The sequence below is a fragment of the Diabrotica virgifera genome, chromosome 7 (genome assembly GCF_917563875.1).
Source record: "Diabrotica virgifera virgifera chromosome 7, PGI_DIABVI_V3a".
NCBI classification, from domain to species: Eukaryota; Metazoa; Arthropoda; class Insecta; order Coleoptera; family Chrysomelidae; genus Diabrotica; species Diabrotica virgifera.
This window is the reverse complement of record NC_065449.1, coordinates 42,277,596-42,565,953: the sequence shown is the minus strand read 5'-3', so window position 1 is coordinate 42,565,953 and position 288,358 is coordinate 42,277,596. Positions and strand designations below refer to the sequence as shown.

The 288,358-nt window shown below is 32.9% G+C and overlaps 2 protein-coding genes across 2 annotated transcripts; one reads left to right on the top strand and one right to left on the bottom strand.

Annotated features, from left to right (window-relative positions):
• Positions 1-41,406: 41,406 nt before the first annotated feature.
• Positions 41,407-59,165, bottom strand: LOC126888453 (uncharacterized). The gene is made up of 2 exons (XM_050656766.1): positions 58,998-59,165; positions 41,407-44,297 (listed from the first exon to the last, which is right to left on the bottom strand). The coding sequence occupies exons 1-2, from the start codon at positions 59,025-59,027 to the stop codon at positions 43,977-43,979; spliced, it is 351 nt and encodes a 116-aa protein (XP_050512723.1). The 5' UTR covers positions 59,028-59,165; the 3' UTR covers positions 41,407-43,976.
• A 22,344-nt stretch (positions 59,166-81,509) lies between these two features.
• On the top strand, positions 81,510-222,637 carry LOC114333495 (5-hydroxytryptamine receptor 2A). The gene is made up of 7 exons (XM_050656837.1): positions 81,510-81,728; positions 81,953-82,354; positions 126,165-126,407; positions 185,533-185,743; positions 192,009-192,303; positions 210,910-211,382; positions 219,789-222,637. Exons 1-7 carry the CDS (start codon positions 81,510-81,512, stop codon positions 220,346-220,348), a joined length of 2,403 nt encoding a protein of 800 aa, XP_050512794.1. The 3' UTR covers positions 220,349-222,637.
• Positions 222,638-288,358: the final 65,721 nt, after the last annotated feature.

Below are 288,358 nucleotides of genomic sequence, written 5' to 3'. Positions count from 1 at the left end.
CAGTAAAGGGGGTAAAGCTTCAGGACCAGATGGAATTCCTGTAGAATTGTTGAAACTTATAGACGACGACACACTTGAAATAATAGTGAACTTCTTTAACACAATTTATAGAACAGGCATCATACCAAAGAAATGGCTCTCCTCTACTTTGGTCACAATACCGAAGACGAATAACGCCAGAGAGTGTTCAGACCACAGAACTATAGCATTGATGAGCCACACACTAAAAGTATTTTTAAAAATAACTCACAAAAGAATATTTAATAAACTAGAAGAGGATATAAGCGCCACACAGTTTGGATTCAGAAGTGGACTGGGAACACGGGAAGCTTTGTTTGGTCTGAGTGTGTTAATGCAAAGATGTTTGGATGTAAACCAAGACCTCTACGTAGGTTTCATAGATTTTGAGAAGGCCTTCGATAAAGTCAGGCACCAAAAGCTGTATGAAATCCTAAGAAGCAAAAACATCGACAGTCGCGACATTAATATTATATCCAGGTTGTATTGGGGACAAACAGCAAAAATCAAGGTTGATAATGAGTTAACCGAAGAAAATGAGATTCGTCGAGGTGTGCGTCATGGTTATGTGCTTTCTCCACTACTATTCAATATATATAGCGAAACAATATGTCAGGAAGCACTCCTAGAGCAAAATATTGGTATGAACATTAACGGAGAGTTAATTAACAATATACGATACGCTGATGACACTCTAATAGTAACAGATAACCTAGCATATTTACAGTATTTGATGGAAAACATAAACACCCATACCAATAAATATGGTCTAAAACTGAACATTAAAAAGACTAAATTCATGATTGTAACGAAGAAACTATACACCAATGTGAATTTAACCATAAATAATCAGCCAGTTGAAAGAGTTATGTCCTACAAATATTTAGGGGTTTGTTTCACTGATACTAATGACCAGACAAGAGAAATCAAGAGGCGAATAGAGATATCGAGACAATCGTTTGTCAAAATGAAAAAGTTCCTATGCAGCCGGGACATAAATATAAACTTAAGAACAAGAATGTTAAGGTGCTATGTTTTCTGCGTTCTGCTGTACGGCATGGAAGCTTGGACGCTGAAAAAGATGAACATCAAAAACATTGAGGCATTCGAGATGTGCTGTTAAATATCATGGACAGAAAGAGTAACAAATCAAGATGTTGTGCTGAAGATGGGGAAGGAATGCGAAGTCATAAAAATCATACAAACGAAAAAACTGGAATATCTAGGCCACATAATTAGAGGAGAAAAGTATTGTCTGCTAAGACTCATCATCCAAGGAAAAATCTCGGGAAAGAGAAATGTGGGACGTAGGAGGATTTCCTGGTTGCGAAATTTAAGGGAGTGGTATGGGTGCCGTTCAATACAGTTGTTCAGAGCTGCAGCCAACAAAGTTAAGATTGCTGTGATGGTACTGCAAGAAGAAGTATGATATCAACATCTTCTGCAAATGCCAATATTTGTACACTTTTTGTTATTATTGTTCCTCTGGTGTTGACCTTTGACTCTCTAATTATTTTCTCTAATGTGATGTTGAATAGAATATAGGGTGAGGCAGATAAAGGGCCTATTAGAAATATCTCGAGGAATAAAGGCAACTGAATTATTAAAATTGGAACAAGGGGGTTTTGAAGACTGATCTATTTAATGAAAATATTTTCATCTACTTGGTACTTCCGGTTATACCGGAAGTTGCTTATAACTTCGTTTTTTTAAAGGGACACCCTGTATATTTTTACATTTTTGGATTCTCCTCGATTTCTTCTTTCTTAAAATATGAGGATTTCTAACATTATACAGGGTATGTTAAAAGATAATTACGTTTTCTTATTAATTTCCTAGCAATATTCACACCCTGTAGGATCGTAGTAGTTTGATATAATAAACTGTATTTATGTTCAAATGACTTTCAATATAGTCTAATATTGTTAACAATTATTATTAGTATAGCTAAATTTTTAATTTTAGTATACAGGGTGGGTCGAAACTCGGAATGAGTATTTTCAGAGTTTTCTTAAATGGAACACCCTATATTTTAGTATTGCAATAAAATGAAATTTCACGGTACTTTTTTATTTCTTAAGCATTCCCTATATATAACTGCTTTAATTTGTGCTTAATTGTTAATCGCACCAACAATCTTAACTTCGATGGTATTTTGGCTAGCTCAACCATTATTGGCAATTTTAAATATCAGTCTAGATTAATATGTATTTATTTCCAAAAAATTATTTGTGATTGAATATTTTCACGGCCAACCTAATACAATTTCACATATTTTGTGTTGAAATTAATGTTGGCTTGAATCACCAATAACTCACAAATTAAAGCAGCTAGGTATAGGGAATGTTTAAGAAATTAAAAAGTACTATAAAATAACATTTCATTAAAATACTAAAATACAGGGTATTCCATTTATGAAAACTCAGAAAATACTCATTCCGAGTTTCGACCAACCCTGTATACTAAAATAAAAAATTTAACTATACCAATCATTCCTAACAATAGTAGACTATATTTAAAATTATTTTAATATAAATAGAGTTTATTATGTCAAACTACTACAATCCGACAGGGTGTGAATATTGCTATTAGATTAATAAGAAAACGTAATTATCTTTTAATCTACCCTGTATAATATTACAAAACCTTATATTTAAAGAAAGAATAAATCGAGGAAAATCCACAAATGTAAAAATATACAGGGTGTCCCGTTTAAAAAAACGAAGTTACAATCAACTTCTGGTATAACCGGAAGTAGCAAAGAGACCAAAATATTTTCATTAAATAGATCACACCTCAAAATCCCTGTATTCCAATTTTCATGATTTTCTTACCTTTAGTTCTCGAGATATTTCTAATAGGTCCTTTATCTGACTCACCCTGTATAGGATAGGGCATCTCCCTGTCGTAGGCCCGTTCTAACATGGATTATGGATTGTCTCTGTTAGTGCGTTTTGAATTCGATCCCAGCTTTGTACTTTAAGTGTTTCTTTTACTATATCAATGAGATGAGTTGGAACATTAAACTCTTTCAGGGCGTTGATAAGAAATTCTCGATGGATACTATCATAGGCGCTCTCAAAGTCAATGAAGAGATGATGTGTTTCTATATTAAATTCATTAGTCTTTTCCAAGATCTGTCTCAAAACGAAGATCTGATCTATTGTGGAGTTCTGCCTGCAGAAACCACATTTATATCCCCCAACTATTTGTTCCGCATATGGTCTCAATCGCTCATACAATATTTGACAGTATTTTATATGCCACAGTCAGTAGCGTTATTACCCGGTAGTTTTTACATTGAAGTTGATCTCCCTTTTTATGTAGTGGAAGGATTACTCCGGTATTCCAGTCTTGTGGCAGTTGTTTATTATTCCATATGTTGACTATTAGTTCATGTATCGCATTCAATAGGGAGTCTCCGCCTTTTTTTATTAATTCTGCGCTAATATTGTCCAATCCAGGTGACTTGTTGTTTTTCAGTCTGGTAACTGCTTCTTGCATTTCAGCTACTGAAGGGGGGGTTGTTTATCTGGTATCTGTTTGATCCAGTATAATTTCATCTTATAGTGGATCTCCATTTTGTTCAAACTTTTCTTTAAAGAATTCAGTCCATCTTTGCAGTATTTCACTCTGTCGAGTTACTATATCTCCTTCTTTGTCTCTGCACATCATTGTTTTTGTTTTAAATTCTTTTCTGCTTTTGTTAAGTTTTTGGTAGAATTTTCTGGTTTTTGTTGGTTTATTTAATTCTTCAATTTTTGGAGTTCTTTCTCTATGTGTTCTCTTGTCTTTCTGCGGTGTATTGTCTTCTCTTCCCTCCGTAGCATTCTATATTCCTCCTCTGCCTGTCTTGTTCTTGTCGTTGCTGTAGTCGTTGATATGCATAAATTTTTCGAAACTCTTCATCGAACCACTTCCCTTCAGTTGATTTGAGCTTTTTTTGTAGACCCAAGGTCTTTTTGGCAGCGTCTTGTATGATGCTTTTATACGCTTCCCATTCTCTGTTTATATCCTCGTGCTTTTGTCTGTTTTCTAGCCTTCCTTTTATCATTGCTTTATATATGGCCCTTTTGCTGTTGTCCGCTAAGTTTTTATTTCATATTTTTCAATTTTGGATCCCTTTTCTTTTTTAATGTTTGAGATTCTGGCTCTTACTTTACTTTCCACTAGGTAGTGATCTGAGTCTGCATTTGCCCCTCGTCTGCTGCATACATTTATTACGTCTGAGTGATGTCTAGGGTCAATAATAACATGATCGATCATGTTTACTGTAACCACATCTGGCGATCTCCACGTTCCCTTATGAATATTTTTTCGCTGGAAGCATGTGCTGGCAATGACCATGTTAAGGGAATTTGCTAGATTTATTAGTCTGATGCCATTATCATTGGATACTTCATGGAAGCTGTCCTTACCTATGTTGGTAGGTATTGTGGCTCTTTTCCTATTTTTGCGTTGAGATCACCATAAATAATTTTGATGTCATTCTTTGGGCATGAATGGTATGCAGCTTCTAGGTCTTCATAGAATTTTTTTTTTGAAATCGTCTTCTTTTTCCGCTGTAGGGGCATGCACATTTAAAATGCTATATTTAAAAAAAAGAATGTGTGTGTACTTTGTACGCACGTAAGAAGTTATACTTCTATTATATGATTTAAACGAAATTAATATACTTTTTATTTATATTTTGTTTAAATATTAAACTAATTTATACTTACTACTTCTCAAACATTTTTATTAAAACAGTGCCAAAAATTAAAATAATAAAAGAATAAAACACACACAAACACATTAAACAAGCCACAAATGATGTCTGAACATTAATTGTCGAAAATTTTTTTAACTAAATACGTATTTTCTGAAAATACAATTATATAATAAATCATAAAATGTATTAAAAAAAACAAAAAAGAAAGTTTCTATTGGGACTCGAACCAGCGCTGATAAGAGCGGTTGGTATTGGAATTCATTCGCCTTCTCCGCTTAGCCACGGACACTATGTGTCATTATTTACGAAGATCGACTAACTAAACGGATTAAACTTGTGATATTTTGATATTTTGAAAATTGATCAAATTATTTTAATTTTGAATTGAAATGATTTAGAATTGAAAAAATACAACAAAACATAGAGTAAAAAACAATATATTAGGTGAATATTGATAGAAATTTTGATGGTAATCAAATTATATAAATAAAAGTATTACATACTATGTATTTTGGCAGATCAAATAGGTAGGTTTATACCCATGATACATTAACAATTATTACGTACCTGTTGCTTTTAAAAACTATTTAAAAGTCACTACAATATTATAAACTTTTTTGTTTCTGTCCTCACAACAATAAAACTAATATATTATACATTTGTTTACCTTTACCTTTACCTCCAAACCACAGCTGCCATATCGGATAATTTTTGACATGTCATTTGAACATCCAATCAGAACAAAGTTATAATGCGCATGCGCCGGGCTGATAGGTTTTAACATATAAAAAAATCACCCTCTATCGCCGGTAAAGAAGTATAACTTCAAAAAGTTCCGCTTAGTCTTAGGATACACATTCTAGGGTTCATAGCACGAAAGTCTCTTACAAGGTGTTTAACCTTTTTATTTACAATAAAGCCAGTACCTAGTGCGTGATGATCTTTAGAGTCGCAACTATAGAATATACTGTGGTGCCTTTTGTCGATGGTGCCAATCCCAGTCCAGCAGTATTAGCACACCTAATAATTAAGGCGAGCGGCACACGCCTAATTTGAGGCTTCAAAATCGAAAGAGCGGCCATGATAGTTGAATGGCAAATTTTGATCATTCTTTCTGTTTTCGAAGTCGCTGAATCCGAATATGAAGTTTATTTTTATTTAGAATTGGTGAAAAATTTTTAAAAATCAAATTTTACTCAAAAAATCGAAAAAAAAATGTTGATGATTTTTCAAATTTACCTCGCTGTATCTTTGGTGGCTTTAAATATTTCCTTTTGAATATTTTACACTGTCATCTTTGAACAATTTATATAACAATGAGATTTGTCGGACATGCTTAAACAAATTGAAAGAGAAGTTGTTAATTTTTAAACAATTTGTCGTCAGATTTCGTTAGTTTCATGTTTATTTAAAAAATTTGGGCGACAAACTTTTTAGTTTATAATTTTAATCAACACAGCATTAAAACGTGGGTCATTAAGAAGACATAAAACTTAGTTTTCTGAAAGATTTCAAGTCAAAATATTCAAAAAGAAAGAAGTTATGCCACTTTATTTACGAGTGACGCTTTCCCAAAACACGCTTATTTCTCGAGATACTGACCACGGTGTGGTTAGTGGCTAAATTTGATCATATTTTATGTTTTTGGTGACGATGTAAACGAAAATGAGGTTTATTTTAAAGTCTCTAAGTGCTGTATTTAAAAATCGATATATTTTGTGCTAAATTCCCTGGTCTATACTACTGTGCTAGGCCCAAAGGCGGTAACTAACATTTGACAAAATGGTGGCAAACTAGATTTCAAAATTGAATGATAAAATTTTGGCCCGTTAGGGATTTATGGACTAGCTAATAGTTTTTGCATGGATATATGCCCCAGTTTATTAAGGGAACCATTAATTATATTTTAAAACAAAGTTTTATATAAAAAGAGGTAGATACCGCTAAAACGTTTTATCAAAACTTACTATAAAACTAAGCCTATTAGCGGTATGTGGTTTACAGTTGTGACTGATATGAAATAAAAAGCTTTTCTGTGTATTAAAGTTTATTAACTTGAAAGAATTAAAGTACTATTAAATGTTATTATTTTGTTGAGCCACCAACAACAAATTGACAATATTCTGTTTTCTTTCAAGAGTCAATAAATACATATTGGTTCATTAATAATAATGTTCTATTTGTGATTCAATATAGACAATTAAATAGACAACCGAACAACATACCTTGTGTCTGGTACATACAAAAAACCTATTTAGTATTACAATGGTATTAACTCATAATTAATATTTTTTTATAAAATCTTTTATAGTGCGTCTAATAATTTGGCAGAAACTGTACTTACACTAAGAAAAAAGAAAATCTGTTCAGATTGTTATAGATGTTTAAACATCTGCTGACGTTAAGCGTTTTAGAGAATTCTTCAACTGTGAATATGATTGTAAACCATACTTTTCACTTTATCAGCTATTATATATTTTTTTGTTTCTTAGCGACAAAGGTTTGCTATTTTACGACATTTTATTATAGAGCTTTAAGATTTTTATGATCGCCGACACCTACCCTAATATTAGTATGCATTGTTATTATTATTGGGTATTTCACAATATTATATTCGGGAATATACCATTACTTACAGTAATTAGGGCAAATTTTAACATTTTATTAGTTTTATTGTACAAACTAGTTATATGTTATGATTAAAATATTGTTGTATTAAAACATTGTCTTTTAGACCGAAAAATACCTAATTATGTGATAAATAAAATTTTTAAAATATTCAAAAAAATTTTTGTATCATTATCCAGGTACCTGGCGCATTTATAGAAAATTTATAAAGGAATAAAACCAGCATTCTTATATAAAACTTAGGCAAAGGATTCTCAAAAGATTAAGTAAAGATATCCCAAATCTACAATCCCGTATCTATAATAGCATTGTATAACTAGACTACTAGACATTGTCTAGTTAAACAATGATAATAGCTTGTATTTAAACAAAAAAAAAATGCAATCATTGGGACTGCTAATCCCATGTACGACCAACAAAGGGTTAATTGCAGGAAACTTTAAGTATGAAACAAACCTTGCGCCTGTACAGGCTGAACATAATTTTTTTTTCACCTCTTGTAATTGCTTTACAATAAATTGTTCTCTTTCTATAATATTGTCTTCAGTGGTTTCACCTCGTGTTTCACAACTCTTACTCGACTCTACTTGATTGTCTAAAAAAACATAATATTTTAAATCTTTTTCTGAAAATGTTTGTGGACAGCGTGTGGATATATTATTAAGTTTTTAAAACCTAATTTAAAAAAAAGAAATATTTTTTAAACATGAAAATCCCTTACCGCGTAATTCAAGATATAAATCATCCACTTGGCCCCGAGTCATATTGTTTAGGACAACATAATTGGTTAATTCTTGAAATACTATAAACAAAAATTAAAATACATTTCAATAGATATAATAATCTCTAAAAGTTCTTAAAATCCTCGCTAATTATTTCTTTTACTACCACAACTCTTTCAACTAACACAATAATTTAACCTTGTAAAGTTAGGCCGAATTTACTTTGTTATACTAAGGCGATTTGGCGGTTTCTAAATGTAGGCGTAGCATTCTTGAAAGTAGATTAGCGGTAAGTGCAATATGCTAAGGTATATGGACGGCAACTGTAGCAGATACCGTCAAAACGCCAAAGTGCAGATACCGCTAAAAAAATTGCAATGTTATTTAAAATATAATGCTTCTACAACTCCAAAGACTTTGTAAATAATATATACTAAATACCCTATTCTATATATATATATATATATATATATATATATATATATATATATATATCATATCCCGCTATATATGGCATTTATTGACTTCGAAAAAGCATTTGATAGTGTGGAACACTGGGCAGTAAAGAATTCCCTACAAAACAGCAGAATAGACTACAGATATACCGACTTAATTACAAATATATATGATAAGGCAACAACAATTATCAAGCTAATGAAACAAACGGAGGCTATTAAAATAAACCGAGGAGTAAGACAAGGAGATACCATCTCGCCCAAGCTATTCAACCAAGCGCTAGAAGATGTGTTCAAACAACTGCACAACATGTTTGGGTATAAACATAAACGGGCAATATCTGAATCACTTACGATATGCTGATGATATTGTATTAATAGCAGAAAGAAGTGAATAATTACAAAGAATGATGGAAGAACTAGATAGAGAATCGACAAAGATAGGACTGAAGATGAATTACAGTAAAACAAAAACCATGACCAATCAACAAGAAGAACTAGTAACTACAGTGGCACAAACAAGAATAGAACAAGTAAAAGAATATATATATCTAGGACAAATCACTAGATTAAATAGAGAAAATCAGACCGAAGAAATAAAGAGAAGGATAATGTTGGCCTGGGCATCATTCGGAAAACTGTCTTATATTCTAAAGAACAGAAAATACCCGCAATACCTAAAAACAAAAGTCTTCAATCAATGTATACTCCCTGTTTTAATATATGGCTCTCAGACATGGACGTTTACAAAAGAGAATATGGAAAAAATAGCAAAGACAGAAAGAGCCATGGAAAGACAAATGCTGAACATTAAATTATCAGACAGCAAAAGAAACAAATGGATCCGTAACAAAACAAAAGTGAAAGACGTCTCTACCCAAGTAGCAAAGCTTAAATGGAAGTTCGCCGGACACCCTACGGCAGAAGGATGAAAGATGGACTAAGATGGTAATACATTGGAGACCATGGAACCATAAACGAAAAAGGGGAAGGCCACAGATGCGATGGTCAGATGACCTGAAGAAACACACTGGGTCAAAATGGATGCAAATTGCCCAAGATAGAGAGGCATGGAAGAAGGAAGAGGAGGCCTATATCCAAGGATGGATGTTTAGGGCTGATTAGATAGAATAGATTAGACCCTATTCTACCTAAAAATTCAAAAATCGCATTTTCGATAATTAATGCACGAATCGGAAATGAAATAGTTCCAGGAGTAAAACAAAGATTCAATGAAAACCATGTCAACTCAAATGGAGAACTCATGGCTAATCTCTGTGCTTTTAACGAACTGCGAATCAATAATACATTTTTCGACCATAAGCTTCAGTATTATAAAATATTATAGGGATTACTAAAAAATTTTAATTTTTATGGAAATGGCGTATGTTTTATTCTTCACTATTTTCTAGTGTTGTGTTTCTTAGAAACACAACACAAAATAACAGAAAGAAGACAGTTAAAAAGTGAAAGGGACATTGATCCACAAACCCTTAGGGCAGTCAATAAAGACATATCGAAAGCTGTGGGAAGAGATATTAGGAAATTTAAACATGAAAAAATAATACAGATTATAGAGCAAAACCGGAGCATGAAGGTAATGAGACGAAAATTGACGACAAGTAGAAAAGAAATTTTCCAGCTTAGGGATAAGAATGGTGAGATAACAACAGACAGACAGAAAATACTAGGAATAGTCGAAGAGTTCTACACTATATTATACACAAACCAAGTTAACAATGTCATAAATCCAGAAAATAGACACACGGTACAAAACCAGGGATCTGAGGATATTCCAGAAATTACTCAAGATGAGATACAATATGCACTCCAAAAAATGAAAAACAACAAGGCTCCGGGAGATGATGGAATAGTTACAGAAGCTATAAAACTTGGCGGAACTTCTCTTCTGAAAAAAATACAAGACCTCTTCAATCTCTGCTTGTATAGTCAAAAAATTCCTATAGCTTGGAATAACTCAATTACAATTCTTATGCATAAGAAGGGTGACAACATGAACCTAGAGAATTACAGGCCAATTTCTCTACTCAACTATTTATACAAACTGTACACCAGAATAATAACCAATCGATTGGAAGCAAAATTTGAGCTGTACCAACCAAAAGAACAGGCTGGTTTTCGCCCCAACTACGGTACAAATGACCACCTACAGTGCCTCAAAGTCTTGATTGAAAAATCAATTGAATATAATATACCTCTAGTTCTAACGTTTATAGACTTCCATAAAGCGTTTGATACTATCGAATTACCCGCACTACTTAAGGCATTGGAAGAGTGTCGAATTGATCATAGGTACACCAATATTATAGAAAATATATACAGAAATGCTACAACAACTATAAATCTGCACGGTCCTACCAATAAGATATATATCAGGAGAGGTATTCGACAGGGAGATACTATGTCGCCTAAGTTGTTCATTACTGTACTTGAACATGCTTTGAAATCACTGGAATGGGAAAATAAAGGAATAAATATCGATGGTGAGATGCTCAGTCATCTACGATTCGCAGATGATATTGTTCTGATTTCAGATGACCTAAAAACTGCCAATGATATGTTGAATGAACTCCGCAATGCAGCACGTAAAGTAGGTCTAAATATTAATTACCAAAAGACCAAAATGATGACGAATTTAGTTCCGAGCCATCCTTTAAAGGTAGAAGACGTCGAAATTGAAGTTGTTGACAGCTACATATACCTTGGACATACGGTAAAAATTAGCAGAGACAATCAAACTGCTGAGCTGCTAAGAAGAATAACTCTGGGATGGGCAGCATATGGAAGACTACGTGATATTTTTAAAGGTGATATACCTATCAGCTTAAAAAGAAGAGCCTTTAATCAATGTGTCCTGCCTGTTCTTACATATGGCGCAGAGACACTTACCCTAACAAGGACATCTGCACGAAAACTACAAGTGACGCAACGTAGAATGGAAAGATCATTGTTGGGCATAACGTTAAGAGATAGGGTAAGAAACGAAGAAATTCGTAGAAGAAGTGGTGTAGAAGACATAATAAAACACATAGCCAAAATTAAATGGAAGTGGGCAGGACACGTCGCTAGAATGAGAGATGATAGGTGGAACAAAAAAATCTTGGAATGGAGACCGAGAGCGGATAGACGAAACCCGGGAAGACCACCCACAAGATGGACTGATGACATAAAGAGGATTTGTACCAACTGGATTGCAGCAGCGCAGGATAGATCTGAATGGAAGTTTTTCGAGGAGGCCTATGTTCAGCAGTGGACGACTATGGGCTGATGATGATGATGATGATGATGATTTTCTAAAAAAGTCTAAAGGGTCGTCTTATTTTCATTGTAACTTGCTTACATTTGATGATATCAACTTCGTCAGTAGCTCACTTGTAAAGTATTGCTGAGTACTTTGACAAGCGTAAATTAAATATTTATATTTTATAAAATGCATCGTTTTCCCGTTACTCAGGCTTGAATAATAAGATTTGAGTACTCGTCGAAAAAAAAGATATATTCAATTACCTATAACTCACTTTTAACTAATAATAAAAGGTTTTTTAAAGCTTTAATTTTGATAATTAACTTATAAAACCGCTTTAAAGCATGCATTTTTTGACGAAAAATTAAAATTTTTGATATTTAATAACTCAAAACTATTGATTTCCTTTAATAATAAGTTTATATAACAAATTTTGCTTATAATTTGTCCTTCTATTGATTTTTGAAGTTATTTTTAATAAAATAATTTTCGCCCCAGAGAAGGGGTGGTATCTACCTTCCGACTAGAAGCGCAAGGTGGCACTATGTCATCTTTATTTCTTTAGGTATCCTCTAACCACTGACCAATTTTCGTAAAAATCCATGAAGGTTCACAGAAATTGAAGGTAATAGTTTATTTTTACCTTCATTGACTGCACTATACAAAAGAAATTTCAATTTAATGATCTAAATGCGTGTATTTTGGGAGCTCATAAATTAGTAAACGATATGTAGTCGGCAGAAAATAAATTGAATTCATTTTAAGTGCAACTCTCTCTTAAGCCGGGAAAATGGGGTGGTATTCTTGCGAAGGGGTTGTAGCTCAATAATCGAAATGGGTGTGATTTAAGGGTTTATTATTAGAATATATCAGCTATACAGGGTGTTTCATTGGGAAAGTAACATACGTTTACTGCAGAAAGAGGACACTTAGGCGGTCTCAAAAATACCATACTTAATGGGTCTTACTTCATTAATAACAAAGACACTGAGTGTTTTATCTATTTTGCCATTTTTTTAATCGGTTCATAACTTTTTTTACCACACTGTATATTTATTTTATATTTGGCAAGCAAATATCGTTTAAGGTGTACAATAAATTGTATTATTTACAATTGTAAAAAATCCAGGTGCGGATTAAAAAAAATTGGAAAAATATTCCAACCCAAAAACAACACCCTGTACATTAATTTTTTTTAATGGATTTTTCAGTTGAAAAGAGGATGAAAAACTAAATTTAGTGGTATACTTTGAATTTTTGGCAAAATAATTTTTCTGGTAAAATTTTGAATTTGAATTCTGAAATTATGTGAATTGCGAAGCTCAAAGTAAAAAAAAAATTAAAATATGATTTAATTTTAATTGATACCATTATTTAATCTAAATTGGTAAAATATTAACATTTTGACACATAACAATAATTTTTGATGGTGGTAATTTTGAATAACTACTTTAGTTTTGAATAGTAATGCTGCACATTTTCTCTGTTTTGTTATAGTTTTTAGATACTTTGTTGATTAAAGTGATTCTTTATTGGCTCTTTATTATTTATTCATTATTTAAAGATGAATATTCGCCATAAACTATTTGTCACAGATAATAAAAAAACACTGAAATGTTTTAACATTTTACCAATTTAGATTAAATAATGGTATTAATTAAAATTAAGTCGCATTTTAATTTTCTCTACTTAGAGCTCTCGCAATTGACATAATTTCAGAATTCAAATTTAAAATTTTATCAGAAAAATAATTTGGCCGAAAATTCAAAGTATACCACTAAATTTAGTTTTTCATCCTCTTTTCAAATGCAAAATCCATTTTAAAAAAATTTAATATACAGGGTGTTTTTGGGTCGAAACATTTTTACAATATTTTTTAATCCAGACCTGGATTTTTTATAATTGTAAATAAAATAATTGATTGGACACCTAAAAGAATATTTCCGTGTTAAATATAAAATAAATATATAGTGCGATTATCAAGTTGTAAGTTGTATTTAATTTTTTTTTTCTTAGAGCTCTCGCAATTCACATACATAATTTCAGAATTCAAATTCAAAATTTGACCAGAAAAATCATTTCGCCGAAAATTCAACGTATACCACTAAATTTAGTTTTTCATGCTCTTTTCAACTAAAAAATCCATTTTAAAAAAATTTAATATACAGGGTGTTTTTTGGGGTCGGAACATTTTTACAATATTTTTTAATCCAGACCTGGATTTTTTATAATTGTAAATAAAATAATTGATTGGACACCTAAAAGAATATTCGCGTGTTAAATATAAAATAAATATACAGTGCGGTTAACAAGTTGTAAGTTTTATTTAATTTTTTTTCTACTTAGAGCTCTCGTAATTCACATAATTTCAGATTTCAAATTCAAAATTTGACCAGAAAAATCATTTTGCCGGAAATTCAAAGTAAACCACTAAATTTAGTTTTTCATCCTCTTTTCAACTAAAAAATCCATTTTAAAAAAACTTAATGTACAGGGTGTTGTTTTTGGGTCGGAATATTTTTCTAATATTTTTTAATCCGGGTCTGGATTTTTTACATTTGTAAATAAATTAATTTATTTTACACCTTAAAGGATATTTCCGTGCCAAATATAAAATACATATACGGTGTGGTTAAAAAGTTATGAACCAAATAAAAAAATGGCAAAATAGATAAAACACCCAGTATCTCTGTTATTAATAAAGTAAGACCCATTAAGTATGGTACTTTTGAGATCGGTTAAGTGTCCTCTTTCTACAGTTAACGTATGTTACTTCCCCAATGAAAAACCCTGTATGAATTATATCCGCGATACGATAAATTTTAATTTTTCTCAGCATGTTTCTCTTAAGTTAAATCAATTAAAGGGATGTTTGGGGATGAAGGGGATGAGCTCAAAAATCTAAACTATATCACTTCGAAAGCTCATAAATAGCTCGTAATTCTGCCGCAAATATCGATTCAATATCGCTATTTTTAAGTAGTGGTGGCCCGACTCGCCCCCCCCCCCCCATTAAATATTAAATTGCTGCTCAGTGGAACGAGCTCAAAATGTTTAATTTGCGGAATATGAGAGCTCATAAATGGCTTATAAATAAGCACTATTTATTTTTTAATTTTTGCAATTGGGGGGGGGCAGCTCAACACGGGTTAACATTAATACAGAGACATCGAAAAAATATGTACACTCAAACAGGTATAGGAATGTGAGCTGTGCGCAAACCAAAAAAAGGGGTGCAGAATTAGCTTGGAGCTTAATTTACAGAGTAAATTACTTCTGGACATCAGCCAGGCATTTCGAAAGGTATGGCACCGAGGATTACTTTATAAAATCAAAAAATATTTACCCAAAATAATTTGATTTATTAAAATCAAATGTAAAGAAAAGAGAATTTGAAAGTAAAGTGGACAATGAACTATCAAACCGTAATCAAATTCAGTCAGGAGTCCCATAAGGTAGTATGCTGGGAGCACTACTTTATGTACTGCACAATACATAAAAAACATTCATCATCATCCAGCCTCAAAAGTCCACTGCTGAACATAGGCCTCCTCCCCTCGTTTCCAACCCCATCTATCCTGCGCCGCCCTCATCCAGTTTTTATTTACCTTTCTTAAGTCGTCAGTCCATCTTGTAGGCGGTCGACCGACGCTTCTCTTATCTTCTCTTGGCCTCCATTCCAATATCCTCTTCGTCCATCGCCCATCTGTCATTCTGGCTACGTGTCCTGCCCATCTCCACTTCAACCTGGCTATCCTCTCGATGACGTCAGTCACCTTTGTTCTTCTCCTGATTTCTTCGTTTCTGATTTTGTCTCGCAGAGTTATTCCTAACATTGACCGCTCCATTCTTCTCTGCGTGACTCTTAGTTTGGTAGCCGAGGCTTTAGTTAAGGTAAGTGTTTCTGATCCGTACGTCAAGACTGGGAGGACGCACTGATCAAATACCTTTCTCTTTAGACATGTGGGTAACTCACTTTTAAAAGTTTCTCTCAGTTTTCCAAATGCTGCCCACCCAAGACCGATTCTTCTCTTCAGCTCATGAGTCTGGTTATCCCTGCCAATCGTAATTTCATGTCCCAGGTATTTATATCTATCTACGAGTTCTATTTCCTTCCCACCAATACTGATGTTCTGGTTGGGTACCAAATTTGTCATTATTTTTGTTTTCGAGATGTTTATATTTAAACCTACATTTTCTGTAGCTACAACGAGTTCTTGTACTATCTCTCTTGCCATACCTAGATCCTCAGCTACTATGACTATATCATCGGCGAAACGTAAGTTGTTTAGGTATTCTCCATCTATTTTTATTCCCTTTGTCATCCAATCCAAACTCTTGAAAGCATGTTCTAAGACCGTATTAAAAAGTTTAGGTGACATTGGGTCTCCTTGTCTAACCCCCCGTTCTATTTTTATGCGATTACTGTTAGTATGTAATTTGACAGTGGTTGTTGCCTGTAAGTATATTTTGTGTAATAATTTTGTATACCTATAATCTAGCCTACCTTCTTTAAGCGCCTGTAATATTTTGCTAAGTTCAACTGTGTCAAAGGCTTTATGAAAATCGATAAAAAGTAGAACTAGGGGTTTATTGTATTCCACTACTTTCTCTATCAGGGTTTTTATACTTTGTAGATGGTCATTTGTTCCGTAATTTTTTCGGAATCCTGCCTGTTCTCTTGGTTGATAAGTCTCTAACTTTCTATCCATTCTCTTAACTATTATTCGCGTAAATAACTTATATAAATGGCTGAGGAGGCTAATCGGTCTGTAATTCTCTAAATTGGCTTTGTCTCCTGCTTTGTGTAATAGAATCATAGTAGCGTTGTTCCAGTCTGTTGGAATATTGGCGTTGTGAAGGCAGATATTGAAAAGTTGTTTAATTTTTTCAAGTAGTATATTTCCTCCAATTTTTAGTGCTTCTGATACTATTCCATCTTCACCTGGGGTTCGATTATTTTTCATTTTCTTCAGAGCCTCTTTGATTTCTGATTTTGTTATATCGGGCATTAAATCCGATTCTTGATTTAATACCCCAGTTTTTACTGTAATTGGAGGTTGCGCATTGTCATCTTTTTTTCTTGATTTGTATAACTCTGTGTAGAACTCTTCGACTATTGTTAATATTTCATCTCTGTTTGTAGTTTCTTTTCCAGTTCTGTTTCTTAGTTTGTTGATTTCTATTTTTCCTTTTTGTACGCTTACGTTCTTCAAAACTTTCATGTTCTTATTTTGCTCTATTGCTTGTTTTGTTTTTTCTACATTGTAGTTTCTTATGTCTTTTCTTATTGACTTTGTGATAGTCTTATTTATTTGATTTAGCGCTTCTTTGCTGGAACTTGTATCTCCTTTCATCTGTCGTCTTAGTTCTATAAGGGTTTTAGTAGGTTGACTTAGTTTTTCATCTTTTTGGTTTGTTGGACAGTATTTAGTTTGAGCCTGTTGTATTGTGGTGATTATTTGCTTGTTCAGTATATTAATGTCTGTTGTTGTTGTATCTTTCAATGTATCATTAATATATTTTTCGAACTCCTGAATATTAGTTGGTTTTACCCATTTCTTTGTGTGTTTCTTATTTATCATTTTGAGTCTTTCCTTTTCGATCGATATCGTTATTTTAGCTCTTACTAACCTGTGATCACTGCTTGTGCTGAACTGGTTTAACACATTTACGTCTTTAAATAATTCTTTTTTATTTGTTAAGAAATAGTCGATATATAATATAAAATATAAATATAAATAGACATAAAAAACATTGTATTTTGTTAATAAAGAAGTTATTTATTGTTTAAAAAAAATCTACAACTAATATTAAAAAGCTTTGGTTAGATGAAATCTACAGCCTATTAACTTCGATTCTGGCCAAACAATATTTACTGCATTATGTATGGATTTTTCAAAATCCACTACAACATACTTGGGATGAAAACACATTTTACGTTCCACCACAGTTTTAAAAATAAGTCAAAAACAAGCTAAGGTTGGCATTGACTTTCTTCTTGCGTTATAATATAGTATTCTGTTTAATGCAATTCACATCATTAATATTTAAATTATTGCAGTCACTTCCTAACACAGAACACATAACTTTTGACGGTCTGTCGCGAATATCTTCTAGTGCTTTCCTTTTGGCACTGACAGACACTTTTTGTGTTTCTATAGGCCGTTTCAAGACTTTGACGTTTATGACACTAATATGAAACCTGGGAGGCAAACATTGAAATTATTTATATTTGTACTGCATTGAGTTTTTTGAGTTTTTTACGTTTAATAGTTTTTTTATAAAATAGTTATTGTTGTTATAAAATAGTGGTTTATATAACAGTTTTTATACAATAGTTTAATAGTTGTAAAATAGTTTTTTTTAGTTGTATTTTCCGAACATTTTGCTGTTGACATTGTGTAGCTTTTAGCTACAGTTCTGAAGCTACAGCTTGAAGTTCTTTAACGACTTTATTCAGTTTTAAGGAGTGAATAAATAAACCTGAGTGAATATTTTCAAAAGCTGTTGGTATATAGATTATTTTCCCTAAAGGGGTATGAGTTAGCCTACAGCAGAAAAGGTTTTCCAAGGGTAACTAACATGGACATAGTTACTTATTTAGGGCTTAGTAATAGTTTCTACACACACAGGTCAACAAATGAAGGCATTTAAGAGTTTAAATTCTTACAAATATTTTGAGGCAGGATTTATATATAATTGTGGAGCTATTAAAATAAATAATTTCATCATAGTGGTTGGTAATGTAAGTTTAAATTTAATTAGCTCTAATAATGCATGGTTCAGCTCAGATATCTTCAAAAATTGCCTTTTTAAAGAATTTGTACCTGCAGTGAAAACATTTTAAGAGAAGACACTGGGAATACTGCCGGAAGAGGTGAAATGTTTTTTGATTTTAGACAATTCTCCTGCCTCTGAAAATACTCTATGATCAAAACATGGCAACTTTAGTTATATGTTTTTGCCAAAAAATACATTGCTTATTCAACCTATGGATCAGGAAATAATTTTAGCAACTACAAACGAATATATTGCAGAAAGTTTTTAGATGAAGTAATTACAGTAGAACCCCGTAAATCTGAACCCCTCTAATCTGAACTTTCGCAAATCCGAACCAACGGAAAGTAAAAAAAATTTTAAAATTCAAGACAAAAACTGAAAAACATGTTTATTATACAGAGTAAAGCTAGAAAATTGGACAATGTAGGATTAATAGGACTTTTAACATTTAAAATTTCTTAAAAATAAATATTATACTTTAATATATAGGTTTATAAAGTGTTTATAAAGGTTAAACACAAACTTACTTTGGTTCTCTCATAGTCAACTTGAGTCCAAAAATATTGTCCACACTCTTGCGAGAACGTTTGGCTACTCACAATCGCAATGAAAGCTTTGAACTACTAGTTAAGGCTAACTTTCGGATAATCCGAACTTTTTGGAATCCGAACAGGCTGTCTCCCCAATTAGTTCGGATTTGCGGGGTTCTACTGTATATGATGAAGATAACGCAGAAGATACAAGAGGGCAGCATACCTTGCAAAACTTAACTGTTACAATTTAAAATCAACAATTTGACAAGTTTGCTACAGCGTGGAAAGGGCAAACATTAAAAAAGTGGTTGGAAGAATTTGTTTGATGGCCATACATTATATTTAGTTAGGGAAGTTACTGATTTCTGTAGTGTAATACATAATAATGCCGAAGAGGAAGTAACCCTCACCGCTGGACTCCACTTGCAATTTGTAGTCCCGAAGATTGAACACATTGTTTCAAATATAAGTCAATCCATGATTATTTAGTCGCAAATGGATTGACTTGTATAGGGCTATTCATTCACAGTCATTTGTTTCGAGCTTCTATCATATTTCGTATAATCCGTGTATATTAATATTATACACGACATTTGACAGAGGCTCGAAACAAATGACAATCGATGAAAAGCCCTATTTGAGACAATGTGTTCAATCTTCATGACTACAAATCGCAAGTGGAGTCCGGTGCTAACAATAAAACATTCCATGTATGTTCCTAGAAGGTACACACAGGACATTGAAAAAATTCCTGGAATATCCCCAAAAGCACAAGAACGTTCCCTGAACATCCCAGGAAAATTCTGTGTCAGCATTTTAAACATTCCCTGAATCCATGAATGTACACGAATGTTCTTGGTCATTAAAAGTATATTTTTTAGACATTCCTTGGATATACCAGAAATATATCCCTTGCTGATGAGACAATACCTCCTATCTGTTTTTTCATGAGTTTTGTAGGAGAGACGAAAAACTTTTTAAGGTCACATCCTGTTTTCATAAATGTAAGTTTTGACTTGTTTTGTAGTAAATAGATAGTGTAATTTACTACAAAACCAGTCAAAAAATATCATATGAAACAGGTGGTGACCCTAAAACAAGTTTTTAGTCTCTCTTACAAAACACATAAAAAAACAGAGAGGATGTATTGTCACATCACCGACGATATGTGGCCATACCAAATAATACATCCTTGATAAATATAAACATTTTTATTGCACAAAATCTTTTCATACATTTTTAATGTAGTTTACTGATATTCCTACATAGTTTTAAAAAAATGTGTCACATTTGCTTTGTAATCATTTCTTTTGCCTTTCGTAGCCACATATTCCATTCCCTTCCTAGTTTTTTTGTACACCACTTCTCTCAGCTGATTCTAAAAAAAATTAAAATGGTAATTTTTCTATCCTTTACAATTAGCAATCAGAAGAAATATTATTTACAGATAATGATATGCATAATAATAATAGGTTTGTTCTAGCATCAGTTTCAAACAGTTTGAAACCATCAGCGAATAGTGGACCAGCGCGAGTAGAGGGGATAGCACTGGTGACTGTATTATGTTATCTCACTGACCAACTGTTTGCTGACGGTTTTTGACTAGTTTGACTGTTTACTAGAACAAACCTAATAATAATGAATACTTTGTATTTTGACAATGACATCTGATGTGGAAGTCAAAATATTAATAAAATTATTTTTTTCAAGTTAACTTTCACATGCGTGTCTTAAAAATTGTACTTTTAATACTTATATCATAAATAACTATTGTAAATAACAGTGAAACTAATTATAAATTTAGTATCAATTTGTAGCAAATTTTTGTGGTATCTCCTGCATTCACAGTGTTTTTAATACAATTGTGTAATAGTTCGTTAATCTGCAATTAACAGAAAATAAGTCAGTGGTTTTACCCTTTTTTGTGGTAATTTACAGATCACGAAAAAACTTAACTTGTCCATTATCTGTAGGCAATTGATAAAGCTCATTAGTGTACAGGACCGGCTTTTAAATTTTAATTTAGAAAATGAAGTGTATGGAATGCAAGAAAGAAGGTACTGAAGAAGAAATGCTTTATTGTGATAGCTGTGACCGCCCAGTTCACAAAGATACTTATTGTTCTGGTCTGTGTTCATCAGAAATTAGGGTTATGGAGTTAAAGAAGAATCGTGTTCTGCAGTTTTTGTGTCAAGAATGTAAATCTGGAATGAAACTTGTTCCAAAACTATTCAAATTAATTGAAAAACTGCAGAATGAGGTTAATGATATGAAATTGCAGAATTCTAAAAACCAAGAAGAGGATATTGTGAGGTTTTTGAAAGACAAAAGAGAATGAACAACTTAATCATTCATAATCTAGGTGAATCTGTGGATAGAAGAAATGCTGTATCTGATGATTTGGCTACTGTGACCTCAATTTTCAAGGATATTACTCAAGAGGAAAGTTGTCAACGCTGTTAGATTTGGTAAGAAAAACAAAAATGGTGCTCGTTCTCTAAAAATTGTATCAACAAATTCTTTTGATGTAATGAATATTTTAAAAAATAAGATTCACGTTGCCAAAGCAAATAAGATATTTATAAATTCTGACACTCCCCAGCAACTCAACAATAAAGTTAAAGAGGACCTCAAAAAACGCCAAGAACAAGGTGAGAAAGATTTATTTATACGATATGTTAAAGGTATACCTGAAATTTGCAAAAATGATAATTCCACACAAAAAAACTAGACACAACGAAACCTATAAGCTCACCTCCTTTACTAATTTATTATCAAAATGTTGGTGGATTAACAACTAAACTAAAGTCTCTGGAAATTGCCATAGCTCAATGTAATTATCATATAATCATTTTGGTGGAAACGTGGTTAACGTGTGATTATAGCGATGCAGAATTAGGACTTATTGGTTATCATGTGTTTAGAAATGATCGCAATCCTGCTGCTACAGGAAAAACTAGGGGTGGAGGTGTGTTGATTGCTGTTAAAAATGACATAAGTGCGCAGAAAGTGATAATCCCTGATTGTGAAGTAGAACAAATTTTTGTATCACTGAAAATTAATAATAAGTGCATAGTTATGGGTGGAGTTTATATCCCTCCTGCATCCGTGCAAAACACTTTACCTAACAGTCGTAATGTCTTTCTAGATTTAGTATTTACAAATTTAAACAATGTTGATGTAGATATTCCACTTGATTCGCTATTTGATAATAGTATCCATCATTCGCCTATAGTTGTAGAATTAACTGGTTTTGAAAAGCATTATCAACTGAACTACGAGGAATTTTATTATGATTTTAAAAATGCAAATTATGTCGGATTAAATGATTACTTTGCAAGTATTAATTGGGACTTACTTTTATCAGATGATGTGAATTACAGCTTAGCAGTATTTTATGATTTTATGTATACAGGTTTTGACTTATTTGTTCCGATCAAAAAATTTAAAACAAGTTAGTTTCCGATTTGGTTTAATGGTAAATTAAGGAAATTGATATATTTAAAAAAGAAAATATATAAGCAGTATAAATTATTTGGTAGAAGGGATGATTATTTAAGATTTTCTCAGTTAAGAGATGAATGTAAACAAGTCTCCTCTCAATGTTATACTAACTATTTGAATAACATTGAGAATGGGATTCTATCTAATCCTCGACATTTTTGGAAGTACTATATCAATAATAAACGTAAAAGTTATAATCTGCCATCTAATATGTCCTACGGTGATAGTACCGGTGATAATGCTCAAGACGTAGTTAATTTATTTAGTAAGTTTTTCTCAACTACATATTCTAATTCTAAAGTTAATCAGATCCCAATTTTTAACTATACGCAGAGTGTAAATGTGAATAATTATAGTATTGGACTCTCAGACATAATTGATAGTGTTTTAAAGATGCCTTGGAAATTATCGCTTGGACCAGATTGTTTGCCAGCTTATGTTCTCAAGCATTGCATTTTTACTCTCGTAAAACCTATCTGCTACTTATTTAATTCCTCATTGAGTACTGGCATCTTTCCTGATTTTTGGAAAACTAGTTATTTAACACCAATTTTTAAGTCTAGTAATAAAAATGATGTTGAAAATTATCGAGCGGTTTGTAACCAATCTGTATTACCCAAACTTTTTGAGTGACTTGTAAATAACTTCTTGACATGGAATTGTAAAGATATATTTGATGTTAGACAACATGGCTTTTCTAAAGGTAAGTCTACATGCACAAACTTAATATTGTATACTAATTTCATTGCTAATTCAGTTGAACAGAAGGGTCAGGTTGACGCTATCTACACAGACTTCTCTAAAGCCTTCGATAGAGTTAACCATGATATGCTTATTGCTAAATTAAAAGGCTATGGATTTTGAGGTAAAATAATTGAGTGGATAGGTAGTTATATATCTGGTAGATGTCAGTATGTTAAATATTGAAACTGTTTATCTCAACGAGTATCTGTAACCTCAGGAGTTCCTCAGGGGTCTCATATTGGGCTTCTCTTATTTAATATATTTGTTAATGATATATCCTCAGTGATTAAAAGTAGTCATTTTCTAATGTTTGCTGATGACCTTAAAATATTTCGAATAGTAAATAATCTAGTTGACGCCTCTTTGTTACATAATGATATTAAAAGCTTAGCTAGTTGGTGTGAGGTAAACATGCTATACTTAAATATAAAAAAATGTTTTAAAATTACTTTTGGAAGATCAAGAGAGTTTGTAAATTATGATTATTGTATAAATAATGTACCATTAGAGGCACGTCATAATATTAAGGATTTAGGAATAAATTTTGATTCTAAATTAACTTTTAAATATCACATTAACGAAACTTCAGCTAAAGCTTTAAAAATGTTGGGATTCATTCTAAGAAACTGTAATCAGTTTTCAGTACAAACTTTAAAAATGTTATACTTTAGTTTAGTTCGATCAGTTTTGGAGTATGGTTCTCTCATTTGGTCTCCTTCATATAATAGTGACATCTACAGTATCGAGAGAGTTCAGAATAAATTCTTGAGGGTATGTGCTTACAAGATTGGTTTTATTAGAGAACAATACACATATGATGATTAGAGACTGGAAAATATGCACTAAAAAATATCTAAAATATGCATGCAATATGCATTTTAAAACAAGCTGAATATGCACAATTAACATGCAAATATGCATTTATATATGCACTTATTTTTATATGAATAATTTTATGGTTTACGTTAAATACATAAATAAATAAAAAATAATAAAAATAAATAAATAGGTTTGAATTTAAACCAAATTGTATTATTATTTCTTAATATATTTTTTTAACTTCAGGTTTTGTGACAAATAAAACGGCAAAATATTTTATTTTGACCACAAGATAAATAAGAGTACAATAAAATAAATGTACATATTTTTATTGTTACAATATTGATTCATATTTTCTAAACTAATATTATAAAAAGAGTACAATAAAACAAATTTACATATTTTTATTGTTACAATAAATAATCATATATTGATTCATATTTTCTAAACTAATATTATGTCTTCTATCTGTTAATATTTGTTTATAGGCAGAAAAAGATCTCTCAACGTCACAAGATGTAATTGGGGCATATTTAAACTTTGCTATTAGAGACGGATCCATATTAATATTTTCATCGAAGTTTCCAAAATTGATTATATTATTTATTGAACGCAATAAAGTGAAACCCTCATTTTTGTTTAAAACGTCATCAAGTTTATCTTTAATTTTTACTCCAATTTCCCCATTCAGATTTGTTATTTTCTGTTTAACCGAATCAACAATAGACATACTATTGTGAAGACATAAATTTTGAGCCTCTAATTTTGTAATTGAACTTTCAATGATATCGAAATTCGATTTTATATACAACAATTGATTTTTAATAGACTTTTCTTTAAAAATATTTTGACAGTTATCAATAGCGGTACAAGTCGGATCAAAACTTGAAATAACGCTTTTGATGTCGTCGTAGTGTTCAGATAAAAATATAGCACTTTTAAGCCAAGTTCCCCATCTGGTTAATACTGGTTCTGGTGGTAAAGGAATATCGGGAAGCATCTCCCTATATACCTGTACACGTAGTGGTGCTTTCAGAAATACTTTTTTTACATTATTTATTAAGGTGTTTACATTGGGAAATTCAATTCTAACTTTCTCTGCAACTCTGTTTAGGCCGTGCGCCAAACATGTACAGTGAATTAAATTAGGGAAAAAGATTTTAAGATTGGATGCAGCTTTCATCATATATGAGGCGGCATCACTAAGCATTAATAATATTTTTTCAAATGGTACTTGATCAGGTAAAAAAAAATTTGTTAGGGATTCGTTAACAAATCTAGCTATTGTAGCATAGTTTGTTTTTTCCAAACATTTTACACCAATTAAGTATGAGTTTTTAAAATCGCCAGAGTCGTTAAGAACTCCAACAATTAGATTCGCAATTTGTCGACCCTTTGTATCCGTTGTTTCGTCGACGGAAATCCAAAGATATTCGGCTTTTAACTGATTTTTAATACTCGTCATCACATCTTTGTAACATGCACTGACATATTTTTTCCGAAGAGTTGAAGAACTTGGTATTTGAGCTGGTTTATCTTTAATCTTGCAATAAGTTTTTAAAAAGTTTTGACACGATTTATGTTCTAACTTGTGCAGAGGGATATTGCAGTTCAAAAAAAAATGGCATAAATCCTTTGCAAAGGTTTCTTGCCCAACTGACGTATTCTGAATCTGCAAACTGTTCTGTAGAATCTGCTGGCGAGGTTTATTATCATTTTTTGATAGCTTAGTTTGGTGAAGTGAAGTTTTTATGTGTTGAACTACTTGGAATTTCTTTTGACATGGAATCTGGAATATAATGATAATGATGTTTTAGATGTTTTCGTAAATAGATACCTACATTAAAATGATCAAACTTTTTAAACCTCCCCCAATTTTTTTTTATTTCTCAAAGTGAAATTGAAATCGTCAAACAATAAAGTACAGTCAGTGTACCGTAGTATACAGGGTGGGCCACTCTCAACACCTCGCTCTGTATAAGCCAAACCGTTGCGAACTTTAAAAAACAGTTTTTGAAGAAATGGGACGGTTTGTCATTTTAGAATAGACAGACACATAGATGTGCAAAGAAGTTTGATAAGTTTAAAAATCTATTGAAGTGGAGAACTTACCTTTTTATCACAAATGGTGCAAAACATACTTTCACTGTCGATAACTTTTAGATGATTGTTACTTCCAATCCAACTTCTGAGAAGACTTGATTTTTCCCTTGCTACTTTAGGCATTTTCACAATAATAATAAAATGATTTTTTTACACAGTATAGTCAATAACTTGCAATCACAAAAGTTGAATAATCGGCGATTGATTTAAGACTAACCATTCATAAAATAAAATAATCTATCCTACCCTTAAAATGCTTAAAATTTCGTTTTGGTTGGTTTTCCCAGAATAATTCATAGTTGGCCGACACCAGCAGAAAGTACAGGTAATATTTGTAATGTTATTCAAAATATAATCGGTATTTACTTAGGTAATTTGTAAATTCTGAGAAGTCTATAAATCTTAAATATCCGGATAATGATACCTGCAGCTATAAATAACGCCCATTATGTTTATGGGTACAACAACAAAGGAGCTTAACAGCAAAATATTTACTTTCACATTTTATTTTAATGGATGTTGATGTTACTAATATATACCTTATTTTTAAATGGGGTAGAGTAAATTCCCATCAAAATATGCATTTATATGCTCTTAAATCTCCAAATATGCAAGGCATATGCATTTATGAAAAACATGAGAAATATGCAGCATATATATGCATATGCATTTTGCATATAATCCAGTCTTTAATGATGATATACTATCATTACTAAATATCTCACCACTACATCATAGAAGGTGACAAGTGGATTTATGTTCCCTTTTTAAGATTATAAATGGATATGTTCAAGATCCAGAGTTACTAAGTTTAATAAGTTTTAATGTTAATACTAGAAGAACTCGTAACACTGAGATTTTCAACATTCCATTACACACTACAAATTATGGTCAAATTGAACCCATTACAAGAATTTTACGAACTGCCAATGAGCACAGCAATAGTTTAGAGTTATTTGGAATATCTATAGCAACATTTAAGAAATCAGTTGAGAGATTTTGAACATTATATAACTTAATAATAACTTAAGCTACTACTTTTAATGAATTTTGTTTAATTTTAATTTTGGTTTGTTTTTTTAACTCAACCTATTGAACCTATGCTTTGTAAAGGTTGACGTCGTATTTTTGTAAAAATGGTGTATCCGTAAAATAAATAAATTAAAATTAAATTAAAACTATCTTAAGAGCAAACAGTATCGATCAACAGGTAGCGAAAACGCGTTCCAAGATTGGGGCTGTAATTTTGAATATTTTTTCGAGATATTTGGCATACGCATTCGTAATATAATAAAGAATGGCAGTACAGAGCCCAATTTTAAAAATATATTAATATGTGGAAATTACTCTGTAATTAAATACAATATAAAAAAACGAGCCTGTACCGCCATTAAGAAGAACAAAAAATACACTTTCTTCAAATAAACTTTTTTATCTGATACCTAGATTTGTGTTATTTTGGAACTACTAAAATTTTTTATTTCATTAGTAGTTCCAAAATGACACAAAATCTAGGCATCGGGTAAAAAAGGTTATTTGAAGAAAGTGTATTTTTTTTGTTCTTCTTAATGGCGGTACAGGCTCGTTTTTTAAATATTGTATAATTACAGAGTAATTTCCACATATTAATATATTTTTCAATTTGGGCTCTGTACCGCCATTCTTTATTATATTACGAATACGTGTGCCAAATATCTCGAAAAAATATTCAAAATTACAGCAGCAATCTTGGAACGCGTTTTGGCTACCTGTTGATCGCTACTGTATCACCTTAAAACATTGTAATTTGCTAAACCAGTATATTTTACTCTACTACTACTCTACAAGCTACCACATTTTCCACTGTTTCTAAGACCTGTTTACACGGGTAGAGTAATGATGCAAGTTCTTGATAGAGTAGAGTAACTCTACCCGTAAAAACGCTCAGCACAGTAGAGTAGCAAGTAGAGTGTATAGTAGGTGGTAAAGTAGAGTGACTAGCAACATGTGGCAAAGTAACTATACTCTACTACCACCACCACCGCCAAAATGTCCACTGGCCTACGTACTCTACCCATGGAACGCGCTCAATTATGGTAGAGTAGAGTCGGAAGGAGAGTGAGGACGCTGTCATTCCGTTGTTCTGCTATTACTTGTACTATCCTCTCGTGTGAACGGTCACAAGCCATTTTTGGTAGAGTAGCAAGTAGAGTCGACTCTCCTCGCCACTCTACTCTTCTCAAAACTCTACCCGTGTAAACAAGCCTTAAAGACTTGTTTACATGGGTAGAGTTTTGAGGAGAGCAGAGTAGCAGTAGTACTCTACCAAAAATGGCTTGATACCATTCACATGAGGAGAGTATAATAATAATAATATCGTATGGCATTTTTGCCGGGGAGATCCTTTCGGATAGTTCCAGCGCCAATTACATCTTTAACCCTGTTTCAAGTAACTAGTGTCGATGTACACTAGCCCAGGGGGACCGACGGCTTAACGTACTCTCCGAGGCACGGTGAGACGGCTCGTGTCATTATTGGAAATGAAAATGGTTTGTCTTTGGCAGGGATCGAACCCACGTCTACTGGCGTATGAGGCCAGCGTTTATGCCGTTACCCACGGCCGCTCACATGAGGAGAGTACAAGTGTAGTACTGATGCTAGTATAGTGAAACCGATTTTTGTATTTTTAAACACTCTTGATTATAAGTGCACCTTAAATTCTTAATTTTTTGCTTGAGCTCGTTTACTCCAAAGCCCCCTTTGACATTCTTTCGACGATTTCATCCTCCGCAGCTTGCTGCATACTTTTATTTCTGTAGTATATACTACCTAAATTCCATAAACACTGGTATTCGCCGTATTATAGCTCTACAAGTTTTATCTTCGGTGAACTTCTTTTTCACTATTTACACAAAACACAATTCCAGCCAGAATGACAGCGCCCCCATGTACTCTCCTACCTACTCTACTCTGCCATAATTGACCGTGTTCCATGGGTAGAGTGCTCAGCCGAGTAGACATTTTGGCAGTGGTGGTGGTCATAGAGTAGTTACTTTGCCATATGTTGCTAGTCACTCTACTTTAACTCCTACTATACACTCTACTAGCTATTCTACTGTGCTGAGCATTTTTACAGGTAGTGTTACTCTACTCTATCAAGTACTTGCATCATTACTCTACCCGTGTAAACAAGTCTTAAATCTACTGAAGTAACAGTAACCTACAACCTTTAATGAAAAATGTCTAAAATCATTTACCCACCTAGTATTTGTAGAATTTAAGACAGTCCAGTGCCTTATAAATAATTTCAATATGAATATTTTTTCTTTTAATTCTCCTTTGATACCACTCCATTTTAGATTTTGGGGAACTTATTTCATTGTAAAAGACTAAGTTTTCACTCTAATGGCATATAGCATATAGCTTTTTTTTATTTCATTGTGTTTATAGCCCATATTTATTGAAGGAACCCAATCTGGATTGTTATTATCGATTAAGTCGGCTGGTTTTCCTATAAGATTAAAATGTTAACATCTTCAAAAATCGTTACTGTTGTAATTGTAACTTACCAGATATAAAATAAAATGATTACAGCAGACAGGACAGGAGAATTTTCATTTCGCTAGTAAAACTTTTACATTGTATTGCATTTAACCATTGTTGTCTCTCAGCTGATACCTTATTTAGTTCAGTTTAAAAGTGAACTTTATCTTGACTTTATCAGGATTACTTTGCATTTCACACTTCAAAACACAACACCAATGAAGCATATTATCTTTCTAAATTAATACTTCCAGAGAAAATGTTAAACTAATCTTTGTACAATACAAAATTACGAAGAAATACAACTAAAATTATCTAAAACACATTAAGAACAGATAGAATAACATTTATCTTTTACTCCCAGTAGCCATATTGATTTAATTTTGACAGCATATTGGAACGGCCTATAACATTTTCGTCCAATTTATCATGATTATGATTTACACTTCCAGAACATAAAAGTCGCTCCTGGCCTTCTCCGTTGGTTAAAATAAAGGCTTTACATGATTTTTCAACACATCTCCACCTGCTTTCTCCGGATGGTACTAGGCGATGAAAACAAAATTTATAATTTTCATGAATAACTAATATTTTACCCCTTTGACTTATCATTTCACTCAACTGCGACATATTTAACAGTACAAAACAACAAGTACACTACTTGAATGAAACAGAGAAACTAAATAATAATTTCAACATATTTACACATTTCCTTCTACCTGCTAATATCTCTGGGCCCAATTTCGCATTAGCCTTATTTACAAGTAGTGTTTATACACCTTTTGCATTAATAGTTGTTGGGCCCGATTTCGTACTGCCCGCCAAGACATTGGATTATGACTTTTCATCATGGCCACGTTTATGTCATTACTTGTAAGATATTTTCTTTGGTTTTATTTACTCTACATGTAATATCTACAATTATTTATTCTAATTAATGATGTCAATCGGTTTTCACTTATTGCCGAAATATATTAATAATACGCCGAAATATTTGTAAAGTTAACTAAATAAACATCAACTTTAAAACTGACATCTCTCTAGCACAGTTATTCGACACCCACACGGAACTGCCCGATCTTGCAAAAAGTGTCAACATGGTATTATAATAAGAAAAACGTAATCGCGATTACATTGAGAATTATAGAATTATATTAATTAAATAACCAAAATCACTTTTTATTATTATTAATATACATTTTATGAAACAACCCTTTTAGTTAAATAATCCGCAAAATAGTAATTTTATTTAAATATATTAGACAATCGTATGCTACTGATATGACAGTTCTGTGTTGCTATATTTTTAAATACTTCATTTCGTACATAATTTGATTCGAAATATAGCAAAGCTGTACTGTTTTTATAAATATCTACCTATTAAATATAGTTTAAAAACTATTGTTATTTATTGTTGTGTACCTATTGTGGTTGTTTTTGTATTGAGAAACATGCCAAATTAAAATGCTTCTAATAGATTATTTTGAACAAGAACGAAATAATGGGGTTCCCTGTTACCATTAACTACAGAGAAGATAAAGAATTTAGATTTCTTGGATTAGGTTAATTAGAAATAAGATTATTATTAGATTCAAAGATCACACAGTTTTCTTATGAATTTTAGCGTTTGAAGTACTTAGTTTTGAAATAATATTAAATTTTTTTTAATACTGACCTACAATATGACTAAAAATGTACCTACACTATGATAATATTGTTGTTAATTAATATATTTTGATAAGTAATGAAAACCAATTGACATCATTAATTAGAATAAATAATTACAGATATTATTTGTATAGTAAACAAAAACAAAGAAAAATATTTCTGACAAGTAGAGGCATAAACGTGGCCATGAGGAAAAGTCACATTCTAATGTCTTGGCAGTGCTCTGACGTCAGAAATTTTGACCTACTGGAGCAAGATTACTGCGTAGGTCAAAGTTTCTGACGTCAGGGCACTGCCAATACACTAGAATGTGACTTTTCATCATAGCCACGTTTATGTCATTACTTGTCAGAATCATAACAAATTATGAAATGAAAATAGATGAAACTAGTAGAGGTAGAACTTATCGATATAATCGTATATTATATCCCTTTTCTCTCTCTATTTTTATTTCATAATTTGTTACGTTTTCGTTCTTTTGCATTATTGTGCCGGTTATTTGCGCTCAACTCACTGTATAGTTTACAGGTTTTTCTGATAAATTTTTAAAGCCCACCTACTCTCACGGTTTTTGAAGTTTAATTTTAAAATAATAAAACAAGAAAATCTACGGTTTCGTTTTGATTAAAATCTGTCTTCCTCCATCTCCTAGTGCTATCCCCGATAGCACTATTTCTAGGTCTACCTGTTGTCAAGGAGCCTCTGAGGAAAAGAGATTTTTACCATCACGGCCGTAGATTCTCTATATAAATTGAAACAGTTTACATCGCAGTATGGTGAGAACGCCCTCTAACGGGGAATAAGCGAAACGAATTTCGACTCGATTCGAGTTCTCTGTTTAACCCAGGTATAACCATACCAACAGGCACCGCTAGGAAAACATTGCACTTTGCGGTTCCGAGAACCCATATGAAACGAGTCTGTATACTCTATACAGAGTATGGCATTAGTAAAATAATAAAATAAGAAAATCTACGGTTTCGTTATGATTAAAATCTGTTTTCCTCCATCATCCCATAGCACTATTTCTAGGTCTACGTGTTCTTGTTTCAATTTATATCGAGAATTAACGGCCGTGATGGTAAAAATCTGTCTTCCTTAGAGCCTCCTTGACAACAGGTAGACAAAGAAATAGTGCTATCGGGGGGTGGAGGAAGACAGATTTTAATCAAAACGAAACCGTAGATTTTCTTATTTTATTATTTCACTAATGCCATACCCTGTATCTGTATAGAGTACACAGACTCGTTTCATATGGGTTCTCTGAACCGGAAAGTGGAAAGTTTTCCTAGCGGTGCCTGTTGGTATGATGGTTATACCTGGGTTAAGCAGAGAACTCGAATAGAGTCGAAATTCATTTCTTGTAATTTTAAAATATTTCCAAAATATTAAAATTATGACACGAACCAATATTCAAATGCCTAAGAGTTATTGGTACCTTCTTCTTCTTTCTGTGCAGTGTCCTTATTCAGACGTTGGCCGTCATCAGTCATCACGTTTACAATTTCCTGAAATTCTTATAGTGTAGGAAACATAGGTTGGCTATTTGTTTTTTTTTTGTATGGTATTACAATAACAATTTTAAGTTAATATCTAAGCCTACTTATTATCTAAATTTACAGGGTGTTATAATATATTAATGAAAACATTTTTCAATTTTGTGTGATATTTTTACAATTTTTAATTTTATTATCTAAGCCTATTTAAAATTTAAATTTACAGGACGTTACATATTCGTAAAGACATTTTAACGTCTGCTTATTTTTTGGAAAAAGAATTTCGTTTAAATTGACAGGTAAAGGACAATTTAGATCAATTAACTTTTCATACATCACTTTAATATTTTGTCTGTACTGTCCACACTCCAATATTAGGTGCTGTAGATCTCCCATTCCACCACAGGCGCAATATGGGTTACCACTGATACCTATGCTGTGTTTGTATGTTGGGGTTAGTGCGTGATTTGACCTCATTCTGTTTATTGTTTTTATAAATAATCTATTTGATTCTTGTTTAAACCATCTCTCATTGGGAATTAGTGGTTGGCAATTTCTAAAATTTATTCCCGTTGTACTTTGGTTATATACACGTTGCCAATTTTGTTTACAATGGTTTTTACTGATATTATCTATATCGGTTACTGGTAGAAGTATGTTGTTTATGTTTCGTTTGGTTAAAGCTGCAGATTTAGCTAATTTGTCGACTTCTTCATTTCCAAATATTTAAGAATGTCCTTTAACCCAACAAATAATAATTGAACTGCCCGAGGAAGTAATGTCATAATATAGACTCTTAATTTCTATCTCAATATGGTTTAGACTTTTTGTCGATTGGATAGAAGTGAGTTTGTCCACAATACTTCTACAATCGGTGAAAATGATATAATTGTCCATACCAACAGAGGCTATATATTTTAGCGCAAGTAATAAAGCTGATAATTCGGCAGTATACAGGGTGAGGCAAATAAAGGGCCTATTAGAAATATCTCGAGAACTAAAGGCAACAGAATCATGAAAATTGGAATAAAGGGGTTTTGAAGGATGATCTATTAAATGAAAATATTTTCATCTCTTTGCAACTTCCTGTTATAACGGAAGTTGCTTATAACTTCGTTTTTTTAAATGGGACACCCTGTATATTTTTACATTTTTTGATTCTCTTCGATGTCTTCTTTCTTAAAATATGAGGTTTTGTAATATTATACAGGGTATTTTAAAAGATAATTACGTTTTTTTATTAATTTCGTAGCAAAATTAACACCCTGTAGAATTGTAGTAGTTTGACATCTAAAACTCTACTTACGTTCAAATGATTTTTAATATACTCTACTATTGTTAGGAATCATTAGTATAGCTAAAATTTTAATTTTAGTATACAGGGTTGGTCGAAACTCGGAATGAGTATTTTCTGAGTTTTCTTAAATGGAACACCCTGCATTTTAGTATTGTAATGAAATGATATTTTGTGGTACTTTTTTATTTCTTAAGCATTCCCTATACCTAACTGCTTTAATTTGTGCTTAATTGTTAATCGCACCAACAATCTTAACTAAGTAGGTATTTCGATAGCTAAACCATTATTGGTAATTTTAAGGACCAGTCTGGATTAATATGTATTTATTTTTGAAAAATTATTTGGGATTGAGTATTTTCACGGCCAACCTAATAAAATTTTACATATTTTTTGTTGCAATTAATGTTTAGCTTGAATCACCAATAACTCACAAATTAAAGCAGTTAGGTATAGGGAATGCTTAAGAAATAAAAAAGTACTATAAAATATCATTTCACTACAATACAAAAATACAGGATGTTCCATTTAAGAAAACTCAGAAAATACTCATTCCGAGTTTCGACCAACCCTGTATACTAAAATTAAAAATTTAGCTATACTAATGATTCTTAACAATAGTAGAGTATATTAAAAATCATTTGAACGTAAGTAGAGTTTTAGATGTCAAAATACTACAATTTTACAGGGTGTGAATGTTGCTACGAAATTAATAAAAAAAAACGTAATTATCTTTTAAAATACCCTGTATAATATTACAAAACCTTATATTTTAAGAAAGAAGACATCGAAGAGAATCAAAAAATGTAAAAATATACAGGGTGTCCCATTTAAAAAAACGAAATTATAAGCAACTTCCGGTATAATCGGAAGTTGCAAAGAGATGAAAATATTTTCATTTAATAGATTATCCTTCAAAACCCCTTTATTCCAATTTTCATGATTCTGTTGCCTTTAGTTCTTGAGATATTTCTAATAGGCCAGTTATCTGCCTCACCCTATATATTGAAGCTTCATTAGGCAATCGGCATGATTCTTTGTATTCAGAATTCCAGTGATATATTGCACTTCCGGTTCTATTTTGAATTTTGGAGCCGTCAGTAAAAATATATTGAAACATAGGCCACTTGTCTTTAATTATTTTGTTGATAATACTGCCTGGAAGGTTTGAATCCATGTAATTTGTTTGTATTATCTTGGAAAAGAGAGTTTCAGGAGATTTAGTGTAAATTGGAGGTATTTTATTTTTGAATGTTTGGTGTTCGTACATTGTCAATTTCCTATAGCTATCAACGTATATGGGGGTTTTTTTAGTACACCAATATTTGTGGCTTAAATCTAATATATTCAAGTTACGAATAGTCCTTAAGTAACTGACGTTTTTTGAAATAGCTCTAGCTACAAACTTATCTGTACAAAACTGTCTACGTAGAGTAAGTGGTGGTTCCTTAGCTTCAATCTCAATAATAGTAATAGGAGTAGATTTTAAGTAACCGAGACAGAGTCTCAAACATTTATTCCTTTGGATTCCAACTTTATTAAGATATCCTGTTGACGCAGACCCATATAAATGACAACTATAGTCGAAAATTGGTCGAATCATTGAGCGATAGAATAGCAATGCAATATTCGGGTCAGCTCCCCAACCGGTTCTACAAAAAGCTCTAAGGATATTCATAGAATTTTCTGATTTCTTTATAATATAATGAATTTGATCCTTTCATAACAATTTACGATCCAAATACGTCCCAAGATATTTAACACAATTTTTTATCGGAAATTCTATTCTACCTAATTTGAAGGTGCCTTGAGGAATTTGGCGTTTTTTGGAGAAAAAACAAATTTCAGTCTTTGTCGTTGATATGGATAAACCTAGAGAATGGTAATCATTTTTTACACAATCTAATGTAAATTCAAGTTGACGTCTACAAATGTCTAGAGAAGAATGGGAGGTGTACAACACAACATCATCTGCAAATTGTAAAATATTAGAGTGTGGAGGTACTATGTGTTCTAAATCTATATTGTACAATGAAAAAAGAAGTGGACTTAAAATACTGCCCTGTGGTATACCTATACTCGTTAACCTTGGTGGTAAAAGGTTCTCGTTTATTTTTAAGTAAGTCCATCTATTCTTGTACAAGGATACAATGAAATTTGAAATTTTGACTGGCATTCCAAGATCTAGTAATTTTTTATAAAGAATGTCTAAATTGATGTTATCAAACGCTGAAGTTACATCTATAAATGCTGCAGCTGTCGACGCCTGATTTGTAAAATTGACCTGTAAAGAAGAGACTAGGGAAGTGAGAGCATCTTGTGTAGATCTGGATTTTCGAAAGCCGTACTGAGATTTGGGAAGGATATCTTCGGACTCAAGCCAGTATTCAAGCCGATTTTTGATTAATCTCTCTAGAGTTTTTAGTATACAGGAACTTAAAGATATAGGTCTGTAAGATTCAACTTTGTTATCTGGCTTTCCTGGTTTTTTTATAGGTAATACAATATAGTCCTACCATGCTTTGGGAATTAAATTTTTGTTTTGCCATATAGTGTTAAAAATTTGTAGTAATGATAGTTTGTATTCTGTAGGTAGAAAATATAGCATAGAATATGATATACAGTCCATCCCTGGAGATGAAACAGAGGTTGAACCTTGCAAAATGAACACAAGTCCGGTTTTATTTTTTTTCTGGTATATCAAGGGGTGCTTGTTATGAAACTAACTTTTTCTTAAAAAATTTCGCCCCGGTGCCCCCCTTTTCACCCCTTCAAAGGGGGTAATTTGTGGTTTTTGCGGAACGGAGCCCTTCCTGTACCTTTTGCAAAAAATTTATTTTATAGAAATATGAAGAGGACTATATTTTCTACGATTTGTTTCCCAACAGCATATGTCTATCACCCACCGTTTAGTGGAGGTGGGGCCCCAAAGTTGACAAGTTTTAAAAAAAGATGTTTTAAAAAAATTTTTCCCTCACTGTAATGGAAATTAAGAAGAAATCCTGCGGCAATTGCCCTTTTTTTAATTACAGGGTGTTACATTTTATAAAACCCCTTTTTATACCATCTGAACCGTTTATGATAGAGTAAAAAGACTTTTAACGATTACCCATGTACTGGTGCTATTTACAAATTTGTATAATGCACCCCCATTTTTCCCCGGAATCACCCCAAAAAAAAGAAAAATTAATAAAAAAAGTCATTTTCTTGGAATCCTTCACACACAATCCCCTTTATTAATATACTTCATATTATATCATTTTGTGCACGTTATTATTACCCATGCATGGAACTAAAAGCGATTTCCTAGTGCAACCCCTGTAGCTAAAAAAAAATAAATAAAATGGGGGGTTGAAACTTTTTTTTTTGTTTGCTTTTTGATTCATATCAAAATATGCTTTGATCAATCATCTTGATATGCTTCATCAATATTGTTTTTCAAAAATATATATGGTTCTTGCAGCATCCCAGCGGAAACCACCCCTATCCTTGAAAATATACTGCAGAAACTACCCCTATCCCTTGGCGAGCATGTTTTTATGATTTTATCATTACCTATGCCTTCTTTCTAAACAAAACTTATACAACGTTAAAGACCACTATTTACTCTAAAAATTAGGTCCTATTCATTTTTTTTGTATAAGCAACCGTTACGGCACAGTGGCGCCGTAAACTTCAGATATGCTTTGCCGGGCTCCAGTTTTTGTTTTTTCTTCGTCACCTGTTCGTTTTATTAACCCGCGAATAGTCGCTCCGTTAGATAGAATCTCACATTTTGTCCTTTTTCGCGATAACTTAATGAAAAATTTTGCAATTTTAAAAAAATTTCTTAAGTGCCTCGAGGAAAGTAAAATAAAACAACACAGTGTATCCTACAAATTATAAGGTATGCACCCTAATGTTATTCTTTGAGCTCAAAAGCCACAGTGGTGGCCCAAAATAAATTTTTGCATATTTTCGCCACCTACACGCATTTTATTGCATTAATGCTACTTTAATAGCACAGTATTCACCCTTAAGTGGTCGCTAAGCAGTGGCGTATCCAGGGAGGGGTGATGGTGGCGATCACCCCCCTCCTCTCAAACCAAGTGATATATTTAAAGATTATAAAAATATTCATTTATTTTTATAAAAATTTAGCCAATTGGCACCCCCCTCTTAACGATGATGGATCCGCCACTGTCGCTAAAGCATAAAAAGTACGCCATTCTTATAAAAATAATAATATAATATAAGTAATTCTATAGAAATAAATGAATATTTTTATAACCTTTAAATATATCACTTGGTTTGAGAGGGGGGTGATCGCCCCAGACCCCTCGCTGTATTCGCCACTGCTTAGCGACCACTTAAGGGTGAATATTGTGCTATTAAGGTAGCATTAATGCAATAAAAGGCGTGTATGTGGCGAAAATATGCAAAAATTTATTTTGGTCCACCACTGTGGCTTTGGGGCGCAAAGAATGTAAAATTTGCATAGGTCATAATTTTGTAGATTACACTGTGTTGTTTTATTTTACATAAATACTTTATTAATAAAACGAACAGGTGAAAAAAAAACAAAAAACTGGAGCTCGCCAAAGCATATCTAAGGTTTACGGCGCCACCGTGCCGTAACGGTTGCTTATAGGAAAAAAATGAATAGGACCTAATTTTTAGAGTAAATAGTGGTCTTTAACCTTGCATAAGTTTTGTTTAAAAATAATGCATAGGTAATGAAAAAATCGTAAAAACATGCTCGCCAAGGGATAGGGGTAGTTTCTGCAGTATATTTTCAAGAATAGGGGTGGTTTCCGAAGGGATGTTGCAATAACCATATATATTTTTGAAAAATACTATTGATGAAGCACATGCCCATTATTGCCCATATGGATAAAAAAGCAAAAAAAAAATGTTTTTCAACCCCCCGTTTTATTTATTTTATATTTTATATTTTATTTTATTTTTTGCCCTACCGACTTTTATAACGAGTTACAGGGTGTTTTATCGATTTTGCCCATTTCTTTCCTAAGCCATAACTTTAGAACCACCCTGTATATGTTTTTGATATTTGGTGCACATATGTCTCATTCAAAACCCAAACGATCGACATACTAACCATAAGAAAAATCCAGATCCGGATGAAAATTATAAAGTAATTGTGACCTTAAAACAACACCCTGTATATTCAAATTTTGAAAATCTGTTTGCATATTTGAAAAGAGCACAAAAAACTAAGTTTAATGGTTCGCTTCAATTTTTCGGCCAGACAATTTTTTGACTTTAATTTTGAAATTATATTGAATTTTTTAAGAACTCTAAAAAGCTCATTAAGCTTTTTAATGTCAGAGCTTAAAATGAATAAATACTCATTTTAAAACTAATCAATACTTATTTACCACATTGGAACGACACAATTACTAATGACAAGAAAAGTCCAGGTCCGGATTAACAAAAAATATAAAGTAATTGTGACCTTGAAACAACACCCTGTATATTGAAATTTTGAAAATTTGTTTGCGTATTTTAAAAGAGCATCAAAAAGTGCGTTAAAAGTTGCATGTCAAATTTTTGCACAGATAATTTAATTACGGCAATTTTGAAATCATATTGATTAATTCTGTCAAGGTCACAAGAAATTGACAGAAAAATGAAGAACAATCCCAATGTAATTAGAAAATCGATTCGAAATCTTTTAAAACGAACAAGGAAATGCATCGAAAAAAATGGCGGACATTTTGAGCAACTGTTATCTGTCAAATATTTTTAATTTATGTTAAATTTTTGAATTGTCTTAACGAGTTTTTTTTAATTCTTTAGTTAATCATTAAAATATCTCAATTCTCGCAATCCTAATTTTTAATGATGTACATACAGCTACAAATCCAGAGAATCCATGAAGCCAGGGTAGTAAATAAGTATTAAGTATTTTTAAAATTAGTATTGATTCATTAACATTAACATTAAAATATTAAAAGTTAATAATACATACCTGGTTTTTAATCTCGGAGTTCTTTAAAATTTGAATATAATTTTAAAATTGATATAATTAAATCAACGGCGAAAAAATTAAAATGAACCTTTAATTACAGTTTTTATGCTCTTTTAAAAAGGCGTAGACACATTTTCAAAATTTCAATATACAGGGTGTTGTTTCAAGGTTCCAATTACTTTATAATTTTTCGTTAATCCGGCCATGTATTTTACTTGTCATTAGTAATTAGGTCGTTCCAATGAGGTAAATAAGTATTGATTATTATTAAAATGTGTATTTATTCATTAACTTTAATAGTTTATAACTAAAAGCTAATAATACCTGCTTTTTAATGTCAGAATTCTTAAAAAATCAATATTATTTCAAAATTAAAGTCATAAAATTGTCTGGCCGAAAAATTGAGGCGAACCATTCAACTTACTTTTTTGTGCTCTTTTCAAATATGCAAACAGATTTTGAAAATTTTAATATACAGGGTGTTTTTTTAAGGTCATAATTACTTTATAATTTTTTGTTAATCCGGACCTGGATTTTTCTTATGGTTAGTGTGTCGGTCGTTTGTGTTTTGAATGAGACATATGTGTACCAAATATCAAAAAAATATACAGGGTGGTTCTAAAATTATGGCTTAGGAAAAAATGGGCAAAATCGATAAAACAACCTGTAACTCGGTTATAAAAGTCGGCAGGGCAAAAAATATAGTATTCCTAGAACCGGCTAGGTGACCTCTATTCACCGCTAAAGTATTTCCGTTTCTGAATGAATAAGTATGAATAAGTATAAAGTATATTAATAAAGAGCATTGTGTGTGAAGGATTCCAAGAAAATCTGCCACCCATCTGAAAAGAGGCAGATGGGTGGCAGATTGAACATTGAATTTAAGTGAAAAGTAATGTTTATTAATTCAATAAACATTTATTTCTGTTTTCTGACAGCAGTAGAATGTATTTGAATTAAATAAATTACATACATTCTTCTTTTTGTTTCAATTAATTTAATTTAAAAGAATTTTTTTGGACACCCTGTATAATTAATCATGTTAATATTTATATTACTGAATAGGGAATTAAATAACATTTTAAATGAGCTAGCACTCAAATGACAATTCTTCTACTGTGGAACCACAGAGTAGAATAAGTTTTGTTTTTGGAAAATAAAACTCAAGTATTTTTAGATACAACATTTATGATAATCCCGTGCTATAATTAAAATAATAGATAATTCATGGGAAAATACAAATCAAATAATAGTATTATACATGGTGTTTGGTAACGAATGGGTCATAAGTTAACCTTACATTCCTGAAGTTAAAATAGGTCGATTTAAGCTAACTTTCTTTAGTACGAAAATTGATAATTATAGCTCGGATTATAGGCAAAATGCCTTTTTTTGCCTATTTTGCCTATTACAATTGTTTTTTGCACTTTTTGCCTTTTTTCGTAAATTCCGCCTATTTGTGCCTTTTTTAAAATTTCATGGTACTACCCATGATATTATTCTATTACTGAACCATTATATAATAAAATTTTGGGTCAATAATAAAATATCAATGGTTTGTTTATATAACAGATTTCTAGAAAAATGTACCTGATCGAGACTTGAGGGTTAACTATTTGGAAATCCCTAAGCTTTATTATTTTATTATCAGTTGTACAGTCGGTTACTGTATCAGAGTTTAGTCACACATTGCTATATCCTAGTTTAGTTTTGTTGCGTATACCGAAAAGCAAAGAACACGTTTTAAAACGTTTTAGACATTTGTGTGAAAAGATGACATCTGAATTAAGGCTATGGATCGCACCTTATTCGGAACTTTCTCTAGAAGGAGCATTTTGTAAACCATGCGGCAAATCGGTAAGTTTTATTTTTTCTCGTCTCACAACATAACCAAATTCTAAAGCGGTTTTAGAATTCTAATTATTATTTTTAAATTCTCAGATTTCAAGTAGAAAAAAGTACTTTATTGACCAGCATTGTGGAACCCCACTTCATAAACGTAATTTGGAAAAATTAAATTCCTCTAAGTTAGACCAAATATCTCTGCGGGATAGTTTAAGCAGTTCAAAAAAAAGGAGGAAGACGCATTTAAATTTGATTTATGCCAGATAATGACTGCATCCAACATTCCTCTATGTAAAGTTAATAACCCTAGTTTTAAATGCTTTTTCGAAAAGTATCTTAATAAATCCTTACCGGACGAGAGTACATTGAGAAAACATACTGTGGAAAAATGTTATGTGGAATGTATTTCAAAAATTAAGCGGGAGTTAGAGGGCAATTTTTTGTATATTATCGTGGATGAAACGACAGATGTATGCGGCAGGTATATAGCTAATTTAGTGATTGGAATTTTCAACGAAAACTTTGCGAGAAAACCTTATTTAGTTGCCGTTAAAGAATTGGAAAAACAAACAATTTAACAATAAGTCGATTTATACAAGATAGTTTAACAAACCTCTTTTTACCCAACCCTATACCAGTGAATAAAATAGTTTTAATGCTTTCAGATGCTTCGGCATATATGTTAAAAGCTGCTGTTAATTTAATGATTTTTTATCCTAATTTAATTCATTGCACTTGTGTAGCCCACGGGGTAAATAGAATTGCTGAAGAAATAAGAAATCTGTTTCCGTTGGTAAATAATTTTATAAATTTTATGAAAAAAGTTTTTATAAAGGCTCCTTTGAGGGTGCAAATATATAAAGAAAGACTTCCCGGTGTCCCTTTGCCACCTAAACCAGTAATTACAAGGTGGGGAACCTGGCTTGAAGCAGTTTTTTTTACTTTGAACACTGCAATGAAATAGAATTAGTTGTCAGAATTTGATGATGATATTTCCGAAGCCATTCGAGAAGCAAAAAAAATATTAAAAAATCCCAAATTGAAACAGGAACTCGCTATATCAATGAAAATTATAAATTAATAGTTACCACAATTACCTTATTAGAAAAACAAGAGATAAATTTATGTGAGTCAGTAAAATTAATAGATAATTTAAAGACGAAAATTAAATCGGCATCTGGAAGTAACGGTCAATTAATTTTTAAAAAAATGAAATATGTTTTCGACAAGAATGAAAGTTTTGCGTTTTTATCTAATGTTGCTAAAGTTTTGAATGGCACATTTTCCGAGGAATTTCAAATTATGCCAGATTTATTATCCGCTCTGAAATATGCTCCAATTACATCTGTCGATATCGAACGTTCGTTTTCGATGTACAAATTAATTTTAAGTGATCGAAGACATATTTTTAAGACCGAAATTATTGAAAAACATTTAGTTGTTTCTATTAATGATAAAATTTTAAGTGGTTATAAATAATAAGTTATATTCCTTTATTGCCTATATTTTGCCTAAATGTTAATATTCCTGCCTTTTTTAATAAAAATATTTGCCTATATAGGCGCCTTTTTCTTCAATTTTTGTTGCCTATAAATCCGAGCTTTATTAATAATAACCGAAATATAGTGTGTCAAAGTTAAGATTTATTTTATTTATTCTTGAATATTTTCCGACAGTCATGGGATAACGACACGAAATTTGATAAACGGAGGTTTTTTTAACTTTGACACCCTATGTTTCGATTATTATAAATTTTAGTACTAAAGTAGGTAAGTTAGCTCATATCGACCTATTTTAACCTCATGAATCTAAGGTTAAGCTATGACCCATTCGCTACCAAACACCCTGTACTGTGTCCTACTAGTTGAGCACTCTTCCTCAGGCATCAGAATCACCTATACATACCATCCTATCTTATCTGAAAAATAGTAGACTTTGGTTGTAGTGGAGATTGGTTTGAATGTGGCATAAGTAGATGCTGGTAGAAAACAACCTACACAACCAGTTACTTGAAAAGTATTCCAGTCTATTGGTGGAGGGGTTGCACTTACTAACGCTCTGGGTGTAGTGGGTGTGGGTTTGAATTTGGCATAAGTAGAGGCTGGTAGAAAACAACCTACACAACCAGCTACTTGAAGAGTATTCCAGTCTACTGGTAGTGGGGTTGCACTTACGCTGTTGGGTTGAGGAAAACCACTCCACATGCCAAACAGCAACTAAAAGCAGATACATGTTAATACAAGATAAAATTTAATACAGAAACTAAACTATGTAGGTTATAAATATCATTCAAACTACATAGTAACAGTACAGACACTGAATGGTTTTACCTCCGAATTCGTCGAGCTTTCATCGATTTTTATGAAAATTGAAGAATAGTTAGAGGACATCTCAAGAAACAAAAGTGACATGGTGCGAACGATACCTGTTGCCCTAGGATGCATGCCATTCCTTCTAGAGTTTGGAACATATTTTTTTAAGAATAACTCAAGAAATCGATAGAATGACTAATAGCCCAATAAAATAAAATAAAATCAAAATGTAATTCCGTACAGGTTGGAATAATATTTTTATCAAAGTTTAGGTCCAAACAAAAGATATTTTCAAGAAGGTGTATGATTCATATGAGGGGATTCATTGTTTAAATAATTAAAAATGGGTAATTTTTGACTAAAATTTACTTTTTTAACTGCTGCGGTAATTTGTGATTTATTAAGGTCTTTACATTTTTTTTCTGCAAAGCTGAAGAAACAATCTTTTATATAAGACTTAACTAAATTAAATTTGACCCTTAATTTATTTAAATAATTTTAAATCAAAATTGAAAAACAAATTTCCAAAAAAATATTACTTGCATGATAAATAAACACTATAAAACATTTTGTTTTATAGTGTTTATTCTTGTGTTTATTCTTATTCGGTTTATTCTTTTTTTCGGTATAAAACCGAAAAAAACTTGGGTAATAAATATTAAGTAGTTTAGGTCCAAAACAATTGTTTATTTAATTAATTTGTTAATAAAAATTGCCATTTTTCAATTGCAAAAACGCAGTTGTTGCCGATGAAATATACAAGTTTTTAAGGTCTCATTTTTGTTGCTTTTATGTATATTTTCTACAGATGTATTGACAAATCAAAATTTTAGTTAAACACCCCTCCAAAATGGTGTTTGAAAATTGGTATAGTTTGTTTAAAACTTCTTTTTAATAACATCGCCATGACATAAAATTTTGAAATTATTTTTCGATATTCGTGTTCCTGGTAGTTTTTGACATACTTACAAAAGAAAAAAAATTCTAGATCTATTTTTTGCCGAGATAGCTTTTTCAACTTTAAAAATTTTTTATTGTAATTATCTACTATACAGGGTGTCAGTAAATAAGTATAAAAAATTTTAAGGGCTAATTCGACATGGAAAAATAATGCCGGTTTGCTCTATAAACATAATATGTCAGCAAATGCTGCATTTCCGAGATACGGGGTGTTGAAATTTTTATTTCAAACTGCCAATTTATTTATTGCTTTAAGACCAGTTGAGCTATGAAAATGAAATTTGGTGAGTTTTAGAAGGTAGTTATTTCGCATTTTTTGACATACAATTAAGAATTTTGTATTTATCATTGGCGCGCCTACGGGTAATGGTCTGAATTTTTTTTAAAGAAAAAATAGTACGCCACTGAGATATCTTGAATTAAAAATTATTTTTAAATTTCACGTCTAATTTGTGATAAAAAATCTTTCTTGCCTTTTTTTCATATGGTGCACCGTTTCTATGCAGAAAAATGAAACATCTTGACGCGTATTTTTCATTTTTTTAATATATTATTAAGAAATATCCAATAAATAATACCATTGTTTATATAGGGATAGTTGGTCAGCCCAATAGGAAAATTTGTTTGATTCAAATTGAGACAGTCACCAGATGTCCCCACAATTTCTGTCAGGGTCGCAACGTCAAAATGCATAGACACCAAGTTGGATACGATCCTATTCGTAACACCCCAACTCGCATGCATATTAAGAAAAATAAATACAGTAGGAAAAATGAAAGAATACCCATGAACGGACATATAAAACACGCTGTATTTTCCTGTCATCGTGTCACACAAAAAATTGTCCAGCGCAAGTATATGTAATAATTATTGTTACATGTACTTGCACTGGACAATTTTCTTTGTGAGACGGTGACAGGAAAATACAGCGTGTTTTATATGTTAGTTCATGGATATTCTTTCATTTTTCCAACTGTATATATGGAAGAATATATTTAAAAATTGAATTAATAATGTCATGCTAATATATATTAATGTATAGTAGCATGACATCATTAATTCAATTTCTAAATATATTCTTCCATATATATTTATTTTTCTCAATATTTATGCGAGTTGGGGTGTTATGAATAGGATTGTACCCAACTTGGTGTCTATGCATTTTGACGTTGCAACCTTGACAGAAATTGTGGAAACATCTGGTGACTGTCTCAATTTGAATCAAACAAACTTTCATATTGGGCTGACCAACTATCTCCCTATATAAACAATGATAATACTAAACTGGAAGAATAACAGAAAATATACTAATAAGATTTTAGTTAGGTGCAGAGCTGCAACAAATGTTAAAAATGACCTTTTTTATAGGTTACAGAATAATTTTATATTCATCATTGGCGCGCGTACGGGTAATGGTCTGAATTTTTTTAAGACAAAAATAGTACGCCACTGAGATATGTCAAACTAAACCTCATTTTTGAATTCCTCGTTCAATTTACGACAAAAAATCTTTCTTATCTTTTTTTCATACAAGGCGCCGTTTTTATAGAAAAAAATAAAACATCTTAACGCTTACAAAGTATTTGAGGTAGCTTCCATACGCATAGAAACTTAGTTCAAATATTTTGTAAAAGTTAAGATGTTTTATTTTTTTGCAAAAAAACGACGCGGCATATGAAAAAAAGGCAAGAACGATTTTTTGTCGTAAATTAAACCAGCAATTCAAAAATCATTTTTAATTTGACATATCTCAGTGGAGTACTATTTTTCTCTTAAAAAATTCAGACCATAACCCGTACGCCCGCCAATGATGAATATAAAATTCTTCTGTAACATCTAAAGGAGGTCATTTTTAACATTTGTTGTAGCCCTGCACCTAGTTAAAATCTTATTTGTAATATTTTCTGTTATTGTTCAAGTTTCGTATTATTATATTGGATATTTCTTGATAATGTATTAAAAAAATGAAAAATATGCGTCAAGATGTTTTATTTTTCTGCATAAAAACGGTGCACCATATGAAAAAAAGGCAAAAAAAAATTTTATCACGAATTAGATGTGGAATTTAAAAATAATTTTTAATTCAAAATATCTCAGTGGCGTACTATTTTTTTCTTTAAAAAAATTCAGACCATTACCCGTAGGCGCGCCAATGATGAATACAAAATTCTTAATTGTATGCCAAATAATGCGAAATAACTACCTTCTAAAACTCACCAAATTTCATTTTCATAGCTCAACTGGTCTTAGAGCAATAAATAAATTGGCAGTTTGAAATAAAAATTTCAACACCCCGTATCTCGGAAACGAAGCAATTGCTGACATATCTTTATAGAGCAAACCGGCATTATTTTTTCATGTAAAATTAGCCCTTAAAATGTTTCATACTTATATACTAACACCCTGTATAGTAGGGGAGCAAAGTATGCTAAATGTGCATTCACTCGAGCGTTATGGGGACCTATTGGGTTGTGAAAAGTAGATCATAAAACCAAAAAAAGTTAAGAAATATTTTCTATTTAAGTGGGGACTTTCCATTTTTTAATTTAATTTTCCTCATACGCTAACTCCTAACGCTCCTCATAACCGTACCAGGTTTCTCCTCATATGCTAATCTGACGCGCTCGAGTAACTGCAAAAATCCCCGCTTGGGTTCCCCTACCACTACTCAACAATGTCATTTATACATAGTGTTAAAATTTTAGAGTATTTTAAAAAATAATGATTTTCGTAGCGACCTTAAATGAAAACTTTTTCATGAAGAGTGGTGCAGTAGTACCTACCTACTTTGCAATATCTTCGTTAATAATGGACCAATTTCAATGTTTTTTGTTTAGTTTAGGGTAGCATATAAAAATAATAACGTCTAAATGACACATTTTACAATAAATATTCGTCAATTTGTTATAAACAATTTTTTTTCAAATTTCTTTTATTTCTACGTGTGTTAAATAAAAATTTCCACAAACAATTTTTTATAAAAAAATTAACATTATAATACTGAATTAGCATTAAAAATTTGTACAGAGACTTTGTACTGTAAGACTTTTTTCTTCACTTATATACATTTTTATACACAATTTTTACACACATTTTTAAGACAATTTCTATTCACTTATATACATAATAGATTTATAATAGAGGTTGTCCTCCATTTTTTTATATATTTTGTTTTGTATTCACATTAACTTTGTGAGATTTTGATAACGATTTGAACAAAGAAAAAAGTTTTTATGTTTCTTTTATAAAATTTTTCTATTTTGTTAGATTTTTAAAATAAAAATTTGTTTTAATACTTTTTTGTGGTTATCTTTGTTGTCAATTTTTATTTATCACAATATTAGAGAAAAAAATAAAAACAAAAATATTGTTTATAACAAATTTATGAATATTTAATGCAAAAAGGGTCATGCAGATGTTATTATTTTTATATGCAACCCCAAATTAAAAAAAAAACATTGAAATTGGCCCATTATTAACGGATATATCGTAAACTACTCCTCCGCCAATTTTCAAACAAAGAGTTTTCATTTAAGGTGCTAAGAAAATCATTATTTTTTTAAATATTCTAGGATTTTTATTATGTTAATAAAAGGCATTGTTAAGTAGTAGGGTTAATAGATGTACTTACGCACTTTTAAATGTTAATATTGATAAATAAACAAAGTATGAATTTTTAAACTTGGAAAAACTATCTCAGTAAAAAATTGTTCTAGAAAATATTTTTTCTTTTGTTAATGTGTAAAAATCCAACATAAACACCAATATCGAAAAGTAATTTAAAAAATTTTAATCCCGGCGATGTTATTAAAAAAAATTTTTAAACAAATTACACCAATTGTCAAACGTCATTTTTGGGGAGTGTTTAATTGAAATTTTGATTTCTCAATACATTTGTCGAAAACATACATAAAAGCAAAACAAATGAGATCTTAAAAACTTGTATACTCTGTCGGCAACAACCGCGTTTTTGCAATTGAAAAAGTGGTAATTTTTTATAAACAAATTAAATATCTCATAAACTACTTGGTATTTATCAACCATTTGTTTTTTAAATTTATACTGATATGATGGCGCAACGTTTTATGTAAAACAAGATGTTTATTTATAATGCAAATAATATTTTTTTTGGAAACTTGTTTTTCAATTTTGCTTTACAATTATTTAAATAAATCAAAGGTGAAATTTAATTTAGTAAGTCTTATATAAAAGATTGTTTCTTCAGCTTTGCAGAAAAAAATTGTAAAAACCAATATGAACATGAATTACCGCATCACTTAAAAAAGCAAATTGTGAGCAAAAATAACCCATTTTTAATTAATTAAACAATGTTCCCCTCATTTGAATCATATACTTTCTTGAAAATATCTTTTTTTTGACCTAAACTTTGATAACAAATTTATTCCAACCTGTACGGAAGTACATTTTGATTTACATGCATTGTACTTTTATTTGATCGGTCTATAATTCTAAGTAAAATCTGATAATACAAATAAAGTTATTAAAATAAAATAATAATTTTGGAGTTATCAAGACTGCACGAAACAAACTGTTAAAAAGCAATTGTAGGAAATCGCATTTTAAACAATTTAAGTTCCTAGCACACACAAGTTGAAAAAAATATCAAATTAATTTGTTTCAGATAATATCTTATATTATATTATATTGGCCTCTAATAATAGGCTATTGATTATGTTCAAAATTAGAGAGCTTAAAGGAACTACAACGTTTACAAGATTTTATTATCTCACATGGTCAACAGACCTCTACATTTGCAAAAACCGCGGAGTGCTACCATTTAAATGGGTGCGTTTTTGAGAAAGGGGTGAATTAGTCCCTAGGCACAGGGTGAAATAAGGTGAGTTCCATTCACTTTTGGTACAAACACTTCTACATGAAAACTGTTCCAGGATAAATTTACTATCGAAATATTATATTTTAATGTCAAAAGTATTTTTTTTTACAAAAATGCATTCAAAAGAAAAGCAAGAAAAAAACACGAAAGAAAGCAAATTTTTTTGCCCCATAATTTTTTTCCCACGGGGACATAAGTATAGGCATTGCTTCAGCGAAAAATAATTTCTATCTTTTCTCTTTAAAATGACGTTTGGTAGAAATCTCTATGATTTGTAGTTTCCGAAATAGGATTTTTCAACGTTTGCCGCTCACAGAATTTTTGAGCCATTTTTCCCAATATTTCGCAAACATTGTTCTGTAACTTTTTTCTACGCATTTCTAGGTATATGCAATGGTACATTTAGTAGAAAGAAAAGTCAATTACCTTTAAAATGGTCAACTCTATAAGGTCGTACGACTATTTTTAAACAAGCTATGCTTTTTCAAGATTTTATACTTTTAATGATTTTTGATATTTTTTATAATTATTTTTTAAATTTCTCATTATGACTTTTTTTCTTGTACATTTAGGTATATACATTCTGGAATAAAAAAGCTTATTTTCTTTACTTTAAAATGGTGTATTGCAATCACCTCTGGGACTATTTTTAATCAAAATATCCGTAGGATATCCAAGGGTGTCCGTAATTTGAGAAAAATTTCAAAATTTTTTACTTTTTTTAATTAGAAGAATATAATTGCATATTGTAACATAATTTTTAATTCGAAATATCTTTTCTTAATAACACTTTCTGATATTGTGAAATATAAAGGTACTTTACTCTTCAGCGAAATTCATATTTTTTAACATACCTCGTACAATATTGATACAATTTTATATCTGATGATTACATCTTAGCTTTTAGACTATGCAGAGCATTATATAAAGAATAATTTTTTTCATAAAATTAATAATAAAAAGTTTTCCATATTATGGTTCCAACTTTGAAAAAGCAAATCTAAAAATAGACCTAGAATTTTTTACAATACACCATTTTAAAGTAAAGAAAATAGTCTTTCGTTTTTATTTCACAATGTATTATATACCTAAATATACAATAAAAAAGTTATAATGAGAAATTTAAAAATAATCGTAACATATATCAAAAATCATTAAAAGTATAAAATTTTGAAAAACCATATCTTACTTAAAAATAGTCATACAGACTTCTACGATAGACCATTTTAAAGGTAATTGACTTTTCTTCCTACTAAATGTAACATTGCATATACCTAAATAGGGGAGTGCAATTAGAATGAAAATATGCATTGTTGCGGAAAAATTCAATCAAGCTTATATTTTTCTAAAACTTTTTTTGTTAGTTTATACAGGGTGTAACAAAAATATAGGTCATAAATTTAATCGCATATTTTGGAACCAAAAATAGTTCGATTGAACCTAACTTACCTTAGTACAAATGTGCACGAAAAAAAAGTTACAGCCCTTTGAATTTACAAAATGAAAATCGATTTTTTCCAATATATCGAAAACTATTAGATATTTTTTATTAAAAAAGGACATGTCGTATTCTTATGGCAGTAGTATTTTAAGAAAAAATTCTGATGAAATTTGGACCCCCCATAAAAATTTTATGGGGGTTTGGTTCTTTTAAACCCCCCCAAACTTTTGTGTACGTTCCAATTTAATTATTATTGTAGAGCCATTACTTAAACACAAGTTTTTAAAAACTTTTTTGTTTCTTAGTACTTTTTTCAAAAGTCAGTTTTTATCGAGATATTTGAATATTTGTCAAATCCACCACATATTTGTATATATATACAGGGTGAGTTTTTAGTGGGGGATCGGTCGATAATTCCATTACGGTATAGAATATCAAAAAAAGTTATTTAGAAAAAATGTAGGCAATGATATTCTCCACGCTTGGAAAATATGTCCATTTCTACAGGGTCATCAATAACAGCGTGGTATATCAAACATATAATTTTTTAAATGGGACACCCTATATATTTTTTCATATTTATATTTCCCTCATAATTCTTGTTCATATAATATAGGGTTTTGCATTACTATACAGAGTATTTACCAAGTTATGACCATTTTTATTTTGAAATCCCTATGAGATTAACACCCTGTATTTAAAGAAGTAATTCATAGACAATAATTTGTTTTATGTAGTAAGATAAACAATATACTGTAGTTTTTAAATTAAGTCCAATTGAAATCATCGACGAATGTTTGTATACAGGGTGAACTACAAAACCAAATTACGATTTTCTCTATTTTTTTTAATAGATCACCCTATATTTTATTTTCCAAAAATATTGTATTTATTATACTCTTTCATTTTTATATAGCATTCCCTATATCTAAACTTATTACTTTCGGAGATATTTTTAGTTTTCTTCAACTTTCGGGAATACATTCAATTTTTCTGGTATAAATGAGTTGGTATTGAATGATAATTAAACAAAATTATTTTTATTCAATAAATAACTAGCACAAAATATAAACCATAGCAATATGCAATGAATGTATCAATAAATGTGATATTAAGGAATTATCATATTTCCCTAATATACAAGAATCATACAATTCCTACAAAAAGAATATAGGTATCTTGTGTATAATAAAATTACAAGATTATTGTTATTTAATAAACAACTCACACAAAACATAAATCAAAACAATATACAACTAATTTAATAGTCTTTAGATTATTATATCAACAGCATTCTAAGCCAAGAAGTTTTTAGTAACACATTCCTAATTGCAGATTGTGACCCGCAGTTATTAATAATATAATTTTCATATTAAATTTCATTAATATGCATCAAGAAATCCCTGCTTTGTTAACATTCAAACTAGGTGATCTATAAATGTTTAAGGTGATATTGTTAGAGATTATGTGATTGGTCCACATTTTTTGACGGTTGAGGTTATTATACGACGGTGCTCCAATTCTTCCAAAATTGATTTTTTTAAGTGGGGTTATATAAAAAAACCTTGTATACCAGAAGCATCCAACAGCGCTTGATGATATGAAAAATAGAATAAAAGAAGCTTTTAATATTATTGACTTACAAAAATGTTAGAAATGTGGCTCGGTCATTTGAATATCGGTTACAAAATTGCATAGACGTTGAAAGTGGTCATATTCAAAATTTACTTTAGACTTATATCCTTAACATCACATTAATTGGTACATTCATTTAATTTTGTTATGGTTTATTATTTTTTTGTTAGTTATTTATTGAATCAAAATATTTGTTATATTATTACATAATACTTATTTGTTAAGTTATTTATATTTATAAGAATTGAATGTATTCCCGACAAATGAAGAAAACTAAAAATATCTCAGAAACTAATAAGTTTAGGTATAGGAAAGCTATACAAAAATGAAAGAGTATCATAAATACAATATTTCAAAAAAAAATATAGGGTGATCTATTAAAAAAAATTGAGAAAATCGCAATTTTGTTTTGTAGTTTAAAAGTGCTTATAAAAATGAATGTTCTACTAAAAAATGCTTGGCTTAGAATGCTGTTGATATACCAATCTAAAAACTGTTACGTCAGTTGTATATTGTTTTGATTTATGTTTCATGTAAGTTATTTATTAAATAAAAATAATCTTGTTATATTATTATATACAATACAAAGTTTTTTTTGTAGGAATTTTACGATTCTTGTATATTAGGGAAATATGATAATTTCTTAATATCACATTTATTGGTATATTCACTGCATATTGCTATGGTTTATATTTTGTGTTAGTTATTTATCTAATAAAAATAATTTTGTTTAATTATCACTCAATACTAACTTATTTCTACTAGAAAAATTGAATGTATTCCCGAAATTTGAAGAAAACTAAAAATATCTCGGAAAGTAATCAGTTTAGATATAGGTAATGCTATATAAAAATGAAAGAGTATATTAAATACAATAATGTTGAGAAATAAAATATAGGGTGATCCATTTAAAAAAATAGAGAAAATCGTAATTTGGTTTTGTAGTTCACCCTGTATGCAAATATTCGTCAATGATGTGAATTGGACTCAATTTAAAAACTACAGTATATTGTTTATCTTATTACATAAAACAAATTATTGTCTACGAATTACTTCTTTACATACAGGGTGTTAATCTCATAGTGATTTCGATATAAAAATGGTCATAACTTGTTAAATACTCTGTATAGTAATGCAAAACCATATATTATATGAACAAGAATTATGAGGGGAATATAAATATGAAAAAATATATAGGGTGTCCCATTTAAAAAATTGTATGTTTGATATACCACGCAGTTACCGATCACCCTGTAGAAATGGACATATTTTCCAAGCGTGGAGAATATCATTGCCTACATTTTTTTTAAATAACTTTTCTCGATGTTTTATACCATAATGGAGTTATCGACCGATCCCGCACTAAAAACTCACCCTGTATATGGTAAAGTACGGTTATGGAGACTTGGTAATAACATGAAAATTTATTTATGATTTACCTTTTTAAGTATATTTTGAACCATATTAAAAAAGAAGCCACATCTCGATAAAAGATGCTTTGTCAAAAAAATACAGAGGCAAAAAATTTTAAAAACACTGTGTTTAACTAATGGTACCGCAGTAATAGTTTAATTGGACCGTATACAAACATTTGGGGGGTTTAAAAGAACAAAAACCCACATACAATTTTTATGTAAACATATTAAAAAAGAAGCCGCAACTCGAGAAGAACTGCCTTATCGAAAAAATAAAAGAGGCAAAAAGTTTTAAAAATATTGAATTTAACTAATGGCACCACAATAATAATTTATTTGGAACAGACACAAAATTTTGGGGGGTTTAAGGGAACAAATCCCCCATAAAATTTTTATGGGGTGCACAAATGTCACTATAATTTTTCTTTAAGATTTTCTTTCCATAAGAATGCTACATGTCCATTTTCAACAAAAAACCTCTAATAGTTTTCGATATATTCAAAAAAATCGATTTTCATTTTGTAACTTCAAAGGGCTGTAACTTCTTTTGTGTGCATATTATTTGTACTAAGGTAAGTTAGGTTCATTCGAACTATTTTTGGTTCCAGAATATGTGGTTTAATTTATGACCTGTATTTTTGTTACACCCTGTATACATGTTAAAGTAAAACGTTCTACTCGCAGATTTTGCCGCTAACTGTTTATTAATTGTTTTAACAATAACAATTATTTTGAATAAATAATTTTAAAAATATAGTTAAATTCATCATTTTACTTTGATCAAATATGTTCCGATTTTGTTTTTGATTATGCTGAATTCGAATATGGCATTGCAATTTGAAAATTCTTATACAGAAGCTCTTATACAGTATGTCCGCGTAGCTAGGAATCACATGGAAAACTTTTTTATTATAAATTTTACGAAAAAAAGTTATTCTTTATAAAATGCTCTGGAAAGTCAAAAATCTAAAACTAAATTATCAAATATCAAATTTTATCAATTTTATACGAGTTATGTCAAAAATATGAATTTCGTTAAAGAGTAAAGTACCTTTATATTCCAGAATATCAAAAAATGCTATTATGAAAAGTTGTTTGAAATTAAAAACTATGTTTAAATGTACAATTACATCATTCTAATCGAAAAAAAAAAAATTCAATTTTTTCTTAAAATACGGATACTCATCATAATTTTATTACAATTATGATAACTATTTTATTATCACTTTTACGAAAAAAAGTTATTCTTCATAAAATGCTCTCCCTGGTCTAAAATCTAAGATACAATCATCATATATCAAACTTTTGTAATTTTATACGAGGTATGTAAAAAATATGAATTTTTCTTAAGAGTTAAGTGCCTGTATTATTCACAATATTTTATTTAGAAGGATTTAATTGAACACTAAACCAAATTTTTTAATTCCAAACAAGTTTTCTTAATAACAATTTTCGATATTGTGAAATGTAACGGTACTTTACTCTTGAGTGAAATTCATATTTTTTGACATACCTCGTATAAAATTAATTAAATTTGATATTTGATAATTACATCTTAGATTATGTACGATGCAGAGTATTTTATAAAAAATAACTTTTTTTTTCGTAAAACTGATAATAAAAAAGTTATCAATAGGTTCCAAGTTACGCAGACATACTGTATAAGAGCTAAAAAAAATTTTTTTTGCTAAACATTTATTATTGTTGAAGCTTATTATTTAATGTATTTTAGGTAAGTTTTACAGAAAAAAGTTTTGATCGCTTTGTATAAACATCTTTTTAGCTGGTAATTTTCGGTTTTTGTATTACATTTTTGTTACCTTGCTTAATTTTATCAAAAAGAAATAGTCTGTTTCATTTCTGTAGTAAAATAATTTATTACATTTAAAGATTACATCCTAATCTTTAAAAAAGCACTTATAAAACTGTAATAGATCTGTTTGAACTTGAGTAATACCGTCTTAAACTGGTGATAATTCTATAAAACTACGAAAATTTCAAAATTACATTTTTTGAGACGTCATATCATTTGAATTAAATTTTTGAAATTTTTTTTTAATGAAACATCATTTAGTAAGATGCTTGAAAGGTAAGTTGTGTAAAATTAAGGGTTTTATAAGAAAAATTGTATTAGTTACAAATGTTTAAATCATTTTTAAACAAAATTCATGTAAGGCTCACTTTCCGCGCCCACCGTACTTATGCCCATAAATTTTATTTCTTCTTATTATAACCATAAAATAGCGTAATTATTCTTCTTTCATGTTCAATTTGTAAAATTTCATTTGAAGGGTACAGGAGAAAAACAAGGAATATCACTTCTTCATGAATTTTGGCTTTTCTCGCCATGTGGTAGCAAAAACTGAGTACTATCGACTAGACTATCGAATCATAACAATAACCATAAAGATCAGTCTATATAAATTTTTTAAGAGTTTGTATCCAGGCGCAGGACCAGGATTGTCCGCACGCCACTGGATAAAAATAAAGAATATTATCAGTTTTTTGGTGCATTATTAAATTAATAAGTTAATATTGATTAATGTTATATTAAGATTATAGACTAATAATGGCTAGAATTCTGCTAAGAATCTCCTAAGTAGTTTTTAGATATCATAAGCAATAAACTTTTATTGCTGTTTATCTCAATATGTATAAAATGTGACATTCCCTGTTTTTTCTCCTGTACTCTTCATTTGATCCATTAGTTAAAGAATTACATTAAAATAACTCAACCGTTCACTTCGCCGTACGCTAGTTTACAGTGCGCCAATGTTTGTGAGAAGGGTGACTTTAGCGGTATAAATAAAAAATTATAGAAGATACAGATTTAATTTTAGAAAATTCTTTATATAAGGTTTTTTTGTACAATTTTCTGAATTTTTCAATGGTCAAGTCAGTTTTTTTCTAAAATTTATATTCGCAGTTATTTAAAAAAAACATATAATTTTGTAGTTCATTTGTTTAATAAAAAATGAAGCACCCACTTCTCGAGTAGAACTTTTTGATATGTTGTTTATTAAACATTTCTTAATGAAATTACAAAAAGTTCTATCTTGTTTGATTTTCTCCGAAGTGAAGATCTATATGCACTCCCCTAAAAGCTGCGTAAAAAAAGTTACAGAACAATGCTTGCGAAGCAACAAGGAAAATGGCCCAAAATTGTTGTGAGTGGCAAAATTATATTTACCCTAATGGCCCTGTGCCTAGGGACTAATTCACCCCTTTCTCAAAAACGCACAGCTTTAAATGGTAGCACTCCGCGGTTTTTTCATACTGAGAAGTTTATTGACTATATGAAACAATAAGGCCCCGTTAACGTTGTAGTTCCTTTCTAAAATACATAATCAATAGCCTATAATGGAAAAAGAGCAAGATATGAAACGAAAATAGAAAATATAATTAAACAATATGATAAAGTAAATACAAATCAGATCAGAAATATCGAAGATAAGTGGATAATTTTAAAGAAAGCAGTTATAATAGCAGCAAAAGAACTAGTGGAGGAAAGTAAAGAACCTAACCAAAAAAGATTGTATGACAAAGACTGTCGGAGGCTAATGGAACAAAAAACCAAGTTATGCTTAAAATGCTGAACCAAAGTACCAAAAGTACGGAAGAAACCAAAGAATATTTTGCAAGAAGGCGGCAATTAGAAAAAAACAAGGACATGAACAAAATAGTGATATAAATCTATTCTATAAGGATATCCCATCCAAGAAAAAAATTATGCAAGGACAAAAAAGAACTATTGAATAAACCAAATGAACATTACGAAATAGAAGAGCTAAGATTAAAAGCGGACCAATATGCACCAACAGAAGCAGAAATAAAAGACGTAATAAAATGATGAACAATAACAAGGCCCCACAATGTGATACGAAAACCAAAGAAATGTTAAAATATATGGAGAACACACGGGAACAGACCAAGAGGTGGGTACAAGACCAAGAAAGAATGGATATATGATATTATAACCAGTATTGAAAAGAACAAGAATGGGAAAAACAAGCAACTGAAAGAAAAACATGATCCACTATAGTCAAGAAAGCAAAATATACGTGATATTGAAATGATCTCAAAAAAAAGCAAACTAGGAAGTAACAATTTTAAACGTTGAAAGTTTTGAGGAGTTATACGTATGGCTTGGATCCAGAACATGTAAAACTTTAGACTTAGAGCCTAGAAACCTCAAGGGGCGACCATGGCCCTCCATGGGCGGTCAGTGGTCACAGATAATGATGGTTATGTAAACATATGAAACAAAATTAATGAAAATAATTTAATGTATGGCTTACCAGAATTGAGATAAAACTGAACACCTGCATCTTCTTTTATGAATTTATTAAATGATTAATCTTTAAGACCATCTAATGGTCGTTCAGTTTTTGGTCTTCTTTTATAGCTAGACCAATATAGATAATAAACAGATTAATTTTAATAAAGATATAAACGTCACCAAAGTATTTTTATGCGGTGCTATTATTTCCTATTTGGATTTATTGGTTTTGATTAATTTAATTAAAAAATTATGAGTATTTGGGTTGTAAATAAAAACAATGAACAAGCAAAAATTAGTTAAACAACTTATTTTTGCTTGTTCATTGTTTTTATTTAAAAAAATCTTAACGTGGTTAAACACCCACGTTGAGATTTTTTATACTTCAATTTTCAATCAACTATAATATTATAAGCAAACAAGCAGTTTGATTCAACCCGACCTGTGGGAGATGTCACACCCTATCGAAAAAGTACATTCGGGTGTAACAATTCATTGGGGCGAGATGCTTTGACCCGAGTAAAAACAGGGATCACCCCACCTCGCTCCATGCCCTAGGCCATCCCTTTTCCTCCCATAGCACGCTGATGCGCGATGGGGGCACAACTATCAGCCAAATGCTCTTCACAATTGAATCCTGGGTAATAAGATTCCATGTGGTGTCCTAATCGAGGACAAAAACTAGGCCAGCGTGAAGCGCTCTATGCATTTATCTTCTAATTACTTATCCGCGGAACTAAATTTGCTTGCTTGGGCCCCAAATCATTGTACCAAGCCCCATTGAGCTCGGTCCAATGGCCTGGAACTCAAGAATTTTATGTTTTTTGTGTTTTTTGGTGGCTTACGCCTTTTTTGTTTTCTGTATTTTTTTGTTGGCTTGCGCCTTTTCCTCTATTTTCTTACTGGCTGACTTTACCTGGTCGTGATGTTGGACCTACGCGTGTTTCTTCGGCACTTGGTGTTTCGAGCTACGAACTATCTACTACTTTTACTTTTTCCTTTACTTTGTTACTCATTGTTTGCTTTATTATTCACTTTAATCCACTATTTGCTGTTTAGGCCGTTTGTGCTTCCATCGGTGGAAAGCGTCATACCCTAGCAGTATCTCTCGCAGTATGTGACTTGGGTGGTACTCCAGCTCCGCGAATTTGACTCTTGCCTTATCTGTCATCATTTCGGTGACTCTCACCTGTTGAAGTTCTCTGAACAGGAATCTTTCTGCTACATATCTTGGGACTCTGGCTGCTTCTCTTAGGCTGCTGTTGTGGACCGCTTATATCTTCTTTTTGTGGGTGTTGCATACTTGTCCCCATGCGAGAGATGCGTATGTTAATACCGGTAATATTATGCTATTTATTAGTCTTAGCCTCGTTTTTAGTCTTAATTTACTTTCACTTCCTGTGAGTCCTCTTAATGTTGCTCTCGCCATGTTGGCCTTCTGGACTGTGGCTTCTACGTGTTTTTGGAAGGTTAATCCTTTGTCCATGATGACACCCAGGTATTTAGCTTCATTTTTCCACTCGATGGGGTTGTTCAGCACCGTCAGCTGTTCTTCTGGCTGTTGTCTTCCTTTCTTATATAGTACCGCTTGCGTCTTTTCAGAGTTGATGGCTATCTTCCATTTTATACAGCAGTCCTCGATGTCTTCTAACGCTGTTTGCAGGTTGGTCACTGCGATGTCTACGTTTCTGTGTTTGGCCGCTATGGCTGTATCGTCGGCGTAGATGCTCATTAGGGTACCTGGTGTTCTAGGTACGTCAGCGGTGTATATTGTGTACAGCAGAGGTGACAGGACCGCTCTCTGTGGTACTCCAGTCTCCGGGCTTCCGACCTCGGACAGGACTTGTCCTATCCGAACCCTGAAACTCCGGCCGCCTAAGTACGAGGAGATCAGCCTCGTCATCGCTCCGCTGTACCCATAACCTCGCATTTTGTATATGAGCCCCTCTGTCGAAAGCTTTGCTTACGTCCAGGAATGCTGCTCCAGTGTACTGCTTGTCGTTGAATCCAGTTGCTATGTACTCAGTTAATCTGAGTACTTGTAGCTCACTGGAGTGCTCTGGTCTGAATCCGAATTGAGCTTCTGGGATTATCACTATAATATTATATTTAATATTATATTAAATAGAAGAAAGAAGAAATTTACTTCTTTCTTCTTTTTCATAGAACCTGCATAAAGTATGCAGTCCAGCAGTATTAGCACACCTAATAATTAAGCCGAGCGGCACACGCCTAATTTGAGGCTTAGAAATCGAAAAAGCGACCATGATAGGTGAATGGCAAATTTTGATCATTCTTTCTGTTTTCAAGGTCGCTGAATCCGAATATGAAATTTACTTTTATCTAGAATTGGTGCAAAATGTTTAAAAATCAAATTTTATGCAAAAATGCGAAAAATAAATTTTGATGATTTTTCAAACTTACCTCGCTGTATCTTTGTTGGCTGTAAATATTTAATTTTGAATATTTTACAGTGTCATCTTTGAACAGTTTAGGTAACAACGAGATTTCTCCGACATGCTTAAACAAATTAAAAGAGAAGTTGCTAATTTTTAAACAATTTGTCGTCAGAGTTCGTTACTTTCATGTTTATTTAAAAAATTTGGGCGACACACTTTTTAGTTAATAATTTTAATTAACACAGCATTAACACGTGCGTCATGAAGAAGTTTTCTGAAAGATTTCAAATAAAAATATGCAATAAGAAAAAAGTTATGTGACTTTATATAGGAGTGGCGCTCTCTCAAAAAACGCTTATTTCTCGAGATAGTGATCACGGTGTGGTGAATGGCTAATTTTGATCATATTTTATGTTTTTGATGGCGCTGTAAGCGAAAATGAGTTTTATTTTAATAAAAAAAAACAGTACAATCCTTTATAAAAGGTATATTTAAAAACCCTCAAAGGGGCCACATCAAAATCACATAACTAGTTTTCGACTGGTTTACCAGCCATCATCAGTGCTTACCTAAAATGAATATAACCTGATAAAATATTACAAAGATATTGAAATTTTGACTAGGGTTAAAAATTATCAGTTATACTCACGTGCAATGTACATGCTAACCACCAAGATAGTATTTGACAAAAATATTAGGGTCAAAGCCCAGTAAAAGAAGTCTGTCAAAGAAACATTGGTTTAAAAAGATACATACATAAAGTATGGATGTTTAAAATATTTAGCTAATCTGCCCCAGGTAACATCTGAGATGTGGATTTGACTTGTTTACATGTTGAATGTATGACGACAAGTAACAATGAGATAGATAGGACCTCTGAACGATGACAAGCAGAAATGACAGTTCCACAGGAAGTTAAAATTTAACCTGTCATATTTAAGACTAAGGTGTACAGCATGTTAAAATTAGAAATGATGTAACAACACACTCCATTGTGAACATTATCAGTTAGAATTCATTAAGTTAGTGGTTATAATTAAAAATGTATTCACATATACTGTAAGTGCAGTTAGGCAAACCACATTACACAAAATTTTCGTGTTCAATAACTAAATTCAGTAAAAAAACTTTATTTTCGAGAGATCTAAGATTTAAAAAGCAATTATGTGTTGATTAAAGTTATCGAATTCATTTAACTTATTGGTAGCTGTTCGAATTTATGTGGGTAAGTGTGTAAGAGATCACAATACGAGTGACTAAGGTGTAAAAATGTCTTAAATAATCTGGGGGATGTATCATTAAGAAAGCACAATCTCAAACTTAGGCGACTAATTCTTAAAGGCTTCGCAGGCTGCCCGGGTCCCTAAGGGTCCAAAAACTAAAACCGTAATAGAATGATGACAGTAGGGGCTGAGGGTATGAGATGTCTGTGAGGGAATTAGTGAGAAAGGAACATGAACGAGACCTGAAAAGAGAATTAGACTTTAATTGGTTTTACTAAAGATGAGTGTTATATTTTGGTAATGACAGATTGAAAAGGTAAGGTGAGCATAGCCATATGTAGAAATATGATGGTGAGTTGTATGTAGATGAAAATTTGTATATGTGGATGTCTGTGGATGATGATATCAGTAATTTGTATGTAATTATGAATAGATAAAAGTGGTTAGTTGGCTGAAGATGACAAAAGGATTATTGTGGCTGGTACCAGATAAATTATTATAAGTGTGAATATTAACGAAGCAGTAGAAGGGCGGTGGAGAGTGATATTGTAAAAATGTTGAGAAAAAAGTTGTCGCTAGAGTGGTTGGCAGTCCCGATTGAACGAAACATGGCGGTTGACACAATTTGGACTTTTCTGTTTTTCCTTTATTATTTCTAGGTCCTCGTAAAACTCTAATTTTAAGAAGTTTTTTGTGGGATGTTGTGAAGTAGAGCAACATCATCTGGGATATTTAACGTATTATTTTATTTTGTTTAAGATGTTGAGAAAAGGTAGAGGTGTTCTCTCTTTTGGTGTGTTCAAGAGAGCGAGAAGCAAGTGATCTACAAGTTCTGTAAGTAGCATCACAGTCAGAACATTGTAGTCTATAAACACCACTACGATTCATGTAATTAATGCTATTTTTGGAAATGGGTAGAGACTGTCCTAAGTTGTTGGATACTTTAAATGAAATTCGGATGTGGTCTACTGATCTCTTGATAATTTTCCAAATATCCCAAGAAAACCTATCTTGGTGAATGGGTATAGAAGCAAAAGTAGGTTTGGTTGTCGAATCCCTAGGGAACGCAGCATGTCGTAAGACTTTAAGCTGTCTTTTATGAATGAGCTTGTCTATGATGTGTGGATCGTAACCGTTATTAAAGGCTATTTGACGAAGTATGTTTAATTCTTTATTGTAATTAGATTGTGACAAAGGGGTGGTTTCAAGACGGTGTATGTAACTGTGGAAGGCGGCAAGTTTGTGTCACATAGGGTGGTTAGAGGATAGTGGTATGACATGGTCAGTCTGTGTCGGTTTCCTAAAGATACTGAAATCGAAGTGGTCATTTAATCTGGTAATAGTGAGGTCAAGAAAGTTAATTGATTGGGATGACTCTAATTTCATGGTGAATTTAATATTGTGGTGGATTTGATTAATTTTAGAAAGTAATAAGTCATATGTATTCGAGTCACCTGAGATGATCAATAAACAATCATCAACATAACGATACCAATGGAGAATTTCAGGATTTTTCATGGTATGTACGGATTCCAAATGATCCATAAAAATGTCAGCTAGAAGAGGAGACAGGCAACTACGCATGGCTAAACCATCAGGTTGTCTGTAATATTTATTGTTGAATACAAATAAGTCTTGAGCCAGACAAAATTGTAATACTTGAATAATTGAATCAGTGGTAGAAATGGTAATGGAATGCTCTTAGAAGAGAATGCAGCAGATTAATCGTTTCTTGTTTTGGTACTGAAGTGAAAAAATTGTTAAAATCAAATGAAAGCATGGTAATGTTAGGGCGAAGTTGGATTTGTTGGAGATTGTCGACAAGTTTATTTTAATGTCTCTAGGTGCTGTATTTAGAAATCGATATATTTTGTGCTAAATGGCCTGGTCTATACTGCCCTACTAGGAAAAAAGACCTTAAGTCCAAAAAAAATTTACATAAGGTCATATTAGGGTTTTATAGGTGGTTTTCTACCTTTTTTTGAGGTTAGAAAGCGGTAGCTCCACTTCTTCAATGAGAAAAACGCTAATGAAATATGCCTTATGTCCTAAATTGTCTGCCATTCTAGTGAACAAAGCCTCAACTGCAACTTTTGAATAAAGAAAGCCTCAAGTTACAGTCGTTTTTGACTTAAGGCTTTTTTACTTCAAATTTCTATTATTGCAAGGGAAATTGGAACCACGCCTTAACTTACATCAGATAAAAGAAAGCCTTATATCCACTTGCCAGTGGAGTTAAGGTTTTCTTTTCTCTGATGAGTTTCTTTACAAGTGGCTTTTGATGCTGTTTTTCACTAAAACTAACAGGTGTTTCTTTTATGCTCAGCTGTTTCCCTCCATTATTAGGTATATTATTTTGACAGTGATTACTTAGTTACTAACCTCAATTATTCAAGAAGAGTGTTTTGTTATGGTGTCGTGGTTTGTATGAAAGTTTTACGCTTTTTTTTGTAACTTGTGACATAAATTAATTTACAACGTGACATTGGACATGTGTAGTTCAAGATCAAGTTATATCTTGAGTTTAGTGAAGGATGTAAAAAATCGAAACGAAGATGATCCTGATGATCCGTTGCCGCTAGCAGCTATTATGTCAACTTCAACAACTACTCCTGTTGTTAAACTTTGATTGTAATAATAGTGAGGAGCACGACAACAGTTATGTTTTAACTCAGCTTTCACCAGTTCAACTTACTATTTTCTACAATAATTCAGGTTCCCATGACCTCGACGTTCAGGATGGCCTAGGCGTAGGGATTGTTCAGCCTATTAACTTATTGCCAGAAAGCGAAGACCAACCTGCTGAAAATATACAACCGGAAGACACCCGAGAGGTAACTAAAAAAGGGACACCAAGAATTAGAAAAAAGTCAGTTTTAAGCAAACAAGAAAAACATGAACAGAAAAAAGATAAATATATTAAAAAACATGACTTGTATCCTCCTTGCCAAGCTTGTAGACTGAAATGCATTGAAAATATTCCAGAAGTAAGAAGAAAACAAATCAATTCTGTGTATTGCGCAAAAAGTTGGCTAGAGAGAAGAAACTTTATGTTGATTTCGACAACTAGGCATGGGGTTAAGAGGCGAAGATTCAGTGAAAGTTCGTCAAGAAAGTTTTCATTCAAGTATTATCTAACAAACCAAAATGAAGAAAATGTCCAGGTGTGTAAGACATTTTTTTTGACTACTTTACTCTACTCTAAAAACAACGACACAGTTCTTCACAATGTCTTGTGTGTTAACAAAGATCCAACAAATATTGCTCCTGATGGTCGAGGGAAATGTACTCCGCCAACAAAAATTGACCGAGAAGTTGTAAAAGCACATATAGAGTCATACAACCCATCCATTGCACACTACCGCAGAGAACACGCTCCACTGAGGCGCTACCTCCCTAGTTGTATCACCATAAATAACATGCATCAAAACTTTGTGGCCAGACATCCGAACTTGAAATGCTCCTATGATTTGTATAGGGCTATTTTAAAAGAAATGAATATATCGTTTACCAAATTGGGAAACGAAGAATGTGAAACTTGTGAAGTCTTTATTAACCATAACACTGACCACAGCAAAGAAAATTTAAACTCCGAATGTAGTACTTGCAACGAGTGGTCTGATCATATTGCAAGAAGTAATGATGCAAGAAACCTCTACAAAACCCATGCAAACACTAATATAGATAAAGACCACATATATTATTCATGTGACTTGCAAACAGTTATTATGTTGCCTAGGATGGAAGGTTTCAAAACTACCGTTTTTACTAAACGCATAGTTGCATTTAATGAAAGTTTTGTGCCCCTTGGCACTAACTGCAAAAATGGTAGGCCAATTGCAGTAATATGGCATGAGGCCATATATGGACGAAAGAAGGAGGACATAATTAGTTCCTTTGATACATTTTTCAAATATTTCAGAGATGTTCCCCTCATAACACTCTGGCTTGACAACTGCTCCGCACAAAACAAGAATTGGTGCCTGATGACCTACCTTGTTCACATTATTAACTCTTCGGAGTCAGCCACTCAAACCATTGAACTGTACTTTTTTGAACCAGGGCACACATTTATGTCGGCCGATTCTTTTCACCATCAAGTAGAGTTGTCTCTCAGTCGCCATGGCAAAGTATATGACTTTTCAGACTTTGAGAATGCTATTGGAGCAACTTGTTCTGGGAAAACAGTGGTCAAATCAATGCAGCATGAAGATTTTGCAGTATGGCCTTCTTGTGTCTCTAACTACAAGCTGAATAAATTTGTGAATCGACCCTACCTAAATGATTTAGTGTACATCAAAGCCGAACGTGGCAAAGATACATTGTTGTACAGACTTTGCTACGATGAATATTGCCCCCTTCAGGAACTAGACTTTATGACCAAAAAGGGAGCTGAAAAGGCGAAGAGCCCCCCTATTTTCCGAACTGCACCTCGAGGCATCTGCTCGGCGAAGAAACAAGATATAATTACAAAACTGCTTCCCTTGATGCCTGAAAATAGGAAACGTTTTTGGTTGGACTTGCCTGAAAGTGATGTTCCAGACTTGTGTGTTTCAGACGACATCCCTAGTTGAGAAAAGGGTGTGTGAACAATATCCCTTCGTTGGCTCAGTGTAGTTGGTCTTTAAGTTGTGATGGAAACACCAAATAATAGTAGCAGAGTTTATTGATGAGACTTACACTATGGATGTTGACCCGGGGTACTTTGAGTAGAGACTTAAATGATGAGCGTTGAAGACAATCACTCGCGTTAATGAATTAATAATAATTGAATTCCTAGACAAGAGATCTTAGTTTTATATAAGTTTAAATTGGGTCAATGTAAACACGGGCCCCGCGTGATTTTGTGTATCTAATTAAGGTAAATTGTTTATCTTATGTCAGCAACTTTTGGCTGATGTCCAAATTATATTATTGATAATTGACCAAATGTGTATGTAATTTAATTAATTACGTGCGTGTGTTTAATAACAAATAAATGCATTCGATCTACTGGGTGATAAAATGATACTGTCCAATTTCGGATATGAATACTGAATATTTGATATTGGACATACTGCGGACTCGGGCAAAAACTGGCCCAAGTGTCAATACTCAAAGTTTACATATAAGTATTACATAAAATAGTCAAATTCAAACATGTTAATAAATAAATAGTTTAAGAATAATCAACAATCTTCCAACCGTACTCTCGCTATCAATGTCCGACTCTATCTCTAGATTAAAATTAGGGCAATTGGATGAAAATGTGGAGAGTGGGATGTCGGCCTTTGAAGTCGACGGTACATTGTTATGCCGATTACTACTTAATACAGGTACTTCCTGTTCGTTAGTCTGAGTATGTGGATTCCCTGAACGACATAGTCGTACAACAGGACGGTATTTCCATAACGTGAGTATCCCAATAATTACCATTATAGTGATGGTCCCGGTGGCTACAAAATAATGCCAATTAGATTCTGGAATCGATTGCCACTACGTATGCGTCATTTCTTGTTCTAGACTTTCCTCCTCAAGTAACGCGTGACGTAGCTCTCCTCCTGGTATGTCCAGGTAGGTGTTTAGAGGCATGTTAAACCTGCGGGGTGTCCTCGCCACCAATTGGGCCACGGGAGTGATTGGCGCCTTCAGGTAGCTTGTTACCGCTCTCTCCATCCCACTGCTAGTGGGGAGTAATGTAATATTTTTCGTTTGGGCGATACATTTGGGTGAAAGTTTCAGGAATGTGACTCGTTCCAGTACTCTTTCGCTCCGATTTCCATCGCAAATAATGGATATGTGTATCGTGACTGGCGTGATAACGAGCCAGAGGTTGGGGGTACCCATCTTACTCCATTGAGCTGTCTGTATTGTCCTGGCTACCACTGGACATGTGCTATTCTTAGATCGCTCATAAATTTCTTCAAGTATGCAGTTTGGTTGGGTATCCATGTTCCTTATAGCCGTTGGTGAGCACGCTATCTGCGTCTTTGTCAACAGTAAACATCTTTCCCTATCTTCTGCGGTCAATTCGAAGTAGTGCAGTGTGTTATAATCTACGACCAGTAGATTCCTTGGGGCGACAAATGTGCGCAACACCGACCCCTCAACGTTAAGTGGTATGGCCGTGACTTTCAGCATGCTGTACTTAATTTTCCCTGTCACTATGAAATAGCCGATGACTGTTATATATCTGTCGTCATGACTGACTTCTGTTTCTATAATGGGCTGTCGTCGTATTTCGACCCCTTGTGGCAGTATCTGCCCTGCTTTCTCTATCAATTTGGTTATCTCACCCGGTTTCACTATATCAATGAAGTGTCCGTGGTTATAGTGAAGGTTTAATATTCCCTCGTAAAATTGAGTATATTCGTTTATGAATTCCATAACTTGCAACGCTATCGTTTGTATTCGCAACGTGCTATATTCGGTTTCTAGTCTCTGTGCTTTGTCTTCTACTTCGTTAAGTCCTTTAGATATTTCTTGTAGGCCTGTGATTAGTGCTTTGTTAAACTTGTTCATTTGCTCGTTTATCCTGTTCTCTGTGTGATTGATTGATGTTATTGTTTCTAACATTATCTTCGCTTGATGCTGTGATCCCTTTATTAGCTCCTTTTGGTTATTGTCTAATGCTTCAATGTTACTGTAGGCTTCGTCATTGACTCCAAATACTGAGGTTAATATTGTTCCTAATATTCCTCTTCTTTCCCTTGCTTTTATTTCTACTGTCAACCCCTCGCTTACTGATTCCGCCTTTCTTTGTCCTTCCTCTAACTTCCCTATTATATCCTTACAATTCACGATTTTTATATCCTGACATAGTTCTCGTACTCCTTGTATCATATTTCCTATTAGTTGGTGCTGTAACGTTTGAAAAAACTCCAACATTAATTTAATATCCCAATTCCCAAAAAGAATGTCTATTTTTTTAATTTATTTTGTGAAGTTCAATATCATTATAAGATCCCAAGCCGTCCCTGTATACAGCCATGAAGTATTGCATAACATTTCAATGTGTTACTATTTGTAAGAAATGGCTGATGCGTAGAAGAACTTTCTAGAAGAAATGTTTAACTGAAAGTTGAGTTCTTGTCAACTAAGCATCCCTAAGGATCAAAATCGCTCGGTACTTCCGTCGTTCTTTTCCCCTGTAGTAGCTTCAGAGCGAAGCGCAAATGAGTCCAGCTTTACGTCCCGAGGTGATAGCGTCTTCTCCTCGGCTGGTACTCACTTGAAAAAGGGCGTAGCCCCTTTTGTTCCTCGCCGGTAATAAGCATAGAATGGTCGTTTTAGAAGTTAAGAAGATCTAGTGTGAGTGCACGATGATTTTTCTGCCCCATAGTGGATTTGTATGGTAGAATTTTGTGCTCTCATACTCTGGTTGAGTTGTGACGCAGTTCTATAAGCCGGCATTGTGTAGAAGCCTTTGTTTGTTCCTGTCCCTATGCAAGTTCCAGTTGATTGCCCTGAAAAGTTCCAATTTCCCAGAAGAGCCCCCTTTGTGATTTGTGTATGGAATGTCTACCCCACACCCCACCCTCCAGTGATTGCCCTGAAATTGAAGAAAGAAGCCATGTCCTCCCCCTGCCCCCTGCCTCAGTTCGATGACCCTGTTTGTTGATGAACCCCTCCCCTGTAGTTTGTGACTGTGACGAAGAGTTTTTTTTGTTTTTAAGGTATGATACGTTTTTTTAATTTTACTAAATTTCAAGTGGATAAATTGCTGGTAAATAATTGTATAAAGAAATTTGCTTTCATAATGGTAAAAAAAGGCAGTGACTTATGACATTTGACAGCTACGTCAAATCTTGTGTTGAAATAAATAGGTCAAATTTTATTTGACATATACTGCCCAACAAGTTCAATTGTAATTGTTTTGTTTGTAATCATTGTAATCATTGTTTTTGTAGTAAAATTTTGAATAAACCTGGTAAGAGTTTAAAGTTTTGAATAAACGTTTTGTAAGTGTATCTACCATTTTATTTCTGTAACCTTGTTTTGGAAAAATTTTAACTAAATTCTAATGCAACTGTGTGTAAGTTTTAGAATAAAGAAAGAAATGGCATAGAAGCCAACAGATGCTGCCCAGTATAACCCCAACGAGGAATCTGAGAGGAATGTCCCCCCATTGGTACCCGTAAGTGAGAGAAATGTCCAGTAAGTACTCGTATATGAATCAGAGGATTTGTTTCGAACGGCGTCCTGATTTTTAAATAGTAGAAAGATCCTCTAGTCTGAGTAAGTACCCTTTGTATTTGATTATGGTAGTTTAGTCATCTTAACACCCCTTCACCCTCCCTAACGAATCTACGACCTAGCTCCCGCACAACAAATGAGCTGCCGTCCCGCAACGAGGCTTTATGTGTCTGCTTCTTCTTCTTTAGCCCCATTCTTACCCCCCAGTATCTTTATAGTTAGTTCTTTCCTTGTCCTCATAATGAGCAGACATGTAAAACGCTTCAGTGCTCTGTTCGAATTCTTCCCTTTTCTAGTAACACCTTTATTCGAAATGTTCCCCGGTCTATAACGACCTCTCCAAAATCTTCTGTGAAAAATCCTGGTTCCGGATTATATATTTTATATGGTTCTGCCTTTATGGGTTTTAACATCGTTAAAAACATTATAGCTACTAGTATTTTCTTCCATCTTAGTGCTGCTGCCTTCTTCGGCTTTTCCTGTTTCTCTTCTTCCAGTCGTATTAGTTTATGTATGGGTCTTTTTGTCAGTTTCCCGTTCGCCTTTCTCACTGTTACGACTCTGGTTAGTCCCTCCGCTCCAGGGTGTGTTTCTGTTACCCTCGCTAATGGCCATCTGCCTGGAGGTGTATCTTCTTCTTTTATTATAACTATTTCTTCTTCTTTTATGTTAGAGTGCGCCTTATGCCATCTATTTCTCTGTTGTAATTGGTGCAGGTATTCCTGTTTCCAAATTTTCCAGAAGTCTCTTTTTATTTTCTCCAATAATCTCCACCTCGTCGGCATCTTCAAATAAGTCGTAAGCTCTTCTTCCCGATTTGGTGATATAATTTCTCTCCCTATAAGGAAGTGAGCTGGTGTCAGGGCTATTTTCCCTTCAGGGTCTTCTGATGACCCACATAATGGTCTCGAGTTCATACATGCTTCTATTTGTGTCGGCACCGTACTCAATTCTTCATATGTTAGAACTGTTTCCCCGATGATTCTTTTCAAGTGATATTTCATTATCCGCACTGCGCTTTCCCATAGTCCTCCGAAATGTGGTGCATATGCAGGTATGACATGCCATTGGGTACCTAGTGCCAGTAATCCTTGTTTTATCTCGTCATCTATTTTTTGATTTTCTTTTTTCAACAAATTTGCTGTTCCTACGAATGTGGTTCCGTTATCGCTGTATACGTTGTTGCACTGTCCTCTGCGTGCCGTAAATCTCTTGAACGCCGCGATGAATGCATCCGTAGACATATCGCTTACTACTTCGAGGTGTGCTGCCTTCGTTGACAGACACACAAATACTGAGATGTAGCCCTTATAGCTCCTCTGTCCTCTGCCTCTCGTGGTACTTATTTTTATTGGCCCGGCATAATCTATCCCTGTGTTAGTAAAGGGATGACTCGGGTTCACTCTGTCTTTCGGTAGATCTCCCATTAATTGTTGTGCTGCTTGGCTTTTATACCTCCTGCACCTTAAGCATTTTGCTAGATGATCTTTCACGGTTCTTCTGCCGTTGATTATCCAGTATTTCCTTTTTATATACTGTAGTGTTTGTTGTAATCCGCTATGTAGATTTTTTGCGAGACTATCTGCTATAAGTAACTTTGTTAATGCACTATCCTTTGGCAAAATTATCGGATGTTTTTCTCCGTACTTTAGATTCGTGTGTCTCAGTCTTCCGGTGACTCTTAGAATTCCTTGTCTATCCAGGAATGGTACCAATGACGCTAATTTATTTTTCTTGTCTAACTGCTGTTTCTTCTCCAGCTTCTTTATTTCTTGTTTGAAGTAGGCGTGCTGTGAGTGCTTTATCACCTTTAATAGCGTTTCCTCTAATTCTTGGACTGTCAGCTGACTTTGTCCACTGTCCTTCTTTTTTCTGCATTTGTCTGCAAATCTCCTACAGTATGCAAGTACTCTTCTCATTCTTTCTAAATTTGAGAATCTCTCGCATATGTCCTCCTTTATCGTTGTCGTGTGCACCGTTATTTTCGTTTTGACTTCCTCCTCATTTGTCTCTGGTATTTCTTCTGATTCCTGCGTTAAAGTTTTGTTACTAGTCAGCCAAGTTGGTCCCTTCCACCATAGCTCTGCTTCTAATAATTCTGATGCTGTACTTCCACGTGAGAGGATGTCCGCTGGGTTTTCCTTCGTATCTACCTTATGCCAATTTTTCGGTCCTATAACGCCTCTTATTTCCTCTACTCTGTTGGCGACGAACATTTTCCACCTTTTTGATGATCCCCTTATCCAAGCCAGGGTTATCATTGAGTCTGACCATGCATATACCTCAATGTTTTTCCTATTCAATGCTTGTAGGGTTTTCTTCATTAAATTTGCTAATAGCACCGCGGCACACAACTCGAGCCTCGGTAATGTCGTTTTTCCTTTCAATGGTGCGACTTTCGATTTTGCTATCATTAGATTCGTTTTGATTTCTGGGCCTAACACCCTTGAGTAGATTACCGCTCCATATCCTTTCATAGATGCATCTGCAAATCCATGTAGTTCTACTCTGTTTGTCTTGCTTAAGTTGTTCCACTTGGGCAATGTTATTTTCTCCAGATTTACTAATTGCGCCTGGTATGTATTCCACCTGCTTTGTTGGTTGCTAGTTAATTCTTTATCCCAACTGGTTTTTTGCTCCCATAATTCCTGTATGAACATTTTCGCCTGAATTACTACCACCCTAGTGGGTCGTATAGTTTTGCTACTTCTGACAGTACGTGTCTTTTCGTTATTTTCTTTGCTGTCGTTATCCCTATTTTGAATGTGATTATATCTTCTTTAGGGGACCAGTGTATTCCTAACGTTTTCCGTACTTCTTCTTGTTTGAATGCCTTGGAGTCTACGTTCCTCATTTCCTCCGGTACGTTCTCCATTATTTTTTCTTCGTTGCTCAACCATTTTCTGAGAATGAAACCTCCTTTTCTGAACAGTTGTATTAATTCCTTTTGGGCTATTTCTGCTTCCTGCACTGTCTCCGCTCCTCCTAGCATATCGTCTACATACATGTTTTCTTTTACAATTTTCGATGCCAACGGGAACCTCGCTCCTTCGTCTTCTTGTAATTGCTGTATTGTTCTCAACGCTAAAAATGGTGCTGCTGCCGTGCCGTATGTCACCGTCGTTAAGTTATATTCTTGTATTGGGTCCTTTGTGTCCTTTCTCCACAAAATTTTTTGATATTTTTGGTCTTCTTCTGCCATTCCGATTTGTCTAAACATTTTTTCCAAATCCGCTGAGTATGCTATCTTATTGGATCTCCATCGTAATAGTATATTTGTCAAATCTTGTTGTAATTTCGGCCCTGTGTGCATAATATCATTCAGGCTTACTGCCGATGAGCTTTTACTTGATGCATCAAACACGGCTCTTATTTTCGTTGTAGTACTGTCCTCTTTTCTCACTGGATGATGAGGTAGGTAGTACCCATCTCCCTGGTTTTCTGCTATTACCATATGACCTTGGTTTTCATAATCTTCCATGAATTGTCTGTAATTCGCTTCTAACTGTTTGTCTTTTGCAAACTTTCTTTCTAGTTGCATCAATCTGGCGAATGCCTGCTGCTTAGATTCTCCTAGCTTTGTTACGTCTTCCTTAAACGGAATTCTCACTTCGTATCTCCCGTCTTCATCTCTTTTTACTGTCTGTCGATACATTTCTTCACATTCTTGTTCTTCTACTGATAAACTTGTTTCCTGATTTACTTCTTCTAATTCCCAGAATTTCTTTATTTGTATGTCCATCTCTTGTCTGGATATCATACAGCATACTTCTGCTTTTGTAGTCTCCTTCTCTCGTGCTATCCCCGAAACTATCCATCCTAGTTTGGTGTTTTGACTCAGGAGTCCATTACTTATTCTGTGCATCCCTTCTGTCAATATGTAACTGTATTCTTTTACTCCTAGTAGTAAGTCTATTTTCCCTACCTTGCAATATCTTGGATCTGCCAGTATTGCATTTTTCTCGTTATAGTCCGGTACAATTATATCCTGTTCCGGTAAATTCCTTAATGTTGTTCTGAAGCTATTTCCTTGTGGCATTTTTATAATTACGTATTTTTTATGGGAAATAAGCCACAATTTTAATAAAAAATCATTTTTTATTAAAATTGTGGCTTATTTCCCATAAAAAATACGTAATTATAAAGGTAAATTCCTTATTATCTTCGATTAAAAGTTTCATACTCCAATTGGCTGTTTTTTCTCCTGACGAGCCTATCCCGGATATGGTCGCCTGTATAGGCTTCCTTGTTGTTCCTAGCGTCGTCGCAGCTTGTTCCGTTATAAATGCGCATTGTGACCCTTGGTGGATTAATGCTCTCATTATGTGTGAATCTCCTTTCGCATCTCTTATGCGTACAACAGCTGTCGCTAGTAATGCTTCACCTTCCTTATGGCTTGCACAGTTTACTGAATTCTGCCCTCTTTGGTGGTCGTTGATATTCCTATGCCCATTGGTATCTTGTGTATTTTCTCGCCTTCCGTTATTTTGTTCTCTGGCGTTGTATGGATTATTATTTCCTCCTCTGTACCAATTAGCTTGATACCCGTTTCTTCTATTATTCGAATCTCTTCCATTTCTTTCTTGTGTTTGTTCTCCTTTCGTTTCATTGGAGTTTCTTTTGTTGCCTGTGGTTCCTTTCTCATAATGCAACATATGGTGATGGTCTCCGCCACAGTGTCTGCACCTATATTGTACATAACATTGTTTTTCTTTTTTATGTGCTAGGCAGCTTGCACACAATCCTTTTTCTTTTATCATCCTGTTTCGGTCTCTTACATTGAGTTCCTGAAATTCTCTGCAGTTCGGTACTCCGTGATCTCCGTTGCATATCACGCAACGTGTTCTTGGTTTCCTCCCAGATCCTCCTTGCTTCTCTTGTCTTTTTTCTGACTCCAGCAGTTCCAGTGTCTGGAATCTTCGCTGTAAGAATGTTTGTGTCGATTTGTACGTCGGTTTCTCTCTACTGTCTCCAACGTGGTTTTCGTACAGCCTCCTGGTTTCATTGTCCCATTTCGTTATGATAATTCGGGCTACCAATGGGCTCCACGCTTCCGTGTCTGTTCCTAACCCTCCTATGGCTTCCAGACTTTCGTGGAAGGTGTCATGTAGTGATTTCAATGCTCTAGCAGAAGATTCCTTTACTTCCTGTGCTAGTAGCATCCTGTCTATCAATTTAAACAATATCATCCTTGGATTCTCATATCTATCTTTTAGCATGTTCCAGGCCACTTCGTAGTTGGCCTCGGATATGTTTAAGTGTTGTATCATTCTGTTGGCTTCCCCTCTTAGTTGAGTTTTTAGGTACTGCATTTTTTCTGCGTTTGATAACTGGTCGTTTTCATGTATTACTGTAGTAAACAGATCGTGGAAAGTTCTCCAAGTTTCATACCTGCCTTCATACACAGGGATTTTTACCTGCGGTAATGTCACACCGTCCCTCCTCTGTGTGCTTTCTGGCCGTTGCATTCCTGGCCTTATTTTCTTCAAGGTTTCCCTGACTCTCCTCTTTAGTTGATTTATTCTCTCTACTTCTCCATTATCTATAGCGTCTAGTTCCTCATTTACTGCTGCTTCAATTATTAGTGTATTCACCTTTTCCATGTATTCTCTTAACTCTGACTGCAGCTCTTCATCCTCCTGCAAATCTTGTTCATTTTCTGGCCGTAATAATTCCTCGATTCTTTGCTTCCTTATCTGTATCTCCTTTACTTTCGGTGCTTTTCCTCTTTTCAGCACCCTTCCATATTCTTCCAACAGGGTTTTCCCCTCAATATATGTCTTAAATACCTGATCATGGTATTTTGTTTCAAAATATTTTTCTTTCGTTATACCTCCTTCTAGCAGCTTTTCGTGGTTATTCAGAAATTTTGCCCAATATTCTTCTAATTTTTCCTGCGTATCCCGGATGTATTGTTGAGTCCTCCGAGATTGAGAATCCTTTTTAGTATTAGAAACTAGTTTCGCTAATTCTGCTCCTATCTCCGCTTGCTTAACGTATACACTTTCCATGGTTATTTTTATAAAATTTTAAATTCAGCGGTAAATATATTAAACAATATGAACTGTATTTTATTTATTAAGCAATGTACTTAAATATGCCTATAATGTCTGGCTAATTGGCTAGTCCAAGGCCATCAAATTCACACAAAAAAATATATGCTTATTAACAATTATATTAATTTTCTATACCTGTACTATCACGCTCTCTCGTAAGCCAGAATGTATATAAATAAAAATGTAATTGTATGCCCTTGTCAAGTTTGCAATTTTTTCAACGTTACCGTAGGTCGCTTGCCTGCCTAAGTGATTTCTGTTTGTAAATAAACTGAATAGTATTACCATTTCACTAACGCTAAAATTGAAATTCTTTGGTTGGATAATGTAATGAACCTTTGTATTTATAAAAGATCTGTAAATGATATATTTAATATTACTACTGGGATCTTATTCAAATTTGGCAATTAGATATCTATGTGATTAATTTTTACAGAAGTAGGTAAAATATTTTCATTTTCTAAAATAGTGAAAATTTAACTGAAATTATTATATAGAGTGGACTTTTATCGTTCTATAAGTTACGTAGTATTTTAATTTTTTCGAAATAAATTATTTAATTGAAATTAAAGCAAGCTATATGTTTATGAACGTTTCTTTTTTTTTTTCTTTTTTTTTTCAAATTATTTTTCAAATATATTTTTGTCTCTTTATTATTTATATGGTATACATTCTAAAGTACATTATTTTACTATTGATAGAGTGGAGATTGTTGTTCTAGATTGTTGAATTATAATAAAAATACAAACTTGTTAAATTGTACGATTGTAACAGTTGGAAGATTTTGTAATTATTCAAAAACTTACGGTTTTTTTTTTTGTTTTCTTAGACGTCTAGGGTCCCTCGCTTCTGGTAGGCTCTGCAATCGGCTCTCGGCTATGGTACTGCTCTTAGCTCTGCTATCGGCTTTGGTACTGCTCTTAGCTCTGCAATCGGCTCTCGGCTTTGGTACTGCTCTTAGCTCTGCAATCGGCTCTCGGCTATGGTACTGCTCTTAGCTCTGCAATCGGCTCTCGGCTTTGGTACTGCTCTTAGCTCTGCAATCGGCTCTCGGCTATGGTACTGCTCTTAGCTCTGCTATCGGCTCTCGGCTTTGGTACTGCTCTTAGCTCTGCAGTCGGCTCTCGGCTTTGGTACTGCTCTTAGCTCTGCAATCGGCTCTCGGCTTTGGTACTGCTCTTAGCTCTGCAATCGGCTCTCGGCTATGGTACTGCTCTTAGCTCTGCAATCGGCTCTCGGCTTTGGTACTGCTCTTAGCTCTGCAACCGGCTCTCGGCTATGGTACTGCTCTTAGCTCTGCAATCGGCTCTCGGCTTTGGTACTGCTCTTAGCTCTGCAATCGGCTCTCGGCTTTGGTACTGCTCTTAGCTCTGCAATCGGCTCTCGTTCTCCCGGGTCTAGTGGTCTCTCTCTGAGGGTGTTGCTGGTGTGGACTGTATAGGCTTTCTCAAACTTCCTTGACGTATTCTTTTTCTCGATAGGACCATGAACAATATCCCTTCGTTGGCTCAGTGTAGTTGGTCTTTAAGTTGTGATGGAAACACCAAATAATAGTAGCAGAGTTTATTGATGAGAATTACACTATGGATGTTGACCCGGGGTACTTTGAGTAGAGACTTAAATGATGAGCGTTGAAGACAATCACTCGCGTTAATGAATTAATAATAATTGAATTCCTAGACAAGAGATCTTAGTTTTATATAAGTTTAAATTGGGTCAATGTAAACATGGGCCCCGCGTGATTTTGTGTATCTAATTAAGGTAAATTGTTTATCTTATGTCAGCAACTTTTGGCTGATGTCCAAATTATATTATTGATAATTGACCAAATGTGTATGTAATTTAATTAATTACGTGTGTGTGTTTAATAACAAATAAATGCATTCGATCTACTGGGTGATAAAATGATACTGTCCAATTTCGGATATGAATACTGAATATTTGATATTGGACAGTGTGTGTGTTCCTAACTGTAAAACATATTTTTTTTGTTTTGGCTTAAACTTTTTTATGAACGCATTGTTATATTATATAGATACAGGTCTCAAAATTTTATTCATTTTTAATGTTGACACAAATCCTTGCTAAAGTTGTTATATTCTAATAACTTATAATCCTGTATTTTTAATGTAGCATACCTTGAATTTTATAGGCCTAATTACAATAGTTTCACTCTAACTCAAGCTAAATATTATGATTTTTTTGTTGAAATACGTTTGTGTATATTTCAATTAGCAAATAAGCACTATTTAACTTTTTAAGAAAGCATTATATTATAACAAACATTTTCAAACAAGACTATTAAATGTAGTTTTAGATTTCAATTAAAAATAGTAAAATGTGTTCTTTCTTAACTAGTCCGTATCTAAGTATATTTTGAGTAACATTCTATGAATAAATTTTGCTAAAACTCCTGGGTGTTTACCTTTTTTAAACCCTAAATGTTTTTTTAGTTTTAAAGTAAAATACATGATGAGCCACCATGGGAGTTAAGGTTTTTATGTTACGGTTTGCACTACTGTTTGGAGGTAACAAGGCCTTAAGTGCCATTTTTATGCCCAAAAAAAGCCAAAAACAATTTTTTTAACAAAACTTGTTTTTTATTTATTTTTATTAAATTATTAAGGCCTTTTAACGTAAATTTTAGAGAAAAAAGGTTGTGAAAAAGTATATTTCACGTTTTATAGAATATCTCCGTTTCAAGTAAATTGGAGTTAAGGCTTTCTACCTAAGCAGGGCAGTATAATTCCTGATACATATTGTGTTTGGAATTTTTTGTTGGTATTTTTTCTTACTACCAGAATCACCCTCTGAAGTTTGTCACACTTATTTACTAACACCCTGCATAAAGAACTTGTCTATTGATAGGTTATGAAAAATACACACTGACAAATTGTAAATTTAAAAATTTTCTTAACTAAATTCGTTATCAAAAACATTCGGAGCCCACATTCTGACGTACTCTAAAACTCGTTTTCTCGTGCCTTTTTTACTATCTCGTAATTTCAGGTGTAATTAAATGTTTGACTAATTTTGGCTAAAGTCCCGCAGATCAATAAAAAGACACTTGATTTCGATGTTACACTCACGTACCTCACGCAGGGAATTCGCCTACGCCGTAATTGCCTGGAACACACTTAAAGATACAATTTAGGGTTAAGACAACTTGACCCGAATAAAATCTTTGTCTTTGTTTCTTAATATCAAACCGAAAATAAATCCGGGTTTTAGCAAAGCCAAAGAATTTTCAAGTGCAATTTTTTAACTAAACTTTTCTTTAATCATTAATTTAAAGTCTAATTAAATAGTTACACAAAGAAAATAACAGAGACTTTCAGAAATATTTATACAGTAATAAAGAAACTAGTGTCTATTGTTAAAATATTAATATCAATAAAATATTTAATTTTTTTAATGCTGCCAAAAATTTCTAATCTCTTGAAGATTTAAAAAGATAAACGAAACATTTTACAACGTAAAATGAAATAAGTAAGCAAATTCATATTATACCTACATACAACAGAAGTGTTTAATTCTTCTACGTTGTCTTATCGAAGGTATACAGTAGGGTGGAGCGAAATTTTTTTTTCGTAATTCCCTAAAGCCTATGTGTGGAAAAGTTGCCTTTTACTACCAGTATTCACCAAAAAAATCTCAGGTCAATCAACTTAAAACTTCTACTGCCCAAACCGCTTTGAAAATTGGAATTTGAAATTGGAATAATTATTACTGGATAATTACGTCAAGAAGATATTACAAAACATTCCTAGAACCAAATAGCAACTCAACATAATGACCTTGAAACAATACTACATGCTCTTTGACACCGCATTGCGCCGGCTTAGCGCCAACGAGGCTAACAGGATTCCACGAACTCCGTCGCAATAAATCGGTTGTGGTCGTAGACCTACGTATCGTCTGCCCCCGCTGATTTATGTTGTTGAAATATTTTAGTTGTTTGGCAGCATTAGAGCAGTTAACGTATATAAAAAATGTCTTTTACGCGACGTGATTCATTGTGCCCTGTGTTTGGTGTACCAAAACCATTTAAGAACAATGTGTTGCCGACCTACACGGATATTATTAAATGTTACTTATATCGTCGACAAGAAATTGTTGTATAACAAAGTAAACAAAGACCTAGTTTCGCTGATGATGTCTCTTCCCGTTTAATAAAAGACTTGAAAAACTTGTGGCAGAAAAGTTCCATTTGTGTTGTATCAGACCAACAAATATTACATAAAATTCGATAATACCACGGTAAATATCGTAACATAATGAAACGGCTAAAAAAGGACGGTAAACTTAATAACTCAAAACAGGTTGTTTTATTTAGAGAATTGGCCGAAAAGAAACTCTTTGATATATCTTTATGCAAATGTAAAGACTTTTTAAGAACGTGAATTTCTAACCGACCAAAGAACTTCGTGTAAAATGGTAATCGGTAGAGTTGATCAAAAACTACAAAAGTACTCGAAAAGAGATGGAAGCGTAAAAGTAAAACCGAGGAAAGGAGAATCAGGCATGATGAATATGATGATCAATACAAAGAATCTTTAATTGGCAGAGCATACCAGTCAGTGTCATCTAATCTAGAAGAAGAGACTTCAAACAAAGTTCATCAGAAGAAAATGTCATTAAATTAGAAGACAGGGTCGATACTCCTTCAACTCCTCAGATGAGAATAAAACTACCAAGTGTAGCACAGGCATGTGACAGAACGGGTGTTTCTGATAGGACGGCAGCAATTATTCTTGTTAGTGCAGCATTAAAAGATATAGGAATAATTACTACAGAAGATTCATCAAAAATTGTCGACCGCAGCAAAATTCGTAGAGAAAGGGCAAAAGCTCGATTTGAGCTCAAGAGAAAAGATAAAGAAGACGGTTCTGAATTGGTATATGGAATATCTTTGATGGAAGAAAAGACCAAACGTTAGTTCAAACTAGTGAAGAAGGAAGTTTGTCCAAGAAAACGAAGATTGAGGAGCATATAGTCCTAGCTTCAGAACCAGGATCCAAATATATTTGTCATTTGACTCCTGCATCTGGCAATTCGCAAAGTATAAAGAAGAGCATTCTAGAATTTTTGGAGAATAATTTTGACGTTTCAAATTTGCAGGCTATAGGTTCTGATGGTACAGCAGTAAATACTGGTAATAAGAATGAAATTATTAGACAGCTTGAGCTTTCGCTGAACGGTGAACAGCCGTTCGCTGTTCAGCCGAAAACAGTGAGAGAATTAGGCCTTAGAAGATTATTGAAGTGTAGGAAAACAGCAAACCAACAAGAAATACGGGAATTCAAATTGCCATCTTTAAATTTTTATGCTGAAGACTACATCGATATGATTGACTGGCAGTCGACAACAATAACAGAACCTCCCCTGACAAAATTTATTTCCAATGAAGAACTAGAAGAAATGATTTTAGATGTTCCAGCTGAAATTGAAATTCTAAAATATCCATGCCACACGCAAGCAGTGGAAAGGTGCATCAAATTAGTAACAGAAGCGTCAGTTGCTGTATGTGGAAATACAGCAAGGGATGGATTTTAAGGGCACGAATTGCTTCTAGAGCTAGTTTGCCAGTATTCGAGACAAAAAGTCAATATCTTCAAGTTTTTAATGAACATTAATCACAAAAGTACAAAAAAGGGGTGGGAGGGCGGTGGAAATCGATATGCAGCTACCTCCACGCAGTGAGTTTTGGGTTATTTTCATCAAAAATTACGAATTTTTTATGGAAATAAGCGAAGAGCTGCATCAGGGCTTTAAAAAATATGTATCTTTAATTTTTTACATTTCACGGTCAAATGGGCAGTAGAAGATGGCAATATTTTAAGCCATTTTTTTTTCTAGAATAGACCATTATATTAGGCAACTTTTCCACATATAGGTCAATTGATTTGAGGATATTTTTTTTTCGAGCCAGTTTTCACTCCACCCTAGTATACAGCCAACTACAGGACTTATCCTTTTTAATGTTTGAAAAATTTTACTGTTCTTCTAATAATAATAGAGTGCCATCGAAAAAATATGTACACTCAAACAGGTATAAGAATGTGAGCTGTCCGCAAACCAAAATAGGGGTACAGAATTAGCTTGGAGCTTAATTTACAGAGTAAATTACTTTCTGGACATAAGTCAGGCATTTGGTAGGGTATGGTAGCCAGTATTACTTTATAAGATTATAAGATTTACCAGAGATTGAAAGGTAGCGGATGCCAATCCTGGACGATTAATTTTTTTTTTATTTTTGGTTGTTTTAATAAAAAATTTTTGAAAGTGGTAGATAAGAAAGTTAGTTTAATATTTAAATAGAATACAAATAACCTGTTAAGTATATTTACTTCGTTAAAATTATATAATAGAAGAATAACTTCTTACGTGCGTGTACAAAGTACACACACACATTCTATAACATTTGGTATCCTTTTCTTACTTTTTTATTGTTTCATACATTATCAATTGATCATGTTGAACAATAGAGAATTCAGAAAATCCCCCTGTCTTATCCCATTGCCAGCTTCAATTGGGCTAGTTAGTTTTTCGTCCACTTTTACTTGTGTTGTGTTATTTTAGTAGATATTTTCGATTATTCTTTTTCTTCAGGTGCCATCTCCGCTACGGAGGTTGGCAATCATCATACCTATTTTAGTTTTTGAGGTAGTAGCTCTATATAGTTGTTTTCAGCTGCATCCAAACCATTCTCTCAGGTTCTTCAGCCATGAAGTTCGTGTTCTTCCGATGCTTATTTTGCCATCTATCACAGGATGCCATACTTCTCGTCCCGCATCACATGTCCGAGATACTGTAGTTTCTTTCTTTAATTGTAATTTCAACTTCCTTCTCTTTACCTATTCTTCTCAGTACTTCGTTGTTCGTTACTCTATCTACCCAGGAAACCCTCATAATTATTATATAGGTCCACATTTAAAAGATTTAAGTCGTCTTATTGTCTCTACATTTAACGTCCATGATTCCACTCCATAGTATAGTACACTGTATACGTAACATTTTGTTAGGCGTACTTTAAGAGCTAATGTTAAATCTTTGCTACATAGGACCTTTTTCATTTTCATAAAATTAGAACGTGCTTTTTCGATTCTGACTTTGATTTCTGCAGTGTAGTCATATTTTCTGTTATAAGTGTTCCTAGGTAAGTGTACTTTTTTACTCTTTCGATCTGCTGGCCTTCTACTATCAAGATTATGTTAGTATTATGGTTATTTTTACTAATTTTAATAAACTTCGTCTTTTTGATATTGAGAGAGGGTCCGTACTCCCTACTACACCTTATTATTTTACTCATGAGTCTTTGCAGATCTTGTAAACTATCGGCTATTATTACTGTATCATCTGCATATCGGATGTTGTTAACTAAGACTCCATTTACTCTTATGCCGACTGTTTCATCTTCCAGAGTTTCCCGCATTACCTCTTCAGAATAAGCGTTAAATAATAGAGGTGATAGTATGCAGCCTTGCCTGACCCATCTCTTTATTTCCATTTCTTCAGATGTTTTTTTTTTAATTCTTACTATTGCTCGCTGATTGTAATATAGGTGTGTTATTAGTCTTAAGTCTCTTTCATCTAATTTTTTAGTTTTCAGAATTTCCATGAGTCGATCATGTTTTACTTTATCAAACGCTTTATTATAGTCTATAAAACAGACGTAAAGAGGACGGTTAACATCCAAACATCTCTGTGTCAACACGTTGAAGGAGAATAATGCCTCTCTGATACCCATACCATTGCGGAACCCATATTGAGTGTCACTAATATTCAGCTCAAGTTTAGAGTGTATTCTGGCATGGATAATTCTCAGCAGAATTTTCAAGGTATGTGACATTAAGCTTATAGTTCGGTGGTTACTGCATTCTTTGGCATTCACTTTCTTTGGCAAACACACAAATGCTGATGCCAACATTTCTCTAGGGATGATTTCCGTAGTGTAGATAGCGTTGAACAGTTCTGTTCCTACTATTATGTACAGGTTTTTCTCGTAGACCAACTTTATCAGCTCGCTAGGTAATTCATCTGGACTCGCAGATTTATTAGTTTTCATAGAGTCTATTGCCTGACTAACTTCTGATTTGGTTATCTCTGGGCCCACATCTCCGGTTTGGCTATCTACGGATGTACTAGCTTCTCTCTGGTCATGAAATATTTCCTCGATGTACTCTTTCCATCGTCGTAGTTTTTCGTTTTGTCTCCATTATAATATTTCCATTTTTGTCGGGAAATATATTTGAGGTTCTTCTATTTCCTATTCCGGCTAATTCTTTGACTTTTTTATGTAGGTTGAAGTTGTCATATCTGCTTTGCAGTTCCTCTATTTCTTTACATTTTTCAGAGAAGTAGATTCCTTTAGCCTTTCTAATTTTTTTCTTATTTGGTTTTGAAGCTGTTCATTTTATTTATTTAGCGTATGGCTTAAGTATATCACAGAATATATTTAGATTCATGCATTATACAATGCATCACAAACGGATGTCCAATTTTTTTATATATTCGATTGACCCTTCGGTTGCCATTACAAAGTCTATAGGGTCGCCTGTGTATGCTCTGCGTGGGCAGTCCTGAACAATGTGACTGATCGTCTGTCTTGCAGCGCCGCAGTCACAAGAAGGCGAGGGGAGTTTACCCCATCTGTGGAGGGAGTCGGCGCATCTTCCACAGTTTGTTCGAATTCGATTAAGGGCTGCCCAAATCTTACGGGGACGTTCAAATTCGCCAGGTTTCCCTATGATGTCCGGTAGACTATGGTAATGCGGATCTGTCCTACTTTCCCAATCTTCTCTCCATCGGGTATTTAAGTCAAAGTTGGATTGCTGCAGCGCTTGAGCAGATTGTAGAGAGGGTAACCTGGATCGGAGACGGTTTCCAAGAATATCGGGGATGTCGTTGTGGACTAGAAGCTGGTGACTGTCCATTATTTTGTTATATTCTTTAACCAATGCATGTTCGCGGCGTAGGTTGGGTGGTGCTATATTACTAAGGGTAGGTAGCCACATTGTAGGTGTGGGCTTAATTGTGCCTGTTATCATACGCATAGTACGGTTTAGTTGGGTGTCGACCAGGTGGGTATGCCTGCTATTTAGCCACACTGGAGCACAGTATTCTGCCACCGGATATATCAGGCCAAGAGCAGAGGATCTTAATGTTGATGCTGTGGACCCCCATGTAGTGCCGCAGAGTTTCTGTATTATATTGTTGCGTGTTTTCAATTTTGCTGCTGTTTTCGTCAGGTGTTCTCTGAATGTGAGCGTTCTGTCTAGAGTAACCCCAAGGTATTTCGGGTATTTATTGTGTTTTAACAGCTTGTTATTAAAATACACTCGCAATTCTCTGTTTGCCAACTTGTTGTTTAGATGAAAAGCTGATACTTCAGTTTTTGTAGTACTTGGCTGTAGTCTCCATTTCTTAAGGTATTCGCTGAGGATGGATAAGTCATCCGTGAGAGTGATTTCTGTAGTTTCTAAAGATTGGTGGCTTGTTGCAAGGGTCCAGTCGTCAGCATATCCAAACTTCCGAGATTCGGTTTCAGGCATGTCAGCAATATAGAGGCTGAAAAGTAAAGGGGCAAGGACAGAACCCTGTGGAAGACCATTGTTAAGTTTCATCTGTCTACTCGTCTCCTTTCCCATTATAACCTGGAAGGCTCTGTTGGTCAGCATGTTGTCAATGAGGTTAATTATCTTTCTGCAGGGGATAATGCGGGCCAGTTTATATATTAATCCCTGTCTCCAAACAGTATCATATGCTGCTGTTAGATCTATAAATACGGTTGCTGTCTTTTGTTTCTTTTGAAAACTAGCTTCTATAAAAGTTGTTAATGACAGCACTTGGTCCGTACAGCTTCGATGAAGGCGGAAGCCAGCTTGTTCAATGGGGACATTTTCTAGTATCCTGTGACTAATTCTGTTGAGGAGAAGCTTTTCTAATAGTTTATATACCATGCTGAGTAGAGCTATGGGGCGGTAGTTTTCTGGCTTATCGTTTGATTTGCCCGGTTTCGGAATTGCAATTATCTTTGTTCGCTTAAGTGAGAAAGGAATGTTACCTGACTGAAGTATATCATTAAAGAACATTGCAAGCCACTGTTTCGTGTATGCACCACTGTGTATCATGAACTCTGGATGGATACCATCAAAGCCAGGTGCTTTACCTGATTTCATTTCTTTCAGCGCATGTGTGATTTCAGAAATAAGTATTCTTACTGAATATTCGGAGTTCGTTCTGTTCATTTGTTTTAATGCCCTTAAGTCTCTTTTCACGTTGGTAGTATGTGTTCGATCTCGTGGAGCTCTGGATAGAGATACTATATGGGAGGCAACCTTGTTAGGAGACATTTTAGACTCTCTGGATTCTAGCTGGTTAGCTCCTCCAATTTTCCGCAACAAGGACCATGCCTGCCGGCTTGATTTTTTGAAGTCAAGGTTTTCGACAGTCTTTATCCATTTTTGGCGTCTAGCTGTATCGATGTTGTGTAAAAGCTCATCGGCTATTTCTCGGTCACCACTTTCGAGAAACTTCGTGTATAAGTCTTCACATGTTTCAGTCCATCCAGGCACATATTCTTTGCGATACCCCTTAGGGATGATTTTCTTGGCAGTGCTTATTACTGCGCCCACAAACCTCTCATAATGTTTGCTGGTTGGAGGGACCCAGCTCAAGGTCCGGTCTAGTCGTTCAGAGAACTTCTTCCAGTTTGCTTTTCTAAGATTCCACCTGGGTCGAGGATATGATCTAATTATTGGAATTGATATTCCGATGGTGATAAGCACCGGACGATGTTGGGTATGTGGGAAGTCTGCAAGGACACTTCTCGCAGTTGTTAGTGGTCTGTCATTGGTATCTTTTGAGACAAAACATAGGTCTGGGTTATATTCTTTTCTCCATGCAGCTGATTTAAATGTTCCTCTGTCTTTGGCATCAAAAACTATATATGTGTTTTGCTCTTCGGACCATTCTACTAGTGCCTCCCCATTTTCATCATTCGTGGTGTACTTCCACATTTCGTGGTGGCTGTTGAAGTCGCCGATGTATATAGTAGGATGTGGATGAGTCTTTAGCACTTCTGGGTTCCATGTAGTGGCTGGAGGTTTGTATATGTTAACTACGGTAATATCTCCAATCTTGGTGACTACTTCATGTATATTACTTTCATTGGAAGCAGAAAGTAGGAAACCATTTTCTATATTGCAGCGAATGTAGGTTGCGACGCCGTAATGTTTATCATAGGTGGCTCCCAGTAAATCGTAGCCAGGTATCTTTCCCCTTAAATCAAGCTGGACTTTGTCTTTAGTATGGGTCTCTTGTATGGCAACCAGGTCAATGTCGTTATCGTGTAGGATTTTTTGCAACACTTTACATTTTGCCTGGCTTATGCCCTCGATGTTAAGGTGACAGACTCGGATACACGGTCCGAGATCTCTAGTCAGTTGGTTCTGAGAAGAACCTTTATTTGTTCCCATCGTATATTTACGTATAGATAAGATTTCTGTTTGTGATCTGTGATGTTGGCAGGATATTGTTTTTTGTTTTTCGTTCGTCTGCCGCCAAATTTTTGCTAGTTCATTTAACGTTACCCAGGGTGCATCACATGGAGGCGAACTAGCATTACACCCCAAGCTGTTTATAGCGGGTCTTATTGATGGTTTTGTTTTTTTCTTTCGATTTTTAACGAAAACTTAATAGGCCGGTTTGTTGTATTTTAATAACTTCTCTTAACCTGCCTCATTATAAAAAAGCGTCTGTGCGTCTCGACCTAAAACCATGTTCTACTGATAATGTTCTAATTGTATTCAAATTTTTTGTTATCGCTTTGGTGACAACAAAAGAATTGTGACTAATTGAATAGGAAATACACAGACCAAAGATACAGAAATATCTAAAACTGGCATATTTTCAACAACGAACACCTGAAGAGAGACACGAGAGGGAAACGTCATGATGATGAGAGGGCTGCAGAAAAAATATTGTATACATCCATTAAGTACCTTTTTTCACTTATGGAATTGCTGAACTCGCCTGACGGTGCGTGTATAGTTAATTTTACCATTCGCCGAAAAAAGTTTTAATAAAATTTATCCCCACGTAAATATAGTTTCTTTTTTTGGTGTATATTTCTGAGTGATTTGTTTTGTTAATTAAAGTGGTTTTTTTGATTACTAAAAATAAACATCTTTAAAAATAAATCAATTATACAACTTTTGGAGTTTTTTATACGTCTGTCAGAAAACTGAACCCCACGGATTCCTTTGATGTCTGTCCTAAAAGTTAAAATCTTTACACTACTTTACACGCATAGCACGCAACCAAAACACGAATTTAGCTGTTTTGAAGTCGGCTCAAGTTTTTCTGACTTTGGTTGACACCAAGATTTAATTTCGTTTCGTTTTTGTTGTCGGGGATTTCGTTAAAAAATGATTTCTAAACCAAATTAATGGTTTTTTAATTCTAATTTGGAGGCCTAAAATTCTACTGCATTAATTTTGAAGGATTTCACTGGTAGCACCTATATTAATTTCTAGAGATTCTGAGAAATGACAGAAATACAAATGACAACGATTATTTCATTCATAGAGATTCTGACCAATAGAAACCTACAAGAATAAAAATTACAACAATTATTTCATTCATAGGAGATTCTGACCAGTAGAAAGCTACAGAAATCTGAATTAAATCGATAATTTATGATAATCTCCCGTCGTTAAGTATATTACGTCAGATGCCCTTCGTTGCTACGAAAAAATACATTCAGTGACATTAATGACAATTAATGTTGTAAAAATTATAAAAGTGATGACTTTCAATCGTCAAATATTTATAAAAACTGTGTGTTTAATGGTACTTACATAAATAAATTACAATAAAATTTTGGTTTTGAACAGTTTTATTCATGAAATAATCGCAACAAATTGCACTCGACCTCTGAAATTAATATAGAATTTTTGCTCTCGTGACACTGACATAATTTTACTCGCCTTCGGCTCGTGAAATTAAAACTGTCAAAGTGTCACTCGGGAAAAATTCAATAATTTCAGAGCTCTTGTGCAATTACTACTGATTATTTCATTCATAGCAGATTCTGACCAATAGAAAGCTACAGAAATAAAAATTATTCATGAAATAATCTCTAAAATTATTATCGAATTGTTTCCCTCGTGCCATTTTGATATAATGTCACTCCCCTTCGGGTCGTGAAATTAAAACTGTCAAAGTGTCACTCGGGAAAAAATCGATAATTTTAGAGCCTTTGTGCAATTACTACTGATAATTTTTGACAATTTCCCGTCTTCAAGAATTACGTCAGATGCCCTTCTTTGCTACGCAAAAATGAACATTCAGTGATATTATTGTGAATTAATGTTTTACAACTTGTCAAATAGAACACCGTGGACATGTTTAGCAATTACTCAGGCAAAGATAACAATAAAATATTAGTTAAAATGGTTTAAAAAACAGTTTTTTTCATGAATTAATCTTACCGAATTACCCTTGATCTCTTAAAAATTACCCTTGTTTAGCCCTCGTGACACTTTGACATAATTTGTCAAATTAAAACTGTCGAAGTGTCACTCGGGATACAAATCGATAATTTTAGAGCTTTTGTGTAATAAATACTGATACGTATTATGGAGACTTGTACAGTAGGGTGGAACGAAAAAGTCCAAAAAAATAAAAGAAAAGAAAAATTCTTGTGGCTATCGTTTAAAAGTTGTGTCCGGTGATGAAAATAATTGGTGCGAGAGCATTTTGATATAAAAAAATATATTGGGGTTCCATATTGGATTTGAAAAATGAAAAAACAAAAAAAATATTTTTGTCGAAAAAATCAATATGGCTCTGATCAAATTTCAATGATCGTGTTTTACCAACTAAGTGTGACATTCTAAAGTGCTTTCTCTTTATTCGTAATGAACTTAAGTTGACAAATAATAATAAAGATACATCTATCGCCGACGGACGTCTTGAATGCCGTTGCAATGAAAGTAGAACAAATATTAATAAAAGCTTCCACTCCAGCATTATCGCATAAGTGCATTCATGATATGATAAAAAATATTTATACAGAGTATCAAATTCTTAAGCGATAGGTACACAAAAACTCAGCAAGCATTTGATTCATAAATAGAAAAGATTTGCCAGTTTCGAAAAGAGTGTAAAAAGTTATTGAATATCGCGGCTTGCAAGTGCAACATGACTGGACTGTGTGTGTACTTGTGATAAAATCAAGAAAGTACCACAAAATGAGTGAATTTTTCTTCAAGATCAACGATCCTATCGAAAAATGGCAATTGGACCAGTGAATATTGTAACATCTGCAGCAATAAGGAAAAAAATGGAAAGAACCATGAAGGCAAAGGCAAGTTCTCAAAAATATAAGACTGACGAGATTGTTCTTAAAGCATGTACCGTTGATTCCTCTTATCCTTCCAAAAGTAGCAGCTTGTCTGACTCAAATTCTTCTGATGCAGATGATCATGAAGAAGAATTCATTGCTCTTTTTTTCAACAGTTACAGTCCAACCATCTACGTCACAAATACCGCGGCACTTCACTTCAATGGCTAGTGTGCTTATTTCATTGCAATGAGCTACCTCTACGTCATTTAATTCAAGAGTTAGATGGACGCACCAGTGGACCACTTGGTTTTTCAGGGCCAATAGGGAAACTTCTGGAACGATGTGAAGAGAAGGCTATTGTCGATTTTGTCGCAATAGAAAACAACCTAGCAATATTATTAGAAACAACAGACCTTTTTACCGATCAGAAGTACTTGTACCAAAACAGTTAAGCAGTTGCTGCGGGAAAATGTCCTAATGATTTGAGCCTTAAAAAACCTGGGAAAATATTACACGCAAGGTGGTTGACAGTTGATAATCGGTTGTATTGATTATATGTTGGAATTAAATGTCCCAGCCCCCAATTAATTATGTTAGTAAGTTTCATCCAAAAAGTGTATGCACCAGTTTGGTTTTATATAAAACTGTATATTAGCTGTTCTGATGGTTCACAACATTTATGGCGAATGATCCATTATTCACGATTTCTACCAGTGGACCAAAGAAAAATTGTCGATACCGTTATCCAAAGGAATGCATATTTTGCCCATCCCGAAAATGTATTACTAGGTATAATGAAAAATTGAACGAAACCATATACGGGGCCTAGGACTACGCAGAGTACCCAAAGCTAGAGAAAATCAGAAAGGAAAAAAGAACCGGAGATTCAAAATCTTCTTCTTAAGGTGCCAAGACCGCTTGTCGATCGTTGGCTCTCATGTTGCCCAACATATTAACAATCATTGTCTTATTTACAGCCGCACGAAATAGTTCAGTTCTAGTTTTCCCAAACCATTGGCGTAAGTTTTTAAGCCAAGAAGTTGTACGGCGGCCCACACTTTTTTCCCATTATTTTACCTTGCATGACAAGGTGAAGTATGTCATATTTTTCAGGGTGACGCATTATATGACCAAAGTATTCCAATTTGCGCCTTTTAACCGTGTTCACTACTTCGCAACTTTTATTCAAACGTTGCAAAACCCTTTCGTTTGTGACTCTTTCTACCCAACTGATCTTCAGAATACGGCGTTAGACCCACATTTCAAATGCTTCTAGGTTTTTTAAAAGCGATTCTGTCAGTGTCCATGCTTCAACCCCGTAAAGTAGTACTGGGAATATATAACATCGGGCCATTCTTATGCGAAGTTCCAAATTTAGATCATGACTGCACATGATTTTCTTAAATTTCATAAAACTTGTTCTTGCTTTGGCAATTCTACTTTTTATTTCTGTACTAGGGTTCCAGCTTTCATTAATATGAGTACCCAGATATACAAGATTACTTACTCGTTCAACTGAGTCATTACCGATTGTTACGTTATAGTTATTATTATTTACGGCTGCCTGTTTACTAATAACCATAAACTTTGTTTTTCTTGCGTTGAGTTTGAGTCCATATATCGCGCAGAATGCCACCATTCGGTTCAATAACGCTTGAAGATGTTCAATTGATCCAGTCAGCAACAAGGTGTCATCTGCGTATCTGATATTGTTCATAAGCATACCATTAATGAGTATTCGCTCTTTTGCGTTTTCCAACACTTCATTTAAGATTGTTTCAGCGTAAAGATTAAACAACATTGGTGACAATATACAGCCTTGTCGAACTCCGCGCTTGATTTTTACTTCTTCAGAGCACTTATTCGCAACCCTAATACATGCAGCCTGGCCCCAATACAAATTTGCGATTATTCTAATGTCCCTACCGTCCAGACCGGTAGTTTTGAGAATATGTAGCATTTTTTCATGGCGAACTTTATCAAAGGCCTTTTCAAAATCAATCGCGCACATGAAAACGTCATGATTTACATCTCTGCATCTTTGAATTAAAACTTGGGTTGCGAATAGTGCATCACGCGTTCCAAGGCCACAGCGAAAACCGAATTGAGTACTTGAGATTCTTTCCTCAATTTTTCTATATGTTCTTTGATGAATTATTCTGAGAAACGTTTTCAATACATGACTCATTAGGCTGAATTAGGCTGATGGTGCGATAGTAGCTGCATTTTGTGGCTCTGTGTTTTTTTGGTAGTACAACAAATGAGGATTTAAGCCAATCTTTAGGAATTTTTCCGCTTTCGTAGATTAAGTTGAACAATTTCGTAAGTATCTTCAAAATTCAAAAAGATTCAAAATACCAACATTAAATTTTAGTGCTGCAGATTATAATGACTTAATTTTTATTTCTGGATTCAAAGTTATGGCTCCTCCTTTGCTAAAACTTATTTCCAATGAAGATGTAAGGGATATGATTGATTCTGGGAATAACAACAACATAGAGGTCTTAAACTGCCCTTATCATACAAAATGTGTGGAAAGAACTGTTAAGTTAGTAACTGAAGCATCAGCTGCTGTTTGTGGACCAGAATCAACGATGGCTTTATTGTTCGTTCAAGGTTGCAGTCTAGAAATATTATGCCGTTTTTAACAAAAAATCAGACTACCAATCTTAAAATGTATATTGTATAAAAAAAAAATATTTAAATTTAAAGAACTGAAAAAAAATTAAATTTTTAAAATTTTATTTTTTTTTAATAATAAAATAAGAAAATCCACGGTTTTGTTTTGATTAAAATCTGTCTTTCTCCATCCCCCGATAGTACTATTTCTAGGTCTACCTGTTAAGGAGGCTCTGGGGAAGACAGATTTTTACCATCACGGCCGTAGATTGTCGATATAAATTAAAACAATTTATATCGCAGTATGGATAGAACGCCCTCTAACGGGGAATAAATTCGAATGCTCGAACGATTTTGCTTATTTTTTTTGTTATTCCCAAAAATTTAAAGTTAATATGGAACCTGAAGATAGGGTCCAATACAAAAAAGATTTCTTACAGTTTTATTATACATTAGAACACTTTTTCGCACAAGCCACATAAAAAATAATGACTTTGAATTTTTAGTTCCACCCTATTGCACAGGATGAATAAAAAATATCTTTTCATATAATAATAATCTCATTCATTGGACAGTATTAAACACGTGATGAACTTTTACTACACGTTTAGAAATTAAAATGATTACAAAATAATCACCGTAATTATAGCTTCCTTCATTTGCTATCGATGCGATATTTACTTGAAAAAAGTCAAATGGATATTCAGGGTTAACTTGTAAATGTTGAAATAAGTCAAAAAATTAAAGTCAGCTCTCCACCGCAGTTACTACACAATATTTTCTCTTCTATGTACCAGTAAAATAGCGGATAAAATTTATAACCTACCGATTTTACAAGAGCTATGTAAAGAAATCAGTGTATCAATTATTAGTTTGGAACTTTACATTCGTTCTATTTTCAGTACAAGTTTTAAAAATATTCTTCTTTCATTTTCTTTTTGAAACTTTATCTCAAGAATGTAAGGTTATAAAATAAAGATCCTTTTAAAACTTTTAAAAGGCCATAGCTATAGCATATTTCCTGAAAACTCTAATATAATAGTTATTACATGTTTACAAAAACTCTAATACATTTTTAGCAAACAAGGTTAAGGGCTGGTAAAAATTTTTTGCTGTTTTGAATTTGATAAGTATCCGGAGCTAATAACTGTATGTCGATTATGAATGTTAATTTAGTTTGAGCCTATCACGAAAGTAAAAAACCTTGTGAGATTTTTTTACTAGAACAAAGAATTTTTTTATTAACACGTTTACGGACAGAACGTCTATAGACGTCTAATTTCCATTGATGTACTGTGACGCAACGTCTATAGACGTTGCATTTTTCCCTATTCTACTTTGCAAAATACATATAGTGTCACAACATTTGATTATGCATTTGACGCACTGTCCGTCAACGTGTTAAGTGGACCACGTCAACCAAGAAAGATTACTGGCGGAGGAGACTTGTACATAAAATCAGATGTTAGCTTATAACTATACTAAATTTACAATCAAGATGCAGTAGAAATAAACAAACCAAGACACGTTAATTGCTGCTAGGAGCACTCCCGACTCATAATTTACAATGTATAAACTTTGGAAATCATGATTTGGGATTTAAAATATATATAAAGGGGAGACAACTAAAAAGATGGAGAGATAGCTGGCAGTCTACCTCTGAAGAAATACTTCAACGTCGGAATTAACAGATCGACAGATCTACAACAAGTCATAAGAAGAAGAAGACTTTCCACGTGTCTGAGGGATGCATTTTGGAAATATAATTATATTTTATTTTGCTCTCTCAAAATAGTATTTAATATCTTCCTCGACATTGATTTCTCTTTCTTAATATTATTGAGTTCGTTAAGTACATAATTTTAAATTTTATATTGAGTTTTAAAATTGCAAATTTAATTTATGTTTTTAAGCATGCAAGCCGTCATAAAAATCGACCAAACAATAAAGTTTTATAGTCTGTTTTTCCGTTACGAGCATTTTACTTAACACCTAATAAAATTTTGTAGTAAACACAAACGTGTAATATGCATTTGACCTATGTAGAAAATAATTAGATTGCGGATGTAATAATAAAATTGAAATAAAATAGATTTAATAGATATTATTATAAATAATAGGTAATTAGCATAATCTAACAATAAAACACTGAAAACGTTTGTTTTCTATACTTCCACAAAATTTATTATAACTAAGTGACTACAGCTGTTTCGGCAGCTTACCATAGCATGATACATAGACTGACAGAAATTCCCATGACACAAAATAACTTCGAGATAGAACTAAACATCATTAAACAAATAGCAGTAAACAACGGCTATAACGAACAAACGGTTAACAAAATTTTAAACCAAAAACTTCATAAGAAAGCCCTGAAATTAGTGTATCCACCACCACAGAAAGAACCCAGTACCTTCTGCTCTCTCACATATACTGGCAAGATAACAACAAAAATAGCCAGATACATAAATAAGAAAGGAAAAACACCAGCTTTCAGAACTAACAACAACGTAAGCAAATATATTAAGAACAATAAAAGCCGAAAGAGAAAGCAACTACAGAGTGGTGTGTACAAACTAACTTGTGGTGACTGTCCGAAAACGTACATCGGTCAAACTGGCAGAACTTTTGACAAACGGATAGCAGAACACAAAAGGGCATTCAACAATAGAAAAACAGACACTTCTACATACGCACTTCACCTTCTAGATCATAATCATTCTTTCAATGAAGAGTTTTAAATTCTGCATATTCAAAATAAAGGCCTTAAGCTATCTTTTTAGAATCTATGGAAAAGTTAATAAACTGAAAAATACAGATATAATTCTGAATGACCAACTCGAGACAAACAGCTCCCCACTCCTCAACCTCTTCAGTTGAAGACTTAAAAAGGCAAACACATTGTAAACTATATTACTTGAGAAAGGCACTCTGCCGAAACAGCTGTAGTCACTTAGTTATAATAAATTCTGTGGAAGTATAGAAAACAAACGTTTTCAGTGTTTTATTGTTAGATAAAATGAACTTCCATCAAGTAACGGTCGAATCCATCAATTAATTAACATAATTTAAAATGCAAATAATAGGTATAAGCGAAACAAAGAAACGTGGAAGAGGAAAAGAAAATGTATCAGAAAATTACACGATTTATTACTTCGGGGTAGACAAAGAACTTAGAGCAAAAGAAGGAGTAGGCCTAGTAGTCACAGAGACAATTGAAAAAAGAATATCAGATTTCAAATTTATATCGTCGAGAATAATGTACATAAAAATAGAAATGGAAGAGGAATGGTATATAGTGCAAATATATGCACCAACAGAAGGAACAGAAGAAGAAAAAATGGAAGATTTCTACAATGAACTACAGAATACCGTAGATGAAATAAGAGAAAAATGTGAAAAAATAGTGATAATGGGTGATTGGAACGCAAGGATAGGAAAAGATGAAAACAAAGGACTTGGGTGCATGGGCAGACATGGTGAAGAGATACTAAACAGAAATGGAATTAAAATGATCAGATTCTGCCAGACAAATGACCTATTAATAGGAAACTCGTTTACACAGCAGGTACTACAAGATAAGTATACATTTGTAGCAGAAGGCAGATATGCAAAAAGCATTACGTAGTCTACACGCAAGAAATGAAACAAAATATAAAACAAATCTGGACAGAACAAAGAGCAGAGATCGGAACTCATCACAGACTGGTAATGGCAGTAATGACATGGCGAAAACAGGTACCCCAAGAACAGATAGGATACAGCAGAATAGCAATAAAAAAGCTAAAAGATGAACAAAAGGAAAGAAGATATCAAGAAGAAACTGATAAGGAATTCAAAATGGAGGAGAGAAAGAAAATTGTAATGGATATGGAGGAAAAATGGGAAAAATTTAAAGAAGTAATAATGAATAAGGCAGAAGACATAGGCGGAAATCTAACAGTCAGAAAATTAAACAAAAAAAACGGAATGGTGGAATGCAGATATACAGGAAGAAGTGAGGAAAAAGGAAAAGGCATGGAAAAAATACAATGTTACAAGAGAGGAACCAGATAAAAAAGAATACCAAAAACACAGAAACATAGAGAAAGAACTAGTAAGAAAAGGAAAAATATAGAGTTGGAAAAAGTTCGGTGAATCACTGAACCAAAATTACAGAGACAACAACAGGTGCTTCTGGAATAAAGTAAGGAGTCTAAGAGGAAATAAAAGAAAAGAACTCAGAGGAGTAAAAGAAAAACACAACAAACTAAAGACAAATACAACAGAAATATTAGAGGTGTGAAGAGAGTATTATGAAAAGAAATATATGGGCGAGGTAAGTGAAGAAATAGAGACAGAGGGAACCATAGAACAGACAGCAGCATACGAAAACCAAATGGAAGAAATAAGTACAGAAGAATTAGAAGAAACGATAAGTAGAATAAAAACAGGAAAAGCGAGCGGAGCAGATAAAACTGATCCCGAAATGATAAAATGGATAGGGACAGAAGGAAAGAAGTGGTTGCGGGAAATAATGAGAGAAGCATGAAGAACAAACAAAATGTCGAGAGAGTGGGAAGAAAACGAACTGATCCCAATTCACAAGAAAGGAGAATAATCCACTTGTGGAAACTATAGAGATATATGCCTCTCATCAGTAGTGTTCAAGCTCTATACGAGAATAATAGAAAGAAGATTAAGAACAGAGGTAGAAGAAAAACTGGAAGACGAACAAACAGCATTCAGAGCCAAAAGGCAAACAGTTGACAACGTAAGCATATTATTACGAAATATAATAAAAAAAATTAATGATCGAGGAACAAACATATATATGACCTTCATAGACCTTAAAGGAGCGTTCGACTCAGTAGACCGGAAGGTATTGTGGAATACTGTAGAGTTGTAGAGGAGCTGGAAATACCGAGGAAACTATTAGAGACAATTAAAAGTACGTACAGCAGAGTGGTGGGAAAAATGCAAATGGGAGGTAGCAGATCATTAGAATTTAGAATATAAAGGGGATAAAACAGGGAGATAGCCTAGTAGGTAATGGTTTTAGGTTCCTCCTTTTTGTCTATGACTATTTCAATATTGTTTTAATATAGAGACTTCAGCGCTAGAACATTTTTGATCATTTTTCTCTGGTACACCTGGTTTCCCTGGTTAACGCAAGTCTTCGTATATGAAAATTTTTGATTTGTATAATTCTATCTTTTTGTTTTTTATTGACGGAGGAATATCCTTTCTGCTCGGTTTATTGTTCCAGTACTGCTGGTAGCCTTCTTTCGTAATACTTTTTATGTATCGTGACATTCCTTCCCTTATTCATAAATGGGCCCATTAGACGGCTAATTACATGTTCCCCTAGAAGTTGATTGTCTGGAAATTGTTCATCTTTCCATAGGTAAGGAAATCCGTGAAATAAATATTTGGACTATACATTAGCTGTAAGCCAAAATTTGATTCCAAACTTATCGGGTTTATACGCCATGTACTGGGTGAAGTCACATCTTGCGTTTGTGGGAAAAAGCTGTTCGTCGATAGATATATTTTAGCCAGTTGTAGGTGTAACAAAATATACAATCTTCTATGAATAAGTTCCATATTGCCGACGCAAGTGCAAATTTATCTGTTGATTATCACTCAGATCTGGTACTTCTCGTCCCTAATAAGAACCGCATTTTTTCTAGGTAGCTGATTGTTTTGTAAATTCTGCCTTTCATTTCTTTTCCAATATTTTTATTTCTCCATATTGTGTCATTCAGGCAAGCTGCGGCTCTGTTTGCTCTATTCACTTGATCTTCCACTTCTGTTTCGAGCCTTCCGTAGCTAGATAGTGTGATGCCTAGATATTTATACTCCATCACTTGTTCTATTATCTGACCTTCCAACTCCAATTTACATCTTATTGGATCTGCTGATATAACCATGCATTTTGTCTTTTTTGAGGAAATTAACATGTTAAATTTTCTGGCGATTATGTTGAATTGGTGCAGCATACGTTGTAAATCATCTTCACTTTGAGAGATTAGTATTGCATCGTCTGCATAGCAGATTATTTTAAGTTGTTTTTCTCCCATTTGGTATCTTTTTTTAGTTCTTACTTTTTTTATTATTTCGTCCATGATCAGGTTGAACAATAAAGGACTCAAGGAATCCCCTGTCTTATCCCATTGCCGGCTTCAATTGGGTCAGTTAGTTCATCTTCCACTTTTACTTTTATTGTGTTGTTCTGGTAGATGTTTTCTATCGTTTTAAATATTCCCAGAGGTACCTCTATCGAGTATAACAAGTGGATAACGTCCTTTAATGTGACCCTGTCAAATGCTTTTTTAAGGTCCACGAAACATAAATATGCCGGTTTGTTGTATTCCAACGATTTCTCTTAAACAGAGAAGGGTGCTTCTAGTGTGAACTGGTGCTAGTGTTAATATACTATAAAAAAGCACTTCTTATAAAGAACAGCAATAAATAACATCTGCATTCGAAAAAAGAACTGTAGAGTTTTATTACTTATAAAAGTAAATAAAAGCTGTGTTAACTTAAATCTGAAAAATCAAAACGATAAAACGAAATTCAGAGCGAATGATTAAGAGACAGAAAAGCGCTAATTAGTAACTACGTCTTTATAAATTGAAAAAGTGAAGTTATAAATGTTCCATTAGTTTCATTCTTTCACTAGCGCCAAATTGGGAACATTAAAATCTGCACGACTAAAAGGTTTTAACGGAATTCTCGTTGGCCATAATGACTGAGAGAGAAAAGCGGGACACTTTAGAGCGAGTGACGATTGGAAAGTTCGTTATGCGTGAAAATAAAAAGTTTGAAAAATACAGTTTTATGAAATATGTATTAAAATATATATTCTTCAAACTGCCAAAGTGTCGTTTATATACTTGGAAGTCACCTGCAGATATTAAATAGAAGATCATATTATAAGAAATCAGATCCATTATATAAAATCAAACTTAAAAAAGTAAAACGCCAACAACCGACTAACAGAATAAGTAGGTACTGACAATATTAAAGTATAAAAACAATGGACACATTGTTAATTTAACACTTAAACATAAACATCTAACACATAAACGCAAGTAACAATGGATGAGTGATGGAATATTGAGACTACTGGAAAAGAGAAGAAAACAGAAAAATAAAAACACTTAAGAATACAACAAAATCAGTAAAGCAATCAGAAGGAAAATCCACGATACAAAATAGTTCAACAACAAATGTTTTGAAATAGAAGAAATGCAGAAAAAGAATATATGGTTCATATTTACAACAAGGTGTAAGAAATAAATGGACCATATAGGCTAACTGCAAGTAGTTTACTTAATAAAAAAAGAAATAATAATTAAGTGAATAAACAAGACAGACTGTAGAGGTGGAAAGAATATAATATTGATGACTATGAATAGAACATAAATTCAAATCGAAAATATATCGGCTGGTTTACACATAACCTTTCATGAAATGAAAAAAGCTATAAAGCTACCAGATAATAGGAAAGCAACCGGTCCAGATGAAGTTCCCTCTAAATAATAAAACTACTTAACTATAAGAGTAAATATTATCTTCTCCTTCTTGAATAAAGTATACGGAATAGGGCGAATACGAACAGAACTGGCTACTACTGTCAACATTTCTAATGATACCGAAAGAAAAAAGGCCACAAGGTGTAGCGATAATCGCACTATCAATCTAATGTCATGTACTGAAAATTTTTTTAGGAATACTGTACTGTGAATTAACAACGAAATAGAAGTATAACTAAGCGAAACACAGTTTGGTTTCAGAAACATCCTTGGAACCAAAGAAGTAATATTCAGTTTGCAGTTCATGGTTCAAATATATAGGAATATAGCACAATGGGTTTACTTTGTGTTTCATCGACTTCGAAAAGGCCTTTGCCTGAGTCACTCACGACAAAAGTGATATATTTCTTGCATCAGGTGGGAATTTATGACCAAAACTTCCGTATTATCAAAAATTTTTGTATTGAAATCAATGTGCAAACATACCTTAAAGACGCATTAGATAAAGACTGAACGTCATAAAAATCACCGGATTTAATATGAAGAGTCTCAGAAACGTAGAACACACGGTACTGACTGCTTCCAATGAAAAAGAGTTACAGCGACTTGTAAACAGGGTGACCCAAACATGTGATGATTATATGGGCTAAAACTTAATACTTCTAAGACAAAACATGATTGTCAGAAAAATAAAGTTAAAATCAATGATTATCAGAGTAGTCCTGTCACCAGTGGGGGTACAACGGCCTCCTTAATTCAGATGGATTTACCCATCTTAAAGTTTTTTATGTATTTTGACCCGTAGGACACGAATTTTTTGGGTAACAGTCGATTCGGATGTCGATAAGATTGTTATGAACAAAGAACTTGAGGAATCACATAACAGCGATTTTTCGCAAAACAAGACATTGTTTTGTATTATTTGGGTCATTCTAAGCAAAAAATGTTTTTACAAGTTTTTTCGTAGGATGCATAGTTTTCGACTTAAACGCGGTTGAACTTTCATAAAATCGAAAAATTGCAATTTTTGAACCCGAATAACTTTTGATTGAAAAATAAAATAGCAATTCTGCTTACCGCATTTGAAAGTTCCAGTCAAATTTTATCGGTTTTGATTACTTTCATTGCTAAAAATTATTTTTTTTATTGTTAAACAAAGTTATATACACATAGTGATTGAATGATGTTTTCAATGCATTTCCCATTTGAAATCGAACATAGGCGCGCATACAGACAAAATCTACGTACATTAAAATGCATGCATTGGGCACGGGAAACACTATGTGCTTATGGCTTTGTTTAACAAATAAAAACTTAATTTTAAACAGCGCAAATAATCAAAACCGATAGAATTTGACTTCAGCTTTCAAATGCAGTAAGCAGAATGGCTATTTTATTTTTTAATCAAAAGTTATTCGGGTTCAAAAATTGCACTTTTTCGATTTTTTGAAAGTTCAACCGCGTTTATCTCTAAAACTATGCATTCTACGAAAAACTTGTAAGATCATTTTTTGCTGAGAATCACCCCAAAAATACAAAAAAAAATATTTTGTTTTGCGAAAAATCGCTGTTATGTAATTCATCAAGTTCTTTGTTTATAACAAACTTATCGACATCCGGATCAACTGTTAACCAAAAAATTCGTGTTCTACGGGTCAAAATACATAAAAAAAAAACTTGGATAAGTCCATCTGAATTAAGGAAGCCGTTGTACCCCCCCTGGCGACAGGCGACAGGACTAGAGCGTGTGGAATAAAGTTGGCAAGAGTCCACAATATTACCTGCTCGTATTTGGGCGTCAACGTTAACGATAACTGTGATATAAACAAATAAATAATAATTCGTGATGAAGAAATCAGAGTCGGCTTCTATAAACTAAAGAAAATGCTCATTAAAGATATTGCATTAAAACTTAAAATTAGATAAATACACTGCTACATATTGTTCTGAAGCTATTTCTTTGTGGCATCTTATGCAATTTAAAATTTTATTGCCAAATAAACCACAATTTAAGTGGAAATTAAATTCATTGACACTTCGGAAATCGTTATCGAAATAAAAAATCTTAATAAATTAAACAAATTTCGTTTATGTTGCTTGGTAAAAAATTGTTTTAATAATTTAATTTAATCAGACTCATTTATATTGACAATTCAGACATATATAAATATTTTATATTTGAGAGTAGTCGACTTTAAAATAATATTGCCAATATTCATGAGTTACTTCATCCATTGCTATACGACATGGAGAGCTGGATAATAAAAAGGCACACTTTTGAGATTTAGATCTACCGACTAAAGTTGCGGATACTTTGGGTTGATTGAATAAGACAATAAATAGATTTATAGTTTTACACCAAATGGAAGAGAGCACAGAGGTAACAAACACAATACAATTCGAAAGTTACAAATTTTGGTCATGTAATGAGATATCCAGCGCAGTATAGCCTTCTATAACTCATAGTACAAAGAGGAGAGCCCAAGGAAGAGTCCCAAGAAAGTAATTATTATTGACAATATAACCGCCAACAACGTTTAATAATCGGACAGGGTACTGGAAGAAGAAACTACCAACAGAGAAGCATTCCAGCAACTTCTTACCATGAATACAGCCAATGCTTGAATATGAGGATATAGCTTATCAAAAAATATAGTAATAAAAAAAATGACTACCATTTAGTGGTTATTTACACATACCCAAACTTATACGGAATCATCTGATATTTCTTACTATTTCGTGCGAATTAAAAAAAAACAAACACACGAAGTCAATCAAGAGTTATTTTAAAGCAATTTTATAACAAATACATAATAATTAAATCAAACAATAAAGTGTTTAACAAACAAATGGAAAGTATAATAGTTGTTTTAAAGTCAGCATACAAAATTTCAATGTAAAACGAAAAACGTTTAAATTGATTTTATTTATTTTTATTGTATTTTGTGGTAGTCAGTGTTATCACCTCTAGTCCTTATGCAAGCTTCAGTTTGCGTGGGCACGCTCCTAATCAACTTATCAACATTTTGTTGTGGTAGGTTGCTCCATCCTTTAAGAGCAGCTTGTACTAGCCGTGCGGTGTTTTGTGGATTATCCCGGCGAGCTCTAATTTTTCTTTCAAGCATATCTCACAAATACTCTATAGGATTAAGTTCGGATGAGCAAGCAGGCCACTCCAAACAAGGGATACCTTCTGCTTCAATGATGTCTGCGGTCATTCTAATGGTATGTAGAGGTCCATTATCATGTAATAAAATAAAATTTTCTCCTATTACACCTCTCCAGAGCCTGACTGCAGGTTATTAACTTACCTGTGAGCAGTTAAAGTTGATTGGATGAAAATTAAAGGAGTTTTTTTACGGATCATAATTCCTCTCCAGAACATTACACTTCCCCTTGTATATGTGTGAACAGATCTGATAGTTTTCGTTCTTGCTTGTCTTCTTTGACCTCTAAGTACACGATTTTATGGTTCATATGATTTTACACAAATCCTGACTTTTTTTTTGAAAATAGCACATTTTGTCAATTCCCAATGTTCCAGTTTTGGTGGTGAAGACACCAATTTAGGCGATCAATCTTGTGCTGCAGGATAAATCGGGAACGCATAACTGTCTCCTGCTGGATACTTCTTGGTACGAACTCTTCTTTTTATCGTTTCAACTAAAACAGTTACAGCTGTAGCTTCCAAAAGCTGCCTTTGGAGTTGAAGGTGAGAAATGGTTGGGTGTCTTCCAACTGATTGGACACTTAAACGATCTTGGAGAGCCGTTATTACTTTTGGCGACTTTCCCTTGCTGGATTTTTGATCTTTCCTAATTCCTGTTATCTAGCATAAGTTTTGGACAGAACGCCCTGTATTACGCCTAGCTCTACAGCTATGTCCCTCTGAAAACATTACTTTCTCCGCAAGACCAATAAATCTTTCCTCGTTGTAAGTTTTATAACCCCACATCAAACATATTTTCGTTTCTGGACGCAAAAGTTAGTTTATTTATTTTCGTTCAATTTGCACCTCAAGCAAATAACCTATACCGTACCGAGTTATACTATCCGATTGTCTTATATATTTGTTTATTATCAATAAAAACCTTTATTCTTCGCAACAGCAAAAAGTTTTTTCAAAAGAAATATTTCATATAAGATTGGGTGTGTGTATCTACTTATTTACAAACGCACACTATATAGAACATATAAACGTTTGAGTATCATGTATTTGCAACGAGCGTGTCCGTATATTTTAGCAGTTTAAGAGGAAATAAACTTCATAGAGCTGATCTTAATTGTACATTATTGTTCCGGCAAATGCTACTCAAAAGGCTACAGAGAGAAAATACCGTTTAGGATTGCCAGTGTGTAATGAATGGCCGACTTTGCAGTGTTTCTTTAGTCTCTATCTACTTTCAGCAAAGTAATTTTGTAACAAAAGTTATCTTAACAGACTATTCCTGGTCCGTATCAATTCTTTAAAGATTAGGAAAGTGTTTCGAATGGTAAATTACAATAATTAAAACGAAAGCATTCGCTCCGTGCGTGACCATGGTGGGGATACACGAAACTATACCAGCGTCTGAAGTGGCCAAATATGACAATTTTGGGGAATTTTTGTAATATCAGTGTCTTTATGTTCATTCGCGGACCCTGTCGGTGACTTTTTGCCCACAACAACACATGCGCAATTTAATTCTATACCGGGCGGTGAATTGGAAAACGGGCCATAGGAAACTCAATGTAAAATTCTAAACTGTTGAATTCCTGCTTCCCTAATTATTTTACATCAAAAGACATTAGAAACGATTAGTAGAGGATTGAAATCTGCATTGAAAACAACTGTTAAAATTGTTCTACGAATTAAACATATATTCCAATATAAAACAAAAATACAGGTCATAAATTTAATCACATATTCTGGGACCAAAAATAGTTCCATTGAACCTAACTTACCTTAGTACAAATGTGTACATAAAAAAAGTTATGGCCCTTTGAAGTTACAAAATTAAAATCGATTTTTTCCAATATATCGAAAACTATTAGAGATCTTTTATTGAAAATAAACATGTGACATTCTTATGGTAGTAGTATCTTAAGAAAAAATTATAGTGAAATTTGGACACCCCATAAAAATTTAATAGGGGTTTTGTTTCTTTAAACCCCCCCAAACTTTTGTGTACGTTCCAATTTAATTATTATTGTAGTACCATTAGTTAAACACAATATTTTAAAAACTTTTTTGCCTCTCAGTACTTTTTCGAAAAGTCAGTTTTTATCGAGATATTTTGAATATTTTTCAAATCCACCACATATTCGTATATGGCTAAGTACGATTATGGAGACTTGGTAATAATAGGAAAATTTATTTATGATTTACATTTTTAGGTATATATCTTGGACCATATTAAAAAAAGAAGTAATATCTCGATAGAAAGTGCCTTCTCGAAAAAATACAAAGAGGCAAAAAAGTTTTAAAAACACTGTGTTTAACTAAGGGTACCGCAGTAAAAGTTTAATTGGAACATACACAAATATTTAAGGGGGTTTAAAGGAACAAAACCCCCATAAAATTTTTATGTAAACGTATTAAAAAAGAAGCCGCAACTCGATAAAAACTGCCTTATCAAAAAAATACTAAGAGGCAAAAAAGTTTTAGAAATATTGAATGTAACTAATGTTACCACAATAATAATTTAATTGGAACGTACACAAAAGTTTGGGAGGGTTTAAGGGAACAAAACCCCATAAAATTTTTATGGGGTGCACAAATTTCACTATAATTCTTTTTTAAGATGTTCCTGCCATAAGAATGCCACATGTCCATTTTCAATAAAAAATCTCTAATAGTTTTCGATATATTCGAAAAAAATCGATTTTCATTTTGTAACTTCAAAGGGCTTGTAACTTTTTTTATGTGCATATTTGTACTAAGGTAAATTAGGTTCATTCGAACTATTCTTGGTCTCAGAATATGTGATTTAATTTATGACCTGTGTTTTCGTTACACCCTGTATTATATCGGGTCTATAGCGTTCTACGCCTTTCCGTTCCCAATCGCCACTCCTTTCTATTGTGGCAGTCTTCCTCTCTTAGATTTCTTTCAGATATCGCCTTGGAGATGCCCTTTATCCATGTAGTTGCTGGTCTTCCTAGTTTTCGTTTTTCTGTGGGGTCCATTCTAACACTTTTTTGAGGATTCTCCTATCGTCCATTCGTCTTACGTGTCCGTAGTAAACTAGCTGTTGTCTTTCGATGTCATCTCTGATTGTTCTTTCTATTCCCATTTGTTGTCTAATGTCGTCGTTTCTTATGTGTTCTAGTCTAGATCTTCTTGCTGACCTTCTCCAAAAATTCATCTCAGTGGCTAGTAAATTATCTTTGTACTTGTTGGTTAATTTCCAGACTTCAGCTCCATAAGTTAACACTGGTTTTAATATTGTGTTGTAAACTCGTTTTTATTTTCTGTTCTTATATTTGTTTGCCACAGTACCAAATTCAGGGCTCCTATCACCTGTTTTTTTCCTTAATATTTTCTTCCTTTCGTCCTGTACTAGTTGGTTTTATTCCCAGATATTATGTATTTATTGCAGCTTGTAATTGTCTCCTCTTCCAGGTTCAGATTCTCCGTTTCTTTCCGTCCTACGCATAGATATTCCAAAATTTTGTAAAAATGTAAAACATTTTTCAGTTTTTCAGCCCAAAATTAGGCCACACACAGTGCAATAATGTGTCACAATGAAGTCATTATTTTCACATTTCTGAACTGTCAATATTTTTATTTTATCATTTGTTGTTTAAAAATAATACAGTTAGACAAGGCGGAAACGGCGGGTTCGTTGGGGAAAATATTCCCATGAGATATTTTTGCATAATCACATTCGTGAGACATCCCAGAATAAGGTTCAAGAAAAAGTGGGCCAATTTTTTTTTAACAATTTTTTTTTAATCAAATTGCAAAAATCAATATTTTGGCCCGGACTAATTTTTTTTAGGTTTTTTGGACCATTCTGGACAAAAAAGGTCTCTTATAATTTTTCTCTAAAGTTGATCTTTTTCGAGTTATAAGCAAGTTAAAATTTGAAAAACGCGAAAATGGCCATTTTTAAGGCTTAATAACTCGGTCAAAAATTATTATTTTGAAAGTCAGAAAGTGACTAAATCAAAGTTTAAAGTCGCCGTTACATGATCCTGAAGAAACCTGTGTCATTAATTTACGACTAAGCTGTTATTTTTAATTAATAACAATGAGTGGTTGTATCCTATTGACGCTGCTGTAAATGTGAGTGCGAGTAAGATGCACAATTGGACTGCTGGAATAGCTTCTCTCTCGCACTCAGCATTTACAGCCCCGCACACGTGCATGGCGCTTATTATTGTTACTTAAAAATAACAGCTTAGTAATAAAATAATGACAAACATTTCTTCAGGATCTTGTAGGGGGGCTTCAAACTTTGATTTAGTCATATATTGACTTTCATAATAATAACTTTTAACCGAGTTATTAAGCCTTGAAAATCGCCATTTTTCGTTTTTTTCAATTTTAAATTGCTTATAAGTCGAAAACGATCAACTTTAGAGAAAAATTATAGGAGACATTTTTTGTCCAGAATGGTCCAAAAAATTAAAGAAAAAATTGTTCGGGCCAAAAACATTGATTCTTGCAATTTGATTAAAAAAAATTGTTAAAAAAAAATTGGCCCACTTTCACTTGGGCGACTTCTCTTGAACCTAAGGGCCGGTTGTTCGAACGCTAATCAACAATGATCACTATCAAATATTTAATTACTGTCACAACTGTCAATGTCAACTTTGGTTGGGTTGCTGAAAACATAATTAATTATAATTATGAGATTAGTTAATCAATTAACATAACAATTATTAACATAATTGATTAACTAATTTCATAATTGTAACCAATAATTATGTTTTCAGCAACCCAATCAAAGTTGACATTGACAGTTGTGACAGTAGTTAAATATTTGATAACGATCATTTTTGATTAGCGTTCGAACAACCGGGCCTTATTCTGGGATATCTCACGAATGTGATTATGCAAAAAAATCTCATGGGAATATTTTTCCCTTTGAACCCGCCGTTTTCGCCTTGTCTAAGTTGATAAGATACCATCAGTTGCGGAGAAAGTATTAATAATAAGGATTTTTTATTCAGTCAATGGTGTGAGCACTGTCAGTTAAATAGTAACGTGTGGTCTAACTTTTACACACAACTTTTACTGTGGAAAAAAATGTAGGTACTTATTATATTTTTCAAAATTTTGGAATGCGTTTAAATCGTAGAACAATTTTAACTTTTGATTTTAATACAAATCATGACTCTCAAATATAAAAATGACAAATATTCCCTCATGACTTTTGATGTAAAATAATTAGGGAAGCAGGAATTCAACAGCTTAGAATTTTACATTGAGTTTCCTATGGCCCGTTTTACGATTCACCACCCGGTATAATATTTTTTAATGTATTATCGTTTATTGATAAGTGTACCAGTCAATTAACAATTAATAATTAAATAATAATATTAATTAATGGTAAATATACCTTGTATATTTATCTATCAACGGTATTATTTATATTATTTTAAAGTGCGCATGCTCCACTTATCGTGGATTAGTCACCGACTGTCTCCGCGAACACATTTGTTGTTTGTAAACAAATTTTATCAAAAATGGTAAATAAATATTACATATTAACGTCATAGTCCAAGGACTGGGAGCGGATTTGCCTCGTGATAAGTAATACGCACAAACTATACGGGGATATGTTGAATTAGTTGTGTACACGAATTTGGAAACCAGTGTGGGGGACGAGGTTAGTTATAAGAGGTCAAAGTCGCGGTTTTATAATTTTTTTGAGGCGCTCATGATCGAGATAGTGTACCAAAGTTTGGAACAAGTAGGTCGTGACGTAGCTAGGTAAAATCTCCAGGGGCGGAACGCTGCATGGCCGACAAAGGGATGGGGGCAGGGATGAATATAAAAATTATAAGGAGTTTTTTGTGACATTCGTTATCTAGATAGTGCACCAAAATTTGGAAATAAGTAGACCATGAGATAACTAAGTGAAATCACCAGAGGCGGGAACCAGAGCGGGGAACGAGGCTAGTTATAAAGGGTCAAAGTCGCGGTTTTTAATATTTTTTTTTTGAGACGTTCATGATCGAGATTTGGCCTAGGCCAAACTAGTTTGTCCTGAACGTGTTAGGTTAAACTAGTTTATCCTGATATTAGTACGGATACTGTAGGGCCCACTAATAATACGGCCTAGTATAAACATTACAACATACCTACAAAGGCAAACTAAATAGATAAACTATATAAAATACTCTGTAATTGGAAAATAATCATTTTTATTAAAACGATAACGAATCGTCATTAAAACAAATGCTCAATTGGCAACACAAACAATCATATAAAAAATAATAAGTGTTTTTTTATAAAAGCTATATTTATTTTCCATGGAGTGTTTTGGTGACTTAAAATTGCGGAGTATAATAATTGCCATTTTGCACTTGCATCTGTTTGTGCAATAGTTTTGTTCCAGCTGCATTTGACAAAACCGTGTACGATCCAACTGAATATCGCGTAGCTGCAACGTTTAGCGATATATAGAGATAATATATCTAACGTTTTGGGGTTAGTGTCTCTAAAAGGTTTTGACTTAATTGTTTTCAGATCAGAATTCCACATTTGCCATCAAACTTTTTTAGAGGTGGTAGATATAAACTAAGGCACTGAAATATCGTTAACGGTTACAGCTACTAGAGCAGGGGTTCCCAAACTGGGGGGGCGTGAGAACATATCAGGGGGGGCGCGAGGCAAGTTGAACATTAAATTAAATTTGGTTATTTTTCTAAAATTCAAAATTACCCGCTTGTTAAACTGTGTCTGGTAATGCAGAGTAAGCAAAAGTTATCTCAAATACCTCTTTTTGACAACACTGTGAAACGCCGCATTGATGATATAACCGAAGGCATACAAAACCAGGTAATTGATGCAGTAAAATAATCGCCATTTTTTGCTATTCAGCTAGACGAGAGTACTGACATAGCACAATGTTCTCAGTTAATTGTTTATGTTCGGTATATTCAAAACGAAAAAATGAAAGACGAGCTACTCTTTTCTACAGAGTTTTTGGTGGAGACCACGACAAAAGCTATTAATATTATGAAAGCAGTGTGCGAGTTTTTTGACAAACATGAACTCTCTTGGCAAAAACTGATCAGTTTATGTACAGATGGCGCACCGTCAATGCTTGGTTTTCGCTCAGGCTATTTGCAATTAGTAATAGAGAAAAATGCTGATGTGATTGGGATACATTGTTTTATACATTGACAAGCCTTGACAGCAAAAACCCTTTCAAATGAACTTATCGCTGTCTTAAAGTTGTGTATTAAAGTAGTAAAGTACATAAAAAAAAACAGCGCGTTGAATACTCGACTGTTTAAAACTCTTTGTGAAGATTTAGAAAGTGATCACAAAACACTGCTACATACAGAAGTACGATGGTTCTTAAAAAGAAACATGTTGGCAAGATTATTTGACCTTTGAGATGAAGTAACCACCTTGGAACATCAAAAGCAAAATGAGCTAAACATGGCCTTTAAAAAACATTGTATCCAAGTAATATTGGCTTATTTGTCAGATATCTTTGACTCGTTGAACAGCCTTAACCTAAAACTGCAGGGTGGAGACTCAAATATAGTAGTTACTCATTGTGATGGAGGCTTAGTTACTCAACTTTGGAGGCGTAGAATATCAGCAAACCCCTGAAATTATTCAAATTTCTTTAAAGTAGAGCCAATCTCAGAAGAAACACGCTTCAAGGATAGTTATGGAGGATCAAGTTTGAAAATCCAAATATCAAACCATTTGGAGAGCCTAATTGTACAGAATGTCAACTGATCCATTCCTCTGCCAAAGAATCCATGATTCCTCTGCCAAATACTTTAATGGACAAACCTTCATTTTGGTTAAAATATTTCAAAGTGTATCTTAGTGTATCACAGGAAGCTCTTCATTTATATTTGCCTTTTTCAAGTAACTATTTGTGCGATTGTCAACACTTGTGGCAATTACAACAAAGTATCGGAATAAACTTGATGTTGCTAGTGACTTGTGCTGTGCACTTACTAAAACTCAGCCACGAATAGGCATAGGTCCATAGATACTAGTAAATAAAATGCAAGCACATCCATCTCACTAACCAACCTAATCTATTTTTCTTTTATTAAAATTTTTGTATTTTAAGGAAACTAATATTGTTGTATATTATGGCAGAATAAATAAATGTTTTGTTTTCAAGCTAATACTTATTTTTTTTTTGTTTTTTATTCCTATTTAGGCGCATACAATTTATTGTAAAGGGGGGGGGCGCGAGAAGATTTCATTTTAACAAAAGGGGGCGTGGTACAAAAAAGTTTGGGAACCCCTGTACTAGAGGTTCAGTTGGATCAGGAAAAGGTTTTGTCAAATGTAGCTGCAACAAAAACTGTTAGAAAAACAGATACAAGAGCAAGAAGGAAATGATAATCCGCAATTCTAAGTGTCACCACAACACTCCCTGAAAAAATAAATAATGTTTATAGTTGAGATATACCTGAATATTATTGCTTTTATAAAAAGCACAGATTATTTTTTATAATATGTATGATTGTTTGTATTACCAATAATTGTCCATTAATTTTAACGACGAGTCATTATCTTTTACTAAAAATGCTTACTTTCCAATTACAGAGTATTTTATTTAGTTTATCTATTTATTTTGATATTATAGGTATATTATAAAGGGCTTACTAGTTTATTCTGCAGTGTCCGTATTAATATCAGGATAAACTACACTCGGGTGCAAGAAAAATCGATCCACTGAAAATTTGGTCATTTTTGACGTCTCGAATTTTCTAAACCTGTTGTCCGATTTTCGTGATTTTTTACCATGTATAGCCTTATTCATTAAAAATATCGCTGTAATAATATTGTTGCTAGACAGGTAAACTGTCATTGTATACCGGGTGTACGAATCAAACTGTGTGTTTCTCTTAAAGTTCGCATCACCCTGTGGAATATACTAGCGTTTATAAAATACTGAAATTAAAATCCAACTATAGCCTCAGGTTTTCTTAACATTCTGTTTTTAGATTCATTCGCTTATGTTGGTTAATAAAAAATTTAGGTACTTTAACAACTGAACAACTGGCCATGTTCGTCATCAGTACAGGCTGTTTCGAAATAGGTGCAGCAAATTTTAAGGGGTAATTTTACACATGAAAATAATGACAGTTTGCTTTATAATCATATGTCCGCAAACGCTTTGTTTCAGAGATACGGGATGTTACAATTTTTTTTACAAACTTACGATTTATTTATTGCTTTTAGAACCAGTTGAGATATACGAATCAAATTTTGGTGGGTTTTAAAACGTAGTTATTTCACATTTTTTGGCATACAATAAGAATTTAATACTCACCATTAACGCGCAAACGGGTATTACGACTGATCATATTACCCGTATGCACGCCAATCATGAATATAAAATTCTTAGTTGTATGCCAAAAAATGTAAAATATATACGTCTTAAAACTCACCAAATTTGATTTGCATACCTCAACTGGTTTTAAAGCAATGAATAAATGGTCAATTTGTAAAAAAATTGAACATCCCGTATCTCGGAAACGAAGCGTTTGCGGACATATGATTATAAAGCAAACTGTCATTATTTTCTCATGTTAAATTACCCCTTAAAGTTTGTCGCACTTATTTAGAAACACCCTGTACTGATGACGAACATGACTAGACGTTAAAGTACCTAAATTTTTTATTATCCAACATAAGCGAATGAATCTAAAAACCTGAGGATATAGTTGGGTTTTAATTTCAGTATTTTATAAATGCTAAAATAGTCAACAGGATGATGCGAGCTTTGAGAAAAAAACACAGTTTGATTCGTACACCCGCTATACAATGACAGTTTACAACTGTCTAGCAACAATATTAATACAGCGATATTGTTAATGAATAAGGCTATAACGTGGTAAAAAAATCACTTAAATCGGACAACAGGTTTAGAAAATTCGAGACATCAAAAATGACCAAATTTTCAGTGGATCGATTTTTTTTGCACCTGAGTGTAGTTTGGCCTAGGCCAAACTAGTTTATCCAATCGCGTTTAGGACAAACTAGTATGTCCTGAAATCGGGTTTGGTCGGTTACATATAATATCATGTCATAATCAAAAAATCCTAAACTCATCAATATTCATTTCAGTACTATTTATTTTGCCGCATATTGTATTAGCTATTTCCGTTATTTTAATTATTCTATAGGGGTTCGTTATTTTTGATGTTGTTTTCTAATATTCGATGAATTCTAGTATTTTGTATTTATTATTATTTCCTCTTATGATTTCACCTCTCTTCTAATTTTGCAAGTTTCTCTCGGCATCTCCTTTGGCCAGCAGACGCCGAATTTTATTTTAAAAACATAAATATACTACTTGTATATTCATTAGAAAAAGTTTATAGTAAGGTGATAAAATCGAACAAATAGAGTTTCATGTATGCTAAAGGTTTTACTACAAGACTTCTAATGATTAAACAATTTTAAAATCAGGCCGCACCTGTTGACTGGAAATTACTTTTATCTTTTATCGCGAACATAAAATGCTTCCTGAATATTTTTTAATTTAATTTTTAATTTAATTTTATACCAAAGCAGTTTCTAATCAAAAAGCTAATAATGTTTTTTGCATAATTTTAATAAGAATGCTATTAAAATAAAAGTGCAGCTATAAATAATATCCAAGAAAAATATGGGGGATACCAGGGTTCCTAATAATTATGCAATTTACGTATTATCATCCCACCTGATGGAAAAACTAAATGAAAATAATGTTTTTATTTTCAGGTAACTATAAAAGTCTTATACAATCCGATAAGCGAGAGCTGGCGGGTGACTTTCTCGTATTGTGTCTTTCTCGTTGTGTATTTTCGCGCCAGATCACCCGCCAGCTCTCGCTTGTCGGATTGTAATACCTGATATATGTCTTAAATTGACCGATATTTTACTGGTAGCAGATGCTTACAGACTCACCGGATTTTACCGCTCAAGCAATCAGTTGCTTTGCTGTCGTGACAAAATGTTATTGAATAGTCATTATTCAATAACATTGTGGTCGAGGGCAATAACATTCAATAATATAATAGGCGAGGAAATAAAGCATTACACCTCTAACTTATTTTAAATTAAGGCGGATCGTTATGAAACCTTTTGCATTCAGCTTCAGCTTCAGGAAAAAAGTTGACCTATTGTATGAGGGACAAATGGAAATTGCATTATTGTAGGCGAAAAATGCATTTTCGATAGTGCTTATCCAAAAAATTCACATCTCGGAAAATAATCATGGAAATAAGTTCAATTTTCATACTCGGACGTTTTTGAGGTCGCTGAACAGGAATATTCGGTTGTCTAAGCTGGTGCCCGGTATCTACGTCGTCTCTTGGAGTTTTATTCAATTTCGTTATGAAAATTGTTGAAATTTATTATATCGGTCTTTTTGGGGTCGCTGAACATAAATACTGCATCAAAGGTACTGTACGAGGTCCCTGGTGCCTGATATATATGTCATGTCCTGAAGTTTTATGAAAATTCGTTATGAAAATCACTTAAACTTGTTATCCCGAGGTTTTTGAGGTCGCTAAATACAAATATTGCATCGAAGGTGCTGTACAAGGAACCTGGTGCCCGGTATCTACGAAATCTCCTGGAGTTTTATTAATATTCGTTATTAAAATCGTTTAATCTTGTCATCCCGGCGTTTTTAAGGTCCCTGAATACGAATATAGGGTCATAGAAGCTACAAGTTTCGCCGTAAACTGTAAGAAAACAAGAACGAAACTAGGGAAGGTCCACAGAACAAAATGACGGAAATAACTAATACAATAAACCTGAAAATAAAAGGATATGAAGATACAATAGACACATGCAGATTGCAGAATTGGATACCAGCAAAACTCAAGGAACACACCTGCAACGAGCTCAAAAACGAAGTAGTGAAAAGATCATTTATAAGACGACCAAAAAATTAAAGGGAACGAATGTATTAATTTATAAATGAAGATTTACCGAAATAAATATTAGATCAAAGTTGATAGCTGGAGCAATACTTGGAAGAATCGAGAGATAATGACAAATAGCCTACATAAGTAACAATAAAAATAGAGGAGAGATGGTACACCCTGGATATATTACGATATAAAAAATAAGGAAATAAACCAACGGCAAAGACGTAACAACAAATTGTACCACATTTGAAAAGAAGAACAGCATTTTCATAATGAATTCCATTAAACTCAAGGAGACGACGTGAATACCGTAATACTGGGCACCAGGTGCCTCTTAGAGTTTCACCCACTCGATATTCGTGTTCAGCGACCAAAAACCCCCTTAGTATGAAAATTGAACTGTTTTCCATGCATTCTTTTGGAGTTTTGAGTTTTTATTTTTTGGGCACTTTAAGATGCACTTTAGAAAATGCATTTTCCGCATACAACAAAGAAATTTTCATTTTTCCCTCATGCCAATAGGTCAACTTTTTTCCTGAAGCTTTCCCGAATCGAATGCAAAAGGTTTGATAACGATCCGTCTTGCTGAAAAAAAGTTGAAGGTAGGCGATTTTAGTGTTATCCTCGTCTATAATGAATCCTAAATGAGTTGTTGCTATGTATTTATTATATCGCCGTATTAAGAGCCATAGTATTAAGCGCAAGTGGTGGATTCATCCCATCAATTAAAGTAGAGAAAATACTGGAACATTCTACACCCTTTTTGAAGAACTAACGCCGCTCCTAACTAAGAGGTAATAGATAGCGAACCAAGTCCTGCTGTGGGAGCACGCCAAATAGAATTCTATTTTAGTGACGTTGTCTAGCAACCGTCGATTCTCCCATTATGAAATTCTATTTTGTGATGTCAGCAAAATAGAATTCTGTTTGGTGTGCTCTAGGCCCACAAATTAAAATCTGTATTTAGTCAGGTTGCGCCAATACTTCCCGGTCGTGCCGGCGATTACAGTAAGGCTACGGCTCCACGGGCGAGAAAGTGACGCTAGCAGTAGCAGTAAAACGAACTTAAGGTTCCGTGGAACGGAATAGGAATAGCCGAACTGAACCGACTACGCACAAGTCCTGTAGTCGGTACAGTTCGGCTATTCCTATTCCGTTCCGAGGAACCTTAATTTCGTTTTACGGCTACTGCTAGCGTCAATTTCTCGCCCGTGGAGCCGTAGCCTAACAGTGGCCGGCTGCTCACAGGGCCGTAACTACCATTGAGGCAACCGGGGTCCCCGGTCAAGAGGGCCCTCGTTTGATTGGCTGTGTATAGATTGTAACGAGGTCAAAAATGAACTTTTTAAAGTAATTTCAGTCAAGTTCTACTTCGAGTTGTCCGATTGTAATAAATACACGGCATATTAATTCTAACAACTTCAGTGATCGATATTAACCCATTTCACCTGCACCATTATAAAAAATTTTGCAATCATCAAAATTCATCAAATTCATCAGGTGACATGAAGTCACTTCATTTTTTTGCTTTCAAACCAGAAAGCAGTTCCGTCCTTTAAATGGCTCCTTATAATTTCTTTGCAGCCTTCGAAGTCCTGCAAAGGTGGAGGATGTAGTTTTCTAATATCCCCGCCAAATTAGATTCTGCTCTCATTAGAGCTGTATACAATTACTTTTCGACGGACTCCTCCTTTTTGACATTTTCCTATCTCCTTCAATTTTTCTTCCATTTTTCCTTATCGAATTTTAACGCGTTCTCGAATTTTTCTTCCATCTTTTCAATTTTATGTGTCTTCTCAGCAATCTGGTTTACCTTTTCCTGCATTTTCTCTAAGTAAACCTTCCTATCTTCATATTTTTCAACTCCCAACGAACACTATCGTTCGTTGAACACTATCGTTCGTTGGGAGGCACTGAAGTCCTCATGGCAGTCTGAAAGATATTCCTCAAAAGTGACTCTAAAACCTCTCAATCCAACACGCTGGGCTGGAAGATTAGATCCAGTCAATATATTGAAACACATATTTTGCGATGTTTTGAAGTGCCTTGCCAGTCTACTTCTGACAAGTAACAAAGGAAATGAAAGAGACGAAGCAACACAATTGAAAAAAAGAAACTAGAATCATTCAAATTTGTTTTGTTTGTACAAAATAAAATCTTTGAAATCCTCAACATAGTCTCGAAAACACTGCAATCAAATTCTTTGGATCTTTTAAAAGCTTACAGTTTATTTGAAGAGAGCCTCTTAAAACTAACTGAAATGAGACGACAATTTTAAACCTTCTTTGAAGAGGCTTCAAACATGTGTCAACGTTGGGTGTTCCACCAGTAGGGTTCGCTCCAAAAATAATTCAGAAGACGAAAAAATATTTCGATGAACTGTACGAAGATGAAAGACTTTAAGATCCCAAGTCATGCTTTAGCTTTAGAGTAACAGTGTTTTATTCAATGATCGACACCATTATGCCATCAGCTAGACGTAGTGTTAGATACGTACAGAATTGTTCAACCTGATTTTATTTTGAATGCAAACTAACAAGACCTTCAAAACGAAGCAATCAACTTTGTAAAACGTTTTCCAGATGATTCCAGATGATAGATGGGAAGTTTATCCCCCTTCGGCTGGGGATGAGCCCCCAAGACCCCCAGTAGGGAGCTCCCAGATTACGTTTGCCCCGGGGACCCAACATCGTATTTACGGCCCTGGCTGCTCACCGGGATTTTACCGGCACTGATCAGCGGTCGGCGTGTGTGCAATGTCCTGTTCCACATTAGTCTAAGAGCTAGTGAACCCTCCGACTAACGGTCGTCCTGTAAGGCTAAAAATTTTTCTAGTGATAATTCATAGCACACCAAGGCTAAAAACCATGACCTGGCAGGCCTCAGCGGTGCACGTGTATCTACCAGGTGAATTGAAAAGTGCAAATTTAGGGGGTAAAATAAACTTTCTCCTGTAAGGTTTAACCATTAACTACACGCGCTGGCGTACTTTGCACGCCAGATATAAGAATTCTACTGGAAATATATTTAAAAATTTAATTTTTGACCTTGCTTATTTTTCTAACCTATCACTGGAATGTGCTTTACAATTTGGTTTTAGTTTCGTTATAATCGGCGTTCTGGAAAGATCGTAATTTACATTTTATTATTTGTTGTTTCCGGTGGTGGACAATATACCCCAGGATTATATTACTATAAGTCGTAATATAAGTACATATTTTAATTGTTTTTTAATCATTATGGCAAAAAATATATTTTTCTTTGTAAACAATACTTTTTCTCCTGTAAAAAATCACATTTAAAAAAATTTTTTATTAGTAATTTTATTTACCATGGAATCCAGTTATTCCATGATTCCAGTTATAAATCCCAATTGGCTTACTGAAAAGGAACTCCAAGTATTCACTGATGCCGAATAAGGTTTATGACAAACAACTAAGTGTATTTTTTCAAAAAAAAATTTAACGAATCCGCTGTTTTTAAGCGTATTTTCTTGTGGCGTACAAAGTACGCCACGCGTGTAGTTATGTTATAACTTGATGTGCGGGTAGTTTAAGGTTAAATTTAAGTATGTGTTTGAGTAAGTCATTTAGAAGAAATGTGTACAATGACAGGCGATTCTGAAGAGCATAAGACCTTGCCAGGCGAGGGGAAAGATTAGGGGTTTTTCCTAAAATTATTCTTTTTGCATCAAACAATTTTTTTTTAGGTTTTTTGAATCATTTCAAACAGAAAACGTCTTTAGTGATTTTTCTGTTAAGTTAATATTTTTTGTTATATGAACGATTGAAAATTTTGAAAATTGAGAAATCGGCCATTTTTAACCCTAAATCGGACATCTGTCTAAAAATTTCAATGTTTCCAAGGTACGTAGATATTCTTTAAGCATTGATTGATGAAATCCCGAAGAGTTTTTTGCAATAAAATATCGAAAACCCCTTTGTTTTTTTAATTGCTAATCAAGCGTGTGCGACACTGTAGTATAAGTGAGGACGTTTGAGTCGCATAAATTCATTATCTCGAGAATGGGCAAATTTCAAGAGAAATCCTCAGACACGTCGAGTTTTATTTTTAAATTAGGACTTTTTGGCATATATATAATACTAGTGACGTCATCCATCTGGGCGTGATGACGTAATCGATGATTTTTTTAAATAAGAGTAGGGATTGTGTGATAGCTTATTTGAAAGGTTATTTAATTCTCTATTCAGTAATATAAACATTAACGTAATTATTTATAAAGGGTGTACAAAAAAAATTTTTCTTCTATTTGTCAAATTTAATCAAAGTTAATTTAATAAAAAAAATTTTTTGTACACCCAGTATAAATAATTATATTAATGTTTATATTACTGAATAGAAAATTCAATAACCGTTCAAATGAGCTATCACACAACCCCTACTCTCATTTAAAAAAATCATCGATTACATCATCACGCTCAGATGGATGACGTCCCTAGTAGTTTATATATGCCAAAAAGTCCTAATTTAAAAATAAAAATCGACCTGTCTGAGGATTGCTCTGGAAACTGGCCCATTCTCGAGATAATGAATTTATGCAAACTCAAACGTCCTCACTTATACTACAGTGTTGCACCTGCTTCATTAGCAATTAAAAAAACAAAGGGGTTTTCGACATTTTATAGCAAAAAACTCTTCGGGATTTCATCAATCAATGTTTAAAGAATATCTACGTATCTTGGCAACATTGAAATTTTTAGATAAATGTCCGATTTAGGGTTAAACATGGCCGATTTCGCAATTTTCAAAATTTTCAATCGCTTATATAACAAAAACTATTAACTTAAGAGAAAAATCACTAAAGAAGTTTTCTGTTTGGAATGATTCAAAAAACCTAAAAAAAATTTGTTCGATGCAAAAAGAATAATTTTTGAAAAAACCCCTAATCTTTCCCCTCGCCTGGCAAGGTTTTATGCTCTTCAGAGTCGCCTGTCATTGTACACATTTCTTCTGAATGACTTACTCAAACACATACTTAAATTTAAACCTTACAGGAGAAAGTTTATTTTACCCCTTAAATTTGCACTTTTCGATTCACTTGGTAGATACACGTGCACCACTGAGGCCTGCCAGGTCATGGTTTTTAGCCTTGGTGTGCTAAGAATTATCACTAGAAAAATTTCTAGCCTTACAGGACGACCGTTAGTCGGAGGGTTCACTAGCTCTTAGACTATGTGGTTCACTATTATTGCAATTTGGACGGCTGGTATAAAATCGACAGTTGTATCCAGACACGATAAACATAAGTGACCACGCTTACGACTAATAACTTCATATTTTAATTGCTGGATTAGATATTCTTGTAAGTGTATAGTTACATATTAAATAATAAAATAATGTTTTATATTCTCCTCAAACATTGTTTAATTAGCAATTACAGTAGTTGAATATATAATATAAATGTACCCTTTACTCACGTAGCTGGGAATACGATCTAACTTGTTCGTGCATACGTGACATCCATAGAAGAAACGAAACCCTGGGGATTTTACCATTTGGATTTAAATGTTTTGTTTGTGTGCACCAACAAACCGTTGAATAATACACTTGTTGCAATTTGTGCAAATTTATGGAAATACCGTCATAGATTTGTTAAGAGAATTAAAATAAATTGAATTTTACACTAAATTTCTAAACAATAGATAACAAAAGATTTTTTGAAATACAGTGATGAAAACGAAAAAAGAGCCACTTATAAAGACGTTCGTAGTTTTGGAGTAATTTTTTTATGATTATATTATTTTTATTTACTTACATCAAAAACTTTTCGCTATAAATATAGCAAAGTTTTTGTTAATGAGCTGTAATTTTGGTAATTATCAAAATAATTACCAAATAGTAGTAGCATCTTTGGTGATTATTTTGATAATTAACCGGAAAGGATGAAAGGATTTGATTTCAGTTAAGTGCCTTTACCTAGGTGCTCCGATGAGAAAACGGTTATTCCGAAATACGTATAAGCACATAGTAGAGGCTCTGTACTGTAATCAAATCTGAACCATCTTTTCTTTTATTTTAGTTTATACTTTTTTACCTTTGGTGGATATTAAAGGAAATAGTTCGATAAAATTATTATCACGGTGAATGAGAGGACGTGAAATGCAATTTAGATTTCCCTTGTCGAGTATTTCGCCACTCTGTTATGCTTTATTTTTTTCAACTTAAAAAGCTTAGAGGATAAATAATTTCGAATTTTATTTCCTGACTTATTAGACTTTTTATAATTTTCAATTAAAAGTTCTTATAATTGATTACAACAGATTTTCGATCTTTTGTCCGGCAAATTTACAGTCTCGTTTCTTTAGTTCGACAACGTAAATATGTTAATTATGGTAGGTTATATTTTGCGATTAAAAAATTTCGGATACGAATAACAACTGAAGTTATAGATTGGAGGGTAGATATTTTATCCAAATATCCGCTCCGTGCGTGATCATGCTGGGAATACACGAAACTATGCCAGCGTCCGTAGCGATGTAATATGACAATTTTGGCGAATTTTTGTAATGTCATTGTCATTGTTTGTGTAATAAATTTTATCAAAAATGGTAAATAAATATTACATATTAACACCAAATATGTCGTACGTGTATCATATGCTTAATGCCAAATTTTGGTAGCCAAAAGTGTCAGGCGATTTACTTTGTCTTGCCATCGATTTACTGCCTCGCATGGAATTGTCTCGACGTCATATTCTGTACAGCCTCAATAATGCACTTGTGTACAGTTAGCGTTAATAGATATCGCTTTCACAAAAATTTCAAAGTGCAGGTTGGACGCATTTCTGCAGGCACAATACCTAAACCTGTAGCTCTAGCGCGGTTGTGTTTTGTTATTGCAAAACTATACTTTTCAACGAAAACTTCTCGTTTATAAATTCGCAAAGTCTGTCCGTTCGTTCGTGCTTCGCCCCTCCTGCAATACTTAGAGCCGACTTATCGATGGATTCACATGAATTTTTGTCTTCTGAATCCAAATCTGAAAACGGCATTTCGATATCTTTAACCATCTTCGAGATAACCGACCTCAAAGTCAATAATGTGACGTCACAATCCTTTTTCAAACATTTCTTTTCTGCCGACACAGTAAACGTCAACTCAAATCGTTGCTAGTAGGCTAGTTTTAATCTGAATTTGTTAAGCAAACCATAGGTTATTTACATTTGAGTTTGACACTTCGTCAATGTCAAACTAAATTTTAAATTAGGCATTAATACAGTATAAGTGATATTTGATAGTGAATTTAATTTATATATAAAATAAATAAGATGTTTAAAAACACAATTTGAGTATAGTTTGAATGCAGTAATTTATTAACAACTTTAAAATGGTTTGTACGAGTATACGGCCTCCCCTTTAACTGGAGTACCTAATAATAAATAGACTCTCCCATTTCCGTCTATTGTTGACGATTCAAAACTCTTTACTATACTTCATCAATAATTACATTTTTCTCCAAATAAAAGAAAAATTTTGGTTACTTAATTAAAACAATAATTAAAAGCTTCATGTTACTTTATTTATAACCATATATTTATAATTATTATGAAAACCATTTTTAATAATAATGTTCTATACTTACTAAAACTTGACAAGTCAAAGTTGAGGTAAACTGACAAGTACTTCTGAACATATAAGAATTAATCATAGACATGCACTGTATAGCTATCTCTGTCTTTCAGAGCCCACTATGATGACAATAATCTTGGTTAACTAAACTTACGTGCATAGAAATCGGCCTACCTAAAAATTTGGTCATTTTTGATGTCTCATATTTCCTAAACGTGTTGGCCGATTTAGGTGATTTTTTGAACGTGTTATAGCCTGATTCTTTAACAATTCACTGTAATAATATTGTTGCTAAATAGGTAAATTTTCATTGTATATCGGGTGTATAAATCAAACTGTCGACAGGTGTATAGTACACCTGTCTAAGGAAGCTTAATACGTGACTATATTGAGGGTCTTGAATTCCTGCTCTTAAGAAAGCCATCGGTGAAAGAAGATAAAAGCCATTTTCAGCAAGATATTTTTCAACGATGTGATAAGGAATAGATAGACAGACACTAGATAGCAGTAACTTTTTAGCAGGATTGAGTAATCTTCTCGCTCTAATAACATTATCTCCTATTTTTATACCTCCGTGGTCTGTTAAAAAAGTGTCAACAACTTCTTTGCTGGAGAGGTAGATGCAGATTCTGCCGTTAGAAATTCTTGACGAAAAAGTACATTTTTGGGCTGTACTAGTGATCCTACTGCTGTAAGTAGTCTTCTAATTTTAGTGTGTTTACTGCTGGGATAATAACGGCTTGTTCTTTCAAAGGGAATGTAGCTGCTTTCTGTTTGGTAATTGTGGAGTAAGATGTGTTTGTTGATCGGGTACCATTGGAGGACCCCTGTAGTCAGAAGGACCAGCCATCGGTAAAATTGTTAAATACTTTTTATTTTAATTTTCTTGTTTCATTATATTATAATTGAGTCAGTACGACTCTGTTAATTACAAAGTGTTTAACTCATCGAATATATTAACCTTTCAGTGCTAACGTGAAGTATTTTGACATAAGTGCTAACGTCCGTCTCTGGGACCGTATGTTTTTACATGCCCTAGTACTGTAAATTTTACAAATTTTTTAAATTTAATTACTTCAAGGGTTTTATTAAATACTTTTGTATTTAAAATAAATGCAGTTTTATTTAAAAATTATATTTATAAACATTTATTTGGACAAAAATAATTCGTTAACAAAAACAAGCAACTATTCTAAAAAGTGAGAAAAAAAACCCTAAAATCTTAATTTAAACAAAAAATTTGCTGAGTTATTTTTAAACTAAAGATGAAATTATCCACTTATAATAACCATACTTAAGCAATTCTAATAATACGAAGTAACTTTACACTTAAAAAAAGTCAATCTTTTTCTGAACATTCTACACATATACCCTTTATGTGTTCTAAGCACATAAATTTATTACATGAGTAACAACTGTACTTTGTTTTTCGACTTTTCGTAGTTCATTTCTATTTCTAAAAAGTAAAAAAAATAATATTTTATTCACTAAAAATACAACGCTAAAAGTTACAATCCTTACCTTTAGCACAGCCGCAAAAGCTAACATCCGTCTCTGAGACCGAAATCTTGTGTAACGAACGAACTATGTATCTACGTTCAACAATATTTTAATACTATCAACGGTTAGGTAAAATATGAAGCTATTGAATAACCTAGCCCGAATATCGAAATAGATCGTTAATTATCGGTATGAATAGGTTAGCTCTGTCTATGAGACCATGCGTTAGCACTGAAAGGTTAAAGGCAAAAACAAGTTTTGGTTAAACACCTTTGAATTTACAAAACTGTATGGCTGGATTGAAATTCGTTATTCTGTAAGATTTTGTTGAAACTGTAAATATATTAATAAAAGTAATTACGGCAATCAAATCACCACTAATAACTAAACTACTGATTATGTTTCTTATAATTAATTTAAAGATTTGCTAAAGTAAAGCGATGAAAAACTTAGAGACTAAATTTAGGCGTGCTTTTGAATTTAGGTGTGACTAAATTTAGTTGATCCACTAAAGTTGATCAACTAAAATCTAACAGTAAGAATGCGTCTTTACAAACTTAATTTTTTCTCGTTTAATTTTTATATGTCAGATATCCCTGTACTAATTAATCATTCACTATAAATTATACGTGTATATAAAATGATAAATGCATTGCAATGCTGTTGAAAATGTCTGACGTATTTCCTTTGTTTCAGGTTACTTTGCATTGCCATCGATTTACTGCCTCGCATGGATTTGTCTCGACGTCCTTTTCTGTACAGCCTCAATAATGCACTTGTGCACAATTAGCGTTGACAGATATCTCTCACTTAGATATCCGATGAAGTTCGGTAGAAATAAATCACGGAGAAGAGTTATTTTCAAAATCATTTTTGTATGGTTGCTCTCCGTCGCAATGAGTTTGCCGCTTAGTTTAATGTATTCACAGGTAAGCAATTAGCAACTTACTAATTAGTGTCATTTCACAGATTGCAGAAATTATATAGTTTCATATGATATTTGTATTTGCTATGTGCAAGTTCGGAAAAGCGACACCTAGTGTCGTAGATCAGCGAAGTTTTTCTATATTGGTCGTATATAAACTGTGAATAAAATGACTTATGCCTGGTTGTGTGACGGGTAGCTTTTTCGGGACGACAGACTCAGTTAATAGACCTGGATCCCGCGTAAGAAAGAAAAGTTGATTAATAGCAAGCTAAAAATTTGTTAATAGCTTAACGGTGTCTAGTCGGACACACTTTGATGCACGGGAACACTGGAACAGGGGAAGTTTTAATTGTGGAGCATGATAAACGTGTAGTCCTGACAAGTTTATGATTGTGAAAAATAGCAACTTGTTTTTAAGTTTATTCGATAGCCAACGTTATGTAATATATGCGAAAATGTTTGTCCGACAAAAATGTTGGGCATTTTAACGAGTCCGACACATAGAACATGTCACATCACAGGAACTATGTTGGTGATGAATAGCAGTCTGATTTTTGCATGAGGGTTTAATGAAAGGTTAAAAAAGCAATTGGAAGTTCTGTCCGACAAAATTAATGGGAAGTTTTCGTAGTCGGACATTCTAAACAGGTAAGATATAGACAAAAATGCTGGTGATAAATAGCTTTCCGACAAAGACGAAATTTAATTAAGTAAATTAGTCCTTACCAAGAATGACTGTTGTCGGAAAAAAATAAGGGGTAGATTTTGTAGTCGGACAATTTAAAAAAATAATTTTTGAAATTTCAATAAGGGGTGATTATTCTATGTCAAAAGTACCTGCAATCAATTACAATCGATATCTTCCGATTTATCTCAACATCATTTAGATACCTCACTGTAATACATTTATAGTAGATCAGGCAAATTATATTATGGATTGAGTGGTCTAGCTATCTTTGTCTGCCACATGCGTGGGATCGCTTGGTTAAAAGAGATAGATAGACCACCTATCGACTGTTTTCACTGTATTCCCTGTCTACCCTTATAGGCCTTGGGCCCGCATATACAATTATTATTTATGACCACACCGTTGAAACTTTTTATACTTGTTATTTTTGTGGAGTCGGACAAATTTTGAGCTTGGCGCATTATGGTAGTGGGGCGTTTGTCTGTCAAGCGGTGACGAAGTTGTCAATTTTATGCAAGAAAAAAATTTATTACCACATTGGTCATTCTATTTTAATCAATGGATTTTATCATATAAACAACGAAAACAATTTTGTCGGACAAAAATATTGGGGCATATGACGCGTCGGACACGCTAAATATGTCAAATTTATGAAAATAATAAATTTATTACCACATGGATAATTTTAACGGTATCTACCATAAAACATTTTTACAATAATGTGGTAACCTTGTCGGACAATTTTCACGGGGCATATGCGCAGTCGGACGCGCCGAAGATGTCAATTTCCTGAAATTTTTTTATTTACAACCATTTTTCCGACAACATTAGTAGGTTATAAGTAATTATATTCTTAATCAAAAAATCAAAGTGTCGGACAAAAATATTGGGGCAACTCGACAGTCGGACAAAAAATTTAATTTTTATTAGTAAAGTATACTTTCAAATTATGCTGGGTTCGTGCATCCCTTATCTTTACAACCATTTTTCCGACAAAAGTAGTAGGTTACAAGTAATTATATTCTTAAACAAAAAATGTAATTGTCTGACAAAAATGTTGGGGCAAACGAACAGAAAACTTAATTCTTTTAGGCTATCGACGAGGAGGTATTATCAAAAAAAAAATTTTAAAACAGTGTTTCTCGGTTACTTTTGAATCGATTTAGCTGAAAATTGGTACACACACTAAGTAAAGCATTTAAAAGGGTATGACGTAGATCGGAACCCAAAATTTTCTTAAAAAATTTTCCGACAAGAGGGAAAATTTTAGAAAAATTGTGATCTGATAATTTGTGTACATACTCCTTGAACAACGACAAACACCGTTCTGTATTTTTTCTTGAATTAAAAAAAAATTTTTCAGCACATGTATCAGGTTATAAGTAGTTATATTCCAAATCAAAAAATCTAAGTGCCCGACATAAATAGTGGGGCACATCCAAAGTCGGACAAAAAATTTAATTTTTATTAATTAACTATACTTTTAAACAATTCTGGGTTCGTGCATCCCTTATCTTTACCACCATTTTTCCGACAAAAGTAGTAGGATACAAGTAATTATACTCTTAAACAAAAAATGTAATTGTCTGACAAAAATGTTGGGGCAAACGAACAGGAAACTTAATTCTTTTAGGCTATGGACGAGGAGGTACTATCCAAAAATATTTTAAAACAGATTTTCTCGGTTATTTTTGAATCGATTTAGCTGAATATTGGTACACACACTAAGTAAAACATTTAAAAGGGTATGACGTAGAGCTGTACCCAAAATTTTCCCAAAAAAATTTCGGACAAGAGGGAAAATTTTAGAAAAATTATGATCTGATATTTGCGTACAAAATCCTTGAACAACGACAAATATCGTTCTGTAGTTTTTTTTCTCGAAATAAAAAAAAATTTCCGACACAAGTATCAGGTTATAAGTAGTTATGTTCCAAATCAAAAAATCTAAGTGTCCGACAAAAATATTGGGGCAAATCCAAAGTCGGACAAAAAATTTAATTTTTATTGATAAACTATACTTTTAAATTATTCTGGATTCGTGTATCCCTTATCTTTACAACCATTTTTCCGACAAAGGTAGTAAGTTACAAGTAATTATATTCTTAAACAAAAAATGTAATTGTTTGACAAAAATCTTGGGGCAAACGAACAGAAAACTTAATTGTTTTAGGCTATCGACGAGAAAGTAATATCAAAAAATTTTAAAAGAGTTTTCTCGGTTATTTTTGAATCGATTTAGCTCAAAATTGGTACACACACTAAATAAAATATTTAAAAAGGTATGACGCAGAGCAGTGCCCAAAATTTTCTTAAAAAATTTTCCGACAAGAGGGAAAATTTTAGAAAAATTGTGATCTGATATTTGCTTACATACTCCTTGAACAACGACAAACATCGTTCTGTAGTTTTTTTTCTCGAATTAAAAAAAAATTTCCGACTCATGTATCAGGTTATAAGTAGTTATATTCCAAATCAAAAAATCTAAGTGCCCGACAAAAATATTGGGGCAAATCCAAAGTCGGACAAAAAATTTAATTTTTATTGATAAACTACACTTTTAAAATATGCTGGGTTCGTGTATCCCTTATCTTTACAACCATTTTTCCGACAAAGGTAGTAAGTTACAATTAATTATATTCTTAAACAAAAAATGTAATTGTCTGACAAAAATGTTGGGGCAAACGAACAGAAAACTGAATTCTTTTATGCTATCGACGAGGAGGTATTATAAAAAAAATTTAAAACAGTTTTTCTCGGTTATTTTTAAATCGATATAGCTGAAAATTGGTACACACACTAAGTAAAACATTTAAAAGGGTATGACGTAGAGCTGTACCCACATATTCTAAATAAAAAATCTAAGTGTCCGACAAAAATATTGGGTCAAATCCAAAGTCGGACAAAAAAATTTAATTTTTATTAATAAATTATACTTTTAAACTCTGCTGGGTTCGTGCATCCCTTATCTTTAAAACCAATTTTCCGACAAAGGTAGTAAGTTACAAGTAATTATATTCTTGAACAAAAAATCTAATTGTCTGACAAAAATGTTGGGGCAAACGAACAGAAAGCTTAAGTCTTTTAGGCTATCGAGGAGGAGGTATTATCAAAAAAAAATTTAAAACAGTGTTTCTCGGTTTCTTTTGAATCGATTTAGGTATAAATTGGTACATACGCTATGTACAACACTTAAAAGGGCATGACGGTGAGTTTTACCCAAAATTTTCCAAAAAGATTTTCCGACAAGAGGGAAAATTTCGGAAAATTTTTCTAAAATTTTGGAATGTTCTCTACGTTACGTCCTTATAAACATTATAAGGAGTATTTCTACAAATTTTCAGTTTGATCTATGTAGATCTAACCGAGAAAAATAGTTTATAGTTCGCTTTGGTCTCCTTGATGCTTATTATTTTTTTATATCCCAGAGAACGGCTGTTCCCGTACATGCGACACTATATTATACAAGAAATTTTCGATTTTCTAAATGTGACTGAATTGAAAAAATTGGGCCAAATCCAATCTTAAAATATAGGAAGAGAAAAATATGTCAACCATCCATTTTGGTACAAGGGTGTGGATGTTACGGCCATTCCCATTTAGGGTCTGTTTTTCGTTCTCGTCCCCAAATCTCCCAAAAATTTCGAAAATTTAAGTCCGATTTTCAACGCATGTTTAATTTTGAAAATTCTTCTCTTCTTCTTCTTCTTTTTATATAGACATTACTCTGTCTGTTTTTCAATGTGCCTCCAGTAAGTTGTCATTCCATCTTTTTCGTGGTCTTCCCCCTGATCGTCTTCCTATTGGGGAACCGTCTCTGTCCGTTCTTACTACTCTATTTGTTGTCATTCGGCTTATGTGGTCGTTCCATTCTACCCTTCTGCTTTTCATTCAGTTATTAATGTTGTCCACCTTGCATCCCCTTCATATATCTACACTTCTAGCTATATCCCACAGCGTCTTACCATTGATTTTTCGCAATGTTTTCATCTCTAAAGTAAGGTAACACATTCCAGTCTGTTTTTTGTTTCTTGTTGTTTTTTAAAGTATTTGGAGGAACATAAGCGTATCGTTAGCTGTATTTTCGGAAATATGCCGTCAAATTTAATATGTTCTTGCTGCAGCAAATCATACAAACCAAATTTAATGTTAAAATGCTCGGTGTGTACTAAAGTATTTAGACATACTTGTGTTAACATTAGTGCAAATGAGCTTGAACTGATTAATGATGAAGAGAAGGGATGTGACTGGTCTTGCATAAATTGTAGACAAATTGGTAATCAGATTAAGGACTTAAAATCATTAATTCTCTCACTTCAGGCTGAAATACAAGCCCTAAAAAATGATAACCAGATTTTGAAATCTTCTTCGAACCCACTAGAAATGGAAGAAATAATACAAGAAATCAACGAACGAAATAAAAGAAAACGAAATGTTATTTTCTTTGGTGTGCCGGAACAGGATCAACAACTATCTGAGGATCATCGTAAGATTAGCGATAAGTCTGAAGTTCAAAAAATAATCTCAAGCGTAAGTCCTAATGTGAATACTGCCAACATTAAGCTCTTCAGACTTGGGCAAGTTAACCAAGGGCGAATTCGACCAATTAAGGTCATATTAGATGATGTAAATGATGTATTTGCTTTAATACGGCAAGCTAAATTTCTAAGAAATGGGAACTACAAAAATGTGTCAATGTCATTTGATCGAACTAGAAATCAAATTAATTATTACAACAATGTAAAGGTTGAACTAAACAACATGAATGCGAGTGGAAATGGATCTTTCAAAATCAAGTACATGAATGGTATACCCAAGGTAGTGCCTTTAAACCAATAGAGCCCGACAGTGTTGTAGGATGTGAACTTATATGTTATTACCAGAATGTACGTGGTCTTAACTCTAAAGTTTCAGAGTTTTATACTAGTGTAAGTGAGGGTGAATATGACATTATTGCTTTAAGTGAGACCTGGTTGAACAAGGATGTGTCCAGTCTAGAGTTGTTTCCTGATCAATACGATGTGTATAGAAAGGATCGAAAATTTGATGTTGTAGATAAAACCACTGGGGGAGGCGTCTTATTAGCGCTGAAGACGGAGATTAAATCGTCTGTTATCGATGTATCCACATACGATCTGCAGTTTCCCCTAATCGATATGTTAGCTGTAAAATGTTGTGTTGGTTATAGAAAATTTTATGTTTTAGTTCTTTATATTATTGATAAGTTAAGTTCTGAAGACTTCGAATACTTTTTTGAATGTTTAGAACAACTGGATATATTTAATGAAACCATTGTTATATTAGGTGACTTCAATGTACCCAAGTTTGTAGATCAAAGCAGATTAGATAAAAAAACATCAACTGTATTAGATTTTTTAAGTTTATTTAATTTAGTTCAATACAATGATGTGCCTAATAACTTAGGTCGTTTGTTGGATTTAGTAATGTCATCAGAGAAATGTGATATTATTCATGATAATTCTTCACTGGTTAAAGAAGATGGTCATCATCCTGCACTTATGATAAAGATTAATAATTTGGGAAAAAAGGAAATTAGGTTTTTACCAAATTCTAATTCGAAAATGTATAATTTTCGGAAAGCAAATTTCACTTCTCTGTAGTCTGAACTATTACAATTTAATTGGGACTTTTTAGATAATTACGATGATGTAAATATAGCATTAAAGCAATTTTATAATATATTGTATACAATAGTTGATAGATATGTTCCGGTATACAAAAATTATAAACATAAGTATCCAAATTGGTATCAATCAGATATTATTAAAAATATTAAACTCAAAGCTAAAAACCGTCAAAAGTATAGAAAAACAGGAAACGAAATATATCACATAGAATTTAAAAGATTGCGCAAAGTTATTAAACAGCAAATTAAAACTGCATATAACAATTACATTGAAAACATTCAAGACAGTATTACCATTGAAACAAAATCATTTTGGTCTTATGTACATACTAAAAATAAGTCATCGCGAATTCCAGGTGAAATGTGCTATGAGGGAAATACTTTTGATAATCCCCAGGATATTGTCAACGCTTTTAAAACATTTTTTGAAAAAGTATATGTATCTACTGACAATAATTAACCAGAGGACATCAGCGTTCAGGGTTTTAATTTACCAACCATTAATTTTTTGAAATTTGAAGAAAATGAAATTCTGGAAGCTTTTAAAAGATTAAAAAATAAAATGACGACTGGTCCAGATAAGATTCCAGCATTTCTAGTTAAAGATTGTACACGAATATTTGTCAAACCGCTTCAAAAACTGTTTAACTTGTCTTTGGAAACTGGAAAATATCCTGAAATATGGAAAGAGTCAAAAGTATGTCCTATATTTAAAAATGGAGTTAAATCTGATATATCTAATTACAGACCTGTCTCTCTGTTGTGTAACTTCTCAAAGATTTTCGAGATTGTTCTGTATAATCGTATATATCCGTGTGTTCGCGGCTATATTGCACCTTTTCAACACGGATTCATAGATAAACGATCTACCGTCACAAACCTGGTAGTGATGACACAATTTATTTCTGAAGTATTAGATGAACAAGGACAAATTGATGTCGTATATACAGATTTCTCGAAGGCATTTGATAAGGTGGTTCATCCGTATTTATTATCCAAGTTATCAAATTTAGGATTTTCTGTTAATTTAATTAAATTCTTTGGTAGTTATTTAATAGGAAGGAGACAGTATGTATTCTATAATGGCTTTAAGTCAGATTTAATTCTGTCTAAGTCTGGTGTTCCGCAAGGCTCCAATCTAGGACCGTTATTATTTTTACTTTATATTAATGATTTGTTTCAAGAAATTAACTGTAAAAAATTGTGTTTTGCGGACGACTTGAAAATTTTCTGTAAGATCGACACTATTGGCGATTGTTTAGAACTTCAGCGTAACTTAACTGCTATTGATACATGGTGTACTAATAACAAACTACTATTAAATTCTGCAAAATGTAAAGTAGTGAGTTTTTGCAGGAAATTGACGACAATTAACTTTAACTATATAATTCAGAACTCTGTTTTGGAAAAATGTAATAGCCTCAAAGACTTAGGTGTCATTTTTGACTGCAAGTTAACTTTCAATTTGCATATTGAACAAAAAGTTTCTGAAGCTATGAGAATGTACGGTTTCATTATTAGGAATTGCAGAAACTTCACCAACATAACACCAATAAAATTATTATACTATTCTCTAGTACGTCCAAAATTAGAATATTGCAGTTTAGTTTGGTATCCTATATATAATTGTTATACAAAAGATATTGAAAAAGTACAGAGAAAACTTATAAAATATCTGATATTTAAAAATTGATGGAATCTATCCTAACCGTGGATGTGATAATAATACATTATGTTGTAGAGTTGACATGGTTAGTTTAGAATTAAGGAGAGAAATTAGTTCATTAACATTTTTGTATAAATTATTACATAACAGTATTGACTGTAGTGATTTATTAGCACAAATTAATTTCAACGTTCCTCGAGTTAGATCTAGATCAAACGTTTTATTTAAGTGTCCAAGAGCAAGAACAAATATATTAGTTAAATCGCCTCTTTTTGTCATGTGTAAGAATTATAATAGTATTTGCAATCATTGTGATATTTTTTCGTGCTCACTTAATGATTTGTTAAAAATGGCTTCTCTTTACTTAGATTAGGTCTCTACTATTACTTTGTAGATGTTATACTAATGAATTATGTGATTTTTTTTCTGTATTTGTCCTATAAATGGGAAACTGTTGGGCAATAAAGCTATTATTATTATTATTATTATTATCTCTGCTGTTTCTATAGCTTTTTTTGTCCTTTCTGTATCAGGTTGTGTTTCTGCTGCGTATGTCATTATTGGTTTGATGACTCTTTTGTAAATTCTGCCTTTCACTTCTTTTCTGATGTTTTTATTTCTCCATATTGTTTCATTCAGGCAACCTGCGGCTCTGTTTGCTTTATTCATCTGATCTTCCACTTTTGTTTCGAGCTTTCCGTAGTTGCATAGTTTGATGCCTAGATATTTAAACTCCATGACTTGTTCTATTATTTGACCCTCCAGCTCTAATTTACACCTTATTAGATCTACTGTTTTAACCATGCATTTAGTCTTTTTTGGGGAAATTAAAATGTTAAATTTTCTAGCGGTTATATTAAATTCGTGCAGCATACGTTGTAAATCATCTTCACTTTGAGAGATTAGTATTGCGTCGTCTGCATAGCAGATTATTTTAAGTGGTTTTTCTCCCATTTGGTATCCTTTTTTTGTTATTTTATAATACTTTTAATAATATACTTTTTTAATACTTTTTTTATTATTTCGTCCATGATCAGGTTGAACAACAGAGGACTCAGGGAATCTCTCTGTCTTATCCCATTGCCATTTTGAAAATTGTATATATCATTCAAAAGTTACCGATCTCAGAAATTTTACTCAATTTCTATTTAAAAAGGGGAAAATGTTTTGTATGTTTGTGTGTATGTTTGTGGAAGAGTTATACCGATCTGAATTTCTTTTCTATGTTTTAAGAGGGGGTCAGGGCCGATTCAGAACCGGTATAGCTTGTGACTTTCGACCGCCCATAAGCCAGCTATAGGACTTGGTAGGTACAAAACGGCATATTTTTTGGGGGTACAAATCTTAGGTTCAAGAAGAGACAGGAAAACCAAAAGTACACCAAATTAATAGCGTTGAGTTAAGCTTTCAAATAGTGCTTAAGTGGTTAAGATCAGAGATACACACGGCTCAGTACAGCTGAAAAACCGAAAAACTAAACTTTGAAAATTTTGGTTTTTAGACAATTACTCAAAATTTCAACCTACAAATTGCGCCAACAAATAAGGAGGACTCCAGATGCGTCTATCGGTGTATACCTCTATCTGGAAAAATTCGAATTTTTAAGTTATAGCCTTCATAAGTGTGATCAAATCTATTTCCTATAGGAAAACCGGTTTTTCAAGCTCAATAGTCCTATAATACCTTCGGTTATCCTACTTGACCTTGGATGCATCAGACACTACTTCTCAATACGTTTCAAACTCATATTTAGTGATCAAATTCGGTAATACCGATTAGAAGGTATCTAGTTCCAAAAGTATAATCCATTTGATCATTATCGCCGAAATGGTTTATGTAGTTGTAGTGGTTGCGACGCTAAATTTAGATAGATTTATATAAAAATAGAGCAATACGAGTTCATTTACCGGCCATTAAAATAATTTTTTATTCTATTTCGAATAGAAAAAAAACTCTAGTGTACATTCGATGGACACTAGATCATTTGAGAGATAATCATAGAAGGCGACCATATATATCTTAACGTGGAATCGAGAAACAATACATTCAATTTCATTTAATTTATATACAGGTAAAATTTCGTAAATAATGGGCCATAGCTTAACGTCAGGTTCCTGAGGTAAAAATAGACCGATTTAAGCTTAGTTAGTTAGCTTAGATTTAAACTTATCTTAGTACAAATTTTATAATAACCGAGATACAGGATATCAAAGTTAAATTTTTTTTTATATATTATTGAATATTTCCTGACAGGTATGAGATAACAACATGAAATTTGGTATGTAGGGGTTTTTGGATCGAGAAAACTAAATTCCCTACCAAAAATTATGTATTGCCCAGAGGGCGCCACATACGCCTTTCAGCACTCATTTATTACGTTCAATTTTTTTTATACCTCACTCTGTATAATTTTGACATTAAAATTTTTATTTTCCTATTATTTTTACTTAAAAAAGGTATACTTTTTGATCTCCCTAAACTCAACCGTTTTCGAGATAAACGCATTTTAAATCTGCGATACACCATTATTTTTAGCATAATATTAGCATAATATATAGCAGTTCTCAAATTTATGTCATTGCATCGCAAATTCCATTTGAAGAAATTTGCGATACATTTTTGGATAATTTTATGGTTTTAAGTTATTTTTCGGGTGTAACTACAATGATATTATGCTAAAAATGATGGTGTATCGCAGATTTAAAATGCGTTTATCTCGAAAACGGTTGAGTTTAGGGAGATGAAAGAAGTATACCTTTTTTAAGTAAAACTAATAGGACAATAAAAATTTTAATGTCAAAATTATACAGAGTGAGGGATAAAAAAATTGAACGTAATAAATGAGTGCTGAAAGGCGTATGTGGCGCCCTCTGGGCAATGCATAATTTTTGGTAGGGAATTTAGTTTCCTCGACCCAAGAAACCCCCACATACCAAATTTCATGTTGTTATCTCATACCTGTCAGGAAATATTCGATAATAAATAAAAAAAAAGTTTAACTTTGACACCCTGTATCTCCAAAACTCCCCATTATTTTTGTCCGACAAGTGATCCAATATGCATTACACATGTAAAAGAACAGCACAAAATAAAAATGACATCTGTGGTAATAAATAAAAAATTTTCAGGAAATTGACATCTTCGGCGCGTCCGACTGTGCATATGCCCCGTGAAAATTGTCCGACAAGGTTACCACATTATTGTAAAAATGTTTTATGGTATATTCTGATAAAATTAGCAATGTGGTGATAAATTTTTTATTTTCATAAATTTGACATATTTAGCGTGTCCGACGCGTCGTATGCCCCAATATTTTTGTCCGACAAAATTATTTTCGCTGTTTATACGATAAAAACCATTGATTAAAATAAAATGACCAATGTGGTTATAAATTTTTTTCTTGCATAAAATTGACAACTTCGTGACCGCTTGACAGACAAACGCCCCACTGCCATGATGCGCTAAGCTCGAAATTTGTCCGACTCCACCCAAATAACAAGTACAAAAAGTTTCAACGGTGTGGTCATAAATAATAATTTTATATGGGGGCCTAAGAACTATTATGTCTATGAATACATTTCCATTTAAGAAAAACTGTCACTTTTGACAATAATTCATAATAAATTGCAATCGTAACTTCAAATTTAAACTAATCGATTTATTTTGGCAGCAAATTATTTCTTGCCATTTGACATATTAATTACATTATTATTCCATTTGTAGAAAGTTGAGAAAAATTACGTTATACAATTTTAGTAATAATATCTTTAGGTACCCTTTTTCAATCAAGCAAAGCATTATAGCACGAAGAATGATATTCAATAGAACTTTCACAATTATCTGGCAACTGAACCTCATTGAATTGATGACCAAGTATTTTACTAACTTTGTAAAATGTTCGAAAATTACTCAAAAATGTTCCGTTGAATGGTTTCACTTTTGATTTGGCGACTTAAAATTTAAACTGTTGACACTCAAAAATAGACACAAAAACACTCCATAGTTAATATAAATTTTAATTTCCAACACACGTGGCAAACAGAAACTCAGAGACCATGTACTTTCAAATACTACTTTGTGTAGCACAAAGTGTCACACTGACAAATGCGGCCTTCTAATACATACTTCTAAGCATAATGTGTCATATTTACGTCTATTCTTATAAGCACCGAAGTTTTAGACTCTTCACATTTTTCAATGTCGTTTACAGGGTTAAGATTTGAGTATGGAAAAAAATGTATACAACGTTTTTTGTAGGAAATTTTCCGTACTTTCTGATGCGCCTAATTAGAAAACCCTAAGAGATTGCTTTCACATGTTCTTTGACATTTTTTATTGTCATTTTGAGAATATCTAGAACAAACTCCACCCAAAAAATAATTGTTTTGCAATATATACATGCATTGATACTTACCTCACTGTTTTTGGAGTGTGCATGTATATATATGCACATGCAAATATGTGAATATAAATAATAATATACAACTAAAATAGCTTTATCAATATGTGACTAAGTTATTCTGAAAAAATGTTTTTTATTTATTTCCTTCGATTTGCCCAAACTTTTTGTCCGACATATAACTTTTTGCGTTACAAAATATAATTTGTACATAAACAAATCAAAATTAGCTTGCTATTTATCACCAACATTTTTGTCTATATCTTACATGTTTAGAATGTCCGACTAGGAAAATTTCCCATTCATTTTGTCCGACAGAACTTCCAATTGCTTTTTTAACCTTTCATTAAACTCTCATGCAAAAATCAGACTGTTATTCATCACCAACATAGTTCCTGTGATGTGACATGTTCTACGTGTCGGACTCGTTAAAATGCCCAACCTTTTTGTCGGGCAAACATTTTTTCATATATTATATAACGTTGGCTATTGAATAAATTTAAAAACAACTTGCTATTTTTCACCATCATAAACTTGTCAGGACGACACGTTTATCATGTTCCACCGTTAAAACTTCCCCTGTTTCAGTGTTCCCGTGCATCAATGTTTGTCCGACTACACACCGTTAAGCTATTAACAAATTTTCAGCTTGCTATTAATCAACTTTTTTTTCTTACGCGGGATCCAGGTCTATAAACACAGGTTAAAAATGAAATAAATATATTCAGGATATGTATACATATACCTGAAGTTCAAAATAGAAATAACAAAATAAAATATTGTTCTATCTTCGCCCCGCACCGGAGCAAACAAATAATTTATGAAATAAAAATGTATACCATTTTTATTCAGTTGCAATGCGAGGCCAAAAATGTCTCAATTTTCACTTAGATTAGAGAGCGCAACCAGCACTCTTATCGACGATTTTACCTCTTGTTAGAGGCTCTTCAGAGAATGCATAGGTTGCTTTTCTCTAATCCAGTAAAATTTTCGACATATATTAGTCCCACACTGCAACTGAGGTGAATGGATTAGGTGACTAGCGTCATCTGGCAATTGAAAGATAAAGTTTTTCAATCCTAATAGCAACATTAATAATATTGAAAAGTATTAAAAATATTACTAAAAGATTTTTAAATTGAAAACTTATTGGTACATTTCCCTGGTGACACCTCCAAGGCTTCTACAATTTGCAAGCCAAATGGATGCTGCAGTGAAGACAAAAGGGAAGGAATTCTACACTATGCAATTCACAACCCCAGTCTTTAGCTTGGTAAAGTTCCACCGGAAAATGCACCTAGTTACTCCACGGAGTAATACTACTATAAAATAAAAATGTATACCATTTTAATTCAGTTGCAATGCGAGGCCAAAAATGTCTCAATTTTCACTTAGATTAGAGAGCGCAATCAGCACTCTTATCGACGATTTCACCTCTTGTTAGAGGCTCTTCAGAGGATACATAGGTTGCTTTTCTCTAATCCAGTAAATTTTTCGACATAGTATATTAGTCCCACACTGCAACTGAGGTGAATGGATTAGGTGAGTAGCGTCATCTGGCAATTGAAAGATAAAGTTTTTCAATCCAAATAGCAACATTAATAATATTTAAAAATATTAAAAATATTACTGCATAAAAGATTTTTAAATTGAAAACGTATTATTCATTTCCCTGGTGACACCTCCAAGGCTTCTACAATTTGCAAGCCAAATGGATGCTGCAGTAAAGACAAAAGGGAAGAAATTCTACACTATGCAATTCACAACCCCCGTCTGCAGCTTGGTAAAGTTCCAACGGAAAATGCACCTAGTTACTCCACGAAGTAATACTACTATAAATGATTTATTCTTTGTTGTTTCTGTTTCTATGTTTCTATGTTTATGAAACAAAAGAAACAAATAATTTATGATTATAACTATTGTCAAAAATATAATAACAACACAGTATATCGTCGTCCTAATCTGTAAACTGCGTAACTCCATAATTCTCTGAAAATGAGTTATAAGTGCCATCTGTTTAAAAAAGTCCCTACTTATGCATCATGAATCAATCTATCTACATGAGTACAGATTCAGCCTCGTGACTCGCAGTCCCCAATCAAACATCGACTCATCAGCACAGTTACCCATCAGCCACCTCTTTCGGTTCCGGTGAAACGCCTCCTCACTACAGATCGCGCCCACCTCGGCAGGTTCCAATTCAATCCAATTCACATCTGCCATTTGAGTACTCCTCGGTTCACTACACCAAGAACAACTGCTTCATGATTCTCCTTGCTCGTCTTAAATACACTCTCGGTAGCCATCTCTCCTTTGGTTTCGCCGGGTGGGGTACGTAGAATACTGCGCCAATATGGAAACTCGTCCAATCCTCTGCGGTTGATCTGCCGAACGCCGGCTGCAGGCATCATATCATTACAGTTGCAGCAACAAATCTTAAGCTCCAGCTTAGCTCAGCTCAGCTTATATATAGGTCCGCTTTAAGTCTCACTTACGTTGCACCATAATTATCTCTCATTTAGATATCCCATGAAGTTAGGTAGAAATAAATCACGGAAAAGGGATATTTTCAAAATCTTTTTGTATGGTTGCTCTCCGTCGCAATAAGTTTGCCGCTTAGTTTAATGCATTCACAGGTAAAGAGTTACGCAATTAAAGCAACTTACTATTTAGTGTCATTTGCATTAAATACGATATTTGTATTTGCTATGCTGCCCCCCTTAGCCAAAAGGGTGTATATCAAAAAACCTAAATTTTCACAATTCACACCATTTTTCAATTTTAACTGCTCTAAAGTGTGTTTTATAATACAATTATATTTTAGATTACTGAATTTTTTAAAATGTGTTACTATATGTAACCAAACAATGAGATAAGCCTTTTTTGTTTAGTATAAGTCATACATTTCACTAATCGAAAAGGGCATTTCTATCGAAAACAAATCAGTCAGTGTGATACATTTTTAGTGCTAACACTATTAATTAGTTTTAAGTGAAACTTAAACACATTTACCAAAATAATTAACTTAATAAAAGTGCAGAAACCAACATTAGGCTGAATTCAATAAAGATTTAATTAAATAGCAAAATTTTTTTTATAAAATTGAAAAATTTATTAAACAGCCGTTTTTTTAATCTTTTACACACTCAGCTAAAGCAAAAAAAACTTTTCCACAAATTAACAGTAGTTCCAATCAGACACTGCAAGATTTTCCCAAAACTTCATTCGTGGTTTTCCTATGATTTCTCCTAGGTTTTTGATTATGTTGTTCTTCTTTTCAGTAGATGTTCTCTTATAAGTTACTTTAAAATTTATTTCCTTGTACTCCTTTTCATTAAAGTCATTTTTGTATTTAATTAACTGTTTACCTCTTGAAAAAACTACTTCTGGTCTACGGTCGTGGTACAATTTTGTTGAGTTTGTATTGAGATCAGAAGTCATCCCAAATAAGAAAGTTTTTTAAGTCCATGACATGAACATCAGTTCATCAGTTCATGCAGTCACAAAATCTGTAAAGTCATAATCTGTTCCCCATGCGTGTCATGGACAGCTCCACTCTGTGATGGAACGAATCTGCTGCCATAAATGTATGGCCTAGCTCAAAATATCTTAAAGTTACTTGTGAAGTGTTTGTTTCATCTGAATTTATTAGGTACGACAAAGCAGAAAGTAGAGACCAGTTTTTGTTTTGAGATGAACAGTTATCTAACCATATTACTAAGTTCTCCACATCCCTTTTAAACAAAAGAAATTGGTTAAAACTACTGATTAACTCGTCTTTTCTCCGACCAAACAGACCATCGTGCCACACAGTAGCAAAAGGTTTGCAATGTTTCTGCTTTTTTCCCACTGGTACTAATGTTTCATTGTACATAGATACTCTATGTGTAAATATGGTAGATTTAAACATTTTTAGCCTGGGAAGCATAATTATTTTTCCATGTCTGCGCAATAAACTATAGACTTTACATTTTCTTCCTTTTATTTGTCTTCAGTGTATAATTTTCTTGATTTATTTGACTTTTCCTTGTGCTGTCCATTTAGTGCAACTCTCACATAACTCATTCAGGTTTTCTTTGTCATGGGTTTTGTCATGTTCAATAAATTCCTGACACAACTCGCACTCCTCGTGGCCAAGTTTAACTGTTGATATAATATTCATGTCTTTAGCTACTTTTATATACTTTTAATATGAACACACAAAAGAAGGATTTTTTTCTTTGAAGTCTTTAAACATACAAGTGAAGCTCAATTCGCTGGTAAGATATAAACGATTAGGAGCATGCTCCCTGCGATAATGAGCGATCGAGGGTCCAAAAGATTTGATGTGATGTTTGATTAGGTCGCTATTAATCTTGTTGTGAGGTTCTTTCGTACATTTTGAGTCTTTCTGAGGAACTACAGAGTTTCTGTTGCTTTTGAAAATGTTCCGGAATACTTTGTCATTACCTTTGTCATAGCTCGAAGTACTTATAAAAAAAACTTTACACACTTTTACAGATGCTCCATTTTCATTTTTCAATGTGTAACGAAATGAGTTGTTTCTTTCATGAGACTCAAATGAAAATGAATCAGCTGAGTTAGGTACCCTCGCGCTCACCTCGCCATCTGGCACATGTTACAATCCTTAGCGAATTAGGTATATCTCAGAGATAGGTCCTATTCGCTAAGGAAAGTTGTCATTTCAAGTTATTTGTTTCTAAAACAAAGTGCCTTAACTCACAGAAAGGCCTTTTTTGCTAAGTAACTTGAGATATGACTTTTTGGCTTACGATCTGAACAATTTATTGAGATGTGCCTTTTTCCTTAGCGTTTTTAGCCTCTTTCAAGTTGAGATGCGTCTTTTTCGCTTAGTATTATGTTCCGGTTAGTACATAGCAACACTAAAGTGAAAATAACAGAAAATAACAGAAATTTGAGATACGCCCTTTTGGCTTAGGAGGCAGTATATGCAAGTTCGCAAGAGAGACAACTAGTGTTAGCAGCGAAGGTTTTAGCACTTTAATATAATGTCGATTAATTTTTGGAGGTGTTCAAATCTAGGGTAAAACCCATCACATTCCCATTTAATTAGATTGAAATTTACTAAAATGAGGATCTTTGGAAGTATTGGGAGGTCTCTGACAGATACTCCTCAGTTAGGATTTAGATTTTTCTATTTTCTGACTGTAATCAGTTTTACTTTTACATAATAAGGTTGTGTCATCTGCAAAAAGAACACAGTTTGGTGTTATCCAACGAACTTAGCAAATCACTTATATACAGGGTGTAACAAAAATACAGGTCATAAATTAAATCACATATTCTGGAACCAAAAATAGTTTGATTTAACCTAACTTCCCTTAGTACAAATGTGCACATAAAAAAGTTAAAGCCTTTTGAAGTTATAAAATAAAAATTGATCTTTTCCAATATATTGAAACTATTTGAGGTTTCTTATTGAAAAGGGACATGTGGCATTCTTATGACAGAAACATTTTCTTAAAAAGAAATTATAGTGAAATATGTGCACCCCATAAAAATTTTATGGGGGTATTGTTCCCTTAAACCCCCCCAAACTTTTGTGTACGTTCCAATTAAATTATCATTGTGGCACCGTTGTGGTAAACACAATGTTTTAAAACTATTTTACCTCTTAGTACTTTTTCGAAAGAGATATTTTGCATATTTTTTGTCAAATCCACCACATATTTGTATACATACTGTTACGTACGAATAAAGAGACCTGGTAATAATGTGAAAATTTATTTATAAATTACAGTTTGAAGTATATTTTGAACCATATAAGAAAAGAAGTCACATCTCGATAAAAGGTGCCTTGTTGGAAAAATACTAAGGGGCAAAAAAGTTTTAAAAACACTGTGTTTAACTAATGGTATCGCAGTAATAGTTTAATTGGAACGTACACAAACATTTGGGGGGTTTAAGGGCACAAAAATATTGAGAGGCAAAGTACTTTTCAAAACATTGTCTTTAACTAATGGTACCACAATAATAATTTAATTGGAACGTACATAAAAGCTTGGGGGGTTGAAGGGAACAAAACCCCCATACATTTTTTATGGGTTGCACAAATTTCAATGTAATTTCTTTTTAAGATGCTCCTCCATAAGAATGTCACATGTCCATTTTCATTAAAAAATCTCTAATAGTTTTCGGTATATCGAAAAAATCGATTTTCATTTTGTAACTTCAAAGGGCTATAACTTTTTTTGTGTGCATATTTGTACTAAGGTAAGTCAGGTTCAGTCGAACTATTTTTGGATCCAGAATATGAGATTTGATTAACGACCTGTATATTTGTTACAAGATAAGGTCCCAAAAGTAATCCTTTTGATACTCCGATTGAAACTGGTAATGGATTAGATTCTTGATTATTAAATGCAATAATCTGTGTTCCTCCTGTAAGATAATTTTAACAGGTCGTGTATGGTACCTCTTATTCCATAGTACTCCAATTTTATCAATATTATTTGAATATACACACAATCAAAAGCTTTTGTACGGTCACACATTAATCCATTAGTAGGTTTTCTTTCATCAATACCGTGAACAATATGTCCTATTACTTCCAAAAAAGCTGTTGAGTATTTTATTAAAAAAAAATTGAAAGCTAGATATAATTGACTTGTTATTCAAATAATTTGCTATACGGTCTTTAATTAAGATTTCACAAATTTTACTTATTATTGGTACTGTGGTAATGGTTCTCTTATTATTATCTGGAGCATATAGTAATAATAAGGTACGCCCGTGATTAAAATCATTATAACATTTATTCTAGTTGTTGATAGATGGCGCTATAATCGAACAAAAAATGATATATGTATCATCTATACGACTATAATCTGTACAATTTATAAGACTATACAAGTATAGAAATCAAAGAATATACTATTTTATAAATGAACTAAAAACAATTTATTTTTTATTTTATACCAAATTACGATTACGGTTCTGACTTGTTAGTCCAGGGCGCATCTGTTTTGAGATGGACGTTGAGAGGTGACTCATATTTTTTTGCAGAAATTTCTTGGAATTAACTCCTATAATAATAATTGGTTATCCTCCCACTCAAAAGTGTCCGGAACATTGTTTAAATAATCAAAATTTCAAAAAAAAAGGAAAAATTCGATTATTTTCTTAGTTTTTTGATTACAACTTTCAAAGTATTCACTTTCGAGAAAAGATCTACTGATATAAAAGTTGCGTAATTAAATTTTCTACAATATAAGATTGGTTACAAATTTTAAAAATTGTCACCTTTCTTGCAAAATAGCAATAATTGCGAAAAAAAACCATAAAAAACAAGTCTTTGCATTTTACGTTTTTCAACCATTTATGCTACAACTAGGACCTTCATATTTTACCAAGAAAAACTATTAGTGCAGTCACTGAAGGTTTTCACCTCCGATTTTGTTGAACCTCCATCGATTTTCATGAAAATTGGTGAGTAATTAGAGGATACCTCAAGGAACAAAGGTGACATGATGCCAACTTGCGATTTGACCCTGGGGGTGGATGCCACCCCTTCTCGGGGGTGAAAATTATTTTACTAAAAATAATACCATAAATCGATAGAGGGACAAATTATAAGCAAAATTTGTTATATAAAGTTATTAAAATAAATCAACACTTTTTGAGTTATTAAAGACCAAAAATTTTATTTTTTCGTAAAAAAATGCATGTTTTCAATCGGTTTTTCACGTATAAATAAAAAATTATAAGCTTTCACAAAAAAGTTATTATTACTGAAATTAAAGACAATAAAAAATTAAATACACTCCTCATATAAAGAACTAAACTAATGTTAGTTAAAAGTGAGTTATTGGCAATTGAATGTGTATCTTTTTCGACGAGTAGTCAAATCTAAGTATTCAAGCTTCAATAACGAGAAAACGATGCAATGTATAAAATATTCCTGTTAAACATTTGTAAAAGTACTTCGGGATATCTATCAAATGAGTTTCCGAATAAGGTAATAGCGTCAAAATTAAGCAAGTTGTGATGAAATAAAAGAACCGTTTCGAATTTTTTAGGAAAAAGTGAAAAATAAAACATACGCCATTTCCACAAAAATTATAATTTATAGTTATCCTTACAAGAACTTCTTTATCTTGGCATAAGTAATGTTTTCGATAATTTTAGCTGGTTTAGAAAGCATATTTTTGAATAAAAAATATTAAAAAATCATAATTTTTAAAATTATTTTAATTCTCATATTCATTTGATAATAACTGGAAAAATACTCGATATACGTAAAAAATTATATATAGTCAAATTTTCTTTTTTTTTTCTGTACCAAATATTTTACTTGTTTTACTATTTTTATAGGGTAAAAATAACCGAGATAGAAAAGTTTAAATCTTAAATTTTGCTGTGGGAACCATGCAACCGGGGCCATTTAACCTTTTATTTTTAAAAAATTAAGGGGTTTAAAAGATTAGGTTTAACGCGCTTAAATGGCACTTGTAATTAACTTTCAAACATTTTTTAGATGAACCGGATATCATCAATATGAACGGAGGTAATAAAAATAGAACAATAACATTTTTTGGAAAAATTTTTTAAAGATAAATTTTGCAAAAATTTTGGAGCATAAATTTTAACGCTATTAACATGTTCAGGGGCTCATTTGATAGATATCTTTAAGTACTTTGACAAACTTTTAATAAGTTTATGTTATAAAATGCATCAATTTCCCGTTATTTCAGCTTGCATACTTAGAGTTTTTAACTCGCCGGAAAAAATATACATTCAATTACCTCTAACTCACTTTTAGTTAACATTAAAAGATTTTTCTAGTAAGGGGTTTATTTCCTTTTTTATTAGCTTCAATTTTGATTACAATAATTTTTTTGTAAAAACTTATAGTTTTTGAGTTATTGATGAAAAATCGGTTAAAAACACTCCTTTTTCTCAAGAAAAGTTAAAATTTTTGATCTTTAATAACTTAAAAAGTTTTCATTTATTTTAATAACTTTATGCAAATCGATGGAGGTTCAACGAAATCGGAGGTAATAACTCATATCCACCTTCAGTGACTCCACTATATATAATATAGTAAAATAATACCGTAAATTTCCTTAATATCGGTGCAACACAATTTGCAAAATAAATTTTGCAATCCAGGTTTCGCAAAAAAAATTCACTTTTTAAAAATGTTGCAGGACTGAAAATAAAGCAGGTAGCACGTTAAAATTTTTTTTTGCGTATAGAAGAGTATTTTCAATTTTTAAAATTAAAATCCAATAACTACCACGGCGTCAGGAATTTTTTTTAACTAAACATTAATTTTTCGTGCTACGCGCAGGACAGCGGTGTTCGATTCACACAAGTTGATTTCCACCAAAATTTCTTCCAATCTTTATCTAATATATTATTTTCTTACACTATATTTTGTTGTATTTTAATATTTTAATTCCACAAAAATCAAACTAATTTTATTATTTTTTGTGAAATATTGTTTAAACAGTTGCATATATTTAAAAATAAAAAACTTTTATTCTCTAACTTAAAATATATGAACAAACAAAGTTAGTTTTTGCCAAAAAAAGTGTTATATCAAAGGACAGAGCATGTGTTTTTATTTTGCAATAAACAAATTTATTTGTTTGCAATAAACAAATGTACCAAAAATTAAAATTTGTCAATCATTATCAAAGGTCATTGGAATGCCCAATCAGAGCAAACTATCCGCTGTCTTGGGCGTAGCACCAAAGAAAATGTGTATTTAAAAAAATTCCTGACGCCGCAGTTACTAACCAATTTTATTTTTGCAAATTGAAAATGAAAGCTAAGGTATTCTTCTATATGCAAAAAAAAACTAAACTTGCTGTCTGCTTTATATTCAGTTTTACAAAATTTTGAAAAAATTAATTTTTTTGCGAAAGCTGGATTGCAAAATTAATTTTGCAAAATTTGTTCAACCGATCCTAATAAAATTCACAGAATTATTTTTTATATCATTCAGTTTTTCTTGGTAAAACATGAAGGTCCGAAGTGTAGCATAAATGGTTTAAAAACGTAAAATGCCAATACTTGTTTTTTTTTATCGTTTTTTCGCAATTATTGCTATTTTGCAACAAGGGTGACAATTTGTAAAATTTTTAACGAATTGTATATTGTAGGAAATTTAATTGCACAACTTTTATTTCAGTACAACTTTTCTCAGAAATGAATACTTTCAAAGTCATAATCAAAAAACGAAGAAAAAAATCGAATTTTTCCTTCATTTTTTGACATTTTGATTATTTAAACAATGTTCCAGACCTTTTTGAGTGGGAGGATAACTCAAATATTATTATTTGACTTATTTTCAAGCAATTTCTGCAAAAAAATTTGAGTCACCTCTCAACGTACAAATGTACTAATATTTTTACAGATGCGCCCTGGTCTATGTACTCTTTAACTAAAATAAGCTGTAAATCTCTACATCCTGAAAATCATATATCACATCATTAATGACACACAAGACTGAGAAGGACTTTAAATTATAGTCGTATAGATATGTAATAGGTAAATAATGGGTAAATAACCAAAATCATTTCTTTTACGATTATAGCATCTATCAACAACTGAAATAAATGTTATAAATGTGTATGTACTACGGACGTATCTTTTTTTCTGTCACTTGTGTCGCATTGAAAAAAGCCACTGAGAAGCACCATATATAAAGGGTGATTCATTTAGAGGTACTTGTTTTGGTGAGGATTTGTTGGAAGATCGTGCATGAATGATATCACCTAAAGTTGCTTTTTTATTCAGTATTGTTTGATATTTCGTCCTTGAAAGACTTAACTCGGCATAGCGTCTAGAAATTATTTAGCTGTATTAAGAAAATAGGCGTTCAATGAGGAATGTGTTTCGTGCGCTTAGAGCAAAAAAAAATGTTTTCCGGTGATGCCCGTTTTTGGCTTAATGGGACGCGAATAAACAAAATGCCCGTATTTGGGTTGATAAGCAACCCAAAGAGGTTCAAGAGTTGCCATTTTATTCAGAAAAAAACACTGTTTGGTGTGGTTTATGGGCCGGTGTCATCGTCGGTCCATGTCTTGAACCGGCCAGAAGGTTACTGTAAATGGAGACCATTATCGCGCCATGATAACGGACTATTTGGTACCAGAAACACATTTGGTTCCAAAAATATGGCACCAACTGCCATACATCCCATGAAAGCATGGCTTTACTGAGAAAACGGTTCAGTGAGCAATTTATTTTACGCTTCGGGCCGCCTATATCCTGTGACATCACACGTCTAGTCGTTTTCCTCTGGGGCTACCTCAAGTTTAAAGGCTACATGAATCAACCGGCTACAATTGAGGCATTGGAGGCCAGTATTACTTGAGTTACTTGTCAAATACCAACCGGAAGGCTCGAACGCGTCATTGAGAATTAGAACTTTAGAATGGACCGTCTTAACAGCAGTCATGGTCAACATACATTTGAAAGAAATTATCTTTAAGAAGTAATTGTAAAGAATGGTTCTTTTTACGACAATAAAAATTTTCAAATAAAATGCATTTTTTCATTGATTTTTCTTTTTAAAAAAGTACCTCTAAATGAATCACCATGTACTAACTTCTTACTTTAACACAAATCCGCGAAATGCACTGTATGCTAGTAAATGCGACGCCCTGACTGGACGAATTCTAACTTGACACTTTAACACAAATACCCGAGAGTAGTAACTCTAAACCAATACAAGCGGCGTTCAGATCTCGCTGGAATATTAATTAATATTTTAACTCCAATACGCGAGCGTTTTTACTCTAATATAGAAGCGTCCAGCTGCTCTGGATTGCAAGTTGATAGTAACAATACACATACGCGAGAGTTATCACTCTAAAATAATAAAGAGGCGCCCAGCTACTCTGTACTACGAGTTAATCACACTGACTACTTTAAATTAAAATCTCAATGCCCACGAGGGATTTGCGGGGGACAACATTTCGGTGGGTAAAACCACCTTTTAAATGTGTTCTACACAAGATTTTCTAAGAACAAATTTTTCAGTAGGTTTTATGAAGGCAAGCAAGCAAGCATGGTGATTTAACCCAGCCTGAGAGACTTACTCACCCCTAGAGAATGGCATTCTGGTGATACAATTCATTGGGGCGAGGAGGATTAACTCCCGTAAGCAGAAATCACTCCACCCCGCTTCAATGCTCCAGACCATCCACTTACCCCCCGATAGCACTATGATGCGCTATAGGGGCTCTCAATCAGCAAAGTGATTATCATATGGGAGTCTTGGGTACACGGACTCCCATATGAAATCCTACCCCGATCAATGCAGGCCAGCGTGAGGCGCTCTATTCCCGCTATCTCTAGTGACTTATCTTCGATCTGTTTTGCTTGCTCGGGCGCCGAGTCTCCGCTCTGGGCTATGTCCAGGGCCTAGATTCCGTGCACTGTAGATATCTACAGTCGCATTCTGTCGATGGCAATTGTCATGAAAATATTTGAATTTTTACTTTTAATTCAAATATTTTCTTGTTTTACTAAGTGTCACTTCAGCATCAATTAGAGTATAAACTAGCAAAACTAGAAAATAATCCAATTAAAGCTAAAAATTCAAATATTTTCATGACACGTGACATCGATAGAAGGCGACTGTAGATATCTACAGTGCACGGAATCCAGGCCCAGTTCGGTGACTCGGCGCTCGAGGATGTGGGCCCCTCATGCCCGTTTTTGGGTTTTGTTACTAATATTTTTTTTGTGGCTTTCGCCTATTGTTAATATTTTATTGATTTGTTTAGTGGCTGAAGCCGTTTTTAAGTTTTTTGTATATTTTTTTAGGGATGTCTGAAACGTATAAAAATCAACATTAATAAATATAATGAGATGCCAAAGGTGAGCAAGTTGTCTTCTTTTGAGAGAGCTACGATTATCTAGCCTTTATTATATATTTGCTAATATTTGCTGTTTGGGTCTCCTGTGTTTCCATCTATGGTACACATCATACCTTAATATCTCTTGCAGGGGGTGGTCTTCTAGCTCAGCAAATTTTGTTCTGGCTTTTTCCTCCATAATATCCAGTACTCTTATTTGTTTTAGGTCTCTAAATAAGAACCGTTCGGCGACGTATCTGGGCACGTTTGCAGCTTCTCTGAGGCAGTTGTTGTGTGCCACTTGTATATTCTTTTTGTTACTTTGACTTGTGTGACCCCATGCAAGAGATGCGTATGTAATTATTGGCAGTATAATGTTATTTATCAGTTGTAATTTTGTTTTCATAGCTAATTTGCTTCTTCTTCCTGTGAGTCCTCTTATTGCCGCTCTGGCCGCTGCTGTTTTCTGGACTGTTGCGTTGACATGTGATGTGAATGTTAGACCTTGGTCCATTGTGACTTCTAGATATTTAGCTTCGTTTTGCCATTCGATGGGTCTGTCTTGCAATGTTAGCTGTTCTTCTGGGTTATCTCTTCTCGTTTTGAAGATAACCGCTTGGGTCTTATCTGGATTTATTGCTAATTTCCATTGGATACTCCATTCTTCTATTGTATCCAATGCCGCCGTCTGTAGATTTCTTACAGCTATATCTAGGTTCATGTGTCTTACAGCAATTGCAGTGTCGTCTGCATAAAGGCTGATCAATGTTCCGGGTGTTCTTGGAACATCTGCTCTATATATGCTATACAGAAGGGGGATAAAACTGCCCACTGTGCTACTCCAGCTTCCGGCATTCCGTGTTCTGATAGAACTGGTCCTATCCGGACCCTGAACTTCCGGTCGCTTAGGTACGCGGAGATGAGTTTCGTCATGGCCCCGCTGTATCCATAATCTCTCATTTTGTATGTCAGTCCTTCATACCACACTCTATCAAATGCTTTGCTTACATCCAGAAAGGCTGCTCCCGTATATTGTTGGTCATTGAATCCAGCTACTATATATTCGGTAAGTCTTAATATTTGAAGTTCGCTGGAATGTTGAGCTCTGAATCCAAATTGTGCTTCTGGTATTATGCCTAGCCTGTCCCCACTATCTTACTGACTGCTGGAAGTAAGCTAATCGGCCTGTAATTTTGCGGAAATATGTGGTTCTTTCCTGGATTGGGTATCATAATTTATGAATTAATTTTATGAAGGTAGAAATTATTTTGCTACCAGTGGCGTAACATCCACCTAATATTTCGTTTTTATTCTATTCTTATCAGTACTTAAGAACCTGGTCAACTTCGGAGCGCTGTAAAACTCAGAAAAATTAGTGAAATTAAAGAAACTTATAAAGTAAATTATTCCCTGAAAAAACCTCTATAAAATTGGTCTGTTGTTATATTATTGTAAAATTAATTAATTATATATTAAAGTTATAACATTATCAACAAAAAATAGAAAAATGGAAAAAAAAATTATTAAAAGTTTTTAACAAATAATAAGACATATTTAATTTGTACTTGTCGGTATTGAGTTTTTCATTCATTTATAGTTTGTGTACACACTTTGTGTAATAATAAAATCAATACTGCATAATACCTAATATTGCGGTAGTGCATTGTGTTTTAGCCAAGTGTAAAATGATGTATTTTCTAATTTTTTGTCACGGTATTTTTATATTCAGCATGTTCGCTTTTTCGTTGTGGTGTTTCTGAATGCGAATTCCAATTATATGTGATGGAATATTTTTCGCATTTTTCGAAGTTTTTGAGTGTTTTGTTGGTTAATATTTGGCAGTGGCATTCTTAGATTTATTTTAAAAATCATTAGCAGAAATAGTAATCCGGATTGTGCGTTGTTTTCTTAATTATTTATTTGCACATGTGTGTATAAAGTACTGCTAACAGCTATCAAATAATACAATTAATTACTTACTTGTTCCGTGACGCTACAACCCTTCGTGGGCTTTAGCTGACTCGACAACATGCCTTCATTCCTCTCTATCTTGAGTAATCTCCATCCAATTCTCCACGTCTATAGATTTAAGGTCTCCTGCTACTGCTATAGCTATTGCTATTTTGTCTCTCCACCAGAGTCGAGGTCATCTACATAGTCTCCTTCCAGTTGGAATTTCCCGTACTAGCCTTACTATGGTTCGTCAGAATATCCTCTGTGATATTATGCTGATTGGAGTTTTCAGGACTCGTTTTTTATTATGTTTAGTATGATAGAATTATTGATCCAAAAGATGGCATAACCCAGACAGCCAAAGTGAAAGTTATCCTCCTACACCAAATTGTTCTATATGGTCCACATAACGTTCAGAAAAAAGTAACACCATTTTGAGTGTCGGGTTTGGGGGTGGGGGAGAGGGGACAGAAATCGGTAAATTCGTAGTTTTTGATGTTTTTCGTCAATATTTTTAAAACTGTGCGGTTTAGCATAAATAACCCTCTATACAAAAATGTTCTACATTCAATTTTAAATAAAAAAGGTACTATGCATATTCCTTCTAAAATGAACAATTCCAAAGTAACGGAGGTAGAATAGTATAATGGGTCCAAACATCCAAAATAAAAGTTTTCCTCCTACACCAAATTGTTCTATATGGTCCACATATGGTTCAGTAAATAGTTACACCATTTTGAGCGTCCGGTTTGGAGGGAAGATGGGGGAGAAGTCGATAAATTAGTAGTTTTTTAGGTTTTTCGTCAATATTTCTAAAACTATACTTTAGCGTAAACAATCTTCTATACAAAAATGTTCTACATAAAATATAAAACAAATAATGTTCTACACATAATTGTTATAAAATCAACGATTCCAGAGTTACGGAGGGTAAGAGTGGAGGTTTTCGATACATTTTATATTTTTTGGGCAATCGATGATAATTTTGGGTGGTGAGGGTGTATTGACGTTTCTTCAAGGGCTTAGCACTAACATACCATCAGCCACTGAAATAGCAAATTTGATTTATAAAACACAATACTGTTAAAGAAAATCAGTACGGAATGGCCCAAGAAAAATGAAAAGTATTGAAAACCTCCACTTTCACCCTCCATAACTCTGGAACTGTTGATTGTATAACATTTATATGTAGACCTTTTTTGTTTTAAATTTTATATAGAACATTTTTGCATAGAACATTGTTTACGCTAAGGCATAGTTTTAGAAATATTGACAAAAAACGTAAAAAATCTACTAATTTACCGATTTCGCCCCCATCTCCCCCCCCCCCCCCCCCGGACGCTCAAAATGGTGTAACTTTTTACTGAACAATATGTGGACCATATAGAACAATTTAGTGTTGGAGGAAAACTTTTACTTTGGATTTTTAGGTTAGGCCTTTTTTGGTCCAATTACACTATACTACCTCAGTAACTTTGAAACCGTTCATTTTAGAAGAATTATGCATGGGGCCTTTTTTATTTCAAATTTAATGTAGAACATTTTTGTATAGAAAGTTGTTTATGCTAAATCGTACAGTTTTAAAAATATTTACGAAAAACCTAAAAAACTACGAATTTACCGATTTATCCCCCCTTTTCCCCCCAAACCCGACGCTCAAAATGGTGTGCCTTTTTTCTGAACATTATGTGGACCATATAGAATAATTTGGTGTTGGAAGATAACTTTCACTTTGGATGTCTGTGTTTGGGTCTAGTTATACCATACTAACGACTTTGTTCCAAAATTAATCGTTTTTAGAAAAAAATCGATGTTTTTCGAAATGTTTAAATATTTTAATTTTTTTATTGATATTCTGGGCATATTTGAAAAGGAGCATAGTCAATTTATTATTGTTGAAGTTGTCACCTAACTTTATCTGCAAAAATCCGAATGCCACCTCGCACATCCAAAAATAGACGTTTTTTCACAGACCAGCCCTGGTCTATTTGGTATAAAAGTAAGAATGTTGCAATGCTGCGACTTCTCTGTTCATTTTTATGGTGTTGAATCGTGGAACTATAGTTGTAGATGTGGCTATATTGGAGAATACTTAAAATCCCGTGGACTGACCGAGTCACAAGTGAGGAGGTCTCAGAAGAGTAAAGAAGAATCGAGAGGTTCTGACCACCACCAAATCTCAAAAGTTACAATAGTTCAAACATAATGCGAAATTAATCCATATATGCCCTCCTACAAGCCAACCTCCAAGAAAAAAACATTTGGAAAGCGGGGTTAAGGAAGAAGAAAAACATCCTGGTTGAAGAATCTCAACTCAGAATAATCTCAGAACCCACATATGTGCAGCTTTTCCGCGCTGCTGCAGATAAGATGAAGATTGCCATGATGATCACCGATATTCGTCACGGATAGGCACATCAAGAAGAATGTTAACGTCTTGAAATTTCTTCGAGCTCTTTCTTAGTTCTTATCCTGTACTGTCCTGCTGCTTCAACAAGCACAAGCTCAAAAATATTCCTTATAATTTTTCTTTCCCAAAACGTAGTCACTTTTCGTTCGTCTTTGTTAACGTCCACGTTTCGCTACCATACATAACTACGGCTCTTTGTTTTATATAGTTGTATCTTCGAATTAGTTAATTATTTCGATTTTATAAGATTTTGAAAAGAATAAAAACATCTGATGCCGGCTTGTATCCGATTGTTTATTGCTTGTGATCCGTTATTGTTTTCAGTTATTTTTGTTGAAAGGTACTAATCTTCTGCAACTAACGTAGGTTTTCTGAACATTAAAGCTAACATCTGTGTCAGAGACCGACATAATAAAATGTTTCCATTAACATTGACACACTTTCAAGTGGAGGGTTGTGTTTACTCCTTGAAGGAGTGAAATTAAACAAGATTGATACCTATTTTTAACTTATTAAGCCTCTTAAACATTAGCAAAATATCAAAGAAAATAAAAACAATTATACAACATCTCATTTGTAAAAACAAGGTTAGTTTTTCCACTGCCGTTTTTTTGTACCTAACTTCACCTTTTACTTCTGGCAATTGGGTTACTAAATTATCAGCACTTGTTCGTATGTTGTTTCGTTAAGCGGCTACAGTAGCGATCAACAGGCAGCAACAAAGGCGTTCCCAGATTGCGGCTGTAATTTTGAATATTTTGTCGAGATATTTGGCACACATATTCGTAATATAATAAAGTATGGCGGTACAGAGCAAAAAATGGAGAAATATATTAGTATGTGGAAATTACTCTGTAATTAAATATATTATTAAAAAAACGAGCCTGTACCGCCATTAAGAAGAGTAAAAAAATAAAATTTCTTCAAATAAACTTTTTTTATCCCATGCCTAGATTTTGTGTAATCTTGGAACTACTAAAATGTTTTATTTCTAACAAGAAATCGAACATATTATAACTAATAACTAATTCGGCAACATCGAGAAATTATCACTGTCATTTTGACAAACCTGCGTCAGATTTTCTCTAATCTGTTCTGTCATCTTTATCGATATCTGTTCAGTGCAGTAGTGTGTTAATTTAAGAATTCGTTATTGTTGTTTCATAGGAAAGTATTGTTTATTGATGGTCAATTTTTATTATATTTTTGTTGTTGTTGGCCTCTTTGAAATAATAGATTTTTGTTAATTGTGAGTCTTAGTTATATGTAGGTAGGTAAGTATATTTTACGTAAAAATATTTCGAATTCGAATGCGAGTATATGAAGTTTTAGGAGGATTTTTTATTCTAAAAATATTATCAATAATTTAACAAAATGGGAAAAGTTAATCAAACGAAAAATAAAGCGAATCCTTCCAAGAAAAAGTCCATTAAAAACCGTGTCAAAATTATGAGAACATCGAAATTGGAGCAACCACAAATTTTAGTAATGGAAGTACCTATGAGAAGTAATCTACTGTTATCATAAATAAAAAAGTGGAAAAGTTGTTTCCCATGAAAATGAGATTCGTAATATGTAAATCTATGTTTAGGTACAGAAATCTTGACTACAGTTAGTACAAATGCCAATTTTTTTTGGTAGATATTCATAGTCTTGTCGCCAGGGGGTAAACGGCCTCCTTTATTCAGATATATTCATAGAGTGAATTTGGCGCTCTATGAACTAAATAAAATAAGACGGCTCTCGTTTTGCTTCACAACGAAATTATTATTTATTATTATTATTTCGTGCAAATACCTATGTTAACATACAATTTTCACTATTTTGGTTTATTTTTATAAATATTTATTTACTAATAACAAAATTGTTTTCAATTACTTCCATTTAGCGCGCCTATGAGTTAAATTGTCAAAATATTAATCTTAGATAATGTCAAAGATTACCACTGTTGCCAAAGTTTCGCAGACCTTACGAAAAATGGTATGGTACTATCTCCCGAAGTTACTACCTGTTGATCGCTACTGTTTGGATCTGCTTATCTTAATATAAATATTTTTTTCATCGAGTATGTCACGTTCAACATCGGTCTCTGAGAAAAAAATTTATATAAAATTTCCGATAATTGCATAATCACTTATCACTAAAGACTCAAACTTCTACACTAAAAACAGTCACCTGAATCAGGCAGCTACTGATGGCGGCGAAAAAACATGACGAACAATTTGGATATAATCGTAAAAATGTTAGTCACGGAAGGTTAAATTCTATGACGCTTTCAAAATTAAAGTCATCGATAGTGGTTCTGTCCGATTATATCTCTGTTTTGGTTACTACTCCGCTACGCGTCGGGCAGTAAACTTCATTCTCGGGAGGAAAAGTAGCACTTTCCTCCCTTGTTATACAAATAGCTATTACGATTAGCTCAATACGAATGAAAAATTTACCAATGCGGACGCGGCATAAGACCATTTCCAAAGCTCATCTAATCACATACTTTCAAATGTCGAAAAGCTCCTATCATAGGTATCATTTTTTATTCCAAATAATTATATTTATGAAAACTGAGGATCTTTTTAAAAGGTAATATTAGTAATATATTCAGTATACAAGAGATTATTGATAAATTCTGTTTCCGCAAACCCCTTTTACACTCTAATCTTTTAATGGCTTCGCTAAAAAACTATATTGATCTACGTACCTGAAATTCACCAAAGTTTAAAATTGTTTTCCGGCACGTGACTAAAATGAAGTGACGTTAATTTTCAGCTATTTTCTTCTTCTTCTTCTTTCACGTAATAGTGTTTGTGCTTGGAAACTTATTATTAGTTTTTTCTAAGCTTTGTTTAATTTCGGTTGCATTAAAGATTGGCTGTGTTTTGAGATTGGCAGCTGGAATGTGCAAAAATTAATCAAACGGGATTTTCTGATAGAGTGGCATCTAATAAATATTTGTGGATGATTCTTGGTCTTCTTTTAAATTAAATTAAGTTTTTTACATATTCACATTTTTGCATTACTATTTCAAGATGTTATATTTAATAATTCCTTTCCACTTGATTTGTCCTACGACATATATAATATGATTAAACTATTCTAATTTTTGTTCTTTATTTGCATTATCTCTATTAAGTTTTGAACGCTTCCACCTCTTTCTTTCCTTTCTGTCTTTTTTGTCTTTAAGTATCTTCAATTTCATGTCGCCTATCACCAAAATCACCAGAATGTGATCCGAATCAGCATTGGTTCCCCTGTAGGACTTTACATTCTATACAATTGTTCTCCATTTTTTGAGATTAGGATGTGGTCTATTTGGTTTCCGTCTGTTGTTTCAGGTATTAGCCACGTTACTTTGTGCTCTTTATTGTGCATGAATTGGGTGCTAATAATAAAAGTATTGGTTGCTGCTGCTAGATTACATACTCGCCTGTCATTTTGTTCGTATTTTGATGGATCGTTTCTTTTCCTGCGATTTCTCTGTTCATGTCTTTTTCCCTATATTTGCATTGAAGTCTCCTAACAGGACTAGTATGTCGTTCTTTGGTATTTCTTCGTACAATTCTTCAAGTTTCTCATAGAATTCATTCTTTTCTTCTTCGGGGTCATTCTCTGTAGGGGCATATACAATATTAACAAATGTTAAATTTGCTTGTTTATTTTTCATTTTTATATATGATATTCTTTCATCAACCAATTTAAAGTTAATAATCTTGTCTCTTATGCTATTACTAACTAAAAAGGTGGCTCCATTGCGACCCTGTTTGCTTTCTCCTGCGTAGTACATTCTGTAGTTTCTTGTAGCGATCATCCCTTCTCCTGCCCACCTTATTTTTTGTAGCAATAGTATTCCCATCTTATATTTTGTCATTTTTTTGCCAACTCTTCCATTTTGCCTGGTCTTAGAAATGTTTTGATATACCACGTTCCTATTCTTATATTTCTGTTTTTGTTTTTTATTTTATTTTTGTTTTGTTTTGTTTTTGCGTCTTTTCTTACAAAACATTTTCATGTCCGTATCCATTGCCAACTCCGTTATACTGTCACCGTCTTTTGTTATATGTATTTTCTGTTAGTTTTTTGAGTTTAGATATTTTATAAAATATCTAAAAATTAACAAAGCTCCTGCCACAGATAGAATAACTGTAGAACTGATAAAGAATGGTGGACATGTGCTATAGAAGCGTATTTATAAAATAATCTATAGCAAAATGATAGCTGAAAACCAATGTGTTTTCAGACCAAAGAGGTCAACTATAAACCAAATACATAATGTTAAGAGGTATACATTAATATAGTCATGATGCTAATTCCATCAAAGTAAACTAGTGTTTCTGTGCTTGTATCCTCAGTTTTTCAAGAAAATGTTATCTATGTCAAAGATTATTTTTAATATTTATCAGTACGGAAAGTGATTTCACTTCACTATTTGTATATTTTTCAATATAACCTTGATATTGCTTTCGCAGATATTGAAATGCTGCTTCTCTGTTTATTTGGCATTCGTCCCAGTAGTACACATTAATATAGTTTATTTGAAAGTACAGCAATAACACTGAAACATATATTTAGTTTGTTAATGTATTTTGAGAATTATGAAAGGCAGTGGCAGTAATTTCTAATTAGAACACTATAATATTTTATTGATAATAACATAGATAATACATAACGTTACCGTAAAAACCCGATTTCAGTCAAAACCCGAATTCACTAGGAAAAACTAGTTTTAACTATGGGCTTTAGAAAATTCTAGATTTAACTAGTGATAACTATAACTATTAAACATTTTCAGTTAAATCAAGCTGAGACTAAGCATATTTCAGTCAAAACTAATTTTTACTAAACTTTTCAGTAATTTCCATATTCAACTAAAAATCAGTAGGGGAGAGTTGGACAAAACGGGATACCATTCTTGTTTACTTTTACTATGTAAAATATGTTAAAGAAATTATCATAATATTATTTTTTGTAGGTATAACATTTATTGCAGCACACAAAACACATATCTTTAGCTATTTTTAATAACTGGAAAATAGTTAAAAAAAATATTTATTAAAGTCCTACACATCCCGTTTTACCCAACCACGGTTGGCTAAAACGGGATATGTTTATAATATTTAATTTTTTGTATAAAATTATCTAAAACTTATTTTATGTCTAAATTAAGAAGACATTAAACTGTATAGTAAAATATACTCTTGAAAGAATAATATCTTCAGTAGTCAGAAACTTAAAAATAGGCGTGTTTTATGTTTTATGGCAAAATGGGAAATAAGACCTTTTATTTAGGAATAGGTACGTATATCAGAGCAAAAGTCACATAAAAATATGTTATTCTTCTCTGCGGTATGATAAAACGCTTCATATCTCTGTTTAAAAAATTAATAGGCCAACAAATAAGTAGGTAGATAAAACGGGACATAAGAAACTGTATCCCATTTTATCCAACTTATAAGTGTCCCTTTTTGTCCAACTCAGACATTTTTCAAAACAAAAGTGGCTGCTGCCTAAATGTGAAAGTAAAATTAGGTAGACTACACATGAGAATATTCGTTAATGACTGCTTAGTTTAATGTAATAGTCACCGGAATTATATTTTTATATTATGTAGGCAGTATAATTTAGAAAACAACGCACTTAAAAGTACAAAGTATCAAAAAAATAGAGTCAAACAATTCTAAACGCAACAACTTTTCATCAAATAGTGGCATCGAGGTAAAACGAAATGAGAATGTTAAAATGATGACTGATAACAAGTTTCCGTCGCTGTCCGATTGGTAGCACCACTAGTTGGGTCTCTAGGCTGGGTATCCCGTTTTATCCGACTATCCCGTTTTATCCAACTCTCCCCTAAATAATTTGCTACTCCGGTTCGGAAATAATCGTAAATATAAAAAACGCCAGTTCTTTTGACCACGTTGTTGTTATTGTCTTTAATCCAGACTGCTAACATTTTCTCGATGTCTTGTAAGCTCGCTCGACTGAACCTTTACTCTGGCTGTGCCTTTTCTGGTTCAATTCTAGAAGGCAACATTTTTATTTCGCTAACTTCAGCAATTCTAAATCATTTAGTGTTTTCTTGGCAGACAGATCCTTGGCATCTTGTACTTTGGCCATTAATTTATTATGCATGCATTTGGTCACAACATTGTAGTGACTTTCTTTCTTCTCGCTCGTAGTGGAAAAATACATCCTTTCCACGTTCTTATATCTCTGGTTTCAACTTGATCTTCGACATTATCACTCATGGTGAATAATACACAGTAGTGTAATATAACCAACAAAAATGTTGCAGAAAAATAAACAGTTTCACACACTAGTTTGTTACCGATCGGCCACTCTAACAAAAAACTTCTTTTTCAGTAATTTTTGTATATGGTAAGGAAAATAGGATGGGAGTAGTTAAACTACAAATAGAAGTAGAAATAGGAAGAGTTGGAACTGAATGCAGTTCGACTAGCAGGTATGCCCGAGAACGACCACTTGACACTCAAGGATGAATACGGCCAATTTTCATGCCTGTCAAAGACGGTAGCTCAAAGTAGATGGTGATGATGACTAAAAATGGAAATATTAAGATAAGAATACCGCACTGAAAATTAATAAAAATTAATAATTGCTAAAGAAGAACAAACTGAATAAAAACAAACAAATCATGGGCGCCAGGAAATAATCTTTGATCACTTTCCCAGGTATCTTACGCTGCTGTAAAGTATATTAAATCAGTAAGTTAACGTAAATATAAAGGAAATAGAAGAAATGATGTACAAGATAAATAAATATTTATTAAAGATAACTACCAGATTTTTGACAATCTCTGACTTACACCAAATTGAATATTAAGCGACTCTAACATGACAAGAGTTATAGTTTAACATATTCTACAACATAATAACAGTACCTAATGTTATATATTACAAAATGGAATACCTCTTACTTATACATATATGGTACAACTCACATGAGACTACCTTTACCAAATGATTATAGTATGCTTGCTACGTACAACTAAATTTTAAACCGACAAATATGAATGATGATACCAAGATACAATGAACTCTAAATGAGTTAGTAAGGCACTAGCCTGACTAAGTGAAATACAACAAAATGAATGACCAAATGAAATAAAGCAAATTAGCAATAAAATATATCTAGGAAACAAACAATTAATATGAAAAAATAAATTTACACAAATAACCTAAACTAATCAAATCAATAATAAAGTATAAGAACCTATTTTTTTGGGGCGTATTACCTTGTGCACACTGTAACGTACCATAGGATCGTAAATAAGTTTGGGAACTTAATACATTAAATATGTTAGGTATATAAAAAAATAAAAAGGTAAGCTAAATCTGAAAAAAGTACTTAATAAATATAGTACATCAACCAAATATCTGTGATATGACGCCATAGTTACTCAATGTCACAACTAACTGTTCCCAAACAAACACATTCCTTGAACTACAAAAAAAAAAGGTTCGTTGCTGCGTCCCAGAAAATTAGCACCAGAGGGGGTGCCGAACCATGTTTCCTGTAGGTACAGGTGTAGAATAGAAAATTAGGAGCTGGAAAGCTCAATAGCTCGTTCCCAAATGACTTATTCCCAGGTGACTTGACGGTGGCTGTAATAGGGCTTCCCTAGGTGATCAAAGGGGCTACGACTTCACATGATGGTTAGCTCTTTCTTCCAACTGTTGAGTGATTTTTATTCAGGTTATAAGTGGAGTTGTGTTACACACATGTCTCCTTACTCCAGACAACAATAATTGGTGATAGCTTTTCACTTTAAAATTAAACTTGAGACGTTGAATCAGTCTTCATAATTTAGTTCGAAATCAACCCGCCATTTTACGCCAATAACTTTACCTACAGCCACGAGCCAAGTGAAGAATCGCTCCTTCACCGAGAAAAACGTCAAATTTTCAGAGCACGAACCAAACGTCAGGGACACCAATCCAACAAAACTAACAGAAAATTAGAGAAATTTAATTAAAAGATCAAAAGAAAATAATTATAAAAATAATCACAAAGTTCAAAAATACTTTCGTAACGTGGGAACCGTTACACCACCTTCGCCACTAGCCCTACCCTGAACAAGCCAAATCGTATTTGTCTCTTCTCGAAACGATTTTAACAGGTATTCGCTAGTTATTCCAGTAAAAACTAGTTTAAACTAGTATAAACTACTCTTAATGAAAATAAAATAAAAATTCCATTTCTATTCAGTTGCAATTCACGACCCCGTCTGTTCAGCTGGTAAATTCCAACAGAAAATTGACCTAGTTACTTAAAGAATTAACGACCAATATAAAAATAAAATAAAAATTCCATTATTATTCAGTTGCAATGCGGAAGTGAAACAAGCTTTTCGACTCTTTCTGGAGTCCCATCGGAGAGAACGTATGCCTGCTACTCCATATTCCAGTTGACCAACACCGAGAGTTTATCCCCTACACCGCAACTGATATGAATGGACTAGGTGACTAGCGTCATCTGGCAATTGAAAGATGAAGTAGTTTTCAATCCTAATAGCAATATTAATAATATTTAAAAATAATAAAATATTACTAAAAGATTTTTAAATTGAAAATTTATTGGTCCATTTTCTTGGTAACACCCCCTTCTGTTGGAATTTACCAGCTGAACAGATGGGGTCGTGAATTGTAAGTTTTTGAATTCCCCCTTGTCTTCTTCGCTTCAGCATCCATCTGGTTTGCAAATTTTAGAAGCCTTGGAGGTGTAACCAAAAAAATGGACCAATAAGTTTTCAATTTAAAAATCTTTTAGTAATGTTTTAATATTTTTTAAATATTATTAATACTGCTATTCGGATTGAAAACTACTTCATCTTTCAATTGCCACATGACGCCAGTCACCTAGTCCATTCATGTCAGTTGCGGTGTAGGGGATAAACTCTCGGTGTTGGTCAATTGGAGTATGGAGTAGCAGGCGTACGTTCTCTCCGATGAGACTTCAAAAAGAGTCGAAAATCGTCGATTCAGAGGGCTGTACTGCGCTCCGTATTCTAATTGAAAAATAAGATTGTTTTGCTTTCGCATTGCAACTGAATAAAAATGGAATTTTTATTTTATTTTTATACTGGTCGTTACTTCTTTGAGTAACTAGGTCCATTTTCTGTTGGAATTTACCAGCTGAACAGACGGGGTCGTGAATTGTAAGTTTTTGATTCCCTCTTGTATTCTTCGCTTCAGCATCCATCTGGCTAGCTAATTTTAGAAGCCTTGGAGGTGTTACCAAGCAAACGGACTAGTAAGTTTTCAATTTAAAAATCTTTTAGTAATGTTTTAATATTTTTAAATATTATTAATATTGCTATTGGGATTGAAAACTACCCTATCTTACTCTTAATAAAATTTGTTCAAGATTTCTAGTTTTAACTGAATTTAGCAGTCAAATGTAGTTTTGACTAGTTAAAACTAGAATTGTCTAAAGAGCATAGTTAAAACTAGTTTTTTCTAGTAAATTCTGGTTTTAATTGAAACCGGGTTTTAATGGTAACATATACACCAGGAAGATACGACTTTCCCAAGACACTCATTGGTGCGGAGATCTAATATCTGGTTTTATTTATTAATTTTGGTTTTTACAATAATACAATAAACAAAATATCCAAAATATTAAACGGTTTTCTTTACTGCTAAATAATATATAAACAATGTATTTGTCTTAAATACTAAATGTGAATACAGTATATTATATGGAAAAGTGACACAATTTCACAAAAGAAACCTAGAAAACCCTCTAAAAAGAGTGATGGCAAAAGTAATTGTGTTAATTTGTTTCTTAATTATCGAAAAAATATGAAAAAGCTTAATACATTTTCTAAAGATATACAAAAAACTAACTTCACGTGAGAATAGGGCCAATGTCACAAGTATTTAGCTATAAAAATTTCAAGAAGTTTCACTCAATAGTTATTGCAAAACTGAAATTATTTATCCCAGAAAGCTTTTATCTACAACGTTATTATGCGCAAACTGTTAAATTGGGTACCTATACATGAAATAGGTTTACAATACATAGTACTGTCATTTTAAGCTTATAAACATTTAAAATAGCTCAGACTTGTCAACATGTAGTAAGTTAATATATTTATATTTGAAATGATAATACTTTATACAAATTTGAAAAATACCATCTACATCTCCTACAACTCGTAGACCCTGAGATAGCCCTTTATTCCTTTAATAAGGAGATAGGCGCAAAATCTTGATCCAATGTTATTTAAATGAATTATTTTTTTTTGAATCCTGAGAAAGCTAATAATAGTAGGGGAGCAAAGTATGCTAAATGTGCAGTCACTCGAGTGTTACGGGGACCTATTGGGTTGTGAAGAGTAGGTACTAAAACCAAAAAAAGTTAAGTAACGTTTTCCATTTTAGTGGGCTCTTGCCATTTTCAACGAAAACATTTCGTTTATAAATTCGCAAAAGTGTGTGTGTTATTGCGTTGCCGCTCCTGCAATACTCAGATCAGATTTATTGATGGATTCTTATGTAGTTTTTTCTTCTGAAACCAAATCTGAAAACGGCATTTCGATATTTCTAACCGTTCTCGAGATAATCGACTTCAAAATCTAAAATGTGACGTCACAATCGTTTTATTTTCTGCCGACACACTACACGTCCAGCTGAAATCGTTGCTATTAAATGGGGTAGTTTTTTAATCTCGATTTGTTAAGCAAAGTACAGGTTATTTACATTTGAGTTTGACACTTTGTGAATGTCAAAATAAATTTTAATTTAAGTAGTAATAAAACATCAATGACATTTGATAGTGAATTTAATTATAATATAAAGTAAATAAGATGTTCAAAAATACAATTTGAGTATATTTTAAAAGCAATAATTTATTAACAGCTTTAAAAAGGTTTATAGGAGTAGACGGCCTCCCCTTTATGATAGATGGATTGTTCCATTTGCTATGAAATTAAAATATATTCGGTTCGCTAAATTCGACACAACTGGCTAGTGATTTTAGTAGGTAATTTTTTTGTTTTTGCGAATTTTGCCAAAATTACTAATTATTTAGTAATTATTAACTAATTAGTAATTATTTTTTTTGCCAAATTGGCAAAATTAACGACTAAAATCACTAACCAGTTGTGTCTGAGTTTAGCGAACCGACAGTATATGAAATAATATTGTTTGGTATAAAAAATTATGGTCTGATATGTGCAATTACATGCTTCTAATGGAAAAAATATTTGAAGATTTTTCTCAAATTATTATGGATACCAACAACATTTTCATTTATAACTCTTTTATTTTTAATTTGACGAAGAAAAGTTATTCTTCATAAAAAGCTGTTCATGTTCTAAGATTTATGATGCAATTATCATAATATTATGTAAAATTTTAATAATTTTATAAGAGGTATATAAAAAATATGTATTTAGATCAAGAGTAAACTACCTTTATATTTCATAACATTTAAATTAGAATGATATAATTGCACATTAAAACATAATTATTAATTCTAAACTACTTTTCATAATAGCCATTTTCAATATTATATACCTATTAAAATACGTACATAAATAAACAAAGTTTTCGTTATGATAATGCTCGCATTTTCAGCTTGTTTAATTTAATTTTCCGTTTCCAACAATCGTTTTTTCAGATTATAACGCCATCTATCCATAATTGGAAAAAATGTTTCGAATAAAAGTTACTGATTTTTACGTAGAGAATCCAAATCTGCAATAAAAAATGGGGTTCCTATTTAAGATTTTAAAGTAACCCCCCATCCCACATCCGTGGGTGGTCGTGTTTGGTGCCATTCGATAGATTTTTCAAAAATATTGCATAAGTGTATTTTACAGTTTTTCGATCTGATGTTATTTTCGCGAAATATCGCGGGATTCTTATTTAAAATATTAAATTTATCCCCACCCTTCTTCGTGGGGCGTCGTGTTTAGTATCATTCGATAGATTTTTAAAAAATATTAAGCACATATTTTTTAGTTTTTCCATCTGTCACTCATTTCGCTAAATATTCGCTTTTTTTTTAATTTGGAACTCACCGATTTCCTTACGCCCGGCTTAAATCGTCAGATTTTTTAAACATAAACATACATTCTTTTGCGTGTACCTAACTTACCTTATCTTAATCTGACAATTTCAAGTATTTTTAAGGATAGATTTTTTTTTCGGGCCCCCCTTAACGAACTCCCCTGTGTTAAGAGCCAATATATGGTAGAGGTACATCTTCAGGGTACCAGGTTTCTCCCCATATGCTAATCTGATGTGCTCGAGTAACTGCAAAAATCCCCGCTTGGGCTCCCCTACCATAAGTATTTTTGAAAAATTTAAACGCATAATTAAATATTACATTATTACCGAGGGCCGAGAGTCCCTGAAAACTTCTATAATGTTTATTCTAATAATTTACAGGGGCGAAAATAAAGAGGAAATTGACTATGATTTTTAATTTCAAATTTTTATTCAAAAGAATTTTTTTTGTTTATTCTAATGGCCTTTAGGCCCTCGGCAATAATCTCCTCTTTCATTCTGCGTTTAAATTTTTCAAAAATACTCATTAGTTTTCTTAGGATTTGTAAAATTGGCTGCATATAAAAAGCATTGGATCGAAATTTTGCGCCTACACTCTGAAAATGTATTTTGTAACCATTTTTGTGACCAGTATTTTAAAATATTTTAAATGAGGTGTCGCGTCGCATGATGTAACTCTCTATGTATAAAATTAAAGTTATTACTGTCACCTGAATAGGGATCGCGTAAAGTTCGAAACATTGATGCCATAATATACTATGATTATTTAAAAATCGACCTGTCCGAGCGTTTGACTTATGTGCTAAAAATAAATAAGTTATTTAGGGGGGGTTATTCCAGCGCACTGCGCACTGAATATTATTTCTAAGTAAAAACTGACGTTTACTCTTCTGCATATTTTGGTTATTACATCATATTTTTATCACCAAATTTATCAAAGGCTGTTATTAGACCTGCATCAAAGAGTGCAGCGAAAAAGTCTTTTTATTTCCTAATTTCCCTGGTCTGAAATAGATTAAAATGTATAACCATTTTTTATGGTGGCCTAAAATAACTTAATTTATTTAGTGCAAAAATTCAACCAGCTTTTATAAATATCTGCATTGCAAAAACCTTTTTAAAATAATAAACAGAGCACAGGAAACTCGACGAAAGCATTTAACGGCGAACTCACCAATGGCGTTCTGCACTAAAAAGCTCCCAAATCATTTTGAGAATATCAAAACTGAACAGAAAAAGTTTTAAGTTTTACAGCGGTACTAAAATTTAACTATGACGTTCTCGACGTATATTTTCGTGGTCTGCTTTAATAATATGGTATTGAGTTGAGATCTACGCAATTCCAGAACAGAAGGCCGCCAATATTGCAAATGTGTTGATCAAAGAATACGTCAGCCGACTTGTTGTGCCCCTGGAGATCCATAGTGATAAAAGAAGGAACTTTGACAGCGATCTATTTTAGGAAATCTGTGATAGACATAGACTAGGCATGAAGAAAACAAGAATTACAGTTTATCACCCTCAATCGGATGGAATAGTAGAGCGAATAAATAAGACAGTGGGCAAGTATTCAACAAATATGTTGTCCGATCACCAGGAAGACTGGGACCAGTACCTTCCGTTCTTCGCAATGGCCTGCAGGTCCGCTGTTAATGAATCAATAGGCCAAACACCACTGAAATAAAGCAATATTTACTCGCACTTTCCGATTACTACTCACTGGCCCACATTTTCTCGGCCGGTAAGACGCACAAGGGTTGACATCTAACTTCCGAAGGAAGTTCGGTCGAGTTACAGAACTTCAATGCCAACTGGCATTGTACATTGTCGAAACACCTTTTCTATCTGATAACAAAAGACACTGCCCATTACCAACTTACCTACCAAGATGTATAAGAGGCATTCATTCAATTGAGAGAGCACGTGTTGGAGTACGACGTGTAAAAGTTAGCCATTCCAAAGCTAGAATGCCGCCAATTAGAGGGAGGGTTGTCCGAAATATGGTGAAAGACACCGAAGACCAGGTACTAGTCTATTGCAATCTGCATCGTTACTGATGCATAGCGAAGACCGTCCCTTGCCACTTTTATACCACTGGGAGTTGTAGAAGATGGTCCAGTTGCCCATACCAGCATCCAGTTCTAATCCCGACAAGGTTCTAGAAGGAATCATCTCTTAAAAACGTGACAAAGTTATGACGACTTTTTGAAGTATGTTTGCCATAATTAACCAACAAATTAACAAAAATATCTTTAAAAGTCCTCATTTTAATAGATCTTTTATGCTTTTTCAATATAATTTACCGACCTTAACTTTTAGTAGTTAAAATGAAATTGCAATCTTGCATTGTTTATAAGTAAAAAATTAGGTTTAATATTTTGCATCTTTTGTTTACGTCATATTGTTATCACGAAATTTATCAAAGCCATAATTGTTAGATACCTGCATCAAAGAGCGAAAAACGTTTTTTATTTTTTAATTTTTCTGGTGTAAAATATATAGATTAAATTGTATAGCCGTATTATAGTGGCCGAGACCCACGTAATTTATTTAGTGCAAAAATTCAACCAGATTTTATAAATATCTGCATTGCAAAAACGTTTTAAAATAATAAACAGAGCACAGGAAACTCGATGAAGGCATTTAACGGCAAACTCACCAATGGCGTTCTGCACTAAAAAGCTCCCACTTCATTTTGAGAATGTCAAAACTGAACAGACGAAAGTTTTACTGCGGTACTAAAATTTAACTACGACGTTCTTGATGTGGATTTTCGTGGTCTGCTTGATAATACGTATGGTATTGAATATATTGTTCATTAAATCTGTTTATTCTACCCTATCTGTTTTTAATTATGTAGTTAATTATTTAATTAGGTAATTAGCAAAATAAAACTTAAATATACCTACAGGGTGTAACAAAAAGGGGAGTCATAAATTAAATCACATATTCTGGGGCCACAAATAGCTCCATTGAATCTAACTCACATTAGTGCATTACAAATAGTCAAATAAAAAAAGTTACAGCCCTTTTAGTCGTTGGGCCCACATATAAAATTATTATTTATGACCACACCGTCGAAACTTTTTGTCCTTGTTATTTGGGTGGGGTCGGAATAATTTTGTGCTTGGCGCATTAATGTAGTGGGGCGTTTGTCTGTCAAGCTGTCACGAAGTTGTCAATTTTATGCAAGAAAAAAATTTATAACCAAATTGGTCATTTTATTTTAATCAATGGTCTGTATCATATAAACAGCGAAAACAATTTTGTCTGACAAAAATATTGCACCATATTATGACGTGTCGGACACGTTAAATATGTCAAATTTTAATTTTATTACCACATGGCTAATTTTAACAGAATCTACCATAAAACCCTTTTACAATAATGTGGTAACCTTGTCGGACAATTTTCACGGGGCTTATGAGCAGTCGGATGCGCCGAAGATGTCAATTTCCTGGGATTTCTTTATTTAGTACCACAGATGTCATTTTTATTTTGTACTGTTTTTTTTTTACATGTGCAATGCATATTGGATCACTTGTCGGACAAAAATAATGGGTCCAAAATTTTCAAAAATATTAACTAAAGAACGATGTTTGTCATTGTTTAAGGAGTATGTACACAAATTTTCAGATAAAATTTTTTCCAAAATTTTCATTCTTGTCGAAAATTTTGTGTACAACTCTCCGTCATGCCCTTTTAAATGTTGTATTTAGTGTGTGTACCAATTTTCAGCTAAATCGATGCAAAAGTAACCGAAAAAAACTGTTTTAAAAATCCCTCCTCTTAAGGACGTCGATAACTTATAAGAATTAAGTTTTCTGTTCGTTTGCCCCAACATTTTTTTCAGACAATTATATTTTTTGTTTAAGAATATAATTGCTTGTAACCTACTACTTTTGTGGGAAAAATGGTTGTGAAGATAAGGGATACAAGAACACAGCATAGTATAAAAGTACAGTTTACTAATAAAAATTAAATGTTTTGTCCGACTGTGGATTTGCCCCAATATTTTTGTCGGACACTTAGATTTTTTGATTTAGAATATAATTTTTTATAACCTATTTTTGTTGGAAAAATGGTTGTAAATAAAAAAAATCCAGGAAATTGACATCTTTGGCGCATCCTACTGCGCATAAACCCCGTGAAAATTGTCCGACAAGATTACCACATTATTGTAAAAATGTTTAATGGTAGATTCTGTTAAAATTATCCATATGGTAATAAATTTATTATTTTCATAAATTTGACACATTTAGCGTGTCCGCCGCGTCACATGGCCCAATATTTTTGTCCGACAAAATTGTTTTCGCTGATTATATGATGAAAACATGGATTAAAATAAAATGACTAATGTGGTTATACTTTTTCTTCTTGCATAAAATTGACAACTTCCTGAAAGCTTGACAGACAAACGCCCCACTACCATAATGCGCCAAGCTCCAAATTTGTCCGACCCCACCCAAATAGGCAACAAAATGTTTCAACGGTGTGGTCATAAATAATAATTTTATATGTTGGCGCAAGGACTATTTGAAGTTACAAAAATGAAAATCGACTTTTTTCAGTAATCGCAAACAATTAGAGATTTTTATTAATAGTTTTGTAAACAAATAGACCAGAGTTATGTTCTGGTCTATTTGTTTACACTTATTGTTCCATTTTTTGCCTTCAGCACTACTTTTTTCACCATTTATGATATTGTTTTGGTTGCAACATGATATTATTTTGATTTTGTTAAAAATTAAAGCCAATGAATTGTTTGCCAAACATATACAGAGAGAGTCTGTAAAGTGGAATAAATTCAATATCTCAAATACTAATTGTTTTTTTGGAAAATGCTCAGACCCGTCGATTAGTATTTCAAATTGTCCTTTTTGACATTCAATAATAATGTATACAGGGTGTCCCAATTTAGAGATATGACGTCATCGTCGATTTTCTTAAATGGCAACACTGTCATTTTGATAGCTAATTTGATAGGGTTTGTTAAGTTATACATAACTGCAAAATATCAAATTTTTATTCTCTACCATTTACAAGATAATAGAAAATAACAAAGTTATATCTGTAATTTGGAATATATTCAATAATTAAAATACTAACTGTTTTTTTGAAAAATTCTCAGACTCGTCGATTAGTATATCAAATTGTCCTTTTTGACATATAATAATAATGTATACAGGGTGTCCCAATTTAGAGATATGACGTCATCGTTGATTTTCTTAAATGGCAACACTGTCATTTTGATAGCTATTTTGATAGGATGTGTAAAGTTATACACAACTGCAAAATTTCAAATTTGAATTCTCTACCATTTAGATGATAATAAAAAATAACAAAGTTATGAAAAAGAAGTAATCAACTAATAATTGAATTTAATTATTTCAATAAATTAAGGAAAAACTCATAATGTTGCCCTCAATTATTGTCAAATTGTCAATGGGCAACGTTATGAGCATTTTCTTAATTGAAATAAATAAATTCAATTATTATTTGATTACTTTTTGTTCTTCATAACTTTGTTATTTTTTATTATCTTGTAAATGGTAGGGAATAAAAATTTGAAATTTTTCAGATGTGTATAACTTTACACACGCTATCAAAATAGCTATCAAAATGATAGTGTTGCCATTTAAGAAAATCAACGATGACGTCATATCTCTAAATTGGGACACCCTGTATACAATATTATTATATGTCAAAAATGACAATTTGATATATTAATCGACGGGTCTGAGCATTTTTCAAAAAAACAGTTAATATTTTAATTATTGAATATATTCCAAATTACAGATATAACTTTGTTATTTTCTCTTATCTTGTAAATGGTAGAGAATAAAAATTTGATATTTTGCAGTTATGTAAAACTTTACAAACCCTATCAAATTAGCTATCAAAATGACAGTGTTGCCATTTAAGAAAATCGACGATGACGTCATATCTCTAAATTGGGACACCCTGTATACATTTTTATTGAATGTCAAAAAGAACAATTTGAAATACTAATCGACGGGTCTGAGCATTTTCCAAAAAAACAATTAGTATTTGAGATATTGAATTTATTCCACTTTACAGACTCTCTCTGTATATAATAATAATAGGTTTCTGGCTGTTTTCAATCCTTTTTGAATAGTACAATTAGTCCGCTAGGTCCCTGTTCTTCCTGTATTTTATTTTGTTTTATAATTTTGTTAATTTAATGCTATTAGTTGTTGTTCAGTCATTACTGCTCCACAATATACTAGTAATTTGTTTGGTATACCCTATTCCACGAACATACGATTGTGTTGGATTATCTCGACAAGAATATTTTATTGTGCAAAATATGAAGAACGAAAGTAAATTGCAAATTACATTATTGTTTATTGGAATAATTATTACAGCCATATACTTTCTTACTTCTTATGTTATACACTAAAATATTCATTGTCGCGATAATCCAAAACAGTCGTATATTCGTGGAATGAACCATATTCCGTTTTAACCTGAAGCTTTTCTGTTCTTCAGCTTTTCGAATGTCACTCGAACGTCCTGTGTATTTATATTAACTTCGTCTCAATTTTTGCCAATTATAAATTATATTTTTTACAATAACGAAGTATTTTGTCTCTTTTAATCGATCTAAAACCTACACAGCACAGCATTATATATAATTCAAAAGTTTCCAGCGTAAACAAGATAATTCATTTTAATTGGTGTAGGTTCAAGTTTCACAACATCAATTTAGAATTTTTGTTTTCGCTTTCCTGTGATGGTGATGTTACTGAAACTGACGTACTTTACACATTTCGATGACTGATTGTAATCGCTTTTGACGTGATTTTATCGGATGTATTGGCAAAATAACTTAAACATAGAGTAGAGAGGGGAGTCAATGGAGTTTTTGCTTCCGGAAAAAATAAAACAGGAGAGAACTTTTTGCAATTTTATTAAGAAATGGTTAGCTAATAAACAACATTTCAAAACGTTCTGCTCCAGAAGTGGGTGCTTCATTTTTATTAAACAAATGAAGTGCGAAATTAGTTGTTTTTATAAATACCTACACAAATATAAATTTTAGAAAAAAACTGACTTGGCCATCAAAAAATTCAGAAAATTTTACACAAAAATCTTATACAACGATTTTTCTAAAATTAAATCTACAAATTCTATATTTTTTAATTTATACCGCTAAAGTCACCTTTCTCACAAACATTGGCACACTGATTCAAGAAATTTTGTCAATTTTACTTGTAGTTTTTTTATTGTTTTCGAAACTTTTGAGTTTTTATATTTTTGATACAAAAGAGATACATTGATCTTAATTTATTTTATCATAAAGAATTTTTAGCATTTACGTTTGAATACTTTTGTTTTTATAGCATTATTGATAAAATCCCTAACTTTTGACGAGCAGTTTATTCCTAAGACCGTAAAAAATATTTTATTGAAATTTAATTTTTGATTTTATCCTTACCTGTTTAGACAAGGCGAAAAGGCATTTTTTGTTGCAAAAAATATTCCCATGAGATTTTTTTGCATAATCACATTCGTGAGACACCCCAGAATAAGGTTCAAGAAGTCGCCCACGCGAAAAGTGGTCCGATTTTTTTTTTTAATTTCTAAAATCAATATTTTCGGTCCGGACAAATTTTTGTAGGTTTTTTGGACAAAAAAGTTTTCTTGTAATTTTTTTATAAAATTGATCGTTTTCGAGTTATAAGCAATTTAAAATTTGAAAACACGAAAATGGCCATTTTTAAGACTTAGTAACTAGGATAAAATTTATTTTATTATTACGAAAGTCAGAAAGTGACTTTGTCCGGGCCGAAAATATTGATGTTTGCAATTTGATTAAAATAAAATGTTAAAAAAAATTTGGACCACTTTTCACGTGGGCGACTTCTTGGACCTTATTCTGGGATGTCTCACGAATGTGATTATGCAAAAAAATTTCATGGGAATATTTTTCCAACGAACCCGCCGTTTTCGCCTTGTCCAGTTGGATTTTTACGTCCGCTTGTGTATGTCCATCAACCTAGACTAGATTAAAAGCTTGTGTGGTAGTCAATTAAACCGTTTATTATTGCAAAACAAACACAAATAACGTGAACCTATTATTCCACTTCAAGCGAGTAATTGGGAATACAAAATGACTGAAACCAGTTAATTTCGTAGTTTGTAACTTCCAAATGTTAACATGTTTTGTGTTGTTAAAAAAACGTGTAACAATATTTATTTAAACGTAGCGACAAACACAAGAATTAATTTAACATAATCAAGATTAAAGAGGGGCTTAATAATACGAATATTCTAAGGAGAGGAACGAAAATATAATTTAAAATGAAGATATTTAGAAGAAAGGCTTAACATGGGACCACCATGTAATAACATTATAGACCTGGATCCCGCGTACCAAAAAAAGTTGATTAATAGCAAGCTGGAAATTTTTTAATAGCTTAACGGTGTCTAGTCGGACAATCTTTGACGTACGGGAACACTGGAACAGGGAAGTTTTAATTGTGGACCAGGTTAAAAATTTGGAACGTCAGACTACGAAAATGTTCCATGTATTTTGTCGGACAGAACTTCCAATTGATTTGTTACCATTTCATGAAACTCTCATGCAAAAATTAGACTGGTGTTTATCACCAACTGGGCATTTTAATGAGTGGAACACGAAGAATATGTCAAATGACAGGAATCATGTTGGTTAGTAATAGCAGTCTGATTTTTACATGAGAGTTTAATGAAAGGGTAACAAATCAATTGGATGTTCTGTCCGACAAAATACATGGGACGTTTTCGTAATCTGACTTTCAAATTTTTAAACTGTTCCACAATTAAAACTTCCACTATTCCCATGTGTCCGTTCATCGTAGTTTGTCCGACTAGATATCGTTAAGCTATTGACCCATTTTCAGCTATTAATGAACTTTTTTTGTTACGCGGGATCCAGGCCTATTATTAGGCGGAATTAGCGTAGGTATATGATTAAATAAAACTGATTTACGACTAGAGCAATAATAGGAATCAAATAAACAGAGAAAGGTCATCATCTAGCGTCCAATGTCTACTGCTGACCATAGGCCTCTTGCTTTCCAATTAGTTCTATTTTCCGCCATTTGAGTCCAATTTGTAGTCACTCTTTTATGTCATCCGTCAGTCTCGTCTGGGTTGCACCTCTCTTTCATTTGTATGTGAAACCTCCATTTCAAAACACTTTTCGTCTACTTATTATCACCTGCTCTTGCTACATGACCTCACCAATTCCAGTTTAAGTAGCATTGCTATTATTTCAATAGCGTCTGCTGTCCTTATGGGTGTTAAAATTTCTGTACCATAGGTCATTACTCATCACTGACAAAATGTACTGATTAAATAATTTTCTTTTCAGGAACATTGTAATCTTTTATTTAAAAATATCCTTTGTCCTTCCAAATGGAGTCCAAGTTAGGTTTGTTTTTCTCTTCACCTCGATTGTTTAGTTTTTTTACTTATTATAATTTCGTGACCTAAACACTTTAAGGAGCCAACTCGGTATCCCTGTCTTCAACTGAGAAATTTTTGCTGTGAACTAAATTGGTCACAAATTATGGTTTTGAAAAGTTTACTTCCAGACTCACCCTTTTTGTGGCAGTATTGAGCTCTTGGAACATTATCTGAGCCCTTTCAAGTATAATTAAAGGTGTCTGCAATAAGAAGGATGTTTTAAACAAACTCACAGAAGCTTAATAAAAGACTTACAAGGTTTGTTGTCCAAAGTGAGATGTCAAAGAAGACATCTTGTAAAACCCGTGGCGTTGTGCGCTAACACTCTTTAACTTTATCTCTGATACCTCGCGTTTTTAACAGCTGGCACTCTTAAATTTTGGCCACTTCTTACAAGTAACCTTACATCCAGATTTAGCCATACGGCCCGCACTCCCTCTAAGGGGAAAATTCACTCATCCCAGATACCTAGGGTATCAAAAGGATTGAGCTCTGGTGGGACTCTTTCCGTGTTATCGAGCCCTAGGTGACTTGGTACGCTGGAGTATCTCCCAAAAATTTTCGCACGCATCTGGAGGTCGAGAGTAGCACAGCTTTCTGCATAGTCTTGTAAAGATGTTCATTTAGACCCAGCTTTTTTATGTTTTCTATGAGGTTCTTTGGAATGACTCCAGTAGTAGAAAGAATAATAGGTATTGTCTGGGTACTTTCCATTCTCCATTGTCTCCTTATTTGTATTTCGAGATCTCTATACTTGGCGATTTTTCCGTTGTGCTTAACACGCAGATTATTCTTGTTAGGTATCGCCACCTCTATTAATGTTGTTTGCCTAGTAAGTTTATTAACTAGTATGAGATCCGGTCTATTATGCACCACTGTTTGGTCTGTGAGACAGTGCGATCCCAGTATAGCTTGTAGTTGTCGTTTTCAAGCATTTCATCAGGGACATATTGATAATAAGGAAGATGATCGGTTTTGAGAAGTCCAAGTTTGTTAGCTAGTTCTTGGTGGAGAATCTTTCCTACTGAGTCATGGCGTTCTTTATAATCAGTTCCGACAAACGCCTGGTAGCCCCCGGTAAGATGTTGGATGGATTCTTGGGCTTGACATCCATATCGGCATTTGTCGTTTTGGATCTGAGGATCTTTTACAATGTACTTCAGGTAATTTATAGTTGGAATAACCTGATTCTGAATGGCAAGTAGGAAGCCTTCTGTCTCGGGAAACATCTTTCCTGATACCAACCAATAGTTCGACGCTCTACTGTCGACATATTCTTGGTTGACCTCATTGAGATGCCGTCCATGCAGTGGTTTACCCATCCAGGTGCGCATTTTTTCGTCCTTAGATAGGTGGTTTATGCGCATTTCTTGTTCCCTCAGTTTAAGCGGCGTTGAGTCATCTACTGCGCAGATTGCACGATGTAAAGTAGATGATTCAGCCTGTGCCTGAAAATAAGTTCTTAAGTTAGATACTTGTTTATCCAATTGCTCACCTATGCCCATGAGTCCTCTTCCTCCTAGATACCGCGGTAATGTTGTTCTCTCTACTGCACTGCGAGGATGATGGTTGTGTTCCTTTGTGAGAAGTGTTCTTGCTTTCCGCTGAAGACTTTCTATATCGGTTTTTGACCACTTGATAATACCAAATGAGTAGCTAAGCGCGGAAAAGGCGTACGTATTTAATGCCTTAAACAAATTTTTACTATTGAGATATGACCGATTAAGCTGTCTTACCCTTCGTACAAATTCAGAAGTTAGTTCAGTTTTCATTTGTTTATGGTCAATTTTCCGCGCTTGCTTTACACCGAGATATTTATACATATCATTTTCATCCATGGCCTCGATGTTCTGGCCATTTTGCATATCGAAACCACCGGGCTGAACCTGTCCTCTGACTCTATTTAAGATACGGCACTTGTCTAGACCGAAGTGCATACTAATCATTAGAGAAGGTTTCTACAGTTTTTAGCACCTGATCTAGGTGTTTTCAAGTGGAAGCCATTCATTTTTGATCATCCATATACAACAAATGATTAAGCTTCGCTACAACAGTATTGTTATTTTTTATGCTAAAGCCTGAGTCAGTGGAATTCAGCAGCTGAGATAGTGGGTTCATTGCTAGGCAGAACCAAAGTGGACTCAAGGAGTCCCCCTGGAAAAGGGGGACCTTATATTATTATTAAACCTTACATTATTATTAACATAAAAAAAATTAGCTGCAATTTGATATAGAAAAGTCGAACCAATTTTTTTTTTAAAAATCAATTACTATTAACTTAATCAAATTTGTTTTCGGCCACTTTTTGACTGACCATCTATTCTCCTGTTTTTAAAATAAAAAAATTGATTTTACTGAACTACGTTATCTCGCAGGTACTATATACAAATTTTAAAAAATACTCCCGAGAACTTATTTTACTGTTTCCCACTAATTTAAAAATCTACTACTAATTTGTATGTAGATTGTATTCAAAACAAATACTTCATAATTATACCTTTATACGTTGAGGTATATGCAATAACACCAACAAATACTTAGGTAAATTAGTTGTTACAATCAAGGAATTGTTACTGGTCAATAGTACTATTATGTATATCGACCGATCCATTAGTAGTTTGAATCATAAATTCCCAAGAAAAAATAATATATTTTAGTAAAAGAAAAACAAAATCATGAATTTGTAAGATATAAGATTAATTTAAGAAAAGCAAATAACCTTTTATCCTTTTTCTCGACATTCGTAAAACATATCCCATCAATCTAACTCTCTGTGACCTAGGATTCTAAGCAATTTTGGGTCTCCTATACACCTCCATTAACTCCTGATTTGTTCTTCTGCATCATTCTCCGTTAGTCCCCTCTATACCAACAAAAACAAAAACTTTTATCTCCCAAATGAAAACTGCCAGTGAAACAAAAACGACAATAAACTACCCCAGCTAATTGATATTCGAAAATATCAATATACTCAACTAACTAAGATAGCTATTATTCACCCCAGCCTAGCTCAGTCTCTCTGAGTGTGTGTTCGTCTTATCCTAATCTTAGATATGAACTCTATAACTATGACTATGAATTTAGAATGGAAGCAAACAAAACAGTATTTTTAACTAATCATGTTTATTGTTCAAAAAGATATAATAAAAATATGACTTTTTAAATGCATTAACAAATATATTCAAATTCTTGCCAAAAACTAACAGTTCTGGACTATACTTATGGCTTTTGGTATCTGGTTCGATGGTAACTTCTTGATGTCAAATGGTACTGCTGTTTCTACAACTGGCACTGGGGTTCTAGAGGCTGTATTCCACCAGGCCTACAGATGTTGGTCATTGTAGTCTAGATGATGTAGTTGCAGTCTAGATGACATGTCCCTCGTTGTTATATCGCCGGCGATTGAGGATTCTTGAAGCTCCCAGAGGGAGGACGGTGATATTTATCCCAAAAACTAGAAGAATAATGTGTATAAGTGACAATCAAGAAGAAAAACCAAAATGTGCCAAGTTTGCCATTCTTTTAAGAAATAACCAAAAAGAGTAGTAGATGACAAGCTTATTTCTTCTTTTTAATTCAATGTAAAAGTTTGATATGCATATAACACCTTTGGTCTCACTATTGTTTCATAAGTTCTAATCTGGACTGCCATTGACACGTTTTTGCCTTCAACAGTGTGTTTAATGATCCTGCTGATTTGTTAACTTTCAACAATCATTTGCCCCTCTAATTGTAACTGGTATTCCAAGGTACTCAAATTCTCTTACCTTTTCAAATTTTTTTCTTCTCATTCGTCCTTACAGTGATCCATCCTTTGCATTTTCCTCTCTTATTTCCATATACTTGGTTTTTTCATTCAAATTTTGTTCAAAACATTTTTCTGAGATCTGTTCTTGTCAGAAACACCAAATGCCCAGAGAAACCTATGCTCTGTTGCCCTTTGCTCAGAATCCTGCCTCTTGTCTGAATCTTGGCTCTTTGGAAAGATGGATGGATGGATGGATCTGGATCTTTTCTAGTGGTAGATCGATTGATAGAAATATGTTGATAGTTTGTTGTGTGTCTCCCTATTTTAATCCTCCATTGACGTGAAACTGAGTTGAATATCTTTTTTGTCTCATTAGATTTATTGAAGTAGCGGTATTTTAACTAATTGTATCAATATCTCTAGTATTGCTAGTGATATCATTGCATCATATAATCCGAAATGGAGTCATAGGCCTTTCTAAAATTAATAATGAATTATCTAAACCAAAATTTTATTTATAACTTTTGCTTTGTAATAAGTTTACAAAACTAGCCTTTTCTCAGCCTGAAACCAGCCTACTATTACCATATTGTCTCTATTTTTTACATATTTATTCTTGTGTACTTCTTATTTTAATGTTTCCATAAATATGGAGCAGAGACTTGGAATCTTCGCGTATGCGAGCGCTAGGGATGGCGGTTTCTGACAAAACACCGGTTTTCGGTTATACAGGTTTTTTTGCTTACGGTTTAACCTGGCGGTTATAACCGGCCAGAAAAAACCGGTTTTTGCAAAAACCTGTTTTCGGTTTTTTTTAATAGGTTACAAAGTTACATTTACAATGCACTTTAGTTTGCGATACTTCATTCGACTCGATATTAATATGATCAAAATTAGTACTATCGAAAGAACATTAATATCAATATAAATAAAACACAATTTTCAATAAAACCATTTTATTCTATTAATTAATATATTTATTTATTATTTTACTATTATTATTATCCCAGACTCTTTGAAATGGGATTTAAAAAAAAATAATATCAACATAAATATTATCTATACCTTTGGTAGAAAGTTATCTAAGTACGGTAAAGTACAGTGAAGTTATCTATAAAAGCCAAATTCCGCCTTACTACAGTGCACTGACAAAAACATTATTTTCTAACAATGTTAAAACATGTTATTTAAACTCACTGTTTGATATACTTATTAGAGAAAAATGGTTAAATTTTCAGTACATATTTACCGATGGGTCAAAAGACGCAAATGGAACGGGCTGTGCAGTATTCCACGAAAATAAAAATTACCATCATCAATATAGCCTACCTATTGAATGCTCAATATACACAGCAGAAATGATAGCAGTAATGTTTGCTGTTCAGTATGTACTACTGAATCCAACTAGCAATTATGTTATATTTACTGACAGTAAAAGCGTGGTGGACATATTGAGTAACATTCAAACAGTCAAACACATAAACCACATTGAATTGAATATTCTTAAAACTCTGTTTGAAATTATACAATTTGGAGTAAATGTAACAATTGCTTGGACTAAGGGTCATTCGGGAATAAAAGGCAATGAAATAGTTGACAATTTTGCTAAATCAGCTTATGTGATCGGAGAAAAAATAAACAAAAATTTAATTCCAGCTTCAGATATTGATACTTTTAGCAGACAAAAACTTAAAAATAATTGGCAATTGCATTACAGAGAATGTAATACTGGCTCAAATTTTGCTCATTGTAACCCTAGGATATTCTCAAAAATATGGTTTTACACAGAATATAACAGACATTTTATAAAGACCATTAATCGCTTGAGAGCCAATCATGCTCTTACGCCATCTTACATGCATAGAATCGGCTTGGCAGATACCCCCAATTGTACTTGTGGCAAAATCGGAGATCTAACACATGTCATATTAGAATGTGATTTAAACATAAATAACATAATCGACCTTTATAAAGAATTAAAAGATTTAAAATGTTTTTTCCCAATAAACCTAAATACTTTAATATTTAAAAATGATATGGAAATTCTCCATCTCATTTATAAACATGTTAAATTATGTAAATACAAGTTGTAAACGTAATATGTAATAAATATGCATAATTTTTTAATGTCGTTTGAAAAAATAAAAAATAATAAAACAAAATAATATTAAAAAAAACACATAATAAAATAATAACAAAAAAAATATTAAGCAAAAAAAAAGAAAACAAAGAAACAAAAAGAAAAAACAGGAACAAAAATAAAAAAAAATAAAAAAAAGAAGTAAAAAAGTGTTTCGCACAAATTAAAATATATATTAAAAAACACAGTAAATTAATTTAAAAAAAACAAAATATAAAAAAAGCTACACAATGTACCAATGTATCTATAAAAATAAAATAATTGTAGAATGTACTTATGTTATAAGAAATTTATGACTATGAATCTGCAATCAATCAGAAACAAGTCTGGCTAATTGGCTCTGCCAAAGCCATTTAAAAAAAATAAAAAAAAACATAAATATTTTACTTAAAAATAAATTGGATAATGCAATTTACGTTTTATTTTTACTAGCATCAAAAAAAATTTATCATTATGTATTACTTTTAACACGTTTGTATATTTGCAGTATAGGTACATTTTAACTCATTTAATACTTCCTGTATGGGTGTATCGTTTTGAAAACGTAGGGAAAGTCTTGGAGATTCGTATTCGTAATCAGTAATTCGATATTCATAGTCAGAGCATTATTTTTGGTAATCAGAAAAAGTTATTCACCCACTTTCAATGTCAAGAGTTGAAGTGTGAAAAATAGATGATGGTTGCGTCTAATTCAACCAGATTACTTCTTATGTAAATATATTATGATTACAAATACCTTTTCACGGAAATATTATAATAAAACTTAATAATTGTTTCTGGCTGATGTGAGATTGCACTTTCAGTTTGCTTGTGTATTTATAAAATAAAATAAAATTTGGATTATGGTTTTGTTTGGAATAATTACTTGAGAATAATAATTATAATTGGGATCCAAAATAATACCTAACCTAATCCTAATCACCTAAAAACCTAATAACCGGTTTTTACTTTAAAAAGAAAAAACCGGTTATAACCGGGACAAAAAACAACCGGTAAAACCGGTTATTGCGAAGTAAAAAAACCGGTTTTAGGTTTAAACCGGTAGGTTTTTCCCATCCCTAGCGAGCGCAAAACATTGATGCCCTTGAGATGTGGTGCTGGAGAAGAATGCTGCTCATACCTTGGACAGCTCATAGGACAAACGTTTCCATTCTAAACCAACTCGAGATTAAAAAAAGGATGTCCACAATATGTCTGCAATGAATTCTGCAATTCTTCTGACACGTGGTTCGCAGAGTTGAAGATAGTTTGGAGAGATTAATTGTTTCTGGAAACGTTCCGGGGAGAAAATCAAGAGGACGGTCACCAACTAGATGGTCCGACCAAATTAAGAATTCAGTTAAAATCTCTTTCTGCGGAGCTCTTAGAGCAGCTGAAGAGCTGAGACAAATGAAAAAAAATGTTAGGAATATTGGAAGAAATCACGATCCTTAGAATGAGGAAACGACAAGAGAGAGAGAGAGATACTTCTTATAGTGCGATTCCTTTGTAGTTTCACAGATAGACAGTTTCACAAACAGTTTTATTACCTTTCTTGCGAATTGAGCAGATGACTGCTACATTCCATTGCTTTGGCATTTTTTCGTTTTTTATATTTTTATAATAAGTTAAGCCACCTTTTACTGCAGTATCTCCTCCTACCTTTTTTCCGCACTTTAATTATTTTTAGGTCTCTTATTACTTCCATTACCTTCTTTTGTGTCTGATCTTGTGTTCTTTGATGAATGTCTGTTTCTCTTTGACCTTTATTGTTTAATAATAGGTTTGTTCTAGCATCAGTTTAAAACGGTTTGAAACCAACAGCGAATAGTGGACCAGCGCGAGTAGATGGGATAGCACTGGTGACTGTATTATGTTCTCTTACTGACCAAACGTTAGCTGACAGTTTCTGACTAGTTTGACTGTTTGCTAGAACAAACCTAATATTCATTGGTATAAGAACCGTTCTACTAAGGACTCGCTTAAGGGCTCTACAAGTAAATGAGGACAGCAGGATTCCAATATCACAATTAGCTAAATAGTCAATAATATTCGAATATTAAACTTTAATATCTTTTCGAAAAAAATATTGAACTTTATTACTTATATCTTCTATTTTGTAACACTATCTATACTCTGTTTTAATTTTAGGATCAAGATTCCTTAATCATTGATGGAACTTGCCAAATACCTGATCCTCTGTATAAATTTATTGGGTCAATTATTTGCTTTTATATACCATTACTAGTGATGTTATTGACTTATGCATTGACGGTTAGACTATTGGCAAACCAGAAGCAAAATTTAGCAACACACGACTGGTCAGCTAGCACGGGACCAGGTGGAACTCCATCACAAATGGGTAATAAAGCATTTATTTACATATAGGTATTTAAGAATTTGTTACTAATAAAAACATTCTTTTTCTTTTTGTGCAGACGTGACTCCATCTGTTTTTTCAATGTGCTCCAGTAGGTTGTTGCTCCATCCTTTTCATGGTCTTCCCACTTATCGTCTTCCTACTGAGGAACCGTCTCTCGCCGTCCTTACTACTTACTCTGGGCTAATTAGCAAAATACAAGGAAAAGTTATTTACCAGCAATTTTGTTGCTGAAATCGAATCTTATGATTCTATATATTAATAATATAGGTATGCAAAGTCCGCAGATGGTCTGCTACTTTTTTTATAAACAAAATGGCGCCCGAAAATCGTGTTTTTTTTTTCAATTTTTGCTCTATAACTCCAAAGATTTTAACTTTACACCAAAAACACCCAAATAAAAATTCACCGTAATTAAATTCTGCATAGAAACTTGTTTTTCCCTATTTACTTTGACGAAAATTTTTCCCGGAAAATGAGAGTTTTTCCAACAAATTCTTTTATTTTCAACTAAAATTTTAGATAAGTAATTGTTTATCAATAATTAAATAACTTGGTAATATAAAAGGTCTCATAGATTATAATTCCAGAAGCCGATGGAAATTGAATGAACAGTTTAGCAACAATTGAATTGTTAATTAAAAATTTACTGTCCCTATAATAACCACAATAATTATGATACATAAGAATCACTACGATTTTTGTATAAAAAGACAATGTTCCTATCTAATGTAGTTTACAGAATTGAAATTGGACTATTTAACCGGCCTCAGGAATATTTTAAATTTATAAACAATTTTTTGGCTTATAAACAAATAGGTCTGGATCCTGCGTATGAAAAAAAAGTTGAGTAATAGCAAGCTGAAAATTTGTTAATAGCTTAAGGGTGTCTAGTTGGATACACTTTGATATATGAGAACACTGGAACAGGGGCAGTTTTAATTGTGGAACAGATTAAAAATTTGGAACGGTCAGATCACGAAAACGGCACATTTATTTTGTCCGACAGAACAGACTTAAACTCTCCGAACAGAGATTAAACTCTCATGCAAAAATCAGATTGCTATGTATCACCTGTCATAATTCCTGTCATTTGACATATTCTACATGTTCCACTCATTAAAACGCCCATTTGGTAATAAATAGCAGTCTGATTTTTGCATGAGAGTTTAACCTCTGTTCGGAGAGTTTAAGTCTGTTCTGTCGGACAAAATACATGTGCCGTTTTCGTGGTCTGACCGTTCCAAATTTTTAACCTGTTCCACAATTAAAACTTCCCCTGTTCCAGTTTTCGCATATATCAAAGTTTGTCCGACTAGACACCTTTAAGCTATTAACAAATTTTCAGCTTGCTATTAATCAACTTTTTTTTCATACGCGGGATCCAGACCTAAAACAGAATATCTCGGCAAATATTAAATTAAATTAAACCATGAAAACCACGCAGATTTTTTTTAGATAAACTTACTACAAGTGTACCCTTTAACGTTAAAAACACAAATATTCTCATTTGTAAGTTGTATAATTATTTAAACAATCTTTATTTAAACAAGTTTAAAATTTTTGTTATAATAAATAATTTAATTTATTATAACAAAACAAAAGCAACTTTGACATTTAATAATGCGTTAGTTAGATGGCTCTACTCTAGTTGCTTGGGAAAAAAAAAGAATGAAAAAAATTGCTCCATGGAAAGCCGAGAAAATGCATTTTTTTAACGTATACCACTTTTTGGCCATTTTCACTCGTAATGTCGATAGCTTTTATTATGATAATATATGTTATGAGTAGTTTAAAGATATGAAAATTGGTGTAGAGAAAGAAGACAAAAATAAAAAGGTAATGGTTTGAAAATTAGGATCCTATTGTTTATATCTTTGCCGTAAATGTCGGTCAACCTTGACCGGTTGTATCTCAGGAACCACTTATCAGAATTAAACGTTTTTGCTTTCAAAAGAAGCGTTCTGCCGCTTTTTTTAATACTGTTTTTATTATTTAATTTAATTTAATATCTCCCGAGATATTCTATTTGTTTATAAGCCAAAAAATTGTTTATAATTAATATTCGTGAGGCCGTTTTAATAGTCCAATTTTAATTCTCTAAACTAAATTAGATAGGTACATTTTCTTTTTATAAAAAAATCATAGCTATTCTTACGTATAGTAATTATTTTGTTTATTATAACGACCGTAAATTTTTAATTAACAATTCAATTATTGCTAAGCTGTTTATTCAATTTGCATTGGCTTCTGGAATTATAATCTATGCGAAAAGAGCTTTTATATTAGCAAGTTATTTAATTATTGATAAACAATGACTTATCTAAAATTTTAATTGAAAAATAAAGATTTTGTTGGAAAAACCCTCATTTTCCGGGGAAAATTTTCTTCGAAGTAAATAGGGAAAAACACGTTTCTATGCCGAATTTAATTACGGTGAATTTTTATTTGAGTGTTTTTGGTGTAGAGTTAAAATCTTTGGAGTTATAGAGCAAAAATTAAAAAAAAAACACGATTTTCGGGCGCCATTTTGTGTATAAAAAATGTAGCACACCATCTGCGTACTTTGCATACCTATAGGATTAATATATAGAATCATAAGATTCGATTCCAGCAATAAAATTTCTGGTAAATAACTTTTCCCAAAAATGGCTTATTCACCGATAATATGCCCAGACTAACTCTATTTGTTGTCATTGGTCTTATGTGGTCATTCCATTTAACTTTTCTATTTCTTACAAGTTAATAATTGTCTCCACTTTGCATATCTGTCATATATCTGTACTTCTAGCTCTGTCCCATATTGTCTTACCATCGATTTTTCGAAGGGCTCTTTCTTCTAGCTCTATCTCTTTGTTTTTCATTGTAGTAGGGGATTTGGACGCTAAATTTGCTGTTACTAAAAAGTCATCAGGACCTATTGAGTTGTGAAAATTAGGTCCTAAAACCAGAAAAAGGTAAGTTATGTTTTCTATTTGAGTGGGCATTTTCCATTTATTAAATTAATTTTCCATTTCCAAAAATATCGTTATTTCTATCAATGATTCAAATAAAACTGTCTTATTTTTACGTAAGGAATCCAAATCTGCAATAAAAAATGGGGTTTCCTATACATTGGGTACATTTACAGGGTGCAATGTTTCCCCATGTGATTTCCTGACGCTCTTGAGAAACTCGCAAAGTCCCCACTTGGGCTACCCTACCATTGGTTTTGGGGGACCGGGATAGACTGGAAATTCGTCTACAGGAATTTAGAGGAGGAATTATGGATAGTAATTATATATCGCCGGTATGGATTAAGAATGACGTAACTGCAAATTTTGTCAATTCCTGTTTATTGCGTAATTAACTTCTAAAATACTGTTTACATATGATACAAAAGCGACAGAACTGTAACTATGTGCTGAGCCACTAGGTAGAGGGTAGTTGCGTCGTTATTGAAATACGCACCATTTCATACCTTGTTCGTCGCAAAATTCTAACCAATACGGATGAAACTAAAAGCCATTATTGTAAGAATAAATGCCATACCGATGCTCCGGAGGGTTACCCTTTAATCACTATTTTTAAAATTTAAAAATTTTTAGATGAACAATGACGCAACTATAAAAACGGTTGAAATTGGGGGACTAAATTAAGATAATGAAATTCGATCCAATAGGAATAAAAAAAAGCCATCATTGTAAGCATAAACGCCATATCGATGCTCCTAGACGATTATTTCTCATTTAATCCCTATTTTAAATATTTAAAGATCGTTTTTCTACAACCACTATTCAAAGTGCACTTTTCTGCACGGTTTTATGTTAGCAAACTTGATATTTTCTCACAGTATAAGATATTTGACATTAGTGTGCAGAAAAGTGACGTTTCTGTGCCACAAAGTGACGTTTCTGTGCCGCAAAGTTCTTTTCTGCACAGTTGACTACCTCATTCTGAGTAACGTTATATTCTGTTTACATCCGTGGTTAAACTTTAGACAAATATATAACCTATAAGACAATTATTATATTTAACTATAGCATAGAAACTAAATTATGGATGTTACAACTGTTTTATTTTACAATTTTATTCTTATTAAACATTTTATAATTATCAAATAACCAATAAGGATTTAGCAACCTGTGCAAGAGACGTCGAATGAAGTAGGTTTTGTGTAAATCCGTGACTGCATAAATATAATGTCAATAATGTGTAATAATTGTTTAAATTTAAACAAATTAAGGCAGTGCATTAATTTTTTAACTGATTTCTGTGCAATTTATTTAGATATAAGGAATTTAAATTTATTAGTAGGTATTAATTAAATACAGTTTAAAATTTATCACATAGGTACCTATTATAATTAATCGTCGTTTGGAAATTGTGATTTTTATTTTTAGGAAAAACTGTGCTTGTAGAAAAAGTATAGTGTGAAACACGTGCAGAAAGGTAATTTCTCAGTCGTTTGAATTGCGGCACTCGCTTGCGCTCGTACCGCAACTTTTCAAACTCGTGAGAAATTAGTACCTTTCTGCACTTGTTGCACAATATACTATTTTTTACTCTCCTGAGAAAGGACCCCGCAGAAACTTTATGGGAAATGGCTCTCTGTCAAACTCTCTTAAACTTTGGGTTGTGGTAGTCCTTGATGTGTAGAACAAAAGACTCCATGGGCACGTAGCTCAAAAAATCATGGTTTTAAGATATAAGCCTCTGAAATTATAGGTACAGTGAGGACGTTTGAGTTGGAATAAATTCATTTAATCGAGAATGGGCGACTCTGGAGATAAATTACAAATCAAGTCAATTTTTATTTTTAGATTATAATTTTTTGGCATATATATCATACTAGTGACGTCATCCATCTGGATGTGATGACGCAATCGACGATTTTTTAAATTAGAATAGGGGTCATGTGATAGCTCATTGGAAAGGCTATTAAATTATCTATTCAATAATATAAATTTTAATAATAATATTCATACAGGGTGCCCAAAAATTTTTTTTGAATTAAATTAATTGAGACAAAAAGAAAAATGCATATAATTTATTTAATTCTAAATACATTTTACTGTTTTTCGAAACCAGAAAAAACTATTTATTTGATATGTAAATATTGTTTTTTGCTTAAATTCAATATTAAAGCTGCCACCCACATGCCTCTTAGCAGTTTGAACATTTAATTTAAGCGAAAGGGGTCATGTGATAGCTCATTTAAAAGGTTATTTAATTCTCTGTCCACTAATAAAAACATTAACATAATTATTTATACAGGGTGCCCAAAATTTTTTGAATTAAATTAATTGAGATTAAAAGAAAAATGTATATAATTTATTTAATTCTAAATACATTTTTGGGCTGTCAGAAAACAGAAAAAATGTTAATTTAAAAAATAAACATTGCTTTTCGCCCTAATTAAATGTTCAAACTGCTAATAGACATGTGGGTGGCAGCTTTAATATTGGATTTATGCGGAAAACAATATTTATTTATCAAATAAACATTTTTTCCTGTTTTTGGACAACATTAAAATGTATTTCGAATTAAATAAATTATATACATTCTTTTTTTTTTCAATTAATTTAATTAAAAAAATTTTTTTGAGCACTCTGTATAAATAATTGTTTGTGTTTTTATTATTGAGTAGAGAATTGAATAAACTTTCAAATGAGCTATCACACGACCTCTATTCTTATTTAAAAAAATCATCGATTGCGCCATCACGCCCAGATGGATGACGTCACTGGTATGATATATATGTCAAAAATTATATTTAAAAAAAAAGTCGATCTGATTTGTAATTTATATCCAGAGTCGCACATTATAGAGAAAATGAATTTATTCCAACTCAAACGTCCTTACTGTACCTATAACTTCAGAGGCTTATATCTTAAAACCATGATTTTTTGAAGCTATGCGCCCATTGAGTCTGTTGTTCTACACATCAAGGACTATAAGAACCCAGTTTCAGAGCATTTGACAGAGGGCCATTTCCCATAAGGTTTCTGCGGGGTCCTTTGGCTTTTTGCAGTTACGCCATTCTTATTCCGGACTGGCGATATGATCTCTGCATTTAGTGTGTATATCTAAACCTATGTACCAAACGTTCCATTTTCATTATAGATTTCCTTGTTTCTTCTCTTTTGGTATACATTCCTACTAGAGTAATAATTGGTGAAATATGAATTGATATAATGTAATCTACGTACCTATATAAAATGATAAAGATTTGACTTCTTTGATAATATGTACTATTAATTTTTAGATCGAAAATATAATTGGCGTCGTTTTCTTAATTCTCCAAAATCAGACAGCAAATCTGGTACCCCGCAGCATGTCCATCACTCAGTAGCATCTACGGATACTGAGCTCACAACACTTGATACTCACGAACTGTGGATACAAGACTCAGAACCGAAACCATGCACAATGAGCGCTCTTGGTGCATTTGGTACAGAAATGCTAAAATTATCAAGAGGCCTAGAAGCGGCATCTAATAGTATTAAAAGTGCTCCTGAAAAGAGCAACTCATTATTCTCACCAAGTCCCCTAAGATATGAGTAAGTATAGTGTCTAATTATTTCATGTATTTATGTATATTATATTTTAATATACCTACCTAGAGTGAGGGCAAAATTATGGAATAAATTCATTTTTTCGATAATGGGAGATTTTGGAGAGAAATCTCGATTTTTATTTTTAAATTATGTTTTTTTACTTTTTTTTTTTTTTGTTTTGAAAACTTCTACGAAGAAATAACACTCGCTATGGAAGAAAAGAAAACTAAACTGACGGTAATAATTGGAGAGTTCAATGCCAAATTAGGGGAAAGGATAAACCAAGATGAACACAGAATAGGACAATATGGATACGGCGAAAGAAATATTAGAGGACATACATTAATGAACTACTTAGAGGAGAGACTATTTTTGCTATGAACTCGTTTTTTAACAAAAAACCTCAAAGAAAATGGACATGGATAAGTCCCAACGGTAATACTAAAAACGAAATAGATTTCATCCTTACAACACAAAAAGCCATCATCAAATATGTTACAGTACTGAAATATTTCTCAACCGGTAGTGACCATAGACTTGTCAGAGCCAAACTCAGCATTAATAGCCAATTTGAAACGAAAAAGAAAATGGAAAATAGATCAAAACTAGATATGGGAAAACTTAAGAAAGCAAAAGAGGAATATAAACAAAAAATAAGGAAAAGTACACCGGTCACTAGAGATTTGGAAAACAAAAATATCGATGAAATAAACCAGCTATTAACAAAGGCGGGAAAAGAGGTAGTACAAACAAGAATTAAAAAGGAAAACTACATATCCCAGGAAACAAAAACCTCATGAGCAAAAGAAAAACATTAATAGAACAAGATGAGAGAAACAAAATAGATTACAAAGAGGTAAACAAAGCTATCAGAAGGAATATCAAGGAAGGTCAAAGGAGAATACAGGAAGTAAAAAAAAACCATTGAACAAAATAAAAATATGAAGTGCTTAAAACCACAGCTTGGAACCATACAGATTAATAGTATAAAGAACAAAGAAGGTATAGAGACCAATAATATAGAAGAAATTATACAGATAACACAAGAATATTATAAAAAACGCTACAATACAAAACAGAAACCAACACAAGAAATCCTTAAGCAACTACAAATAAAAATAAAAAATGTCAATTCCTATTTACAGCCAGAAGTCAGTAAGAATGAGATAAAAAGAGCACTCAAGGAGATGAAGAATAATAAATCGCCAGAAAAAGACGGGATTACAGTAGAAATGCTAAAAAATGGTGTGAAAACAACTAGAGAAGTTTCGTACATACTTATGAATAAAATATTATTGACAAAACAAATACCCAACACTTGGAACGAAGCAGTAACATTGCTACTATTTAAGAAAGGAGATAAAAGATCTAAAGAATTACAGACCCATAACTTTACTAAATGTGATGTACAAACTATTAACCAAGATATTAAAAAACAGACTAACAACTAAATTAGATGGATACGAGGCAAGAGAACAAGCCGGATTTAGAAAGAGCTTCAGTACAAGTGACCACCTTTTAACGATGAAGATATTAATCGAAAAAGCTAACGAATATCATATCCCGCTATACATGGCATTTATTGACTTCGAAAAAGCATTTGATAGGGTGGAACACTGGGCAGTAAAGAATTCCCTACAAAACAACAGAATAGATTACAGATATACCGACTTACTTACAAATATATATGATAAGGCAACAACAACTATTAAGCTAATGAAACAAACGGAGCCTATAAAAATAAACGGAAGAGTAAGACAAGGAAATACCAGCTCGCCCAAGCTATTCAACCAAGCGCTAGAAGATGTGTTCAAATAACTACACTGGGATGGCTTGGGTATTAACATAAACGGGCAATATCTGAATCACTTACGATATGCTGATGGTATTGTATTAATAACAGAAAGAAGTGAGGAATTACAAAAAATGATGGAAGAACTAAATAGAGAATCGACAAAGATAGGACTGAAGATGAATTACAGTAAAACAAAAACCATGACCAATCAACAAGAAGAACTAATAATTATAGTGGCACAAACAAGAATAGATCAAGTAAAAGAGTATATATACCTAGGACAAATCACTAGATTAAATAAAGAAAATCAAACCAAAGAAATAAAGAGAAGAATAAGATTGGCCTGAGCATCATTCTGAAAATTGTTTTATATTCTAAAGAACAGAACACACCCGCAATATCTAAAAACAAATGTATTCAATCAATGTATACTCCCTGTTCTAATATATGGCTCTCAGACATGGACGTTTACAAAAGAAAATATGGAAAAAATAGCAAAGACAGAAAGATCCATGGAAAGACAAATGATGAACATTAAACTATCAGACAGGAAAAGAAACGAATGGATCCGTAACAAAACCAAAGTGGAAGATGTCTCTACTTAAGTAGCAAATGGGATGACCAAAGACAAATAGCAGTGGGACGACCTGAAGAAACACACTGGGTCAAATTGGATGCAAATTGCCCAAGATAGAGAAGGATGGAAGAAGGAAGAGGAGGCCTATATCCAAGGATGGATGTTTAGGGCTGATTAGATAGATAAATTAGAAATCACACTAGTGACGTCATTAATTGGCTGGCTTAGCCATAGTTGGCGTGGTGACATTATCAATATTTTTTTAAATAGAAAATTGAATCACCCTTCAAATGAGCAACCACACTCCCATTCTCATTTTAAAAAATATCGGTTACGTTATCACGCCCTGATGGATGACGTCCCTGGTATAATACATATGCCAAAAAATCATATTTTAAAAATAAAAATCGACCTGTTGCAGGATTTCTGTCCAAAATCTCCCATTCTCGAAAAATTGTATTTATTCCATAATTTTGCCCCCCTCTGTATATTATTAAATTTCAACATTAAAATTTACAATATTTTGGAGCCGGAGTAGCTCAAAACAGAGGTAAACCTTAACAATCCAAATCAAGGAAGCTAGCCGCCCTCTCCAAAGAATTTTAAATCAAACATAATACATGTAACCTAAATTGTTCAATTAAGGTTATCTTCAGTTTAAAAATAATCTTCAATTAAACTTAATATTGCGTTGTTCAATGTTAGTTTAACACTTAATGATCTGTTAACGAGTTTAATCTAAATTCATTAACTCAGCCAGGGTGAAGAATGTCTCACTGTCCCTTATATTTCGTTATCCAGTAATCCAGCAAGTTAATCTAGTACAGTACTGGACTGGAACATATTGAACACATTATGCCAGTCATTCATAATTAATGCTTTTAACAGCACAAATTGGAACAGAACAACTGAGTCTAAATTGTCCAAAATTACTACTAACATAATGCGCATGATATTGGCATTGTGAGTATCACCGTCACCAACTGAAAAGTGATCTTCAAAAAATTTGAGGTAGAGGCAAAAAGAGCCGGTCTAAGGGTCAATGAAAAGAGAACCAAATATACGTGCATTAAAAGAAAAACGAAACGAGACCCATAAAACGTTGAAATACTAAACAGTTTTAAACATCTCGGACAACCACCGCAGATAACGCTATCACGAAAGATATAAAAGGGAGAATCCAGGCAGCAAGTATGTGTGTATAGTAGGGTGGTGCAAAAAAGTCAAGTAGATAATTCCGTATCGCTATAGTGCGGAAAAGTTGCGATTGGTAATTAGAATAATAACAAAAAAGGAATTATTCAAATCGGACTTTATCTTCCGATCCCGCAACAGGCCTAAAGATTATGAAAAAAAAAATGAAATTTTACCTTTTTTCAAAAAATTTTTATGTATCCTTCGTGTACGTTTTATTTATCGCTATAGTAAGATTTATTTTTAGTTTGCACGGTAGAGTAATAAAAAAAATAGATTTACGCATTTAATGAATATCTTCCGATCCCGCAAGGTCAAGCAAAATCTATAAAAATTTGACATTTTTGATGATTTTGATAAATTAAAAAGCATTTAGTTATCTCATTTTTCTGTTACATTGTGAAGCTCTTCGTTTGTTGAGATATTGTATGACCATATTTAAACAACCCAGAACTCAAAACGAGGGGGGTTGCACTTCTAGCTCCACACCCTCCCTTCTCTCCAACCAACGAATGAGTGTGTGCTTTTTACATTATTTACATAATGTATATTTCCTTTTCATCTGTTTCTGTCCTGCTCACAAACACCAACTTTGCATTGTGATTTCTTGGTAAAATCTGGCAGCATGGATCTTGATTTAAGTGTTTTTCTGATGCATCTATCTCTTGATTGAGGCCCACATACATTATCATTAGACGATGCTTCCGTGGCCAACTTTAGACACCGCTCATCAGCCGGCTTGTGGCTGGGATAGTTTTGTACATTACAGTCTGACATGTCGCCCGATGTAATACAATGAGTTATATCTTCATTTGAAACTCTTCGAGGAAGTGCTGGAGAAGATAGTTTTGCAACATTTCAGTGTATTATTTTAGTTGTCCTGTGCTTAAAAATTTCCAGTAGTAGGGACAAAGGAAACACATTAGAGAGCTAGGGCCAGAGAGAGTGTTAAAAGCCTGACAGACTAAAGCTAAGGGCAAAAGTATTAGAAATTTCATCCCTCCTACTTTAAATTTTCAAGCACAGGACTAAAATAATAGACTGGAATGTTACAAAACTATCTTCTCCACCAGCTCTTCGAAGAGTTTCAAATGAAGATATAACTTCTTGCATTACATCGGGAGACATGTCAGACTGGAATGTACAAAACTATCCCTGCCACATGCAAGCTGACGAGCGGTGTCTAAAGTTGCCCACGGAAGCATCGTCTAATGCTAATGTATGTGGGCCTCAATCAAAAGATGGATTCATCAGGAAAAGATTTAAATCAAGGTCCATGCTGCCAGATTTTACCAAGAAATCACAATACAAAGTTGATGTTTAAGAACTGGACACAAACAGATAAAAAAGAAATGTACTTATGTAAATAATGTAAAAAACACACACTCATTGGTTGGTTGGATAGAGGGGTGCGTGTGGAGCTAGAAATGCAACCACCCGCTCGTTTTGAGTCCTGGGTTGTTTAAATATTGTCATACAATATCTAAACAAGCGAAGAGCTTCACAATTTAACAGAAAAATGAGATAACTAAATGTTTTTAATTTATCAAAATCATAAAAAATTTCAAATTTTTATAGATTTTGATTGACCTTGCGGGATCGAAAAATATTCGTTAAATGCGTAAATCAATTTTTTCTACTACTCTACCATGCAAACTGTAAATAAATTTTACTATAGCAATAAATAAAACGTACACGAAGAATAAATAAAATTTTTTGGAAAAAAAGTAAAATTTCATTTTTTTTTTTCATAATCTTTAGGCCTGTTGCGGGATCGGAAGATAAAGTCCGATTTGAATAATTGTTTTTTTGTTTTTCTTGTAATTACCAATCGCAACTTTTCCGCACTATAGCGACACGGAATTATCAACTTGACTTTTTTCGCACCACCCTAGTGTATAGTGTATAGCCTACACAACACTATTAAATTTAAAAGCCTAACACGAACATCAAAAATTAGGTTAATAAGACAATTGTTATTAGACCGATGGTCATGTATGATGGGTGTGACACTTTAGTGTAGGAAACAGAGGTTGAACCTTGCAAAATCGACACAAGTCCGGTTTTATTTTTTTTCTGGCATATCAAGGGGTGCTTATTATAAGACTAACTTTTTCTGAAAAAATTTCGCCCCGGAACCCCCCTTTTCATCCCTTTAAAGGGGGTAATTTATGGTTTTTGCAGAACGTAGCCCTTCCTGTACCTTTTACAAAAAATTTCTTTTATAGAAATATGAAGAGGACTATATTTTCTACGATTTACTTCCGACAGCGTCTCTCTATCATCCACCGTTTAGCAAGGGTGGCGCCCCAAAGTTGACAAGTTTTAAAAAAAGATGTTTTTAAAAAAAATATATTTTTCCCTAACTGTAACGGAAATTAAAAAGAAATGCTGCGGAGATTATTCACAAATAGATGATTGATTTTTTGGTATAGGTTTCACTTAAGGTTAATTGCCCTTTTTTGAATTACAGGGTGTTACATTTTAAAAAACCCCTTTTTATACCATCTGAACCGTTTATGCTAGAGTAAAAAGATTTTCAGCGATTACCCATGTGCTGGTGTTATTTACAAATTTGTATAATGCACACCCATTTTTTCCCCGGAACCACCCAAAAAAAAGAAGAATTAATAAATAAAGTCATTTTCTTGGAATCCTTCACACACAATGCCCTTCATTAATATGCTTCATATATCATTTTGTGCAAGTTATTATTACCCATGCATGGACACTAAAAGCGATTTCCTAGTGCAACCCCTGTAGCCAAAAACAATAAATAAAATGGAGGGTTGAAATTTTTTTTTTGTTTTTTGCTTTTTGATCCATATGGGCATATGCTTCATCAATAGTGCTTTTTAAAAATATATACGGTTATTGCAACGTCCCTGCGCAAACCACCCCTATCCTTGAAAATATACTGCAGAAACTACCCCTATACCTTATCCAGCATGTTTTTACGATTTTCTCATTACCTATTCATTTTTTTTAAACAAAACTTATACAAGGTTAAAGACCACTATTTACTCTAAAAATTAGGTCCTATTCATTTTTTTCGTTTAAGCAACCGTTACGGCACAGTGGCGCCGTAAACCTCATATATGCTCTGACGGGCTCCAGTTTTTGTTTATTTTTTCGTCATCTGTTTGTTTTATTGATAAAGCACTTATGTAAAATAAAACAACACAGTATAACCTACAAATCATGACCTATGCACATTTTACATTCTTTGCTCCCCAAAGCTACAGTGGTGGCCCAAAATAAATTTTTTCATATTTTCGCCACCTACACGCATTTTATTGCGTTAATGCTACCTTAATAGCACAATATTCACCCCTAAGTGGTCGCTAAGCAGTGGCGGATCCAGGGAGAGGTGATGGGGGTGATCACCCCCACCCCTCTCAAACCAAGTGATATTATATTTGAAGATTATAAAAATATTCATTTCTTTTTATAGAAATACTTATATTATATTAATGTTATTTTTTTAAGAATGACTTTTTATGCTTTAGAGACAGTGGCGGATCCAGCATCGTTAAGAGGGGGGTGCCAATTGGTTAAATTTCTATAAAAATAAATGAATATTTTTATAATCTTTGAATATAATATCACTTGGTTTGAGAGGGGGGGAGGTGATCACCCCCATCACCCCTCCCTGGATCCGCCACTTCGTAGCGACCACCTAAGGGTAAATATTGTGCTGTTAAGGTAGCATTAATGCAATAAAATGCATGTAGGTGGCGAAAATATGCAAAAATTTATTTTGGGCCACCACTGTGGCTTTGGGGAACAAAGAATGTAAAATGTGCATAAGTCATAATTTGTAGGTTACACTGTGTTGTTTTATTTTGCATAAGTACTTTATCAATAAAACGAACAGATGACGAAAAAAAAAAACGAAAACTGGAGCCCGCCAAAGCATATATGAGGTTTACGGCGCCACTGTGCCGTAACGGTTGCTTATACGAAAAAATGAACATGACATAATTTTTAGAGTAAATAGTGGTCTTTAACGTTGTATAAGTTTAGAATACATAGGTAATGAGAAAATCGTAAAAACATGCTCGCCAAGGGATAGGGGTAGTTTCTGCAGTATATTTTCAAGGATAGGGTTGGTTTTCGCAGAGATGTTGCAATAACCATATATATTTTTGAAAAGCACTATTGATGAAGCATATGCCCATATGGATCAAAAAGCAAAAAACAAAAAAAAAATTTCAACCCCACATTTTATTTATTTTTTTTTGCTACAGGGGTTGCACTAGGAAATTGCTTTTGGTGTCCTTGTATGGGTAATAATAACATCCACAAAATGATATATGAAGCATATTAATAAAGGGCATTGTGTGTGAAGGATTCCAAGAAAATCAATTTATTTATTAATTCTTCTTTTTTTTGGGGTGGTTCCGGGGAAAAAATGGGGGTGCATTATACAAATTTGTAAATAGCACCACTACATGGGTAATCGCTGAAACTCTTTTTACTCTAGCATAAACGGATCAGATGGTATAAAAAGAGGTTTTTTAAAATGTAACACCCTGTAATTAAAAAAAGGGCAATTACCCTTAAATAAAACCTATACCAAAAAATCAGTCAATTATTTGTGAATAATTGCCGCAGGATTTCTTCTTAATTTCCGTTACAGTTAGGGAAAAATATATTTTTTTTAAAAACATCTTTTTTAAAAACTTGTCAACTTTAGGGCGCCACCCCCGCTAAACGGTGGATGGTAGAGAGATGATGTTGGAAATAGATCGTAGAAAATATAGTCCTCTTTATATTTCTATAAAAGAAATTTTTTGTAAAAGTTACAGGAAGGGCTACGTTCCGCAAAAACCACAAATTACCCCCTTTAAAGGGGTGAAAAGGGAGGTTCCGGGGCGAAATTTTTTCAGAAAAAGTTAGTCTTATAATAAGCACCCCTTGATATACCAGAAAAAAAATAAAACCGGACTTGTGTCCATTTTGCAAGGTTCAACCTTTGTTTCCTACACTACTTTGGCGCTGACGAATGTAATAGAGAGGAAAATTCCGGTGTCTTAAGAGATAAATACTATGAAGGATTTTTGGACCATATCACGACAAGAATACTAAGTATAATGGATAACGGATTAATGGATAATTGCTAAAAACTGTTAAACAACTAGTCTAAGAGCGAGGAGCGGATTTTGTGCGTGATAAGTAATATGGAAAAACTATACGGGGATATGTTGAATTAGTTGTGTACATGAATTTCCCCAACGGCCGGAAATCAGAGTGGGGGCCGAGGATAGTTTTAAGGGGTCAAATTCGCGGTTTTTTTATTTTTTTTGTGACTGTCATGATCGACATAGTGCATCAAAATTTGGGAATACGTAGGTCATGACGTATCTAAGTAAAATCTCTAGGGACGGAACGCTGCATGGCCGACAAAGGGGTGGGGATAGGGGTGAATATAAAAAATATAAGGGGTGTTTTTGCGACGTTCTTGATTGAGATAGTGCACCAAAATTTGGGAATAAGTAGACCATGACATAGCTAAGTAAAATCCGCAGAGCCGGAAACCAGAGTGGGGGACGAGGATAGTTATAAGGGGTCAAAGTCGCAGTTTTTATTATTTTTTTGTGACGCTCATGATCAGGATAGTGAACCAAAATTTGGAAAGAAGTAGGTCATTACGTAACTAAGTAAAATCTCCAGGGGTGTAACGCTGCGTGGCCGACAAAGGGGTGGGGCAGAGGTGAATATAAAAAATATAAGGGTTTTTTGTGATTGATGTAGTGCACCAAAATTTGGGAATAAGTAGATCATGACATTACTAACCTTTCAGTGCTAACGCATGGTCTCATAGACGGAGCTAACCTATTCATACCGATAATTACCGGTCTACTCCGGTATTCGGGCTAGGTCATTCAATAGCTTCATATTTTACCAAACCGTTGTTAGTATTAAAATATTGTTGAACGTAGATACATAGTTCGTTCGTTACACAAGATTTCGGTCTCAGAGACGGATGTTAGCTTTTAGCTGTTAGCTACTAAAGGTAAGAATTGTAACTTTTAGCGTTGTATTTTTAGTGAATAAAATATTATTTTTTTACTTTTTAGAAATAGAAATTAACTACGAAAAGTCGAAAAACAAAGTACAGTTGTTACTCTTGTAATAAATTTATGTGCTTAGAACACATAAAGGGTATATGTGTGGAATTTTCAGAAGAAGTTTGACTTTTTTTAAGTTTAAAGTTATTTCGTATTACATACTAGAATTGCCTAGGTGCGGTTATTATAAGTGGATAATTTCATCTTTAAAAAATAACAGCAAATTTTTGTTTATATTAAGATTTTAGGGTTTTTTTTCTCACTTTTTAGAATAGTTGCTTGCTTTTGTTAAGGAATTATTTTTGTCAAAATAGATGTTTATAAATATAATTTTTAAATAAAACTGCATTTATTTTACATAAAAAAGTATTTAATAAGGCCCTTGAAGTAATTAAATATTAAATTTTTTTAAAATTTACAGTACTAGGGCATGTATAAACATACGGTCCCAGAGACGGACGTTAGCACTTATGTCAAAATACTTCACGTTAGCACTGAAAGGCTAAGTAAAATCTCCAGGGGCGTAACGCTGCGTGGGGAACAAATGTTGAGTTGCGTCACAAAAAAAAAATAATACAAACTGCGACTTTGATCCCTTAAAACTACCCTCATCCTTAACTCTGGTTTCCGCCCCTAGAGATTTTGCTTAGTTACGTTATGATCTACTTACTCTCAAATTTCAACAAACCAGTGTTATCACATAAAAGGATTCGAATATTTACGTAATATTTTGGAACAATAGTTACTTTTAAAATACACATTATATTAGTAGAATTAGTAAAATAGTTCTAAAATTACATTCTCCTATTTTATTATTACAAAAACACGGGTGAATAATAATTAAATAAAATGTATTCACCTGGGGGTTAGGCAAAACCAATTACACCACTGCACTGTGGTAAACTCACCCAGCGTAGCTGGGTAAGACCACGAAGCAAGTATTCCACGCAATTTTGACCGATTTAAATTTTTGCGATTTAACATCGTCATAATTTAATTTAAACAAAATGGACGTTAGCGTTAGATTTGGTGACAATAATCATGAACAAATTAAAGATTTGTTAAAAAATAATACGCCTCAAAATACAATTAAGACAAAAAGGTCTGTTTGGACACAATTTGAGCAATTTTGCACAGTAAGGAACTATCAGTTGAATGATAATACAAGTATTCAAGAAATTGCAAAAGTTCTTGAAGATTGGAGAATGAATATGAAGAAAATGAATGGTGAAGATTACAAGGAATACTCTGTTAAAACTATTTGGAATGTAACAGCCAAAATGATTCAAGAAAAATATTTTTCAGAGTTTAATATAAGTTTTAACCCGTTTATCGACATTGAATTTAAGAAGGCAAGAGACGTGAGAAATTCAAAAAGGAAAGAGTTAAAAAGTCGTCCCGAAAAAAGAAAACAAAGTGCTATAGCGCTGGATGAAAAAGAGTCTTTGAGTATTATAGACTCGTGCGATGAAAATAATCCGCTAGGATTAGAGATGAAATTTTTTCATGTTGTCTCTTACGAGTTAGCATGGCGCGGTGGTGAGGGTGTTCATTGTAGAATTGATTATTTCAAATATGAAATAAATAATGCCGGCAAAGAAACAGGAAGGATTGAATATAATCCAATTTTTACCAAAACATGCCAAGGTGGTCAAAAAAAGTGTTCGGATTCAAAATGGCTGACACCAAACATTAAAGATCCAGAAAGGTGCCCAATAAGACTATATAAAAAAATTATGGAGAAGCGTGGTAAAAACATTACCAGCGATAGATTTTTCCTTACCCCAAATCCATACTGGCAAACAGGTAATGGAATATGGTATAAAAATACTCCCATTGGACCAAATGAAACGGCTAAATGGTTGAAGAACTCTACAAAAAAATGCGGATTGGACACACAAAACCGAAAAATAACAAATCATTCAAGCCGATCCAGTGTAGTATCTCATCTTGTTAAGGCAGGAATTCAAGAACAGGAGGCAATAAAATTAACTGGACATGCCACAGCTTCTTCGGTAAAACCTTATTTACAAGTTAATGAAGAACATCATAAAAAAATTGTTAATAAACTTAGAACAACTACTACAACTGAGTGCATTGCCAGTACATCAACTGCGACTGTAATTAATGATACTGAAAGTGACGACAGATTAGGCGTTACGAACGACATTGAAAAATCTCATATTATTTATAAAAATTGTGTTTTTAATAATTGTTCATTTTCAGTTTAAACAGTTTTTTATGTATTAATAATACAATAAATAAATTGGTTCATTTTTAAATCATAAAATAATTTATCTATAACCTACTTAAGAAATTGATCCTAGTTGTCTTAAAAATATTTCACAGATGCCCGTATTTACTAATAATACATATTGGTTCACAAAATAATTTTTTCAAATACCACTCGTCCTCTAAATTTTGCTTGATAAATTTTTTCGTTTTCATACTTAAACTTCTTTATTTAGGGTAAAATCACTCAAACAAACCGAAATGGATAAAATCACTCGTCCTTCGGACTCGTGATTTTATCATTCGGTTTGTTTTCGTAATTTTACCAAATAAAGAAGTTTTCGTGAAAACAAAAAAATTTATCGATAAAATTTAGAGGACTCGTGGTATTACCTTTGATATTTTTTAATATTTTATTTATAGATAGCCATAAATAACAATAACTATGATTTTTATTGTAAGTTTTAAAAATTTTAAAAGTCATTCTGTTTCAATTTAAACACATTAGTGCAATATATATTTTTATAATTTTAAATTTGTAATAGAACAAAATATACAACCATCTCTACCTATGCCATTATTAAATAACCTATTGTAGGCCTATAATGAACTAAATATCCCAAAATTAAACGATTGAATTGTCTTTAGTCAAAGCAGTTAATTAAGTTAATGAAAATTTAATATCCCTAATTAATTATTACCCTTAACTTTGGTTATTTGGATTTGGAGTAAATACTGCTCAGGGTTAATTGTTTAAATTAAATACCTTTCATTTTAGATTCAATTAGCTGACAATAGAATTATTGGATATAATTTTAAATTATTTTTGTTTTCCAATCCCTTGGATCAGTTGCCATTAGGAGTATTTAGTTTATAATTTCTTATAGTAGGGGAGGAAGGTATGCTAAATTTGCAGTTATTCGAGCATTTATTCGTAAATTTAGGTATTTAGTTTAAATGATATATAAATTAATATATTAACTAATTCATCTCAGTATTTCCTCATTTTCTCGTTTGCTGTCGAAGGTATCTTCAGGATCCGCCTATAAATTCACATTTTCCATGCTTCAATTCTGTTCATAATTGATACTTTAATTGTACACACTGCTGCAGTATACAAAAGTACAGAGCAAATTATAGTACTTAATCATTCTTTGTTACATTTCTAAGATGAGATGATTATTGCAAATAAATGTCTGTATTTTTATAAAAGTAGTTTTAGTCATCAAGACATTAAAACTTAATAGACAAAAGGGCAGCCAGTAGTATCTCCGATGTGAGAACACGAGGAGAAGCATACTGTGGATCAGACCATCTTTTACTACAAACCAAATTTAGATGCAGAGTTAACAGGGAAAGAAACGAAAGACAACAAAGGGCAAACAAACTGGACCTGGAAAAACTGAAGATCCAGGAATGTAAAGAGAAGTTTGAACAAGAAGTCGCAAATGAGTTAAGGACGCTAGAACTACACTCCATAGAGGACAAATAGAGTAATCGAAACAGCAGTACTGACAGCAGCAGTGTCCACCGTGGGAAACAAGAACAAGAAGAGAAGAGGAGCATGGTTTGATGACGAGTGCAGACAAGCAATTGAGGAAAGAAATGAAGCACACAAAATACATATAACAAGAAGAACACGGGAAAGACGAACATTATTTGAAGTCGCAAGACGGAAAGCATACAAGATATGTAGAAAGAAAAAGAGAGCCTATGAAAATAGATAAATGGAAAAAATGGAAGAAAATTTCAAAAACAACGAAATTAGAGGGGCTTACGGATACATAAAAAAGATAAGAAATGGGTATAAACCTCAAACAAGTCTATGTTAAGATGAAAGTGGACAAATAATCAGTGATCAACAGAAAGTCACAGAAACTTGGAAGCATTATTTTCAGACCCTACTTGGAACACAAGTAGACATGGAAGATGAAATGGGTATGAACTACGTAGAAGAGAATGAAGTAGGTAATGGAGTAGAAGCCCCAACTATAGAGGAAGTTCTCAAAGCTATTAAGCCCCAGAAAAACAATAAAGCTCCGTGGTTGACGAAATACTAGCAGAACTGTATAAGGTAGGTGGCGACCACCTAGCAAGTCACATCCACGCGCTCATCAAAGACATATGACACGAAGAGAAAATACCAGACCACTAGAAGAAAGTATAGTATGCCCGATCTATAAAAAAGGAGACAAACTCCAGTGCAAAAACTACCGTGGATTCCCTCTACTATGTACAGCATATTAAGTCCTCACGTATATTATAAACCAGTGGCTCCAACCTCTAGCAGAAAATATTATTGGAGAGTATCAGACGGGCTTCCGACGGGGAAGATCGACACTGGATCAAATATTTACAGTCAAGCAGATCTTGAGCAAATCATGGGAACAAGATATTGATGTTCACAACGTGTTTGTATACTTCAAACAGTTATACGACTCATTCAAAAGGAACAAACTATACTATATATTGGCTGAATTGGCAATATTATACAAGCTAATAAGACTCACTAAAGCCACAATGGATGAAACTAAGGCATGTGTACGAATACAAAACCACCGGACAGACTTTTTCAAAATTTCGCAAGGACTAAAGCAGGGAGATGGGCTGGTCCCAACATTGTTTAACTTGGCGCTGGAGTATGCGGTTAGACAAATGCAAACTGGACGAGAAAACCTACTGACCAACCGAACGGTTCAACTGGCCGCTTATGCCGCTTATGCCGATGATATTAATATTATGAGTAGAACATCAACAGGAGCACAGGAAAAATACTCAGAGTTCAAAACACAAACAAAAATGCTAGGTCTGGAAATTAACACAAAAAAACAAAACTAATGACTCAGACAAGAAGAAATATTGTTCCACAATACATTATACATGAAGATGACATTGAACCGGTTGGAAAGGTTACATACATTGGAGTAGAGATATATGCCAACGGATCAGAAGACGGAGAAATACGGAAGAGAATAACGCAGGAAAACAGAGCTTATTTTGCCCTCTCCTATATATTTCGGTCTAAAAGTGTCCACCGAAATACAAAGATGAGAATCTATAAAACTTTATTTCGACAAATAACATGCTATGGTAGTGAAGCCTGGGTTCTGAAAAACACATCCAAAAACAAACTCGACACATTCGACAGGAAAGTAGTGAAGAGAATACTAGGACCTGTGAGGGAAAATGGAATCTTCAGAAGACGATACAACAAGGAACTTTATCAACTTTTTAAGGAAGCACCCCTGTCAGACTTCATTAAAATACAAAGATTTCAATGGGCCGGATATGTGATAAGAATGGGAGAGGATAGGCTACCAAAAAGAGCACTGAACGTTAGAATGTAGGGAAAGAGACCGGTTGGTAAGCCAAGAAAGCACGGGGAAGACATAGTAAACAGCGACGCACAAGCACTTTTAGGAGTCCTTGTATGGGGAAGAGCAGCCACAGACAAGCAAGGGTGGAGGCTAAGAATAAAGGAGGCCAAGGCTCAATTTGGGCTGTAGTGCCGTAGAAGAAGAAGAAGAAGAAGAGGTTTTAGTGCATTTTATTTCTATGTCTGGATCTAGTTAGTCCGTTATAACAGTTCCCAAATATGAAATTTTGTAAAAATTTTCCACTTAGACTCCATTTAATCCAAGCTCTGTACCTGGGTGTGGGTTACGAATAAAGATTAAAAATTTGGTATTTTTTTGGTTTATTTTATTCTTCATTTAATAAATAATGATACTGTTAACATCCATAAGCATCTGATTACCCCATTATCTAGCTCAGCTGGTATGAAAAAGTGGCTCTGATGCCAGCAGGGGTCGATCTGTACCTCACGTAAGCCAGACTTAGCGGGGAATTACCAGTGTCTGAGAAATATTATCTGCTATGACTAGCTATCTTGCAAAAAACATTGTACAAATATAACTATATAAAAATGTAAATCAATAAATATGTAATTCTATAAAGGTATTCATCTACCCTGTCAGAATCAGTCAATCAAGAATGATAATTAGTGTAAATAACATCAGTCCTTAGTACACAATAATTGAGTCGAGCATTGTCTATTTGCTAACTGATCACTCTGTAAATACCTACTATTAGGTACTATTCTGATCAATATACTAAAATTAGTAGCAGTGTTCTTGGGTGTAAGGATTCATCCTTAACGCCAAAAAAATAAAAAAATAGCGGTTGAATAACAGAGAAAACAGATGCATCATTATCTCAATCTTTTATCAAAAGTAATACTTCTATCAATACGAATTAATATGTATAGGTTGTTGTTTTCCATGTATTTTTTTCATAATATTGACTCTTATCTCAATATTTTCAAATTGACGCATAACTTGCCATAATTTTGACATTGCTGCCTTATCTTACGCCTTTTGTAAATCTATAGAGGCGACTTGTTTTAGCTTTTATCAAATCAATCTCTCTCTCTATCTCTCTCTCTCTCTCTCTCTCTCTCTCTCTCTCTCTCTCTCTCTCTCTCTCTCTCTCTATCTCTCTCTCTCTCACTCCATCTATTAAATAAAATCTCTCCTTTTTGCGATTTGTTGTATTTTCTAAACTGCGTTGTAAATTTTTACGAAACAGTTGGAAAAGACCATTTGGGAGTCTTTTATATACCTAACATGTAAACTTTTTCAATTTTAATAAAATCTAAGAAATTTAACAAATCTAAGAAATAAAAAAGAATAAATTCAGGGTCATTGATTGGTGGGATAAAGCTCAATAGATCCGCTATAGTAATAGATAGCAGTAAAATTAATAACAAAAATTTTAGCCACCCTTGAGCTTCACATTACAAAATTAGTTAGAATGTTACAGGGTGTTCGATAACAGAGTGGCAGACCAAACTTTTGTTTTTTTTTAAATGGAACACCCTATATTTAATTTAAATTAGAAATCCTGTTAACTTCTCCATCACACAAATATAAAGGTTTGTTACGTTATACAGGGTATTTACAAAGTTATAATGAATTTTATATGACAATCGTAACAAGTTCAACTCTTTGTATAAATAAAAATAAGCAAAACAGCAATGGTTTATTAATACCATATTTTTTTTCGTATTGTCAAAATTTTCAAGAATGATTGATATTGCTAATTTTCTTTATATCAAATACAGGGCGAGTCAAAACGCAAGTACATTATTTTCTCAGTAATTTTAAATGGAATACCCTGTATTTTACGTCACTATTGAAAAGTACCATTACCGTATTTTAATTTTTAGATAACATCCCTATGTCTAAATTTATTAGTTTTCAAGATATTTTCATTTTTCAATGGATAAGTAGCGTGACCACTCAAATCACCAGAATTTAATAAACTGGACTGATTTTTTTGGGGTTACGTTAATATTGAAGTTTATAAAATATCTCCAACAACAAGGGATGAGATGAAAAATAGAATACAAAGTGTATTTCGATGTGTTAATTTACAAATGCTTCGTAGAATAAGTAGCTCATTCAATGATCGTTTTTAGGCGTACATAAATGTGTCAGAAGGTAATTTTGAACACCTCATATAATCAAATATTAAAAATATTTTATTAAAAGTAGCTTCTAATTTTTTAAATATGTTTTTTTTTGCAAAATATATTACTGATCAATTATTTTTCGTTCTTTTTTTGTTACATTGTTACATTGTTACATTTACATGTATACAAAATAATGTTTAATTGTCTTCACAAAATGTTGTGTTTTGTGTTTGTGTGTTTTTTTGTAAAATTTATTACTAATTTTCCTTCTTTATTTGTAACATTTACATAAAAAAGTAGTTTTTAATTGTTTCAAAAATGTTGCATATGGTGGCTGTGTTTTTTTTGTGAAATGTATTACTAATAAATTATTTTTATTTCTTTATTTGCTACATTATTACATTGATTACCGGATTGATAATCAGTAATCGTCAATTGTCAATTCAGTCATGGCTTACTTAAAATTTAGATAAATTTAGACACCTAAAATAATTTGCTCTGAAAAATGAAAATATCTCGAAAACTAATAAATTTGTACATAGGGAATGTTATACAAAAATTAAAGTACGGTAATGTTACTTCTCAATAATGATATAAAATACAGGGTGTTCTATTTAATATTACTGAGAAAATAATGTACTTGCATTTTGACTCACCCTGTATTTGATATAAAGAAAATTTGCAATGTGAATAATTCTTGAGAATTTTAACAATAAATAAAAAATATGGCATTTATAAACCATTGCTGTTGTGCATATTTTTATTTATACAGGGAGTTGAACTTGTTACGATTTTCATACAAAATTGGTTATAACTTTGTAAATACCCTGTACAACATAACAAATCTTTATATTTTTGTGATGGAGAAGTCAACAGGATTTCGAATATAAAATAAAATGTGGGGTGTTTGATTAAAAAAACGTAAGTTTGGTCTGCCACTGTGTTATCGAACACCCTGTAACATTATAACTAAATTTGTAATGTGAAGCTCAAAGTTGTCTACAATTTTTGTTATTAACTTTTATTGCTATCTATTACTATAGCTGATCTATTGAGCTTTACCCCACTAATCAATCACCCTGTATATAAAAAAATTATTTTATTTAATTTTAAAAATAATATTTAAATTTTAAAAATACAGAAAACATAGTATGAAGCTTCGCGCTTCATTTAGGTTGCACTTTTAACTGTGGACGCTATTCTACAGCACCACATACTGTACTTTTTATATTTTAATTATGTAACAATTTTTAATATTTTTTAGCCTACCTAACAAAAGCGACGAAAGTTTAACAAACTCCCATTCATCGTTACTGAGTTCTGAATATGGCTCTTGTCAGTTTAAAAGAAGAAGAGCGTCAACGTTTCACATAGGAGACAATAAAGAAGAGTATTTATCGCCAAAATGGAAGAAAAGAAGAGCTAGTTGTCATGAAAATCTAGACTCAGACGAAATAAAGAAAGATATTATTAAGGACGGAAGAAACGAAAGCAAGTATTCGTTAGCTTCGCCGTTTTTGAGTCCTTACTTCAAGGATCAGCCAGAAAAATTGTCTCTTCCCACAACTCCTGAGTTGAAGATTTCGCATGACCCATTGAAGAAGACAATCTCTAGGAATTTAAATGATTGCAATGAACAGTTCCTTACAGTATCTCCCATTAAGAAACCTATGCTAAAAACCGGAGACACCACAAACAGTATTATGGTAACTTGGGAGCATCGAAGTCATCGGAGAGGTAAGAATTATAAGTTAATATATGTTCTTCTTCTTCTTATAGTTTCTTCTCCTATGGAAGGTTGGCTATCATCACAGCTATCCGTACCTTATTGGCGACTGCTCTGGAAAGATCTACTGAGCTGCATCTATAATCTATACCATTCTCAACCAGAACATCCTTCGTCTTCCTTTGGATCTTTTACCCTTAATTTTACCTTTTAATTTTGCATTTTAATATATCGACGGTTAAAAGGCAAAAGTTACCAAATGCCAATTTGGGCGATATTGAGTTATATATAGCACTGAAATCAGAAAATTTTTCTGCCTCGATTGGTTGTATCCTCATGTGGCTACGATGAATTTTTTGTCGCTTGGTAATTTAAAATAATTGACAATTTTAACAATTTTCGGCCACCAAGCGACTAGAATTTTGTAAATTTAATAACAACTTTCAGTTAGTAAGTTTTTGTTAGATTGTATTTTGAATGTTTTAGCGCTTAGTGATTTTTTACAAACAATATCTAGAGTTTTTGAAATGCTTAAGAAATTTTACCCTATCCAAATATAATTTTTTTACCATTTATTACTTTTTTCGCACATTAATTTAATACCATTTCTTGTTTAGTTAATTATATCTATATGTAACTTTCTTAAACAAGATAAATAGTTCTTTCTTTCTACCTCAAACAGGTGGAATTTGTCGCTTAGTAATAATATACCTGCCGTTTTCTCAATGTTTCTGTTGCTTAGATATAATATATTTTTTAAAAAAGAAATTTTAAAAGGAAGCTTATCATTATTGCACGTAACCTGTTCCGCCGTTTAGAACGCCTCCAAATCATAGTTTGATTTGTAGTTAGTATTAACAGAATATCGGTCAGTGTGCTTCGAATTGTGAAATAGTTAAAATCTATATTTTTTACTATTGATTATTACTTATTATTATAACTCAGTTTTGGATCAACGTAATCGTATTGTTTTATTAATACGATACATCAGTATCAGAGGGCACCAACTCAAAAAACATAGTTTTTCACAAATCACCTTTAACTTATTTTTTCTGGGAGCAAATATTTTTAATCTGTTGTAATGGGTCATTTGTTTTTTTAATAGAACAAAATTTTGGAATTAGATGTTTATTTTATGGTTCTTTTAGATGATAATTTTTAATTAATTTTTTTTAAAGAATTCAGATTTTTTTGAGTTGGTGCACTATGAAACTGTCGACACATGATTTTTAACAGTTAGTGCATTTTGTATAGGGTATTTGTATGGAAATCAAATAAAATTATTTAAGTATTTTTTTCTTATAAAATCACTATTGTTTCGTTGTTATGAAAAAATATAACAAAATCAAAATAATTCTGACTTGTCACTTTCTTCAGCAGCGGCAGCTGTGGCAGAAGTTGGTAAGTTCTGGAAAACCTGGAGGTTTATTGGAGAGGATGAGAGATGGTTCTTCATAAGCCACGCTCGTTCTGTTTTATCGAATATATATGACATTATAATTTTCGCCAAAATAAGAATTCTTTTACATTATTTTGTGTGGCATTTTTCTCAACTCTTAGAATTTGTATTTCGCTCCATTTTATTTTGTCTCCGGCTTCATTTATATTAAAAATTTTCCCAATTTTTTGTAAATTTTTACTTTATTTTTACTACTTCGGCAATTTCTTCTGTAGCGTACCAGGCCGTCCAGTTTTATTTTTCTATTTTTCTTCTTCTTTTTGTATAGACATGACTCTGTCTGTTTTTTCAATGTGCCTCTAGTAAGTTGTCGTTTTCCATCGTTTTCATGGTCTTCCCACTGATCGTTTTCCTATCGGGGAACCGTCTCTCGCTGTCCTGACTACTATATTTGTTATCATTCTGCTTATGTGGTCATTCCATTCTATTCTTCTGTTTCTTACACAGTTACTAACGTTATGCACCTACCAACTCCGTCGTATATCTGTACTTCTACCTCTGTCCTATAGAGTCTTACCATCGATTTTTCGAAGGGTTTTCATCTCCGCTGTTTCGAGCAATCCTTTTGTCCTCTCTGTGTCGGGTCGTGTTTCTGTCGCGTATGTCATTATTGCTCTGATAACTGTTTTGTAAATTCTGCCTTTCCTTTCTTCTTCGATAATTTTATTGGAAGTTTTCTTAACCAGGCTAATAATTATCGGTACCATTTGCGATAAAATATAGAGCTGGTTTCCTTTTAGCTATCTTTTTTTTCTTTTTCTACGAGGGCATGCATCGCATCACCCACATTTTGAGTATGTCCAACTACTAAGAATTTGTGGGTTATGCTTTTTATTGCTAAGTTTTAACAGCACTAAAAAACAAGCAAGCAATGAACTTGTTTTTGTTTTGGCCCAGGCAATTATCGGAGTAAAATATGTGCTCATATTGAAGTCCCATGGTTCTTTAGATGCTGTCAAAGACACGTACTTATTTCATTAACGCTTGCGATACATTCGTGCCACAAAAAACTATAGCAATGTTTGTGAGAAATATCAAATATAGTGAAGTTGTAACATGATAGGCGTATCATGTAAAATGAAAACCACCTCGATCTCCATTTGGTAGTGATAATACAACTTGAAGATGAAAGCAACAAACTACAGTACTGTCATCTTCCTTTGAATCGTTGATATCCAACTCCTTCTCTAACCCAATCTGATTTTTTCTCTGATATGTGCATTATACTTAAGTTGTTGTAATACTTATTACAACACTGGTCTTTTTTGGCTGAAAAAAGGCAATATTAAATTCCCTGTTGAAAATCTTGGTGTAATAATGGAGTTTTACAGGAATTTTCAGTTCTCCTCTACATTTTCTTGGTACAGTCTGTACATGGTGGCTAAATTTAGAGATTTGTTTTTCCTTGCTCCGCAATAATGAGAGTCAATTACTGGAAAATATTTGATGTGGGACCTCACGAATTCTTTTTCATCATCTAGCATCCTTGGTCGCCCAGCATTTTTTTTCCTCCTCGATTGTAATTCTGTGCAAACCCTAGCTCTGTTCTTTTTTTTTTAAATTGCTGTGCATGCTTTTTAATTATTATCCTATTCGAAATGTTTAAAATAAACAAAACTTTACATACTCTAATTTTTTCATTTCTCATCTCAAAGAAATAAGCTATATTTTCGCTTCAATGACTCCCTTCTTTCTTATATTGATATTTTGGCTTAACAGGCATTACATTGTTAACTATAAAATCTCGCTGCCTATTTAAATCACCAAGACCCCAGTATGTATTTAACAGTTCTTCTCTTTCCGTATCACTAAATTTTTCATTTCAATAAAACATTTAATTTAGCAACGGTCAGTGCAAGCAGCTTTCACAGACCATTTTGAGTTAGTAGCTGACAACAGTTCTACCGATCAAGTTTCATTATGCACTAACTCAAAGTGATGCGGTATGAAACTACGACATTGTAAAAAAAAAATATTCGATTCTGCATGTAGACAAGTCAAAATTTTAACAATGGGGTTAGAATTTTGAGATGGTGTAATTTGAAACTGATAAATAAGCATATTTTAACCATTTTCTAATACTTATCTCAATATTGAAAAATTTTGAGTTGGTGCAGTCTGATACTGATGTATCGAACAATGAAAATGGATGGTAGAAAACGAATACATAATATCCTAAACCTAGCTTTGGCAAGCGCAGGGGCATCTACCAAAGATTTACTTTTGGTAAGTAGTGTAGCAGTATGCCAAGAAATCAGTACATATTTCAAATAAAAAATTTATACATTTCAGTGATCATGCATGTCGTATGGATATAGACCAGACGATTCAAAGTAAGGCCTGTTAATAATATGATAATTACTGTAAATTATATTTTTTAGTTTAATAGTTCAACCATTTTTTACCTGTTACAAAACATGAATGGTTTTCGGATATATGTTATATTTCTTAAAATACAATCAAAAGTTTATCAGGTTTAGTCAATTTTATAATAAAATATAATATATAATATAATAATATAATAGTTCTAATAATAAATATCCACCTTCAGTATTTTTTCCAGTTGAAGGTAAAAAAATATAGTCGGTTGATAACTTTTTCCTGGTTGGAATTTAGCAGAAAATATTACTAACCGACACTATTTCATAAACTATTAAAAAAATACATAGTCTACAAAGGGTAGTATATAAAGTATCTAAACTGCATTTAACGTTCGTTGGAATTATGACAATAAAATTATTAAATCATGTTTTATGAATTTTTTTTAAATTTCAAACTTTAAACCGCTCTAGTGTAAAGTTAGCCAAATGTCGCTTGGTCATTTTTGACTTTCAGCCGTCGATATCATATTTCGCACCTCTGGTACTGTGGCCAAAATATTCCAGCTTTCTTGTTTTTATCTTCTTTATGACCTCGTTATCCTTTTGTTAGGCCGCTCGCAATATCTATGCCACATAATGAGAGGGTAAAAGTACCCTCTACTAGGGCTCATAGTCCAAGGAAAAATCTCTGGAAAGAGAAATGTGGGACGTAGGAGGATTTCCTAGTTGCGAAATTTAAGGGAGTGGCACGAGTGCAGTCCAATACAATTGTTCAAAGCTGCAACCAACAAAGTTAAAATTGCTGCGATGATAGCCAACCTCCGATAGGAGAGGGTAATGCAACAAGAAGAATCCTTTTGTAGCCTTCTTAACTTTTCTGCATTTGTGACTCGTTTTTTCCATGGTATTTTTAAAATCCTTCTATAGCACTACTTCTCAAGTGCTTCTAACTTCTTTATATCACCTACTTTTAGTGTCCAGCTTTCCATTCCTTATAACAAAGTCAAAACAATAAAGAACACGTAGCATCTTAAGGCTCTTACCCTAAGTTACAGAGGATGGTCTCCATTAATAAACATTTTTTCATTATTATAAATGCTTGTCTTGCCATTCCAATGCGTGCTATGATTTCTCTACCTTGGTCATTTTTTTCATTTATCCAAGTACCCGGAGATTATAAACACGGCGCAGCCCAGATGGACGAACGAGGAATCAAATAGACTACATCCTAATAAGATGAAGGTGGAAGTCGTCGTCCATCAACTGTAAAACATATCCTGGCGCAGACTGTGGAAGTGATCATCAACTCTTGGTATTGAACGTTCGACTTCGTTTTAAAGTCCCCAAAAGAAGACCCCAGAGAAAAACCTAGAAGTAGCTCTTTCTTTAGACCAAGTAGATAGTGACCCTGAAAAGGATATTAGGATTGAAAATTTTACCTTAACTTTAAATTGCCAGATGACGCTAGTCACCTGATACATTCACGTCAGTTGCGGTGTGGGGGATAAACTCTCGTTGTTGGTCACTTAGAGTATGGAGCAGCAGGCCTACGTCTCTCCGATGAGACTCCAATAAAAGTCGAAAATCGTCGATTTAAAGTGCTGGGCTGCGCTCCGTATTCTAAGTGAAAAATAAGAATCTCTCTTCTTCTTCTTCTTAACTCAGGCGAGACTCGTTAGTCTCTGACACTTGGTCATAAGACCTTTGTACCAAACCCTGTTCTTCTCCTTAAACTTTAATAAGTCCTATGGCCTCAACGAAGGCCAACAGTTTTCTTATTGGTAGTTTTAGGATTTCTTCTGGTTCAAACCTCATTTGACCAGTGAAGTTCTGCCTTACATCACCTGTGCTATGGCATAGTATGTGTATGGCAGTTTCTTCTTCCATTTCGCACTTTCTGCACCATGGTTCATTCACCTTACCTAGTTTTTATAGGTGATTTCTTAAACGGCAATGTCCAGTCACCATTTCAGTGGCCGTTTTGATCTCTCGTTTATTGAGGTTCATCAAACTGTTCGAGAGTTTTTTATCAATATTCTTGATTATTTTTTTAGTCTGGATTTGCCCTTGAGTGGTTCTCCATTTACTTTGATGATTCTTTATCAGCCATTTCTGAACCTCGTTTTTCATAGCATCTTTAGTGATGCCACAGAAAGGTTCTGGGCCTTCAAAAGCTTTTCTCGAGCCTTGTTTCGCTAACATATCTGCTCGTTCGTTCCCATGCACCCCTTCATGACCCGGCACCCATATTAAAGACACTTTATTGTCTTTTGCCAGGTTATTGAGGAGATCTTTGCAGTTTCTCACCAGTTTTGATTTGGTGAGAGGGTTCTTTACAGCCAGAATAGCCGATTCTATCTGTGTAAATGTTGATTCTCTTAGCTTTAGGGTCCTCATCAATGATTTCATCAATGCAGGCCACCAAAGCAAAAAGTTCAGCCTGGAACACCGTTGTATATTGACCTAGGCTGTAAGATTTATTATAGTTACATGTTTGCCCAAAGACTTCTGATCCAGTACGATGGGCAGTTTTAGATCCATCAGTAAACCATATTATGTCTCCATTAATGTTTGGGACTTTTTGTTCTCTAGATGGTATAATTGTGTTAATCTTCTCAGTGAAGATTAGTTCTGGTGTCATCATATCTAAGTTCATCATAAAGATGGATTCCTCAAGTATAGTCCCAGTAATGTTTGTGTGGCTATTCAATACATAATTTGGCCTTCAAGTATTGTTTGCTTTGAGCCTCAAGATGGTCATAAAGGCTACCGCCGAAATATACAATTCCAGCCTGTGATAGCCTCTAATGAAGCCGTTCCTGTACTATTCAAGGCTCCTGTTATATTTAGAAGCGCTTGTCTTTGTAGGGTGGTGAGAGTGGTCACACAAGATTGCAAAGCCGTCTTTATCCGCCAGAGTACTGACCCATAAGTAACTGTCGGTCGTATCACTGATGTGTACAACCAACATATCACCTTTGGTTTCAGTCCCCAGGTTTTACCTAAAACTCGTCTGCAGTTCCAGAAGAGTCGCTTAGCCCTATTGGTTATATTGGTAATATGAGTATTCCAAATGAGTTTCGAATCCAGGGTTACCCCTAGATACTTAACCTCATTGGTTCTTTCCAGTACCTCTCCAAATAATTTCAGTTCACGCAGTCCAGTAAGCTTCCTCTTATTTGTAAAGGCTACCAGTTTAGTTTTAGAAGGGTTCACGGAGAGGTTCTCTTTCAGACACCAGTTCTCTATGTAGTGAAGGGCATATCGCATCTGATACGCAACAATGCTGGGAAATTTTCCCCTAGTTACTATTACGATATCATCTGCGAAACCCTGGACCCAGATTCCTTGGGCGCTTAGCCCATGAATCAGATCATCGACAACTATGTTCCATAATGACGGTGACAATACACCGCCTTGAGGGCATCCCTTAGTTGCCCTCAGATTTATTGTGTCTTCATGCGTATCTGTGGATATTATTCTGCTCTGAAGCATCTGAATAATCCACTAAGGTGCAACCAACGAAGTTAAAATTGCTGTGATGATAGCCAACCTCCGATAGGAGAGGGTAATGCAAGAAGAAGAATCCTTTTGTAGCCTTCTTAACTTTTCTGCATTTGTGACTCGTTTTTTCCATGGTATTTTTAAAATCTTTCTATAGCACTACTTCTCAAGTGCTTCTAACTTCTTTATATTACCTACTTTTAGTGTCCAGCTTTCCATTCCTTATAATAAAGTCAAAAAAATAAAGAACACGTAGCATCTTAAGGCTCTTATCCTAAGTTACAGAGGATGGTCTCGATTAATAAACATTTTTTCATTTTTATATATGCTTGTCTTGCCATTCCAATGCGTGCTCTGATTTCTCTGCCTTGGTCATTTTTTTTATTTATCCAAGTACCCGGAGATTATACACATGGCGCAGCTCAGATGGACGAACAAGGAATCAAATAGACTACATCCTAATAAGATGAAGGTGGAAGTCGTCGTCCATCAACCGTAAAACATATCCTGGCGCAGACTGTGGAAGTGATTATCAACTCCTGGTATTGAACGTTCGACTTCGTTTTAAAGTCCCCAAAAGAAGACCCCAGAGAAAAGTCATGTCCTACAAAACCTAGAAGAAGCTCTTTCTTTAGACCAAGTAGATAGTGACCCTGAAAAGGATATTAGGATTGAAAACTTTACCTTACCTTTAAATTGCCAGATGACGCTAGTCACCTGATACATTCACGTCAGTTGCGGTGTGGGGGATAAACTCTCGTTGTTGGTCACTTAGATTATGGAGCAGCAGCCCTACGTCTCTCCGATGAGACTCCAATAAAAGTCGAAAATCGTCGATTCAAAGTGCTGGGCTGCGCTCCGTATTCTAAGTGAAAAATAAGATTGTTTTGCCTTCGCATTGCAACTGAATAAAAATGGAATTTTTATTTTATTTACATATATCTTCTTTACTCATTACATTATTTATTATTTAAACACTTATTTTCTCCAACGTTATGTAAATAGGTACATCTTATACTGTTAAGAAATAATATAAGAGATATTATTGTATTTCTAAATTGTACTATATAACAGACAGTATTCCTTCTGGTAACAGATGGTATAACTTCCTTTAATGAATATTTACATTCTAGGTTCCAGTTTTGGATCAACCAAAACATCTCTGCTCTCAGTATCACCGGCCCACATTCCCCAACGAACACCACTATTACTAAGACGATCTGCTACACTTCGTCAAAGCGCACAGCCGTCTAACAGTAGCTTGGCAAATAAGAAGAACCCTTCATCTCCATGTCTACTGCAACGATATAACTACAGTAATAGTAGTACCACAATGGGACGAGGCGTACGACCTCATCATAGTAGAAACTCCAGTGTCATTTCCAGGAATTCTTCCCGCCACGGTCGGATCATCCGCTTGGAGCAAAAGGCAACCAAAGTTCTTGGAGTTGTATTTTTTACTTTTGTTATTCTATGGGCTCCGTTTTTTATCTTAAATTTAGTACCCATTTTTTGTCCGCTTTGTGACAAAAACATGGAGAACTGGATAGTACAGCTAGTAACATGGTTGGGATATGCCAGTTCGATGGTAAATCCAATATTTTACACAATATTTAATAAAATATTCAGACAGGCTTTTAAAAAGGTTTTGTTGTGTCGGTATCGAAAGACTAAATGGAGACCGCACAGGTGACAGATAAAGGTCAAGAAGAGCAGAATGACGACTAGCGCGGTCAATTTGTAAGTCATGAGACTACTGTGTCATATCAATCACTTTAATGATCAGTCTCACAAAGTCTCGGTATTTCAAACCTAACTAATTGACTTAAACTGCTACTATTTTATTTTTGTATCTTAAAAAAACCAAATCTGAATTTATTTATTTTTTGGGATTTTGTTAATTTTTTTTTTAAATCTTAAATATTTTTAAATTTAATAAAAAAATTGGCTGCGGGTGGGAGAGTAGACAGCAAATTAATATAAACCGATATTTTAATTGGTGATGTTGTACCGTTCTTCTTTTTGGTGTCGGCGCACTTGTGAACGGAGCATTTCCGGCAAATTAATACTTATCAACATTTTAGACTACAGCAGAAAATTTAAACAAAATCTTGAAAAAAAATGAAAATCAATAATAAACGCTGACGTTGGTCAGCAATTATTAAATCTTACGTGGAGCAAACTACTTGTTGAGACATTGATCAAATTTTAAAATGAATTGGGTTTTGGGTGAAATAATATAAATATACTAAAGAGCTCTTTACTTCTTGTCGATTAGTTAGGTGTGAAATTAGCGGGATTTTGAGAGACGGGGCATATCTCACAGAACATATCTTAATGAATCATTAGGGCAAATGGATTGTGAAATTTTTATTAGTGCATCCAAAATATTTTTATGGATTTTGAAATGAGAACAAATAAATTTGGGTAAGCAAATTACTCTCAAAAATACGGGTACTTTTTATACTATTTGTGATTAAGATTTAATATTAGTCCGGTGAAAATATGTTAAGTATTTTAAAAAAATTTTGCTTAGTAGGTTATTTCATACAATGCGTTATAGTTATTAAGGTACCAAGGGTATTATAAGGATAATAACGCTTGAGGTCAGTGGTGTATAGACCACTGTGGTATATACGTTGTCCGAAAGCGTTATTATTATAATACCCGTGGTGCCTTCAACGTTTAATGTCCGACTAAATTATTCTTTATATGCAAAAAATTTGAATGAATTTTGAATTAATTAGTTTTCAAATAAGTACATTTACCAGAAATAGTCGTAACGTAATTGTGGTAACCATAGTTTTACTTAGAGTTTTATTTGTCAACTTGACAGTATTTAACTCGTTATTTAAATTTAATAGGCCCTAGGGCGTTATTTTTCAATAACACGCCCTTGGGCGTTATATCGTACTTAATAGACTTCGAAATAATGTCAGTATTTGTCAAATATCATAGACCAGTCGGACATTAAAAATATTACTTAAGAAATTATGCACAGATTTTATTTTAAATAGCAAAATCCTAACAGTTGTTCTGTTCAGTTGATCTGATCAATTCTCATTAAGTTTTATACATTTAGGGCCGGTACTTTAACACATTAACACACTTAATAATTTTTTTTATTATTATTATTAAACACAAGATGTGTTTAGACTACTGAAATCTGGTCATCAGTTGACCATTATCAGTTCTTCTTTAACTTATATTACTAAATGATACATAATCTAAGATCTTAACCCTATGGTGTCCTCTTATTTTTTTTAACAAGTATGCGTTTTAAAACTTAAACTAACACACAATACTACACTATGCTCTGCTTTTACACTAATACTTTACACTAACTTAAATGGTTTTCTTCGTTTGAGTCTTCTTTCTAACCCAGTATTATCCCTCTGTCTTCATATAAATCGCAGAATGCTGCGATGCTATGCCTTATCTGTTCTTTTTTATGTTGTTGGACCTTGAAAACGAAGATATCTTCAGAAGATTAAAAGCATTTGAGATGTGATTATAAATAAAACCGAGAGGTATTGACCACCATCAAATCTCGAAAGCTACAATTCCTCGGACACATTATACATTATGAAATAAATCCAGATATATGCTCTCATACAAGTCGTCCTTCAAGAAAAATCATTTGAGAAGCGAAATCCAGGAAGAACAGGAACACCCTGATGAAAAAAGCTCAGAACATAGTTTAACACATGTGTGCAGCTTTTATGCGCTGTTGCCAAGAAGATAAAGATTGCCATCATGATCGCCAACATTCGTCACAGACAGGCACATCAGGAAGAAGGAGAATATTAACCCGGTATGTCCCACAACTTTTTTGTTAAATGTTTCGGTTTTTTTGTAATAAATAACAATGATTATGCTAATTAAACTCAATTTCATTAATTATTTGTTTATTTGAAAAACGGTTTTTTGTTCAAGGCCTGTTGCCATATGGCAACACTGGGTCATACCGCAAGTTTCTCTTTTTTAATAAAAGTCAGACCATTATACTACAATATTTTAATTAAAAGGTATTTTACATTTCAGTATGATAATTTTCGAAGCATTTAATGCAAAGACCGATTCCACATTTTTACAGCCAGTACGACCAATAGTTTTACAGGAATCCCCAGCACACCTTCTTTTGTTTTCGAGTGGCACAGGCCAATGGTTAAGTCCATCATACCGAAGAGTTTCATAAGGCGAACCTTCACTTTTTCGTTTCCGGGAAGGCCCAGGTCGTTTAGGAGGTTCTCCGTAATGCTTGCAATAATAAGTGGCAATATGGCGTCTAAATTCTATTTGAGACATTGTGGGATGTGCACTTCTATGCAGTTGCCAAGCATTCTGCACGCAAGCGTCGATCAGCCACGTGAATATGAAACTCCACCATTTTTTACCTTTGTTTCCATATACAGTCGGAAAAATGAAAGAATACCCATGAACGAACATATAAAATACGCTGTATTTTCCTGTCACCGTGTCACAAAGAAAATTGTCCAGTGCAAGTACATGTAACAATAATTATTACATGTACTTGCGCTGGACAATTTTTTGTGTGACACGGTGAGAGGAAAATACAGCGTGTTTTATATGTTCGTTCATGGGTATTCTTTCATTTTTCCTACTGTATATATTTTAAGATAAAGGCTTATATTTTGATCCATACGATCAACTCCTTCCATATACTGGTTGTATTGTTTTATAACACAAGGACGTGTAACATTGATTCGCTGCTTCTCGTGTTTGGAATAGCGTTTCACTTTAGAAACAGGGCTAATGCCAAAAGCAGTTGATGCAGTTCATACCACGGAATTGTCAACCCATTTTGTTAAAACAATATCACTATCTTTTGTTTTGGTGGAAACGGCAAAACCTCTTGTTTTTTTCGTAAGTTTTTCTTTAGAAGGTAGTGGACAGGGCTTTGGGATTCTATTTTCGCGAATAGTGCCAGTAGAAGTGTAACCCCGAGATTTCAAATACGTCAGTAAAGGAAAGCCAGTAAAGAGGTTATCAAAATACAGTGAAAAAGGCAGTTGTTGAACATCAGGTGTAAAGTCATCAATCATACATACCAGTGGTGCAGCGCATTTACCAAATCGTTCTTCATACTTCGAGTTCGATCTGCAGTTTTTACCCTGATATATTTCGAAGTTAACAAGGTAACCAGATGGCGTGAATAAAGACCAAACCTTATATCCGAAACGAAGCGGTTTTCCTTTAATAAATTGTTTGCAGCCATGTCTGCCAAAGTAAGCAATCATACTTTCGTCATATGATCAGGGCCTATTTTACCACTAGGCCCGTGAGGCACCTGCCTCGGGCCCGTATTTGAATGGGGCCCGAAAAGATCACCAAACAAAACATGTTTATTACAATAACAAAACAAATTTTCAAAATTCTTTCGTTTTACGAACAGGCAATGATAAAACGATAACCATAAGAGTTATAATTAAGTGGATTAGCGCAAACTTTCGGCTTCAATGCTCTTTAAATGCATTAATTTTTTCAAATCCTCAAAAAACTAATAAATATTTTTAAAAAATTTAGACGCAGAATGCAGGATTACATTATTACCGAGGACCGAATGTCCCTTAGAATAAATAAAAAGTTTCTTTTGAATAAGATATGTATATAAAATTAAAAATTACACTCAATTTTCTCTTTTTTTTTTTCACCCCTGTAACTTATTAAAATAAACATTATCGAAGATTTCAGGGACTTTCGGCCATCGGTAGTAACGTACCTAATCCTTCATTCTGCGTTTAAATTTTTCAAAAATAAATAGGTAGGTAGTTTTCACTCCTAATAGCAACGTCAATAATATTGAAAGATATTAAAAATGTTACTAAAAGATTTTTAAATTGAAAACTTATTGGTCCATTTCCCTGGTGACACCTCCAAGGCTTCTACAATATGCAAGCCAGATGGATGCTGCAGAGAAGACAAAAGGGAAGGAATTCTACGCTATGTATGCAATTCACAACCCCCGTCTGCAGATTGGTAAAGTTCCAACGGAAAATGGACCTAGTTACTCTATAGGAGTAATACTAATATAAAATAAAAATAAAAATGTATACCATTTTTATTCAGTTGCAATGCGAAGACAAAACAATCTTATTTTTCAATTAGAATACGGAGCGCAGTCCAGCCCTCTGAATCGACGATTTTCGACTCTTATTGGAGTCATCATCGGAGCGCAGGCCTTATTTTATATTAGTATTACTCCTATAGAGTAACTAGGTCCATTTTCCGTTGGAACTTTACCAAGCTGCAGACGGGGGTTGTGAATTGCATAGTGTAGAATTCCTTCCCATTTGTCTTCACTGCAGCATCCATCTGGCTTGCATATTGTAGAAGCCTTGGAGGTATCACCAGGGAAATGGACCAATAAGTTTTCAATTTAAAAATATTTTAGTAATATTTTTAATATTTTTCAATATTATTAACGTTGTTATTAGGATTGAAAACTTTACCTTTCAATTGCCAGATGACGCTAGTCACCTAATCCATACACGTCAGTTGCAATGTGGGGATAAGCTTTCATGGTTGGTCACTTCGAGTAGAGTGCGGCAGGCCTAGGCCTCTCCGATGATGACTCCAATAAGAGTCGAAAATCGTCGACTCAGAGTGCTGGACTGCGCTCCCTATTCTAAGTGAAAAATAAGATTGTATTACTCCTATAGAGTAACTAGGTCCATTGTCCGTTGGAACTTTACCAAGCTGCAGACGGGGGTTGTGAATTGCATAGTGTAGAATTCCTTCCCTTTTGTCTTCACTGCAGCATCCATTTGGATTGCAAATTGTAGAAGCCTTGGAGGTGTCACCAGGGAAATGTACCAATAAGTTTTCAATTTAAAAATCTTTTAGTAATATTTTTAATATTTTTCAATATTATTAATGTTGCTATTAGGATTGAAAAACTATCTTTCAATTGCCAGATGACGCTAGCCACCTAATCCATTCACGTCAGTTGCAGTGTGGGACTAATATGTGTCGAAAAATTTACTGGATTAGAGAAAGCAACCTATGCATTCTCTGAAGAGCCTCTAACAAGAGGTGAAAACGTCGATAAGAGTGCTGGACTGGGCTCCCTATTCTAAGTGAAAAATAAGATTGTTTTGCCTTCGCTTTGCAACTGAATAAAAATGGTATACATTTTTATTTTTATTTTATATTAGTATTACTCCTATAGAGTAACTAGGTCCATTTTCCGTTGGAACTTTACCAAGCTGCAGACGGGGGGTTGTGAATTGCATAGTGTAGAATTCCTTCCCTTTTGTCTTGCATATTGTAGAAGCCTTGGAGGTGTCATGGACCAATAAGTTTTCAATTTAAAAATTTTTTTAGTAATATTTTTAATATTTTTCAATATTATTAACGTTGCTATTAGGATTGAAAACTTTACCTTACAATTGCCGGATGACGCTAGTCACCTAATCCATACACATCAGTTGCAATGTGGGGATAAGCTTTCATGGTTGGTCACTTCGAGTAGAGAGCAGCAGGCCTAGGCCTCTTCGATGATGACTCCAATAAGAGTCGAAAATCGTGAATTCAGAGTGCTGGACGGACTGCGCTCCCTATTCTAAGTGAAAAATAAGATTGTTTTGCCTTCGCATTGCAACTGAATAAAAATGGTATACATTTTTATTTTTATTTTCAAAAACACTTATTAGTTTTCTCAGGCTTCGAAAAAAACGAATCCATTTAAAAAACATTGAAGCGGAAAGTTTGCGCCTATCCCCTTAAACAATGTTTAATTGTTTAAATATAAATTTTATTTATTATTAATAAAAATTTTATTTTCTTGTGTAACTATATTTTTATTAAATAATTAATACATTTAAAAAAGTTACTATTATTATTAAATTATATTTAGGGGCCCGAAAATTGTGTAGTGCCTCGGGCCTGATTTGAAGTAAAATAGGCTCTGCATATGATAGATGCTGTTCAGGGTGAAAATGTTTTATCATGTTTGCTTTTAAATGATCTGTAATGGGTCGAAGCTTCCACATCTTATCCATTTCAGTGCCTTTTTTAGGCTATCTTCAAAATGAAGAAACTGCAATTTTTGTTGAAATCTGTTTCTGCGCATGGAGTTCCTTACCATATTGTTCTGAAGGTCTTCATGAGTACTCCATAGCGTTCTAATTCGTGAATGGTAATTATAATCAGTCACAAGTAAATTTCCAATAAAAACTTTTAATTTATCAACAGTAATATTAGGGCTGGGTTTGCCTAAAAAAACAGCATATTTCCCAGAATCATTACAACTATGTTGAAGCGTTATCAACAAATTTCTCAAACTGCTCGTGCGCCTTTATTTCACCGCAGTCTTCGTAATTTGCAGGCGAAAAAATCGGAATCATTGCAGAACAATTGTCTTTACTCTAAACAAATTTAGTATTCTTATCGGAGGGTGGAATTGGGATTGTCGACTTAAATGAAGTAACTTTTCGTAAACAAGTAACAGTATTATTAGAAGATTGTGCGGAAGTTGATGGATCACTGTCGGAAATGTCCAAGATATCTCTTACAATGTTTTTACAATAAAAAGCCCACTATGGCCCAGCGATGCCATACGGCAACACCGAACAAAAAACTACTCAAAACTCATAAAAATAAAAGATACGACAATATCACTGGTTACTGAGTATTATATAACTCTTTAACATAACAATTCATGTAGAAACATCAGAGCAAAATCAAAATAAAACGACAAAATAAAGCTACTTACTTTTTTATGTAATTGGAATCTTGCATTTTCGACATTTTTATTTCACTTACTAAAATTTCGACGTTATTCACTATTAAACGAGTGACGATACTGAACTATAGCGTAAATCATGTGGTTAGTGGGAACATTTAGAAGCGGTGCAATGCAGCCGTTTTCAATTTTTAATTTTAGGAAACCCGGAAAAAAATTATTTCGGTATATAAGTGTAACCTGTTGCCATATGGCATATCTGGGACAAATCGGGTTAAGGTAAGTCTAGAGGTGGCATTAAGTGATGCCAAAATGAGAGAACCTAGATTAAGATGGCTCGGGTAAGTTCAATCGAGACGTTAATCATCCAATACGCAGAATTTCTGAGTTGCGGGTTTCTGAGAGTAGAAGGGAAGAAAGATCAAAAAGCCCTAGAAGAGACGCTTAGGCCAGATATGTCAATAAAGTGGATTGAAATATAATTAGGGAAGACGACCATGCATGCAAAAAAGGCACAGAAAAGAACTATTGTAGAAAAAAATTTTTGAACGCGCTTTCGACAACCGTTTTGATTTATTGGCGATAATAAATCCATACTGTCCCAAACCATTCAAAATCTCGTAATAAGTATATCTAATATATTTTGACTCAAATAATCGACATAGGCAAACATAAAAATATTAACACAAACAATAAAATTTTACAAAAATCATTAAATTGCATACCAATTAGGCAAAATATTAAATTCCCCCAGTTTGCGAATGTTTTCTTAACTCTTTAGAATATCCATTTTATATTTTAAAACTGTGATCTTGTGTTTCCGATTACTTTACATTTTTTATACGTACAAGGTTTGAGCTTAGGTTCTTTGACTTCAAAAATCTACTTATGAACTTATTGTTTCTCCAACAAAACTTTTCAAATAACCTACTAAGTAATTTTCTACATTTTATAACAAAATGCCGCATGATATCTTTCAGAGGTTGAATGAAACCATTGGATATTAAAATACTGTTTAATAAATAAACTTAGTGTTATTGTTTATAAATTTGTCAAAGGAGTTTAGATTCTTAGTTATGTATTGTAGATCGTCGCTATGTAAACATAGAATTGCCATGGGGTGTGTAGTATGTAGTGACTATCCATTTCCTAATTACATAAACTTTTCGTTGTTATATTCTTCAAGCAAAAATATTTTTCAGTTATTTTCATTAAAGCCTTTTAACCAATCTATTGCTTTTAGTACTAATCTACTAACGTTTTAAACAATTTGACTGAATATAGGGGTTACATGTATCAGCTAAATTAGATGTAGTTTTTCAAAATCGACTAAATTAAAAAAAAAATAAAATAATCGGTTTTGTTTTGATTCAAATCGAATCTCTTTCCATCCTCTCACACCGTGTTTCGGAGTGTACCCTTTTTCAAAGAGGCTTTGCAAGAACACTTATTTGAATCAAAACGCACCGAGAAAATGGTATAAATGGTATAAATATTTACACCGGAGTATGGTTAGACTGACCTCTAACGGGAAACGATGAAATGAGTGAAATGAATGTCGACAACAAATCAAGTAATCTGTTAACCCAGGTACTAAGTACCAAACGGGCGACACTACGAAAATATTTCAACAATGCATCGCAGATTATCAATACGAAACGCTGTAATTTTGTACTCTAATAATTACAGAGTATGGTATAAAACAAAAGTGAAAATAATTGGTTTCGATTTCAAGAGACTGGATTTGAATCAAAACGAAACCGATTATTTTCATTTTTGTTTTATACCATACTCTGTATTTATTAGACTACAAAATGACAGCGTTTCAGATGGGTAATCTGCGATGCATTGTTGGAATATTTTCCTTACGTCGCGTCGCCTGTTTCGTACCTGGGTTAGCAGATTACTTGATTCGTTGTTGACATTCATTTCGCTCATTTCAAAACAAAAAAAGGAACATTTTCCATCAGTCTCTACTTAAATTATGCAAAATTTGTAAGAGATCTAAATGTGGCAGACATTTCTTTTTGGGAGAGAAATTTGATATTACACCTGTCTTTTCGTATTTTGTAAAATTCAATTATCTTAAATATCATCATAAGATCAAAAAGTAACGAATTGGCGGAAGTCAAGATGCGACAGTAAACTTATTTGGATACAATACAAAAAATTTAATCAATTGAAATAAATTAAATGTATAAAGTTATTTTTACTTTATGTGTGTCTTCGAAAAAAAAAATAAGGAACTTAGTTACAAACAATCAAAGTAAATTCAAGACACAAATAAATATACAGTGTATATAGGGTGAGGCAGATAAAGGGCCTATTAGAAATATCTCGAGAACTAAAGACAATTGAATTATGAAAATTGGAATAAGGGGGTTTTGAGGACTGATCTATTTAATGAAAATATTTTTATCTATTTGGTACTTCCGGTTATACCGGAAGTTGCTTATAACTTCGTTTTTTTAAATGGAACACCCTGTATATTTTTACATTTTTGGATTCTCCTTGATTTCTTCATTCTTAAAATATATAATAAGGTTTTGTGATAATATACAGGGTAAGCTAATAGATAATTACGGTTTCTTATTAATTTCGTAGCAATATTCCCACCCTGTAGGATTGTAGTAGTTCGACATAATAAACTCTATTTATGTTCAAATGATTTTTAATATAGTCTAATATTGTTAACAATTATTAGTGTAGCTAAATTTTTAATTTTAGTATACAGGGTGGGTCGAAACTCGGAATGAGTATTATCTGAATTTTCTTAAATGGAACACCCTATATTTTAGTATTGTAATGAAATGATATATTATGGTACTTTTTACTTCTTAAGCATTCCTTATACCTAACTGCTTTAGTTTGTGCTTAATTGTTAATCGCACCAACAATCTTAACTTCGATGGCATTTTGATGCCTCAACCACTATTGGCAATTTTAAGTATCAGTATAGCTTAATATGTATTTATTTCCAAAAAATTATTTGTGACTGAATATTTTCACGGCCAACCTAATACAATTTCACCTATTTTGTGTTGCAATTAATGTTTGGCTTTAATCACCAATAACTCACAAATTAAAGAAGTTAGGTATAGGGAATGCTTAAGAAATTAATAAGTACCTACCATAAAATAACATTTCATTGCAATACTAAAATACAGGGTGTTCCATTTAAGAAAACTCAGAAAATACTCATTCCGAGTTTCGACCAACCCTGTATACTAAAATGAAAACTTTAACTATACCAATAACTCTTAACAATGGTAGACTATATTAAAAATCATTTGAACATTAATAGAGTTTATTATACCAATCTACTACAATCCTACAGGGTGTTAATATTGCTACGAAATTAATAAGAAAACGTAATTATCTTTTAACCTACCCTGTATAATATTACAAAACCTTATATTTTAACAAAGAAGAAATCGAGGAGAATCAAAAAATATAAAAATATACAGGGTGTCCCATTTAAAAAAACGAAGTTACAATCAACTTCCGGTATAACCGGAAGTAGCAAAGAGAAGAAAATATTTTCATTAAATAGTTCATACCTCAAAACCCCTGTATTCCAATTTTCAAGATTCTGTTAGCTTTAGTTCTCGAGATATTTCTAATAGGCCCTTTATCTGCCTCACCCTGTATAAACAGCAAAAGACAAAAAGAAACAAAACGTATGGAAAAATAATTAAGAAATATTTCTAAACCAGCAATAAAAATCTTATATCAAGGTAGCAAAATCCTGTTAATGGCACCATTTCTAACTCAAGAGCGCTGCCTGGATCGATTTTCATGATTTTTGTTTTTGTTTTTTATTTACCACAGCATATAATAGAAGAATAACTATTAATAGGACGTAAGAAATATTATTATTAACCGTTTGTATCTTAAGGGGAAAGGACCAAAATGTCGCCTGTCAAAATTTTCAATGTGTTCTAAATGTATTCATTTTTTTCGAATTCTGAGAAAACTTATACTTCTTTAGAAAAATTTAAAAGCAGAATCAATCAAAATAAAAATGGGCAGAGCACTTAGCTAGAACACAAGATTGGCGGTGGATAAGGCAAATCATGGAATGGTGGCTCAGAAATTGTAAAATAAGCCGAGGACGACCACCGAGTAGATATACCGACAACGTACAAATATAGTAAAAACTGGCTACAAGCGGTATAGAGAACATTTTTTAAGGATTTTCATTATAATGTGCAAGCCCTTATGGTAGGGGAGCCCAAGCGGGGATTTTTGCAGTTACTCGAGCGCGTCAGATTATCATATGGGAAGAAACGTGGTACCCTGCAGATGTACCTCTGCCATATATTGGCTCTTAACACAGGGGAGTTCGTTTAGGGGGGCCCGAAAATAAAAATCTATCCTTAAAAATACTCGAAATTGTCAGATTAAGATAAGGTAAGTTAAGTACATGCAAAACAGTGTATATTTAAAAAATCTGACGATTTGAGCGGGGCGTAAGGAAATTGGTGAGTCACAAAGTTTCACAAGAAAAAAGCGAATATTTCGCGAAATGAACGTTAGATCGAAAAACTAAAAACTGCTCATTCAATATTTTTCAAAAATCTATCGAAAGATACCAAACATGAACCCTCAGAGAGAGGGGTGGGGGGTAAATTTAAAATTTTAATTACAAATCCCGCAATATTTAGCAAAATAAACATCACATCGAAAAACTGCAAAATACACTTATTTAATATTTTTGAAAAATATATTGAATGGTACCAAACGCGACCCCCCACGGAGGTGGGGTGGGGGGTTACTTTAAAATTTTAAATGGAACTCCCATTTTTTATTGCAGATTTGGATTATCTGCATAAAAATAAGCAACTTTTATTCGAACCCTTTTTTCGAATTATGGATAGATGGCGCTATAATCGGAGAAAACAATTAATGAAAATGGAAAGCTAAATTAAAAAATAGCAAGCGCCCGCTAAAATGGAAAATTTTACTTAACTTTTTTTGGTTTTAGGACCTAATAATCATAACCCAATAGGTCCCCAAAGCGCTCGAGTGACTGCACATTTAGCATACTTTGCTCCCCTACCATTAAGAGTAAAGATGAAAAAGATTATGGTATTTGTATGAAAACTGTAGGAAATATGAAAACTGACTTGTTACAAAAATTGATTTTAAAATAATATGGTTCCACAAGTTTTGCACAAATCGCTTACCTTAAAAATTTGTGTTCTTTAGGATTTGGTTATGCAGACCCAAGTGTGATGACTCAATTCATCACTGCTTCCATGAAATTCTAGCACTCGCGGACGGCACCGTCAGTTACATGGAAAGCGAAAAATTTGGAATTCGGAAGTTCTTTCGTTGAAGGCTTGGAGCGAAGTCGTACCTTCTGTCCTAAAGGTACTCAACGGAGCATGTCCATTTGTATATATGCGCATAGCGATTTTTGTGCTTGTGGATAATATAAAAATCAATATTCAGCACTTATTTAAATTAGAATACACACAAGGTTATTCTGCATCATTTTTACAGGGAGCAGACAAAAGTAACTAAATATAATTATTAAATTATCAAAACTTATTCTTCCCGAAATAAAAAAAATATTGGAATGATAGTCAATATAAAATAAAGAAATAAGGATTCCCGAACAGTATTGTTTAGATCGTAGTACCCCTTTTTAAAATGACAATCGCATTGGCAAGAAAAAGGAGTAATATATTATAAAATATTTCTGCCTACACATTTTTTATTATTTGGGCATATAATACATAAGCACTAAAAACAAAAGATTGGTTTAGACTTTATTTACATATCTCCTTACATATGAAATCTTCTTCTAAAATGGCATATCTAAATATGTTGTAGTCAATTTTTCGTTCTTACTATTAATGTGCATTGATAAAGAATAAGCTTTAAGAAAATATAGATCTGTGTTAATATGTCATAGAATTCTTCTTTTGTAACGATATAAATATATACATGGTTAACTTTATGATGTTTAGTAAAATCTGATTTAATTTAACGGCTTAAGCAATAAATTAAATAAATAAGATTATGAATAATTATCAATATGTTAAAATAAAAAAATGGGACAGGGTATTAAGTATTGTTTTAACTATATGTATAACTGGCCTAAGTGTTTATTAAAGACCCCTACAAATTTGTTGAATTTTTATAAAAAATAGGTGTACACCTTAGCAAAGAGCCTAATATAATTTTGTGTTTATTATTAAACACAATATACATACATTATACATTAAAACTTTAAAAAGGGGGTAAACCCTCTAGTTAGCTGTATACCTTCAATATAACAACGTGAAATGAAGTAAACACTTCTGTTGTATGTAGGCATATGAAATTATTAAAATTCTTACAAATTAACCACAAGGGAGTGGAAATACAAAACGTTTTCGGTCAAACTGACCACCATCAGTGCAAACCTGGAAATAAGTGAACCAATAAGATTAAAAAGCAAAAGGGTGAAATTTTGACAGTTGAAAAAAAAATAAGAAAATGTGGTTACTTACGTCCAGTGTACAAGTAATTGTAACTATCAACTTCAATAGGTGTAAAAACCTCTAAATTACATTACTGTTACATTATATATTAAAAAATGGTCGACATTAAGTCGATGTCTTCAGATTTTAAAGATCACATGTGAATGTATATCATCCTTGCTCGAAAATTGCACGAGGTACTTGTGGTAGAGGAGCAAAAGCGGGGATTTTTGCAGTTAATCGAGCGCGTTAGATTATTACATGGGGAGAAACCTTGTACCTTGAGAATGTACCTGTACCGTATATTGGCTCTTATATGCAAGGGAATTCGTTAAGGGGGCCCGAAAAAAAATATCTATCCTTAGAAAAACTCGAAATCGTCAGATTAAGATAAGGTAAGTTCAGTACATGCAAAACAGTGTATATTTCAAAAATAGCTCTTCAATATTTTTCAAAAATTATTGAATGGTACCCCACGGAGAGGGGTGGCGGTTAAATGTAAAATTTTAAATACAAACCCCGCGATATTTCGCAAAATGAACATCAGATCGAAAAACTGCAAAATACCCTTTCAAAATGTTTTTGAAAAATCTATCGAATGGTACCAATCACGACCCCCCACGGAGGCGGTGTGAAAGGTTACTTTTAAATCTTAAATAGGACCCCCAAATTTTTATTGCAGATTTCGATTCTCTACGTAAAAATAAGCAAATTTTATTCGAGACATTGTTTCGAATTATGGATATATGGCGCTATAAACGGAAAAGACGATTGTTGGAAATGAAAATTTAAATTAAAAAATGGCAATCGCCCACTAAAATAGAAAATTGTACTTAACTTTTTTTGATTTTAGGACCTAATATTCACAACCCAATAGTTACCCAATAGGTAACGCTCGAGTGACTGCAAATTTAGCATACTTTGCTCCCCTACTATTGTGTTCAAGTGTGAGGTTAACAACCAACTGATTATTAGAGAGTTTGGTGCCAGAAATGTATGACAAGTTAGGTGGATTTTTCATCTGTCATCCGAAAAAATTCTGCTTGTATATTTTTTTATATATAATTTTGAAGAAATGAAGAATGAAAGAATTATTGAAAATGGAAGACTTAAAATATAAACAATAGTTTTCAAAATATGTTCTTTTTCCTACTTGTCCATTTTTTATGTTAATTTTATGGTAATGGTAGAATAATATCTTTAGTTGGTTTATTATTTATTGTTATACCAATTACATTTTGGAATAGTGATTTGTTTAATTTTATCCCACAGGATTGAATACAAAAACTTATATTTGGGAGGTTCAAAATAATTTTTTTAAATAAGATTTTTTTACATCTAGTTTTGGTATCACTTTAGAAAAAGTCACGCGTCGCCACTGCACAATATCACAACTTTACCTAATTAAATTAAATTTTTTCACTCAATTAATTTTAAAAAACATTTTATGACGTCACATATTGTTGGAGCCGACTTTTGGTTTTAAATTCAGTTTGTACTAATGAATGAATTACAACTCATTAACCTTTATTTTCAAATTAGAACTCACATTAACTTTTTAATACCTGCATATTTCAATATACCAGTTAAAACTAAATATTAATTCTCTTTGTTCAAAATTTTTTTCCGGATGAGAGATGAAAAATCCACCTAGTTTCCTTTGACATCTTGTCATACATCTCTGGCACCAAACTGTCTAATAATCAGTTGGTTGTTAACCTCTCACTTGAACACAAGTACCTTGTGCAATTTTCGAGCAAGGATGATATACATTCACATGTGATCTTTAAAATCTTAAGACATTTACTTAATGTCGACCACTGTTTAATATAAAATGTAACAATAATGTAATTTAGAGGTTTTTACACACATTGAAGTGGTTAGTTACAATTAGTTAGTTACATTAGTTACAAATAATTGTACACTGGACGTAAGTAACCACATTTTCTTATTTTTTTTTCAAATGTCAAAATTTTACCCTTTTGTTTTTTAATCTGAGTGGTTCACTTATTTCCAGGTTTACAGTGATGATGGTCAGTTTGACCGAAAACGTTTTGTACTTTCACTCCCCTGTGGACATTTTTTAAGAATTTTAATAAATTCATATGCCTACATACAACAGAAATGTTTACTTCATTCCATGTTGTTCAAAGCATTTCTTTTTAGTTCTATTAGTTTTTAATTTTTTTTTCTCTAATATAGACCATTTTGAAAATGTAAAAGAAAAAATACTGTAATACCAGCGAACTTTTGATGAGTGTGATGAGAAACTTTTACCTGTAGTATATCTATCAGTGTAACAGTCTCCACACGTTCTGCTGCTCTGTTTTCATATTTTCTTTCTCGTTTCATCATCATCAACCTGTACGCGTCCACTTATGGACACATCCAGTTATGATACCACGCTCAAGATAGTTGTCCATTGGTTGTCTGATAATCTCGCAACCTGTTCTGCTCAATTCCACTTAAACGACGCGATTCTTTTCGACAGCGTCTGTTGTTTTTGTACTACGACGTTTTTACAACGAGTTTTTCGTTTGGGATTAAGTCTCTCAGAGAGATACAAAACATCTGGTACTTTATAGCCCTCTGAATTACGCGAATCCTACTTACTACCTACCTTCTTTGTGAGTGTTAATGTTTCCGCTCCATAAGTGATTACAGGTAACAAACACTGGTCAAAGATTTTCCTTTTGAGGTATATACTGCACTGGCTTAACCCTAGGCAACGTGGGAGCTCACATGTCTGGTTATCTCTGTAAAACCCAATTTCATGTCCCAAGTACAAACATATAGGATTCATTCTGCGCAATATCCTTTCCAATAACATCAACCAACTTTCTCGTTTATCAATAGCAAAATTGCATTCACGAGGTGCAGGCATCGGTTACTTAAGAGCTTTATCTCAGCCAGGCTCTCCAATTTGATCGTCTTACCTAAGCCTTTCTTCCTTTTAGGAAGAAATTGTATATCTTATAAAAAAGTAATGTTATTAATAATTTCTACCTGGTTGCACCAACAGATCTTGGGCTCCAGCTTAGCCCAGCTTGAAGAATTTACATCTATATTTAAGCTTAAGGCACGCCTTAAGCTCAAGATCTATTAGTGCAACCAGCCATTATCATCCCATATTCACAACTGACAAATTAAGGTAATCATATAGCGCCAGATCCATTTAGTTTTCTCCATCTCTTTCGATTATGTCCTTTGTTACTTGCCTACTTACTAGTTTGTCACTCACATTTTCGGTTCCTCCCCTTTCTTAAGTTTCATCTATAATAATAATTCTTAGTAGATTACTTAGTCATTAAATCCAAAGGTGATACTCCAGGCGACTCTTACCACTATTTTCTTCGATACAGCATAGTATCCATTACTATCTATATGAAGGCATTTTTGTGACTGCCTTTAATTTTGAAGGCCTACTTATTCATAGTATGAATCTACTCATTTATGAATATGTATAGAGCACGACAGTCTCCTCATGTTTTCGTTGGATAAAAAAAGTTTTTCTTGTTTATTGTGTCTCGAAAAATTATATATTCAACCAGCAACTAGACAACGCTTATCCAGTTGCTATGTGTCATTATTTTTATAGAATATTTTAATTATTTAAATATTAATTTTTAACTGATCAGTCTTGATTAACCTGCATATTATGGTAAATTTTTGTTTTGTAAAATTCATAAAGAAGCCAATGTTGATCAATAATAATAATAGTATGTACTTCATCCTGAAATAAAAGATGCATTATTATTATTAACCCACTTACTACATACTTATTTTTAAAGTCAATTATTACATTATATTTATTATTAGGTATTGCTAATTATTTTCAAAATGGGCTAATAATAACAATCATAAACTAGAGCCATCGAAAAAGTTAGGCTTAGAAATAATTAACTGTGGTAGAATTCACTTTCAGCATTACATAAATATCTATATTTGAGGTAGAAGGACCGGCATAGCTCAGGCGGTAGGATGTCTGACTCGCATGCTGGTAGGCCGATTGGGGTACGCTCCATATAAGAGCTACTCCAGTACTAATGTAACCATAGTTTTATATGTATATTCAGATAGGTAATCATTTCGAAGTGTCATTTTAGAGTCACATAGTTTCACTTGTCGTAACTCAGAGGTTGTCAATAATCTAGGTAGTTATATTTAATAAATATTTATTTGTTTTGTATATCAATTATTTTTTTTCTTTATCCTCATTTTTGAATTTATTGATTTAATATATTGAATATTTTACAGCAGTGTAACATACCTGGGAGGTTGATCAATTCCGATCTTCTGGCGTCCGCAACATAGTCTATTTTATTTATCCCCTATATTCTTCTATTTTTATTATATTATTATATTTATTCTATCTATTTTCTAAGCATCTATTTTTATCTTCATATTTCCCTTTCTAGTCATCATCTCTATCTATTTTGATCTACTGTCTTCGACAGGCATGACAATTGGCCGTATCCATCCTTGAGTGTCAAGTTGTCGTTCACTTGCATGTCTAGCTAGCCTAACTCCATTCAGTGCGCATCTGTCTATTCATCTATATATTATTTGTTCATCACTCATTTCGTCTTATCATTTTCATTCCCCATACAAATACTACTGCAAAGTAGTATTTCGTCACAATTGGCACAGCGCCGGCGAGAAAAGCTATATAGACATTTTTAAAAATGTCCTCAGCCTAGAATAAAATGAGTACCTTGGGTAAAACCAGGGGTAATAATAGGCGGTTGAAGCGTAGCACTGGCCCTGTTACCTTCCTTGTATACCGTAGGCCCTAGATATAGCAGACTACCCTGCTATAATCCCAAAGCCGCGTCAGCGGTATAAACGGGAGACTATTATTATATTTTTCTATTTTCATACTATATGTATCAATTATGATTTCACTACCTGTATCATAATGAACTTCATTATGATACAGATTTTTAACCAATACAAGCGCGATATGGCATTCGATGAAGGTGTCACACGAGCAGTAACCAATGGCGATTTAAATACATACGCTTTGACAGTTCTCAATAATATGTAAACAAACTGACAAACTACTTAATTTGTTGGAGTTACAAAATTAATAAATTTGAATATATTTTTTGTTGTGAATGATCATAGAAAAAATCGTGTATTCAACTTGCATTTAATTATCATTATGAAGCTCGTATTCTACACGAATCTCGCCGCTGGGCGGCTCGTTTCGTATCCCTCATACTCGCTTCATAATGACCATCTTTAATTGCTCCTTGCATAATATACTATTGAGGTATTACAACAAAGTGTAATTTTGTTTTTAAAATTATAAATAAATACAAATAAAAATATTTAATAAAAAATCCTTTGTAAAAGGTATAAAAATATTTATTATTAAAATGCCTTCTTAAAGGGCTACATCTCTGAACGTTATCGATTTTTTGCAAAATCATCATCAGTGTTAAAGAACAGGTATCTCAATGTTGTTCTGAAGTTATTTCCTTGTGGCATTTTTATAATAAACTATCTTTAACGGGAAATAAGCCACAATTTTACCAAAAAAATTATTTTATTAACGTTTCGAAGGCCAAATCGGGTTTCGTTGTCAAAATACAAAGTACTACTAAAATAAATAAAAATGTTTTTGCTACGTAAAAAAATTCTTCTAAAAATTTATTTAATCTGACTCATTTATATTGGCAATTGAGACGTATATTATACATTTTAAAGTAGAAGACTTTAAAATGATATCGCCAATATTTATGAGTTGCGTTCCTGGGACGACTTTACTAAAAGACAGTTCATTCGATTACATGAAATCAATCCCAACTCAAGAATATCCGTAACAAAAAATCATAGCATGTGATCTGTCTTTAAAAAGACAACCAAATGCAACGATGACAGTAAAATTCTCGCGTTAGAGATTCCATAGTAAATCACGAGGGAAAACCAGGAAAAAACCTCGTGATACTATCCCGACATCGTAAGTATTTGGTCGTACATTTAATTTACTTTCGAAAAACTAATACCAAATTCTGACTTTAATATGTTTAAATTATAAATAATATTAATAATATATAGATATACAATAAGCAATACTAAAATATAAAAATTGTACTAACTCGATATGTTATTGACTTACTAATCGTGGTATTTTCTTTCTATTGACTTCCTCTTTCAGTATGGGTAACCACATCCTACTGCATTCTACCGAGGAATTTGCGACACAATTGGTTTCATTTAGCATAATTAGAGCCGCTTCTTTGATTTTTCTCTTTTTACTATCTGATTCTTTCAGGACTATACGTGAATCTGTCCACTGAACTCTATGTTCATTATCATATGCGTGTTGACATATTTGAGATCTATCAAATTCTCTATTTTTAATATAAGACTGACGTTCACTTATTCTACCGTTTAATGGTCTTGATGTTTCACCTAAATAAAATTGTTCGCATTCACAAGGTATTTTATAAATGCAATTCTTTGTTCTTTCTTGTTCATTGTTAGGTTTAGTTTTAGATAGAATAGATCTCAATGTTGTTGAAATGTTGAATTTATTTCCTATTGTTTTAAGTTTCTCGGATAGTCCTTTTATATATGGTATTGATATTTTCCTCGTATTATTTCTTGTGAATGTTGTAGGATCCCTTTCTAAGTTGTTCTGTTCTATTCGATCTAATCTCGACAATTCCTTATTTTTAAACGATAAGGGATAATCATTTTTTAATAAAACAGATGTTAACAATTGTTTTTCTTCTAAAAATGAATTTTCGTTAGAACAAGTAATTTTGGCTCTATCATATAAGGATTTAATGATTCCCTTTTTAACGTTGATGTTGTGATTTGATTTGTAATTGAGATATCTGTTGGTGTGTGTTGGTTTTCTATACACTTGAGTCAATAACAATGAACAAGAAACAACAAAGAATTGCATTTATAAAATACCTTGTGAATGCGAAAAATTTTATTTAGGTGAAACATCAAGACCATTGAACGTTAGAATAAGTGAACATCAGTCTTCTATTAAAAATAGAGAATTTGATAGATCTCAAATATGTCAACACGCATGGAATAATAAACATAGAGTTCAGTGGAGAGATTCAAGTATAGTCCTGAAAGAATCAGATAGTAAAAAGAGAAAAATCAAAGAAACGGCTCTAATTATGCTAAATGAATCCAATTGTGTCGCAAATTCCTCGGTAGAATGCAGTAGGATGTGGTTACCCATAATGAAAGAGGAAGTCAATAGAAAGAAAATACCACGATTAGTAAGTCAATAACATATCGAGTTAGTACAAATTTTATATTTTAGTATTGCTTATTGTATATCTATATATTATTAACATTATTTATAATTTAAACATATTAAAGTCAGAATTTGGTATTAGTTTTTTTAAAGTAAATTAAATGTAAGACCAAATACTTACGATGTCGGGATAGTATCACGAGGTTTTTTCCTGGTTTTCCCTCGTGATTTACTATGGAATCTCTAACGCGAGAATTTTGCTGTCATCGTTGCATTTGGTTGTCTTTTTAAAGACAGATCACATGCTATGATTATTTTGTGACGGATATTCTTGAGTTGGGATTGATTTCATATAATCGAATGAACTATCTTTTAGTAAAGTCGTCCCAGGAACGCAACTCATAAATATTGGCGATATCATTTTAAAGTCTTCTACTTTAAAATGGATAATATACGTCTCAACTGCCAATATAAATGAGTCAGATTAAATAAATTATTAGAAGAATTTTTTTACTTAGCAACAACATTTTTATTTGTTTTAGTAGTATTTTGTATTTTGACAACGAAACCCGATTTCAGCTTCGAAACGTTAATAAAATCATTTTTTTTGTAAAATTGTGGCTTATTTCCAATTAAAAATAGTTTATTAAAAAACAGGTAAATTGAAAGCTGAGCCACCGAAGAAATACCAGGATGAGAACCCTTTAAATGGTATATAATTATAGAGTGCGGTGGAATAAGTGTTGCCCCCCCCCTGTTAACTTGTTTATTTTAAGAATATAAGCAAAACGCTCGGACAGGTCGATTTTTAAACTAACCATAGTATATTATAGCATCAACATTTCGAACTTTACGCCATCCCTCTTCAGGTGACAGGCATAACTTTGATTTTTTTAAATGGTAAAGTACATCATGTGACACCTGATTTAACAGCTTTTAAAATACTGATTTCAAAAATTTATAATACTTTAATCCTTTTTGAGATCGCAGGTCCAAAATTTCGGTCGAACTCTTTTTAAACGCATTTATTTTTTTCGAATTCTGAGAAAACTAATAAGTATTGTTGAAAAATTTAAACGCAGAATGAAAGATTAGATTATTACCGAGGGCTGAAAGTCCCTTAGAATAAACAAAAAGTTTATTTTGAATGATATATTTGAAATTAAAAATCACACTAAATTTTCTCTTTTTTCCACCACTGTGACTTATTAAAATAAATATCATAGGAGTTCTCAGGGACTTTGGACCATCGAGAATACTGTAATATTTCATTCTGCGTTTAAATTTTTCAAAAATATTTATTGGTTTTTTCAGGATTCGAAAAAAATGATTGCATTTAGAAAGAATTCGACCGAAATTTTTCGCCTACGCTCTCAAACAGGATTAAAGTATTATACATTTTTGAACTCAGTATTTTAGGCGCTTTTAAATGAGGTGTCAAATGATGTACTTTACCATTTAAAAAAATCAAAGTTATGGCTGTCACCTGAAGAGGGATCGCGTAAAGTTCAAAACGTCGATGCTATAATATACTATGGTTATTTTAAAAATCGACCTGTCCGAGAGTTTTGCTTATATTCTTAAAATAAACAAGTTAACAGGGAGGGCAACACTTATTCCACCGCACTGTATGATATTCGCATATTTGCTTAAAATTCCATGGGATCGATGATATTTATAAAGAATTATGCTTTTCGGCAAAGTATGACTTTCCTTATCACGTGGGTTGCAAAGCGAGTTGATGTGTCTCTACATGACGACAGTTGGATAGCAACTCGTTTTAACACTGACGATGATTTTGTAAAAAATCGAAAATGTTCTGTGGTGCAGCCCTTAAAAAGATTTTAATAAAAATATTTTTGAACCTCTTTTTTTCATTAAATATTTTTGAGATTGATTGCCAGCTACAGGAAAAATTCTTTATTTTCCTTGTGGATTTTGTAAATACAAATACAAATTATTAGCATTTTTTAGAGATACTGGCAAAGTTATGTACAGATTTTTAAGAGAGAATTTTTTTTAGAAATACAGACAACATAAATTTTTTGAGAATAGTCAATATGTGTGAATAGTCAACATGTTTTCTTTGGAAAGTACACTTTTTTGCTGTATATTCTTATAGTAACCATATCCTACAGATAAATGTAAAAGGAATAGTCTTTTCAAACATTTCAAACAAAGAAATGTTTATTGCAAGGCCTTTTCTAATTACTATTTTTTCGATGGCTTAAAATTTTTATAACAATAAGAAAATATTTCATTTTTGTTGCTAATTATAACTACAGTACAAAACATTAATTGTCTCAACGAAAATAAATACTAAAATAATTTAAAATACAACGTTACTCAACATTGATATTTACCTAATTATTCGTTTTGTGTTTTTGGGTTTTTTAATTAAAATATTATAGAATCTCTGTATGTAGATCCATTTATGTATATTTAAAAAATGAAAAAGAACTACTTTTTATGCAACAAACACAATAAAATCTGAATTTGTGATTATACATACCTATTACAATCAGATAAGAAATGATATTTCTAAATAAATGTATAGGATATTTCAAATGTCCCGTTTTTCCTTCGTGGTTATTGTCCTTAAATCATTGGGTAGTACATGTGTACTACCAATGTATAATTACTAAGAATATTAGACAAAAATATGCTGCTTTAAAAAGATGTTACTTGGTGACATATTTTTTGTTCTAAATATATTAAATGATATGCAAGACCCTGTAGAATCTTTGTAAAATGAAATCTATGTTATAAGGGCACAAAATCTACAAGTTCAAGAAAATCGGTTACATTTTAAAATATTTTAATTTTTTTGCCTTTTCAAAAAACCATACGGGGGTTAGGGTTATTGTGAATTCTTAAAAAAGCTGGACGACAAAAAATCTATATCTATTTAGGTAAACCTTTTTATAATTGTACGAGGCTTGTTCAATTGAAACGCATCTTTGATCCAGAAAAAAGTGATCGGTGAATATATCTACAAATAAACAGCTCGTCAAAAGTTAGGGATATAGAAAATTTTGCTGATTTTCATAGTTTATTTTTTCGCAAACGGGCGGATTCCGTTATTTTTTTAATTTTAGATTTTTATTTAATATTTCCACAATTGTGAAAAGGTTTATTCAAACTTATTTGTTGTACTTATACCGGGAGGAAGAAAAGAAATGTTTTTCTTATGTTAAGTTTGAAACACCCTGTAGGGAGAACAAGGTACAAATGTGAGTATACATCAGAATCGTATTATAGTCTTATGTTTTGTGAACATGCTGTTGTTTTAATGTCCCGATATCTTTAGAAACAAAAAAAAATAGATGGTTTTGTAATTTAACATGACATGTGTTTTAACCGAAACAAAAGTTTGAGACACCTTGTAGGCAGAAAAAGGCACAAAGATGAGTATACCTCGATATTATTTTGTAGTCTCGTATTTTGTGAATATTTAGCTTTTTAAACTTCTCTGATATCTTTAATAACAAAAAACTAGACGGTATTCCTCTTTAATATGTGTTTCTATGTTTCACATGTGTGATGTGATGCATGTCGTCAGGTAAAACACATATTAAAGAGTAACACCGTCTAGTTTCTTTGTTATTAAAGATATTAGAGAATTTAAAAAAACAAAATATTCACAAAATATGAGACTACAACATAATATGGAGGTATACTCACCTTTGTGCCTTTTTCTCCCTGCAAGGTGTCTCAAATTTTGTTTAGGTTAAAACACATGTTAAATTACAAAACCGTCTATTTTTTTTCTTCTAAAGATATCAGGGATATTCAAAAATCAAAATGTTCACAAAACATAAGACTACAATACGATTTCGATGTATACTCACATTTGTACCTCGTCCTCCCTACAGGGGGTCTCAAACTTAACATAAGAAAAACATTTCTTTTCTTCCACCAGATATAAGTACAAAAAAAATTTTGAGTATACCTTTACATAATTGTGTAACTACTAAAGAAAAATCTAAAATAATAAAAAAAAATAGCGGAATCCGTTAATCTGTTCACGAAAAAATCTACTATGAAAATTCAGCAGAATTGTCTATATCCCTAACTTTTGACGAGCAGTTTAATTACCACTATATTTAAGGCAGTATGTGCGATTTGTCCATTGTTTTACCAACCGATGCATACCCTGTTTAAAGAATTCTTGTGGCTGTAACTCAAAGAATTCATTTACAGCATTTTGTATTTCTTTGTCCATCTAAAAACGATTACTTTTAACGCCATTTTCGGTGGCCCAAATATGTAAAAAACGTAGAGCAATAAATCTGATAAAAAGTGCAGATTCTAACCACAGAAATTAATAACGAAATTCATATCGTATTAGGAGAGCGTTGTGAAGATCAGGGTCTAAAACCAAAAAAAAGTTAAGGCAAGTTTTTCATTTTTTTTGCGCCAACGTTCGCCCAGTATTAAGAGTCCATATATAGTAGAAATACAATTACTGGCTACAAGGATTCTCCTCGTGATTTTCTGAAGCGCTCGAGTAACAGCAAAAATCCCCGCTTGGATTCCCCTACCATAACGTAAAAGTTGAAGAAGGGATCGTAGATCACGAAGTTGAAAATATGGTCTTGGATAAGGGAACGGCAGAGGAAATGCATAAACACTGTACTGCAAAGACAAAGATTTAGTCATCTCGAATACTTGGTACAAGTTATTGCCCAGGAGGCTTTATACGTGTAGGGTGCCTTTAGAAAAATATTAGGGCATTATGAGGAATGAGCATAAGAAACAGAATACGTGTCAGTTAATAGAGGTTATTATAGGTTTATGCATTACTCGGAGCAGACATAGGATCGGTCCACAATCCTTTAGTTGCAAATATGAAATTTGGGCTCGCTACAGCCAAAAAAAAAAATCAAAGGGAATTACTAGATATTAGAGAACCCAAAAATAATGATAGGTAAAGAGTATATAGGAAAATTAAACAATAGATTATCTGTTGAAAAGTTATGGACCACCATAAAAGAATCATTTGATGATATGAATTACACTCTTATTTTCCCAAAGTAAATACTACCAAGGACAAAAATGGATGACAGAAGAAATATTAGAGATGTTTGAAGAACTCAGGCAGTGTAATAATAGGTAAGATCAAGCAGGGTCCGAAATATACACAACAAAACTTCTAGAGAAATTATAGCGGAGTAGAAGATTTGGATGATTATCCTCTTCAAATTTAGATAAACGCGGCGACAGCTTTTATGTATCTCCAAAAAAGTAAGGCGATTGATGGGATCTTTAACCATAAATTAACCATCTGCAAACATAATAACCAAATCGAACTAATAATAATAACTTCTTGAGAATACTACAAATAAGACTATTTAAGAAATGTGAAGATATCAGTAGATGGAGTTAGTTTGGTGTCAAAAATGGACTGGCTATGCTAATTGGACAACATGCAAACATTAGTACACAATTGTTGAGATCAAATTCATAGATCGAAGAAAATATATTTTTTTGTGCTTGACACGAACTAATGATAAAATATATGCAAGAGTTGATATTGGATACCAAAGATATGAGAATTATGGTTAATCTCTATTGGAACCAGACACAACAAAATAAAAATTCTGAATAAATAAAAAAGTGAGTAAGGACAGTTGTATACTTTCTCCAATGTTGTTTAACTTATAGGGCCTTTTAATCACAGTCATTTGTTTCGAGCTTCTGTCATGTGTCACATAATATTAATATATCTACGTCATACGTTATTTGTATATGCCAACGCGAACGGTACAAACCAACAGGGGCGTCATTTGAGTGTCCAGGGGGGCATTCCCCCCCTGACCCTGAAAATGACTGAAATTTACAAAAAATAGATCAATTTTGTATTAGTTTGCATATAATATAATGTATTGTATATACAGGGTGTCCCGGAGAGATTGGTCATAAATTATACCACACATTCTGGAGTCAAAAATAGTTCGATTGAACCTAACTTACCTTAGTACAAATGTGCTCATAAAAAAAGTTACAGCCCTTTGAAGTTACAAAATGAAAATCGATTTTTTTCAATATATCGAAAACTATTAGAGCTTTTTTATTGAAAATGGACATGGGGCATTCTCATGGCAGGAATATGTTAAAACAAAATTATAGTGAAATTTTTCCACCCCATAAAAATTTTATGGGGGTTTTGTTCCCTTAAACCCCCCTAAACTTTTGTGTACGTTCCAATTAATTAATTATTATGGTACCATTAGTTGAACACAACGTTTCTAAAACTTTTTTGCCTCTTAGTATTTTTTAGATAAGCCAGTTTTTATCGGGATGCGGCTTCTTTTTTAATATGTTTACATAAAAAATTTATGGGGGTTTTGTTCTTTTAAACCCCCCAAATGTTTATGTACGTTCCAATTAAACTATTATTGTGGTACCATTAGGTAAACACAGTGTCTTTAAAATTTTTTGCCTCTTAGTCTTTTTTTGATAATTCATCTTTTATCGAGATATTGCTACTTTTTTAAAATATACCTAATAATGGAAATTATAAATAAATTTTCAGATTATTAACAGCTCTCTATAATCGTACTTAACCATATACAAATATGTGGTGGATTCGACAAATATTCAAAATATCTCGATAAACACTGGCTTATCAAAAAAGTACTAAGAGGCAAAAAAGTTTTAAAATGTTGTGTTTACCTAATAGTGCAACAATAATAATTTAATTGGAACGTACACAAAAGTTTGGGGGGGTTTAAGGGAACAAAACCCCCATAAAATTTTTATGGGGTGTACAAATTTCACTTTAATATTTTTTTAAGATTTTGCTACTACAAAAATGCCACATGTCCATTTTCAATAAAAAATCTCGAAGAGTTTTCGATATATGAAAAAAAATCTATTTTTAGTTTGTAATTTCAAAGGGCTGTAACTTTTTTTGTGTGCACTATTGTATATAGGTAAGTTAGGTTCAATCAACCTATTTTTGACCTAAAAATATGTGGTATAATTTATGACCAATCTTTTCGGGACACCCTGTATAATGCTTGCCCCCCCCCTATCAAAATTTCAAATGACGCTCCTGCAAACCAAAGACGTATGACGTATATATATTAATATTATGTGACACATGAAAGAAGCTCAAAACAAATGACAATCGATGAAAAGCCCTATACGTAGAAATTTGTATTTGCAGGAGCAGTGTCAGTCTCTAATAATGGTATTAACCCCCGCAGGACCAACCTTTTAGTAGAAACAGCGAGGACCAAGGAAGGTCAATAAATGTCCACACATAAATTAATCAAAAACGTACTTCTTTATTTAAAATAATTTAAAAATAACACTTTTATATATTTTTTTTTGTTTTTTTATTGATAACAACATCAATCACTTTGGGTTATTAGCTGTACTATAAATAATACATGGTTACTTAAACCTAATACATAGTATTTTTGACTATTACATATTTATGTTCACAGTTAAGTAACAATATCATAATTTACAAATTAGAAATGGGATTTACAAAATGTGAAGAGTGGTTACAGTTTGATTAGATCATTATAATGTCTTTAAAATAAATTGTAAGCTTAGATTGTGGTCTTAAGACTGCTTTTAGGTATTGAGTGTTTTCCGTTTGTTTATCACTTTTTCTTTAAGGTGATACAGTAGCGATCAACAGGTAGCCAAAATGCGTTCCAAGATTACGGCTGTAATTTTGAATATCTTTTCGAGATATTTGGCACACGTATTCGTAATATAATAAAGAATGGCGGTACAGAGCCCAATTTGAAAAATATATAATTATGTGGAAATTACTCTGTAATTAAATACAATATTAAAAAAACGAGCCTGTACCGCCATTAAGAAGAACAAAAAAATACACTTTCTTCAAATAAACTTTTTTATCCGATGCCTAGATTTTGTGTCATTTTGGAACTACTAATGAAATAAAAAATTTTAGTAGTTCCAAAATGACACAAAATCTAGGCATCGGATAAAAAAATTAATTTGAAGAAAGTGTATTTTTTTGTTCATCTTAATGGCGGTACAGGCTCGTTTTTTTAATATTGTATTTAATTACAGAGTAATTTCCACATATTAATATATTTTTCAAATTCGGCTCTGTGCCGCCATTCTTTATTATATTACGAATACGTGTGCCAAATATCTCGAAAAAATATTCAAAATTACAGCCGCAATCTTGGAACGCGTTTTCGCTACCTGTTGATCGCTACTGTTTCCTCTTAAGGAACGATTTGTAGTCAGAAACAGACACTATGTTCACTAACACTGAAAACGCACTGTGTATTGCTTCTCTGGTATGAAAAATTGCTTTTTCGTTTCCTTGAAGTCTAATGTGTGATGGAACCCATATAAAGCCTACTTGCTGCCTCGTGTCCTTTAGGAAATGTAATTGTTCTTTTATTAAAATGCCTATAGGATTACTTGTACAGTGTGTCGATTTTAAAACTTACAATGGGCTATATCTCACGAACAAAAGCTGATATCGAAAAATGCTTGAAACCGTTTCTAGGAAAGCACGGGGGAACTAAAATGCCATGAAAGAGAACTCACCCCCATCAACCCCCTAGACCCCACCCACCACAACCAAAAAAGTTTAAATTACAAACCCCTACCTGTGATACATCATTGAAAAGAGTATAAAAATTCTATCCAATGGTATAAATAATAATTATACAGGGTGAAATAATAAATGGGAAACTTTGGCTTAAATGAAAAATTTAATACGGTTTTTGTTGAACTAAAAATTTGTTAAAAATGTCAATTAAATAAATGTTTAAAGTGGCTTCCGTTATTTTGTAAATAATAATACAGCCTATTTTCAAATTCTGCACGAACTTTGGCAAATGTTGTTCTTGTAATAGCGCGACATGCTTGCGTAATTCTTTCTCGCAATTCCTCAAGTGACGCAGGTTGAGTTTTATAAACAACTGACTTGAGGTAACCCCATAGAAAAAGTCAGGTGGCGATAAGTCTGGTGATCTCGGTGGCCACTCAATAGGACCTCTCCTTTGAAAACCGGATAATTGGTATCTAACCAGTGCCTAACTGGAGCTGCATAGTGAGGAGGTGCTCCATCTTGTTGGAAGTGCAGCAAATCTTCGTCTAGAGCTAGGTTGCCTTGGTCGTCCCATTGGTTCTCTAATTCATGCACAATTAAAGGTTCGATGGTGTTTTCCAGCATATCGAGATAAATGTCGCCACTTAAATTGCTTGCTATGAACAAGGGGCCACTTATAGCATCGCCTAATATTCCTGCCCAAACATTCAGTTTTTCAGGATATTGAGTGTGACCTTCTCTGAATCGATGCGGGTTCGCATCACTCCAGTACCGACAGTTTTGTTTATTTACATTACCATTCAGCATAAAAGTACATGCATCAGTGAAACAAATATTTTTTAACAATCTCGGTTCAACGCGAATTCTTTCAGTTATGAGTTCACAAAACTCGATTCGTCAGTCTGGATCATCATCGCCTAGTTCTTGAAGAATTTGTGTTTTGTACGGGTGAAACTTAGTAATTTCAACACCTTTCTAACCGACTCATGTGAAAGTCCTCTCATTGCAGATACTTGACTTGTTGATGCAGTAGGCTCTATTGCAAAATTTCCAAGGACCTCAATTTGGGACGCTTCATTCAGTAATCTTGGGGCATCCCTTTTTTTATTTTGCACTGATCCCGTTTCTCTAAACTTTTCAACTAAATCGCGGACGTTCACGTGACTTAATTTTTGTCCGGATGCCTTGCATTAAATATTTGAGCTGTTCGTAAATAACACTGGTTCTGGGACGCAAATATGAAAGTAATCTCCACGCGTTCATGTATACTGTAAACCATCGTGACAACTATAGCTTAATGATAGTACCGATCGTACAAATGATGAAAGCTAATGACATTTAAAGGTCTCAAATAAACCAAAAATTATTGTATCTGACAGAAACCAAAAAACAAATGTTTTTAATTTGTTTTGCAAAAACGGCAAATTAAGTTTTTTTACAAAAAAATGTACCGACGGACATTTATCATTCACGATAATAGTCCGGGAGACAGCATTAAAAATATAAAAGTCATAGAAAGCCGGCTGATATTAACACCCTGTATAATTATTATTTATACCATTGGATAGCATTTTTTATAATCTTTTAAATTATGTATCACAAGTAGGGGTTTGCAATTTAAAATTTTTTGGTTGTGGTGGGTGGGGCCAAGGGGTTTGATGGGAGTGAGTTCTCTTTCATGTCATTTTAGTTCCCCCGTACTTTCCTAGAAACGGTTTCAAGCATTTTTCGATATCAGCTTTTGTTCGTGAGATATAGCCCATTGTAACTTTTAAAATTGACACACTGTATATAACTGTTCTATCGTATGTAATGCCCTGAGAGTCGGTAATTATGACAGATTTTGGAAATTTTTGAGTACGAATATGAATGAGGGCTTGCATAATTGAATATAGTTTTCGAGAGTAAATACTGCAAGTGGAAATAATTAAAGTAAATTAAAGTAAATTAAAGTAAATACTGCAAGTGGAATTTAAATTGTAATATAGTGTTCGAATCTATAACTGCTGATCCCACACCATCAATAGTTTTGGATGAATCAGTTTAAATATGACAATGATCCGGGAAAGAAGCAAGTATGTTGAGAAACGATTGAATAATTGTTGCATGGGTGGTATTAAGCTATTATGTGGTAGTGGTTATGTGGTAGTATTCAGAAAGAGTTAGATCACATATTGTCGGACGAAAGGTTCAGGGAGGAGAATTGACTGTGTTTGTCTGATCAAAAGATTTTGGGAATTAAGTATTAAGGAGAGAGAGAGAGAGAGAGAGAGAGAGAGAGAGAGAGATATCTTTCTAAAGGGGGTTAGAAACCGTTAACATTCCATTGAAGAATCGGATCGAAAATTTTAGTTTATTTCTTGAGTCGAATTTGTTGTACCATCACTTTCTTGATTATCGGCATCGTCTAGCATTTCGTGGATTTTGTTTATTAATTTAGTGCATTTGGTTTTTGTGCTTTTTTCTGCAAGATACAGCTTAATTGTTGTTATCATGCCAATAAAGTTGGGTATATCCGTTGTGTATGTTTGTAGTACACTCAAGGGATCAGTCAAGCTAGTACAATTTTCAAAAAAGTCAACAGTTTGTTCATATGTTAAGTTAAAATTATTTGACATATCGTGAAATATTCTTTTTGTTGGCATCATCATTTCTTGAATTGATGTGGTAGCTTCAGTTTGCTTTTTTTGTTTCTTTTGGGTTTATGTTGGTATTTTAAATTCATTATTCAATTCTTCATGGGAGATGGAGTAGTATTAATTTACGAAATTGTTCTCTTATTGGTCGTTGACTGATCTTTATATATACAATTAGTTTCCATAAATAATACGGCAGGTATTAAATTAGTATATTTTTGTTGGTTAAGTGAAGGATCGGCACTAGAATTACTGACTGGATGATCTGGTTCCATTTCTAAGGGTGATGTATTAGACTGGGGAGATCCTTGCGGTTGTTGTTGTATTGTTGTGGTTGGTGTTCGATATGAGAGGAATCATTTTGTTGATTATGATTTGGAAAATTTGCTGCAATGTGATCTGTTTTCTTACAAATAAAACTCAAAGGTTTATCTAAACTTAAAAATATGCGATACGAAGTTTGTTCAGATTATGTAATTAAGAAAGAAGAAGAAGGTCTATATCTACAAGTGGTTGAATATAAGTATGTCTTCTAAAACTGAGGACGTGTTGAAATTCTGGAAGTTGACTACCGATTCTAAGGAAGGTTAAGGGTGACATTAATTTAAGACCTAATCTGGTTAACTCATTATCTATTAGAATATGTGAAATAGAAGGGCAAACATTTGATAGTAACAGTCTTTTGTTCGAAGTTACCAAATTTCGTGATTTTAGATTTTTGCCTTTATTTGTTTTTTCTGTTAGACCGGACATACATTTTTCCACCAAGGATTCGCTGGAAAGATAAATACGTATGTTGTTATTTGACAGTCTTGATGAAAATAAAATATTCCGTGGATTAACAACTTCACCGAGTGCTATTAAGTGCTCTTCTATTTTAGTATCAGGCAGCGCATAAATAAAATTGATTGGTGCTTTGAAGGGAACTGCATTGAAATGTTGTTAAGCACAGCGGAATATGATGTTTTGTTTTAAGATTGTTGATCGTCAGTCATGATGGTTGACAAATTTGTTAGGTTGGATCTGGTATCATTTGTTAAACTCATTAGTAATTATGAACCAGTTGTAGAACCAAAACTGGTTCTGATAACTGGCCTTTCGGCCGTCACTTAACCCTACAAACGGTATGTTTTGTAATGTTTTGAATAAATAAAATAATAATAACTCACTGTTTTATTCCATACGGTAACTGCACTATAAACTATTACTTTTTTGCTTATTTTCAAGTTTATTTGGATATAAATTACTATAAAAAATATGATTTTTTGGGACTGAAATGTAAACACTCTTTGTGTTACCATGTTCAAGACCGGGCCTTTTATATTATTCCTAAACGTTAATGGAACAGTTAAAAGGTACGAATTTATAATTTACCCGGAGTCTTCGGCTTCAGTGGAATTGGCATCATCGTAGGATACAGAAACATTTTTGACTTCTTGCTGTGCTTACCGCATACATACTTGCATTTTGAACAAACTATGCTTGTGTTTGCCCACTTATTGGCCTATATTCTTTTTGATTTTGCTAGTTTGACACATGAATGATATCGTCCCTTTCCATTTTGGGATGGTGTTGAAGGTATTCAATGGGATTATTTATAGTCCACTGTCAAGTTTTTATAAAAGTATGAGGAAATTAAATAAATTATAAAAATGCTAATTATGCCATCTAATAGGGCAGTAATATGCCGACAAATAGTAATTATTTGAGATTTCTAAGGAACAAAGGTAATTAGAAAATCGGATGTAATGCAATGTTGTGGATACTTTTTAACCCTCTTTGGTCCTTCTAGGGTTAAATAAACGGAATATTTAATAACAACAAAACATGTCGATGTGGTAGTGGCAGATAACATTGAGGATCTTCAATATCTTTTTCAGCGACTAGTACTAGAAGGAAAGATATATTGTAAGAGAGGTCTTGGCGAAAAAGTTGTCATTACTGTGACATAATTCCACATTTATGGAATGTTTTGCAATGCTGCTGAAGATAGAAAATAATTTAATCCTGACTATCTAACATCCCACCTTACAAAACAATGTATGGTGGACGCCTACACAGAAATACAAGGCACTTTAAGAAGTGGAATAAAGATAAAAGACTTTAATTTATTATAAAGTTGACTACAAAAAATAAACTTTTATTTTACATCCATATTATTTGTATTCTTCAGATAGTCGGATAATTTCCGATTTAGTCACATTTTAGGTTTTTTGTCAAGGTTATGCTATCCCTCTGAGGAGGAGTCAGTTCCAATCAGATTTATTTTGTAAACATTAGTTTATGCTTTGGAAGATGATCAAAGCCACCAACAACATTTTTAAAAGTAAGATATAGACAAACACATTTGTAGATTTTGTGCTCAAGTTATTTCTTATATCTGGTGGTGCTTTTGTATAATTTAAACGCCTAATTGTAACTGCTCCCATAATTAAGGACAATATTTCTGAAATTCCATTTTTATGATTTGATGAGTCTTTGTATAAAAATAAACTATTTTTGAACTTGAAATCAGTTTGTGTAATTTTTTTTCTACCTTCAAACGTTTTAAAAATAGGATTTTAATTAGTTTTTTATTCCTATGATGATGGTTGAAAGACTGAAAAGCAATTAGTAATCACTTTTCACTTAAAAAATGAGAAGTGAAAACAGTCATGTATGAGCCATGTATCTGGAAATACAGTATGCGCCAAAACAAACGACACTGAAAAACTAAAGCTTTATTAAACATGAAAAATTAAATACCAGCATTGCGTTCCTCGCCATTGCGTTCCAAGTAGTACTTATAACGCTTAACAAGATTTCTTAGCATTTTATTAAAAATAGGCTGCTGCATTCTTCTGAAAAAGGTCAAAATGTTTTCACGGAGTTCATCAATAGTTGCCGGTGGGTTTTCTGTAAAAACGGCTTGTTTCAGCATACCCCATAAGTAAGCATCAAGAGTTGTTAAATCAGGCGAATGATAAGGGCAAGAAAAATTCGTGTTACGAAAAATTACGCGGTCTTCAAAATTTTCTCGAATCACATCAAAGGATGCTCTCGTGGTATGACAACCTCGTGGAACCATTGGGTATTCAACTGTATGTTTCTGACAGAATTTTCTGATATCAATAAAAAATGGTGTCAAAATTTGTCCTCTATATCGCACTTGATTTAGTGTAACGGATCTTCTACGCTCGTCTTCCACGAAGTAAGGGCCCAATAATCCATTACCTGACACCGCGCACCAAATCGTTACACGATCAAGAAAAAACAAGAGGTTTTGTAAAACACTTTGAAAAACAGTTATCACCAGTAGATTTATTCGAAAATCAAGAAATAAACAACTATTTAGATGCTCCTTGTCAGTTATCACCACCAGCTAGATTATTTACTTCATCAGAAATTATGGAAGATATAAAGAAAATCAACTCCCAAAAATCTGCAGGTTATTATCTGATAGTGGGAGAAATTCTCGAGCATTTGCAAAGAAGAGCTATCGTGTTTCTTACTACTTTATACAACCGAATTTTTCATCTTTCGTACTATCCAACGCAATGGAAATTTGCTAAAATTATCACTATCGCCAAATCTGGATAGCCTCCAACAGAAGTTGCCTCTTACACACCTATAAGCCTGTTGCCTATATTTTCTAAAATATTTAAGCGACCACGGGAATGTAGAATAAATTACATAGCCTCGATTAAAATTTAATACCAAATCATCAATTTGTCTTTAGTGAAAACAAATCACAACTCAGCAATGCCATGGGATAGTAAATTTAATCAGAGACGGTTTAGAAAACAAGAACATTTGTACTGAAGAATTTATAGATATTGAGCAAGCTTTTGATAAGGGTTGGTATCAAGGGCTGTTATATAATCTAAAAAGAAATATGCCGAACCAGATTTACTTACTTCTAAAACACCAGTTCCAATATACACTTCGATGTAAAATGGACAAAGATAACAGAAGCTATCTTATAAAGGCATGAGTATCCCAAGACAGTGTCTTGGGACCAGTTTTGTACTTATTGTACACTCTTGATATACCAACTACGAACGAAATAACTATCGCTAGTTTATCGACAATACAACAATAATTGCGCTTGACCATGATCTAGTAGTGGCCTCAAACAAGCTACAGACACATTTAGACCAATTGCAACTGGCTTCAAACACTAAAATTCAAAGTAAACCACGAAAAATTAGCTCACATTACATTTACGAACAGACACCTACAAAAGCATTACATAATTCATCAGTTTTACTTAATACTTCTTTGTACAGAGTAGATTGTCAATTTGCAAGTTTCAAGTAAAAAAAAATAAATTCAATGAAATTGAAAATGGTGTATTTTGCAAATGCACTGTATACGAGATAAAATGTAATCCCAACTGATATCAATCTATAAAATGCGTAGTTGATTAAAAATATATTAACTGACTAAAAACGTGACACAAATTTGACTAATACATGAATCAATTTTATATATACGTTTCTATGAAAATTAAATTTTTTTTGAATGCTCCTCATTCAGTGGCAGAAAACTCTATTGGCAGCTGCCCAAATAAAACCGAATAGTAGGTACACAGTTTATATACAATATAAACATAAAATCAAGATACTCTGTCAAAATATTCACAGTAGTTATTTGAATTTGGTGGCAATGAAGTTCTCTCTGGGTGTGGCAATTTTGTAAGTTTTTACTAAACAAATTATAAATCTATAACACTCAAAGACAATAATTGAATATATTAGTTTATTTAAAAATTACTTAGTTAGTCAAGTAACAACAAAATCAACATCAGATAAAAATACATATTCCACTTTTGCGCGAGACATAATTATCACTTTGTGTAAATATTTATTTATTATCATTATTTATTTATCATAACAACAAATGAATATTTCGTTAACTTTCCTTTTATTTTATGTGTTATTTCCAAAATTATTTGTTTAATTTAATTCAGGAATGTTTTACTCACGTCTGTACTGACTTGGTATTTACAACTAGTTTCTTACAGCTATGGCCGTTGTTTGAATTCTAATAATTTCCGATGCTTGCGATCTTTCCAGTCATTTACTTGTAGATCTCTAATTTCCATCGCCTTCCTACTTCTCGTCTCCACTATCCCCTTGGTATTCCCTTCTTGTGCAGTTGGTGGGGATCCACTCTAGCATTCGCTTTGGCCATCGTTGATTATTCATCCTTTCAACACGACCATAATATTTCAGCTTTGTGCATTCTAGAGTTTCCAGTTAATGTCCAAGAATATACTTTATATTAAAGAATGGAAAATATGTAGCATTTTAATAAGCGAGCTTTTACTTCCAATTTTATATCGTGGCTGTTAAATATTTTTCATCTTGACGAAAGCCTTTTTTGACTCGATTTTACCTTCTCGATTTTTATCTTAATTTTCATCCAGTGTTTCCACTGTTCGCTTAAATTTGCACCAGAAGACCAAAATATGGTGATTTTCTGGTATACATTGTTGGTTAGCTATTGTCCCGGTGTTATATTATTTTCGCATATTCGTTCATTATGTTTTGTTTGTTTTTTGACGTTAATCAAGCGTAATTTAGCAACTTACTTCTGCTATCCTACCTTGGAGAAAATCGTCCATCGACTCTCTGCAAAAATGAGTGTTAGCTATTCTTAAATTATTCAGTCGTTCTCCATTTATTAAGTCTATTCTCTCGTCTATATCATTTGAAGCTAGATTCATATTCAGGGCTACATACAGGGTGTAACGAAAAGGAAGGTCATTAATTAAATCACATATTCTGGGACCAAAAATAGTTCGATTGAACCTAACTCACGTTATTACAAATGTGGACGTAAACGAAGTTACAAAATAAAAATCGATATTTTCCAGTACATCGAAAACTGTTAAAGATATTACATTGAAAATGGACATGTGGCTCTCTTATGGCAGGAATATCTTAAAAAAATAACAATGAAATTTGTGCACCAAATTTTTTGGGGGTTTTGTACCTTTAAACCCCCCAAATATTTGTGTACGTTCTAATTAAATTATTATTGTGGTACCGCTAGTTAAACATAATGTTTTAAAAACTTTTTGCCTCTTAGTTCTTTTTCCATAAGCCAGTTTTTATCGAGATATTTAAAACATTTTTAAAATCCACAACATATTTTGAAATGGTTATGTAAAGAGACCTGGTAATACTCGTAATATGAAAATTTATTTATAGTTTACATTTTGTAAGGTACCTACTACTAAGAAATTTTAAACATATTAAAAACGAAGCCGCATCTCAATAAAAACACTGGCTTATTGAAAAAAATAATAGGGGCAAAAAAGTTTTAAAACATTGTGTTTAACTAAAGGCACCACAATAATAATTTAATTGAAACGTAAACTATTATTTGCGGGGATTTAAGGGAATAAAACCCCCATAAAATTTGTATGTGCAGAGTTGTACTAAGGTAAGTTAGGTTCAATCGAACTATTTTTGTTTCCATAATATGTGATTTGATATATAGCCTACATTTTGTTACACCATGTATATATTGAATAATAATGGAGACAGTATATATTTCTATCGTATACCTCTTTTTATATTTGTGTCGTTAAAATGATAATGAAATATTATAAGAAGATTTATTAAGAATGTCCAATATCTGAGTTGTAGATTCTATAATTATAGACCTATTATTATAGACCTTATAAATATTTATACCAAAACACTTTTGCCTCGTTATTGAGTTACAGGGTGTTTTATTTAAAAATTTAATAACCATGTTTAACCAATATTTAAAACTTTTTGACATACTTCGCAGAAAGTGGAGTTACCATACACCTTACTAAGTTATGATAAAAAACGTTTCTGGATACTACCAGAGGCGTACGACAGGGGATATTGAATGAGTTACCATCAACAAATTCAACCCCACTAGCGGAATTGCTTACTTACTTACTTACTTAGTCCGAAGCCTTTCTACCTTTAGGTGTAAGGCTAATGAAGTTGAGTTTGGCATTGTAGTCTCCATGCTTTCCGATCTTGCGTTAGGTTTCTTGCACTTTCCAATGTCAATCCCTTCTTATCGATTTCTTTCCTGATTTCATCTACCCACATAACTCTTGGTCTCCCCCTTTTGTTTTTCCCCTGCACTCTCGTTTCGAACACTCGTTTTGTTAGCCTCTCGTTCGATATTCTACAAACGTGCCCGAACCATCTAAGTTGTCCTACTATTTTTTTCATTGATTGGTTCTAGTTTTAGGTTTTGTCTAATTGTTTCGTTTCGTATTTTGTCTGTCCTCTTTCTGTTTGCTATTTTCCTCAGGAACCTCATTTCCATAGCATTGACTCTGGATTTTTGTCTCCCCGTCAATGTCCATGTCTCGCTGCTATACATGATTATTGGTCTAACTACTGATTTAACGACTGCCGTTTTTACTTTTTCCGGTATCTCTTTTTTCCCAGAAAATGTTGTTTTCATAGTGCTAAATAAGCTTCCTGTTCGTCCCATTCTCTCGTTTATTTCCATGTCTTGTTTACCATTTGATTCGATTATTACTCCTAGGTATTTAAAATATTCCACTTGCTCTAGTTGTTTCCCGTCTAATTCTATTGCGTGTATCTTCCTCGTATTTGAAATATCATTGTTTTTGTTTTCTCTGTATTAATTTTCATTATTATGTTTGATAGTTCTTCTAGGATTTCAAGATTGTTCTGTAAGTCTTCTCTGTTTTCTGCTATCAATACCATGTCGTCTGCAAATAGTAGCTCCGATAGTTTAGTCTGTTTCATTTGCCAGTATCCTAATGTTAGTTTTCTCATTCTTCTCTTGGCTTTCTTTATCGCTTTATCCAGTACCACTGAGAATAGCAGTGGGCTCAGCACGCATCCCTGTTTGACGCCTTGACTTGAAGTAAATTCTCTGGATTCCTCGTTATTGGTTCTTACTCTATTTGTATTATTTTTGTACATATCCTTTATTACTTCTATTATGTGTCTGTCGACTCCCCTTTCTTTTAGTGTCTTCCAAACGTCCTTTCTTCGGATTCTGTCAAACGCCTTTTCCAGGTCAATGAAGCACATATGTATCTCTCTATTCTTCTTGATTACCTTCTCACTTACTTGTCTTAATGTGAATATTAGGTCTTGCGTGCTTCTGTCCTTCCTGAATCCACACTGTGTGTCTTCCATAATTGTTTCTATTTGGGTTTTTATTCTTGTCTCTATTATTCTTGCGAATACCTTCCCAGGGATACTTGATATGGTGATAGCCCGGTAATTATTACAGTTTCTCTTGTCTACCTTTTTGTGTATTGGTAATATAATGTCTTTCTTCCAGTCCTTTGGTAATTCTGCTCTATTATTGATATCATTCATTAGTTCTTTCATGCTATCCATTCCCTCTGTCCCCATGAATTTTATCATTTCCGGGGTGATATGATCCTTGCCTGGTGCTTTGCCCAGTTTTACTCTTTCTCTTGCTTTATCTAATTCCTCTCTTGTTATGGATTCCACTTGTTGTTCTACATTCCTTTCTTGTATCTCCCCTATGTTGTCCTTGTCTACATGAGTTAGCTCTTTGAAATGTTCTCTCCATCTTTCCATTATTTGTTTTTCTTCTGTTAGTACGTTTCCATTCTTGTCTTTTATATTCGGCATAATGTGCTCTTTCTTTTGTCTGAGTTGTTTTAATGCACCGTAGAAGAGTTTTTGGTTTTCCCTATAATTTTTTGTCATTTTTTGTCCAAATCTCTCCCATGACCTTTCCTTTCCTGCTTTCACCGCTATTTTAACCTCTTTCCTTTTTTCTTTATATGCTTCGTAATCTTCCGGGTGTTTTGTGCTTAGGTATCTCTTCCATTTGTCTTTTTTGTTCTTTATTTTCTCTCGTATTTCTTCCGTCCACCATTCTGTTTTCCTCATGTTAGTATTTGCTATTTTTGCTTTCTCGCAAATTTCCTGAGCTGCTTTGATTATGCTGGTTTTTAGATATTCCCATTTTTTTTCTATATTTGTATTTTTTGCCCTACCTTTCAAAGTATCTAATTTTTCTTGGAATTTCTTCTTATATCTTTCCTCTTTTAATTTGTAACTTTTTATTTTTTCGTTTACTACCTTTGTTCCCTTTTCTTCTTTTTCCTCTGTTGTTCTCATTCTCATTATTACTAGGTGGTGGCCACTGCCAATCTCAGAGCCTCTTTTCACTTTCGTATCCTGTACTCTTTTCCATTTGTTGCTGCTTACCAAAAAGTAATCTATGATTGATTTTTCGTTTCTGCCGTCTTGTACTCTCGTGTATTTGTGTACTTCTTTATGTTTAAATTTTGTATTTGTTATAACTAGTTTGTTCTCCATACATATTTCTATTATTCTTTTACCATTTCTGTTCAGCATTTCTTCTCCTTCTTTTCCCATGCACTCCTCTATTCCGCTGTTGTTGTTTCCGACTCTACCGTTTAGATCTCCCATTACAATTATGTTTTCTTCCCCATTATCAATTTGTATTTGGAGCTCCTCGAAAAATTTATCTTTCTCTTCCTTTCTTGCATCTTCGTTTACTCCGTAGGCTGTTATTATTGTCCATATTTCTTCGTCCATCAGTTTCGTTTTCACCGATAATATTCTCTGGTTAACATATGTTTCTTCTATAACGTGTTGTAGTCTATTCGGTGCAATTATTATCCCGACTCCTTCTTTTGCTCTCTCTTTTGTATCCGCTCCTACCCAAAGTAACCAATATCCTTTGTGTATTTTCTTAAGACCTTTTCCTTTCATCTTCGTTTCTGTTATTCCTAGTATTTCTATTTTTTGTCTTATCATATCTTCTACCAGTTCTTCCTCTTTTCCATTGATGCTTCTCACATTCCATGTTCCCATTTTTATCTCTCCTTTTTTCTGCAATCTAGTTTTCCTATTATTTTTATTTTCATCCTTGTTTACCTGTGCATCATCTTTTTCCCTATCGCTTTTCCCATTCATTGCCTTGGTCGCCATTGTTGTGTGTCCGGTCTCATTATTTTTTATTACTTTTTTGGAGTCCTTTCCCCGATGTTTCTGTGAATTTGTATAATTTTCTAATTATTATGGTCCCATTTCCACTCCTTCCCATTAATCTCCAGTTTCATATATCCTATCTTCGTAGTATTACCTTTGCCTTTTCTTCTTTTGCCATTTTCCTAATTTTTGCTTGTATTTCCCTTTACTTTCTTATTAAATCTGATTCTATATACACCTTTTGTCCCTGTAGATTCTTCAGTTTTCCTTTGTTTTTTAGTACACTTAGCTTATCCGTTAGGTTTTCCATTTCTGCTACAAAGATTTGGTCGCCGATCTTCACCGCTCCTCTCGGTTTGACCTCTAATTTCGGAATTGCTATTTTAGCATAATATTTCGGTTCTCCAATAGGTACTTTCTAGGTAAATATACTATTTATTCGTAAAGATAAGGTCATTAACTTTCGATATATTTGAAGTTGAAAATAAAACGGCACATCTATTTTGATTAATGTTTTGCGCTCTTTCTTTTTTAAAAGTTTTTTTCCAAAAATTATTTTGTAGGATTTTTGAAGAGCTATAAGACTGTGTAAATTAAATTCCATAAGATCTCGCTTTAAACAGCTATGTCTCGCCAACTATTCACTGTAATGAAAATCAATTAATTTTAGTTTTTAAAAAAGCTACGATTTAATAGCCTATCAGTTTTTTCGTATCTCCAGTATTTTTATAGATATTTTGAAGTGAAAGGTGAAAAATACGAAATTGGAAAAAATCAACTTTTCGTCCAATTTTTCTAAAATTAGGCCTTTTAAATATAGTCGAGGAAATGAAGCATTTTGGCTCGCAATTTTTTCGTCCAGCATGGATTTACTTGACATTTTCACAGAAGGTAGGGAATAGTCCAAGGATCATTTCCTATATCATGCTGCTATCATACGCTAAAACCTTGGGGGTGTTTGCCACCCCATCACGGGGCCGGGAATTTTTTATTACATTTTAACTATGTAAATCGATGTAAAAAGTAGTTATAAGAAAAAACTGTTTTTTATATTTTCTTCGTAAAACTAATATTTTTCGAGTTATTCGCGCTTGAAAGTAACAGTTTCTCGATGAAAATATCGACTTTTTTAGAGGGTTTTTTGAGAATACCTCGAAAAATATGCATTTAATCAAAAAAACTGTAGATATCAAAATTGTATCTTTTAGAAACACAAACCAAATTATTTCTCTGTAATATCGTTAAAACCAATACAAACCGAGATACAGCATGCTAAAAGTTAGCTTTTTTCGTCAAATGCATAATTTGAAATATTCAAAGTAAAATAACGGAAAAACTTTGCATTTTTCGAGGAAAACTTACATATTATTTTTGCAAGTATACAGTTAGGTCTTTCAAAAAAAATAATCAAAAGTTTCTAGTCTGAAAATTAAGCGACTTATGATCAAAAAAAGGTCGGTACCTGCTTTTCTCTATGAAAAAATCAGTGCAAACAACCCCCTAACTACCCTCCTGATTAAAAATTGGTCTTTACATTTCTGTAATTCCTGTTATATTTGTATTATAAATACACCCAAGAAGTTTAATCCATTTAAAAGGCTCAATTTTAGAAAAATTGGAGTTTAAAAAAAAATTAATTTATTGGAATTTCCCATTTTTCACCTTTTACTTCAAAATACCTCCTAAAATACTAGAGATACGAAAAAAAATATGGACTACTAAATTGTAGCTTTTTTAATAACTAAAATTCGCTTGTGCATAGATTTTTCACTACTGTGAACAGTTACCGAGATATAGCTATTTAAAACCTCTATTTACGAGCAAACACCCCCTTATTCGAGTTCTTTAAACACACCCTAATTAGAAACTGAGGGATCTTACGGAATTTAGTTTACACAGTCTTATAACTCTTCAAAAATCCTACAAAGTCATTTTTGAAAAAATTTTTCACCGCCAAAAATGAAGGAGCTATTAAAACCATTTTTTTTTTTCGAAAAATTCGGATAATCCGCTTATGGATAATTTTCAATGTATGTATAATACCACAGACCGGGTTCGTATACTCGATGATTACTAAAAAACTATTTGTATTTGTATTTGTACATATTTGTTAATTCGTATTTTTGTGTAAATAAATGTTTTTGTAATTATTTAACCAAACAAAACCAAATTTTACCCATATTAAAATTTACAATGCTTTTATATAATTTTTGAAAATAGAGGGTAGTTTACACCCCTAAAAATAATCATCGCCCTTAAGCATGGTATAGAAAAGGAAGTACAGGGTGAGATAATCCTAATCCCAAATTTTTATGCAAATCGATGCAAGCCGAAATTATTCTTTCAGGATAAATAAATTTTTTATATATAGCTCCAACAAGGGTGGTTTGAAGGGTTGAAATATTATGACAGTATATCTTAAAGTATAAAACATTCATTATGTAACTAATCAGAACCAAATGTTGACAATATTAAAGTTTAAAATGTAATTTTATAATTTTTTACAATTAGGAGTAGTTTTCATTCTTACAAAACCAAAAGCGTAAAACGGCTCAATATAGAAAATGAACTAGAGGGTGTAATGTGCCTAATCCCAAATTCTTGTACAAATCGATGCTGGACGAAAAAATTTGCTAGGTTTTGCCATTTTTTCAGCTTCATTTCCTCGACTAATAGGTCAAACTATTTGTGTGTATTGATAATACAGATATAAAAGAAATTACAGAAAGGTGAAGACTAATTTTTAATTAGGAGGGTAGTTAGGGGGTTGTTTTCACTGATTTTTTTGAAGAGAAAATAAGGTACCGACCTTTTTTTGATCATAGGTCGCTTAATTTTCATGCTAAAAACTTTTTATTATTTTTTGAAAGGACTAATTGCATACTTGAAAAAATATCATTTAAGTTTTCTTCGAAAAATTCAAAACTTTTCCGTTATTTGGCTTTGAATATTTTAAATTTTGCATTTGACGAAAAAAACTCGGTTTGGTCTTAAAGATATAGTAGAAAAAGAATTTGGTTTGTGTTACTAAAAAATACAGTTTTGATATTTACAGTTTTTTTGATTAAATGCATATTTTTCGAGAAACCCTCTAAAAAAGTCGATTTTTTCGTCGAAAAACTGTTACTTTCAAGCGCGAATAACTCGAAAAATATTAGTTTTACGAAGAAAATGTAAAAAACATTTTTTTCTTATAATAAATTTTTAAATCGATTTTCATGGTTAAAAGGTAATAAAAAATTCCCACCCCGAGATGGGGTGGCAACCACCCCCAAAGTTTTAGCGTACAGCGGCATGATATAGGAAATGATCCTTGGAGTATTCCCTACCTTCTGTGAAAATTTCAATTAAATCCATGCTGGACGAGAAAATTGCGAGCCAAAATGCTTCATTTGCTGGACTCATGACTTTAAGGTTAAGAATGAAGAGAGAATTATTTACATAGAAAGTATTGGAAAATCGAACTATTGAGCTAAAATGGCAATTCCGTCAGAGGCGTAGAATTTGGGAAGGGTAAACCATTCACTGTCATCTGTCTTACGCATCTGGTAGTAGCCAGAAATATTTAACTTAAGTTTAACTTAATTTAACAAGTTTAACTTTATTAAGTTTAACTTAATTTAATAGGACGTACAGTACCTACCCAAATAGCACAAGTACGTTTTATGGACATCCAATGGACGTACATCTGTGTACATTGGAACGTCCAATGGAGGTCCCGCTAAGGTACAATGGACATCCGATGGACGTCCAACGAACGTCCAGAGTTCACAAAATTGGACGTCCATAGAACGTCCGCTACAAACGTACAGTGTACGTTGTTGAAGCTTTCAATGTACATTTTATGTACATTCAATGTACGTCTTATGGACATTTTTGTAGGGCACTTTTCAGAAAGAAATCTAGTGTCCATAATTTTTTGAATACATACATAGCAAAAAGCCTTTAGATATAGGAAATAGTTCCTATAATACTAAACTTATACTTTAAAATATTACACAAAATACCTTTTTTATTTCTCTTTTTTATAACTTTATTTTGTATACTTTATTATAGGAACTTCATTAATGCACGACTGCACTTGCACGATAAAGAATAAATACAAAGATATCACAGGATGTATTATATTGTATGTAATAACTTAATAAAGACAAAATTCAGATAATGGCGTCCTATGATGCATGCACATTAAAGAGGTTTATTTCTGTTCTGTTCCTTCCAAACATTTCTTAAAAAGTACTATTCGCTCTGAGCGTTAACAAAGTGTCAAAGCAAAATCGACCGACCTGCTCATGGTGGCAGTTTTTTGAAATTTTATCAGGACGCTTTGTGTATGTTTAAATGAGACATTTAATAAAAATGCCGTGTCCCGCCAGTGATATTATGTATTAATATAAACAGAAAATAAAAACACACTTAATCTGATATAAATTCTTTTATTTCCAATATTGATTATCAGTTTGATTTTGTATACATAACCTCACTATCGCAGTTTATGTCAATAAATCTTTATTAACGAAAAAGAAAATATTTTTGTTGCACTATAAATTATATAAATTACAGTATAAATTAATAACTAATGTATTCTAACATTTGTATTCGGTTATTATCACCACAAAATAAAATATTCAAGTTTAACAAAATAATCACATAAGACTCAATGTTAAAACGTCCTGACAAAATCTGACAGCGTGTCACGTGACTGTAAGTAGAGGGAGACGCACGGAGCCAATACGGTTGGTTGTATATTGCAAGCGGGTTTGCCATTCTGTGAATTATCATAAATAAATCCTCCTTCAGTATTCCACAACAATTAACAGCGATAATCCCCTAAAAGTACCTGCCTAGTACTACCTTTTACGACCGATAGCCTGAAGAGCGACAACGTTGTCAAGAAGATTCTCATTTAGTTGGGCGGGAAATTTAACAATTTAACCAGTTACAAAATGCAAATTTAAGATTTAAATTGGTAGTGTCTAATTATTGTAAGTTCTATAATTACCGATGCGCGATGTAGCTCCGTTATTTTGAAAAAGTTTACCATCGTTTTATCATCATCTAATATTATATAGGTTTAATTAAAATAATTTTAGTGGGTCAGTGTTTTAATTCGATGATGAAATAATATGTGACTACATTTATTAGAAGCTTCTTGTATTCTACTAATAATATTGCTTTGATTAAAACAAGAAGCTATATATAATTACTCATAATAATAGTCGCATTTTGTGTAAAATCTTCATGAACCACAAATGTATGTCCAATGTACGTTGAAATCAAACGTCCAATAGGCGTCGCATAATGGACGTAGGTACAGGTACATAGTACGTCCAGTTTTGGTCCATGGACGTTTGGACTTTAAATGTACGTTATATGGACGTCCATCGACGTTGTGTGCTATATGGGTACATTTTCTGACAAGCATGACAAGGATATGTCAAATAGTTTTAAATCACTAGAAAAAATTAATATTAAATTTTTAAACAAAACATCCTGTAACTCAACAACAAACCACATTTTATTAAAGTGATTTGGATTAATAGACCTGGATCCCGCGTACCAAAAAAGCTGATTAATAGCAAGCTGAAAATTCGTTATAAGCTTAACGGCGTCTAGTTGGACAAACTTTGACGTACGGGTACACTGGAACAGGGGAAGTTTTAATTGTGGAACAGTTGAAAAATTTGGAACGTCATATTACGAAAACGTCCTATGTATTTTGTCAGACAGAACATCCAATTGATTTGTTACCCTTTCACTAAACTCTCATGCAAAAATCAGGCTGCTATTACTAACCAACATGATTCCCGTCGATTGATATTTTCATCGTGTTCCACTAATTAAAATGCCCAGTTGGTGATAAACAACAGTCTGATTTTTTCATGAGAGTTTAACAAAATGCTAACAAATCAATCGGAAGTTCTGTCCGTCAAAATACATGGAACGTTTTCGGAGTCTCTCGTTCCAAATTTTTAACGTGTTCCACAATTAAAACTTCCCTGTTCCGGTGTTCCCATGCATCAAGGTTCGTCCACTAGACACCGTTAAGCTATTAACAAATTTTAAGCTTACTATTGATCAACTTTTTTTTTGGTACGCGGGATTAAGGTTTATAAATCTTAATCTAAGAGATCTTAACTCAGAGATTGTACATTCTTAATGGATGTATAATACTTTCTCAAAATTTCCTTCTCTCCAACAGATACAGAAAAGGCATCTTCCATGTGATTTCCATTAGTTCATATCACTCATTCATATTTTTTCATAGCAGAATTTTCTGGGTATTTTAATATTAGCGCCATAATTTCAGAGTGATCTCTATTTCCGATAACAAGTGTGTGTGTGTTGTGTACATTGTAATTATTTTCCAAAAATAACATTCGTAAATTGAAAGTGGTCGTTATTCGAGAAAGCAATAAAGACAAGTGTATTTATGTAGTCAAAATCTGTTTTAGTATGTTAAATCTGCATAAAAACATCAGTTTACATTTATGCAAATTAACTGAAATATCAGCAGCTGTTTCCAAATATATTTATTAGATATTTATTTTGGAGGCCTTATCTTATTAAGTCATCGCCGATAATAAAAATATCTGTTGCTTTGTGTACTTCAACTGCATTATAAATAAACACTTTCCTTATGAATTTTTGTGGTATATAGATATAAAATCACGGACAAAAATATTGCATATTTTGAAATTTTCGTGTGAGGTTACTTTGACCGCTGGGGTGAATTTGACCGAAAACATAGAAAAATATCTATTGTGATATACTTCAGCCACCCTGTATAATTTTTAAAAGTATTTTTAACGATTTAAATTTATATATTAGAATTCATTTTTAATTAAAAAAAAAAAGAATTAATATTCCAAGGGTTGTTAAATCCACCGATATAACGAATTAAGAAAAAATGATTTAAAAACGGTCAAATTAACCCCACTTACAAGAAAAATAATTTTACAGGCAAAATGCATATACGGTCAACTTCCCCCCAGATGGGGTGAACTTGACCAAAGGCATTTTTAATTTTTTTTTTCTAAGTCATGATTTTTTTTTTGTAATTATAATCTAAGCTACTGAAAGTAGACGCCTACACCCATAACATATTTGCATATAGAAAAATGTAGCAAAATTTAAAATATGATTTTTATAGGATTAAAGTACAAAATCGGTCAAAGTCACCCCATTTTACGGTACCTAATGTTTAAATTGAATCTAACCAAGGTGAGTATTCACTACTCTAGCGACATGAAGACGTGTATTATCGTGCATTAGCATGAATCTGTCGTATACAATATGGCTGGCAATTGGCAAAACAAGATCTTCTAAAATGTTTTGAATGTACTGTTGTGGACTTTTTTGATTAAGTAATCAATTAATTATCTCATTAATCAAACAAATCAAACATAAATAAATTGTAAATCTCAGGGCTAAATTATGCTATCAATACTTACTTTCGTGGCGTCAAAATATTTCTCAGTGGCTTCCTAATAGGGATAGATAAAAGAGAATAAAATAATACACAGGCATATGAATTTCAATTACAGTAGGAAAAATGAAAGAATGCCCATGAACGAACATATAAAACACGCTGTATTTTCCTGTCCTTGTGTCACACAAAAAATTGGCCAGCGCAAGTACATGTAATAATTAATGTTACATGTACTTGCACTGGACAATTTTCTTTGTGACACGGTGACAGGAAAATACAGCATGTTTTATATGTTCGTTCATGGGTATTCTTTCATTTTTACGACTGTAGAACTTATAAAAGTCCTTTATTTTATCAAACGGAAAAAAAAGTTTATTATCGCAATTTTAATTTATTCTTCTATCTTTATTTTATCTAACAATTATGAAAATAGGAATCTTATTTCTTTTTGTCTCCAAATTTGTTTTTTTTAATAATTAACTATGAATCTTTCTACCTCTGCTATACACCTAGCAAACAGCCCGACGTGTAAATTACGTGAATTTTGGGTACATTTGTCACCAATATACGTAAATTGCTTACGTGAATTTCACGTGAAAATTTGGTTGGAATGTCACATTGAAAATACGTCTTTAAATTACGTCAATAACTCGTCTTCAATAGACGTGTTATTTACCTTAAATAGCAATAAATTGTTTCGGGAAATTCACGTTGCAAATACGTGTTGATTAACGTATCTTTTAGGGAATGTATATATTAGTATTCACGTGAAAGATACGTCCTCGGTTCACGTAAATAATTCGACCTTAATTAACTTATGAATCACGTAATTATTATCCTCATATGATATAAATAAAACAAGCATAATATAAAGTATTAACAATGTATTTATGTAGTAGAATTTGGAGACTTTAAAACATTTGTCTTGTATAATTATTATACAATATAATTAACCAAAACTGGTACCCACATAAAGACACATTAAAAAATTTGCCCACACAAAACACAACTCAGGTCACTTTTTATTTCTAGGAGGCACTTCGACACTTTCTTGTTTTTTTTTTCTAATTGCATCGTCGTCGGCACTTCAACCCTCGAGCAGTGAGGTAAACGTTAATACGAAAGACATTATTATAAATAAACCCGCCTAAAATAAAACGAAGGAAATAAAGCTCTTCACGTTTCACTTTCACTTTTTGTTGTGAGAAATAATGTGAGAAGCTGATATTAGAGGTTATGATCATCGATTTTAAAAATCGATTATTTTTAAATTACAGTTAAACTATTCTACTTACTTTAAATTAGTATTACGTATTTTCTTTTTGTTTTTAAATTTCTTCTACTATTAGTTAATTGGTCTTAGGTACTAAAAATCTATTTCAATACCAGAATAATATAAAAAAATAATCCTATCGAAACGTATCTATTATTCGATAAATCGATTAATTTAGTTGTCGAACCAACTACACTATGTTAATCATGTACCGTGGTCACGTGATAGCTTAGAGGATGGAAAATTTTTTGAGAGGGTAAAAAATTTTCCATCCTTTAAACGTGATAATTAAAAGGAGAAAGGCTTGGTAGTACGTCATCACCGCGCGCGATTTGAAAATTAGACTCAAAATCATTTTAGCTCCTGTAATATTTTTAAAGAAAAAATAGCAAAAATAGCGTCAAATCAAGATTGGATTGAAACAGTTATGCTAAATGATTTTAAAAGCGAAATCATAAATTTTTGTTTAAATATTGGTATTATTTACATTACTTTTACGTGAAATACATCTAATTCTTACGTGAAATCCATAAAATACAGTGAGTAAAATTCAAGCGATACTTATTTAACCAACACCGTTGTAAAATTTTGTTTTCCAAAATAGTTCTCAAAATTTAACGAAAGGGAGTTATTTCTATTTCGTGATTATTACGTGAAATAAACGTACCTTTGCGATGTAACCGACATTCACACCTATTATAAAAAACATGTACTATATTCGTCATTATGATTTTATATTATTCTAATGTCAAACATGTATAAAGGAAGCCCTAATATATAGGTGAATGATATGGCACTGAAATACGTTTTTTCCCGTCATAAATCACCCAGTTACGTATTCGTTGAAATTTGCCGTAAATTTAACGTAATCATCACGTAACTGGGCTCAAACCTGTTTGCTGGGCAAGATGTTCTACCTGTTCAAGTTTGAAAAATAAGTATCAAAATTGATTGAGGTTTGATGATTTTTTAATAGTGAAATGTGTAGTTCAATATGCACTGTGGTATTTAATACGCAAAACCATATATTCATGTCTCAACAAAAAATAAAACTGACCTTTGCTGATGATTCGACAATGTCTTCACACAAAACACGTTTTTTGCTTTGCTGGTGTTGCGATCCAAAAAAACTCGTCCACGTTTTCCAATAATGTCCCTGCTCCTCTGCAAACTCGTTCTCCCGTTCCTCACTATGCCTCGTACACTACTCGTTCCGGCTTTCTCCTGATGCAGTATTCCAACTTTTTGAAACACGTAAAACAAACACTAGATACTTTGGACTCAAGGAGTTATATCGTCTCTCGACTTGGCCTATTACTCGTTCCACGATATGATGCTTGTCACTTTGCCAAAAAACCAACCGGCGTTATTACTTTTTTTGTACACTCTCCTCAAAACTGGACTCTTCCTTTCGATCCAACAAAACAGACTGACCTCTATCCCTCATTCCTTCTCATCCTTCCAAGTCGTTCCCCTCCAGAATTAATTTTCCAACGAATCAAAACAACTTTCAATCATGACGTATTTACCAAAAAACTCTTTCCTTTTTCTAAACATGTCTTTATGGATTTCCAAGAAAAGATAATATTCCGACTAGTTTAATTCTATTTTCTACACTAATCATATTTTTATCTATGTTTAAGAATCTTAATACACAGGTATATTTTAACTATCTATTTTGTACCGTGGGGCTAATGAATTACCTACCCGCATATCTTGAAAAACTTAATGACCTATTCTTTTGTTTAATAAAATATATTGTCTGTTGTTTTGAAAAAACAGTCCAAAAAACACTTTCTTAAAACCAGCACACTAATTGCTTACTTAAAATGCATTGTTCATGGGGCTAGTAAACACTTCTGCGAAAACCCTTTCTTAAAAACTAACTATTTTTACAAAATTTGTCTTATACAGGGTGTTCAAAATTTATATGCTCGTGGTTGAGAAATATGGAAATTTTTATTTTAATTTGAATTTTAAATATAAATATAGTCTTTTATTTCTCATGTCAAATAGGAATATAACAGTACATGTCAGCTGTCATTCAGCCAATCACCTCCACAAGTTCGGCATGTCCTCTACAAGAAATACTGCTCCATAGCACCATACCGCCACCAACAAATTAACGCTCTGTATGAGGTTACTCTATAAATTGAAGCGGGATTGACAATACTTCGTCTACAGAAGAGTTGGCGAACAGTATGTCACTTGTAACCTCATACAGTGCGTTAGTTTTGGTGGTGGTGGCATAGGGCTATGGAGCGGTATTGTTTTGAAAGGACATACCAAACGTGTGGAGATGATGGGGCGAATGCCAGCTTACCTCTTGGTATATCAAAAATATTTTAGATTCAGTTTTGCCATTTGCCAGCCACATTGGATATGATATATTCGTGCTAATGCACAACAACGTACGTACTTATTTTGCTAGAAGAGTGAATACAAATTATGTTGACCACCATACGTAGCCCATATAAGATTTTAAATCTGATTGTGCATTTATGTGACACTTAAAAATATTGCATTCGGAACAGAAATCCTGATCCAATGTATGACACTGGCTAAGGATTGTAGCTCAAAAAATATATGTAACAATTATTAGAGCTATTTACTTTCGTACTCCTTATGTTGCACAGTAAAATATTCGTTGTCGAGATAATCCAAGAGAGTCATATATTCGTTGAATGACCCATGGATTCACTTTACATGATAATTTCAAAATACGCAATATTTTTGTCCATGAGTGTATTTTAGAAATATCTCTATATTATTATCTTGTCTATTGTTTTGGTCGATATCTTTATTTTCCCTAGCACATTTTTTGTTTGTGAATAAAAGTAATCTAAAATAACCTTTGTATACATTCAGAAAGATAATGCCTTCATTACCCAAATAACGGCCCCTTAAAAGTGATGGTAAAGTAATAAAAATAATGCCTTCTTATAAATCTTCTATTTTTAAAAATTTATAAGTTATCAGAACCGCCTAATTAAATTAATTCTGGAAATTTTGAACGTTTTAAATTATAAAAATTTTATTAACATTTTTGTGTAGCTGTATTATAATTTTGCTGACAAATATTTAATTAATATTTCATAATATGAATTACTTTATTTTTACAATTTTGGATGTTCATGTGCACAACTTTTTTATATAAAAATTTCTAACGAGTTTATGACTCTAATTTTCTATGGAACTCAAGATATTAGACCAAGAGGCAGCGCTGATAAATCTATTTGAATTTATTAAAGCTAGATTTTTCATAGTTGATTACTGTGAGTGTGTAGAGAGACATACTGCGGTCGGTCAAGCGAAACGTAGAACAGGGGTTACTGAGAGGGTATCAAAGTTGCTTTCCTACAAAGATAATTATTTCCATTTACTAAGGCTGAAAATCAGTACAAACATTCTAAATTAAATACAAATAAAAGTTATTATAGTCGGTCAGCTGTATGAAGGAAGAGTTCCCAATCAACTAATAAACACGGAGGCTGGTACAAAAAGAAAAAGAGGACGCCCCCGAAGAAGATGGTTGGAGTCTGCAAAAGAAGATCTGAAGTCGCTGAGGGTACAACATTGGAAAAACCTAGCACAAGACAGAAAGAAATGGAAGAAAACAATTGAAGCCTTGGGCCCCTAAGGCCTGTTGAGCTGAACTATATATATTGTTATATTTCTATTTGATATGAAAATTAAAATTTGATAATTATAAACAGAATTCAATTTAATATAAAATATTTTCAATTTTCTCAACCACGGGCATATAAATTTAGAACAACCTGTATACAACAAATTGTTATATTTAATTTTAAGAAGTCATTAAATAAGACTCAAGTGAAATCGTTAATAGGTCATTATCGTTGTTCGCGGAAGGATCGATCATTAGCCGATGCTAAATAAGACTAAGTGGAAGTAGAGAATAGGTCATTAAAATTTGTATATAGTAGAAAGTAATTTTAGAATGGGAATTAACTATTTTCTTTGAAATCCATTAAGCATATTTAGAAAGTTTAAAAATTGGTTTTGAGGAATACTGCGAATGAGAGTTGGTGGTGGAAGTTTGATTTGTGAATCTGGAAGGGATATTTAGAAAGTAGGGGAATGAATGACAAATAGAGATCAGAATGTTTTGAGCTGTCGAGAAGTGAAGTCGAGTGGTAGACGGTAGTGTACGGAGAGTGAGAAAGCCGGTGTAGTTCCGTGAGTGTGGAGTATCTATCGTGGAACGAGAGGTAGGCCAGGTTGAGAGTAAAAGAACCTCCTTGAGCCAAGAGTTCCCGGTAGCTGATTGCAGTTTCGAAAAAGGTAGAACACAGCATCACGACAGAAGCAGGAAACGAGAGCTATACGAGCTAGTTTCAGAGGAGAACATTACTGGAAGCCAGGACGAGGTTTTGATTGCAGCCAAGGATAGCAGGAAACGGGTCTTGTGTGAAGACATTCTCAGTTCACCAGAAAAAGGTCAGTCTCATTTGTTTGGACATGAATGTATGGGTTTTTCGTAGTAAATACCACATTTAAAATTGAAGAAACATAATCAATAATATCAGAAAAGCTTCATCAAACTTAAATAGAATTGTTGCTAATAAATCATAATAGTTAAATGTTAATAAAAACTTTCAATTGGAAATCAAAAGGAAATAAGATTCACATGTGTAAATGTTATGTTTAAGAATAATAAGATATAGCAAATATTAAGCAGTGATTGTCATTTAAATAAAATAAACAATATTTTGATTACACTTGTAACCCATATGTGTTATTATTTTACTCTTTTCTTTCCTATCCCGATTAGGAACCATTAAGAAATACTTAGAAGCCACGTATGTAAGTACTTAATTTTATAAAAAGCCCTGAGATTGAAAACATATTGATATATGATCTGGTAAATTAATTAGATTATTATTAAAGCATTGATTAAATTAAATGACATATAAAATTATTATCTCATATCTATAATCAAGATCACAACAACTGGCGCCCAACGTGGGGCATGGAAAAGTATTTCTAGTGGCAAATTTGAAGGATAGAAAGAGTAAAGCCGGTATTTGAAAATTTATATGCCTGTGGTAAAAAGTGAGATACTTACATTTGATAACATAAAATTTTAGATCTCTTTAGGTACAAATTTTACATAACTGATTTAATATTTTATTTTTACGATATTTACATTTGATATATTTATTGACAATTTATAATATTTGGGTGAGAAAAAGTCGTCTTGGTAACATACTAGTAAAATTTCATATTTGGCGGGGACAGTACTTCTTGAAAACAAATGTCTGTGACAAGAAGCCAAAGCAAAGACAACAAAAAACAAAAAGAACATTCAAATCAAGAGAATAATTCAGACCAAGAAGATATTTTAGACACGACAATCATGGCATCAGGACAGCAAGAATTATCAGGAATAGATAAATTATTACAAATGATACAACTCCAGTCACAAAGAATAGAACAGAAAATGGATGAAACACAACAAAAACTGGATGACAATCAAAGAGAAACAAAACAAGCAATGGATGAAGCAAAAAGGACGATGGATAAAAATCAGGAAGAAACATCAAAGAAAATGGATAAAGTGGAGCAAAAAATGGATGACAATCAACAGGAAACAAAACAAGCCATAGAAGAAAACAACAGAAATATAGAGAGTATTAAGAAGGAAATGGTTAAAAAAATAGAAGAGATTGCAGAAAAGAGCGAGAAACAGGAGTTAGAGATTAAAGAAATCAAAATCAAAATAAAGCAGATAACGAATAGCCAGCAAAAGGAAATAGAAAAGTTGGAAAACAAGTTGGAAAACGCTATTAAAGCAGACATAGAAGAAGTGGAAAGAAAGATTGCGGAAATCAATATTCAACAAAATGTCGGAGAAAGAAGAGAAATGGTTATACATAGCACAGATGACGTGAAGATAAGGTTTGGCGGGGATGTAAGAAGATTACACCCAGTGCCGTTCATAAATAGCCTGAAAAAGAAAATACAGCACATCGGAAATTTCGAAACAGCAAAAGAAACTATCAGAAACCATCTCAAATATGAAGCAAGCCTATGGTTCGATTGCAAAGAAGAAGAATTTGACAGTTGGCAACAATTTGAACAAAAGTTTTTGAATTATTTCTGGGGAAAAGTCCAACAATTGGAAATTAACAAGGAATTGCAAAATGGGAAATACAATGATAGGATGGGTATATCAGAAAGGACATATGCATTACAAATTTACTATAACGCAAAACATTTACAATATAATTACTCATCGGAACAATTAGTCGAACTGATTGCAAGACATTTCGAAGAAACGCTGGAAGACCATACCACATTGCAAAACTACAAAGACATAGATAGTTTATGCCAATTCCTACAAATAAGAGAATCACGTCTAAGAGAAAGAAAATCAAGAAGGTCGCGAGAAGATTACAGGCCCCGAGAAACACAAGATTATATGGATAGAAATCAAAATAGGAGGGACTATACAAGACGAGATTTTAATCCCAGAAGGGAAAACGAAAATAGAGACAACGGAAGAGGAAATTATGAACAAAGAAATAGGCAATGGAATGAAGACAGAAATCGAGAATACCAAAATAGAAACACCACACTCGCAAATCAAGAAAACAGAAATAATGGTAGACAAAATGAACAGGGATATCGAGAAAACCGAAACAGATCCGACAGACCAAGAGAAAATAGAAGAGAAGTAAATAATACCCAGACAGATGAATATGACGGAGAGAGACATTATGACGAAAATATAAACTACGATGAGCAACCGGCGTTTTTTCACGACGGCGCTCACTAAAAACCAAAAATCAAACAGGAATCTTTTGTAACCCCAAGGAGTTTATTAAATTGGCAAGAAACAACGAAAAGAAAAATGGAGTTAATTTAAAATTTGTGAATGGATTTATCAACGAGAAACCAATTAAAATTATGATAGACACTGGATCTGAAATAACATTGGTCAACAGAAAACTAATAGAAGAAGTTAACTTAACAAATTTAATTTACAAAATACCTAGGGTAAATTTAGTGGGCGCAAACAAACGGACATTGGCAACTATAAATGAAGGCATAAGAGTAATGGTACGACTGGGTAAGAAGATGTATGCACTACAATGTGTAATAATGCCAAACATGTCACATGACATGATAGTAGGAGTTGACGAATTGGCAGAAAAACATGTAGTGATAGATTTTAAAAATAATACGATGAATCTAACAGAAGAAAAAGAAGAAGAACAGAACAAGGAACAGGAGAAACAAAATACGGACGAATCAGGTAAAGAACAAACAGTGGAAATGAATTTGGCAACGAAGCAAGGACAAAGAAGAAAAGGGAGAAAAAGTCAGAAAAAGACAAAAGAAAATGAAACCTGTGGCTCCTCAAAAGAAGAGTTGAGCCCAGAAGAAGAAAAATTGAGAGTATCAAAAGCAAAAGAAAACTGGGATTCCTCAAAAGAAGAGATGAGCTCAGGAGAAGAAGAAATAAAGCTAACAAATGAAAGCGAAAAAGATATGATCGAAACAGTGGCATTTGAAGAGGAGGCATATGAAAACGAGGATGCAGAATACACGGTAAAAGTATGTGAAAAATCTGAGGAAAAAGACAGAAGATTGATATGGGAAAAAGGGAAAGACAGCATAATAGCCGACACTCTAACACAGGATGAGGACACTGAAAATAAGGAAACAATTACTCTACAGGTGGGACTAATTAGAGCAATACAAGAAGAAGGGGTATAAGACGTAGATTAAAGTAAGGAAATATACAGGGAGTTGGTTTTGCCTCGAGAAAATTTATTTAAAAATGCAGATAAATTTTATCGAATACAAGGCGGGGATTTGTTATATTTCTATTTGATATGAAAATTAAAATTTGATAATTATAAACAGAATTCAATTTAATATAAAATATTTTCAATTTTCTCAACCACGGGCATATAAATTTAGAACAACCTGTATACAACAAATTGTTATATTTAATTTTAAGAAGTCATTAAATAAGACTCAAGTGAAATCGTTAATAGGTCATTATCGTTGTTCGCGGAAGGATCGATCATTAGCCGATGCTAAATAAGACTAAGTGGAAGTAGAGAATAGGTCATTAAAATTTGTATATAGTAGAAAGTAATTTTAGAATGGGAATTAACTATTTTTTTTTGAAATCCATTAAGCATATTTAGAAAGTTTAAAAATTGGTTTTGAGGAATACTGCGAATGAGAGTTGGTGGTGGAAGTTTGATTTGTGAATCTGGAAGGGATATTTAGAAAGTAGGGGAATGAATGACAAATAGAGATCAGAATGTTTTGAGCTGTCGAGAAGTGAAGTCGAGTGGTAGACGGTAGTGTACGGAGAGTGAGAAAGCCGGTGTAGTTCCGTGAGTGTGGAGTATCTATCGTGGAACGAGAGGTAGGCCAGGTTGAGAGTAAAAGAACCTCCTTGAGCCAAGAGTTCCCGGTAGCTGATTGCAGTTTCGAAAAAGGTAGAACACAGCATCACGACAGAAGCAGGAAACGAGAGCTATACGAGCTAGTTTCAGAGGAGAACATTACTGGAAGCCAGGACGAGGTTTTGATTGCAGCCAAGGATAGCAGGAAACGGGTCTTGTGTGAAGACATTCTCAGTTCACCAGAAAAAGGTCAGTCTCATTTGTTTGGACATGAATGTATGGGTTTTTCGTAGTAAATACCACATTTAAAATTGAAGAAACATAATCAATAATATCAGAAAAGCTTCATCAAACTTAAATAGAATTGTTGCTAATAAATCATAATAGTTAAATGTTAATAAAAACTTTCAATTGGAAATCAAAAGGAAATAATATTCACATGTGTAAATGTTATGTTTAAGAATAATAAGATATAGCAAATATTAAGCAGTGATTGCCATTTAAATAAAATAAACAATATTTTGATTACACTTGTAACCCATATGTGTTATTATTTTACTCTTTTCTTTCCTATCCCGATTAGGAACCATTAAGAAATACTTAGAAGCCACGTATGTAAGTACTTAATTTTATAAAAAGCCCTGAGATTGAAAACATATTGATATATGATCTGGTAAATTAATTAGATTATTATTAAAGCATTGATTAAATTAAATGACATATAAAATTATTATCTCATATCTATAATCAAGATCACAACAATATATATATATATAGTCGGTCAGCTGTATGACGGGACAGAGCCGGTCGGTCGGCCTCAATACTCGATTGAGGAAATGAAGCATTTTGGCTCGCAATTTTTTCGTCCAGCGTGGATTTACTTAAAATTTTCACAGAAGGTAGGGAATAGTCAAAGGATCATTTTCTATATCATGCCGCTATCATACCCTAAAACCTTGGGGGTGGTTGCCACCCCATCTCGGGGGTGGGAATTTTTTATTACATTTTAACCATGTAATTCGATGGAAAAGGTGATTCTAAGACAAAAATATTTTTACATTTTCTTCGTAAAACTAATATTTTTCGAGGTATTCGCGCTTGAAAATAACAGTTTTTCGACAAAAAAATCGACTTTTTTAGGGGGTTTTTTGAGAATACCTCGAAAAATATATATTTAATAAAAAAACTGTAGATATCGAAATTGTATCTTTTAGTAACACAAACCAAATTCTTTTCCTATAATATCTATAAGACCAATAAAAACCGAGATACAGCATGTTAACAGTTAGCTTTTTTCGTCAAATGCATAATTTGAAATATTCAAAGCCAAATAATGGGAAAAATTTGCATTTTTCGAGGAAAACTTAAATAATCTTTTTTCAAGTATACAATTAGACCTTTCAAAAAAAGAAATAATAAAAAGTTTCTAACATGAAAATTAAGCGACTTACAAAAAAATGTCGGTACCTGCTTTTGTCTACGAAATAATCAGTGAAAACAACCCCCTAACTACCTTCCTAATTCAAAATTGGTCTTTACTTTTCTGTAGTTCCTTTTATATTTATATTATCAACACACTCAAGGAGTTTGACCTATTTAAAATGCCTAATTTTGGAAAAATTGGAGTTTAAAGAAAAAACTTTTTTGCAATTTGGTATTTTTCACCTTTAACTTCAAAATATCTCCGAAATTACTGAAGATATGAAAGAAATTATAAACTACTAAATTGTAGCATTTTTAATGACTAATATTAAGCTGTGCATAGATTTCCATTACAGTGAATAGTTAGCCAGATTTAAAACCTCGATTTACCAGCAAACACCCCCTTATTCGGGCCCTTTAAACCCGCCCCAATTAAAAACTAAGGTATCTTACGGAATTTAATTTACACAGTCTTATAGCTCTTTAAAAATCATACAAAATTATTTTTGAGGGGTCTCATTACTGAGAGGGTATAAAAGTTGCTTTCCTACGAAGGTAACTAAATCCATTTACTAAGGCTGAAAATCAGTACACAGTGAGATATAATATTTTTCCAAAATTAGGCATTTTAAATAGGTCAAACTCCTTGAGTGTATTGATAATATAAATATAAAAGAATTTACAGAAAAGTGAAGACCCATTTTGAATTAGGAAGGTAGGTAGGGGGTTGTTTTCACTGAATTTTTCGTAGAGAAAATCAGGTACCGACATTTTTTTGTTGTCGCTTAATTTTCATGCTCTAAACATTTTATTATTATTTCTTTAAGGTTTAATTATATACTTAAAACAATATTATTTAAGTTTTCCTCGAAAAATGCAAATTTTTCCCATTTTGACAAAAATAGCTAACCTTTAACATGCCGTATCTCGGTTTGTATTGGTCTTAAAGATATTATTGTAAAAGAATTTGGTTTGTGTTACTAAAAGATATAATTTCGATATCTACAGTTTTTTTTATTAAATGCATATTTTTTGAGGTATTTTCAAAAAAACCTCTAAAAAAGTCGATTTTTTCGTCGAAAAACTGTTATTTTCAAGCGCGAATAACTCGAAAAATATTAGTTTTACGAAGACAATGTAAAAAATATTTTTCTCTAAGAATCACTTTTTCCATCGAATTACATGGTTGAACTGTAATAAAAAATTCCCACCCCCGAGATGGGGTGGCAACCACCCCCAAAGTTTTAGCGTATGATAGCGGCATGATATAGGTGATCCTTGAACTATTTCCTACCTTCTGTACAAATTTCAAGTAAATCTATGCTGGACGAAAAAATTGAGAGCCAAAACGCTTCATTTCCTCAATCGACTATTTGGGCCGACCGACCGGCTCTGTCCCGTCATACAGCTGACCGACTATAATAACTTTTATTTATATTTAATTTAGAATACATGCCCTGATTTTCAGCCTTAGTAAATGGAAATAATTACCTTCGTAGGAAAGCAACTTTGATACCCTCTAGTAACCCCTATTCTACGATTCGCTTGACGGACCGCAGTATGTTTCTCTACACACTCATAGTAATCAACTGTGAAAAATCTAGCTTTAGTAAATTCAAATAGATTTTTCAGCGCTGCCTCTCCGTCTATATATTGTATAAAAGTCTTACGGTAATTATAGACTTATTTGGTTGGCTTACAGCTTATACTACAATTATTATCCATATCTAGCTATAATAGGTGCGTTCGCGGGTACCTGTCGGCGACTGGTCGGCAACAAATTGTCAGCAAATCGCATGCGCACTTTAAAATAAGAGAAACAATATCGTCAACAGAAAAATATACAAGGTATTTTACCTAGTATAATTTAATAATTAGTTCTTAATATTAATTAAAAGTAAATAAAGGTACCTTGTATATTTGTCTATTAACGGTATTATTTATATTAGGTGAGGTTAGGAGTTATCGGCGACAAATTGTCCAGGGTATCCGCGAACGCATTTAATAATTTAAATTTTTCGTGTGTATGTTGAGTAAGTGTCTTGTTACTTTGCAAAGTCGACGTCATTAGCGTAAAACTACTTGGAATTTCACATAATACACGGTATTTTACTAAACATCAACTTCAGAATATATTTTTTATTCGTAAAATATAGGGAATTTTTTTTATTTCAAAATATTATGAGGCTATTTAGAATGATATTAAAGTCAAATAAAAAAATAATGAGTTAAAAATTGAAAATACTTTTGAATTTTTTATTAAAGAAAAACATACGCTGGGATCACAATTTCCCCTGCTTGGTCATCCAAAGGTTAAGGGTTGCTCTTTACTTTTAACCCGGAGCAGTCGCGCTCACTTCAGTGACGTCGTTAGTCGCGCGTAGAGAAAGATCTCGCAATACAAATTTAAATACGAATTTAAAACAAATTTTCATTTTATAATATTTTTATTTACTTGTTGTGTTAAAAATATCTATTTCTAATAATTTTAAAACTAATCGGTTCTCACCAAAGCCATAAATTCCACAAAAAATAATAAATAAATAAATAAAAAAAAATGAAAAAAAAAATTCTAGGCATTGCTACGATCCTCGTCGAGGCACTTACGAGTGAAAAGCAATGTTGCAACATTATTGTTCATGAAGTTACCACGGAAGAGAATAAAATGTGAGATTTCTTCTCACGGCGCGACTGCTCCCGGGTTAAAGTATTTCTAGACTCATTTAAGACATATTGCTCAATACTCTATGTCGCTATTTGTTAAAATACATTTTATGACTTTTATTAATTTCTTGGAGCCTCTTTACCACCAGCTTCTCTTTTGTTACTCCCACACAATTTTTGATAATTTTTTCTCGCAGCTTCAAATTTGCTTTTATTTTGTTCAGTTAGTTTATCTAGTTATTTTTATCTTGTTCTGTTTACTTCGTCCCCTGCAAACTATAGTAATAAAAAAAGTAACAATGTTTTTTATACACAGATCATTTCTAGGTTAGTTTAGATTACGTCAGTATCAGTAGGCGCTTAAACATCCTTCCACTCTACCTAAGAGGTCTATTGTGGCTCATCCCTAGGTTAAATTTGTCTAATCAAATCAACCTTGTTTACAAAGTCTTTAGTAAGGCTCGAGTTAATAATGCTCAAATGTATTGAGCCTCATCCTATCCACCCCTGTCAGTTGCACAGAACGTGTCCGCCCCTTCCCCACTCTTCATCAGCCCGACAAGAAAATTCGCTGTTTCTGCCTATCCGATTTTAATATTATGTGCCTTTTGAGGCAAAAGTGTCTTGTTAGGAGACCTAAGATAATGCGCCGATTACTCCTTTCGAAGATCTGTGGATCTCTTCTTCAAAGGTTCATGTGTGAAACACTCGAAGACCCATTCGTTCGTAAGAGGAGTTACGTTTTATTTGTTCCACCCATTCGATATTGTTCTTTTGGCTGTGCTTTTTTCTATGTCAGCGACAGGTTCTGGGCCTATGAATGATTATTTTGCAACCTTCCCGGCAAGTAGGTCCGCTATTTAGTTTCTTTCAATACCCATACGTCTAGGACACCCAGAGTAAACTTACTTTGGTAGTTTTCCCAAATGAGGCGTTCAGAGCAACAGTGGCCTAACTCCAAATTGAAGTTTTAAGATAAATGCAGCATTCGTATTTCCATTATTATATGCTTATGGGATGGCGGTGACAATTATGTAGCGCCATTTAGCCAAATATAGAGGTAGGTTGTGTAGACCTAGTGTTGCCCAAATTAAAGACCAAGACGAGAGAATCTTGGTCTTGGTCTTGCGTCAGTTCACCTGGTCTTGGTCTTGGTCTTGGTCTTGGTCTTGGTCTTGGTATTGCGCTCTTGTTCTTGGTAATGGTCTTGGTCTTGCAGCAAGAGTCTTGCCAGTCTCGCAGTTGCCCATTAGCCTATTGCATATCTTAGAACAACGTAACAGAGAGGTACATTTAATATTGAATATCATAGCCATAGTAAAGACTTGACAAATTAATAAATTCTAAACAACTGACACTGGGTGGGGTTTAAACCCTGTCTATGTTCCAAACTAACTAAAGTTGAAACTACCTCTTAAAACCCACAAAATTTCATTTGCATATCTCAACTGATTTTAGAGCAATAGATAAATCGTCAGTTTGTGAGAAAAATTTCAAACCCTCTATTTGGTAAACAAAGCATTTATAAAGTAAACGTTTATGAAGCAAACTGTCATTACTTTTGGTGCTGAATTACCAATTAAAGTTTGCCATACTTATTTAAAAACATTTTGTATTGATGAAAAACATGGCTAGTTAAAAAAGTACCTAACTTTTGTATTATCCAATATAAGTGAATGAATAAAAAACATAATGTTAAGAAAATATGAAGCTATAGTTGAGCTTTAATTTCAGTATGCTATTGCATGCTAGAATAATAAGTTAGCATAATGCTAGAATATTCCACAGAGTGACAAAAACACAGTTTGATTGGTTCACCCGGTATACACTGAGAATAATTGACCTGTCTATAGCAACAATATCTATTATTACTGCGATATTTATAAAGAATAAGACGAAATATTAAAAAAAAATCACTTAATTTGGACAACAGTTTTAGGAGAGACATTAAAAATGGCCCGTTTTTAAAGTGGTGCGTTAATTTCTTGGAGAAGTGTCTATCGTTAAAATGATATTTTGGTACTATGTTTACACGATATCTGGCATTACCTCTATACTTTTATCTGCTTATGAAACTTATAAATAATAGCCGCGATGTTTCGGCAAATTTTGTTTAGTATAGTGACCTCATAACACAGGACACAGTCAGCAGAAACAATACATAATATTCTTACTGTAATAATGTATACTGATAAGATTTCTGGTGTTGAAATACCTAGAAAACTAATAATGAAAAAATTATTTATGTAAATTTATATAAGGCTAAGGTGACATATTTTTAAAAAGTTTGGATATGATATTCGATATTACTGTAGGCGTCTCAACGCAGGAATGTTGTGTTCACGTTTTAATGTTATAATGTTTAATATGAATATGATTAGAAGACGACTATTCTCAAAACCATGAAAATTAATTTCACAGCAAAGAAGTCGGCTGCTGAGAAAGAGTGTACTAAAAAATTTTATTTTTACATTATAATAATGACCTCTGAGTACATGTCAAATGTGTCGAGTGTTCTTTTAATTGATGTTTTGATTCGCTATGTATGTTTACGGTATTGTTCGTAATGCGTATAAGTCCAATTTTCAAAATGTTTGTTACAATTTTTTTTTGTTTCTAATAGAGTATTTACGAATATAATAGCCGAACTTATATGTCTACTTCCTAAAACGACCCTCAGTTCTAACTGCAAGACTTAAGAGTCTCGCAGGCTTAGTGTTGTTCTTGCCCAAGTCTTGCACGGTAAGTCATGGTCTTGGTCTTGCTAAAATTAGGCTAAAATAAGACTTCAAGACCAAGACCGATTTTGGGCAAGACTATGTAGACCCTTGTTAATCCGAAGATCTATTGTTGCTGCTGTTATTGATATATTAAACTAAAAATGCTCAATTTGTGGCTTAGGCCACTGTTATTCTGAGCGACTGAAATATGATACTGAAGAGAGTTCCAAACTAACTTATAGTCAATCTGATTCGATTCCAGTGCTTTTAATGTCGCTTTGCTCACGGTGTTCAAGAGAAAATCTAAATAAAAGTTGATCGAACCCCTTATTTTTTTTGCTGTTATGCTAGCAGTATCCCTTGTAGATCAAAAATACGTCAAAATTAAAATCGGCTACGGGGCACTTTTTTGCGCATGTGTAAAAGAAGATTTTTTCTATTTATTTTTCTGTTTTTTTTTTTATTTTTCTTTATCTGTCTAATCAGATTTTCATATATTTTAATATGTGTGATTATATATATGATATGTATACACACTCAGCCATATACAAACAGACATACACATACATACACAAATATACGGGGTGTTGAATAGTTAAACGGGCCATAGGAAAAAATGGGGAATTCTTAACTGTTGAATTCCTGCTTCCCTAATTATTTTAAATCAAAAGTCATGAGAGACTATTTGAAGAGAGGACTGAAATCTGTATTAAAAACAAATGTTAAAATTGTTCTACGAATTAAACGCATTCCAAAATTTTGCAAAAATATAAAATAATTGTCAGAGTATTATTGGTCCAATCGACCTCTAAAAGTCAGATTTGACCTCTAAAAACCATACGAACTAGCTGAATTTTGCTAAGGATATGAATTTTGGGACCCCAAAAAAGCTGCAAAAAAGATTGCCACTCCTACCCCCGAGCTTCCCCTTAAAACCACCCGTCGTAGAGAGGGAAATCGAAAACTTCATATTACCAAAAATATGTTTACGCCGTATAAAAAAATTATAAACAAAGTATAGCTGAGATTTTGAACAAAAATGTTTGTTAGCATTTTTTGTGCAGAATGAACCGTTCTTTCAGAAACAACGCTTGAAGCGACCGGCGATTTTAAATGTCAGTTACGCCTGCGAACTCAATTTTTTAAATAGAATTTGTATCAACCCTACGGTCAAAATTGGATATCTTTTGATCAGAGCGTCCTTTTAACAAAAATCGAAATGCATTTTAAAGAGAATATATGTTCAGCTTTGATGTCTAATTTTTGCATTTTTAGCAAATCAAGTCAGTTTCTGTATAGCTGTTAAAAGAATAAACATTACTTTTTTTCCACATTTTTTATGATTCTCATGAGATCAATATAATTTATTATTTCCATTGGCTGGTGGCTTTGGAGTTTTGATTATTAGAGCACAATCTTCAAATATTTAAAAATTCGATTTTGAGTTTTGGCAACAAATATGAGGCATTTGAAATATGACTAAAACACGCTGAATTTAAACTTTCACGTTACAAACGATCTAAAACGTTGAAAACTGCTTCTGTTCGAGGACTCAAGTAAGTTTCTAGAAATTAAACAACTTAAGATACAAATTCCACTCACGTCTTTCTTCGTGAAAGCATTTTCCCTGACATGAGTTCATTTGTAATGTGATAATTTAAGTTTAGCGTGTTTTAGGCATATTTCAAATGCCTCATAGTGGTTGCGAAAACTCAAAATCGACATATCATGACAAATGTTTAAGACTGTGCTCTACTATAATAATGGAAACTCCATAGCGACCAGTGAATGAAGATAATAAATTATATGGATCTCATGAGAATCTTAAAAAATGGCAAAAATCGCATAACATTTATCTATTTAACAATTATATAGAAACTGACTTCATTTTCTCAAAATGCAACAATTGGATATCAAAGCTGCAAATTTTTTTGTATTTAAAACGTATTTTTATTTTTGGTAATAGGACACTCTGATCAAAAGATATCGAATTTTTACCATAGATTTGATACAAATTATATTTAAAAAATTGAGTTCGCGCGCTTAACTGACATTCAAAATCGCCGGTCGCTTCAAGCGTTGTTTCCAAACGAATGATTAATTCTGCACAAAAAATGCTAACAAAAATTTTTGTACAAAATCTGAGCTACATTTGTTGTTTGAAACATTTCTTGTATACGACATAAACATATTTTTGGTAATATGAAGTTTTCGGTTTCCCCCTCTACGAGGG

Excerpts from the sequence above, each read along its gene's own strand:
- LOC126888453 (XM_050656766.1), bottom strand. The coding sequence starts at position 59,027 with ATGCAGGTGTTCAGTTTTATCTCAATTCTG. Across the intron at positions 44,298-58,997 it reads TCAGTTTTATCTCAATTCTG|TTGCTGTTTGGCATGTGGAG; the intron begins GTAAGCCATACA and ends ATCTGCTTTTAG.
- LOC114333495 (XM_050656837.1), top strand. The coding sequence starts at position 81,510 with ATGAGAATAAAACTACCAAGTGTAGCACAGGCATGTGACAGAACGGGT. Across the intron at positions 81,729-81,952 it reads AAGAAGACGGTTCTGAATTG|GCTATAGGTTCTGATGGTAC; the intron begins GTATATGGAATA and ends TCAAATTTGCAG. Across the intron at positions 185,744-192,008 it reads TGGAACTCCATCACAAATGG|ATCGAAAATATAATTGGCGT; the intron begins GTAATAAAGCAT and ends ATTAATTTTTAG.